The sequence below is a fragment of the Hordeum vulgare genome, chromosome 4H (assembly GCF_904849725.1).
Source record: "Hordeum vulgare subsp. vulgare chromosome 4H, MorexV3_pseudomolecules_assembly, whole genome shotgun sequence".
Lineage (NCBI taxonomy): Eukaryota > Viridiplantae > Streptophyta > Magnoliopsida > Poales > Poaceae > Hordeum > Hordeum vulgare.
In genome coordinates this window covers 133,035,427-133,323,784 of record NC_058521.1, presented here as the reverse complement: position 1 = coordinate 133,323,784, position 288,358 = coordinate 133,035,427, and positions in this window count along the sequence as shown.

The following is a 288,358-nucleotide window of genomic DNA, read 5'->3' as shown; positions in this document are numbered from 1 at the left end:
GAATGATTACTATTGTTCATCTTTCTTTGTTATGTGTGTGTCTATGTGGCATGCACCGTACGGTCACGCGACAGTTATTTTGATGCAACGATTTGTACATACATAAATACATTTGTTCTGTACAGAATAGCTTTTTCATGTAACTATTTTTATACATGGGAGATGTAGTTTTGTTATACAAGTGTAGTCCAGCAAAAACATGATGCTTGCATCTAATCACAAATGGCAACTAGAGTCACATAATACCTGACAACTACAGTTACCCATACCTGGCAACTGCAGTTGTCCATACATAACAACTGGAGTTATTCATACATGGAAATAGTAGTTGTCCATATATGGCAACTTCAGTTTGTTCATAAATGGAAACTGTAGTTCTCATACATGGAAACTGTTCACATGTGGTAGTGAACTTCATTACACAACTTGTTATTCATTAGTAACAAAATGCTCAAACAATTTTCAACATGATACATTTTCCCCCTGGTAAACCCAAAATGTGTTTCTACCCCATGGCAATTTTACCAGCAGCTACATTGCTAATTTTCTATTGCAAAATTCTATTCAAGATACATGGCAATTCTATGTAAGAAAACCCAAGTAGTTGTGACATCTTTCTAAACCATCAACATTTTTTGTGCTGCAAAATTTTATGTAACCGCAAGTCCAACCCCTGTACATCTCCCTACGGGTTGCCACCTCCTTTTCTTGGTTTTTTGTGCTTCGCTTGAATATTTGTGCCTCACTTGTATCTCACTTCTTTTGGACGCCCTTTTTTGATGGAGCGCGACGGGTTCCTCATCCGCGTCGGCGTGTTTGATGCTCCTGACCCTACATCTGAGTTTTGACAGGACGGACCCGTGGGTGAAGTTGCCTTTCAACTGTGCAGGAATATGTGTAAGGCCTCCTCAGCCTTCCTTTTCTTAAACTCCTCAAGGTCTCTATTGAAGGCCTTTCTGTCCTTGTGTGCAATTCTTGCCATCTCATCGCTCTTGCATGCATCATCTATTAGTTCAGAAAAATCCCTAGTAAGTACCATGTGCCTCACGGAGTCCATTGTTGCTTCCGGTCTATCCTCATGTATTGCCAATACTTCATTCGATGTTTGCGGCCCCAATGCCTCATTAGCGTCCAAAGTCCATCGGCGGCGTATGAAATGGCGGGGTCAATTATTCACGATGTGCTTTTGCATAACTTTGAGTATGTCACAACACACAATCCAATCCCATTCAAACTTGCAACATTCTCAGTAGTACTCACCTTCTGTTACGGTGGCCTTCACAAAGTAGTTCCTACCGTTGTCCAGATCTTGTGTTTTTGAATCGGACATGTCCCTCACACTACACACCTTGAATGTCCAATCGTCAATCTGAAAAGCTGTGTATGAGGTGGACCTCTATATTTCTTATTGGAACCTGCATGATTTGTGGTCATTAGTTCCTCACTCCCTTTTTTATCAATTTTTTATTGTTTCGTAGCAGGGCAGAAAATAGAAACCATACTAAATTTAGCATGGCAAAGGATACAACACACGATATATTTTCTATCGTTTCCACATGGCAATTGCATCACAAATTTAGACAAAACATATTGTCTTATGCATTTCCTGTCGTTCGTACACCATTTTGCATATGTGAATCTAGTAGGTGAATGAGCTATATCAAAGTTGTAGGAAATATGCCCTAGAGGCAATAATAAAGTGGTTATTATTATATTTCCCTGTTCATGATAATTGTCTATTATTCATGCTATAATTGTATTAACCGTAAATCGTAATACATGTGTGAATACATAGACCACAACATGTCCCTAGTGACCCTCTAGTTGGCTAGCTCGTTGATCAATAGATAGTCATGGTTTCCTGATCATGGATATTGGATGTCACTGGTAATGGGATCACATCATTAGGAGAATGAAGTGATGGACAAGACCCAATCCTAAGCATACCACAAGATCGTGTAGTTCGTCTGCTAGAGCTTTTATAATGTCGAGTATCATTTCCTTAGACCATGAGATTGTGCAACTCCCGGATACCGTAGGAGTGCTTTGGGTGTATCAAACGTCAGAACGTAACTCGATGATTATAAAGGTGCACTACAGGTATCTCCAAAAGTGTCTGTTGGGTTAGTACGAATCCAGACTGGGATTTGTCGCTCCATGTGACGGAGAGGTATCTCTGGGCCCACTCGGTAATGCATCATCATAATGAGCTCAATGTGACTAAGGAGTTAGCCACGGGATGATGTGTTACGGAACGAGTAAAGAGACTTGCCGGTAACGAGATTGAACAAGGTATAGGGATATTGACGATTGAATCTTGGGCAAGTATCATACCGGTGGACAAAGGGAATTTCATACGGGATTGAGTGAATCCTCGACATCGTGGTACATCCGATGAGATCATCGTGGAACATGTGGGAGCCAACATGGGTATCTAGATCTCGCTGTTGGTTATTGGCCGGAGAGATGTCTCGGTCATGTCTGCATGGTTCCCGAACCCGTAGGGTCTACAAACTTAAGGTTCGGTGACGCTAGAGTTGTTATGGGCATTGTATATGTGGTTACCGAAGGTTGCTCAGAGTCCCAGATGAGATCTCGGACGTCACGAGTAGTTCCGGAATGCTCCAGAGGTAAAGATTTATATATGGGAAGTCCAGTTTCGGTCGCTGGAAAAGTTTTGGGGGTTGATCGGTATTGTACCTGGACCACCGAAAGGGTACCGGGGGTCTACCAAGAAGGTCCACCTGTCCCGAAGGGCTACATGGGTTGAAAGGAGAAGGGAACCAGCCCCTGGTGGGCTGGTGCGAGCCAAGGGGAGGAGGCCCAAGGTGCAAGGATGCCAAACCCTAGGGTGTGGTGGCTGCCTTGGGTGGCAAGCCACCACCCGGGGCGCCGCCCCTCCTGCTCCTGGGCTGCCGCACCACCTAGGGTTTCCATAGTGGTGGACACACCCCCTCTCCCTCCCTCCTATAAATACCGGAGGTCTTGGGAGGGTTGCACACACACGTCTCTCTCACCCTCGGTGCAACCCTACCTCTCCACTTCTCCCCCTCCGTGGTGCTTGGCGAAGCCCTGCCGGAGAGCCACAAACTCCATTGCCACCATGCCGTCATGCTGCCAAAGTTCTCCCTCAACTTCTCCTCCCTCTTTGATGGATCAAGAAGGAGGAGACATCCTCGGGCTGTAGGTGTGTTGGACGCGGAGACACCAAACGTTCGGTGTTTGCATCGGATCGCCGCGAGTACGACTCCATCGACCGCGTTCATAGTAACGCTTCCGCTTTGCGATCTTCAACAGTATGAAGATGCTATTCCTCACTCGTTGTTGGTTTCTCCTAGATGATCTTTGTGTGACGTAGGATTTTCTTTGAATTATTACTACGTTCCCCAACAGTGGCATCCGAGCTAGGTCTATGCATAAATTCTATGCACGAGTAGAACACAAGTAGTTGTGGGCGATGATTTGATCAATTTTCTTACTGTTACTAGTCTTATCTTGATTTGGCGGCATCGTGGGAAGAAGCGGCCCGGACCGACTTTACACGTATTCTTACGTGAGACTGGTTCCACCGCCCAACATGCACTTGTTGCATAAGGTGGCTAGCGGGTGTCTGTCTCTCCCACTTTAGTCAAATCGGATTCGATGAAGAGGGTCCTTATGAAGGTTAAATAGAAATTGGCATATCACCTTTGTGGCTGTGACATAGGTAATAAACATTCTTGCGAGAAACCCATAGCAGCCACGTAAAACTTGCAACAACAATATGAGGACATCTAACTTGTTTTTGCAGGGTATGTTACGTGATGTGATATGGCCAAAAGGATGTGATGATATATATTGGATGTATGAGATTTATCATGTTCTTGTAATAGGATTCACGACTTGCATGTCGATGAGTATGACAACCGACAGGAGCCATAGGAGTTGTCTTAATTTATTGTATGATATGCAACGCCATGTGATTACTTTACTTTATTGCTAACCGTTAGCCATACTAGTAGAAGTAATAGTTAGCGAGACGACTTCATGAAGACACAATGATGGAGATCATGGTGTCATGCCGGTGACAATGATGATCATACCGTGCCCCGAAGATGGAGATCAAAGGAGCAAGATGATATTGGCCATATCATGTCACTATATGATTTTCATGTGATGTTTATCATGTTTCTATATCTTATTTGCTTAGAACGACGGTAGTAAATAAGATGATCCCTAAATAATTTTCAAGAAAAGTGTTCCCCCTGAGTGTGCACCGTTGCGAAGGATTGTTGTTTCGAAGCACCACATGATGATCGGGTGTGATAGATTCTAACATTCACATACAACGGGTGTAAGCCAGATTTCCACATGCAGAACACTTAGGTTGACTTGATGAGCCTAGCATGTACACACATGGCCTCAGAACACAAGAGACTGAAAGGTCGAACATGAGTCGTATGGAGATACGATCAACATGGAGATGTTCACCATTGATGACTAGTCCTTCTCACGTGATGATCGGACACGGCCTAGTCGATATGGATCATGTATCACTTGGATGACTAGGGGGATGTCTATCTGAGTGGGAGTTCATTAAATAATTTGATTAGATGAACTTAATTATTATGAACTTAGTCTAAAATTGTCTTTACAATCTATATTGTATATCCAATGGCCAACGCAAATGTCCCACTAAACTTCAACGTGTTCCTAAAGAAAACCAAGCTGAAAGACGATGGAAACAACTATGCACACTAGGTCTGTAACTTGAGGCTCATCCTCATAGCTTCCAAGAAAATGCATATCCTTGATGCACAACTAGGTGAAGCACCCATTTTCCCGGCGGCTCAAGACGTTGTGAACGCCTAGTAGTCGCGTTAGTGCGTCATGCTTTATAGTTTAGAACCGAGGCTTCAAAAGCATTTTTAGCAACATGGAGCATATGAGATGTTCCAAGAGCTGAAACTGGTTTTCCAAGCTCATGTCCGGGTCGAGAGATATGAAGTCTCTGAGAAGTTCTTCAGTTGTAAGATGGAGGAGAATGGGTCGTTCAGCGAGCACATACTCAGAATGTCTCGGTTGCACAACCGCTTGTCTCAACTAGGAGTTAACATTCCGGATGACGCGGTTATTGACAGAATCCTCTAGTCGCTTCCACCTAGGTACAAGAGCTTTGTGATGAAATACAACATGAAGGGATGGGGAAGACCATTCCTGAGTTGTATTCAATGCTGAAATCAGCGGAGGTGGAAATCAAGAAAGAACATCAGGTGTTGATGGTGAATAAGACCACCAGTTTCAAGAAAGGCAAGGGTAAAAAGAACTTCAAGAAGGACGACAAAGCAGTTGCCGCACCCGGTAAACCAGTTGCCGGGAAGAAGCCTAAGAATGGAGCCAAGCCTGAGACTGAGTGCTATTACTGCAAGGGAAACAGTCGCTGGAAGTAGAACTGCCCCAAGTACTTAGCGGATAAGAAGGCCGACAACGTCAAAGGTATATATGATATACATGTTATTGATGTGTACCTTACCAATGCTCATAGTAGCTCCTGGGTATTTGATACCAACGTAGTTTCTCACATTTGTAACTCAAAATAGGAGCTGCGGAAATAAGTGGAGGCTGGTGAAGGACGAGGTGATGATGCGCGTCGGGAATGGTTCCATGGTCGATGTGATTGCCGTTGGCACGCTGCCTCTACATGTACCTTTGGTATTAGTTTTAAACCTTAATAGTTGTTATTTAGTACCAGCTTTGAGCATGCACATTTTATCGAGATCTCGCTTGATGCGAGATGGCTACTCATTTAAATCTGAGAATAATGGTTGTTCTATTTATATGAGAGATATGATTTATGGTCATGCCCCGCTCGTCAATGATTTATTCTTAATGAATCTCGAACGTGATGTTACACATATTCATAGTGTGAGTACCAAAAGATGTAAGGTTGATAATGATAGTCCCACATACTTGTGGCACTGCAGCCTAGGTCATATCGGTGTCAAACACATGAAGAAACTCCATACAGATGGACTTTTCGAGTCTCTTGATTTTAAATCATTTGACACATGCGAACCGTGCCTCATGGGCAAGATGACCAAGACTCCATTCTCCGGAACAATGGAGCGAGCAACCAACTTGTTGGAAATAATAAATACTGATGTATGTAGTCCAATGAGCGTTGAGGCTCGCGATGGCTATCGTTATGTTCTCACCCTCACTGATGACTTAAGCAGATATGGATATGTCTACTTAATGAAAACAAGTTCGAAACCTTTGAAAGGTTCAAGGAATTTCAGAGTGAGGTGGATTATCAATGTGACAAGAAAAAAGGGTTCTTGCGATCTGACCGGGGAGGAGAATATTTGAGTCACGAGTTCGGCACACACCTAAGGAAATGTGGAATTGTTTCAGAACTCATGCCGCCTGGCGCACCTCAGCGTAACGGTGTGTCTAAACGTCGTAATCGCACTCTATTGGATATGCTGCGATCTATGATGTCTCTTACTGATCTACCGCTATCATTTTGGGGATATGCATTGGATACTGCCGCATTCACTTTAAATAGGGCACCATCTAAATCCATTGAGACGACACCGTATGAATTATGGTTTGGCAAGAAACCTAAGCTGTCATTTCTCAAAGTTTGGGGATGTGATGCTTATGTGAAGAAACTTCAACTTAAAAAGCTCGAACCCAAATCGGAGAAGTGCATCTTCATAGGATACCCTAAGAAAAATATTCGGTATACCTTCTATTTCATATCCGAAGGCAAAATCTTCGTTGCCAAGAATGGATCCTTTCTGGAGAAAGAGTTTATCTCGAAAGAAGTGAGTGGGAGGAAAGTAGAACTTGATGAGGTAATTGTATCTCCTCTCGAACCAGAGAGTAGCGCAACACATGAATATTTTCTGGAGTGCCTACAACGGCTAGGGAGGAACTTAATGATGATGATCATGAAACTTCGGATCAAGTTACTACTGAACTTCGTAGGTCCACCAGGACACGTTCCACACTAGAGTGGTACGACAACCCTGTCATGGAAATTATGTTGTTGGACAACAGTGAACCTTTGAACTATAAATAAGCAATGGCGCCCGGATTCTAACAAATGGCTTGAAGCCATGAAATCCAAGATAGGATCCATGTATGAGAACAAAGTATGGACTTTGATGGACTTGCCCGATGATCGGCGAGCCATAGAAAATAAATGGATCTTTAAGAAAAAGACTGATGCGGATGGTAATGTGACCATCTATAAGGTTCGGCTTGTCGCTATGGGTTATTGAAAAGTTCAAGGAATTGACTACGATGAGACTTTCTCACCCGTAGTGATGCTGCAGTCTGTCCGAATCATGTTAGCAGTTGCCGCATTTTATGATTATGAGATCTGGCAAATGGACGTCAAAACGACATTCCTGAACGGTTTTCTTAAGGAAGAATTGTATATGATACACCCGAACGTTTTGTCGATCCTAATAATGCTGACAAGGTATGCAAGCTCCAGCGCTCCATCTATGGGCTGGTGCAAGCATCTCGGAGTTGGAACATTCACTTTGATGAGGTGATCAAAGTGTTTTGATTTGTACAAAATTATGGAGAAGCTTGTACTTACAAGAAATTGAGTGGGAGCTCTGTAGCATTTCTCGTATTATGTGTGGATGACATATTGTTGATGGGAAATGATATACAACTTTTGGAAAGCATAAAGTCCTATTTGAATAAATGTTTTTCAATGAAGGACCTTGGAGAAGCTGCTTACATATTAGGCATCAAGATCTATAGAGATAGATCGAGATGCCTCATTGGTCTTTCACAAAGCACATACCTTGACAAGATATTGAAGAAGTTCAATATGGATAAGTCCAAGAAGGGGTTCTTGCCTGTATTGCAAGGTGTGAGGTTGAGCGCAGCTCAACGATCGACCACGACAGAAGATAGAGAAAAGATGAGTACCATCCCCTATGGTTTAGCCATAGGCTCTTTTATGTATGCCATGCCGTGTACCAGACCTAATGTGAACCTTGCCATAAGTTTGGTAGGGAGGTAACAAAGTGATCGAGGAGTGGATCACTACACAGTGGTCAAGAATATCCTTAAGTACCTGAAAAGGACTAAAGATATGTTTCTCGTTTATGGACGTGCCGAAGAGCTCATCGTAAAGGGTTACGTCGTTGCTAGCTTCGACACAGATCCGGATGACTCCAAGTCACAAACCGAATACGTGTATATTTTGAATGGTGACGCAGTCAACTGGTGCACTTGCAAGCAAAGCGTCGTGGCGGCATCTACATGTGAAGTGGAGTACATAGATGCTTCAGAAGCAGCATGACTCCGTATCAGCAGACCTTCCCTTGCAACGGCACCAGAAGAATGCTGCTAGCACTCTCCGGCAATCGAAACTAGAAGAATGTTGTTGACGGCCCACCAGCGCGTGGGATCGTAGCAGTTTTCAAGGGTAAAGTATTCGACCCAAATTTGTTGATCGCCAAACAGGAGGTGAGAGAATACTCTCAAGTATTAGCAGCTGAATATGTCAGATTCAACCACACCTGAAAGACTAGTATCTGCAAGCAAAGTATCAGTAGCAAAGTAGTATGATAACAATGGTGTCAGAAATGATCTGTTGACACGGCAGACTATTTCTAACGATTGTATCAATGGCGCCAAGTTGCCCGTTGACGGAAATTGTCTGTTCCCGTCAACGGCCAGCGATCAAGATTGTAGCATGTAGTAGCAGTGTAACGAGCAATAGCAGTGGCAAGGAACAGCAGTAGTGACAGCAGTAGCAAGTAGCAACAGAGCAAGCGACAGTAGTAGCAACAGTAGCATCAGAGCAAGATAAGTAACAGCAACACAGCAAGACAAGTAACAGTAACAATAGGACAAACTGGTAGGCAATGGATCGGTGATTTGTTTGGATGATATTCATCATGCAACGGTCATAACACGGAGAGATATGTGGCTAGCTCCCGTTCGTCAATGTGATGTAGGCATGCATTCCATGTGTCGTCATACGTGCTTAGGGAAAAGAACTTGCATGACATCTATTGTCCATCCCTCCCGTGGCAGCGGGGTCCAAAAGCAAACTATGGGATATTAAGGTTCTCCTTTTAATAAAGAACCGGACCAACGCATTAGCACTTGCTGAACACATGAACTCCTCAAACTATGGTCATCATCGGGAGTGGTTCCGGTTATTGTCACTCCGGGGTTGCCGGATCATAACACATAGTAGGTAACTACAACTTGCAAGATCGGATCTAAAACACACATATATTGGTGACAACATAATAATTTCAGATCTGAAATCATGGCACTCGGGCCCTAATGACAAGCATTAAGCATGGCAAAGTAGTAGCAACATCAATCTCAAAACATAGTGGATACTAGGGATCAATCCCCATCAAAACTAACTCGATTACATGATAGATCTCATCCTACTCATCACCGCCCAGCGAGCCTACGAATAGATTACTCACGAACGACGAAGAGCTTCATGGAATTGGATAGGGAAGAAGGTTGATGATGACGATGGCGACGATTTCCCCTCTCCGGAGCCCAAAACGGACTCTAGATCTGCCCTCCAAATGAAGAACAGGTTGTGGCGGCGCCTCCGCATCGCAAACGCGACGAAATCTTCTCTTTTTTATTTTTTCTGGGACGAAAGTGAACTTATAGAGCTGAGGTCGGGGGTAGTAGAGCCGTGTGGGCCCCACAAGCTTGCCCACCGCTACCAGGGGGTGGCGGAGGTAGGGCTTGTGGCCCACTGGCCCACCCCCTCAGGTGGATCTTGGCGCAGATATTTTTCATATTTTCCAAAAATGCTCCCCGTAAATTTTCAGGACGTTTGGAGAACTTTGATTTCTGCACAAAAATAACACCAAGGCAGTTCTGCTGAAAACAACGCCAGTCCAGGTTAGTTCCATTCAAATCATGCAAATTAGAGTCCAAAACAAGGGCAAAAGTGTTTGGAAAAGTAGATACGATGGAGACGTATCAACTCCCCAAGCTTAAAACCTTGCTTGTCCTCAAGCAACTCAGTTGACAAACTGAGAGAGAAAGAAAAACTTTGACAAAATCTGTTGTTGCAACTATGTCTAACTCATAACCAGAAAATCAGCAAGATCACAAGTTAACCACATAAGCAAATGACACAATGGTCCCACGGTAAACTAATATCAATGGCATAATCAGCTAACGAGCAAATAATAATGAGTTTCAAATACCAACACTTCAATCATAACAAGCATGAAGCAATACGAATAGGTGGTATCTCGCTAGCTATTTCTGAGACCGCAAAACATAAATGCAGAGCACTTTCAAAGATCAAGGGCTGACCAAACATTGTAATTCATAGCAACGAAGATCCAGTCATAGTCATACTCAATATCAATCAAAAGGAAAGCATAAAAATGACAGAGGTGCTCTCTAATTGGTGCTTATAGAAGAGGAGGATGACTCTGTCACATCCCTGAAATCTCTAGTAGAGCCTAGCAAGTTTGAGCTCATGTTTTCTTTCTTTGCATTCTAAGAAAATGATTTGAACTCAAGAAAGAAGTCAAATCAAAGCAAAACTCCAACAACTCTATAATCAAAAAACAATTCAAACTTGTGACAAATCAATGAACCCAAAATGGCCTTCATAAAAGTCCATCATTTTTGATAAATCTTGGAAAACACAATTCAGGGTTGGTTTTGTTTATAAAAATACTTTTGGCATTTTATTTTAAACTCAAAAGCCACTGAAATCAATTAAATAATTGATTTCAAATATTTCTTATTTTTATAAAATGTTGAAAACTATATATGGGATTAGAAATATTCCAAATATACCCACATTTATTATCAGGGTTTTATAAAATATCTAATTTTTTTATTTTAACCCTAAACTTAAATGTCAGAAAACGAACAAACTTAAATATCAGGGACCGTCCTTAAGAACTGAGTTCTGTGTATGTTATCCAAGACAACTACCATGCATTGGGCCCTGAAATATGACCCTGCTGGGCTTATTAATTGCCTAGATCCCTGTCCAGGAGTTGCAATTAGTTTCTGGTGTTTGTAGGAAAAGTGTTGGCGGCCGTGTTTAGCTTTGCCCGACGGGGTAGGCTTCTCTGCGGTAGATACACAGTGACACGGTGTACCGAGTGGCACCCGGATGGTGGGCTTGGGAACCCTGCACACATCGTTTGGGGCCGTAGAGGAAACCTCGACCGGACTTCCTTGCGGGTTGAGTCTCAAATAGGCGATAAACCTGGACTAGGGTCTTGTGTGGTTAACGGTCGTGGCCGACACCCGCGCCAGTGCTTCCGCTTGAAGGTTGCCGAGATGCATGACGTGCACATGGTGATAAGTGGTGGGAGCGTGTGTGAAGAAGTATACCCCTGTAGGGTGATTTAATCTGTTCGAATAGCCGCGTACTCGGATATGGACTACTTGGAAGCATTACGTGGTACGTAGACAACTTAAATGGATACTCTAAAACATGCAAGATAAGTGTGAGTTCTATGGAAGGCTTTCTCCTAGGGAGACGAGAGTGAATCCACAGTGGTGTATTGATTGGTGAATATGTGGACTCATGGGCGCTATCCCACCTCAAAGAAAGAACTTGTAGTCGTAGTACAGGTTAACCAAGAGTCAAAGCTGGCTTGCTGCAATATAACCACACAATCCTTACGTTGAAACATGATGCATATGTAGATAGTTCTGATGTAAGACTTGCTGAGTACCTTTGTACTCACGGTTGCTTTATTTATGTTTTTGCTTTATTTATGTTGTGATGCCATGTTGTATCTACACATATCGTGCATATTGTGTGTATGTTATGAAATGCATTATATGTGTGGGATTCGACACCTAGTTGTGTGCCTTTAGCAGTACTCTTTACAGGGAAATGCTTCTTTGTGCTTCTATCGAGCCTTGGTAGCTTGCTACTCCTCTAGACACATTGATTGACCGGCATGTGTCCTTCTTTGCTGCTGTGTCTGTCCCCTCGGGGAAATGTCACGCGGTGTAATGGAGTCCTTGTAGCTTGCTACGACTCGTCTACACACGCTGTTGATCGACACCTGCTTTGCTAGGTTATGTATGCCTGTCCCTGTACGGATGGAACGCTTGGGTTTATAACTAGTCATGTCGACCCGGGTTCTTTGTCGTTTGAACGCTACCAACATATTCATATACTTGAGCCAAAAGACGCAAACGGTCCCGGCCAAGGTAAGGTGGCAGCATGGAGTTTACCGTGCGTGAGGCCGCAAAGTGATGTGATGTGTTACATGCTAGGTTCTTATGACTCAGGATCGGGGTCCCGACAGACTCAACAGGAAAATAAATAGACAAGCCCTTCGCAGAGGGAAGCATTGATTTGCAGAGGTGCCAGAGCTCAAGCTTTGAAAACAGAGATAATAATTTTAGGTGGCATGCTTTCATTGTCAACACAATGACCAAGAGTTCTCAATATCTTCCATGCTACTCATGCTATAGGCGGTACCCAAACAGAAAAGTAAAGTTTTAACTCCCCCACCACCAATCAACCACACTCCACGGCTAGCCGAATCCTCGGGTACCGTCCATACTAACAACAATCCGGGGGAAGTCTTGTTTTACAGTTATGTTTTCGATTTAAGCGTGAAACTGGGCATTCCAATTACCGGCCCCTTTCTCGTGAATGACAGTGAATAAACACATGTCGAGGATAACACTCCTAGCATGGAAGATACCAATAGCCCCCTGTCACGACATGAGCGGTTCGGGCATGCAAAACATATTATTTCTTGAAGGTTTAGAGAGTGGCACATGCAAATTTACTTGGAACGGGAGGTAGATACCGCAAATAGGTAGGTATGGTGGACTCTCATGGAAAAACTTTTGGGTTTATGGAAGTGGACGCACAAGTAGTATTCCGCTTAGTACAAGTGAAGGCAAGCTAAAGACTGGGAAGCGACCAACTAGAGAGCGACAACAGTCATCAAGATGCAATGGGTTTGACTAACATTGAATGCAAGCGTGAACAGGATATAAATCACCATGAACACGAACATCATAGAGGCTATGTTGATTTTGTTTCAACTACATGCATGAACATGCGCCAAGTCAAGCCACTTGAAACATTCAAAGGAGAATACCATCCTATCATACTACATCATAGTCATTTCAAAATATATGTTGGCATTCAAGACAAACCATTATAAACTCTCAGCTAAATAAGCATGGCATCAGAAACTATGACCTCTAAGTTGTCATTGCAAACATGGTTCTCTCACAACAAAGCTAAATCTGGGTCGACAAGCTAGTCATATTTACAAAAACAAAATAGATAGAGTTCATACCAGCTTTTCAGTCTCAGTCACTTCATCATATATCATCATTATTGCCTTTCACTTGCATGATCGAACGATGTGAACAATAATAAGAGTGCTCGTGCATTGGACTAAGCTGAATCTGCAGGCAAACACAAAGGAGAAGACAAAGTAATATGGCTCTTTGAAAGCTAAATAGGTAAGAATGCAAGAGCCACTAAACATTGGAACCAATATCTTCTACCTTGACCCAAAGAAAAAGAAAACTATTTACACGGGAAAGCTCCCAACAAGCAAAAGAAGAAATAAAAATCTTTTTGGGTTTTCTCAAAAGGATACAAAACAAGAAAACAAGAAAACGTAAATAAACTAGCATGGATAATACAATGGCAAAGTGTAAACACCGGCTAACAAAGTGAAATCATAAGCATGAATGTAAAGTCGGTGAGAACACGCACTCCCCCAAGCTTAGGCTTTTGGCCTAGCTTGGTCTACTCCCATGGATGGTCCTCGCGAAATCCAAAATCATAATGTGTGTTATACGAGAGTGCTGCAGCCACTGCCTGAATAGCTGCCTCACGAATTCGAGCAGCCGTCGCCTCCCTCTCATACTCCTCTGCCTCTCCTATGGTTACGTAGTATCTTCATTTTACCTGAAAGTCAAAGAAAGCAGGAGCAGGAAGGGTAATATGGATAACACCCTGCCGGTTAAATATCAAGCGGTATAGGAGGGATCCATGATCTCTCTCAAGGAACTGGTAGCGTCTTAGAGCGACACGATCAAGGTAGGCTGTACGGAGAGGAGGGTCTTCTGGACGGATGGATACTCCAAGAAAATTTGCTAAGCGTGTAGCATAAACTCCACCAAAGAAATCCCCCTCACTGGCATTTTTATTCAGCCTCCTTGCTATTATAGCTCCCATATTGAAGCTCCTGTCACCTGTTACTGCGCTCTTAAGGATACTAAGGTCAGAAGTGCATAGGTGACAATGTGCACCCTTGCCGTTAATGCACCTACCTATGAAGAGGGCAAAGTAGTGCAAGGCAGGGAAATGGATGCTTCCTATGGTGGCTTGCGCGATATCTCTGGTTTCTCCAATAGTTATACTGCAGACAAAGTCTCTGACCGAAGACTTAGAAGGATCATTAATACTACCCCCATCGGGTATCTTGCAAATCCTATTTAAATCCTCCAAATCCACGGTATAGGATTTATCGTAAAGATCAAACAGTATGGATGAGTCACGACCAACTGAAAATTTAAATCTACGCATGAAAGAGGCAGTGAGCATAGCATACTGTTCACATTTATCTGAGAGGAACTCTTCTAACCCGACATTGCGGACAAGTGTATCAAACTCATCCTTGAAACCTGCTTCGACCATGAACTCATTGGAAGGCCATTCACATGGTTGTACCGGTGCGTCCCTTAGTTGAAAAGGTTCGGGCTCCCGAAAAGAAAGACGAGGACCCTTCTTACTTGAGGAACCACCATGAAACTTCCTCGTGAACATAATTTCCTTTTGCTGAAATTTTTAAAGTTCAAGAGAAAAGTGAATGAAGACCATCCATACCTTGTAGCAAATACTCCTACTAGTGCCTATAGACCATATCACGTGCTAAAACTACTTGGGACCAGCTAAAATCAACATTTCTAGCTCAAGAACAGGGTCACGAAGGTAGCAAGAATACGCGAAGGATAAAGCACTAGAGCAAAAACTAATTGGACCAATGGAGGAGTCACTTACCAAGGAGTAATTTCCCCAACACGGTTCGGAGAATGGTGCTTCGAGCAAGGAGATCGAAAATCATAGCCAAATGAGCAAGAACGCGGGTTTGAGCTGCGAATTTTTTTTTCTGGAGGTTGAAGAAGAGGCTGGGAGCTGGAATGAGTGGAGGGGGTCCCTGTGGGCCCCACAAGCTTGCCCTCCGCCACTAGGGGGGTAGTGGTGGCATGGCTTGTGGCCCACTAGTCTGGCCCCCAGGCCAGCTCTCAGGCCCAGTAATTTTCAAAAATTCCAGAAAAAATCATACTAAATTTTCAGGACCATCAGAGAACTTTTATTTTCGAGGTATTTTTCTGCGGGACGCTAAAACAGAAAACAGGAAAAACTAAACTAATTCTATCATTTTTCTTCTAAGAAACAGAAAATGAAAGGTCAAAACAGAGGTATGTGACTCTTTGATTCATCCATTTCATGGTCATCGAAAGAAATCCGTCAATGGGGTTGATCAAGTCCTCATGACAAAACCTTCTCGAATTGCAAGAGAGAACGGAGAATTTTCAAATAGCCACTAAGTCACCTCAATGGCGATATGTATCTCCCCAACAAGCAAATCATACTTCATCTTGACACGAGGAATAGGGCATTCAAAGCTCCCAATAAGAATCGGTGAAGTCTTTTCGATAGCATTGATGCAATGTACTTGATATTGTTTCTTCGGAAAGTGCACTGTGTGCTCATTACCGTTGACATGGAAAGTGACATTGCCTTTGTTGCAATCTATAACAGCCCCTGCAGTGTTTAAAAAGGGTCTTCCGAGGATGACAGCCATGGCATCGTTCTCTGGAATATCCAAGATAACAAAGTCTGTTAAGATAGTGGTATTAGCAACCACAACAGGCACATCCTCGCAAATGCCCATAGGGAAAGCAGTTGATTTATCGGCCATCTGCAGAGAAATTTTAGTGGGTGTCAACTTATCCAATTCAAGTCTATGATAAAGAGAGAGCGGCATAACACTAACACCGGCTCCAAGGTCACATAAGGCAGTTCTTACGTAGTTTCCTTTAATGGAGCAAGGTATACTGGGCACTCCGGGATAACCAAGTTTCTTAGGAGTTCCACCTTTAAAAGTGTAGTTGGCAAGCATGGTGGAGATCTCAAGATCTGGTATCTTCCGTTTATTAGTCACGATATCTTTAATGTACTTGGCATACGGAGACATCTTGAGCATATCAGTTAACCGCATCTGCAGAAAGATGGTTCTTATCATCTCAACAAAAAGCTCAAAATCCTCATCATCCTTTTTCTTGGATGGCTTAAGAGGAAAGGACATAGATCTCTGAACCCATGGCTCCCTTTCTTTACCATGCTTCCTAGCAGTAAAGTCATTCTTATCGTATCTCTTAGGTTGTGGGTTATCAGGATTAACCGTAGGTTCAATCTCCACATCCTCATCATTGCTAGGTTGAGCATTATTATGAACATCACTGTCCATATTGTCATCAGCTTCATGTTCATCACCCGATTGTGTTTCTGCATCACTGTCCATATCTTTAGGTTCTTCAGGTGTGACAGTATTTGGTGAACTAACATGCAGTCTTCTATCATCCTTCTTCTTCTCCTTATGATGGCTAGGTGTATCAGCATTGATTCCTTGAGAATCTTGATCAATTCTCTTAGGATGACCTTTAGGATACAAAGGTTCCTATGTCATTTTGCCTCCTCTAGTAATGACTCTGACAGAGTTGTCATTTAATTCGTTGAGCACGTCATTCTGAGCTTTAAGTACTTGTTCTACCTGAGTAGTAATAATAGAGGAATGTTTACTCAGAAGCTTCAGATCATTGACACTTCTGTCTACACAAGCACTTAAATGGCTAAGCATACGAGTACTTTATTCCAAATGTATGCTAACATAATCATTGAAACTCTGTTGTTTGGCAACAAAGTTGTCAAATTCATCAAAGCATAGGCTAGCAGGTTTATCAAAAGGAATACCACTCTCATCAAACCTACACAGAGAATTCACTTCTACTACTTGTATCGGGTTATCGAGACCATGGATCTCTTCGATATGTGGTAGATTTTTGACATCTTCAGATCTAATGCCTTTCTCTTGCATAGATTTATTGGCTTCTTGCATATCTTCGGGACTGAGGAATAGAATACCTATTTTCTTCGGAGTTGGCTTAGGAGATGGTTCGGGAATAGTCCAAGCATTATCGTTGATCAGGATGTTATTCAGTAGGGTCTCAGCTTGTTCTACAGTTCGTTCACTAAAAACACAACCGACACAACTATCTAGGTGGTCTCTAGAGGCATCGGTAAGTCCGTTATAGAGGATATCAAGTATCGCGTTCTTCTTAAGAGGGTGATCAGGCAAAGCATTTTGTAGCTGGATGAGCCTCCCCCAAGCTTGTGGGAGACTCTCTTCTTGGAGTTGAGAAAAGTTGTATATTTCCTGCAAGGCAGCTTGCTTCTTATGGGCAGGGAAATATTTCTCACAGAAGTAATAGACCATATCCTGGGGACTACTCACACATCCAGGAGCAAGAGAGGTGAACCAGGCTTTAGCGTCATCCTTAAGAGAGAAAGGAAACAACTTAAGGATATAGTAGTGGCGGATCTTCTCCTCATTAGTGAAAAGGGTGGCTATATCGTGTAGTTTGGCAAGATGGGCTACGACCGTATCAGACTCATAACTGTGGAAAGGATCAGATTCGACTAAAGAGATTATCTGAGGATCGAGAGAGAATTCATAATCCTTATCGGTGATAAAGATAGGTGAAGTGGCAAACTTTGGGTCGTATTTCATCCTAGCTTTCAAAGATTTTTTCCTTCCACTTGAGAAGTAATTTCTCGGCCTCATAGGCATCCTTACACGCAAGAAAATCCTCAGCTATCTCTCCCTCCATAACATAACCCTCAGGTATATCAGGCAATTCATATCTAGGAGAGCTAGATCTAACAGGAGCAAAAGCAGGTTCTATCTCAATAATATCGGCAGTTTAGGAAGCATCACGAGCATTGGCAGTAAGTCTAGCAATATGAGCATCAAGGAATACCCCTAGTGGAACATCAGGCAAAGTGGTATCTCTAGCAGTATCAAGCATAGCATCATCAGGCAAAATAGCATCTCGAGCATCATCAGGCAAAGCAGTATCAAGCATAGCATCTCTAGCAGTATCAAGCATAGTATTATCAGGCATAACATCTCTAGCAGTATCAGGCAAGGCAGTATCAGGCATAGTATCAAGCATAGCATCTCTAGCAGTAGCATCATAAGCATCATCAAGCACATGCGACATATCAAGATTTCTAGCAGGAGGTGATGTCGCAAACTTACTCATAACTGAAGGTGAATCAAGTGCAGAGCTAGATGGCAATTCCTTACCTCCCCTCGTAGTTGAGGGCAAGACTTTGGTTTTTGGATCCTTCAGATTCTTCATAGTGATCAGCAGATATAAATCCCAAGTAACTCAGAGAATATAGCAATACCTCCCCGGCAACGGTGCCAAAAAAATGCTGACTCCGTAACAACAGACCTTCCCTTGCAACGACACCAGAAGAATGCTCCTAGCACTCTCCGGAAATCGAAACTAGAAGAATGTTGTTGACGGCCCACCAGCGCGTGGGATCGTAGCAGTTTTCAAGGGTAGAGTATTCGACCCAAATTTGTTGATCACCAAACAGGAGGTGAGAGAATACTCTCAAGTATTAGCAGTTGAATATGTCAGATTCAACCACACCTGAAAGATTAGTATCTGCAAGCAAAGTATCAGTAGCAAAGTAGTATGATAAGAACGGTGTCAGAAACGATCTGTTGACACGGCAGACTATTTCTAATAGCAGTGGCTATTAGAAACGATCAGTAGCAAAGTAGTATGACTGTTCCCGTCAACGACCAGCGATCAAGATTGTAGCAGGTAGCAGAAGTGTAACGAGTAATAGCAGTGGCAAGGAACATCAGTAGTGACAGCAGTAGCAAGTAGCAACTGAGCAAGCGACAGTAGTAGCAATAGTAGCAGCAGAGCAAGACAAGTAACAGCAGCAGAGCAAGACAAGTAACAGCAGCAGAGCAAGACAAGTAACAGCAGCAGTAGGAGAAACTCATAGGCAATGGGTCGGTGATTTATTTGGATGATATTCATCATGCAACAGTCATAACACGAGAGATATGTGGCTAGCTCCCGTTCGTCAATGTGATGTAGGCATGCATTCCGTGTGTCGTCATACGTGCTTAGGGAAAAGAACTTGCATGACATCTTTGGCCATCCCTCCCGTGGCAGCGGGGTCCAAAAGGAAACTATGGGATATTAAGGTTCTCCTTTTAATAAAGAACCGGACCAACGCATTAGCACTTGGTGAACACATGAACTCCTCAAACTATGGTCATCATCGGGAGTGGTTCCGGTTATTGTTACTCCGGGGTTGCCGGATCATAACACATAGTAGGTAACTACAACTTGCAAGATCGGATCTAAAACACACATATATTGGTGACAACATAATAATTTCAGATCTGAAATCATGGCACTCGGGCCCTAGTGACAAGCATTAAGCATGGCAAAGTAGTAGCAACATCAATCTCAAAACATAGTGGATACTAGGGATCAATCCCCATCAAAACTAACTCGATTACATGATAGATCTCATCCTACTCATCACCGCCCAGCGAGCCTACGAATAGATTACTCATGAACGACGAAGAGCTTCATGGAATTGGAGAGGGAAGAAGGTTGATGATGACGATGGCGACAATTTCCCCTCTCCGGAGCCCAAAAGGACTCCAGATCTGCCCTCCAGATGAAGAACAGGTTGTGGCGGCGCCTCCTTATCGCAAACGCAACAAAATCTTCTCTTCTTTATTTTTTCTGGGACGAAAGTGAACTTATAGAGCTGAGGTTGGGGGCGGCAGAGTCGTGTGGGCCCCACAAGCTTGCCCACCGCCACCACGGGGGGTGGCGGAGGCAGGGCTTGTGGCCCACTGGCCCACCCCCTCAGATGGATCTTGGCGCAGATATTTTTCATATTTTCCAAAAATGCTCCCCATAAATTTTCAGGACGTTTGGAGAACTCTGCACAAAAATAATACCAAGGCAATTCTGCTGAAAACAGCGTCAGTCCAGGTTAGTTCCATTCAAATCATGCAAATTAGAGTCCAAAACAAGGGCAAAAGAGTTTGGAAAAGTAGATACGATGGAGATGTATCACAACACAGAAAGCAGTCTGGATGAAGGAGTTCATCACCGACCTAGGAGTGATTCCTAGTATGTCGGGCCCGATGACTCTCTTCTGTGACAACACTAGAGCTATTTGCATTGCCAAGGAGCCCAGGTATCACAAGAAGACCAAGCACATCAAGCGCCGCTTCAACTCCATTCGTGGATACATCCAGGACGGAGATATAAATATTTGTAAAGTACATATGGATCTGAATGTCGCAGATCCGTTGACTAGACCTCTTCTACGAGCAAAACATGATCAGCACGAGAACTCTATGGGTGTTCAATTCATCATGATGTAACTAGATTATTGACTCTAGTGCAAGTGCGAGACTGTTGGAAATATGCCCTAGAGGCAATAATAAAGTGGTTATTATTATATTTCCTTGTTCATGATACTTGTCTATTATTCATTCTATAATTGTATTAACCGGAAACGAGATTGAAATAGGTATAGGGATACCGACGATCAAATCTCGGGCAAGTAACATACTGAAGGACAAAGGGAATGATATACAGGATTATATGAATCCTTGGCACAGAGGTTCAACCAATAAGATCTTCGTAGAATATGTAGGATCCTATATGGGCATCCAGGTCCCGCTATGGAATATTGACCGAGAAGTGTCTCGGGTCATGTGTGCATAGTTCTCGAACCTGCAGGGTCTGCACACTTAAGGTTCGATGATGTTTTAGTATAGTTGAGTTACATGCGTTGGTGACCAAAGGTTGTTCGGAGTCTCGGATGAGATCACAGACATCACGAGGGTTTTCAGAATGGTCCAGAAACAAAGATTGATATATAGGAAGTTGGTGTTTGGATTCCGAAAAGTTTTCGGGCATTACCGGCAGTGTACCGGGAGCGACGAATGGGTTCCGGGGGCCCACTGGGTGGGCCCACCATGCCCCAAGGGGTCCACATGGGTTTGTTGGATGTACAATAAGGTATAATGGGCTGAAAAAGTCATCCAAGAAAATCCCATGAGGAAAAAGTGGAAAAACCAAATGAGGTGGGAAAATAAGGAAGGAGTCCTAATCCAAGTGGGATTGGAGAAGGACTCCTCCCTCCCACTTCGGCCGACCCAAGGATGGTTTCCTTGGTGCGCCAAGGCTGCCCAAGGCTGCCTCTCCCCTCTTCCTATATATACTAGAGGTTTAGGGCTTTTGAGACACAACTTTGCCACGTGCAACTCAAACCTACACCTCGTAGTTCATCCTCTAGATTAGATTTCTGCGGAGTTCGGGCGGAGCCCTACAGGAATAGATAATCACCAACACCGGCGCGCCGTCACGCTACTGAAGAACTCATCTACTTCTCCGTCTCTCTTGCTGGATCAAGAAGGCCGAGATCGTCATCGAGCTGTACGTGTGCTGAACGCGGAGGTGTCGTCCGTTCGGCACTAAATCGAAACGGATCGTGGGACGGATCGCGAGACGGTTCGGGGGACGGATCGTGGGACGGTTCGAGAGACGGATCATGAAGACGTACCACTACATCAACCGCGTTTATTAACACTTCCGCTTAGCGATCTACAAGGGTATGTGGATCCGATCTCCCTCTCGTAGATGAACATCACCATGATAGGTCTTCATGTGCGTAGGAATTTTTTTGTTTCCCATGCAACGTTCCCCTACAGGACAAGACCCAATCCGAAGCATAGCACAAGATCGTGTAGTTTGTCTGCTAGAGCTTTTATAATGTCAAGTATCATTTCCTTAGACCATGAGATAGTGCAACTCCCGGATACCGTAGGAGTGTTTTGGGTGTATCAAACGTCACAACGTAACTGGGTCATTATAAAGGTGCACTACAGGTATCTCCGAAAGTGTGTGTTGGGTTGGTACGAATCGAGACTGGGATTTGTCGCTTCGTGTGACGGAGGGGTATTTCTGGGCCCACTCAGTAATGCATCATCATAATGAGCTCAATGTGACTAAGGAGTTAGCCACTTGATGATGTGTTACGGAACGAGTAAAGAGACTTGCCGATAACGGGATTGAACAAGGTATAGGGATACCAACGTTCCCCTACAGTGGCATCATGAGAATAGGTTCATTCGTAGATGTTATCTCGAGTAGAACACAAAAGGTTTTGTGGGCGTTGATGTTCGATTTGCTGCCCTCCTTAGTCTTTTCTCGATTCAACGGTATTGTTGGATTGAAGCGGTCCGGACCGACATTACTCGTACGCTTACGAGAGTCTGGTTTCATTGACTAACATGCAACTCGTTGCATAAAGATGACTGGCGGGTGCCTGTTTCTTCAAGTTTAGTTGAATTGGTTTTGACTGAGGCGGTCCTTGGAGACAGGTTAAATAGCAATTTGCACATATCCGTTGTGTTTATTGCGTAAGTAAGATGCGATCATACTAGATACCCATAGCAGCCACGTAAAACTTGCAACAACAAATTGGAGGACGTCTAAGTTGTTTTTGGAGGGTATGCTTGTGATATGATATGGCCAATGACGTGATGTTATATATTGGATGTATGAGATGATCATGTTGTAATAGTTAATATCGAATTGCACGTCGATGCTACGGCAACCGGCACGAGCCATAGGGTTGTCTTTAAACTAACGTTTGTGTTTGCAGATGCGTTTACTATATTGCTAGGTCATAGCTTTAGTAGTAATATCATAGATAGCACGACAACCTCGATGGCGGCACGATGATGGAGATCATGGTGTGGCGCCGGTGACGATGAAGATCATGCCGGTGCTTTGGTGATGGAGATCAAGAAGCACAAGATCATGGCCATATCATATCACTTATGAATTGCATGTGATGTTAATTCTTTTATGCACCTTCTTTTGCTTAGAACGACGGTGGCATTATAAGATGATCTCTCACTAAAATTTCAAGAAGAAATTGTGTTCTCCCCGACTGTGCACCGTTGTGACAGTTCGTCGTTTCAAGACACCACGTGATGATCGGGTGTGATAGACTCAACGTTCACATACAACGGGTGCAAAACAGTTGCACGCACGGAACACTCGGGTTAAACTTGACGAGCCTAGCATGTGCAGACATGGCCTCGGAACACAAGAGACCGAAAGGTCGAGCATGAATCGCATAGTTGATATGATTAGCACAGAGAAGCTTACCAGTGAAGCTATACTGAACTCACGTGACGATCGGACTTGAGTTAGTGGATTTGGATCATGTACCACTCAAATGACTAGAGGGATGTACTTTTTGAGTTGGAGTTTATTAAGTAATTTTATTAATTAAACTCTAATTATCATGAACATAGTCAAAAAGCTTTGCGAATTATGATGTAGCTTGCACTATAGCTCTACTGTTTTTTATATGTTCCTAGAGAAAATTTAGTTGAAAGATGATAGTAGCAACTTTGCGGAGTGAGTCCGTAAAACCGAGGATTGTCCTCATTGCTGCGCAGAAGGCTTGTGCCCTTAATGCACCACTCGGTGTGCTGCACCTCGAGCGTCGTTTGTGGATGTTGTGAAAATCTGACATACAAGTTTTTGATGACTACGGCATAGTTCAGTGCATAATACTTAATGGCTGAGAAGCAAGGCGCCGAAGACGTTTTGAAACGTCAAGGAACATAAGAGATGTTCTAAGAGATGAAATTGAGATTTCATGCTCGTGCCCCTGTTGAGAGGTATGAGACCTCCGACAAGATTCTTTGTTTACAAAGTAAAGGAAAAAAGCTCAATCATTGAGCATGTTCTCAGATTGTCTGAGTACAACAATCGCTTGAATCAAGTGGGAGTTAATCTTCGAGATGAGATAGTGATGGTTCTCCAAAGTCACATTCACTAAAGCTACTAGAGCTTCGTGATGAACTATAACATATCAAGGATAGATATGATAATCCTTGAGCGATTCGCAATGTTTGACACTTCAAAAGTAGAAATCAAGAAGGAGCATCAATTGCTGATGGTTAGTAAAACCACTAGTTTCAAGAAGGGCAAGGGCTAGAAGGGATACTTCATGAAACGACAAACCAGTTGCTGCTCTAATGAAGAAACCCAAGACTGAACCCAAACTCGAGACTAAGTGCTTCTGTTATGAGGGGAACGGGCACCGAGGCGGAGATACCCTAGATACTTGGTAGATGAGAAGGCTGGCGAAGTCAACATCTATACTTCTATACTTATACTAATTAGAGACTCCCTAGAAATTACCACGTTAATTAGTAAATATGGACCGTTAATCTGGTGGGACCGAATTATAACGGTGTCGATTTATCCATGTAATCCTTGGCTAAAACGATTAGATCTTTTTTTTAACTTACAATTAGATCTTTGATTTTTACCTCATAGGAGTCCTTGCGATCTAGCCCACATGCATGATTCTTCTCCGTCGGCTGCCAAAAAAAACTGTTTTGCAGCCTCTTGAATCCCTAGCTCATCTACCGTATCATGCCAAACAAAGAAGAAAAACGCATCTTCTGCATTGGTGCAACATGAAGCGGCGTGCTTCATGTAGCATTCCATCTGGTGCTCCCAACCACGTAAGGTCTCACCCAAATGTCAAATCCCAATCCAATCTCTCTCCAATCCCTATTGTTCATGTTTGCCATGTGTTTTTTCATAGATTTGCTGTTGGTTTTTTATCATTAGAGCAAACCACCCAGAAGCTGATGTACGCACATGCACAACTTGCACGCACGCAAGCAGACATGCTGCTTGATTGGTGAGCAGTAGCACTGGCTCACATTAACGTGAGAAGCTAGCTTCAACGGAATAACTTGATTCGTTTCTCGACGGAATCGGAACGAATCCGCTGTCTCGACTGATTGATTTACTCCGGCGCTGTCACCAAAACTTATGTGCAATGTGCAAGTTGATGAGGGAAGAAACAGATCGGGAAAATTTTGGCGATGAAGCGGCATGCCAGCAACACGGCAGATTACACGCAAACCCTATTTAAGTTCATCTGTAAATCATGTGTCGCATGCACGTAACCTTGCATCATTAATTCTCTTCTCTATTATCAACGTTATCAACCCCTGATGAATTTATCCAAGGGCCCGCAAGAAATTTGATAGGCTCATGACGTCTCATCAAGAATTGTTATTTATTTATTTTGTAAATGTAGTGCAGAGGTTGTGACCAGATTATGCATTTCGGGGAGTGAAAGAGAAGGAGAACCGGCCAGATGGACCTGAATCACATTTGTTGCCAACCTGCCGCAAGCTAGGTAAGTAGCGTTCTCTACATCTAAAAATTGACCACTCTCAGTCATTTTATTTTTCATGTGGAAGTGATTTAAATATTTTTTTATTTTTTATTATTCTAATATGTGATAATTGAATCTCAGATTGTCTCCATGTTTAACAAATAATTTGTATGTCCAGCATTAAGAAAAAAGTATGATGCCTTGGCCTAACATATTTTCATGTATTTTTGACATTTAATATATTATGGCTTGCCGGGTTTCTCACAATTAATCATGTCTAACAGTCTATTATATATGTTTTGGTGGACTTGTGAGATTTTAGTACTATGGCATGTGCAGAAATTTAGATAGATGTATGGCATATCGAGTGATACATATCAGCGTTGTTCTCTCCTCTGGCTGATGATCCAGGGTAGGTATCCTATCAACAATTCAACATCCTCACTGCTGGCATCCGACACAGCAAAGAATATGTACGAATTAATTTGATTCCCTCCATTGGTTGAATATGTCCAATTTTGTGTAGCTTAGTCACGTGCCATTCATACATGATGCACTTTGTAACATCCCAAAATTAGAAATTTTGGAATGTTAATATAATTATTAGATTGATTGTTTGTTTGTTTGCTGAGTGATTGAAACTTGTGTGAAATTTGAAACTTTTCGAAACTGTTGAATGGGAGGGAATAAAATGACTTTCCCTTTCTCCAGTGAATTCAAATTCAAGCTTTTAAAAAAGCAAAGAGAGAAGATGACATGACTTCTTCAACTATAAAGAATTTGAACGGAGATATTTGCATTGAATTCTTTTGCATTTCCATTCGTTTTCTTCGTGCAAGAAATGCCGGGTAATACATTCTAAAGAGCGGAGGAACATGACCCTCAAATACCCGGGCATTTTGAATGTTATTTGCACCGTAAAACTTAGAGGGTCATTTGAAAATTATTTGCAAAAGAAAATAAACCTTTTAGGCAATTTTGTGAAAATAATTTTTCTGAAGTTTTTATTTTTGCCGTGGAAAAATGCCCATCATCTATATTTTATTTTTCTGATAATTTTAGTATATAGAAACTCCTTATTTCGAATTGATTTGATTTCCTTTTTAACGTTTTAGTTTCCTAGTTTTGAAAATAGGAAGGAGATCACTTTTAATAGGAAATACCCCCTGGACCATTAAACACTTTCCAAACTTGGCCCAACCAGATCATCTTCTACCTCTCTCTCCCTCACGTTACAGTAGCTTGCCATCCATGGAGAGGAGAATCCCCACCTCCGGGATTCGCGAAATCCTTTCCCTCCCAGCACTCCCGTCGCCTCTATAAGAAGCCCCTCGTCCTCCTCGTTCCATTCCCGTTGAAACCGCAGCCTCTCCTCGCCCCTAGCCCGTGCACCCCTCGCCGGAATCGTCACCGGAAAACTCACCAGAGAGCTGCCAGGAACTCCACCTCGCCACCCCTGCACCCCTCCACCCTTCGGCCACCTACCCCACCACTTCGGCCTCACCATTCCACCCCCTCCACCGCCCCCTACTGCCCCTTCTCCACCTCCCCATCGCCATTACCACGAGCAGCAAAACCAGCAGTTTTTCCACCTTCACCTCGCCCCCCTCCCCTACCAGGAGCACCCCCCACCTTCGCCCCCCCTTCCCCACTCCCGCCGGCCCCCCTCCACCACTCCTCTCGCCGGAGCACCTCCTTCCCACCACGGCCAGCAGCCAGGCACGGGAGCAGCTCCACCATGGTAAGGACTCTCTCCTCTCTGTTTGCTTCTTCTTTTTCTTTTGTAGCCGTTGGATCTAAGATGTGTAGTGTAGATTAGATCATAATATACCCCTTCTGTTTAGTTTAGAAAACCAGCGGTTTATTTTCACTTATACCTTTAGCCAGCAGTTTCTGGTTAGCCTCGGCCGTTTGCTCAAAACTTTCCAACAAACGTCCCCCGCAGCCTATAGCATCATGCCACGTGTACCCCCTATTTGTAGATAGTTAGCTTCAGTTTTTTCTGCCTGTTTGCAAAAAACAGAAAGTTTCAATTTTGTTTTAGCCACAACTTTTGATACCGAAGTCCAATGATAGTGATTCTTTTTCCAGTAGCTCACGAATTTCCTGTAGTTTGTAAAAACATATAATTTGTCTATGTTTGAATTTTGCAAATATAAGTTAGATCAGATTTAGTGTAAAGCTTGTTTTGCCTATTCCAGGAGTTTAAACATAGCTTTTAATTTGATTCCTTTTGGTACTGATCACTAGTGATATTATTTATCAGTGGTAAAACTTTCAGATTTGTTTGAGTATTTTAGCTCACTGTTTCTTGTGAAACAATTTCTGTTTCACCTCTTTTAGGATTTCGGCTAATTCCTTTTCTAGTTTTGTTTTAAATTATTTTCTTTATTATTTCAGAAACATTATTGTCTTGTTTATGTTAATTAACAGTAGTTTTGCAACAAGTTTTTATTTTAGTTTTATTAGTTTTCATGAAATCAATTCTAGTTCCTTAGTAACTTGCAATTGTTTTGACCTTTGTTTCAAATCCCGTTTGGGAATACTTTCAAATAGTTTTGTGAAAAATACTTTATTTTATCTTAGTTAAATTTTTATCTTAGTTCCTTGTTATTATTTTCTGTTAGACAAAAACTATTTAGTGTTTGACGTAGTAGAAGATTCTCTAGTCTTATTTGAAGTTTCCTTCGGATTCCTATTCGCTCTCTCTTTTATTTTGATTGCTAGAATGATTGCTAGTATGAGTGCTTATGTGAATGATGTGTTTGTTATATAGATTTCATCGGAGAGTGACGAGTAGTCTATCAAGTTATTTTCTCGAGAAATTCTTCTTCGTCAACATCGCCAGGCAAGTCACTTTGATCATACTATCACCTATGTTTTATGCATCGTAGTTCTACCATCCTATGCCCAATTGCATGCTGAGTAGGTACTTGGAAATATTAGTATAGATTGTAGTATCATGTGGTAGGCACACAACAACCCCGATACTTGGCCCCGGGACGACAACTTTCATATTGCTATGCTTGAGTAGACGTGATTTCGGTTGAGTGCATAACACGAGTGATGCGAGGTTGATTAAATAATCAAGACCGGTTAAGACAAGATTTTCAAGACCTCGGACGCAATGCAACACTGGGTGAAGGACGGTTGATCGGCTCCCTGGAAAACCCAGTGGATGCCCGGGATGCTGGGGACGACCATGACATCCTGCGGAAAGCTTCACCCAGGCTCAAAGAGACGGACGGATATTTTCAAGACCCAAGGCTTACCTGCACAGCCACAAGTCATTATGGGCTCTGGCTTGGTTGGACAACGCGGCGACTCTGGACAGGCGGTGCTAGCAGATGTAGACGAACGGTAGGAATGGATGGGCACCGACAGGGATTCAGAGGGACCCGTTGAAAGACCATGTTTTGATCATCCGGTCTTCAAACACCCTGAAGTGCGAGGACATACACGGAGGCGATCAAATCTTGTGGGGAACGTGTGCAAAACTCTGCAGAGTACTCAAACCTAATCGATTAGCCGTGTCCACGGTCATGGACAACTTGAGCCAAAGGAACTGAAGTTATCTGGATTTCTCGACACCATTATATATATATTTGATGAGGGTAATTATTGACAACTCGGGTACGAGAACTGGTTGGCGGAACCATCTCGTTAACAACCAACTTTTGTAGTAACATTTTCCTTTTAGCCCGCTCTTGATGTAGGAGAAAACTTGCTTTTCGCTAAAACTTATAGCCCCACCTGCCATATATGCATATAGTATAGATGATTACTTTTCACCCCTCTCTTATGTGACTTGCCGGCATATTCAATATGCTGACCTACATGGCTGCAACGTCTTATGTTGCAGATATTTTTCTTCGACGAGTAAGAGTACGATTCAGGGTTACGGTCTACACTCAACTTGCCGTTGGTGTTTATTGGGACTCCACTCCCTTGAACGCTTCCGCTGAGATATTTAAGGTATATATCAGTTTTACGCTATTTACATGTGATTGCACTTTGATATATACATTGATGTACTGTGTGTGCTAGCATACTGATCCAGGGATGGCACAGAAACACAGAGGCTTGACTCGTCTTGAGTCGGGTCGCTACACACTTGATCTTTAAGTAATCCATTTCTGCTTATAGTTTTTTGCACCTTTTTATTTTAGTTGAGTTCTTTAGTGAATGGAGTGCTCAGCTTTGAGTTCCAGCAGTTCATGTTTTCGGGCAACAGGAGCACCCATGTGTTATAAGCTATTATATGATTGGTTCCTTTTTTTAGGTACCTGATCATCGATTTATATTTAATTGACACCTATGCCACACTTTCGACAACAATCAAGGAAGTTTGATATATTAAGTATGGATATTAACCTTTGGGTTGTTGCAACTGCATCATCTTTTGTTTTAGGTATGTGATCATTAATTCATCATGATGAGTTCACATTTGTGACTAGGAAAATCCAATTTTTCCACAAGACCTAAGCAATTCAAATATTTTATATGGATTCTTAATGGTAATGAGACCCTAATCACGCAGTCTCTGTGTAGCAGTTTTGCCTTAAAAGTTCATTGTGTTAAGAACAACCCCTTTAGTTATACTTGACATTATTTGTAAATGTTTTATAGCATAATGTCTTACTACCTACATTTTCAAATTTTAAATGTAAAAAAAACAGTTTGTACATGCTTTTCAATACTAGCCCGTGTAGATGCACGGGTTGACGACTAGTAAGTATAATTGATATACATGATATTGATGTGTACTTTACTAGTACTCCTGGTAGCATGAGGGTATTAGATACTGGTTCGATTGCTAAGTGATTAGTAACTCGAAATAAAAGCTACGGAATAAACGGAGACTAGCTAAAGGCGAGGTGACGATAAGTGTTGGATGTCTTTCCAAGGTTGATGTGATAGAACATCGCACGCTCCCTCTACCATCGGGATTGGTGTTAAACCTAAATAATTGTTATTTTCTGTTTGTGTTGAGCATGAACATGATTGGATCGTGTTTATTGCAATATGATTATTCATTTAAAGAGAACAATGGTTATTCTAGTTGCTTGAATAATTACCTTCAATGGTTTATCGAATCTCGATCGTAGTGTTACACATGTTCATAATATTGGTGACAAAAGATACAAAGTAATAATGATAGTACCACTTACTTGTGGCACTGCCGCTTGAGTCATGTTGGTGTAGAGTGCATGAAGAAGCTCCATGATGACGGATCTTTGTACTCACTCATTTTTAAAACGTTTGAGACATGCAAACCATACCTGCTGGTATAAGCGTATGAAGAAACTCCATGCAGATGGATCATTTGGACTCACTTGATTTTGAATCACTTGAGACATGCAAAATCATACCACATGGAACAAGAAAGTAACTTGTTGGATGCAATACATTTTTGATGTGTGCAGTCCAATGAGTGCTGAGGCACACAGTGGATATCGTTATGTTCTTACTTCAGTGATGATTTGAGTAGATAGAGGAGTATTTACTTGATGAATCACAAGTTTGAAATATTGAAAAGTTCAACGTTATTTCAGAGTAAAGATCATCGTGACAAGAGGATAAACTGTCTACGATATGATCATTGGGATGAATATCTGAGTTGCAAGTTTTGGTACATAGTTAAGACAATGTGGAAATTGTTTCGCAATTCATGCCACCTAGAACACCATAGTGTGATGGTGTGTCCGAACGTCATAGCCGCGCCCTATTTGATATGGTGCATACTATGGTGTCTCTTATTGAATTACCACTATCATTATGGGTTATGCATTAGAGACAACTGCGTTTACTTTAAAATAGGGCACCGCGTATTTTCGTTGAGTTGACACAATATAGACTATGATTTGGAGAAACCTAAGCTGTCGTTTCTTAAAAGTTTGGGGTTGCGATGCTTATGTGAAAAAGTTTTAGTCTGATAAGCTCGAACCCAAAGCGGATAAATGCATCTTCATAGGATATCCAAAACAGTTGGGTACATCTCCTATCTCAGATCCGGAAGCGAAGTGTTTGTTTCTAGAAACGGGTCCTTTCTCGAGGAAAGGTTTCTCTCGAAAGAATTGAGTGGGAGGGTGGTGGAACTTGATGAGGTTAGTGAATCGTCACTTCAAACAGTGTGTAGCAGGGCGCGGGAAGTTGTTCCTGTGGCGCCTACACCAATTGAAGTGGAAGCTGACGATGGTGATCATTAGAGATTCGGATCAAGTTACTACAAACCTCGTAGGTCGACAAGGTCGCGTACTACTACAAAGTGGTACAGTAACCCTGTCTTGGAGGTCATGTTGTTGAACAACAATGAACCTACGAGCTATGGAGAAGCGATGGTGGGCCTGGATTCCGACAAATGGCTGGACGCCATGAAATCCGAGAGAGGATCCATGTATGAAAACAAAGTGTAGACTTTGGAAGAACTACTTGATGGTTGTAGGACTATTAAGTAAAGATGGATCTTTAAAGGGAAGACAGACAATGACGGTGACAAGTCACGATTAAGAAAAGCTCGACTTATCGCAAAGATGTTTCCGACAAGTTCAAAGAGTTGACTATGATGAGACTTCCTCACTCGTAGCGATGCTAAAAATCTGTTGGAATTATGTTAGCAATTGCTGCATTGTTTGTGAAATATTGCACATAGGATGTCAAAACATTGTTTTCTCGACGATTTCCTTGAGGAAAGGTTGTATGTGAAACAACCAAATGGTTTTGTCAATCCTAAGGATGCTAACAGGTATGCAAGCTCCAGCGATCCTTCTATGGACCGGTGCAACTATCTCGGAGTTGGAATATATGCTTTGATGAGATGATCAAAGCTTTTGGGTTTGTACAAGGTTTATGAGAAACTTGTATTTCCAAAGAAGTGAGTGGGAGCACTATAGAATTTCTGATAAGTATATGCGGTGGACATATTGTAGATCGGAAGTAATGTAGAATTTCTGTGAAGCATAATGGGTTATTTGAAAGGAGTTTTTCAAAGGAAAACCTGGATGGAGCTACTTGAACATTGAACATCAAGATCTATAGAGATAGATCAAAACTCTTAATAGAACTTTCAATGAAATGCATGCCTTGACAAATATTTGAAGGACTTCAAAATATATCAGCAAAGAAGGAGTTCTTGGCTGTGTTGTAAGGTGTGAATTTGAGTAAGACTCAAAGCCCGACCATGCCATAAGAAAGAGAAAGAATGAAGGTCGTCCCCTATGCCTTAGCCGTAGGCTCTAAAGTATGCCAAGCTGTGTACCGCACCTGATGTGTGCCTAGCCATGAGTCTGTCAAGGGGTACAAAAGGTGATCCAGGATTGAATCACTAAAACAGCGGTCAAAGTTATCCTTAGTAACTAAGTGGACTAAGGAATTTTTCTTGATTATGGAGGTGATTAAAGAGTTCGTCGTAAAGGGTTACGTCGATGCAAGCTTTGACACTAATCCGAATAACTCTGAGTAGTAAAACGGATTCGTATAGTAGAGTAGATATTTGGAGTATTTCCGAATAGCACGTAGTAGCAGCATCTATTAGATGACATAAAGATTTGTAAAGCACACACAGATCTGAAAGATCCAAAACCGTTGATTAAAACCTCTCTCACGAGCAAGACGTGATCAAAACCCAAAACTATATTGGTATTAGATTCGTTAAAATCACATGGTGATGTGAACTAGATTATTGACTCTAGTGCAAGTGGGAGACTGTTGGAAATATGCCCTAGAGGCAATAATAAATTAGTTATTATTATATTTCTTTGTTCATGATAATCGTTTATTATCCATGCTATAATTGTATTGATTGGAAACACAAATACATGTGTGGATACATAGACAAAACACTGTCCCTAGTAAGCCTCTAGTTGACTAGCTCGTTGATCAAAGATGGTCAAGGTTTCCTGGCCATAGACAAGTGTTGTCACTTGGTAACGGGATCACATCATTAGGAGAATCATGTGATGGACAAGACCCAAATTATAAACGTAGCACGTGATCGTGTTATTTTGTTGCTATTGTTTTCTGCGTGTCAAGTATTCATTCCTATGACCATGAGATCATGTAACTCACTGACATCGGAGGAATGCCTTGTGTGTATCAAACGTCACAACATTACTGGGTGACTATAAAGGTGCTCTACAGGTATCTCCGAAGGTGTCCGTTGAGTTACCGGTAACGAGACTGAAATAGCTATAGGGATACCGGTAACGAGTAAAGAGACTTACCGGTAACAAGATTGAAATAGCTATAGGGATACCGACGATCAAATCTCGGGCAAGTAACATACCGGAGGACAAAGGGAATGTTATACAGGATTATATGAATCCTTGGCACAGAGGTTCAACCAATAAGATCTTCGTAGAATATGTCAGATCCTATATGGGCATCCAGGTCCCGCTATTGAATATTGACCGAGACGTGTCTCGGGTCATGTGTGCATAGTTCTCGAACCCGCAGGGTCTGCACACTTAAGGTTCGATGATGTTTTAGTATAGTTGAGTTACATGTGTTGGTGACCAAAGGTTGTTCGGAGTCCCGGATGAGATCATGGACGTCACGAGGGTTTTCGGAATGGTCCGGAAATGAAGATTGATATATAGGAAGTTGGTGTTTGGATTCCGAAATTTTTTCGGGCATTACCGGCCGTGTACCGGGAGTGACGAATGGGTTCCAGGGGCCCACTGGGTGGGCCCACCACGCCCCAAGGGGTCCACGTGGGTTTGTTAGATGTACAATAAGGTATAATGGGCTGAAAAAGTCATCCAAGAAAATCCCATGAGGAAAAAGTGTAAAAACCATAAGAGGTGGGAAAATAAGGAAGGAGTCCTAATCCAAGTGGGATTGGAGAAGGACTCCTCCCTCCCACTTCGGCCGACCCAAGCAGGGTTTCCTTGATGCAGCAAGGCTTCCCAAGGCTGCCTCTCCCCTCTTCCTATATATACTAGAGGTTTAGGGCTTTTGATACACAACTTTGCCACGTGCAACTCAAACCTACACCTAGTAGTTCTTCCTCTAGATTAGATTTCTGCGGAGTTCGGGCAGAGCCCTGCAGGAATAGATCATCACCAACACTGGCGCGCCGTCATGCTGCCGGAGAACTCATCTACTTCTCCGTCTCTCTTGCTGGATCAAGAAGGCTGAGATCGTCATCGAGCTGTATGTGTGCTGGACGCGGAGGAGTCGTCCGTTCGGCACTAGATTGGAACGGATCATGGGACGGATCGCGAGACGGTTCGGGGGACGGATCGTGGGATGGTGAGAGGGACGGATCGTGAAGACGTACCACTACATCAACCGCGTTTATTAACACTTCCGCTTAGCGATCTACAAGGGTATGTGGATCTGATCTCAGCCTTCCCCTACAGGACAAGACCCAATCCTAAGCATAGCACAAGATTGTGTAGTTTGTCTGCTAGAGCTTTTATAATGTCAAGTATCATTTCCTTAGACCATGAGATAGTGCAACTCCCGGATACCGTAGGAGTGTTTTGGTGTATCAAACGTCACAACGTAACTGGGTGATTATAAAGGTGCACTATAGGTATCTCCGAAAGTGTGTGTTGGGTTGGTACGAATCGAGACTGGGATTTGTCGCTTCGTGTGACGGAGAGGTATTTCTGGGCCCACTCAGTAATGCATCATCCTAATGAGCTCAATGTGACTAAGGAGTTAGCCACTTGATGATGTGTTACGAAACGAGTAAAGAGACTTGCCGGTAACGAGATTGAACAAGGTATAGGCATACCAACGATCGAATCTCGGGCAAGTATCATACCGATAGACAAAGGGAATTGCATACGGGATTGAGTGAATCCTCGACATCATGGTCCATCCAATGAGATCATCGTGGAACATGTGGTTGCCAACATGGGTATCCAGATCCCGTTGTTTGTTATTGGCCGGAGAGATGTCTCGGTCATGTCTGCATGGTTCCCGAGCCCGTAGGGTCTACACACTTCAGGTTCGGTGACCCTAGAGTTGTTATGGGAATTGTATATGTGGTTACCAAAGGTTGTTCGGAGTCCCGGATGAGATCCCGGACGTCACGAGGAGTTCCGGAATGGTCCGGAGGTAAAGGTTTATATATGGGAAGTCCAGTTTCGGTCGCTAGAAAAGTTTCGAGGTTTATTGGTATTGTACCGGGACCGCCGAAAGGTACCAGGGGTCCAACAGGAAGGTCCACCTGTCCCGGAGGGCAACAAGGGCTGAAAGGAGAAGGGAACCAGCCCTTGGTGGGCTGGTGCGAGCCAAGGGGAGGAGGCCCAAAGCGCAAGGAGGCCAAACCCTAGGGCGTGGTGGCTGCCTTGGGTGGCGAGCCACCCCCTAGGGCACCGCCCCTGCTCCTTTTAGGGCTGCCGCACCACCTAGGGTTTCCCTAGGGGTGGCCGCACCCTCTCTCCCTCCCTCCCATAAATACCGGGGGTATTAGGAGGGCTGCACACACACGTCTCTCTCTCCCTCGGCGCAACCCTACCTGTCCACCTCTCCTCCTCCGCGGTGCTTTGCGAAGCCCTGCAGGAGAGCCACAAACTCCCTCGCCACCATGCCGTCGTGCTGCAGGAGTTCTCCCTCAACTTCTCCTCCCTCCTTGCGAGATCAAGAGGAGGAGACGTCCCCCAGATGTAGGTGTGTTGAACGTGGAGACACCGAAAGTTCGGTGTCTGGATCAGATGGCCACTAGTACGACTCCATCGACCGCGTTCATAGTAACGCTTCCGCTTTGCGATCTTCAACGGTATGAAGATGCTCTTCCTCACTCATAGCTGGTTTCTCCTAGATGATCTTAGTGTGACGTAAGAATTTTTTTGAATTATTACTACGTTCCCCAACAAAAGTAGGGTTAGCACTGGCAACTCTCTTGTGCATTTCTCATGGCAAACAGAGTGATGTGCATATGTCAACTATGGATGTTTTAACATGGCAACTGCAACAACTTTATCGCGTGGCAATCATTGTTGATGTCTTCACATGAAACACATTTTAATTCTAAATTATAAACTACATATATGCGCAAACCAGTTTACACATGGCAAGTACACTACAATCTAGATTGCACTCACACAACATCACACATGGAAACTATTATTCTTGTCTGCTATCTAGCCGCATTGCACTCCACTTTTTCATGCTGCCAATATCGTTCATTCTGGCATGGCATCTTTGTTCAATCATTCATGGTATTTCATTATGTTATTTAAACACTCTTTTTTGAAAAACCAAAATGCTTGTAGCATGTTTCTTTGATGTTTTGTTTCACATTTTAATTTTTTATTAATTATGGTTGTGATTGCATTCTTCCATTCTTTTTTCAACTAAGGATCGTGCGAGCAAAGTACTTACTTGAAAAAGATCTTGTTTGTGTATATTTTGCTCATTTGCCTCTCCATGGGCATGTATGTGAGAAATTTAGGCTGCTTAAAGGCTGTGCTTGCTTCTTGCTGCAGCTCCGATCCCAATATTTTTTGTTGCAAAGTTGAATACTGCTTCGCAAACTACAACAATGAGTTAACGCTTCAAAACAGCATGGAAACTCTCACTACACTGCGTAGTTTGTAGGAATGGGTAGAAGCACTGCATAAAGTAGGCTCGCAACGAGTACATCTGCTTCTCCCATAGGTACTTTAGTGTCTTGTTGTCCTGGACTTGGTACTTCTCAATCATACCTGTCCAGCTCCGTTCAAACTCTTCCATAGTCAAGCTCTAGTTGACACACAACTCTAAAGCCTTGTGCAATTCTGGACGTTTAGGAAAGAATGGTCCTAGTATCTCTTCTGCCCTCTTTATTATATGCCACCTGTAGTGCTTATGAACTACCGTGGGGAAGACGCCACTTATGCATGCACGCATGCTAAAGTCCCGGTGTGTTATTATGTTCATCGGAGCAAGTCCACGCATGCACTCCAAGAAAGTCTTGAACAACCAGGTGTAGCTGTCGATCTCTTCGTCCCACACAAGGCCGCAGACGAACTACAAAGACTGGTTGTGGTTATTTATTCCAATGAATGGAGCACATGGCATCTTGTACATATTTGTGAGATATGTCGCGTCGAACGAAATGCAATAATGGTAATTGTCGGCGTTCTGGGAATGGGGGTACCCAGACCTGCCTGCCTATGGCCCAGGGCTGGCCCACTTCATCAAGCAAGCACAATCGGGCACGGCACCACTGATGACCCACATGTGTAGGGGATCTATCGTAGCCTTTTCGATAAGTAAGAGTGTCGAACTCAACGAGGAGCAGAAGGTATTGACAAGTGATCTTGATCAAGGAATAATGGCAAGTACAGAAAGGTAGGTTTTTAGGGGTTTCTAGTATAAGCAACAAGGAAATAAATGCAAGGAAAGTATATAGTGCCGAGGTGCAGCAAGTGGCCCAATCCTTTTGAACATAAAGGATAATCTGAGGGACTGAACTTATAAAGACTAAGGCATTCCTCAGGACACATGGGAGAGATAATCAAGTGCTTTCGTCATATTTCGTCTAGTATTATGTTTTGTATTGATAAGTGTTATGTGGGTGGATCTTAACTAGTGTACCATCTAGGCTAAGACAAGTACACTCTTATGATTGATCTCTCTTGCAAGTATCCACAAATACAAGAGAGAAATTAAGGAAAAGCCTAACCATATCAATAAGCTTTAGGATCCAATACTCCCTCGTGCAAAAGTATGCAAACTGGGGGTTCAGGTTTCTGTCACTCCGCAAACCCACCATAAGCATTCTTTATACACGATGCATTCCCCTAGGTCCTTAAAAAGGCGAAGTGTTACATAATTGACATTCACATAAAACCACTAGAAGAATAACACCATAACTTAAATATCAATCAACACATATTACTTCAACATCATATGACTACTAGCATCTAGACTTTTCCCATGTCCTCAAGAACTAATGGAACTACTCACAAGACATAAAAGTGATCATGATCAGAGGTGATGAAAATATGATTAACAATATGGTCATAACAATAATCCTCCAAGAAAACTCAATAGCATTCACCAAAAAATAGTAATCAACACCGGTAGAGTAGAGGGGATGAATAGTGCAAGGTACTGCTGCCTCTTGAGCTTGCGTTGGTTTTTCCCTTGAAGAGGAAAGGGTGATGCACCAGAGGAGCAGTAAGTATTTCCCTCAGTTTGAGAACCAAGGTATCAATCCAGTAGGAGAATCACGTCAAGTCCAGAGTACCTGCGCAAACACAAACGAGCTTGCACCCAACGCAATAAAGGGGTTGTCAATCCCTTCAAGATTGATTGCAAAGTGAGATCTGAAGGCGGAAAGTGCAACGGAGTAAAAGTGTAAGGCTAGAAATATGGTGTGAAGTAGACCCGGGGGCCATAGTGTTCACTAGAGGATTCTCTCAAAATAGCAAATAATATGGTGGGTGAACAAATTACTGTCGAGCAATTGATAGAACCGCGCAAAGTCATGACGATATCTAAGGCAATGATCATACATATAGGCATCACGTCCGAGACAAGTAGACCGATACTTTCTGCATCTATGACTATTACTCCACACATCGACCGCTATCCAGCATACATCTAGTGTATTGAGTTCATGACAAACAGAGTAACGCCTTAAGCAAGATGACATGATGTAGAGGGATAAACTCAAACCAATGATGAAAACCCCATCTTTTTACCCTTGATGGCAACAACACGATGCGTGCCTCGCTGCCCCTTCTGTCACTGGGAGAGGTCACCGCATGGTATGAACCCAAAACCAAGCACTTCTCCCATTGCAAGAATCATAGATCAAGTTGGCCAAACAAAACCCACAACTCGAAGAGAATTACAAGGATATGAAATCATGCATATAAGAGATCAGCAGAAACTCAAATAAGATTAATAGATAATCTGATCATAAATCCACAATTCATCGGATCTCGACAAACACACCGCAAAAGAAGATTACATCGGATAGATCTCCATGAACATCATGGAGAACTTTGTATTGAAGATCCAAGAGAGAGAAGAAGCCATCTAGCTACTAGCTATGGACCCGAAGGTCTATGGTGAACTACTCACGCATCATCGGAGAGGTCATGGTGTTGATGAAGAAGCCATCCGTATCAGAATCCCCCCCTCCGGCAGGGCATCAGAACGTGCCCCAGATGGGATCTTGCGGAGACAGAAGCTTGCGGCAGCGGAAAAGTATTTTCGTGGATCTCTCTCGCAGTTTTGGAATTTTTCTGAATTTATAGGCGAAAGAGGTAGGGCAGACGAGCCACACGGGGCCCACAAGCCTGCTAGGCGCAGCCCCCCTGGCCGCGCCTAGGGGGCTTGTGGGGTCCCGTGGTGGCCCCTGCCTTGGTTCTCAAGTCCGTGCGTATCTTCTGTTCCGGAAAAATCTTTTCGGAAGTTCTATTCCATTTGGACACCGTTTAAAATCCTCCTCTGAAAAGGGTCAAAAACACGAAAAAAAACAGGAACTGGCACTTGGCACTGAGTTAATAAGTTAGTCCCAAAAAAGATATAAAAGGCATACACAACATCCGAAGTTTGACAATATAATATCATGGAACCATAAAAAATTATAGATACGTTGGAGATGTATCAAGCATCCCCAAGCTTAAGTCCTGCTCGTCCTCGAGTAGGGAAGTGATAAAGACTGAATTTTTGATGTGGAATGCTACCTAGCATAGTTGTCCTTTGTGACTTCTTTCATGTGACATGAATGTTCAGATCCGTAAGATTCAAAACAATAGTTTTCTATTGACATGAAAACAATAATACGTCAAGCAAACTAGCAAGATAATCATAAACTTTCGAAATAACAAGACCAAAGAAAGTTATCCCTACAAAATCATATAGTCTGGCTATGCTCCATCATCCCCACACAACTAATTTAAATCACGCACAACCCCGGTATTGGCCAAATCATTGATTTCGCACTCTTACTTTCTCAAACCTTTTTCAACTATCACGCAATACATGAGCGTGAGCCATGGGTATAGCACTGTAGGTGGAATAGAGTGTGGTGGTGGTTGTGAGGCAAAAAGTAGGAGATGGTCACATTGACTCGGCGTATCAAAGGGCTATGGAGATGCCCATTAATAGATATCAATGTGAATGAGTTGGGATTGCCATACAAAGGATGCACTAGAGCTATAAGTATGTGAAAGCTCAAAAGGAGAACTAGTGGGTGTGCATCCAACTTGCTAGCTCACGAAGACCTAGGGAAATTTGAGGAAGCCCATCATTGGAATATACAAGCCAAGTTATAAAACAAATATTCCCACTAGTATATGGTGGTGACAAAACAAGAGGCTCTCAATCATGAAGAACATGGTGCTATTATGAAGCACAAGTGTGGAAAAAGATAGTAGCATTGTCCCTTCTCTCTTTTTCTCTTTTTTTTATTTGGGCTCTTTGGCCTCTTTTTCTCTCTCTTTTTTATTGTGGGCAACTTTGGCCTCTCTTTTTTTTTATTTTTTTATTTCCTCACATGGGACAATGCTCTAATAATGACGATCATCACACTTTTATTTACTCACAGCTCAAAGCTCAAAACGATGATGACTCTATAGGAAATGCCTCCGGCAGTGTACCGGGATGTGCAACGATCTAGGTTGGCGTATGACGTTGAAACATCTCGCTAACTATCTTACGATCATGTAATGGAAATATGAGAGTGATGGCACAAGTCATGAGACGGAACGGTGGGTGTTGCATGGCAATATATCTCGGAATGGCTATGAAAATGCCATAGTAGGTAGCTATGATGGCTGTTTTGAGGAAGGCATATGGTGGGTTTGTGCACTGGCAAAAATTGCACGGTACTAGAGAGGCTAGCAATGGTGGAAGGTGAAAGTGCATCTATACCATGGACTCACATTAGTCATGAAGAATTCACATACTTGTTGCGAAAGTTTTTATTAGTAATCGAAACAAAGTGCTAAACGCATACTCCTAGGGGTAGGGTTGGTAGGTGTTAACCATCGCGAGATCCCGACCGCAACACAAAGGATGACAATCAATAGATCAATTATGCTCCGACTTCCTAACATAGCGGGTCACCATACGTGCATGGTACAGGAATCACTAACTTCAACACAAGTATTTCTAGATTCCCAACACCTTACTAAGAGCATCTCCACAAGCCGCGCTTCGCGCCGCGCCCAAAAAACATGTTTGGCGCGCGCCCATCGCCTAGTTTGGCGCGTCGCGCAGCGCTGGCTCCAGCAGCCGTGCTAAAATGCAGTGCGCACGCGCCGCTCCACCAGTGCGCAAATATATGGCATTTGGACACAAAATAAGTTTGAAACATTCATCAAAATGCAATGAACGTGTGAAATTTAACACAAACAAGTTGATGAATAAAAGTCATGCCCACAAGTTCATCCAACCAAGTTCAAAATGCAAACTAAGTTCAAAATACAAGTTCATCCAACAAAGTTCAAGACATAACACATTAATCATCTTCCTCGTCTTCTTCCTCTTCTTCCGAAGACGATTCTTCCGCCTTCGAAGATGAATCTTCCACCCTAACCTCATCACGCACCGCATCACGTGTAGCTCTGATGGTCTTGGCAAGATCTTCAACAGCATCTTCATGGGTATGTGTGTGAGGCACATCGAAATATATTCCACCCATGGCCGGAGGTGCACCCATGCCTCCCACGAGAGAAGCGAAACTCATGCCACCCATGCCTCCCATAGCGTTGGAGGGTGCTCCAAAGCCACCCATGCCTCCCATGGCGGCCGGAGGTGCACCCATGCCTCCCATGGCTCCGAAGCCACCCATGCCTCCCATGGCGCCGAGGCCCATGCCTCCCATGGCGCCGAGGCCACCGCCACCCATGCCGCCAAGGCCACCGCCACCCATGCCGCCAAGGCCACCGCCACCCATTGTGCGAATCATGGCTCTTTTTTGAATCAAGACTTCTCCACGGGCAAGGTTGACATATTCCTTTTGCGCATCATTGAACAAAGATGTGTCCAAGAAGAACAAGTGTTTTTCCCATTCCAACAACTTAGCTCGCTCCTCCATGCCCACCTTCCTCTCCTCCAATGCCACTTTCCTCTCCTCGGCGGCCACCCTCCTCTCCTCGGCCTCCAACCTCCTCTCCTCGGCCACGACATCTTCGTTCCTTGCCATTTTCCTCACCTCGTTGGCTTCTTTTCTTGCCTTCATAATAGCTTCCATAGCATTTGTGAGCTCATCATCTCCTTTCCTCTTCTTCTTTTCGGTTTTGTCCTTCTTGCACCCATTCGGTCGTTTTGGTTTCGAGTATGAAACCGAGTTGGGTGTGGGGCTTCTCTTGCCGTCATCACTTGATGCATCATCCTCCTCATCATCATCATTCAACTCAATTGTTCGCTTGCGTTTTTTCTCAAATGCAAATCATCCAAATCTTCATGCTTCTTCTATTTATCATCATCCTTCAACACTTCATAGCAATGAGGCAAGGTAAAGATCTTTCCTTTCTTGGTCTTCCCCTTCTTGGTTGTCCTCGTCTCTTCTTTGAACAAGTTTTGTGCAATGTTGTGCTACAAGAAAAACAAAACAAGTTAGCACTTCGGACACCAAAAACAAGTATGATGAACATGTATGAGATGCCACTTACTATATCATCCTCATTTGTGCCACTTGGGTTAAGCTTGTCAACTGCCTTTTGTGCGGCCGCCCACTTTTGACAATCCGAGTTGATTGTCGACCATCGGGACCGAAGTGATCTCTCGGAGCGGTCAATTCCACTCACGTTCTGAGCATCAAAGTGTTCGTTCATTCGCCCCCAACAAGCATCTCTACTTTGATCACCTCCACGGATGGATCCCTCGACACTTGCAACCAAGTATTGCATAGTAATTTGTCATCGTTGGTGGTGTAATTGCCCGCTCTTCCTTTCGGCGCCTCGACAATGCCCTCACCCTCCTCGTCCACCTCAAACTCATGGTCGTCCAAATGGATGTCATTGGTTTGAGACCAATGCAAATTGTTGGACCCAACACCCACAGTTGACATGTATGCATCATCGTTGAGACTACAAAGTTTTTTGAACAATGCAAATATAAGCTATCTATATGATGATGCATTGAAAAAATAACAAGAAAATAAAAGTTGGAATTTTTTCACCTTGGGGGAATTTCGTCGAACACGTGGTGCACGTCGGCCGACGGCTCAACGAGTGAGCTCGCTGGCGCTTCGGTAGACGCCGCACCCGTCCGCCGCCCTGCAATCTTCTTCTTCGCCTTCGAGCTGCCGGAGACGTCCGCCGCCTTCTTCTTCGCGGATGTTTTTCCTTTCTTCGACCCCGCCGCATTGGGGAGCTTCGACGGTGCGGCGGCGACACAGGATGGCGCCAGCGTGACGCCACCCGTCGGCGTGGTCATCCGCGGCGGCAAGAAGAGGTTGCGCGAGAGGCCGACGGTCGGCGGATATCCGGCGGTGGCGACGCCAACACTCGCCGCGCTAGGGTTTTCGGCGGCGGCGGCGGCGACGGGGTCGCGGCTGTACATCGGGGTGAGCGGGGTGCCGGTGTGCACGTCCATGGTGGCATGGGCGCTGGCGCCGACGCGCGCGGTGTGAAGGAGGAAGAAAGGAGAGAGTTCGCGCGCGGGCTCGAGTCTGCCGCGCGCGGAAGTGAGCGCCCCAAATAAACAGCGCGGGATAAGGCGATGGACAGCGCACCCAACTTGTTTTAGCGCGCGCGCGGTTTTTGCGCACCCGCTGGAGCATCCCGCCGCGTCGCGCGCGCTAAAGCGGCATATTTTTCGGTGCCACGCTTGTTTTGCGCTGCTGTTGGAGATGCTCTAACATAACTCTTAATATTACCAAATCCATGTCTCAAAAGTAATTGAGAGGAATCAAACTTTTCTTTCTACTCAATGCACATGAAGATGGAAGTTTTTTATCCTCTTTGGGTACCTATCACCTTTGGGACTATTTTCATAGCACAAACCAACTACCAAGTCACGCACCGCCGTGCTCTAAAAGATCTAAGTGAAGCACAAAGAGCAAAATGGTCTAGCTCAAAAGATATAAGTGAAGCACGATGAGCATTCTAGAAAATTCACAATGAGTGCATGTCTCTCTCAAAAGGTGTGCAGCAAGGATGATTGTGCACAACAAAAAGAAAAGACTCCTACGATACAAGACGCTCCAAGCAAAACACATATCATGTGGTGAATAAAAATATAGCTCCAAGTAATGTTACCGATGGATTGAAGACGAAAGAGGGGACGCCTTCCCGGGCCATACCCAAGCTTAGGCTTTTTGGTGTCCTTGAATTTGGCTTGGGATTCCTTGGGCATCCCCAATCTTGAGCTCTTTCCACTCTTTATCCATTTGTCCATGAGACCATCACCCAAAACTTGAAAACTTCACAACACACAACTTAAACAGAAACTCATGATATCATTAGCACAAGAAAACATACTACCACCTCTTTAGGTACTGTAGCAAACTTGATTTATATTTATATTGGTGTTAGATTACTGTATTATCACTTTTCCATGGCTAGTACCCCCCGATACTATACATAGTTTCATCAAAAAAACCAACCAACTCAACTAAAAGAGAATATGTCAAAAACAGACCAGTCTGTAGCAATCTGTATACTTCGTATACTTCGGGTACCTCAAAAATTCTAAAAAGTTGCAACTGCCTGGGAAAAAGGCATGTAAACCAGCAGCAAAAAGAATCAACTCAAAATATCTTTCTGAATAAAAACGAAAAATAATTTCGTGAGCGAAAGGTTTCTGTATTTTTCCAGCAGGATCAAACAACCATCACCAAAACTAGTCATAAAGGTTTTGCTTGGCTCAAACACAAAAAGAAACACAAAAAACACAATCATAACAGAATTGTGATGGTGTGTACGCAACAAAATAGAAAGAAAAAGATAAATTCATTGGGTTGCCTCCCAACAAGCGCTATTGTTTAACGCCCTTAGCTAGGCATAAGGATTTCAATGATGCTCACATAAAAGACAAGAATTGAAGCACAACGAGAGCATCTTAAAGCATGTGAAAATCAGATCTAAGTCTAACATACTTCCTATGCATAGGTATTTTATAGGATAACAAATTGGCAAGACAACCAATAGTTACCAAATGCAAGGAAGAATAAAGAGACAATAGCAATCTCAACATAACGAGAGGTAATTTGGTAACATGAAAGTTCCTAACACAATATTTTCCTCTCTCATAGAAATTTCATGTGGGATCATAATCAAATTCAACAATATAGCTATCACAAAAGATATTCTTTTCATGATCCACATGCATGCAAAGTTGACGCTCTTCAAAAATAGTGGGATTATCATCAACTAAAGTCATGACTTCTCCAAACCCACTTTCAATATTATTGCAAATATCAAAGTCATCATGAGGCTTAAAACAATTTCAAGATCATAAGAGAAATTATCACCCCAATCACGATCATTGCAACAAGTACTGGACATAGCAAAACTAGCATCCCCAAGCTTAGGGTTTTGCATATTTTTAGCATGTTTGTCATTAATAGAATTTATAATGAAATCATTGCAATCATGCTTTTCATTAAAGGAGCCCTCGTGAATCACTTCATAAATTTCTTCATCACGATTTTCAGATTCACGCATCTCAAGAAAAACTCCATAGAGAAAGTCAAGTGCACTCAACTCACTAGCAAATGGTTCACCATAATTGGATCTCTTAAAGAGATTAGCAAGTGGATGAGGGTCCATATCCATAGATTTTTCAGCAAGCGAAGATGCAAGCATATTGAAGGCACAAAGCACACAAGCAAAGGAAAGGCAAACGAGAAAGGCAAACATTTTTGTAAATTTTTGTTTTTCAGAAGTGGGGGAGAGGAAAACGAGAGGCAGAAAAGTAAATGCAAGAGATGAGTTTGCGACACTTACTTGGATGAGTTCTTGACTTGATACTCCCGACAACGGCGCCATAAATCCTTCTGCTGCCTCTTGAGCTTGCGTTGGTTTTTCCCTTAAAGAGGAAAGGGTGATGTAGCACAGGAGCAGTAAGTATTTCCCTCAGCTTGAGAACCAAGGTATCAATCCAGTAGGAGAATCGCGTCAAGTCCGGAGTACCTGCACAAACACAAACGAGCTTGCACCCAACGCTACAAAGGGGTTGTCAATCCCTTCAAGATTGATTGCAAAGTGAGATCTAAGGCGGAAAGTGCAACGAAGTAAAAGTGTAAGGCTGAAAATATGGTGTGAAGTAGACCCGGGGGCCATAGTATTCACTAGAGGCTTCTCTCTATATAGCAAATAATACGGTGGGTGAAAAAATTACCGTCAAGCAATTGATAGAACCGCGCAAAGTCATGACGATATCTAAGGCAATGATCATACATATAGGCATCACGTCCGAGACAAGTAGACCGATACTTTCTGCATTGACTACTATTACTCGACACATCGACCGCTATCCAGCATGCATCTAGTGTATTGAGTTCATGACGAATAGAGTAGCTCCTTAAGCAAGATGACATGATGTAAAGGGATAAACTCAAACCAATGATGAAAACCCCATCTTTTTACCCTTGATGGCAACAACACGATGCGTGCCTCGCTGCCCCTTCTGTCACTAGGAGAGGTCACCGCACGGTATGAACCCAAAACCAAGCACTTCACCCATTGCAAGAATCATAGATCAAGTTGGCCAAACAAAACCCACAACTCAAAGAGAATTACAAGGATATGAAATCATGCATATAAGAGATCAGAAGAAACTCAAATAAGATTCATAGATAATCTGATCATAAATCCACAATTCATCAGATCTCGACAAACACACCGCAAAAGAAGATTACATCGGATAGATCTCCATGAACATCATGGAGAACTTTGTATTGAAGATCCAAGAGAGAGAAGAAGCCATCTAGCTACTAGCTATGGACCCAAAGGTCTATGGTGAACTACTCACGCATCATCAGAAAGGTCATGGTGTTGATGAAGAAGCCCTCCGTATCCGAATTCCCCCCCCCTCCGGCAGGGCATCAAAACGTGCCCCAGATGGGATCTTGCGGAGACAGAAGCTTGCGGCGGCAGAAAAGTTTTCGTGGATCTCTCTCGTAGTTTTGGATTTTTTCTAAATTTATAGGCGAAAGAGGTAGGGCAGACGAGCCACAGGGTGCCCACAAGCTTGCTAGGCGCGGGCCCCCTGGCCCCGCCTAGGGGGCTTGTGGGGTCCCATGGTGGCCCCTACCTTGGTTCTCAAGTCTCGTGCGTATCTTCTGTTCTGGAAAAAATATTTTTGGAAGTTCTATTCCGTTTGGACACCGTTTAAAATCCTCCTCTGAAAAGGGTCAAAAACACGGAAAAAAACAGGAACTCGCACTTGGCACTGACTTAAAAAGTTAGTCCCAAAAAAGATATAAAAGGCATACAAAACATCCAAAGTGTGACAAGATAATAGCATGGAACCATCAAAAATTATAGATACATTGGAGACGTATCAGGTACAACTCCGATTGCAATGGTGAAGTAGATGGGATGAAGGTGGAGATGGTGCTGGTGTTGGTGATGATGGTGAAGATGATCTCGATGATGCCCGTGACGATGGTGATGACCATGAGGATGATCTCCCCTTCCGGGAAGAGTTCTCCCCGATGGAATCTGCCCGTCGGAAAGGTCTTTTCTTCTCTATAGGTTTCCGCCGTGGAGCGGGGGCGGAATCGCGAAAACTCTTCTGTCTCCGGAACTTTTAGGTCAAGAGGGACATATAGGCCAAAGGAGAGTGTCGGGGATGGGGCCCGTCACTCAGGAGGGCTCCTGGCGCGCCCTAGGGGGGCGCCAGCAGGTCGCCTGGGTGACCTGTGGCCCCCCTTCGGCACTCGTTCGGCCTGTCTTCGGGACCCATTTTGAAACTTCTTCCTTCAAAATTTTAGCTCAATTGGAGATGTTCTGATATTGCAACTCTTCATGCTATTTTCTTCGCTGAATCCTAAGTCTGCTGTTTCGGCACCAAAAAGTTGGAAACTATGTAAAATAAGCCAAAACACTATAAGTACATCATCATAAAGTGAAATATATCAATGAATAGAGATAAATTATGATACATAATAGTTATGCATTTTTTACGTATCAACTCCCCCAAGCTTAGACCTTGCTTGTCCCCAAGCAAATACTAAGCTCGGTGAACCTGTCGACAAGTTTAGAGAGTGAAGTGCCGATAAATAAGAATACAAACAAGAAGCATCATAATTTCTCTACTAAACTCAACCATCCTGAACAACAATCTCAACTCATAAGGCTCTTATGAAAGAGTAATATCAACTACAATCAAAAGTAGAGCTAAGAAAACTCATCAAACCATGGCCAACATGTCCTTGGTCAAAGAACAACTAATAACTTTTAACTTTTTCTCTTCCTCTTATATTTGGATGAGATCAATTGAAGATTTTTGAAAGAACATGTTATTAGTCAAGAAGTGAAAATGCTAACACAAAGGAAGATGTTTGCTATAGCTAAGGTTAACAAACAACTCACTTATCTTAACGATAATGTCAACAAAGGTGTGATATGGCAATTGTCAATGAAACAATATAAAAACATGCATCTTTGTCAACATAAAATGTCTGCCCTTTTTAGGATAGAAAGAAGTAGGTTTTACTGACTCAACATAAAAGTAAAATAGTGGCCCTTCGCAGAGGGAAGTAGGGAAAACTGATGTGCTAGATCTTTTAGGGATTTTGAAATCAACAAGATTGTAAAACAAGCTTTTGAGAGGTTCATAATTTGTCAACGAATGCTAGTAGATAGCCCAATACTTCTCATGATGGACAAGTTTTGAGGAACGGCTCCCAAAGTGGGGACGATCACATCCCCTTAGTCTCCTTTGTTTATCACAACCAAAGTTTTCTGATTTCTCATCAACAAAGCATGAAGGAGGTTTTGTTTGTTGTTATTATGTTTTACGAGCTGGGCGCGCTCATGCTAGTCCCTCCTCGTATTAGGGGTTCGCAGATTACATGCAAACCCAAGATAAAACTTGTCCAGTATGAGAAGATCATGAATTACCTACTACTTCCTCGTGAGCTAAAGAAGAGGCACAAAACATGGAGTAATATTTGAAGCTTTATAGATATAACATGAGTAATATACTTTATGATTGGTGGTGAAATACCACATACATGGAAGGTATGGTGGACTCTAAGGAAGGTTGAGGTTTCAGGGTATGGATGCACAATCATTATTCCCGCTTATTGCAAGGGTTGGCTAGCAAATACTTTTAAGAGCACACAAATAATGTTGACTTGAATGCAAAACAATATAAAGTTTAACATAAAGAATTGGCATAAAACATCAAGTTATCTTCCTTGTCAGCATAACACTTTAAGAATAAGAACATAAAGGTTTTTGGCTAAGTCGCTACTAGAAAAACTCATGATTGTTGTTATGACCAATGCTATGTTTGCCAAGATTAAATAAAGTTTTCAAAGCCATACCTAATATGTAGGATCAATACTCCCATAAAAATCAGCATATAAGATCGATTGTGTGAAGAGAATACCAAGTGCAGCAAAGAAACCAATAGACTTCTCATTTATATTCCATCATAGACACTGCACGCTGACGGATACAAACTCTCCACAAAGGAGTGATAGACCTCAATGCAAACACCTATTTCATAAGATAACTTCCCTAGACATGATATGACACTAAACTTGACCAAAAATAAGCAAAGGATAAAAATAAAGATACCGGGAACTCCCCCAAGCTTGGAACAAGCTAAGGGAATGCCATTACCCATGAACATTTTACTCTTCATCCTTGTTCTTGTTCCTCGGGTAATCCTTAGAGAAACGCTTCCATGGCAGTTGTCCTCCTTCCATACATGATTCTTTAGTCTCCAGGATCCTGCTTTCGGCAGCTAAGCCCAAGCACAAAAACTTAAGTTCATACTCAAAGTTCTGGTTTTGAAAGTAATAGATGTGCCCTTGAGGCTCGAACACTTTGGTTTCTAGTGCGGATATGCTTGATCACATTTCCGTCATCTCCTCCTCATGCCCCCTCTTCAGCTCAGCAATGATATCATAGTTGGCCTCAACACCACGCTCGATCATCAACTTGTACTTGAAGACTTCTTGATCCACCTCTTCCAGCATGGCCCTGGTGCTCCCCTCCATGACAGGTCCCTTCAAATCCTCTTTGTGGAGGACACCATCCTCCACCAAAAGGGTTTGAGGGTGTCTTTTTACCTCTCGAGATAAGGCTTGATGACGTTGACGAGGAACTTGTCCTTGGTAGACTCTGGGGAAGCCATGGCACCAAAGTTTGCTAAAAGTTCTCCTGGCACAAACCAATCAAAAAGGAAACGCACGAAATCACAAGATACAAAGTTGGGACGATCCGGGAAAATATAAAGGAAAAATTTCCGCACCCAAAGGAAGGTAACAAGACAAAGTGGAGTCGGAGACAAACTCCAGGTTGTCCAGGCGGCCTGCTGGCGCGACCAGGAGCTAGCCCGCGCCAGCAGGTCGCCTTGGTGACCTAGAGCTCCTCTCCGGCTCCGCTTCGGCTCGGAATTTTCCTAATTTTGCAAAAACGTATAAATGGAACTTTTATTGGTGTTCGTGAAGTTTCCTTACCGTATTTCATAACTTTTCTTATTCTGCCTCTGTCGGTGTCGGATACAGTGTTGCAATATGTTCTTCATGAGTGGCTACCTGTATCACATCCACCTCTACATTGATGGGGTCTACAGCCATGTAATGCTTGAGTCTTTGCCCATTCACAACATGTGGTTTTGTGTGTTCAAAATTATTAATCTTGATGGCACCAGAGCGGTAGTCTTCTTCGATATGGTACGGTCATTCCCACTTGGAAAGCAATTTACCTGGAGAAAACCTGAAACAAGATCTATACAACAAAACTTTGTCACCAACATTAAATTCACGTTCCAAAATTCTCTTATCATGCCACTTCTTTACCTTTTCTTTGAACATTTTTGCACTTTCATAAGCTTCACTTCTCCACTCATCTAGAGAAGTCAAGTTCATGAGACGCTTTTCACCAGCAAGCTTTGGATCAACATTAAGCTCTCTAATAGCCCAGAAAGCTTTGTGTTCTAACCCTAGAGGTAGATGGCATGCCTTTCCATAAACCATCTTATACGGAGACATCCCCATGGGATATTTGTAAGCAGTTCTATAAGCCAACAAGGCATCTCCTAGCTTATTGGACCAGTCCTTTCTAGAACTGTTCACTGTCTTTTGCAAGATCAACTTGATCTGTTTGTTTGTGAGCTCAACTTTCCCACTCGTTTGAGGATGGTAAGGTGAAGTAATTCTATGATTAACATCATATTTGGCTAGAGATTTTCTGAAAGCACCGTGTGTAAAATGTGTTCCTCCGTCGGTCATGAGGTACCTAGCCATACCAAACCTGGGGAAGATTACATCCTTGAGCATTTTCAAAGATGTCTTGTGATCGGCACTTTCAGTGGGGATCGCTTCAACCCACTTGGTCACATAATCTACAACTACTAAGATGTGAGTGTATTTGTGTGAAGGAGGGAAAGGACCCATAAAATCAAAACCCCAGCAATCAAAAGCCTCAATGACTAGCGAATAATTCATAGGCATCTCATTCCTCCTACTAATATTACCAACTCTCTTGCACTTATCATGGGATAAAACGTAATTTCTAGCATCTTTAAAGAGAGTGGGCCAATAAAAACCTGATTGGAGAACCTTGTGTGCGTTCCTCTCACCAGCATGATGTCCTCCATAAGGACTGCTATGACATTTTCTCAAGATATCCTTCTGCTCATGCTCCGGTATGCATCTCCTCAAAATTCCATCCGCACCTTCTCTAAAAAGTCGTGGAAGAACTTCTTCCGCTGCTGGAATGTTAAACCTGGAAGCAAAAACTTTGCAACAATAAAGTTAGCATAATCTCCATACAATGGATCTGAATTAGATTCACGTGTACAAAAGCTAACTGTTCGTCAGGAAAACTATCATTGACCGGGATAGGATCATGTCGTATGTCCTCCATCCTAGAAAGGTTGACTGCTACGGGGTTGTCTGCACCCTTCCTATCAACAATCTGCAAATCAAATTCTTGAAGAAGAAGGACCCATCTGATAAGCCTTGGTTTGGCATCCTTATTTTCCATAAGATACTTAATATCAGCATGATCAGTATGAATAATGACTTTAGAATCAACAATGTAAGGCCTAAACTTATCACAAGCAAACACTACCGCTAAAAATTCTTTCTCGGTAGTAGCATAATTCTTTTGAGCAGTGTAAAGGGTTTTGCTAGCATAATGAATAACATTAATTTTCTTATCAACCCTTTGTCCTAACATAGCTCCAACAACAAAATCACTAGCATAACACATGATTTCAAAAGGCAAATTCCAATCACGTGGTTGGACTATAGGGGCGGTTATCAAGGATTTCTTAAGAAGTTCGAAGGCTTCCTTACAATCTCCATCAAACAAAAAAGGAATATCCTTTTCGAGAAGATTAGTAAGGGGTTTCGAATTTTTAGAAAAGTCTTTAATAAATCTCCTATAGAAACCAGCATGAACGAGGAAACTACGAATACCTCTTATGTCTTTTGGATAAGGTATTCTCTCGGTTGCTTCAATCTTTGCCGTGTCCACCTCGATTCCTCTTTTAGCAATCTTGTGGCCAAGAACAATTCCTTCATTTACCATGAAGTGGCACTTCTCCCAGTTGAGTACCAAGTTCGTCTCCTCACATCTCTGCAAAAACATTATTAAGGTTGTGGAGATAATGGTCAAAAGAGGTTCCATAGACGGAGAAATCGTCCATGAAGACTTCCACAGTTTCCTCACAAAAACCATTAAAGATAGCGGACATACACCTTTGAAAAGTAGGAGGCACATTGCATAAACCAAAAGGCGTACATGTATAAGCATAAGTACCAAAGTGACAAGTAAAAGTGGTCTTCTCTTGATCGGGAGTGTTAACATGAATTTGAGAGAAACCAGAGTACCCATCAAGATAGCAAAAGTGAGTGTTTTTGGATAACCTTTCAAGCATTTTGTCGATGAACGGCAACGGGTAGTGGTCCTTCCTGGTTGCCTTGTTCAGCTTCCTATAATCAATACACATTCCGTTGGGGATATTATCTATTGATAACCCGCCCCAGTTGGGCCGGGTCACCAAAGCTGGCGACTCATCTAAAATGTAGTTTGGGCCTTGGTCTGGTAGAGCCGAGAGTAGTATGGCGGTTTATGACTTTCGGAAGGAGTCCGTAATAAAGAAGGTCTCTAAGCTTCGGAAGGAGGCGACTTTGAGATCGCAAGAGTCACGATTTGTGTAAAGGAAAGGATCCTTGTAAACCCTAAGGACTCGACCTGTATAAAAAGGCGAGTCCCAGGGGAGAAGAGGAAAGGTTAGAAATCATCGATTGCTAGGTCTGGCGAGTTACGCCCTCCTTGTAATCGAAACTCCATCAATACAACTCAAAGCAGGACATAGGCCTTTACCTCCTCACGAGGGGCCGAACCTGGGTAAATCGCCGTCTCTCTCCCGTTCAACCCCTTTGAGTCGCCACCAAAGTGCGATGGCTCCAGTACTAAGTCCTTTCACGAGGAAATCTGCCGTGACAAAACCACGACAGTTGGCGGCCACCGTGGGGCCTGCGCACGGTGGAGTTGAGTTCTCAAAGGGAGCCCTACCAGGGTTTGGGAGCTATGCGACGGGGCTCATGACCCGGAGCCGCCGTGGGAAGTTCTACATCAACAACCTGCAATGGGGGCCCGAGGCGGATTCGATCGAATCTTGTTACAGGGTCCCCTTCGGCAAGATCAACGTCTTCATCGGCATGATTGTATCATCCGTGCCTGAGCCGGACATCTCCACCGACATCGTCGAGCCGGCTAGGTACGTCCGCCCACTAACGACGTCAAATTTGACTCGCTCGATCTTTGTTGGATTCACGCAGGGATCTGAGGAGCCAGAACACTCAGCGACCCAGGAAACCACACCCGTCAACACTGATGGCGAATCATCCATGGGCGATTCAAATTCAATCCGGTCTCTACATGGGGATTGTCTCGGGGGCTTGTCGTTGGCCATGGACCCTGAATTCCATGACCGAACCTGCCGCCAGATCGCTATTTACATGGCTAGGGCGACTCAACCCTCGCGAAACCTGGCAGGCGGGGATGGGCCAGGCGAGACATCTAGAAGCCCGGCCACTGTCTTGGTGGAATTAGCAGCAAAAATTACAAGGCTTATGGCGAATCCCATCACACCGGAAAACCAGGAGGTAGTAAACATGGAATTGGCGAAGCTAAGAGAAGCAGTGGCAAAAGCTCATCGGGATGCCGAGGTGGAGTCTGCCAGAATCGAGACCCGGCAGGCTCAAATTACCGTCGAGAGAATTCGCTTAAATACTGACAACTGGCAGCTCGAAAGACACCAGCACGCACCTGACGACGTCCATCAGCGTAGGAACCAGGGTCGCCTACCCCTTGATCTCAACCCGACCCGCCTGTTCGATACTCCGTGAACCCCCGGGGCGGGAGCCGCCCTAGGGGGAGGACCGGGTCAACCACCTAACCCACCGGTTCAACCAATTGAGGATCGCGTTCCCCGATTCCGGACACCTCAAGGTCACTTTTCCAACCCAGTGGACAATGTCCTTGCTGCAACTCGCCACTTGGAATCTCTTCAGATTCATGGCAATACTCCTGCCGAGATAGAAGCAAGAAACGCCTTTGAGATGTTGAAGACGGCGGTGGTTCAAAACGCCCAGTTCTCACATAGCCTAGATAGGCTGCATTCCACTCCTCAGGCGAGTCACACCAGGAGTCGGCCAGAGGACCAGCCCGCTGTAAATAGCGGACGGCGACTCATCTCCCACGACAACCCGTCTGACCATCAAAACCCCCCGGGCCGGGATCTCCCTAACATCCAAGTCGCCCCAACCCCTCTCGTCGGGAGCGGTGGACGAGTGGGGGTGCCGTGCCTGGCCCCCGCCCTCCACGACGAACGAATTGCAAAGGATTTTAAAGGACCAAGAAAGGTGCCTAATTACACCCCGGACCTTGAGCCGGCATCGTGGGTCGAGAGTTATGAAATCGCCATGGACATGCTCGACGTAAACGAAGCAGTTTGCGCCAAATACTTCATGATGATGCTCGAAGGGTCAGCACGTACTTGGTTAAAAAACTAACCCCCCAACTCCATCCAGACCTGGGCTGAATTGAAAGAGCGCTTCATCAAAAACTTCCGAGGAACCTGCAAATGTCCAATGACGATTGTCGATCTGCAGCACTGCGTTCAGCGCCCCGATGAGTCGGCCCACCATTGGTCACGGCGGGTCGCGGAAATTATCCATTCATCAGACGGTATTACCGCGGCTCAGGCTGTGTTGATCCTCGATCAGAATTGCCACTACGAACCCCTGGTGCAGAAGTTGGGGCGACTCAAGCAAAAGGTCCAAGACATGGGGGAGCTAATGGATACTCTCACTAGATATGCTGAAGCGGACGACACCAAAGATCCCGGTGAGGACGGTAAAGCTAACTCGCCAAAGAAGGGCGAGTCATCCAAAAATCATACCCGGTGCCAGGGACGTAACCGCCACAATCAGGGAGCCAATGGCAAGAGAAGGCAGCAAGAGGAATCTTCAGATTTAGTCGCCAATACCAACACCAACAATGGCAACCAACGCCAGAAGAAAAACAGGGGTTACGGTGGTAAGAAGCCGCGTAACTATGAAGAGTTAATCAAGGGCCCTTTCCCGCACCATGCCATGGCAGACGGACCGGCGAATCATTCGTGGGAGAACTGTTTCGTGATGCGGGAGTTTCGGGCGGAGGCGATCAAGAAAAGTCAAAATGGTGACCCGGACCAACAGCAGGAGCAGTTTGTTGCACCCAACCAACGTCAGAACCCCTTTGGCGGTTTTCCCGAGCCGGGGGCTCAGGGGGGCCCGCAGCCAAGCAGCGGCCAGTACCCAGTACATCACCAGCGGCGGTATAACCCACCCGGAGCTTTTCAGCAATGACCCCCACAGGGAGCTTCGCAGGGTCAGGATCACAACGGCGGTTTCGCAACAACCCCAAACAATTAAGCAGTGGGCAGTACCACGTTTTCACCACCAATGCTTGCAGGCATGATAGGAAGGTGAGTCACCGGGCGTACAGTGTGTCTGAGCCGGCACTTCCCAGGTACCTCCACTGGTCCGAGCAGACCATATCATGGAGTAGGGAGGATCACCCGCCAAGAATTGACAATCCTGGTGACTTAGCGTTGGTCGTAGCTCTCCAAGTTGGGGGGTACACCCTGTCGAAGGTACTAATGGACGGTGGCAGCAGCATTAATATCTTATATTTTGACACTTTCCAAAGGATGAATCTATTGGAGAAGGATTTGATGCCTTCAACCACGGTATTCCACGGAAATGTCCCGGGCAAGTCAGCGTACCCCATAGGCCGAGTCAGGCTCACAGTCGCATTTGGAACAGCATATAACTACAGGAGTGAATTGCTGATGTTTGAGGTGGTCAAATTGAAAAGCCCCTACCATGCGCTATTTGGGCGGCCGGCTTACGGCCGGTTCATGGCTCGCCCATGCTATGTTTACTTAAACTCAAGATGCCTGGTCCTAAGGGACCCATCACGGTGGACGGTGATAGAAGAATTGCAAAGGAGTGTGAAGAGGGGGACGCGGCTTATGCAGAAGTCGCCTGCGCTGCAGAAGAGGTCAAGTATCATCGGGCTAATGTTGATCCTTCTAACATGTCACCCTTAAAGAAACCAATGACAGATGCTGAGCCGCCCCTCAAGTTCAAACCAACGGATGACTCTAAAATGGTTGATTTCGTTCCTGGCGATTCATCCAAGCAGTTCACCATTGGGACGGGTCTGGATCCCAAATAGGAAAGCGCGCTCATCGAATTCATCTGTGAGAATCGGGACATCTTCGCATGGAAACCTTCTGACATGCCTGGTGTGCCGAGAGAATCCACTGAGCACCATCTTAATGCTGACCAAAAAACAAAACCTATCCAGCAGTATCTTCGCAGGTTTAACGAGGAACGACGCAAGGCAATCGGGGAAGAGGTTGCCCGTCTCTTAGCCGCCGGATTCATCGTGGAAGTTTTCCACCCCAAGTGGTTGGCTAACCCGGTCTTGGTACTAAAAAAGAATGGTACTTTCCGTATGTGCGCTGATTACACGGACCTTCACAGAGCTTGTCCCAAAGATCCTTCCGCTCTTCCCCGCATCGACCAGATTATTGACTCGGTGGTGGGATGCGAACGTTTGTGCTTTTTGGACGCCTACTCTGGATATCACCAAATCAAGATGGTCATAGAGGATCAAGAGAAAACAACTTTTATAACCCCCTTTGGGGCTTTTTGCTATGTATCCATGCCGTTTGGGCTCAAGAGTGCAGGGGCAACCTATCAACGCTGCATCCAGAATTGCCTCCGTAGCCAAATCGGACGCAACGTCCACGCCTATGTCGATGACATTGTGATTAAGACCCGCCAGGGGGGACGCTACTAGAGGATCTCGAGGAAACTTTCGATAATCTGCGGGTGTATCAGATGAAGCTAAATCCCACCAAGTGTCTTTTTGGTGTTCCTGCAGGGAAATTGTTGGGCTTCCTGGTGTCTGAGTGTGGCATTGAAGCTAACCCGGACAGAATTGAAGCAGTCACGTCCCTTGGGAGACCGGCAAATGTTAACCAAGTCCAACGGATGGCGGGTCGCATCGCGGCTTTAAGTCGCTTCGTAAGCCGCCTAGGAGAAAAGGCGATTCCCCTTTATCAATTACTAAAGAAATCTGACCATTTTGTTTGGACACATGAGGCTTTCGAGGCCTTAAAACGGCAACTGGTCAACCCGCCGGTCTTGGCCGCCCCGACTGAGAAAGAACCCATGGTTTTGTATATTGCGGCAAACTCTAAAGCAGTAAGTGTGGCGGTGGTCGTTGAAAGGAAGGAGGAAGGGAAGGAATACCCGGTGCAGCGCCCGGTGTATTTTGTCAGCGAAGTGCTAACTCTTTCCAAGCAACGGTACCCACATTGGCAGAAGTTAGTGTATGGGGTGTTTATGGCGAGTCGGAAGCTTAGGCATTATTTTCAAGAGCACCCCATCACGGTGGTTAGTTCCGCCCCCCTTGGGGACATCATCCAGAATCGGGAAGCGACAGGGTGGATTGCCAAGTGGGCGATTGAACTTGGGCCCCATCACGTGCAATATACCCCTCGCACAGCCATTAAATCTCAAGCTTTAGTTGATTTCGTCAATGATTGGACGGAGTTGCAGGCCCCGGAAGACAGGCCCGATCTTACATACTGGACTATTTATTTTGATGGATCCAGACAGCTGGAAGGCTTGGGGCTGGTGTGGTACTGGTGTCCCCTCAAGGAGATAAATTCTATTATGTCCTCCGACTCATGTTTCCATGCACTAACAATGCTGCGGAATACGAAGCTTTACTTCACGGCTTGCGACTCGCCAAGGAGATGAACCTTACGCGGGTTAGATGTTTTGGCGATTCTGATCTGGTGGCGCAACAAGTTTCAGGGACTTGGGATTCTAGAGACCCCGTGATGGCGGCTTACAGAAAAGCTGTGTCCAATGTGGCGGGTCATTTCCATGGCTATCAGGTTGATCACATTGACCGGTGCCTTAATGAGGCAGCTGACGCCCTTTCACGTCTTGGTTCCGAGCGAAAGCCGATTCCCCCCAACGTCTTTCTGGATATTTTGCATAATCCCTCCGTTAGTGTGCCGTCAGAGGAGGAGTTGGCGATACCAGATCTTGAGTCTCAGTTCGTGGCGGCTCTCCATGTTACGCCGGATTGGGTTCTTCCTTATCTGGCCTATCTCGCCCGGGGCGAGTTACCAACAGACGAAGTTTTGGCCCGCCAAATTGTTCGGCAAAGCAAATCCATGGTGATCATCAATGGCGAATTATATTAGCGGAGTGCCTCTGGGGTTTTTCAATGATGTGTTTCCTCCGAAGAAGGATGCATAATCCTAAATAACATTCATTCCGGTGATTGTGGGAATCACGCCGGGTCACGCTCTTTGGTCTCAAAGGCATTCCGTCATGGTTTCTTTTGGTTGACGGCTCATGCAGATGCAAAGGAGATAGTTCGTCGATGCGAGGGATGCCAGCGTTATGGACGACAGGCTCATGTGCCGGCTCAAGAACTATGAATGATTCCCATCACTTGGCCTTTCACGGTCTGGGGGTTAGACATGGTTGGCCCCTTTAAAATGTCATCTAACAAGAAAACCCATTTGCTGGCGGCGGTTGATAAGTTCACCAAGTGGGTCGAGGCAGAGCCTGTTGGAGCTTGCGATGCGGAGACGGCGGTCAAATTCTTGAAAAAACTGATATTCCGGTTCGGATGTCCACGCAGTATCATTACTGATAATGGCACTAATTTGTCTCAAGGGGCGATGCAGGAGTTTTGCCGTCGAGAGCATATCCGGCTTGACGTGTCTGCGGTTGCTCACCCGCAGTCTAATGGGCAGGCGGAACGGGCGAATCAGGATGTTTTACGGGGAATCAAGCCCCGGCTCATGGTTCCTTTGCAAAAAAACCCGGGATGTTGGGTTGAGGAGTTGCCTTCAGTGTTATGGAGCATCCGGACTACCCCAAACCGGTCCACGGGTTTTACCCCTTTCTTTCTGGTCTATGGAGCAGAAGCTATTCTTCCCACTGACATGAGGCATGACTTGCCCAGAATCGCCGCTTACGTGGAAGAGGACAACGAACTGGCACGTCAAGACTCTTTGGACGCCTTAGAGGAGGCGCGTGACTTGGCTGCGACCCGATCGGCCATTTATCAGTAGGATTTACGGTGTTATCACAACCGCCGGGTCAAAAGCTGAACCTTTCAGGAAGGCGACTTGTGCTTCGGCTGATACATGATCGTGCTGGCATGCATAAGTTATCACCACCATGGGAAGGATCGTTCGTCGTCAGCAAAAATCTTCACAACGGCTCTTACTATCTAGTGGATCTCCGGCCTGACCGGCCAACCACGGAGGCTGAGTCGACTCGCCCCTGGAATATTGCCCACTTGCGGCCTTACTACACTTGAGCTTTTAAGCTCTGCATTTTGTAAGTTTTTTAGTCCTTATTATAAAGCAATAAAATTAAAACGCCTCCCGACTTGGGGGCTTCCTCTTATTGAGATCAGCTTTATTACCATTTTGGTCTATGAAATTATTATCTTGGGTGGCGCTTGAGCTTTCTGACTCGCCATATCCTGTCGCGACCTTATGAGACGACGAAATCATTATCTTGGGTGGCGCTTGAGCTTTCTGACTCGCTCTATCCTGTCGCGACCTTATGAGCCGACGAAATCATTATCTTGGGCGGCGCTTGAGCTTTCTGACTCGCCCTATCCTGTCGCGACCTTATGAGCCAACGAAATCATTATCTTGGGCGGCGCTTGAGCTTTCTGACTCGCCCGATCCTGTCGCGACCTTATGAGCCGACGAAAGCATTATCTTGGGCGGCGCTTGAGCTTTCTGACTCGCCTGATCCTGTCGCGACCTTATGAGCCGACGAAATCATTATCTTGGGTGGTGCTTGAGCTTTCTGACTCGCCCTATCCCGTCGCGACCTTATGAGCCGACGAAATCATTATCTTGGGTGGTGCTTGAGCTTTCTGACTCGCCCTATCCTGTCGCGACCTTATGAGCCGACGAAACTGCTATCTTGGGGGGTGCTTGAGCTTTCTGACTCGCCCTATCCTGTCGCGACCTTATGAGCCGACGAAACTGCTACCTTGGGTGGCGCTTGAGTTTTTTGACTCGCCCTATCCTGTGGCGACCTTATGAGCTGACGAAAGTACTATTTTTTACCTTCCTGGCACTGCCACAAGGTTTTTCAGACTTTTTTTCTGATTCGCCTCAAAATATTTTGGGGCGACTGCTATTTGTTATTACTTATTATTCAGTGAGATGGTTTCACATATGTTTTTCAAAGCTTAGAACAGGTTGATGATCGAGATCACTCTATTCATGGCGGATTAAGCATCATAAAAAAGCCTCAAAACGGCGGATCAAGTATTTCAAATCGCCTTAAGGGCGACATAAGGATTTCTTAAAGGTATCACAAAGGCAGTATCGATTTCTAAAGGAGACCTATTACATGGCTCTCATGGCCAATTCAATGAAAATTTATTCTGCTGACGCCCTTGGATCAGACTGTTGCGAGCTTTGGCCAACCTCAATCTGCAAGTCGCCCAGTACCTAGTTACACTTGGACAGAGGGGCAAATTCATCTTCACCGGTCAGGATTGATGAAATATCCGCGTCCAAGTCAAAAGGATTCTTGGGTCGCCACGGAGTTAAGCTGGTCTTCACAAAGGTTGGCGGGTTGACCTTCTTGTTCTTGCTATCATAGGCGGCCTGGTACTTTGATAAGTCCAGGCTTGCAGCAAGCTGAGTCGCCGCCAGACGGGAGTCCTTGACAACATGCTGGTAGTCCTCTTCGGTGAATTCTGACCCATCATCCTTGAGTTGAGGAAAGCCCGCCGCTACTTCTTCTGGGTTGATCTCTGGAGCATATGCTAAGTAGCGACTCAGTGTAGTCAGCACTCCCTTCCGGGCGGCTGACCGAGTTAACTCGCCAATCTGGGGAGAAAGCATGGATAGGCAGCCAAGCATCTTCTGTATGGAGGTTATAGGCTCCTTGGCGCCCATCACTGCTTTCACACTCAGTACACTGCCGGTATATAGCTGCTCTGTCAGCGTGTAAATCGCCTTCAGCGTCAGAATGCAATCATCCTGAAGGTTGGCGGCTCTCGGACCTGTACAAGAGGTAATGATAATCAGCGACTCAGATAAGAGTTATTTGTTTAAAAACGTCAAGAGTTAGTATTTTACCAAAGACGGCTTGCGCCATGTTTGAGATATGACGTTTTAAACCGGACAGCTCTTGTTGCACAGTAACCAGCTTGGCTTCAGCCTTCTCTGCTCGCTTTGTTGAAGCATCTTGGTCAGCTTGAGCCCTTTTTAAATTGGCTTTTAGTTTTTCCATCTCAGCTAAGACCAGTTGATACTTCTCCTCTGATTTGGCCCGAGCATCCTGTTGATCAGATAAGCTTTTCTTCAAGTCGCCAAGTGCTGATTCAGTCCGGATAGCAGATTCTTGTTGAAGCATATGATTAAGGGGCAAGTCTCAGAACTATTGCAAGCAATATCCCTGACACTTGGGGGCTAATGTATAATTTTCAGACAAAATTATACAACATCAAGACCCGGCTCATCTTTTTACCGATGACCCGGCCCTTGGGGGTTACTGGTCAAAAGTTTTCAAATCATCAAGACCCGGCTCATCTTTTTATTGATGACCCGACCCTTGGGGGTTTCTGGTCGAAAGTTTTCAAATCATCAAGACCCGGCTCATCTTTTTATTGATGACCCGGCCCTTGGGGGTTACTGGTCGAAAGTTTTCAATTCATCAAGACCCGGCTCATCTTTTTACTGATGACCCGGCCCTTGGGGGTTACTGGTCGAAAGTTTTTAAGTCTTCAAGACCCGGCTCATCTTTTTACTGATGACCCGGCCCTTGGGGGTTAATGGGGATAATATAGTATACAACAAAATTTACCTCATGTTTGTTTTTCAGCATCCGGAGCAGGCTTTTCTCCATCTCATAACTCGCCTCCAGGCGACTTGCAAAACCAGAGCAAAGCACTTTGAACTCCAAATGTTCATATTGAGAGAGCTTGGCCTTGGAGAGTTCATACTCGGGAACAGTTTGAGATGAGGATGACACATGCTTCGATAGAACCGATGTGGCCGGTTCAGAGAAGCTGGTACCAGTGATAATTACAGCATCCGGGTCTTCTGCTGTTGTCAATGGACTTGGCGGCTTGGGGGCATCCATTGTTTCCTTGGGAGAGCTAGGGAGATCCACTTGATCCTCAGGTTTGTCTTGATCCGGGTTATCTTGGATCGGCGCCGGCTCTTTGATAGGCTCTGAGATTATGATGGGAGTTGACCCGCCAGTTTTCCTTTTCTTCGCATGTGCCCTGAAAGAGGAAAGAGGTGCGTTTAAGGACTGAGAATTTATCACCATCAGATTCAAAGTAAAAATTATCAAAAGACTTACCCAGGGACACAGATCATTGGCGGAAGTGCTGACATTACTGAGTCGCCAGATGCAGGAGGTTAATTCTGCAAGAGTTGTACATCGAAGATATAAGCGGGTTACAAATGTGATCCAAAGAGACATGAAGAAGTGTTGTTAAAGGATACCTGATTTGGCCTTTTCTTGCTCCCTGTTGGTAAACCAGACACCAGATCACCGGAATGACTTCGGGTCTTCCAATTTGAACTGTATTGTGCTTTCTTCAGAAGAAAATTTGGGTCCAAACAAGCATTTGGATGTGAGAAGGGAACTTTCCCACAAATTCGCCTCGCCGGCTTAGGTGGAGAAGGAGATGAATCGGAGGAAACAGAAATTACCTCTACAGAATCCTCCTGGCCTTCGTTGTCTTCATTCTATTTCAGAGATGCAGAGGTATAAATACAAAGTTAACAGTAATGGATGGCGAGTTAAGAGAAGATAGGTTTTTACCTCCGAAGGTGCATCTCCGACTTGGGATTCATCGGCCTCGGATGGTTCAGTCACAACAGCTTTGCCCATGCCCTTGGTTTTCTTCTTTGGAGGCGGCCTAGCTTGCTTCATGGCTGGCTTTTTGGGCTTCTTGGACCAAAATTTATCACCTTTCTGAAATGGCATATGTTATAAGAGGCCATAATTCAAATGAGACATAAGAAGTAAAAGACAAAAGGTGGGTTAAAATTGCTTACCTTGGTGCCGGATTAATCTTGCAGAAGGGTTTGAGAACTATTTGGCTGCATTTTCCCACAGGCTCGCCGGCCAGCTTCTTGATGATGGTGACAATATCACTTTCCGTTAGAGCCGTGCGGAAGTAACATTGAGGATGGTCTAGAGTGCCGTCAAATTCACACATTAACCCGTCCCGGCAACTTAGAGGGAGAATGCGCCATTCGACCCAGCAGCGGATCAAGTCAACCCCAGTAAGGCCGTTATTTGTCAAAGATCTTAACTCGGACAATACTGGGATAAAATATGATTCTTCTTCTTCGGTGAGCTTTTCTGGGAGCTTGAAATTCGTTGGGAGGCGATCTTCCCTATAACCCAGAAGCTTGTTTTCACCTACAGGCGTGGTCTCTTGACAATAGAACCAAGACTCGCCCCAGCCTTTGGGGTGGCTTGGCACGGCGAGTGACGGAAATGGGCTATCCCTGCGTCGCAGAACATTTACACCGCCGAGCTCCAGGCTGGGACCATTGTGAAATTCTGTTTGGCGATTTAAGTGGAAGAAATACCAGAATAAGGGAACTGAGGGTTCCATCCGCAGGTAAGCCTCACAAAACACCTGGAACTGGCATAGGTTGCTCATTGAATTGGGCCCTAGGTCTTGGAGGCGGACATTCATAAAAGTCATGGCGTCTCTAAGGAACTTCGATCCAGGCGGCTTAAAACCCCGCTCAAGGTGTTCAACGAAAACAACTATTTCCCCTTCTTTGGGATTGGGGATTTCTTCTCCGAACCCGGTGCGCCCACCGATAACATCCTGAGGGTCCAAATTCCCCGTTTTCACATAATCCTCTAGTATGGCATCATTAACCTTGGTAGGGAGCCAGTCACTTTTGAAGACGGCGCCCATGCTACAAAGGGATAAAGTATGGGTGAATTGACATGCCAAAATAGCTATTGTAAAAAGGAAAGCAATTTCATTTGACTCGCCAAGAAATTTGTCCACTGGTTGAGGAAATTCTTTGATCCGCCAATGAAAGCCCGGGTCAGGTTGCTATGGTGACTTACGAAGCTCTGACTACTTAAAAGAATGGTGTTACAAGGCGCTAGAGGCATTTATCCAAAGTTGGCGAAGTATGAAGACTACAAACAACTTTCACATAACGAGCAGTGGATTATGGATCTACTGGACAGCTGAAAATAAATGCGGAAAATAACCGGATGCGGCAACCTACGACCAAGATGGGATAATGTTGTTGATTTGGTGAAATACTACTCTAAGCGTGCAAATCAAGAGTGGACAAATAAGGGTATTAGAGACATTGGTTTTCTCGTCGACATCGATAGCAACTAAATCAGGAGCAAGTAACAACTATTCGGGAAAGCGCCAAGAACGTGGTAGTGATGAACTTTGAAAGAGAATGGGGATCTGCTCTTGAATGAACGGAAATCTAACCTGGTGGATTCGGCTGGAGATGGTCGACGGCGATGAAGGCTTCCGGATGGGCACAAAAACCTCGGGCGGCAGCGAAGTATTCGGCGACGACAAGGTGTACGGCGGCGACGAGGTGCTCGACGGCGGCGAGGCGTTCGACAGCGGCGAAAACTGCTTGGCCCCGACGGGGTGTTCGGCGGCGACGAAGCCTTCGGGCAGCACCAAAGCTTTCGGGAGGCGACGAGGACTTCGGACGGCGGCGGAGCTCTTGGGTGGCAATGAGATTTTCGCTACGGTAATGGGGAGAAAGGGCGACAAGACTGGTGGGTGGAATGCGCCCAGTCTTGTCCCCCCACCTATTTAATAGGGCAGACGCTGGAATCGAGGCGCCGTGAGCGGGAACCGCCAAACGGAAAAGATTCGCTGTAATGGCGCCCTGAAATTTTCGGGATAATGATGTCGAAGGATCCGTTGAGAGATTACGTCATTATCCTTTCCGGGATTCGAGGAAGGAGCTAATAAGAAGCGGTTTGGCGACTCAGGTTTTTCCGCAACAGTTGGCGGTTCGAGTGCATGGTGCATAAGAAGAGTGAAGATGAATCGCCTTTAAGTGGAGCAAAGATATTGGCGTGAAGGAAATTCAAGTCAATCTGGGCCTAATGTTGGGGATATTATCTATTGATAACCCGCCCCAGTTGGGTCGGGTCACCAAAGCTGGCGACTCATCTAAAATGTAGTTTGGGCCTTGGTCTGGTAGAGCCGAGAGTAGTATGGCGGTTTATGCCTTTCAGAAGGAGTCCGTAATAAAGAAGGTCTCCAAGCTTCGGAAGGAGGCGACTTAGAGATCGCAAGAGTCACGATTTGTGTAAAGGAAAGGATCCTTGTAAACCCTAAGGACTCGACCTGTATATAAAGGCGAGTCCCAGGGGAGAAGAGGACAGGTTAGAAATCATCGATTGCTAGGTCTGGCGAGTTACGCCCTCCTTGTAATCGAAACTCCATCAATACAACTCAATCCAGGACGTAGGCCTTTACCTCCTCACGAGGGGCCGAACCTGGGTAAATCACCGTCTATCTCTCGTTCAACCCCTTTGAGTCGCCTCCAAAGTGCGATGGCTCCAGTACTAAGTCCTTTCACGAGGACATCTGCCGTGACAAAACCATGACACATTCTATATCCAATAATAATTCTATGAGGTATTAGTTCATTCTTATCATTAGGAACCACAGTCGTACCTCCTTTCTTGGGTACACAATGTACTGGACTTACCCACTGACTATCAGGTATAGGGTAGATAATACCTGCGGCTAGAAGTTTGAGTATTTCGGTCCTCACAACATCTTTCATCTTCGGGTTTAACTATCATTGATGATCAACAACTGATTTAGCATCAGGCTCCAGATTGATAGTATGCTGACAAATAGATGGACTAATCCCCTTAAGATCATCAAGGGTATAACCAATAGCGCCTCTGTGTTTACGAAGGACTTCCAATAACCGCTCTTCTTCATATCCTGAAAGGTTAGAATTGATAATAACAAGATATATTTTATTTTCATCTAAACAAGCATACTTAAGCGTACTAGGTAGAGGTTTAAGATCGAACACCGGGTCTTCTTTTGGTTTCAATAAAACTCCCAAAGGTTCAACCGGAAGGTTGTGCTTAAGGATAGAAGGTTGTCTCAGGAATATGTCATCTATCTCATTCCTTTCCTGCATATGCATATCATTCTCGTGGTTTTCGATAAATTGCCGCAAAGGTTCGTTAGGAGGAATAGCAATAGAAGCAATATCTTCAATAATTTTATCATTACTAGGTAGATCAATACCATGAGTTTGCTTCGAGAATTTAGAAAAGTTAAATTCATATGGCTCACCATTAAATTCAACTGATATTTTTTCCTTTCCTGCAATCTATAATAGCTCCACAAGTTTTGAGAAAAGGCCTAGCAAAGATAATAGGACAAAAACTATCTTGTACTGAACCAAGTACTAGAAAGTCAGTAGGATATTTTACCTTTCCACATAGAACTTCAACATCTCGCACAATTCCAATTGGAGATATAGTTTCTTTATTTGCAATATGAATCGTAATATCAACTTCTTCAATTTCACATGGTAGAATCTCATTCATGATCTCTTGATAAAGTGAAAAAGGAATAACACTAGCACTGTATCCCAAATCACATAGACCATAATAATTATGATCTCGTATTTTAATAGATACAACTGGAGTACAAGGTTAGTGGAAACATCACAAAAATTTATATTGGAATCCTCAATATTACTAGTAACAAGATCCTTAACTAATGCAATTTAAGGATTGACTTTAATAAGGTCCTCATGCTCATCAGTCGTTCTTTCACTTTTATTCAGGATGCGTGTGATAAAAGAATGCCCCCCCATCCTTGCGGGAAAAGGGAGCTTTTCATATTCAACTGCACGCAAGATAGGGTCAACAACATTAATATTAATAGGTAAATCCTTAAAAGGTTTATGATGTTGATCCTTCTTCTTCTCAGAAGAGTCAACATGAGAGGCAAAGTCTTTGCAAAAATTAATTAGAAGCTGGGAATCAAGACCAATCTTAGCGCAAAAGGTATCAAATTAATTAGTTTTCACATAGCTCTCAGTGTAATCACATTCGTAATTTATAACGGGTTCAATACCTTTATCAATATCGGACTCTTCAGTGTTCTTCTAGATCCTTTCAATAAGATCCCATTTAGCTTCAGTGCTTTTGTTGGAGAATGCCCCACTAGAGGATGCATCAAGCATCTCTTTATCTTGACGAGAAAGCCTTGCATAAAAATTTGTTAGAATAATTTATTTGGAGAGCTCATGATTGGTACATTTGAGCATTAAGGATTTCAATCTCCCCCAATCTTGAGCGATGCTTTCTCCATCACTAGACCAAAAGTTATAAATATAATTCCTGTCTCGATGTATTTCATTAAGAGGATAAAACTTTGCATAAAAGAGAGGCATAAGATCTTGCCAATTTAGTAAATGAGAGTCATCAAGAAGCCTATACCAATCCAAAGACTTATATTTAAATGATATAGAAAATAACTTTCTCATAACAATCTCCATCGATATACCTGCGAGCTTAAATAAGGAGCATAGTTGTGAAAGATATAGCAAGTGTTCACCTGGATGTCTATCTCCTCCATATCGATTAGCCAAAACACAATCAATAATACCAGTTGGTATTTTAAAAGGCGCAATTTCAGTATGTGGGGGAGGCCTGTCCTCCACAATAGCGTTGGGGCGGTTCCCCACAAGCAACAAACCAAGAGCAGAGTTGTCCATAGGGACAAAAATTCGAAACAGTAAAACAAAAACAGCACGTACGACGTAAAGGTTTCCTTACCAATTTCACTTACCAATAGCGCTACACTTCCCGACAATGCTGCCAGATAATGATCTTGATGGACCACAAGTGTAGGGGACATATCCTACCCTTTTCGATAAGTAAGAGTGTCGAACCCAACGAGGAGCAGAAGGTATTGACAAGTGATCTTGAGCAAGGAATAACTGCAACTACTCAAAGGTAGCTTTTTATGGGTTTTCTACTATAAGAAACACGGAAATAAATGCAAGGAAAGTAAATAGTGCCGAGGTGCAGAAAGTGCCCCAATCCTTTTGAAGACAAAGGATAAGTAGAGGGACAGAACTTATAAAGACTAAGACGTTCCTGAGGAAGCACGGGAGAGATAGTCAAGTGCTTTCGTCATATTCCATCTAGTACTAAGTTTTGTATTGATAAGTGTTATGTGGGTGGATCTTAACAAGTGTACCGTCTAGGCTAAGGAAAGTACACCCTTATGATTAATCCCTCTTGCAAGCATCCGCAAATACAAGAGAGAAATTAAGGCAAAGCCCAACCATAACAATAAGCTTTAGGATCCAATACTCCCTCGTGCAAAAGTATGCAAACTGGGGTTCAGGTTTCTGTCACTCCGGCAACCCACCATAAGCATTATTTATACACGATGCATTCCACTAGGTCCTTAAAAAGGCGAAGTGTTATGTAGTCGACGTTCACATAACACCACTACAAGAATAACACCATAACTTAAATATCAATCAACACATATTACTTCAACATCATATGACTACTAGCATCTAGACTTTTCCCATGTCCTCAAGAACTAATGGAACTACTCACAAGACATAAAAGAGATCATGATCCAAGGTGATGAAAATATGATTAACAATCTGGTCATAACAATAATCCTCCAACAACATTCAATAGCATTCACCACAAAAGAGTAATCAACACCGGTAAAGTAGAATAGTGCAAGGTACAACTTCGATTGCAATGGTGAATTAGATGGGATGAAGGTGGAGATGGTGCTGGTGTTGGTGGTGATGGTGATGATGATCTCGATGATGCTCGTGATGATGGTGATGACGATGAGGACGATCTCCCCTTCCGGGAGGAGTTATCCACGGTGGAATCTGCCTGCCGGAAAGGTCTTTTCTTCTCTGTAAGTTTCCGCCACGGAGCAGCGTCGGCATCGCGAAAACTCTTTTGTCTCCGGAATTTTTAGGTCAAGAGGGACATATAAACCAAAGGAGAGTGTCAGGGGTGGGCCCCGTCACTCAGGCGGCCTTTTGGTGCGGCCTAGGGGGGCGCCAACAGGTCGCCTGGGTGACCTGTGTCCCCCCCTCTGGCCCTCCTTTGGCATGTCTTCGGGGCCCGTTCGAAAACTTCTTCCCTCAAAATTTCAGCTCAATTGGAGATGTTGTGATATTGCAACTCCTCGTGCTATTTTCTTCGCCGAATCCTGCGTCTGGTGTTTCGGCACCGGAAAGTTGGAAACTATGTAAAATAAGCCAAAAACACTATAAGTACATCATCATAAAGTAAAATATATCAATGAATAGAGATAAATTATGATAAAAAATAGTGATGCATTTTGTACGTATCAACCACTCAAGGCAAGGTCCTCGCGAGGAGGAACGACATCAAGACCCGCAGGGGGCTCCTCAGGACCCCTCCGGAGCGGCGGATATTCTGAGGCAAGACTCATCCTCAGGAGTCAAGGATGACGCGGAGGAAGGACATGCGAGCAACAGACAACAGGATGGAGCAGTTTCCCCTTTAGTGCAAAGGGGGCAAGGACGTACCGGGGTTCCCAAGGCATTCCTTTCTGGTGCAACAAGGCCATCGCCGCTCGCCAGTAGGACAAACGTCATCCCTAACCTATCCCTGTAGTGCTGACAGCCACTTTGCCCGCGAAGACCACCTTTGGGCAGGGGAGCATGTTCCCCTGTTCCCCTTCAAAATTGGCCGTTGTGGGATCCATTCCCGCCAAAACAATAAGGGAAAAGGACCAGGGCCGCCACTATATATAGAGAGTAGGTTACTTCGTAGAAGGGAGGAGATTCATTAATTCGCCCCACCTGCAGCACACAAAGGCCACCCAGCCTCAGGAGGCCCTCAAACACTATACTAGTTCATCCACCAACCTTCACAAGAGGCAATCCACCAAAGCAGGAGTACGGTATTACGCTTCTCAGTGGCCCGAACCTGGGTAAACTACCGTGTTTTGTGTCTTCCTCACTATCGAGTGAGTTCTCTGCCATTCCGAGCGAGTAGCGAGTTAGGTGAGGCGAGCCCGCGAGAGATCTTTGTACACGCCCTGAGTTCAAATCTTTAGGGTTTTGCGGAGCCCGAAATCCAACATTTGGCACGCCAGGTAGGTGGCGTGTCAAGGTTTCCTCCAAGCTCCGCCTTCACCAAGCTTCACCGCTCCGATGGTTGATGCTCGCTGGGCTCGCTTCGAGCGTAGCGCCAGCCGCGTTGCTCAGACGGTGCCCACGGGCCCCGTCGGTGCACACCGGTCATCATCGCTCGTCGTGAACGCCACCACGGGCCCCGATGCTCAAGAACAATAAGGTTTGCCCCAGCCGGCTACCAAGCAGCCCGACGGCCGCACCACCACTCCGTCGTTCGTCCGGGCTTCCGGGTGAGCCACGCGCGCCCGACCGGAGATGCTGCATGGCCGGTGCGCGCTTGCCATGGCCGCCGAGTTGCTCCGCTACCGGCCCGCCCCTGACCGCCACAACGACTGGCTCCAGCGCATCGAGGGGCTCGTCGCCTTTGTCGGTGAGCCCGCGGTGCTCTCCCACTCGTTTTGACCCCAACCGTCTCTGGCGAATGACGAGGAGAGGGACGCGCCACCCCCCATCACCGCGGCGTGGTGCGCACCCCGAGCCTAGGCATGAAGTGCGTCCTCGCGACCGGACTCGCGAACCCAGGGCGAGGCCAGGAGATGAAGCAAGCTGTCAGGTGGTTCCTCGGGCATGCGCTGATGCGCGCGCGCTCCCGGCGCTGCAAATCCCGCACCACGAGCGTGCCCTAGTCGAAACAGACCCATTGGAGCAATAGGACCAAGTCGCCCCCGCGCGCGTTGCACCTGTCGAGCTGGTAGGGTGCCTCACCATCGCCCGTGATCTCTACCCAACAGCGTGGCCCTGCAAGTTCAAACCCGACCTACCCCCATGCTACGACAGCAACCTAGACCCGACCGAGTTCCTGCAACTCTACACGCTGAGTATCAGGGCGGCAGGAGGGGCGACAAGGTCATGGCGTGCTAGTTCCCCATGGCGCTCTAGGGGGGCGCTCTCTCTTGGCTCCTCAACCTTCCAAGGGCGTCCATCACCTACTACGATGATCTACGCCAACGCTTCCTCGCCAACTTCGAGGGCACCCGCGACCGTGCTCCCACCATGTACGACCTGCGGCGCATTAGGCAGCAGCAGGGGGAGACCCTACACAAGTTCATACAGCGCTTCACGCCCATGTGCCTCAAGATCCCCAAGGCGTTGGACGAGACCGTCATCTCGGCCTTCTCCGACAGAGTCACCAACCTCAAGATGAAGGAGGAGCTCGCCATGAGGGATGAAATGAGCACTGCACTGGAGATGTTCAACCTGCCAAACAAGTGCACCAGGGCTGAAGAACGTCGCCTGTCAGTCCTCGGGCCTCAGGCGGCGGAACCAGAAGCGAAGAAGACCAAGGACAAGGAGACGAAGCGCAAGGCTCTTGCGGTGCTCGCAGCCGAGCCTGAGGTGAAGTACGGCCGAGGGGAGAGCGTCTATCAAGAGAGGGGCCAACGTGCATATTCCATGGCACCAACGGACATGATACCTCCGAGTGCCAAGAGCTCCGACTGGTCTATGCTGAGCACTTCAGCACGCACCCTGGACGGGGAGGCAGAGGCCCCGCGCGCAACGGTGGTCGAAGTGTAGGCCGCTGGGATGACAGGGAGCCGCGTCCTGGGTGGCATGAACAACCTCATGAAGACCATTGGCATGGCCAGCCTCAGGAGGACTGCTGGCATGACCAAGCTCGGGACAACCGATGGCGTGACGACCTTCAGGCTCGCCCACGTGAGGCTGGGCTGCCCCCACTACCTCTGCCACCCAGAAAGAGGGATGAAGACAGACAGCATGATGGGGCTGGGGGCTTCCAGGAGGTCTGGGCGTTGGCCTCCATCCTGGGCGGTGGCCAGACCCCGGCCTCGAACCGCGCCTTCAAGCAGTTTTCCCTGGCAGGTGAATGTCGCTCTCCCGAATCCTGAAGGGATGCGCCCCCTCAACTAGTCCCAGACCATCATCATCTTCGACACAAGCGATAAACTCACGTGCTCGTTCATGGCCAGCAAGCTCCCCATGATGTGCACCCCGACCATCAGCAACATCCTCGTCACCAAGACCCTCATCGACAGTGGAGCAGGGCTCAACGTCCTCCCGGTTGAGACCTTCGAGACACTCCAGCTGCCGTACGAACATCTCATGCCGACCAAGCCCTTCTCAGGAGTCACGGAGGGGTCCACCGTGCCCATCTGGCAGGTGCGTCTGCCAGTCACCTTCAGTGAGTGCAAGAACTACCACACTGAGATCATCGTCTTTGACGTCGCGCACATCCACCTGCCGTACAACGCGATCCTTGGGTGCCCGACAGTCGCCAAATTCATGGCAGTGACTCACCATGGCTACAACATTCTCAAGATGCCAGGGAGCGGAAGCGTCATCACCATCGCTTGCAACGAGAAGGATGTCGTCTGTACACTCGGACGACGAAGAGTATGAACCACCTCGCAAGGATCCATGCAAGAAGAAGAAGCAGCTCATCCCCATGGAGCGCCCTGGGACTTCGGGCTTAGTGTCGGGGACGGGGCCATGCCTCCCATCGCATAGGAAGGCGCGCTCGGCTCCCCCCTTGGGTCAGGCCTGGGGGCTCCTACCGGGGAGGTTCCCTGCCTGACCAGTGAGGTGAGGGTGGCGCTCGAGAACAACCCGAGGGCGCACTCCCGCGCGCGTCCGCCCAGCTCGAGTGTGTCCGTCATCAGAGAAATCCAAGAACTTCGAGAGGACTAGGCCTTGCAAGGCGGGGACTGCCCTGCATCACCAATCGCAGTCGCCGTTGTCGACATGGCCGATCGGCCCCGCATCTCCATCAACGCACTCGCAATCGAAAGAGCCTTGGCTCAAGGCCCCTTCTGGCCCGCGTGAACTGACCATCGGTGGGTGTGCCCGGGCGCTCGCACCCTCATACCCTTCGAGCTGGGGAACACGGCCGCCACCTACCGGCGGCTCTAGCGGGCCATGCTCATGCCTTGCCTGTCGGGGCATGCTGAGGAAGAGGAGGAGATGCTCGGGACAAGCCAAGGTCCCAAGCCTTAGGAGATGGCGGACCTGTGAGGGTCGCGATCATGGAAGCAGGAGATCGGGCGACGACGACGCCCTCGGCACTACAGCGGCATGGCCGCCAGGTGAGTTTTTGTTGGCTGCTACCAGATAACCTTTTGGCTCACTCTGTTCGAGGGCGCCCACAGGGCCATGTGTCCTTGATACGTCCATTTTGCATCATGCTTTCATGTTGATATTCATCGCTCTTTGGGCTCTTATTTCACTTCATGGTACAATACTTATGCCTTTTCTCTCTTATTTTGCAAGGTTTACATGAAGAGGGAGAATGCCGCCAGCTAGAATTCTGGCCTGAAAATGGAACAAGTTTGAGATACCTATTCTGCGCAACTCCAAACGCCATGAAAATCAACGTGGATTGTTTTCGGGATTTATAAAAAATACTAGGCCGAAGAAGTGCCACAGGGGTGCCAACAGGTTGCCACAAGCCTGTTAGGCGCGGCCACCCCCTAATCGCGCCTAGGGGGCTTGTGGGCACCCAGCTGGCCCTCTGGCTCCCCCCTTTTGCTACCAGAAGGGTTTCGTCCGGAAAAAAATAAGAAGGAGGCAGTTCGTAGGATTCACCGCCGCCACGAGGCGAAACTTGAGCAGAACCAATCTAGAACTCCGGCAGGACGATCCTGCTGGGGAAACTTCCCTCCCGGAGGGGGAAATAGTCACCATTGTCATCACCAACACTCCTCTCATCGGAGGGGACTCATCATCATCAACATCTTCATCAGCACCATCTCATCTCCAAACCCTAGTTCATCACTTGTAACTAATCTTCGTCTCGCGACTCTAGTAGGTACTTGTAAGGTTCCTAGTAGTGTTAATTACTCTTTGTAGTTGATGCTAGTTGGATTACTTGGTGGAAGAATTTATGTTCAGATCCTTGATGCTACTCATTACCTCTATGGTCATGAATATGATTATGCTTTGTGAGTAGTTACTTTTGTTTCTGAGGACATGGGATAAGTCATGCTAATAATAGTCATGTGAATTTGGTATTCGTTCGATATTTTGATGTGTTGTATGTTGTTTTTCCTCTAGTGGTGTTATGTGAACGTCGACTACATAACACTTCGCCATTATTTGGGCCTATAGGAAGCCATTGGGAAGTAGTAAGTAGAGGATGCGTTGCTAGAGTGACAGAAGCTTAAACCCTAGTTTATGTGTTGCTTCATAAGGGGTTGATTTGGATCCACTAGTTTAATGCTATGGTTAGACTTTGTCTTAATTCTTCTTTTGTAGTTGCGGATGCTTGCGAGAGGGGCTAATCATAAGTGGGATGCTTGTCCAAGTAAGGGCACTACCCAAGCGTCGGTCCACCCACATATCAAACTATCAAAGTAACGAACGCAAATCATATGAACATGATGAAAACTAGCATGATAGAAATTCCCGTGTGTCCTTGGGAGCGTTTTTCCTCCTATAAAACTTTGTCCAGGCTTGTTCCTTGCTACAAAAGGGATTGGGCCATTTTTCTGCGCTGTTGTTACTTTTGTTGCTTGCTACTTGCTACGAAACATCTCACCACACAACTACTTGTTACCGATAATTTCAGTGCTTGCAGATATTACCTTGCTGAAAACCACTTGTCAGATCCTTCTGCTCCTCGTTGGGTTTGACACTCTTACTTATCGAAAGGACTACGATAGATCCCCTATACTTGTGGGTCATCAAGACTCTTCTCTGGCGCCGTTGCCAGGGAGTGAAGCGCCTTTGGTAAGTGGAACTTGGTAAGGAAACATTCATATAGTTTGCTGAAATTTATTGTCACTTGTCACTATGGAAAGTAAATCTTTGAGGGGCTTGTTTGGGGTATCTTCACCTCGAACGGAAGCACAAAGAGTTGCTCCTCAACTTGCTGCACCTACTGAAAATATTTTCTTTGAATTTCCTTCGGGTATGCTTAAGAAACTGCTGGCTAATCCTTCTACAGGAGATGGAACATCACATCCAGACTTGCATCTAATCTATGTAGATGAAGTTTGTGGTTTATTTAAGCTTGCAGGTTTGCCCGAGGATGAGGTCAAGAGGAAGGTCTTTCTCTTATCTTTGAGGGATGAGGCATTGACATGGTATAGGCTATGTGATGATACTGGATCATGGGACTACAATCAGTTGAAATTGGAATTTCATCAAAAGTTTTATCCTATGCATTTAGTACATCGTGATCGGAATTATATTTATAATTTTTGGCCTCGTGACAGAGTAAGCATCGCTCAAGCTTGGGGGAGGCTTAAATCAATGTTATATTCATGCCCCAACCATGAGCTCTTAAGGGAAATTATCATTCAGAACTTCTATGCTCGGCTTTCTCATGATGATCGCACCATGCTTGACACTTCTTGTACCAGTTCTTTTATGAAGAGAGATATTGACTTCAAATGGAATTTATTGGAGAGAATTAAACGCAACTCTGAAGATTGGGAGCTTGAATAAGGTAAGGAGTCAGGTATGAATTTCAAGTTTGATTGCGTTAAATCCTTTGTTGAAACAAATACTTTTTGTGACTTTAGCGCTAAGTATGGACTTGACTCTGAGATAGTAGCTTCATTGTGTGAATCATTTGCTGCTCATATTGATCTCCCCAAAGAGAAGTGGTTTAAATATCATCCTCCCTTAGAAGTCAATGTAGTTAAACCCAATCCAGTTGAAGAGAGAGTCATTGCCTATAATGATCCTGTTGTTCCCAGTGCTTACATTGAGAAACTACCTTTCCCTGTTAGGATAAAGGATCATTCTAAAGCTTCAACTATGATACCTAGAGGCTACATTACAACACCTACACCCCCTGGGCAAATTATAGTTGAACCTAGCATTGCTATTATCAAAGATCTTATGTCCGACGATGTTGAGGGACATAATATTCACTTCTGTGAAGATGCTGTTAGAATTGCTAAACCTCACGCTAGAGACAAACATAGGCCTGTTGTTGGCACGCCTGTTGTTTCTATTAAGATAGGAGATCATTGTTATCATGGTTTATGTGATGTGGGTGCTAGTGTTCGTGCAATACCTCAATACTTATATGATGAAATCAAAGCCGAGATTGTACCCATTGAGATAGAGCCTATTGATGTCACTACTCAGCTTGCCAATAGAGATACTATCTGCCCTGTGTGAATTGTTAGGGATGTTGAAGTCTTGTGTGGTAAAACGAAGTATCCTACTTATTTCCTCGTTCTTGCGACCGCACAAGATAGATTTTGTCCCATCATATTTGGCAGACCCTTCCTGAATACCGTCAATGCTCATATTGACTGTGAGAAGCAAACTGTCACTTTTGGCTTTGAAGGTGTGTCACATGAGTTCAATTTATCCAAGTTTGGTAGACAACCTCATGAAAAGGAGTTTCCTAGTAAGGATCAAACTATAGCCTTAGCTTCTATTGTCGTGCCTCCTACTGATCCCTTAGAGTAATACTTGCTTGAGCATGAAAATGATATGCATATGGATGAAAGGGATGAGATAGATAGAGTTGTCTTAGAACAATATCCTATCCTTAAGAATAACTTGCCTGTTGAACTGCTTGGGGATCCACCCCCACCAAAGGGTGATCCTATGTTCGAGCTTAAACAGTTGCCACATACTCTTAAGTATGCTTATCTTGATGAAAAAGAGATATATCATGTCATAATTAGTGCTAGCCTCTCACAGCATGAATAAAAGAAGTTACGAAAAACTCTGAGGAAGCATCGTGCTACTATTGGATATACTCTTGATGATCTTAAGGGCATTAGTCCCACTCTATGCCAACACAAGATTAAAACTGATCCTGATTCCAAGCCAGTTGCTGATGATCAAAGGAGATTAAATCCTAAGATGAAAGAGGTAGTAAGAAAAGAAATACTAAAGCTCCTGGAAGCAGGTATTATCTATCATGTTGCTCATAGTGATTGGGTGAGTCCGGTGCATTGTGTCCCTAAGAAGGGAGGTATTACCGTTGTCCCTAATGATAAGGATGAATTGATCCCACACAGGATTATTACTGGCTATAGGATGGTGATCGATTTTAGGAAATTGAATAAAGCCACTAGGAAAGATCATTACCCTTTTCCTTTTATCGATCAAATGCTAGAAAGAATGTCTAAACACACACACTTCTGCTTTCTAGACGGCTATTCCGGTTTCTCCCAAATACCAGTTGCACAATCTGATCAGGAGAAAACCACTTTCACCTTCCCTTTCAGTACCTTTGCTTATAGAAGTATGCCTTTTGGCTTATGTAATGCACCTGCCACCTTTCAAAGATGTATGATGGCTATATTCTCTGACTTTTGTGAAAAGATTGTTGAGGTTTTCATGGATGACTTCTCCGTTTACATGTCTTCTTTTGATGATTGCCTCAGCAACCTTGATCGAGTCTTGCAGAGATGTAAAGACACCAATATTGTCTTGAATTGGGAGATGTGCCACTTTATGGTTAATGAAGGCATCGTCTTAGGACATAAAATCTCTAAAAGAGGTATTGAAGTCGATAAGGCTAAGGTTGATGCAATCGAGAAAATGCCATACCCCACAGATATAAAAGGTATAAGAAGTTTCCTTGGTCATGCTAGTTTCTATAGAAGGTTCATTAAAGACGTCTCTAAGATTTCTAGGCCTCTTACCAATTTCTTGCAAAAGGATATTCCTTTTGTTTTTGACGATGATTGTGAGGAAGCCTTAGAAATACTTAAGAAGGCTTTGGTAACTGCACCTATTGTTCAACCACCTGATTGGAACTTACCTTTTGAAATCATGTGTGATGCTAGTGATTATGTTGTTGGTGCTGTCCTAGGGCAAAGAGTTGATAAGAAGTTGAATGTTATTCACTATGCTAGTAAAACTCTAGACAGTGCCCAAAGAAACTATGCTACTACGGAAAAGGAATTTTTAACAGTCGTGTTTGCATGTGAAAAGTTCAGGTCTTACATAATTGATTCCAAAGTCACTATTCACACTGATCATGCTGCTATTAAGTACCTCATGGAGAAGAAATATGCTAAACCTAGACTTATAAGATGGGTTCTCTTGGTACAAGAATTTGATTTGCACGTTGTCGACAAGAAGGGTGCTGATAACCCAATAGCAGATAACTTGTCTAGGTTGGAGAACGTTTTGATGACCCACAACCTATTGATGATAGCTTTCTCGATGAGCAACTGAATGTCATCAATGCTTCACGTAGTGCACCATGGTATGCTGATTATGCAAACTATATTGTTGCCAAATACATACCACCAAGTTTCACATACCAGCAAAAGAAGAAATTCTTGTTTGACTTGAGACATTACTTTTGGGATGATCCTCACCTTTATAAGGAAGGAGTAGATGGTGTTATTAGACGTTGTGTACCTGAACATGAACAGGGACAGATCCTACAGAAGTGTCACTCCGAGGCTTACGGAGGACACCATGCGGGAGATAGAACTTCACACAAGGTATTGCAATCAGGTTTCTATTGGCCCACTCTCTTCAAGGATGCACGTAAGTTTGTCTTGTCCTGTGACGAATGTCAAAGAATAGGTAACATTAGCAAACATCAGGAAATGCCTATGAACTATTCACTTGTCACTGAACCATTTGATGTCTGGTGCTTTGATTATATGGGACCTTTTCCAAAATCCAGTGGGTATACTCATATCCTAGTGGTTGTTGATTACGTCACTAAGTGGGTAGAAGCTATCCCCACTAGTAGTGCTGATCACAACACCTCTATCAGGATGCTTAAAGAAGTTATTTGCCCTAGATTTGGAGTCCCTAGATATCTAGTGACCGACGGTGGTTCACATTTCATTCATGGTGCTTTCCGTAAAACGCTTGCTAAGTACGATGTCAACCATAAAATTGTGTCTCCCTATCACCCTCAGTCCAATGGTCAAGTAGAGCTAAGCAATAGAGAGATTAAACTAATTCTGCAAAAGACTGTCAACATGTCTAGAAAGAATTGGTCTAAGAAGCTCGATGATGCACTGTGGGCTTATAGAACTGCATATAAGAATCCCATGGGCATGTCTCCGTACAAAATGGTGTACGGTAAAGCATGTCATTTACCTCTTGAGCTAGAGCATAAAGCTTATTGGGCAATCAAAGAGCTCAACTTTGATTTCAAACGTGCTGGTGAGAAGAGGTTATTTGACATTAGCTCGCTTGATGAATGGAGAACTGAGGCACATGAGAATGACAAGTTGTTCAAAGAAAAGGTTAAGAGGTGGCACGATAAAAGGATACAAAAGCGTGAGTTCAATGTAGGTGATTATGTCTTGCTATATAATTCTCGTTTAAGATTCTTTGCACGCAAGCTTCTCTCTAAATGGGAAGGTCCCTATATTGTTGAGGAAGTATATCGTTCCGTTGCTATCAAGATCAACAACACAGAAGGTATTTGTCCGAGAGTGGTTAATGGGCAGAGGATCAAGCATTATATCTTAGGCACTCCCATAAATGTTGAGAGAAATATTATCAATACCATAACTCCGGAAGAATACCTAAGGGATATTTATCAGCCTGTTTCAGACTCCGAAAATGAAGAGGTATGTGATTCGGTAAGAAAACAGACTCCAAAACTTTTCGAGTAGGAATTTTTCTCCGTTTTGGAATATTTGAAAAAAATACAAAAATTGGAAGTAGTCCGGAAAGCGCGTGAGGAGGTGACAAGCCTGCCAGGTGCGGGCCCACCCCCTGGCCGCGCCTGGGGGCTTGTGGCCACCTCGTGTGCCTCCTGGACTCCGTTTTCATGCGGAGTACTCCTGCTGGTCTGGAAAAAATCATTATATATTCTCCCGTAGGGTCGGATCCTCGTATCACGCAGATTTCCTCTGTTTTCGTTTCGAGCCTGTTTCTGTTGCCGATCTAGATCGCTATGACGTCCCGAAAAGCTGTGAAGCACAAGATCTTTGAGAAGGTCATCAATCCCTAACCCACGGGAGTGCTGCAACACCCTCAATCTATCGAGATGCGTGAGGGGATGTTGCACATCTATGATGTTGAGGGGCCTAAGAAGACAGGAAGCATGGAGGCAAGGCTCGAAGCAATGGAGCAACAAGTCTTCAAGTGCCAAGGGATGGTGGAGCGTGGACTCAACGTCAACCACATGATGATCACGGAGTTCACCAGCAAGCACAGGATCGATGCCAATGGCATTGAGAAGCACCTCTCCATGCTCTATGACACGATTGATCACCTCCAAGCCTAGGTCTATGACCTGTAGAACCAAAACTGTGAGTATGAGTATAGATTTAAATCAATACGGTTGGCTGCAGATTTGAGGATTCCGGAGACTCGTTAATCTTTCCATGATGGAGCACCTATGCCTTGGAAGACAGAGGATCAAACCCATGTTGCAACAACTCCACCACCATCACCTCCGAAGGAAGACAACTAAGCATGGGTATGGGCAATCCCCTTGGCTTGTGCCAAGCTTGGGGGAGTTTCCCCGGTATCGTATCACGATCACATCTTTTGCCTTTACCTTTGTTTTAGTTTGTTCCTTTTCAGTTTTCTCTTTCTCTAGTAGAATAAAGGTCTTAGTGTTTTATTCTTGAGTTTTGCTTTGTGTCACCCCCGATGTATTCGAGCTCGTGAGCCATATAATAAAGAGTGTCTTAGTTGAAGGGCTTTGCCTCTTGCCATGATCAAAAAGATTGAGAAAAGAACAAAAGCATGAAAGATCATGTAATGATCTTATGGGAAGTGATGGTTTCACATATAAAAAGAATGATGATTGAAACTTGTTGAGGGTAGACAAACATAGACCTTGGTCATTGTTGCAATTAATAGGAAGTGATAAAGAAGGGGAGGTTCACATATAAATATATCGACTTTGACACCATCTATGATTGTGAACACTCACTAAACTATTGCAAGCTTAGAAGTAGATGTTGGACAAGGAAGACAGCATAATGAATTGTGTCTTCTTGGTTCCGAACAATGTTATATGATTAGAGATCCCTTATCATGTGATGATTGCTTCCACCTCATATTAGCCAAAACACCCGCACCAAGTAGAGATACTACTTGTGCATCCATAAACCTTCAACCCAGTTTTGCCATGAGAGTCCACCATACCTACCTATGAATTGAATAAGATCCCTCAAGTAAGTTGTCATCGGTGCAAGCAATAAAAATTGCTCTCTAATATGTATGATCTATCTGGAAAATAAGCTTTGTATGAACCTGTGATGAGGAAGACATAAAAGCGACAAACTACATAATAAAGTTCTTTATCACAGGAGGCAATATAAAGTGACGTTCATCCACACTAAGAGGACATGCATCCGAACCTCAAAAGCGCATGACAACCTCTCCTTCCCTCTGCGAAGGGCCTATCTTGTACCTTTACATTTTTCCCTTGAAAGAGTTATGGTGATCTTCACCAATTTCTTGTTTCGCCTTTATCTTGGCTAACGTCATATGCTACGGAAAGATCTATATTCATATGTCAACTTGGAAGTAAGTATTCATGAATTATTATTGTTGACATTACCCTTGAGGTAAGCAGATGGGAGGCAAAACTATAAGCCCCTATCTTTCTCTGTGTCCGACTAAAACTTTGATCTCATGAGTACCACGTGAGTTGTGGCAATTGTAGAGAACGAAAGGATGATTGAGTATGTGGATCTTCTTTACAAGCTCTTATTTGACTCTTTCTGATGTTGTGATAAATGGCAATTGCTTCAATGACTACAGGCTGTCGGTTGTTAATTCTCGGTATAGTTCTTGATCCTTGCTTTACTTTGTGAAGGAATTATCACTTTAGCATGAGAGATGATATGATGGTATTGCTGTTGTGATCATGATCATGATGCCTGCATGTTCATATCTTGTTTTGTCGACACCTCTCTCCCTAAACGTGTGGACATATTTATTGAGCTAGGCTTTCGCTTGAGGACAAGCAAGGTCTAAGCTTGGGGGAGTTGATACGTCCATTTTGCGTCATGCTTTCATGTTGATATTTATCGCTCTTTGGGCTGTTATTTCACTTCACGGTACAATACTTATGCCTTTTCTCTCTTATTTTGCAAGGTTTACATGAAGAGGGAGAATGCTGGCAGCTGGAATTCTGGCTTGAAAATGGAGCAAGTTTGAGATACCTATTCCGCGCAACTCCAAACGCCGTGAAAATCAACGTGGACTTTTTTTCAGGATTTATAAAAAATACTTGGCTGAAGAAGTGCCAGAGGGGCGCCAGCAGGTGGCCACAAGCCTCCTAGGCGCGGCCACCCCCCTGGCCGCTCCTAGGGGGCTTGTGGGCACCAAGCTGGCCCTCTGGCTCCCCCCTTTTGCTACAAGAAGGGTTTCGTCCGGAAAAAAATCAGAAGGAGGCTTTTCGGAGGATTCCCAACCGCCACAAGGTGGAACTTGAGCAGAACCAATCTAGAGCTCCGGCAGGACGATCCTGCCGGGGAAACTTCCCTCCCGGAGGGGGAAATCATCGCTATCGTCATCACCAGCACTCCTCTCATCGGAGGGGACTCATCACCATTAACATCTTCATCAGCACCATCTCATCTCCAAACCCTAGTTCATCACTTGTAACCAATCTTCGTCTCGCCACTCCGATTGGTACTTGTAAGGTTGCTAGTAGTGTTAATTACTCTTTGTAGTTGATGCTACTTGGATTACTTGGTGGAAGAGTTTATGTTCAGATCCTTGATGCTACTCATTACCTCTCTGGTCATGAATATGATTATGCTTTGTGAGTAGTTACTTTTGTTCCCGAGGACATGGGATAAGTCATGCTAATAATAGTCATGTGAATTTGGTATTCGTTCAATATTTTGATGTGTGGTATGTTGTTTTTCCTCTAGTGGTGTTATGTGAATGTCGACTACATAACACTTCACCATTATTCGGGCCTAGAGAAAGTCATTGGGAAGTAATAAGTAGATGATGGGTTGCTAGAGTGACAGAAGCTTAAACCCTAGTTTATGCGTTGCTTCGTAAGGGGCTGATTTGGATCCACTAGTTTAATGCTATGGTTAGACTTTGTCTTAATTCTTCTTTAGTAGTTGCGGATGCTTGCGAGAGGGGTTAATCATAAGTGGGATGCTTGTCCAAGTAAAGGCATTACCCAAGCGCCGGTCCACCCACATATCAAACTATCAAAGTAACGAACGCAAATCATATGAACATGATGAAAACTAGCATGACAGAAATTCCCGTGTGTCCTCGGGAGCGTTTTTCCTCCTATAAGACTTTGTCCGGGCTTGTCCCTTGCTACAAAAGGGATTGGGCCACTTTGCTGCACCGTTGTTACTTTTGTTGCTTGCTACTTGCTACGAATCATCTCACCACACAACTACTTGTTACCGATAATTTCAGTGCTTGCAGATATTACCTTGCTGAAAACCACTTGTCAGATCCTTCTGCTCCTCGTTGGGTTTGGCACTCTTACTTATCGAAAGGACTACGATAGATCCCCTATACTTGTGGGTCATCAGTCCTCAAGGAGTTCAGGGCACTCCCCAGTCGCCACTTTCATGTAAGCATCCTTCAGTTTCTTCTGTCGCACCCACTTCGAACCCTAACATTCTACCTTGCTTGCATCTTTGGGCGGTTGACCCCTACTTGGGGGCTCCGGCCGAAGCTTATCCTTGTAGGCCTCTCGAGGCAGCAGACACCCTGCCTCACTCCCGAAGAAGAAGAAGTCAGCAGGGTTTACCAATGACCCAAAAGGAATCATGCGCCTATGCGTCGGGGGTAGGGACACTCGCGAGGCCAAAGCATCCTCGCGACCTCCTAGATACACCCCCACTCTGACACTCTCACGTAATAACGAGTTCCGGTTGTATACGCCCGGGGACCCCAAGACGCGGAGGGGTCCCTCGCATGCCGAGTGGATGACCTATGCTCCACGATGGGTGAAGACTCAAAAGGAATCAGGCGCCTATGCCTCGGGGGTAGGGACACTCGTGAGGCCAAAGCATCCTCGCGACCTCCTAGGTACACCGCCACCGTGACACTCTCACGTAATAACGAGCTGCGGCTGTATATGCCCTCCCCCCCCCCCCCGAGAACGCAGAGGGCTCCCTCCCACGCCTAGTGGCAGCCCTACGCTCCATGCTGGGGAGAAGACAAAGGCAATCAACACAGTCAACCAATGACTATGCCCGCAGCTGGCAAGGAAATCAACACAGTCCACCAATGACTATGCCCACAGCTGGCAAGAAAATCAACACAGTCCACCAATGACTATGCCCACAGCCGGCCAGAAAGTCAACCCAGTTCACCTGCGACAACGCCCACGCCCAGTGCTGGGGACAAACAACCGGAGGTACGGAGCCTCTCGTACGTCAAGGGGACCCCTAAGCATCACGACTCAGGGGCCTAACTGCGCCCGTAGCCCCTTCCCTCTTGGGCCATCCTGGAATCCGGACGGTTCAATAACGATGGAGGTACGAGCAGGGCGGGCCCTGCCGACATAGAGCCCAGTGCTCTCAACAAGTCACTAGAAATCTCTTAGACAGAACACTGCAGCCGCTCGTTTATCAAGGGGGATTCCTTAGCATTGCGACTCAGGAGCCTGAACTGCGCCCGTAGCCCCTTCCCTCTTGGGTCGCCCAGGCGGTCCAACGGCGGCAGAGGTACGCGCGGGGCGGGCTCTTGTGATGCAGAGTGTCTAAGGAGTTCGGGATTCTCAAATCGTCAACTTCTTGGGAGGGACATTGGAGTCCCTCGTACGTCAAGGGGGACCCCTGAGCATCGCGACTCAGGGGCATAACTGTGCTCGTAGCCCCTTCCCCCTTTCGTCCGTCGTTGTATCCGGCCGGTCCAATCGCGGCGAAGGTACGCGCAGGACAGGCCCTGCCGACGCAGAGTGCTGAAAGTGTTCTAAAGTTTCAAAATCCTTCCTGTGTTCCCCTAATGAGGGTTGCTCGCACGTCAAGGGGGACTCCTGAGCATCGCGACTCAGGAGCCTAACTGGACCCGTAGGCTCTCACCTCTTGGGCCGTCCTGGAATCCGATCAGTTCAATAGCGGCCGAGGTATGCATGGGCCGGGCCCTGTCGACGCAGAATATCACAACAAACATGAAAGAAACAAGGCGAAGAAAACATTCAAGCAGTCAGCCAGTTATTACAAGCCTTATCAAGTTCAACGTAAATGAGTTTGATGCCTCCACGAGGCACGGTGGGCATTGCAGGGAAAAACAAGGGGAAGGAATCAGGAGGAACCGCCGCCGCCGGTCGCTCCATCTTCAAGGGGCTTGACGTCAATGTCAGTGGCGTCATCTTCCCCGTCGTTGGCTTCAGCGGCATCCGGAGATGGGGGAACAGCGATGCGGGCGAACCTCTTCACCAACGCCTCCACGGGGCCCTTCACCGCCTCCGCATCGCTTTCGCGGGCCTCAGTAGCGACTGGCAGGATCACGGAGTTGAAGTCAAACCCCAACTCATGAACATGAAGGTGACTGAAGATGTGTGTCGCAGCCTCAAAAAGAGGTCGCGGCACTCACTGTCCAAGATCTTGTCCACCTGGATGACAGCATCCTCCAACGCCACGGCGAGCTCCACCGCGAGCAAGGCAAAGCCGCCCTCTGGGGTGGCCAGAGGCTCACCGAACTCGTCCCGTCAGAGGGCATGGAGCGCCGTGCAAACCCTGAGCTCAATGTCAGGGAAGCCGACCAACTCCACGCCCTTCTTCTTCTCGGCCGCGGCTAGGGCTTCCCCCTTGGCATCGAGAAGGGTCTTCTTCGAGGCGATCTTGTTCTCCTTCTCGTCCAAGCGCGCCTGCTTTGCGCCCAGGCGAGTTTCCTCCCTGGGACATCTCTTCTTCTTGGGCGGCGAGCTTGGTCTTGCGAGCATCGAGTTCTTCCCCCCGCAGGCGAACCTGCTCGGCTAGCTTGGCTTGTTCTCCTTGGAAGACCTTCAGGCGAGCCTCCACTTCTTCACAACGTTTGGTAGCCGCCGCGGCTCCTTCCATTGCCTCCTCACCTACGGCGCGAGCGAATTCGGCTTCCTTCATCGCCTCCTCTCGCGCGGCGCAAGCGGACATGAACTCCTTCTCACCCTTCGCCATCACGACCGTGACCTTGCCCAGGGTAGCGAAGGCCTCATTCAGGACGCACTGGACGTATACCAGAGTCCTCTGGATCTCCCCCGAGGAGCCTCTAGTGCTGTCGCGGGCAGTGTCATCAGGGGGGCAGCGTCACGACGGACAGGGGGCTCCGGAGGTTGCTCGGAGATTGCGAGCATTGCCGCATCAGTGGACTGAGGTCCCTCAAGAGCCTGCCCCTCACGCAACGGTGCCACCACGACCGCCTTAGGACGCTTCGGGGGCTTGGGGGGATCGGCGACCAAGGCCTGAGAGGTCGCCATGCGAGGCTCCCCTTCTTCATCAGGAGGCGACGACGCGCTGGGGAGGGCCGGCGATGCGTCAGGAGTCACCTTCGGCTTGACACCCGCCTTCTTCTTCTTCGCCCCCAACAAGGCAACGCCCCTGGACATCAGGCAAAAAGGGAATCAGCCATGCATGGACGATGGACGCGGCAAGCGTGCCAAGACGAGTCACTTAGGGTGTGTTTGGTTCTCTAGCTAAACATGCCCAGCCAGGTAATAGGATTCTAGCTCATCCGAGGCATAGCTCATATGAGCAAGGCTACTTGTTTGGTTTATTTGCCTCGCCTTCACTAAACCACGATCACAACGGCAGTTACTTGCTTAATAGACTTGTTCAATTCTTGTCGATGGAGGCGAGCCAAATCGGCTCTATTCTTGCCGATGGAGGCGAGCCAAATTGGCTCTCCTGTCCGGGCGTGGACTTTCTAGCCCATGCAGGCTAGTTTGCTAGGCAAAGCTAGTTTTTTTCTACTCCACCAAACAGAAATCCTGATTGGGCAAGGCTAGAATTAGTTTTTCTTGAGATCCAAATGCACCATTACTCTTCGACGTCGACCCATCTCCTCTTCCTCTTCGCCCCGACAACGGCATGGGAGACAAGGCCCCCCATGGAGGGGGGCGAGCCCGTCGCCTCGGGCTTCCCGCTGGCAGAGGCAGGATGAGCCAAGGACGACTCAGACCCGTGCTCCAGAGGGACGAGCACGCATGCGCACCACGCGGTGCCGACGCGGGTCACCTGGAGGTCCTGGCCAGGCGCGAGGAGATCACCGCGGGGACTTCGCCGGTGACATCATCATCTTCAAGCTCGCGTAGAAGGGTGGCCTGTGACGGGAATGGCGCGCTCGTCGGGCGGTCGTCGACGGTCTTCTCCGAGTACCCCCCCCCCCCCACTAGAGGTGTCGTCTGATGACACCTCTATTGGACCAGATCCCTCGGTCGGGAGGAGCCCCCGGTCATCAGAGACAGGCAGCACGGCGATTTGGTCGCCCCGGTCGTCGAGACGGTACAGTGGTCCTAGAGCCTCGAGCAAGTCACCAGGGTTACCGCCCAGCAGGATCGCCACGACCTTGTTTAGCTCCTCAGTAGGAAGGTCCTGGGACAAGAGCCTGAGCTCGCCGTCACCGAGCTGGTAGGCCCACAGGGGCGTGGAATGGGCCTAAAGGGGCTCCAGGTGCTGCGCCAAGAATTACTTCACTATCATCCCACCGTTCAGTCTCTTGGCGCTGATGTCACGGGAGAAGTGCTCCAGAATGGGCACGACCCAAGGGTCGGAGAGCTTCACTGAGCTCCACGTAGAAGTCTTCTTCGGCAGCCCCTTCGGCTCCTCCAGCCGAGGGTTGGTGTCCGTGAGGCTCATGAGAACCCAATGGTGCTTGAAGTTTTCCACCTTCTTCTCGGCCTTCACGAGCAAATTGCCACCCTGGGTCGCTACGAAGGAGACGCATGTCGATAAATGGGCACCATCATGCAGGCGCAAGCTGAGGAAATGGCGAAAGAGGGCTACTGAAGGTCGCACGCCTACGAAGGCTTCGTAGTAGAAAGCAAAGACGAACAGGAGCAAGATGGAGTTGGGCTGGAGGCGGAGGGCCTGGATCCCATAGTGGTTCAGGATGGCGATGAAGAACGAGGAGAAGGGCGGCATCAGCTCGGCAAAGACGCTATGGAGGAAGAAGGGGTATACCACCTTCGACGCTGGCCGCTTTGCTGTGGCGCCAGGCCAGATCAGGGTCCGCCCGTGCTCGTTGGACTCGGCCGCAGTCCATGGGAGCACGAGGGTAAGATCCGCTTCCCTGGAGAGGGCGCACTCCAGGAGCGGAGGAGCCGGGGCAGGACCTTGCGTCATGGGATTTTGCTTGCCGGCAGGCGCCATTGCTGAGCCGACTAGGGGACGGCGCAGTCCTGGATCTGGGGGACGCTGGTTGTAGTTGGAGACCAAGGAGGAAGAGCAGATGCGGGAGAAGGGAAAATAATAACGAACCAATGCAACGAGTCAGATTCCTGATAACTCAGGTGAAGACAGAAGGCAAGGGAGACCTGACATCAGCCGCTTGACGTGCCGGCCTGGCCCACAGGCATTTAGGGCCTGCGGCGCTTCAGGACGCCCCCCAAGGGTTCCCCTAGAAGCCAGCCCAAGCACGCCTTGGGTTCGGGGGCTACTGTCAGCGTTCTGGGAATGGGGGTGTCGTGGGTATAAGCCTGACAGTAGATGTGTAGGGTACGAAAGGATGGGCAGAGCCTTAGCTACGGCGAGGTTGTATGAGTTCAGGCCCCTCTGTGGTGGAAGTAGTAGCCCTACGTCTCAGTGCTCAGGGAGCTTGTTGTCGAGTGTAATATAGAATACCGTGAATTGCTAACCCCTGCACCAGTGGGGGAGGGTGGCTTATATAGAGTGCGCTGCCCTCCACAACGGTTCGGTGCACAGGGGTGGAGTAGTGGTGATTAAATGCCTACGTTACAGGTAACGTACATCTTAAATGCTAATAAAGGCACATGGAAACGTATGACCGTTTCCCTACAGGGGGTTATGATGCACAGAGTGGAATCCAGTCGGTTAGTTTGATAAACTCCGAATGCTAATCTCCGACTGGATGGTCGAGGATCTGTTACCGACTGGATGAAGGGAACTCCTTAGTTCAGTCGGAACTGACTAAGGGTCTTGTCCCTTATAAGGGGTAGTCCTTGGGCTAGACCTTCAGGGCAGGCCTATGACCCTACCCTAGGACTATAACCCCATCATTAGTCCCCGAATGGATTGGGGTTGGAACGACGAAGCGATGCTTGAAGTTTGGTTCCGACTGGAACGAATGTGACTTTGGCGTTTCTTGCCTCGATCCATTTTATCTTTTCTGACCAACAATCCGAGTGGAAGTATTGGTGGAACAAACTGTCGGAAACCGAGTGCTTCCAGGGTATCTCCTGACGTGACCATTCAACTGACAGCGGCGGATTTTCCGGGATCCTCAAATTTCGGTTATCGCATGCTCAGCGGGGATGACGCCATCGCGCTCGAGTAGCGCCTGACGCCTCGATTCTCACGCCTTCATCTTCTCCACTGATATCGCCGCGGTCGGTCGGTGGATAAGATTTCGGGGCCACTTGCTAGTGACCCAGTCGGAACCTTACTTAAATCCCAGCAGTGAGGGTTTTTGGTCATGCTCGCCAGACATCTCGCCTTTGCTCCGCCTCCTTCGCCGTCCTCTGTGCACCCCAAGCTTCTTCCTTCTCCTTCTCCCTCGCGCATCCGCAGCTTCCGCCATGACCAAGGGGTAGACTAGCAAGCTGGAGGCGAAGAAGAAGAAGGGGAAGGCGGCGGCTCCTGCTCAGCGGCGACAGCGAGCGTTACCGGCGGGGTGGATCCAGGGGGACTTCCTCCCCTCCACGGTGACAGAGGAGAGCTTGCTGGAGCTGGTGGAGCATGGGATGATCATGCACAAGTCATGGAGGTTGCCGGAGGAGGGTGAGACCGAGCCGGCGCCCCGGGAGGGGGAGCGTGTCCTGCTGCTCAGCCACGTGCATCGAGGTTTCTCCGTGCCCCCGCACCCTTTCTTCAAAGGCATAATGAACCACTTTGGGGCACACCTCCACCACTTTCCCCCGAATGCCATCGCCCATCTCTCTGCTTTCGTAGTCTTGTGCGAGTGCTTCATCAGTTGTCCTCCCCATTGGGGGATTTTCAAACATATCTTCTCTGCTAGGTCTCAAACCATCAAACGACTTAATCAGTCGGATGATAAGACTCACCTTCTTCAGCTCTGTGGGGGTTTGGGCTTCCAAAAGAAGAGCAAAAGTAATTATCCCGCTCTTCAGCTGAGTGAAACGGTTAGGAACTGGCAGTCGACATGGTTCTACTGCGAGGACGTCGCTTGCCCTTTTAGCTTAGATCGACCAGCTCCGCCTAAGCAGCTCGCGCTCACAAAGGCGGAGAAGATCCGTATCCAGCCCCTGGTCGACGCACTCATAGATGTCGTCAGAAAGGGAGTCACCGGCATAGATTTGCTGGAGGTTTTCCTCGGCCGGCGCATCCAACCACCGCAGGCCCGAGACCACGCCATGTGGCATTACACGGGACCTGAAGAATCCACTCGGACCAACCCCGGGTGCGTGACTGGGGAGATGGTGGCGTCGTGGGTGCTCCAGATCACAGGCGCCTGCGAGAACCCCAGAGAGTCCCGGCGAGTGAAGGCTTTCCGCGCGGACAACCCTCCTCCGAACGAGGTGAGTACAACTTGCCGAGTGCACATAACTGTCTTAGATTTATCGCTGTCTTGAATCACCGTCTGACGTCTGATGTCACCGACTGTACTTTATGCAGAAGTGGACCAACTGGTTCTCCCCTGTCTCGAATGGGAACCCGGCCGAGGAGGAGGAAGAGGGCAGCCAGGAGGGCAGCGTGGAGAGCGTCGAGTACGTCTCCGATAGTGGGGAGACGGAGGAGGAGTCTGGTGAAGAAGAGGAGGAAGACGAAGAGCAGGACTCGCCACCCCCGCCACCAGAGCACCGAACCAAGCGCCGACATGAACCTGCCGCTCCGTCGGCCCTTCCAGCATCCTCGAGTGCTCTGCCAACTGCTCCCGTGGTCCCGAGTGCTCGGAGCGCCAAGAGGACCAGAGACGTTGCTGCCGAACCTGTGGGTCAGCCTTCCAAGGTGGCCAAACCGAGCGGATCTAAACCTCGGAAGGCTTTGCCACGAATGAGGGTCATCGTTCCCGTCACCTCAACGTAAGTGCATTGTTCTTCTAACTTCTTCTGATATTCGATTAAACTCCTGTTTGATGGTCGAATGAATTTCACTCGACAGGGTTGCCACCCCTGCCACCTCTCCAGCGCGCCAGGGGGATGATCCCATGGACATGGACAATGTTGTCTCGTCCCAGCCAGGTGCGTCATAGCGATTCCGAGAGTTTACATTATTGCCTCGCGAATTCTGTCTTCGGTCTTGCCCTTTTTCTGTGAATCATGCCGTTTGGTCGGGTTTCTCTCAGGGGCGATTTATGTGGATGAGGGTGACCAGGGAAGGTCTGAGCAAGCTGCGGTGCCTGTCCTTGAGGCTGCTCCGCCAGTTACTGCTCTCGCCGCGGATGTGCCGCCGACTGAGGCGATGCCGTCGACTGAAACGGCGCTGGTTGCTGCTGAATCGACTGGAGCGGGCCTTGGGATGCCGAAGGAGCCTTCAACGATGCCAGGCCCGTCGAACGTCGAGTACAACGTGTAGCACCTCTCGGAAGACCAGGTGGGAGCAGCCAAGGGGGCCATGGTGCAGGCGGAGCTAATGGCGGGAGAAGCCAAGAAGGTGTACGACTCCATCGCATCCCTGTACGAGCGAAGCTTGGAACTGCGGGACGATATCCGAGTAAGTGGGCTAGTAAGTATTTACTTTTCTCTTGTAACCCACTGGGTGTGTTCGACTGTCGTGTGATTTTTGCAATGGGTTCACTCTTAGTGAACCCAGTGGGTGTAGTCCCCGAGACTTCTGTCGAGTGCTTGCACCGGCAGTTGTCTTTATACACATTGTCTTTGACTTGATCAGATCCATAATTAATCTGGTCGATTGCTAACAGTTGGTGCACTCGGAGAGCACCTACTATAAGAGCCCCCGAGAGTAATTTTACTCAGGTCGGGTAATATTAGCCTCGTAGGCGTAGGTGGTGTCATGTAGCTCAATAGGGCGGACCTGTTTGAGTTTCAAGCCAGTGGGGTCACTCCCAGTGAACCCACTGGGTGTAGTCCCCGAGACCGCTGTCGACTGCTTGCGTCGGCAGGGGTCTGAAGAACTTAGACTTTTTATTGTTGGATTTGTCTGATCGTCTCTTGGCGCTGGCTGGCAGAAAACTTGCGAGATGGGGACATCGCTTATGGCTGAAAAGGTTCAGTTTGCTGGTGAGCTGGATGCGGCACTGGTTGCTATGGCTGGCATGAAGGATGTTCTGGTGGAACGAGAGAAGTCGTTGGAGCAGGCCCGTGAAGCGAACAAGGCACTGACTGCTATAGTTGAGAAGATGAAGGCGCAAAGGTCTGGTATGATGGGGCAAATGAATGTGCTGAACAAGCGGTGCATAGCGCAGGAAAAATACGTCAGTGACTGGGCCCGGCAGATGATAACGCGTCTGGGTGGTAAGTCCTGTTTTTCCGAGTGATTGTGGTATGTGCGTTACACTCGACGCTTATTGTTTGCTTGTCCTGTGTTTGCAGATCTTTGCATGGACGCGGAGGCTGAAGCAGCTGACATGGAGCGGTCGATTCGCGAGAACATTCCACTCGGCGAGGACGCCAATCGAGATCTGCTCCGAGCGCACATTTGCCTGGGCAAAGTTGGGCCTTTCATCGGTCGACTGAGAGAAGTCGTTGGTCGGATCGGCACGGAGCTTTGGCCTGAAGACGAGTCTCGGCATGAGATGGAAGGCTTGATGACTCGGCTGGAGGAGGTCCCAAACCGAGTGCAGTCATGGAAGAAGTCTGCGGCTCGTTGTGGTGCACACGTTGCGCTGTCCCTTGTCCGAGTGCATTGCAAGGAGGTGCGCGAAGAGAAGCTGAAAGCGTTGAAGGTCACCAACACGAAGAAACTTCGATTCGAAGACTTCATGGAAACCTTCCTTGAGAGTGCCACCCGCATCGCCGATGGGATCGACCTGGACATATTCGTGGAGCCCTCCAGTCCTGGCGCCAATCCGGACGACGCTTAAGAAAACTTTTACCTCGGTATGCCGAGTGTTGGTTGTAAGAAACCTTGGCCACTTTTGTTGGCCGTCACATTCTTGGTTCGGTGCGGGTAAGCTTGATCCGCACCGAGTCAACTATCCTTAGGTGAACTTCGAATTTAAATCAAATCTTTTGCTCTTCTGTTGCCAAAGAGTTGTTGACGCCATTTTTTCTCGAGTTTTTGTTTGGCTTTTCTTGTTGAAGCCAATGACAAACATGCGGAGCATGCAATTGTCAGTTTCCTTAACATCTGTGTGAGCCTCTCTGAGGGTCTGCCAAGTCACCGAGTGGATCTGTAGGATACACTCGAGGGTAATAGAGTACTTAGGCGATTCATGATCGCGGCTAAGTCTTCGAGTGTGACGGATATGCCGCACTCGGAGCGAGTTGTTACTCATGTAATTGTCAGTAGTCTTGACATCCACATGAGCCTCAATGAGGGTCTGCTACTCATGTAATTGTCAGTTGTTTTGACATCCACATGAGCCTCAATGAGGTTCTGTTGAGTCCCCGAGTGGATCTGTAGGATACACTCGAAGGTAATAGAGTACTTAGGCGATTCATGATCGCGGCTAAGTCTTCGAGTGCGACGGACATGCTGCACTCGGGGCGAGTTGTTACTCATGTAATTGTCAGTTGTCTTGACATCCACATGAGCCTCAATGAGGGTCTGCTACTCATGTAATTGTCAGTTGTTTTGACATCCACATGAGCCTCAATGAGGTTCTGTTGAGTCCCCGAGTGGATCTGTAGGATACAGTCGCGGGAAGCTTTCCTATTTCAGCGATTCTTGATCGCAGTTGAGTCTTCGAGTGTGACGAGTAGTGCACGCTCGGAGAAAGTTATTAATTAGGCGTTTCTTGATCGCAGCTAAGTCCCCGAGTGCGACGTTCAGTGCACGCTCGGAGAAAAGTTATTACTTAGGCGATTGTTGATCGCCGCTAAGTCCCCGAGTGCGACGTTCAGTGCACACTCGCAGAAAGTTAGTACTTAGGCGATTCTTGATCGCAGCTAAGTACCCGAGTGCGACGTTTAGTGCACACTCGGAGAAAGGAGTACTTAGGCGATTCTTGATCGCAGCTAAGTTTTTTATTTTGAGACCGGAGTCTGCGACCGCGAAAGAATTTTGGATCTGCAAAAGCTCAATCTGCTTTATATTATTTCGCCAATACTTGTTCTTTACATTGCTTCAGTCGACGGTCACGTGTAGAAGCGCTTCAGGAGATCTCCGTTCCATGCTCGCGGCTCGTCTGTCTCCCTGTCAATCTTGTAGAGTCTGTATGCTCCGTTGTTCAGCACCTTGGAGATGATGAAGGGTCCTTCTCAGGCAGGAGCCAACTTGTGAGGTCTTTGCTGATCCACTCGGAGCACCAGGTTGCCTGCTTGGAACGTGCGACTCCTGACGTGTCGTGCGTGAAAACGCCGTAGATCTTGTTGATAAATGGTTGAGCGAGTTAGTGCCATCTCGCGCTCCTCCTCTAGAAGGTCCACTCCGTCTTGCCTTGCTTGTTCTGCTTCAGCTTCGGAGAAGAGTTCGACTCATGGAGCATTGTGAAGCAAGTCACTCGGAAGGACTGCTTTTTCTCCGTAAACGAGGAAGAACGGTGAACGCCCTGTAGATCTGTTCGGGGTTGTGCGAAGACCCCAAAGCACTGAAGGTAGCTCGATGACCCATGCGCGAGCGGCATGTCCCACCTCTCGCAGGAGTCGGGGCTTCAAACCTTGCAGAATAAGTCCATTCGCCCGCTCTGCTTGTCCATTGTATTGAGGATGCGCCACGGATGCAAAATCCACTCGGATTCCTTGGCTTTCACAGAAACCTTTGAACCTGTCCGAGTCAAAGTTTGTCCCGTTGTCCGTGATTATGCTGTGAGGTACACCGAATCTGGAGATGATGTCCTGACAAACTCGATGGCTGTTAGGGCATCGAGCTTCTTAATGGGCTTGGCTCCAATCCATTTTGTGAACTTGTCGACTGCCACCAACAAATGTGTGTATCCTCCTTGACCTGTCCTGAATGGACCGACTGTATCTAATCCCCATACTGCAAACGACCACACAAGAGGGATTGTCTTCAACGCATATGTTGGCTTGTGGGACTTGTTGGAGTAGAACTGACAGCCTTCACATCGGTCGACAATATCTTTAGCCATTTCGTTTGCCTGCAACCAAAAGAAACCAGCTCTGAATGCTTTGGCGACGATCGCTCTCGAAGAGGCGCGATGACCACAGATTCTCGAGTGAATATCTTCCAGGATTAACTGTCCCTCCTCTCGGGAGATGCATCATTGAAGAACGCCTGAAACACTTTCCTTGTACAACTGGCCATCAATGACAGTGAACGACTTCGACCTGCGTACTATCTGCCTGGCCTGGACTTCGTCTTCTGGTAATTCTTGCCTCAGGATATATGCAATGATCGGCACAGTCCAATGAGGGATGACAGCAAGAATCTCCATGATCAAATCAACCACAGTAGGTACATCGACTTCATTCGGATCTGTCGAACTCTTTGGTTGTACTGGTTCCTCTGTGAAAGGATCTTCTTTGACTGAGGGAAGGTGGAGGTGCTCGAGGCAGACGTCACTCGGGACTGGTTTCCGAGTGGATCCGAGTTTTGCCAACTCATCAGCTGCTTGGTTCTTTAGTCACGGAACATGGTGGAGTTCTAGACCTTCAACCTTCTTCTCGAGCTTCCTCACTGCATTGCAGTACGTGGTCATTGTGGGGTTCCTGACGTCCCACTCTTTCATCACTTGATTAACCACCAAATCCGAATCGCCATAGACCATCAGGCGACGGACACCGAGTGCGATGGCCATACGCAGTCCGTAAAGGAGAGCTTCATACTCTGCCTCATTGTTGGAGGAATCAAAGTGTATCTGCAGCACATATTTGAGTTTATCGCCCTTTGGCGATACGATCACAACGCCAGCGCCGGTGCCATTCAACATCTTGGACCCATCGAAGAACATTGTCCAATGAGCCGATTAGATGTGGGTCGGTTGCAGCTGTTCTACCCATTCTGCTATGAAGTCAGCCAGGGCTTGAGACTTTATAGCTTTCTTGGCCTCGAACTTGATATCGCAGTACAACATCTCCGTTGCCCACTTCGCCACTCGGCCTGATGCATCCCGATTGTGGAGGATTTCCGCCAACGGAGCATCAGAAACGACAGACACCGAGTGGTCTTGGAAATAATGGGCTACCTTCTTCGCAATCGTGTAAATCCCGTAGATAAGTTTTTGATAGTGGGGATACCTCTGCTTGGAAGGAGTCAGGACTTCGGAGACGTAATACACTGGTCGTTGAACTTTGTATGCTTTGCCTTCTTCTTCTCATTCGACTGTAAGAACAGTGTTGACGACTTGATTTGTAGCCGCGATATACAGCAGAAGGGGCTCTTTACCGAACGGAGCAGTAAGAACCGGCTGGGTGGAAAGTAGGACTTTGAGGTCGTCAAATGCAACTTGGGCTTCGCCTGTCCACTCGAAAGTATCTGATTTCTTCATGAGTCGGTACAGTGGAAGTGCTTTCTCGCCGAGTCGACTGATGAACCTGCTCAAAGCCGCTAGGCAACCTGTGACCCGTTGAACATCGTGTATTCTGACCAGCCTCTCCATTCGGACGATGGTCCCGATCTTTTCGGGGTTGACATCGATCCCTCGTTCGGAAACAAAGAAACCGAGTAACTTTCCCCAGGGAACGCCGAATGAACATTTGGCGGGGTTGAGCTTGATATCATACCTACGAAGGTTGGCGAATGTTTCTGCCAAGTCAGTCAGCAGGTCGGAACCTTTGCGTGACTTGACTACGATATCATCCATATACGCCTCTACATTCCGACCGATCTGGTCGAGGAGGCATTTTTGGATCATGCGCATAAAGGTAGCTCCTGCATTCTTCAAACCGAATGGCTTAGTGATGTAGCAGAAGCACCCGAATGGGGTGATGAAGGTTGTTTTTAATTCATCGGGGCCATACAGACGGATCTGATGATAGGCCGGGTAGGCATCAAGAAATGACAAACGCTCGCAACCCGCAGTCGAATCGACGATTTGATCGATGCGGGCGAGCGGAAAATAGTCTTTCGGGCAGACCTTATTGAGGTGCTTGAAGTCGATGCACATTTGGAGCGACTTGTCCTTCTTGGGCACCATGACAACATTGGCGAGCCACTCGGAGTGGTGAACCTCGCGAATGAAGTTGGCTGCCAATAGCTTGGCCACCTCTTCTCCGATTGCCTTCCTCTTATGTGTGGCGGACCGACGCAGGCGTTCTCGGACAGGCCGAGCGGTGGGATCCACGTGCAGTCGGTGCTCCGCCAACTCCCTGGGTACACCTGGCATGTCAGAGGGTTTCCATGCGAAGATGTCCCAGTTCTCATGGAGGAATTGGGTGAGCTCGGCTTCCTATTTAGGATCGAGGGTGGTGGAGATGTTCATCGGGGCAGCAGTGGCGTCCGTCGGGTGGATACTGACCTTCTTCGTCTCTCCCGCCGACTGGAATGCAGACTCCGAAGCTGGCTTCTTCGAACGCATCAAGTCAGCGGGGTCGACTGTTTTCTTGTACTCGTCAAGCTCGAGGACGGCAATCTGCTGGTCGGCGATTCTTGATCCCTGCTGTAGACACTCTTCGGCCCGCTGTCGATTGCCCGTGATGGTGATCACACCTTTCGGGCCTGGCATCTTCAGCTTCAGGTATACGTAACACGGACGGGCCATGAAACGCGCATACGCTGGGCGACCCAGAATTGCGTGGTAAGCGCTCTGGAAGTCCACCACTTCGAACGTCAGCTTTTCCTTGCGGAAGTTCTTGTCGGAGCCAAAAACGACGTCCAACACGATCTGGCCGAGTGACTTGGCCTTTCGTCTAGGGACGACTACATGGAACTGCATGCTGCTCTCGCTGAGTTTGGACATCGGAATGCCCATCCCCTTGAGAGTGTCGGCGTACATGCTGTTCATGTTGGAATTATGCCCTAGAGGCAATAATAAATATTGTTATTATTATAATTCCTGTATCAAGATAATCGTTTATTATCCATGCTATAATTCTATTGAATGAAGACTCATTTACATGTGTGGATACATAGACAAAACACTGTCCCTAGCAAGCCTCTAGTTGGCTAGCCAGTTGATCAAAGATAGTCAGTGTCTTCTGATTATGAACAAGGTGTTGTTGCTTGATAACTGGATCACGTCATTAGGAGAATCACGTGATGGACTAGGCCCAAACTAATAGACGTAGCATGTTGATCGTGTCATTTTGTTGCTACTGTTTTCTGCGCGTCAAGTATTTGTTCCTATGACCATGAGATCATATAACTCACTAACACCGGAGGAATACTTTGTGTGTATCAAACGTTGCAACGTAACTGGGTGACTATAAAGATGCTCTACAGGTATCTCCGAAGGTGTTCGTTGAGTTAGTATGGATCAAGACTGGGATTTGTCACTCCGTGTGACGGAGAGGTATCTCGGGGCCCACTCGGTAATACAACATCACACACAAGCCTTGCAAGCAATGTGACTTAGTGTAAGTTGCGGGATCCTGTATTACGGAACGAGTAAAGAGACTTGCCGGTAAACGAGATTGAAATAGGTATGCGGATACTGACGATCGAATCTCGGGCAAGTAACATACCGAAGGACAAAGGGAATGACATACGGGATTATATGAATCCTTGGCACTGAGGTTCAAACGATAAGATCTTCGTAGAATATGTAGGATCCAATATGGGCATCCACGTCCTGCTATTGGATATTGACCGAGGAGTCTCTCGGGTCATGTCTACATAGTTCTCGAACCCGCAGGGTCTGCACACTTAAGGTTCGACGTTGTTTTATGCGTATTTGAGTTATATGGTTGGTTACCGAATGTTGTTCGGAGTCCCGGATGAGATCACGGACGTCACAAGGGTTTCCGGAATGGTCCGGAAACGAAGATTGCTATATAGGATGACCTCATTTGATTACCGGAAGGTTTTCGGAGTTACCGGGAATATACCGGGAATGACGAATGGGTTCCGGAAGTTCACCGGGGGGGGCAACCCACCCCGGGGAAGCCCATAGGCATTGAGGGTGGCGCACCAGCCCTTAGTGGGCTGGTGGGACAGCCCAAAAGAGCCCTATGCGCATAGGAAGAAAAATCAAAGAGAAAAGAAAAAAAGGAGGAGGTGGGAAAGGAAAGAAGGATTCCACCCACCAAACCAAGTAGGACTCGGTTTGGGGGGGAGACCTTCCCCCCTTGGCTCGGCCGACCCCCTTGGGGCTCCTTGAGCCCCAAGGCAAGCCCCCCCTCTCCCACCTATATATACGGAGGTTTTAGGGCTGATTTGAGACGACTTTTCCATGGCAGCCCGACCACATACCTCCACGGTTTTTCCTCTAGATCGCGTTTCTGCGGAGCTCGGGCGGAGCCCTGCTGAGATTAGATCACCACCAACCTCCGGAGCGTCGTCACGTTGCCGGAGAACTCATCTACCTCTTCGTCTCTCTTGCTAGATCAAGAAGGCCGAGATCATCGTCGAGCTGTACGTGTGCTGAACGCGGAGGTGCCGTCCGTTCGGCACTAGATCGGAGCGGATCGTGGGACGGATCGCGGGATGGTTCGTGGGACGGTTCGCGGGGCGGATCGAGGGACGTGAGGACGTTCCACTACATCAACCGCATTCACTAACGCTTCTGCTGTATGGTCTACAAGGGTACGTAGATCACACATCCCCTCTCGTAGATGGACATCACCATGATAGGTCTTCGTGCGCGTAGGAAAAGTTTTGTTTCCCATGCGGCGTTCCCCAACAGTGGCATCATGAGCTAGGTTCATGCGTAGATGTCTTCTCGAGTAGAACACAAAAGTTTTTGTGGGCGGTGATGTGTGTTTTGCTGCCCTCCTTAGTCTTTTCTTGATTCCGCGGTATTGTTGGATTGAAGCGGCTTGGACCGACATTACTCGTACGCTTACGAGAGACTGGTTTCATCGCTACGAGTAACCACGTTGCTCAAAGATGACTGGCAAGTGTCAGTTTCTCCAACTTTAGTTGAATCGGATTTGACCGAGGAGGTCCTTGGATGAGGTTAAATAGAAACTCATATATCTCCGTTGTGGTGTTTGCGTAAGTAAGATGCGATCCTACTAGATACCCATGGTCACCACGTAAAACATGCAACAACAAAATTAGAGGACGTCTAACTTGTTTTTGCAGGGTATGCTTGTGATGTGATATGACCAACGATGTGATGTGATATATTGGATGTATGAGATGATCATGTTGTAATAGATAATATCGACTTGCACGTCGATGGTACGGCAACCGGTAGGAGCCATAGGGTTGTCTTTATACTAACGTTTGTCCTTGCAGATGCGTTTACTATTTTGCTAGGATGTAGCTTTAGTAGTAATAGCATGAGTAGCACGACAACCCCGATGGTGACACGTTGATGGAGATCATGGTGTGGCGCCGGTGACAAGAAGATCGTGCCGGTGCTTTGATGATGGAGATCAAGGAGCACGTGATGATGGCCATATCATGTCACTTATGAATTGCATGTGATGTTAATCCTTTTATGCACCTTATTTTGCTTAGAACGACGGTAGCATTATGAGGTGATCTCTCACTAAAATTTCAAGACGAAATTGTGTTCTCCCCGACTGTGCACCGTTGCTACAGTTCGTCGTTTCGAGACACCACGTGATGATCGGGTGTGATAGACTCAACGTTCACATACAACGGGTGCAAAACAGTTGCGCACGCGGAACACTCGGGTTAAGCTTGACGAGCCTAGCATGTGCAGACATGGCCTCGGAACACATGAGACCGAAAGTCGAGCATGAATCATATAGATGATATGATTAGCATAGGGATGCTTACCACTGAAACTATACTCAACTCACGTGATGATCGGACTTGAGCTAGTGTAAGTGGACCATGAACCACTCAAATGACTAGAGAGATGTACTTTTTGAGTGGGAGTTTAGCGATTAATTTGATTAAGTTAAACTCTAATTATCAGTCCACTTTGAATATATTTGTGTTGTAGATCATGGCTCACGCGACAGTCACCCTGAATTTTAATACGTTCCTAGAGAAAGCTAAGTTGAAAGATGATGGAAGCAACTTTGTAGACTGGGCTCGTAATCTTAAGCTAATCTTACAAGCTGGGAAGATGGATTATGTCCTTAACGCTGCGCTAGGAGATGAACCACCCACTACGGCTGATCAGGATGTAAAGAACGCTTGGTTAGCACGTAAGGAGGACTACTCAGTAGTTCAATGTGCAGTGTTGTATGGCTTAGAACCGGGACTTCAACGTCGCTTTGAGCATCATGGAGCATTTGAGATGTTCTAGGAGTTGAAGTTTATCTTTCAGAAGAACGCCCGGATCGAGAGGTATGAGACCTCCGATAAATTCTATGCTTGCAAGATGGAGGAGAACTCGTCTGTCAGTGAACATGTGCTCAAAATGTCTGGGTACTCAAACCGTCTAGCTGAGCTGGGGATTGAACTCCAGCAAGAGGCTATCACTAATAGAATCCATCAATCACTGCCGCCAAGCTATAAAGGCTTTGTGTTGAACTACAACATGCAAGGGATGAACAAGTCACCCGGCGAGTTGTTTGTGATGCAGAAAGTCGCAGAGTCTGAACTCCGTAAAGAGCATCAAGTGTTGATGGTGAATAAGACCACTAGTTTCAAGAGAAACGACAAAGGCAAGAAGGTAAATTCAAAGAAGAGCGGCAAGCCTGTTGCCAATCCGACGAAGAAACCCAAAGCTGGACCTAAGCCTGAAACAGAGTGTTACTATTGCAAGGGTTTGGGTCACTGGAAGTGCAATTGCCCCAAGTATCTGGCAGATAAGAAGGCGGCCAAAGAAAAATCAGGTATATTTGATATACATGTTATTGATGTGTACTTAACCGGCTCTCGTAGTAGTGCCTGGGTATTCGATACCGGTTCTGTTGCTCATATTTGCAACTCGAAACAGGAACTGCGGAATAGACGAAGGCTGGCGAAAGATGAAGTGACGATGCACGTAGGAAATGGTTCCAAGGTTGATGCAATCACCGTCAGCACAGTTTCACTTCAGTTACCATCAGGATTAGTTATGAACTTGAATCATTGTTATTTAGTGCCTGCGTTGAGCATGAACATTATATCTGGATCTTGTTTATTGCGAGACGGTTACTCTTTTAAGTCAGAGAATAATGGTTGCTCTATTTCTATGAGTAACATCTTTTATGGTCATGCACCCAATGTGAGAGGATTGTTCATATTGAATCTTGATAGTGATACACACATACATAACATTGAGACCAAAAGAGTTAGAGTTAACAATGATAGCGCCATATTTTTGTGGCATTGCCGCTTAGGTCATATTGGTGTAAAGCGCATGAAGAAACTCCATGCCGATGGACTTTTGGAGTCACTTGACTTTGATTCACTTGACACGTGCGAACCATGCCTCATGGGCAAGATGACTAAAACTCCGTTCTCCGGAACAATGGAGCGTGCAAGTGACTTGTTGGAAATCATACATACCGATGTGTGTGGTCCGATGAGCATAGAGGCACGCGGCGGATATCGTTATTTTCTCACCTTCACTGACGATTTGAGTAGATATGATTATGTCTACTTAATGAAACACAAGTCTGAAACATTTGAAAAGTTCAAGCAATTTCAGGGTGAAGTTGAAAATCATCGTAACAAAAGATCAAGTTCCTACGTATGATCGTGGGGGTGAATATCTGACTTTCGAGTTTGGTGCTCACTTAAGACAATGTGGAATTGTTTCACAGTTGACACCGCCTGGAACACCACAGCGTAATGGTGTGTCCGAACGTCATAATCGTACTTTATTAGAGATGGTGCGATCTATGATGTCTCTTACTGATTTGCCGTTATCGTTTTGGGGTTATGCATTAGAAACAGCTGCATTCACTTTAAATAGGGCACCATCGAAATCCGTTGAGACGACACCATACGAACTGTGGTATGGCAAAAGGCCAAAGTTGTCGTTTCTTAAAGTTTGGGGATGTGATGCTTATGTCAGAAAGCTTCAGCCTGAAAAGCTGGAACCCAAAGCGGAAAAGTGCATCTTCATAGGTTACCCAAAAGAGACAGTTGGGTACACCTTCTATCATGTTGTTGGACAACAATGAACCTGCAAATTATGAAGAAGCAATGGTGGGCCCAGATTCCAACAAATGGCTAGAAGCCATGAGGTCCGAGATAGGATCCATGTATGAGAACAAAGTGTGGACTTTGGGAGTACTGCCTGAGGGCTGCAAGGCTATTCAGAACAAATGGATCTTTAAGAGGAAGACGGACGCTGACGGCAATGTGACTGTTTATAAAGCTCGACTTGTGGCAAAGGGTTTTTCACAAGTTCAAGGAGTTGACTACGATGAGACATTCTCACCCGTAGCGATGCTTAAGTCCGTCAGAATCATGTTAGCAATAGCTGCATTTTTCGATTATGAAATCTGGCAGATGGATGTCAAAACGGCGTTCCTTAACGGTTTCCTTAAGGAAGAATTGTATATGATGCAAACCGAAGGTTTTGTCGATCCTAAGAATGCTAACAAGGTGTGCAAGCTCCAGCGATCCATTTATGGACTGGTGCAAGCATCTCGGAGTTGGAACAAACGCTTCGATGAGGTGATCAAAGCATTTGGGTTTATACAAGTAGTTGGAGAATCTTGTATTTACAAGAAAGTGAGTGGGAGCTCTGTGGCGTTTCTAATATTATATGTGGATGACATATTGCTGATTGGAAACAACGTAGAGTTTTTGGAGAGCATAAAGGATTACTTGAATAAAAGTTTCTCTATGAAGGACCTAGGAGAAGCTGCTTACATTCTAGGCATTAAGATCTATAGGGATAGATCAAAACGCCTGATAGGACTTTCACAAAGCACATACCTTGATAATGTTTTGAAGAGGTTCAAAAGGCAACAGTCCAAGAAGGGGTTCTTGCCAGTTTTACAAGGTACGAGATCGAGTAAGACTCAGTGCCCAGCAACTGATGAGGATAAAGAGCATATGCACTTCGTCCCCTATGCTTCAGCCATAGGTTCTATCATGTATGCAATGTTGTGCACTAGACCGGACGTTAGCCTGGCCATAAGTATGGCAGGTAGGTTCCAGAGTAATCCAGGAGTGGATCACTGGACAGCGGTCAAGAATATCCTGAAGTACCTGAAAAGGACTAAGGAGATGTTTCTCTTGTATGGAGGTGACAAAGAGCTCGCCGTAAAAGGTTACGTCGATGCAAGCTTTGACACAGATCCGGACGACTCTAAGTCGCAAACCGGATACGTATTTATTCTTAATGGGGGTGCGGTAAGCTGGTGCAGTTCCAAGAAAAGCGTCGTAGCAGATTCTACATGTGAAGCGGAGTATATGGCTGCCTCGGAGGCGGCTAAGGAGGGTGTCTGGATGAAGCAGTTCATGACGGATCTTGGAGTGGTGCCAAGCGCACTGAATCCAATAACCTTATTCTGTGATAACACGGGTGCCATTGCCTTAGCAAAGGAACCACGGTTTCACAAGAAGTCCAGACACATCAAACGACGCTTCAACCTCATCCGCGACTACGTCGAAGGAGAGGACGTAAATATATGCAAAGTGCACACGAATCTGAATGTAGCAGACCCGCTGACTAAACCTCTTCCACGGCCAAAGCATGATCAACACCAGAACTGTATGGGTGTTAGATTTATTACAATGTAATTCGCATGATGATGTGAGGGCTAGATTATTGACTCTAGTGCAAGTGGGAGACTGTTGGAATTATGCCCTACACGCAATAATAAATATTGTTATTATTATAATTCATGTATCAAGATAATCGTGTATTATCCATGCTATAATTGTATTGAATGAAGACTCATTTAGATGTGTGGATACATAGACAAAACACTGTCCCTAGCAAGCCTCTAGTTGGCTAGCCAGTTGATCAAAGATAGTCAGTGTCTTCTGATTATGAACAAGGTGTTGTTGCTTGATAACTGGATCACGTCATTAGGAGAATCACGTGATGGACTAGACCCAAACTAATAGACGTAGCATGTTGATCGTGTCATTTTGTTGCTACTGTTTTCTGCGTGTCAAGTATTTGTTCCTATGACCATGAGATCATATAACTCACTAACACCGGAGGAATACTTTGTGTGTATCAAACGTTGCAACGTAACTCGGTGACTATAAAGATGCTCTACAGGTATCTCGGAAGGTGTTCGTTGAGTTAGTATGGATCAAGACTGGGATTTGTCACTCCGTGTGACGGAGAGGTATCTCGGGGCCCACTCGGTAATACAACATCACACACAAGCCTTGCAAGCAATGTGACTTAGTGTAAGTTGCGGGATCTTGTATTACGGAACGAGTAAAGAGACTTGCCGATAAACGAGATTGAAATAGGTATGCGGATACTGACTATCGAATCTCGGGCAAGTAACATACCGAAGGACAAAGGAATGACATACGAGATTATATGAATCCTTGGCACTGAGGTTCAAACGATAAGATCTTCGTAGAATATGTAGGATCCAATATGGGCATCCACGTCCTGCTATTGGATATTGACCGAGGAGTCTCTCGGGTCATGTCTACATAGTTCTCGAATCCGCAGGGTCTGCACACTTAAGGTTCGACGTTGTTTTATGCGTATTGGAGTTATATGGTTGGTTACCGAATGTTGTTCGGAGTCCCGGATGAGATCACGGACATCACAAGGGTTTCCGGAATGGTCCGGAAACGAAGATTGCTATATAGGATGACCTCATTTGATTACCGAAAGGTTTTCGGAGTTACCGGGAATGTACCAGGAATGACGAATGGGTTCCGGAAGTTCACCGGGGGGGAAACCCACCCCGGGGAAGCCCATAGGCATTGAGGGTGGCGCACCAGCCCTTAGTGGGCTGGTGGGACAGCCCAAAAGAGCCCTATGCGCATAGGAAGAAAAATCAAAGAGAAAAGAAAAAAAAAGGAAGAGGTGGGAAAGGAAAGAAGGATTCCACCCACCAAACCAAGTAGGACTCGGTTTGGGGGGGAGACCTTCCCCCCTTGGCTCGGTCGACCCCCTTGGGGCTCCTTGAGCCCCAAGGCAAGCCCCCCCCCCTCTCCCACCTATATATACGGAGGTTTTAGGGCTGATTTGAGACGACTTTTCCATGGCAGCCCGACCACATACCTCCACGGTTTTTCCTCTAGATCGCGTTTCTGCGGAGCTCGGGCGGAGCCCTGCTGAGACAAGATCATCACCAACCTCCGGAGCGCCGTCACACTGCCGGATGACTCTTCTACCTCGCCGTCTCTCTTGCTGGATCAAGAAGGCCGAGATCATCGTCGAGCTGTACGTGTGCTGAACGCGGAGGTGCCGTCCGTTCGGCACTAGATCGTGGGACTGATCGAGGGACGGTTCGCGGGGCGGATCGAGGGACGTGAGGACGTTCCACTACATCAACCGCGTTCACTAACGCTTCTGCTGTACGGTCTACAAGGGTACGTAGATCACACATCCCCTCTCGTAGATGGACATCACCATGATAGGTCTTCGTGCGCGTAGGAAAAATTTTGTTTCCCATGCGGCGTTCCCCAACAGTTCAAGCCACTGCCGCCGTCCATGAGGACTTTGTGCAGTCGGACTCCCTCCACCACCGGGTCGACGACCAGAGCCTGTCTCCCTAGGGTGGGTACGTGTGCTGGATGATCCGACTGGTCAAAGGTGATCGCAGTCTGAGACCATTTGAGGAACTTGGGGTTGGTAGGGGTGGCCATGTTCACCTCCCTGTTCACCAGCTTTAGTCGACTCTTGCTCTCAACGTCAGCAAAAATCATCAGTGTTGCATGGACTTGGGGGAACGGATCCTCCTTCTCCTCCTCATCCTGTTCATTGTCCTTTTCACTCGGTTGCCCTTCGCTGAACCCCTGGATCAGGAGGCGACACTGTCGAGTGGTATGCTTTGCATATATGGGGTTGCCCTCTTCATCCATCTTCGTATGAACCGGACATGACTGGTCCAAGATGGGGTTATTGAACTGCTTCTTCTTGGGGGTGAACTGAGCCTTCCCTTTGCCCTTGAACTTGGCATTAGTTACGGCTGCAGCTTCTGCCTGCGGAGTGGACGGAGCTTTTTTGCTTCTGCTTCCGAGTGTTACTCCCATCTCCATGGGCGATTGTTTTGTGCTTGCCGCTACGGATGCGGTCTTCTTCTTCGCCATTTGCATAGCGTGTTGCTATCTCCATCATCTTTCTCATGGAGTTGTTGCCTGTTCGGCCGAACTTCAGGTACAGATCCCTGTACCGCACGCCTGCCTTGAAGGCTCAGACTGCTTGATGCTCTGTGAAGACCGTGTGGTAGAGAGTTGTCCAACGCTGAATGAAATCACGTAGGGGCTCATTCTGCTTCTGGACGCAGTGCTGGAGCTCCACGAGGCCAGCAGGGCGCTTGCACGTCCCTTCGAAGGTCCTAATGAACACTCGAGCCAGATCTGCCCAGCTGTAGATGCTTGAGGGGGCCAACTGGTTCAGCCACGCTCGCGCTAAGCCGTCGAGCATCAGAGGGAGGTGCTTCATGGCGACATGGTCGTCTCCTCCTCCGATCTGGACTGCCACACGGAAATCATCCAGCCACGTTTCTGGCTTGGACTCTCCTGTAAACTTGTTAATTCCCGTCGCCAATCGGAAGTTGGGAGGGATGTCAGCCGAACGGATGGCTCGACTGAAACACTCGGGACCAGAAACGATGGTCCTGCTTCCACTCGGACGGTCAATATCGTAACCATCACGGTGGGCTCGGCCCCTGTCGACCCTCCGCTGGGCGATATGCCCTCTCGCGTCGGGCCTTGGGTGGTAAGTGCCACCGACCGAACGCCGATCATGATGATGTCGGGGCCCGTTGGGCCCACCCCGCGGAGGGGTGCGTGAACGGCGACGATCTTGGGGATTTATGGAACGACTGCCTCCTCTATATCGCTGATGAGAACCAGGGCTATGAACTGACCGATGCGTATTCGCATGAACAGAACTATTGTAGATCCTGTTGTGCGACTGGGAGATCGCCGAATTTTGCTGGTGCGCCGTGTGCAACAGGGCGCGGATTTGCTCGATCCCCCTGCCAGCCTCTGAATCAGTCGGCTGAAGGGAATCGGCTATCTTGGCAGCCGCAGCCAAGTTGAGGAGGGGTGTGCGGAACAGCTCCACGTTGCTCCGCCGAGTGTGCCGACTGGCAGAACGGCGAGGCGGACAACGCGCGCCGGACGTTTCGCCAATCTCGTGCTTGTTCCGGCCAGCTTGACGGGGATCTTCGTGGGAGTTGGCCATGTGTAGTTCTGCTGCAGGCCCGCGACCCGCGTACTCGGAAGGAAACTCGGCCGGAACCGAGTCCGAGCGCTGGGACGGCGGGACAACCACAACTGACTCTAGAACCGCCACTAGTGAAGACACGTTCTGGCGCGCCTGGGCGTGTTGCACCCAACGCTGGAGCCGCGGACGGCGGGACCGCTTATGGCGGCGCATGACGGCGGTGTAGGTCGACACCAAAGCCGACTGCTGGAGAAGAAGAATGCCACGGGCGCTGGCACGGAAGTGCGTAGCCCCGCGGCGGGGAAGCGCCTCAACGTCGAGAGGGGCGTCCCGAAGCCATGCCGAATCGTCGACGATGAAGGAGAGAGCACCGAAGAAGATCTCGTGACCCATGCTCGAATCCCCACCGGACGACATGACGAAATGATGTAGTCGCAAACTCGCCGGAAGTCGCTTAGACGCCTGCCCCACGGTGGGCGCCAACTGTCGTGGGTATAAGCCTGATAGTAGATGTGTAGGGTACGAAAGGATGGGCAGAGCCTTAGCTACGGCGAGGTTGTATGAGTTCAGGCCCCTCTACGGTGGAGGTAATAGCCCTACATCTCAGTGCTCAGGGATCTTGTTGTCGAGTGTAATATAGAATACCGTGAATTGCTAACCCCTACACCAGTCGGGGAGGGTGGCTTATATAGAGTGCGCTGCCCTCCACAACGGTTCGGTGCACAGGGGTGGAGTAGTGGCGATTAAATGCCTACATTATAGGTAACGTACGTCTTAAATGCTAATAAAGGCACATGGAAACGTATGACCGTTTCCCTATAGGGGGGTTACGATGCACAGAGTGGAATCCAGTCAGTTAGTTTGATAAACTCCGAATGCTAATCTCCGATTGGACGGTCGAGGATCTGTTACCGACTTGATGAAGGGAACTCCTTAGTTCAGTCGGAACTGACTAAGGGTCTTGTCCCTTATGAGGGGTAGTCCTTGGGCTAGACCTTCAGGGCAGGCCTATGACCCTACCCTAGGACTATAACCCCATCAGGGGGTACCCAGACCTGCCTGTCTGTGGCCTAGGGCTAGCCCACTTCATCAAGCAAGCACAATCGGGCACGACACCACTCAAGGAAAGTTCCTCGCGAGGGTCTAGGCCTCGCGAGGAGGAACAACATTAAGACCTGCAGGGGGTCTCCTCAGGACCCCTCCGGAGTGGCGGGTATTCCGAGGCTAGACGGAGCCTCAAGAGTCAAGAATGACGCGGAGGAAGGACAGGCGAGCAGCAGACAGCAAGATAGGGCAGTTTCCCCTTATTGCAAAGGGGGCAAGGACGTACAGAGGTTCCCAAGGAATCTTCCAAAGGTTTCCTTTCTGGTGCAATAAGGCCATCACCACCCGCGAGCAGGATAGACGTCATCCCTAGACCCGTCCCTGCAGCGCTGGCAGCCACTTTGCAGGCGAAGACCACATTTGGGCAGGGGAGCATGTTCCCCTGTCCCCCTTCAAAATTGGTCGTTGTGGGATTCCTTCCCGCCAAAACAAAAAGGGAAGAGGACCAGGGCCGCCACTATATATAGAGAGTAGGTTACTTTGTAGAGGGGAGGAGATTCATTCATTCGCCCACCTGCACCAGACAAAGGTCACCCAGCCTCAGGAGGCCCTCAAACACTATACTAGTTCATCCACCAACCTCCACGAGAGGCAATCCACCAAAGCATGAGTAGGGTATTACGCTTCTGAGCGGCCCGAACCTGGATAAACTATTGTGTTATGTGTCTTCCTCACCATTGAGTGAGTTCTCTGCCATTACGAGTGAGTAGCGAGTTAGGTGAGGAGAGCACGCGAGAGATCTTCGTACACGCCCCTGAGTTCGAATCTTTAGGGTTTTGTGGAGCCCGAGATCTGACAGTAATGCTTATATGCTCTCCTTGCTGCATCGTTGACCTAGTACCTGTTCCTCACACGGTTCTTGTCATAGAGTCTTATTCTAAAGAATAAATCAGGATCTTCTTGTGCTTTCTCTTCAAAGTATGCCATGTTTTCTTCTATTTTAGCCAACTTGCTTTCTCTGTGGTACTTTGCCTTTAGGTCTGTGATGTCTGCTGGGAGGTAGGGCATGCTTCTCAGTTTCCCATCTTTGTTGTGTATCACGGGCAGTATCTGGACCATTCTTGAAGTGCTTACGTTATAGTTGTGCATCAGTTTTATGAAGTCCTTCTCTTGGAAGTTGAATCCTCGATGGGCACTTAGAAATTTTACGATGTCAAACTTCTTTATCCTATCGTGGTTGTGTTTGACGACAAACTCGGTGACCACCCACCAGGCTCCATCTATGTTTAGCTTCAATCTGGCACGTTGATAACCCACAAGTATAAGGGATCACAACAGTTTTCGAGAGTAGAGTATTCAACCCAAATTTGTTGATTCGACACAAGGGGAAGCCAAAGAATATTCTCGAGTATTAGCAGTTGAGTTGTCAATTCAACCACACCTAAAAGACTTAGTATCTGTAGCAAAGTTTTAGTAGCAAAGTAGTGTGATACCAACAGTAGCAATGGTAACAGTAGCAATAGTGATAGCAGTAGCAGCAGCAGTAGCAGCAGTGACAGAAGTAGTGGCAATGTAACTTAGCAAGGGCCACTAGGAAAAGACTCGTAGGCATTGGATCGGTGATGGATAATTATGCCAGATGACATTCATCATGCAACAGTTATAACATGGGGAAATATGTAACTAGCTCCAGTTCGTCAATGTCATGTAGGCATGCATTCCGTATATAGTCATACGTGCTTAAGGAAAAGAACTTGCATGACATCTATTGTCCATCCCTCCCGTGGCAGCAGGGTCCTAATGGAAACTACATGATATAAAGGTTCTCCTTTTAATAGAGAACCGGAACAAAGCATTAGCACTTAGTGAATACATGAACTCCTCATACTATGGTCATCTCCGGGAGTGGTTCCGGCTATTGTCACTCCGGGGTTGCCGGGTCATAACACATAGTAGGTGACTACAACTTGCAAGATAGGATCAAGAACACACATATATTGATTAAAATATAGTAGGTTCTGATCTGAAATCATGGCACTCAGGCCCTAGTGACAAGCATTACGCATGGCAAAGTAGTAGCAACATCAATGTGAGAACATAGTGGATACTAGGGATCAATCCCCATCAAAACTAACTCGATTACATGATAGATCTCATCCAACCCATCACTGTCCAACAAGCCTACGATGATATTACTCATGAATGGTGATGAGCATCATGGAATTGGCGATGAAGGAAGGTTGGTGATGACGCCGGTGATGATCTCCCCTCTCCGGAGCCCAGAACGGACTCCAGATCTGCCCTCCAGAGGAAGAACAGGTGGTGGCGGCGCCTCCGTATCGTAAAACATGATGAACTCTTCTCCTTCATTTTTTTTCTAGGTGAAAGGGACGAAATAGAGTTGGAGTTGGAGGCGGCGGAGCCCTGAGGGCCCCACAAGCCTGCCAGGCGCGGCGAGGGGGGCCCGCGCCTCCTGGGCTTGTGGGCTCCTCGCTCCACGTCTCCGGTTGATTCTTGCACAATTATTTTTTATATTTTCCACAAAAAATCCTCGTAAATTTCCAGGTCATTCCGAGAACTTTTATTTCTGCGCAAAAACAGCACCGTGGCAATTCTGCTGAAAACAGCGTTAGTCCGAGTTAGTTCCATTCAAATCATGCAAATTAGATACGATGGATACGTGTCAACTCCCTCAAGCTTAAAGCCTTGCTTGTCCTCAAGCAATTCAGTTGACAAACCGAAAGAGACAAAAGAAAACTTTTACGAACTCCGTTTGATCTTGCTGTTGTAATTATGTCTAACTCATATTCAGATTTTCAGCAAGATCATAAGCTAACCACATAAGCAATGACATTTAGGTCTCAAGATGTACTCATATCAATGGCATAATCAACTAGCGAGCAATAATAATAAGTTTCAAATTTCAACACTTCTATCAAAACAATCATGAAGCAATATGAACAGATGGTATCTTGCTAGCCCTTTATGAGACCGCAAAACATAAATGCAGAGCACCTTCAAAGACCAAGGGCTGACTGAACATTGTAATTCATGGCAAAGAAGATCCAGTCATAGTCATACTCAATATCAATTAAAAGCAAAGCATAAGAATGACGGAGGTGCTCTCTAATTAGTGCTTTTTGAAAGAAGAGGATGACTCAACAGAAACATAAATAGATAGGCCCTTCGCAGAGGGAAGCATTGATTTGCAGAGGTGCCAGAGCTCAAGCTTTAAAACAGAGATAAATAGTTTTGGGTGGCATGCTTTCATTGTCAACGTGATGACCAAGAGTTTTCACCATCTTCCATGCTACACATGCTATAGGCGGTTCCCAAATAGAAAAGTGAAGTTTTGATTCCCCCACCACCGATCAATCACATGCCACGACTAGCCGAATACTCGGGTGCCGTCCATACAAACAACAATCCAAGGGGTGTTTTGTTTGCAATTATCTTTTTGATTTGAGCATGGAACTGGGCATTCCAATTACCGGCCCCTTTCTCGTGAATGATAGTGAATAAACACGTATCGGGGATAATACGCCTAGCATGGAAGATACCAATCGCCCCTTGTCACCACATGAGCGATTTGGGCATGCAAAACAGATTATAACTTGAAGGTTTAGAGAGTGGCACATGCAAATTTACTCGGAACGGCAGCTAGATACCGCATATAGGTAGGTATGGTGGACTCATATGGAACAACTTTGGGTTTATGGAAGTGGATGCACAAGCTGTATTCCCGCTTAGTACAAGTGAAGGCTAGCAAAAGACTGGGAAGCGACCAACTAGGGAGCGATATGCATTGAAATTAACCAACATTGAGTGCAAGCATGAGTAGGACATAAATCACCATAAACATGAATATCACAGAGGCTATGTTGATTTTGTTTCAACTACATGCGTAAACATGCGCCAAGTCAAGCCACTTGAATCATTCAAAGGAGGATACCATCCTATCATACTACATCATAATCATCTTGAAATTCATGTTGGCATCCAAGACAAACCATTATAAGCTCCTAGTTAATTAAGCATGGAATCAGAAACTATGATCTCTAAGTTGTCATTGCAAACATGTTTCTCTCATAACAAAGCTGAATTAGGAACGATGAGCTAGTCATATTTACAAAAACAAAATATATCGAGTACATACCAGCTTTTCCAGGCTCAGTCACTTCATGATATATCGTCATTATTGCCTTTCACTTCCACGACCGAATGATGTGAATCATAATGAGAGTGTTCGTGCATTAGTCTAAGCTGGAATCTACAAGAAAACACAAAGGAGAAGTCATAGTAATATGGCTCTTCAACAGATAAACAGATATGCATACGAGAGACACTAAACATTGTAACCATGGTCTTCTACCTTGACCCAAAGAAAAAGAAAACTATTTACATGGGAAAGCTCCCAACAAGCAAAAGAAGAACGGGAAATATTTTTGGGTTTTCTCAATCAAAACAAACACACGAGAAGAAAGCGAGAAAAAGAAATAAACTAGCATGGATGATACAGTGGCAAGGTGTGAACACCTACTATCAAAGTGAAAGCGTGAGCAACAATATAAAGTCGGTGAGAAACACGTACTCCCCCAAGCTTAGGCTTTTGGCCTAAGTTGGTCTACTCCCATGGTTGGTCCGGGCGATATCCAAAATCATAATGGGGGTTGTACGGGAGCGCGGCAACTACTGCTTGAATAGCTGCCTCACGGAGGCGAGCAGCCTTTGCCTCCCTCTCATACTCCTCTGCCTCTCCTACAGCAATAGTGTCAATGAAAGCCTCCAAGTCCCGTGGACGAGGTTCATGAATATCCCCAACATAAGGTAATTTGCAAACATTGCAAAAATCCTGAAGTGACATGCGCTGGGGGATATCGGATAACTTGAACTCAACCATAGGAGGGCTCTTCCTTGGATAGAAATTAAAGCTTTGCATGAAAAAATTAGTGAGGAGGAGGTATTGTGGGCACTTATCTTCAGCGAAAGCGGTAAGTCCTGTGTTCTCCACCAAGTAATAAAAATCCTCATAAAGACCGGCGGCACGTAAGAACACATCGCTTGGCCACTCGCACGCTCGAACTTCTGCAACTCAGGGGACCGGATACTTGGGTTTCTTCTTCTCATTTTCATCATCCTTGGGGTCACGGCTTGAAGAGACTCTTAGGAACCTCCTCATCTTTTCCTTTTTCTTTCTCTGAAAATTTCTGAATTTTTTAGTGACTCAAAGGAAAAGTGAACAAGGCTCAACGAAACTCATAGCAACTACTCCTACAGGTGCCTAGAGGCCAAATCATGCATCAAAACTACTTGGGACCAACTAAAATTAACATCCAAAGCTCAAGAATAGGGTCACCAAGCTAGCAACAATACGCAACGAATAAGGCACTAGAGAAAAAACTAATTGGACCAATGGAAGAGTCACATACCAAGGAACAATTCCCCCAAAACAGTTTGGTGAATGGGGCTTTGCACAAGGAGATCGAAGATCGCAGCAAGAAGAGCAAGAACACGGGTTTGAGCTGTGGAATGATTTTTTCTGGAGGTAGGAGAAGGAGATGGGAGCTGGAATAAGTGGAGGGGGCCCACGTGGGGCCCACAAGCCTGGTAGGCGCGGCCAGGGGGTGCCCGTTCCTCCTGGGCTTGTGGACCACTGGTGCATCCCCCTGACTAGCTCTTTGTCTCGAAAATTTTCAAAAATTCCAGAAAAAATCATACTTGATTTTCAGGGCATTTGAAGAACTTTTATTTTCGGGACACTTTTCTGCGGGACGCAAGAAGCAGAAAACAGGAAAAACTAAAGCTAAATTTATAATTTTTCTTCTAAGCAACCGAAGGTAAAAGTTCAGAACAGAGGGTTGTGACTCCTAGATTCATCCATCTCATGGTCATCAAAAGCAATCTGTCAATGAGGTTGATCAAGTCTCCTTGCCAAACTTTTTTCGAATCGCACAAAACTGGAGAATTTTCGAATAGCCACTAGGTTACCTCAATGGGGATGTGCATATCCCCAACAAGCAAATCATACTTCATCTCAACAGTACGTATAGGGCATTCAAAGCTCCCAATAAGAATCGATGAAGTTTTTTCAATAGCATTGATGCAATGTACTCGATATTGTTTCTTCGGAAAGTGCATTGTATGCTCATTACCATTGACATGGAAAGTGACATTACCTTTGTTGCAATCAATAACAGCTCCTGCAGTGTTTACAAAGGGTCTTCCAAGGATGACCGCCATGGCATCATCCTCGGGAATATCCAGAATAACAAAGTTTGTTAAGATAGTAACGTTAGCAACCACAACAGGCACATCCTCGCAAATGCCGATAGGGAAAGTAGTTGATTTGTCAGTGTGGGGACCCCGACTAGCAAGTCGAGTTCGCCGTGCCCAGTGACCCCTAGGATCAATGTTCACTGAACACACATACTGAATGATAGAGTCTTACATCCAAGTACCAAATTATTACATGAAATGACCAGAAGGTCGGGTTCAAGAGTAAGGCCTAAAGCCAAATAAAGGGATACATCGAGTAGCGGAAACTCGTAAGGGCTAAGCGGTGCCCATGCCATCAAGCCTACACCGACAGGCATTCTGACTCGGAAGCGTCCTAGATCGCAGGTCCGTCTCCGACGGCGTACTCATCGCCAAACTCCGGTCCTTCCATGTCTGGTCAATAACATAACCAGTGGCAAGCCAATGAGTACTTTGAATGTACTCGCAAACAGCCCATGACATAAATGGTAATGAATGGCAGTAACATGCATCTTTAGTGGAATGCGATGAGGTGGTATGATCATGTATATGCATCAGGTTAAAGAATTACTTTTGAAGAACAGGTTACAGATAGCATCATCTCTGCTAAGGATTGAACACACCGGGTTCACCCTATATGCCAAGTCATCGGACTTGTCATAATCTCAAGGTATTAATGAGGGCTAAACCATCCGGGTTTACCCTATATGTCAAGTCACCGAACTTGATCATATTATTGTGATTATCATGATTATAACGACACCTTTTTAACACCACACACACACACTTGGTTTATGCGGAAACTCAGGACGTAGTTTAAGCAGCACCACCCAACTGTCCTTGACCGTGGACACGGCTATTCGAATAGTTTACACTCTGCAGATGTAGTACGCCAGACCCACGAAAAACGGAATACTTCCGTGTCATCCACGACTCGCGGTATATCACATATACCCGAGGTAAGTATCCGATCATGATCTTTCCCCTGACGATACTAGACAAAGAGATCCACTCGATTGGTACCCAGCCCACATGTTGTACATCTTACGAGCACCGACTCTGGACTGTAACAACCATGCAGGGACCAACCTTGTGCCTGGAACTCATAATAATGGCATAGTCGTTCTACCTGGCACGACCCCATCACGAGAGTGACACCGATCACTCCCGCCACTAGTAATGTGGCTCTTTGCTTGCACCGACCAGAGTAATCAACAAAGCCCCGTCCCATAAAGGGGTATCGTGGTCGTACTGGATAAGGTTGGGACGGTCGACACATCATAAATCTAATCCATTTCCGAAACCATACTCACACCAAAATGACCGGTGCATCACTTCACCAAAAGTGATCACCAACTCATCATCACCTTCGCGCATTAGTGGCACCCGACGGGGTTTTCATAAACTCTTTATTTAACTCCACATCATGCTCTTGATAGAATGCTCTATTATTACTTGTCAACATGATAGTATCATAACCCTCACGGGGTCAAGATCAATGCAGTGATTATACTCTACTAGCCAACATGACAGTAGCATGATCCTCGTAGATGGTAGGATCAAGCTCATCATGTTTGTGCTCCGAGGAGCCATGTGAAATCACTACTATAATGCAAGAGCTTCGAAGAAGCCTTCGGTACCATCACATCAATGATGAACCGACATCGTGATTACATGCAACGGAAAATACTTGCTATTCTAGCATGCATCATTTTATTTACTTAAGTCATGGAAAAAGGGCATGCTTGCCTTGGTCAGCTAGGTATCCGGGGTCTTCGAGGTCTTCCGCTCCGGATCCTCCGTCACTCGGTAATTCTACCGTCGAGAAAGGAATAAATAAATACTAGCTTTTACTAAAACAGTTCACAAAGTGCTTTTAAAAATGTTGCAAGGCTTGAATAAATCCAGGTTATTATTTTGAAAAATGTTCCCTACTGTTTTTTTAGCTAAGCATATTTATTTAAAAGCAAACAGAAGCAAACAAGTGCTTTTTAATATCATTTTATGATACCAAAATAGTTTTTGTTATTGATAAATGTCAATTATTACATAATCAAATACTACTCATTTTTAGAAAAAAACTGGTGGAAGAATTATATTTTTCTACTGGCTAAATATTTTTATAAAAATCATTTAGTTTGCTGGATTAAAACAAAAGAAAAGGCCAGGGAAACAGATCCAGCTGGCCCAGCCAGTAGGCCTGGCCACCAGGTGCGCGCGGGCCAGGTTCAAACCTGACCTGCGGGCCCCTGGGGTCAGCGTCAGCGGCTGCGTGCGCTGGCTGCCCCAGGACACCGACAGGTCGGCTCCACCTGTCGGGTCCTTCTCCTACCTCTGGCCAAAGAGGTGGAGATGGACGCCGGCGAGGCTGCCGTTGTCCTCAGGCCTAGCTAGGAACGGGAACGGGTTCCTCGTGCCTCCGCCTACCTGCTCGTGGTCGGGACGTCACCGGAGGTGGTCTGGGTCGCCGGCGACGAGGTGCTCGCGGCGGAAGGGTTTCGGGTTCGAGTTGAACTAGGGGCTAGAGGTATGGATTTGCTCGGGAGAGTTAGGGGAAATGTTCCTGGTGTCGAGGGGAGTGTAATGAGAGGTCGGGCAGCGCAGGAGCCGACGTGTAGCCGGAGATCGACCGGAGCTCCGAGGCGGAGGGGCCTCGGTCGATCTCGAGCACCGGGGCTCTGCGAGCTCGATTGGGCGGCTAGGGAGTGTCTACTGGTTGTGCTGAAGCTGCTTGGAGGGTGCTGGAGTGCCGGGGGGGTCTATTTATAGGCCAACGACGGTGACCCGACTCGGGCATGCCGGTGACTAACCGTGGCACGCGTGCAAGCAAAGTGAGGTGCTGGCCGCGAAACCACGGGTTCAGGACGTGGTTTAGGGTCTCCTGATGTAACGGCCGCAGAGGGAAAGTGAGTGGGGACGAGCTGGAGTGACCGTGCATGCTCGGCCGCGTCGGGCGCGCAAGGGCACGCATCGCCTGAGCTCTTGCGCGAGGGGGAGAGGGTCCCTAGGGTAGCTTTGCACTGAGGGGTTGTCGGGGGAGTGCTTGGACACTACTGGGGAGGCTGGGACCGGCCGGAGCGTCGGCCCCTTGCGGGTAGCTCTCTGCAGCGCGCCCAGAGCGCAGTTTTGGCATGCCACGGCATGCTGGCTCGCTCTAGGGCACTTGGGACGTGTCCTCCATGTCCTGAGTGTTGTTGGGAGTGTGCCTAGCCGTTGTGGTTTAGTGGGAGCTCGAGCTGGTCAAGGGAGCAAGGAACACCAGTGTTGCCAGTACTTTCCTGCAGCTCAAATTGGAGTTCTTATCACTTGTGGTTGGAATTGGGGAGGGGCTGGTTGACTGGGTGCTCAGGGTGTTCTGGTGCTCTAACCCACCAAGTTTGGGGCCTTGACATTGGGTAAAACAGTGGCTAGGAAGGTTTTTACCTTCCTGTCAGTAGGTGTTCGACAGTGACTTGGGGTGCTTCCACTCCACCACTGTAAATGAAACTTAACAGGTTTGGTCTTGGGGTAAAAACATGGGGTTCCACCAAATATGAGCTCCATTGAACAAGTTTGGCTTTGCAAACTTGAAAATGTCTCAAAGTGACCAGTATTGTCCCTTACAAAGGAATTGTGGTCAAACAGAGTCTCACAAATCCCATTTTTGGTGTGAAGTCCTCATTTGGGGTGTTAAACACCTCTGCAAAGTTTCAGCTCTATTGGAGAAACTTTGCAATGTAGAGTTGTTCCAACTCTACTCTGGACAGAGAGGGTTTTGGGCTCTCTAAGTGCACTTACCCACCTTGGATCAAGGTGAGATTTTAGGTGAGCACCTAATATGGTTTGGGAGGGCTCCTGTAATTTTATGGGAATTTACTAAGATACTTTCCTTTGGAAACATCTCAAAAAGCTAAAACAGACAGAAATGGTTTTCAGGGTTTTACTCAAATAATATTAATATAAAATAGGGTTGAAAATCTTATGTATGGAAAATATATGTCCTTCTGAGCTTCCATGAATTTACTCCGAATTTCCTAAGGCGGGAAAGTAATTTTCCTTGTGGAAATATCATTACTGGCCTTAGAAATAGACATAGATATAAAATAGAAAAATAATATTTTAAATCACTAAATAGTGTTTTTAATGAATGAAAATAATATTAGGATCAGATCACCAACTTTAGTTGAGAGTGCCACTAGGCTTCATGAGCTAGTAGTGTATCCCAACATGATGAAGGTGATCTTGATGTAAAGGAAAAAGGGTTTTTGATGACAGCAAAATCATAAGTTTTTCATGGGTTGAGTCATCAAACAAGCAAGCATACACTCAAACAAGGGTTGACATTGCACTCACAACATTATTTGGAAAAGTTTTAACAAGCTCTGATTTTTGCAATACAGAAAACTTGGGGTGGAAAACAGGGTGTGACAGACCTATCCCCCTTACAAGAATCTCGTCCCCGAGATTCCTAAGCTAAGCGTTAAATAGCTCGGGAAATTCTGATCGGAGATAGTCTTCACGCTCCCACGTGGCTTCTGCTTCGGTATGGTTTCTCCACTGAACCTTGAAAAACTTGATGGTGCGGCTTCTGGTGCAACGCTCTGCTTCGTCCAAAATGCGGATCTGTCTCTCGCGGTAGGTAAGATCTGGTTGAAGGTCAATAGCTTGATGATCAATGTCCTTGTAAAGATCGGGACGGTTCGGCACTTGCAAACACTTCCTGAGCTGTGACACGTGAAACACGTTGTGCACACCCGAAAGTTCAGGAGGTAGCTCCAACTGATAAGCTACTTCCCCGCGCCTTGCCGTGATCTTGAAGGGTCCAATGAACCTTGGAGCTAGCTTCCCCTTCACATGGAAACGCTTGGTCCCCTTGAGAGGCGTGACTCGCAAGTACACCTGGTCTCTGGGAACAAACTCCACGTTTCTGCGGCGAGGGCCCGCATAGCTCTTCTTCCTTGACTTAGCTGCCTCCAAGTTCTCTCGGACAAGCTGAACCTTGTCCCCTGCTTCCTGCAGTGCTTCTGGCCCGAAAACTAGCCCTTCACCGGTATCAAACCAATTGAGCGGGGTGCGGCATTTCCGCCCATATAATGCTTTGAATGGGGCCATTTGAAGACTGGACTGGTAGCTGTTGTTGTAAGAGAACTCGGCAAATGGTAGGCAGTCTTCCCACTTGGCACCGTGGGCCAAAACACAAGCGCGGAGCATGTCCTCAAGTATCTGATTTGCCCTCTCGGTCTGTCCGCCCGTCTGCGGGTGGAAAGCCGTACTGAAGGAGAGTTTGGTTCTGAGAGCTTCTTGAAACTTCTTCCAGAATCTTGAGGTGAACTACATGTCGCGGTCGGACACAATCTCTTTGGGGACTCCATGGAGACTCACCACTCGATGAATGTACAGACTGGCCAGCTGGCTGCCGTCGTAAGTGGTGTTAACGGGGATGAAATGGGCCACCTTGGTCAAATGATCAACTATGACCCAAATGGAGTTATGACCCTTATTCGACAGGGGCAACCCGGTGATGAAGTCCATGCCGACTATATCCCACTTCCATTCTGGCACTTGAAGAGGTTGTAGCAATCCAGCGGGTCGTTGGTGTTCATCCTTGACTCGCTGACATACATCGCATTTAGCGACATAGGAGCCAATTTCCCTCTTCATGCCACGCCACGAGAATCGTTCTCGGATGTCTTGGTACATCTTGGTACCACCTGGATGGATAGAGTACAGTGTGTCATGTGCCTCTTGCAGGATCCAGTCCTTAAGTTCGGCCTTGTTGGGTACGCATAAGCGCTTCCCGTACCACAATACTCCTTGCTCATCAATCGAGAATCTTGGGGCTTTGCCTTCTCGCACCTTCCTCTTGAGGCCTTCGATACTCTTGTGCCCCTTCTGGGCTTCCTTGATGTCCTCTGCCAGAGTAGGCTTGACTTCGAGGTTGGCCAGGTACCCTGGTTCGACTATCTCAAGTCCTGAGCCCTCCATCTCTTCATACAAGGCAGGTAACCTTTCCTTGAGCGCGATGTTCAAGGAGCCTGCCTTCCGGCTCAGGGCATTGGCTACCACGTTCGCCTTGCCGGGATGGTACTGAATGCTGAGGTCGTAATCCTTGATTAACTCAAGCCATCTCCGCTGTCTCATGTTCAGCTCTCTTTGGGTGAAGATATACTTCAGAATTTTGTGGTCTGTATATATCTCGCATCGCTTTCCCAGAAGGTAATGTCGCCACGTCTTCAGAGCATGCACTACCGCTGCTAGCTCGAGATCATGGGTGGCGTAGTTCTCCTCATGTGGTTGCAGTTGCCGTAACAAGTACGCCACGACCCTGCCATCTTGCATCAGGACTCCACCGAGCCCGGTTCCCGAGGCATCACAATATATCACGAATTCCTTGTTGATGTCTGGGGTAGCCAATACGGGAGAGGTAGTTAGCCTCTTCTTCAACTCCTGGAAGCTTGCTTCACACGCCGGTGTCCACTCGAACTTCCGGCCTTTCTTCAAGAGCTGAGTCATAGGTCGAGCGATGCTGGAGAATCCCTCGACAAACTTGCGGTAGTGTCCCGCGAGCCCGAGGAAACTCCTGACATCCTTCACGTCCTTGGGTGATTCCCAGTTGGTCACTGTAGAAATCTTGGACTGATCCACGGCTAAACCGCGTGCCGTCAGGGTATGACCCAGAAATCGAACTTCGTTCAGCCAGAACTGACACTTGCTGAATTTGGCGTAAAGTTGGTGCTCTCGAAGCTTTCCCGGAACTAGCCTCAGGTGCTGCTCATGCTCTTCTTCGGACTTGGAGAAGATTAGTATGTCATCGATGAACACGACGACAAACTTGTCCAAATATTCCATGAAGACCTTGTTCATGAGGTACATGAAGTAGGCTGGGGCATTTTTCAAACCGAAGGGCATGACCGTGCATTCATACAGACCGTACCGGGTCACGAATGTAGTCTTGGGTATATCTTCTGGTCGGATCTTCAACTGGTAGTATCCTGATCGGAGATCGATCTTGGAAAATACCCTGGCCCCGTTTAACTGGTCAAACAGGTCTTCGATCTTGGGGAGCGGGTACTTGTTCTTAATTGTTACTTCATTAAGGGAACGGTAGTCGACGCAGAGTCGAATGGTACCATCCTTCTTTGAAACAAACAGAACAGGTGATCCCCAAGGTGACGCACTCGGACGAATGAACCCTTTCCTGAGTTGCTCATCCAGCTATTTCTTCAGCTCTGCCAACTCCTCGGAACCCATCCTGTAAGGCTTTTTATAAATAGGCCTCGATCCGGGCATAAGCTCAATGACGAACTCAATGTCTCGGTCAGGAGGCATTCCGGGTAGCTCGTCAGACATAAATCCCAAGTGACTCAGAGAATAGAGCTATGCCTCCCCAGCAACGGCGCTAGAAAATAGTCTTGATAACCCACAAGTATAGGGGATCGCAACAGTTTTCGAGGGTAGAGTATTCAACCCAAATTTGTTGATTCGATACAAGGGGAAGCCAAAGAATATTCTCGAGTATTAGTAGTTGAGTTGTCAATTCAACCACACCTGAAAGACTTAGTAGCTGCAGCAAAGTTTCAGTAGCAAAGTAGTGTGATAGCAACAGTAGCAATGGTAACAGTAGCAATAGTGACAGCAGTAGCGGCAGCAGTAGCAGCAGTGACACCAGTAGTGGCAAAGTAACTTAGCAAGGACCAGTAGGAAAAGGCTCATAGGCATTGGATCGATGATGGATAATTATGCCGGATGACATTCATCATGCAACAGTTATAACATGGGGAGATATGTAACTAGTTCCAGTTCGTCAATGTAATTTAGGCATGCATTCCGTATATAGTCATACATGCTTCAGGAAAAGAACTTGCATGACATCTATTGTGCATCCCTCCTGTGGCAGCGGGGTCCTAATGGAAACTACATGATATAAAGGTTCTCCTTTTAAAAGAGAACCGGAACTAAGCATTAGCACTTAGTGAATACATGAACTCCTCATACTATGGTCATCTCCGGGAGTGGTTCCGGCTATTGTCACTCCGGGGTTGCCGGGTCATAACACATAGTAGGTGACTACAACTTGCAAGATAGGATCAAGAACACACATATATTGATGAAAATATAATAGGTTCAGATCTGAAATCATGGCACTCGGGCCCTAGTGACAAGCATTAAGCATGGCAAAGTAGTAGCAACATCAATCTCAGAACATAGTGGATACTAGGGATCAATCCCCATCAAAACTAACTCGATTACATGATAGATCTCATCCAACCCATCACCATCCAGCAAGCCTACAATGAGATTACTCACGAACGGTGAAGAGCATCATGGAATTGGCGATGAAGGAAGGTTGGTGATGACGACGGTTACGATCTCCCCTCTCTGGAGCCCAGAACGGACTCCATATATGCCCTCCAAAGGAAGAACAGGTGGTGGCGGTGCTTCCGTATAGTAAAACGCGATGAACTCTTCTCCTTGATTTTTTCCTCGGCGAAAGGGACTAAATAGAGCTGGAGTTGGAGGCGGCGGAGCCCCGAGGGCCCCACAAGCCTGCCAGCCCTGGCCGCGCCTCCTTGGCTTGTGGGCTCCTTGCTCCATGTCTTCGGATGATTATTGCGCCAGTATTTTTTATATACTCCACAAAAAGTCCTCGTAAATTTACAGGTCATTCCGAGAACTTATATTTCTGCGCAATGGCAATTCTGCTGAAAACTTATATTTCCAGGTCATTCCGAGAACTTATATTTCTGCACAAAAATAACACCATGGAAATTCTGCTGAAAACAGCGTTAGTCCGGGTTAGTTCCATTCAAATCATGCAAATTAGAATCCAAAACAAGGGCAAAAGAGTTTGGAAAAGTAGATACGATGGAGACGTATCACACGTCATTTCGTCTTTACAGTGATGCCTCTTAAACGCTCTGGCACGATTGGCACGACACTTTAAGCTTTCTTCTTTTCTCGTGCCTTGTAGCACCTAAACTTGCCTCTGTTGTACTGCCCAGTGATACGTCTCCGTCGGATCTACTTTTCAGAACTCTTTTGCCCTTGTTTTGGACTCTAATTTGCATGATTTGAATGGAACTAACCCGGTCTGACGCTGTTTTCAGCAGAATTGCCATGGTGTTGTTTTTGTGCAGAAATAAAAGTTCTCGGAATGTCTTGAAAATTTACGGAGAATTTTTCTAGAATAAAAGAAAAATACCTACGCAAAGATCCACCGGAGGAGGTGGACCAGTGGGCCACAAGCCCACAGGCCGCGGCCACCCCCTGGCCGCGCCGTGAGGGCTTGTGGGGCCCATGTGGCTCCACCGCCCCAAACTCAGCTCTATATCTTCAGTCTCGCCCGGAGGTTTCATCGCGTTTTATGATACGGAGGCGCCGCCACCTCCTGTTCTTCATCTGGAGAGCAGATCTGGAGTTTGTTTTGGGCTCCGGAGAGGGGAAATCGTCGCCATCATCGTCATCAACCTTCCTCCATCGACAATTCCATGATGCTTTTCACCGTTCATGAGTAATCTCATCGTAGGCTTGCTGGACGGTGATGAGTCGGATGAGATCTATCATGTAATCGGGTTAGTTTTTGACGGGGATTGATCCCTAGTATCCACTATGTTCTAGATTGATGTTGCTACTACTTGGCTATGCTTAATGCTTGTCACTAGGGCCGAGTGCCATGATATCAGATCTGAACCTATTATGTTTTCGCCAATATATGTGTGTTTTAGATCCTATCTTGCAAGTTGTAGTCACCTACTATGTGTTATGACCCGGCAACCCCAGAGTTACAATAGCCGGAACCACTCCCGGAGATGACCATAGTATGAGGAGTTCATGTATTCACCAAGTGTTAATGTGTTGGTTCGGTTCTTTATTAAAAGGAGAACCTTAATATCCCGTAGTTTCCATTAGGACCCCGCTGCCACGGGAGGGATGGACAATAGATGTGATGCAAGTTCTTTTCCCTAAGCACGTATGACTACATACAGAATACATGCCTACATTAGATTGACGAACGGGATCTAGTTACATATCTCTCCATGTTATAGTTGTTACATGATGAATCACATCCGTCACACTCATCCATCACCGATCCACTGCCTACGAGTCTTTTTCTACTGTTGCTACTGCTGTCACTTTGCTACTACTGTTGCTACTGCTGTTACTCTCCTCATGCTGCTACTGATGTTCCTTGCTACTTCGTTGTTACTTATCGCAAGATCCTTTTTCTTCACCGTTGGCGGGGAAGAATAGTTCCCCATCCACGTGCAACTTACTGGCGCCATTGATACAACAGTTAGGAATAGTCTGCCGTCAACAAATCTGTTTCTGGCACCGTTGCTATCATACTACTTAGCTACTGATACTTTGCTTGTAGACACTAATATTTCAGGTGTGGTTGAATCTGATAAACTCAGTTGCAAATACTTGAGAATATTCTTTAGCTTCCCCTTATGAGCGAATCAACAAATTTGGGTCGAATATCTACCCTCGAAAGCTGTTGCGATCCCCTACACTTGTGGGTTATCAAGACCTTTTTCTGGCGTTGTTGCCAGGGAAGCACAACTATATTCTCTGAGTCACTTGGGATTGACGTCTGCTGATCACTATGAGGAATCCGAAAGATCCAAGAACTGAAATCTTTCCTTCCAATACGAGGAGAGTTAAGGAACAGCCATCTAGCTCTGCACTTGATTCACCTTCGGTTATGAGTAAGTTTGCGACATCGCCTCCTGCTAGAAATTTTGATATGTCGCATGTGCTTGATGATGCTACTTCTGCTGCCCATGATGCTTATGATGATGCTATCCTTGATACTATGCCTGATGATGCTATGCTTGATACTATGCCTAATGATGCTATGCTTGATACTATGCTTGATGATGCTATGCTTGATACTATGCCTGATGATGCTATGTCTGATACTGCTTTGCCACTTGGTGCCCTTGATGCACATATTGCTAGAGTTGCTGCTAGACATGATGATACTTCTGAAACTGCTAATACTATTGAAGTAGAACCTGCTACTATGCCTGAATTGCCTGTTATGCCTGATACGCGCTATGTTATGGAGGGAGAGTGTCATAGCCCTAGATTATAGCTTGTAGTTAGTTGGATCAGTGAGCATTCATGCATGCATTCAAATCAACTTAATACAATGGGGATGATCTATAATTGGGAAGTGATCAAAACCCCAATGATTTGATAAATTGACAACAAGGCAATAAAAATTAATACCTTAAAAGGGACTAAGAAAATGTTCCAAATACTTCACAAAATAGTGAGAGGGAATAAATTTGTCAAACCAAATTTCTAACTCACAGGATCATTTTGAAAAGGATTTTGATTTCATTAAATAACTGTTTGGAATGGAGTTATTTTGTTTTCTTTTAAATTAAAAGTTTCAAAAATGTTGAAACTATTTTGTGGCATTGATTATTTTTATTACTCTCACATAATACTATTTTAGGGTTTTATAAAATGATTAAATGTTTTATTAAAATCCTAATTCTAAATGCGAGAAAGAAAATAAAACAAAAATAGAAAAAAAGGAGAGAGAGAACTAACCTGTGCTACCTGGTCCAACCCAGCCCACCAGGGGCACGGCTGTCTTCTTCCTCCTGCGAGGAGGAGAAGCAGCTACGTGCCGACGCGCCAGCGAGCGCGGCCACGTCCCCTGGCCACCTCCTGCTTGCCCGAGCCACGCAGACGGCGGGGATGACTACCCCGTGCACGCCTCTCCCTTCTCCACCCCTCTCTGGCTTCCGTCCATCTCTCTCTCGCCCTCTCCCACCATGGCCGAGCCTGCTTGTCGCCGTCGATCATCGTAGCCGTGGCCACGAGCCCCCTCTAGCCCAGCTGCTGTGCCCCAAAGCCCTGCCGTGCTCCTCCTCGTCCCCTAGAAGAAGGAATCAAGCCCGGAGGCCCCCTTTCATCGCCACGCCGCCATCTTCTCCACCTCCGGCTGCCGGACCTTCCTCGTCGATTCGCGCCGACCAAAGTGTCCCCGAGCTCGCCGTCTGCTCCAATCAAATCCCTGTGAGCCACCAGCCTCGTTCCCCCTCTCCTTATCGAGCTCCCCTTCCTCTAACCTTGCTTGCCGTCGGAGCCGAAGCTCCTGCCGCCGGCCATGGCGTCGTCGTGGCCAGTGCCACCTAGGGCCGCTACCGAGCACCTTGCTTTGCTCTCCGCGCTCGCAGGAAGCTGTAGCTGGCCTCAGATGCTTTCCCCCACGTTCCCTAGCCTCAATTCTGACTAAGTAGAGCTCCAGCCGCCGCGCACGCTCGTCGCCGGCACTCTCTCTGGCGACCCTAGCTCCTTCTGATGGCCCTGGTCGATCAGGCGCTTTGCCAGCAACCTATAGGAGCAAACCCCGCTCGATTTGGTGCTCTGTAGCGCGTTTTAGCGCAACTCCGGCGAGCCCTCCGCCGTGGGCTTGTTCGTCGACGACCACCCTCTGGTGGGGGCCGACGTGGCCAGCTATTAGCCACTAAGCCCCCCCTCCTCAGAGACGCTGACATAGGGCCCCACGGGTGAGTCAAACCACCATTAGGGTGGGTCAACGCGGGATTAAGCCCTAGGTCACTGACCAGTGGACCCCACTGGTCAGGTTTGACCTCGGACGGCTGCTGTTGACTGATGACGCCAGTCTGACGTCGCAGTGACGCAATAAAGCTTTTCTGATTTTAATCAATTCCAGAAAATGCCTAAAACTTGTAAAAATCATAGAAATTAAAATATAACTCGGATGAAAATAATGTATATATGATAAAGTATCAGAAAAAATCCAAGGAATCTGATTACGGCATTTTCATGCATGTTTGAAAAAGTTAACAACATCAAATAGGCAAAATGATGAATAGGGTAAATTTAATAAATAGTTTGGAGTTGGAAATTGATACTTATTTGATTTCCACTTCAATGGTTATGACCAAACAATTGTCAATGCAAATCAGTACCTCAAAATACTAACTCCATACATGTTGAAATAATTTGTTACGAGCATCAGGTCGAATCAATTATAAGGGTACTTGGAAAGATACCCGACTTGAAGTGATGTTTGAATCCTAATTCAAACCAACTTCAACATAAGAAATGATAGCCACATTAGCCCTGCCACTTTTCATTTCATGTCTTAAGCATGCATCATAGTGTTGCATTTCCGTGAAGTAATTGTTGTTCTTTCTTCTTTGCCGGTGTTGTTCCCTCTCGGTAAATGATGTTTCCGACGATGTCATCGTTGACATTGATGAAGACTCATTGCTATTTTCAGACGTGTCAGGCAAGGAAACCCCCCTTGAGCATATTGATATAAACCCACTCTCTCGCTCCTGCTCTCTTTTACTGCATCAGGACAAACACGATTCAACTGTACATGTTATCGGTAGTTGAACCCATTCCTCTGCATGACCTGATTTTGTCACAGTAAATAGTTGAAACCACTTAGCATGAGTAGCAACTGCTTGAGCCTTGTTGTGCTTACTCATCCATGCTTGTTACAATGCTTACTATGCTTAGAGTCGTGTCGGGTCTAATCCATCTGAATGATGTATCGGAATGGTTGAGTTCATGTCCTACAGTGTGAGAGTAAAAGTGTGAATCTGATTTGGTAAAGGTAGCGATGAGAGGCCATGTAGGAGTACATGGCGGGTTGTCTCATTGGGACCGTCCTTAAGAACTGAGTTCTGTGTATGTTATCCAAGACAAGATACTACCAGGCATTGGGCCCTGAAATATGACCCCGCTCGGCTTATTAATTGCCTAGATCTCTGTCCAGGAGTTGCAATTAGTTTCTGGTGTTTGTAGGAAAAGTGTTGGCGGCCGTGTTTAGCTCTGCCCGACGGGGTAGGCTTCACTACGGTAGATACAAAGTGGCACGGTGTACCAAGTGGCACCCGGATGGTGGGCTTGGGAACCCTGCGTGCATCGTTTGGGGCCGTAGAGGAAACCTTAGCCGGACTTCCTTGCGGGTTCAGTCTCAAATAGGCGATAAACCTGGACTAGGGTCTTGTGTGGTTAACGGTCGTGGCGGACACCCACGCCAGTGCTTCCGCTTGAAGGTTGCCGAGATGCATGACGTGCATATGGTGCTAAGTGGTGGGAGCATGTGTGAAGAAGTATACCCCTACAGGGTGAATCAATCTGTTCGAATAGCCGCGTCCTCGGTTATGGACTACTTGGAAACATTACGTGGTACATAGACAATGTAAATGGATACTCTAAAACATGCAAGATAAGTGTGAGTGCTATGGAAGGCCTTCTCGTAGGGAGACGACAGTGGATCCATAGTGGTGTATTGCATTGGTGAATATGTGGACTCGTGTGAGTTATCCCACCTCAAAGAAAGAACTTGTAGTCATAGTACAGGTTAGCCAAGGCTCAAAGCTGGCTTGCTGCAATCAAACCCCACAATCCTTTCATTGAAACATGACGCATATGTAGATAGTTCTGATGTAAGACTTGCTGAGTACCTTTGTACTCATGGTTGCTTTATTTGTGTTTGTGCAGAGAAGACTTAGACTCATTAAAAGGTTCTACGCGATGTGTTCGATGTTGACCGGAATAGCTTGGGAATCCCAGACAGAGGTGCGGCTCCTTTGGTAGGGTCGTAGTAGCTTTTCAGGCTCTTCCAACCACTTTTAGTAGATGTCTGTACCCAGACATGATTTGCTTCCGCTTGTTGTTTGTATGACTTGAGTGTTGGGTCACGAGACCCCTGTTTGTAATATCATACTATGTTGACTCTTATGAGTCTTTAATAAATGCTTGAGTCATAGAGTTATGTTGTGATGCCATGTTGTATATACACATATCGTGCATAATGTGTGTATGTTTGACATGCATTATATGTGTGGGATTCGACACCTAGTTGTGTGCCTTTAGTAGTACTCTTTACAGGGAAATGCCTCTTTGTGCTTCTATCGAGCCCTGGTAGCTTGCTACTGCTCTAGACACATTGATTGACCGACGGGTATCCTTCTTTGCTGTTGTGTCTGTCCCCTCGGGGAAATGTCACGCGGTGTAATGGAGTCCTTGTAGCTTGCTACGACTCGTCTACACACGCTGATGACCGACACCTACTTTGCTGGGTTATGTATGCCTGTCCTTGTACGGATGTACCGCTTGGGTTTATAACTAGTCATGTCGACCCGGGTTCTTTGTCGTTTGAACGCTAGCAACATATTCATATACATGAGCCAAAAGACGCAAACGGTCCCGGCCAAGGTAAGGTGGCAGCCGTGGAGTTTACCGTGCGTGAGGCCGCAAAGTGATGTGATGTGTTACAGGCTGGGTTCTTATGACTCAGGATCGGGGTCCCGACAGAGAGATAGCTGAGGACTTTCTTGCATGTAAGGATAGCTATGATGTTGAGAAACTACTCCGCAAGTGGAAAGAAAAATCTCTGAACGCTAGGATGAAATACGACCCGACGTTTGCTACTTTGCTTATCTTTGTGACTGATAAGGATTATGAATTCTCTGTCGACCCTGAGTTAATCACTCTGGTCGAATCTGATCCTTTTCACGGTTATGAGTCTGAAACGGTTGTAGCCTATCTTACCAAACTGCATGATATAGCCACCCTATTCACTAGTGAGGAAAAGATCCGCCACTACTATATGCTCAAGCTATTTCCTTTCTCGCTAAAGGATGATGCTAAGACCTGGTTCACTTCTCTTGCTCCTGGTTGTGTGCGTAGCCCCGAGGATAAGGTCTACTACTTCTCTGAAAAATATTTACCTACCCATAAGAAGAAAGTTGCCTTGCAGGAAATATACAACTTTGCTCAAGCTGAAGAAGAGAGTCTCCCACAAGCTTGGGGGAGGCTCCTCCAGCTACTGAATGCTTTACCTGATCACCCTCTTGAAAAGAATGAAATACTTGATATCTTCTATAATGGACTTACCGATGCTTCCAAAGACCACCTAGATAGTTGTGCCGGTAGTGTTTTTACGGAACGAACCATAGAACAAGCTGAGATTCTGTTGAATAACATCTTGTGCAATGAGAATGCTTGGACTATTCCCGAACCACCTCCTAAGCCAACTCCGAAGAAAAGAAGTATTCTATTCCTCAGTCCTGAAGATATGCAAGAAGCTAAGAAATCTATGCGAGAGAAAGGCATTAAATCTGAAGATGTCAAAAATCTACCACCTATCGAAGAGATTCATGGTCTCGATAACCCGATACAGGTAGTAGAAGTAAATTCTCTGCGTAGGTTTGATGAGAGTGATATTCCTTTTGATAAACCTGCTATATTATGCCTGGATGAATTTGATAACTTTGTTGCCAAACAACAGAGTTTCAATGATTATGTTAGCAGACAACTGGAACAGAATGCTCGTATGCTTAGTCATTTAAGTGCTTGTGTGGACAGAAACGTCAATGATCTTAAGCTTCTGAGTAAACATGCCTCTATGGTTACTACTCAGGTAGAACAAGTACTTAAAGCTCAAAATGACTTGCTCGATGAGTTGAATGACAATTCCGCCAAAGTCGTCACTAGAGGCGGCAGAATGACCCAGGAACCTCTGTATCTTGAGGGTCATCCGAAGAGAATTGAACAAGATTCTCAAGGAGTTAGCACTGATGCATTTAGTCATCCTAGAAAGAAGAAAAAAGATGATAGGAACCTGCACGCTAGCAACCCTATTGCTAATACACCTGAGAGTCCAAACGATGCCTCTTTTTCTGATGCTGATACACAATATGGTGATGAACATGAGCCTAATGATAATATCAATAGTGATGTTCATGTTGATGCTGAACCTAGCAATGAAAAGGATGTGGAGATTGTACCTAGTGTTGATCTTGATAACCCACAGCCTAAGACTAAGAGATGCGATAAGAATGACTTTGCTGCTAGGGAGCACAGTAAAGAAATGGAACCATGGGTTCAGAAACCTATGTCCTTTCCTTCCAAACCATCCAAGAAAAAGGATGATGAGGATTTTGAGCGATTCGTTGAAATGATCATACATGTCTTTCTGCAGATACGTTTGACGGATATGCTCAAAATGTCTCTGTATGCTAAGTAAATGAAAGATACTGTGACTAATAAGAGGAGGATACCTGAGGTTGAGATTTCCATCATGCTTGCTAATTATACCTTCAAGGGTGGAACTCCTAAGAAACTAGGTGATCCCGGTGTGCCCACTATACCTTGCTCCATTAAAGGCAACTACGTTAGAACTGTGGTATGCGACCTTGGAGTCAGCGTTAGTGTTATGCCTCTCTCTCTTTATCGTAGACTTGAACTGGATAAGTTGACACCCACTAAAATCTCTCTGCAAATGGCTGACAAATCAACTGCTTTCCCAATCGACATTTGCGAGGATGTGCCCATTGTGGTTGCTAATGTCACTATCTTAACAGACTTTGTTATCTTGGATATTCCCGAGGACGATGCCATGGTTGTCATCCTCGAAAGGCCCTTTTTAAACACTGCACGGGCTGTTATAGATTGCAACAAAGGCAACGTCACTTTCCATGTCAACGGTAATGAGCATACGGTGCACTTTCGGAAGAAACAATATCGAGTACTTTGCATCAATGCTATCGGAAAAACATCATCGATTCTTATTGGGAGCTTTGAATGCCCTATTCCTCGTGTCAAGACGAAGTATGATTTGCTTGTTGGGGAGATTCACATCCCCATTGAGGTGACCTGGTGACTATTCGAAAATTCTCCGGCTTCTTTTGCGATTCGAAAAGGTTTGTCGAGGAGACTTGATCAACCTCATTGACGGATTTTCTTTCGATGACCATGAGATGGATGAATCGAGGAGTCACAAACCTCTGTTCCAAGCTTTCACTTCAGGTTGCTTAGACGAAAAATGATAGATTTAGTTTAGTTTTCCCTGTTTTCTGTTTTAGCGTCCCGTGGAAAAGTACGACGAAAATTAAAGTTCTCTGAACGCCGTGAAAATCAAGTATGATTTTTTCTGTATTTTTTGAAAAATTCTGAGACGAAGAGTTTCTGGGGGCCACACCAGTGGGCCACAAGCCCTAGGGGCGAGGGCACCCCCCCGGGGCCGCACCACCCAGGCTTGTGGGGCCCACAGGTACCCCCTCCACTCATTCTTTCTGTCATCCGGTTCTCCTACCTCGAGAAAAAATCGTTTCGCAGCTCAAACCCGTGTTCTTGCTCCTCTTGCTGGGATTTTTCATGTCTTTGCTCAAATCACCGTTCCCCGAACTGTTTTGGGGAAATTACTCCTTGGTAAGTGACTCCTCCATTGGTCCAATTAGTTTTTGCTCTAGTGCCTTATACTCCGCGTATTTTTTCTCCCTTGGTGACCATGTTCTTGAGCTTTGCATGCTAATTTTAGTTGGTCCCAAGTAGTTTTGATGCGTATTATGGCCTCTAGGCACTTGTGGGAGTAATTGCTACGAGTTTAGTTGAACCTTGTTCACCTTTCCTTAGAGTCAATAAAAATTTCAGAGATAGAAAAAGGAAAACATGAGGAGGTTCTTAAGAGGCTCGTCAGGCCGTGACCCCAAGGATGATGGGAGTGAGAAGAAGCCCAAGTATCTGGTCCCTCGAGTCGCAGAAGTTCGAGCGTGCGAGTGGCCAAGCGACGTGTTCTTACGCGCCGCTGGAATTTATGAGGACTTTTATCACTTGGTGGAGAACGCAGGCCTTACCGCCTTCGTCGAAGATAAGTTTCCACAATACCTCCTCCTAACTAATATCTTCATACAAAGCTTTAACTTCTATCCGAGGAAGAATCCTCCTATGGTTGAGTTTAAACTTTATGATGTCCCCCAGCGCATGACACTCCAGGATTTTTGCAATGTTTGCAAATTACCTTACGTTGGGGATATTCATGAACCTCGCCCACGGGACTTGGAAGCTTTCATCGGTACAATTGTTGTAGGAGAGGAGAGAGGAGTGTCTTGCGCTAGAGCTGCTAGCATTCATTTTCCCGTGCTTCGGTACTTCTCACTATTTGTGGGAAAATGTTTGATTGGTCGTGGGAAAGCTGGGTCACTTAGTTCCTCAGATCTTGCGGTCTTGCGCGAAGCCCTTTATAACGATAAAATTTATAGCTTGGGCGCTATAGTAGCTCAACGGTTGAACCTGAACCGTTCTAAAGGTGTTGTCTATGGAGGTATATATGCTACCCATCTTGCCAGACACTTTGAGATACCCATTAGACTGGAGGAGGAAGAAGAGGTTCTTCTTCCCGAGAGATACCTAGATTACGATAGCATGGTTCGCCATGACTTTCTTGATAGAGATATAAATATAAGGATGATTTATAACCTGGTATTTAGTCAGGGTACTCGTGAGACTATTACTTTGCCTGCTCCTTCTTTATTCAATCTTCATGCAAGCAGGTACATTATTATGCCCTCGGACATCTACGCATATTGGGGCCTACCCAACCACAGGTGCCCGTGCCCGAGCCACCAGTCGAGTACCAGACGCCAATTTATCAGTGGGAGCCGGAGGAGCTCACACAACACTGGCTTCCTCAGTCCACTCCGGAGTACCCCAGAGTTGGTTATTTCCCTCCTTGGGAGTAGACCAACTTAGGCCAAAAGCCTAAGCTTGGGGGAGTACGTGTTCTCACCGACTTTACATTCTTGCTTATGCTTTCACTTTGTTAGCCGGTGTTCACACTTTGCCACTGTATCAGCCATGCTAGTTTATTTTCTTTTTCTCGTTTTCTTTTCGTGTGTCCGTCTAGTTTGAAAAAAACCAAAAATATTTTCTTTCCCTTCTTTTTCTTGTTGGGAGCTTTCCCGTGTAGATAGTTTTATTTTTCTTTGGGTCAAGGTAGAAGATATTGGTTACAATGTTTAGTGGCTCTTGCATGCGTACATGTTTAGCTTTCAAAGAGTCATATTATTGTGTCTTCTCCTTTGTGTTTTCCTGCAGATTCCAGCTTTAGTCCAATGCACGAGCACGCTTATTATTGTTCACATCATTCGGTCGTGCAAGTGAAAGGCAATAATGACGATATATGATGAAGTGACTGAGCCTGGAACAGCTGGTATGAACTCGATCTATTTTGTTTTTGTAAATATGACTAGCTCATCGTGCCTGATTTAGCTTTGTTGTGAGGGAAACATGTTTGCAATGACAACTTAGGGATCATAGTTGCTTATGCCATGCTTACTTAGCTAGGAGCTTATAATGGTTTGCCTTGGTTGCCAACATGAATGTTGAGATGACTGTGTTGTAGTATGATAGGATGGTATCCTCCTTTGAATGATTCAAGTGGCTTGACTTGGCGCATGTTCACGCATGTAGTTGAAACAAAATCAACATAGCCTCTATGTTGTTCATGTTCATGGTGATTTATGTCCTACTCATGCTTGCGCTCAATGTTAGTTAATCTCAATGAATTTTTATGACTGTTGTCGCTCTCTAGTTGGTCGCTACCCAGTCTTTTGCTAGCCTTCACTTGTACTAAGCGGGAATACTGCTTGTGCATCCACCTCCATAAAACCAAAGTTGTGACATATGAGTCCACCATACCTACCTATGTGCGGTATCTACCTGCCGTTCCAAGTAAATTTGCATGTGCCACTCTCTAAATCTTCAACAAATAATCTGTTTTGCATGCCCGAACCGCTCATGTGGTGACAGGGGGCTATTGGTATCTTCCATGCTAGGCGTGTTATCCTCGATATGTGCTTATTCACTGTCATTCACGAGAAAGGGGTCGAAAATTGGAATTCCCAGTTCCATGCTCAAATCGAAAAGATAATTGCAAACAAAACTCCCCCAGGATTGATGTTGGTATGGACGGTACCCGAGGATTCGGCTAGCCGTGGAGTGTGATTGATTGGTGGTGGGGGAGTCAAAACTTTACTTTTCTTTTTGGGAACCACCTATATCATGTGTAGCGTGGAAGATGTTGAGAACTCTTAGTCATTGCGTTGACAATGATAGCATGCCACCCAAAATTATTATCTCTGTTTTCCAAGCTTGAGCTCTGGCACCTCTGCAAATCAATGCTTCCCTCTGCGAAGGGCCTGTCTATTTATGTTCCTGGTGAGTCATCCTCCTCTTACAAAAGCACCAATTAGAGAGCACCTCTGTCATTTTTATGCTTTGCTTTTAACTGTGTTGAGTGTGACTGTGACTGGATTTTCATTGCCATGAGTTACAATGTTTAGTCAACCCTTGGTCTTTGAAGGTGCTCTGCATTTATGTTTTGCGGTCTCAGAAAGAGCTAGCGAGATACCATCCGTTCGCACTGCTTCATGTTGTTTTGATTGAAGTGTTGACGTTTGAAGCTTATTATTATTTGCTCGCTAGTTGATTATGCCATTGATATGAGTTTACCGTGAGACCTAGATGTCATTTGCCTATGTGGTTTGCTTGTGATCTTGCTGAAATTCTGGTTATGAGTTAGACATAGTTCCAACAACAAGATCAAACAGAGTTCGTCAAAGTTTTTCTTTTGTCTCTTTCGGTTTGTCAACTGCATTGCTTGAGGACAAGCAAGGCTTTAAGCTTGGGGGAGTTGATACATCTCCGTCGTATCTACTTTTCCGAACTCTTTTGCCCTTGTTTTGGACTCTAATTTGCATGATTTGAATGGAACTAACCCGGACTGACGTTGTTTTCAGTAAAATTGCCATGGTGTTGTTTTTGTACAGAAATAAAAGTTCTCGGAATGTCCTGAAAATTTATGGAGAATTTTTCAGGAATAAAAGAAAAATACATGCGCAAAGATCCACCGGAGGAGGTGGACCTGTGGGCCACAAGCCCACAGGCCGCGCCACCCCCTGGCCGCGCCGTGAGGGCTTGTGGGGCCCACGTGGCTCCACCGCCCCCAAACTCAGCTCTATATCTTCCGTCTCGCCCGAAAAAAAATTAGTGAGAAGGTTTCATCGCGTTCTACGATACGGAGGCGCCGCCACCTGTTGTTCTTCATATAGAGGGCAGATCTGGAGTCCGTTTTGGGCTCCGGAGAGGGGAAATCGTCGCCGTCGTCATCATCAACCTTCCGCCATCGACAATTCCATGATGCTCTTCACCGTTCGTGAGTAATCTCATCGTAGACTTGCTGGACGGCGATGAGTTGGATGAGATCTATCATGTAATCGAGTTAGTTTTTGACGGGGATTGATCCCTAGTATCCATTATGTTCTAGATTTATGTTGCTACTACTTGGCTATGCTTAATGCTTGTCAGTAGGTCCCGAGTGCCATGATTTCAGATCTGAACCTATTATGTTGTCGCCAATATATGTGTGTTTTAGATCCTATCTTGCCAGTTGTAGTCACCTACTATGTGTTATGACCCGGCAACCCCGGAGTGACAATAGTCTAAACCACTCCCGGAGATGACCATAGTATGAGGAGTTCATGTATTCACCAAGTGTTAATCCGTTGGTCCGGTTCTTTATTAAAAGGAGAACCTTAATATCCCGTAGTTTCCATTAGGACCCCGCTGCCACAGGAGGGATGGACAATAGATGTCATGCAAGCTCTTTTCCCTAAGCACGTATGACTACATACGGAATACATGCCTACATTAGATTGACGAACGGGAGCTAGTTACATATCTCTCCGTGTTATAGCTGTTACATGATGAATCACATCCGTCACACTTATCCATCACCGATCCACTGCCTACGAGTCTTTTACTACTGTTGCTACTGCTGTCACTTTGCTACTACTGTTGCTACTGTTGTTACTCTACTGCTGTTGCTACTATTGTTCCTTGCTACTTCGCTGTTACTTGTCGCAAGATCCTTTTTCATCACCGTTGGCGGGGAAGAATAGTTCCCCGTCCACGTGCAACTTACTAGCGCCATTGATACAACAGTTAGGATTAGTCTGCCATCAACAGATCTGTTTCTGGCATCGTTGCTATCATACTACTTTGCTACTGATACTTTTCTTGCAGACACTAATCTTTCAGGTGTGGTTGAATCTGATAAACTTAGCTGCTAATACTTGAGAATATTCTTTAGCTTCCCCTTGTGAGAAAATCAACAAATTTGGGTCAAATACTCTACCCTCGAAAACTGTTGCGATCCCCTACACTTGTGGGTTATCACCTAGTTTCTTTTATCTTCGTATGGTATTTTGTGTTTATGGAAAATACATTTAACAAGGCATAGCTTTGCTAGTATTTCTTGGCATCTTTAAATGAACTAGATCACTGTCCAACATAAGGTGGCTGCGTTATTATGAATTCAGGAAGTTTTTCTTCTTCTCACATTCGCATTTCGTCATTAGTTTCATCACTCAGAATTTCAGTATTTGTGGTTGACCCATCTGTTTGGACGTTGCTCGTGCTGGTGTGCCCTGGTGTGCTTGTTGTCATTTCCGTAACGATGGCAAGTTCTCACACTATCACTGCATTGTTCGTGAGAGGCTCGTTGACCAGCTCGTGGAACGTCTCTTCTGTGTGTTCGGAGTTGCCTTCAGCGGCCGTGCATGGGATGACGTTGAACGTTGTTATAGATCCTGCAATTTTTTTTATCAAGTAAGTTCCAAATTAGTATTCTTAAATGGCTAATTATTTAAGATCACCTATGTCAACTACATTGTTTAATAATCCACAATAACTACATTTGATGCCATTAGTCAAAATGCAGGTGCCCATATGTTTTGCTGCTATATTGAATTACATATGACAACTTTAGTTGTTTTCATGTGGCAAAACTAGATAACCATAAGTGTATTCAACTGAAAGTGGATTCTTCAAAACATGGCAACTTTTAGCCTATTTTGCATGCTACTATGTCTTTTGATATGTTATGCCATATGCAGTTGGACAACCATGGCAAGTGCAGCTAACATGCATTGGCAACATCAATTGGCATGGCTTGGCAATTGCAGTTGCCCAAGGATGGCAAATATGAGTTGAGCATCCTTGTAAAGTCCAATTTTAGCGTCCATGGCCACGTGTAGTCTAGCAAAAACATGATATTTGCAGTTACACACAAATGACAACTACAGTCACACAATACTTGGAAATCGTAGTTGCCCATGCATGGCAACTGCAGTTGTTCATACATGGCGACAGTAGTTGTCCACACATGGCGATTGTAGTTGTCTACACATGGTAACTGCAGCTGTTCATACATGGCAACTATATGTGTTCATACATGGCAACTGTTTACAAGTGGTAGTGAATTTCACTACACAACTTGTCATTCATTAGTGGCAGAATATTACAATTGCCATTCGTTACTTTCATTTTGTTGTAACACCCGTTATAGTTGCCATGCTCAAACAGCTTTCCACATGATACATTATGTGCCAACAGTTTTCTTTTGTTTACTGACCTACGATAGACGTTGATGGCCGGTCTATAGATGTCAGATGTTGCCACGCGTTGCTCGATGCTCCTGCGTATTGAAAATTTGTAAGTTTGTCAGTTCATGACTCCATATTTTTTTGTTTGTTGCCACATCAATTTGTTTGAATGTTTATTCTTTTTGTGTCATGATACCTTGATTTGCATCATGCACTTCTTCGAATTGGTGTCCTCTATCCGCATTACTAATAGCTTCAAGTGGCGCAACTTGCCATGGGATACCTATGTTCGTACCAACGTAAAATGTTTAGTTGGCTGCCATTTTTAAGTCTACACAATCATTTTTCAAATCTAACTTTTTCTTTCATGGATCCTACACATATATGTGAAATCTGGCAGTAGCGGTAGTAAAACCATGTAATAAAATATGTTATTTTACAAATGCGAACACATGTAGTTGCCACTTTTAAAACATGGCAAAAATAGCCGAGAATGTATGGCATATCCAGTACACCCTGTATGACATGTGTAGTTTCATATGTCTTGGAAACTGCACCTGCCCAGTATGCCAAACTATGGTTGGCCAGTCATCAGAGTTGCAGTTGACTTAAGATGGCTAGTACAGCTGAACATACAATGGCAAGTATAGTTGAGCAGACATGGCAAATGCATAACAACCTCAATGGAAACGTACAAACGCTTAAATGGTAACTGTGTCGGACAGTACCATGGGTTCTCTAACACCTTGGTTCGCAATTTGTGTCAATTGAAATTGCGTCGATGTATCTGCAATGCAGATAGTTCTGTGTAGTGTAGTTTTCCAGGGCTCTCCTGGTGGTCCGGACGTACTGTCATAACCTGCAAACATGTCAATGAAAAATGTAAGACGGATTGTCATTCTTCCATTCGAACAAATAATCCAAATAGAATTTGTTTTATTTTTCACACATCCCTACCTATGCTTGCGTATTGTTGCAGTAGTGGTAGCAACGTACCTGATGAAATTAGTTTGTTGTACTCTAGTGCATCTCAAGGGCGCACTTGTGGCTTCCTTAAAAAACAAGTATTAGTCCCGTCTCCAGGATACATTTTGGTCCCCTCCTCATTTTTCAATACCTGCACAATGATCAATCACGACATAAATGAGTGTGCATTAGCCTAATCTATGAGAAAAATGGCAAGCTTATTGCATCATTAGCATAGACCCCAAGCATGGCAGGGCAAGTACAACATTTGTAGTCGCTCATCTATTTTTCTGTCAATGCATGCATCTGCATAGTTCTTGGTCAATTTGCATGGCAACTACCATGGATTTGGCGACATCTAACTCTATAGCTAGGCGGCAACTACCAACAAAGTTGGATGGAAACTATTTTTCCTTCCATCTCCTTCGAGGAGTTACTTTGCTATGCACTGCTCCTCCCATACGCAACTATGGCAACTAACTCTATTGCAAGGCAGCAACTACCAACAAAGTTGGATGGCAACTATTTTTCCTTCCGTCTCCTCTGAAGAGTTACTCTGCTATGCCCTGCTCATCCTGTACCCACATATGACAGCTAACTCTATAGCAGGGCGACAACTACCACCAAAGTTGGATGGAAACTATTTTTCCTTCCATCTCCTCTCAGGAGTTACTCTGCTATGCCATGTTCATCCCATACCCATATATGTCTTCTCACTCAACATATGATCCTTGGTGTATTTGGTCCAACTTGCTAGAACTTCACTCTGATTATAAGCTCAAAAATTCCAACTCCATATACCAATCTATGGCACATGATGGAGAACTATTTTGTTGTGTATATATTTACTGAACAACTGTCCATTTCTGCTCTAGGGTTCCAATACAGTGGTTGCCATGGCCAATTCGGACGTGTGATGGTCGTTTACAAGGTCAATTTCATGGGGAGGAGAGAGTAGATTGACCAGATCCTACACGGGTTGCATACCTTTTGTGGATCCTTTTGTCGTGTTCTTGGTCTAGCAATCACTAAATCTATTCTAGCATCGTTGCCATGGCAACCAAGATGCAGGAGGCAAGGAGATTTTAGATCGGGAGGTGGGAGACGACCAGCTGGATCGGGAGGTGGGAGATGGTGGGGGAGTAGGACGAGTGTGGGGGATTTCTCGCCTATGGGCTGGTGGGTGGGAAGCCTGGACATGGTGGCAGCATAGTGGCAAACCAGGTCGTGTGGGCAATCGTCCCAGCCACCGGACGTGCGGGCTATGATTTGAGATGCTCGGATGTGCGCGTGCGGGCGGACCTGGGTCGATGCCACACAGGGCGTGCGGCAGGTACCTCCCACCTGCCACACATGCGGCAAATATCGTGACCCTAAACTTTAACCTATAATTTTAATTGATTAAACATAATTTATATGTCATCAAAAAATCATCAAAACGTGCATCCAATGGTATACATCTTTATTACTAGATAGGGGGCGCCGCTTGCCACGCGCTGCCCTTTGAATAGCGGGCCAAAAAAGGGACATTGAGATGATGTTAATGGATATGATGTCAGCATCTTGTAAACATATATCATAATGATGGATGCTTAGAGGATAATGAAGTTTGGGTGTAAAATGTATCTAGTTAAATAAATAATTGGTTTATCGGACATACATAACGAGGATGACATGATCAGAAGATATACAAGGGGCCAACAATAAGCGTCTCTTCTAAGAACAACATATCATACTCATTGAGGTAGAAAGCACACACCATATAATTTAAGCTTGCGAGGACAAGGGATTCCATAGCATATCATTAGTACACACCATATAACTTATACAGTATAGTTTGGTATGAGTGAGAGACTGCAGAGTAAAACATCACTACACGTCATACAAATTACATAAATAAGTTTAGTAGGCTGGGGTGGCACGTTGGAGAGCATCGACGACAAACTGGAAGTACCTAACGATCATTTGGATAACCATGCTGAATGCTAATAAAATTTAAGCAGTATGCACAGGTAAGTAATTATGCAAAACTATATACATATATAAGTAATTATGCAAAACTATATGCATATATAAGTAATTATGAAAACTATATACAATAAATCATATGTCAGCATACCTGAATGAAGAGACCCACGGAGCAGCGACCACACCAACATCAGCGCTGTCCCTCGTACCACCAGGCCATGGCGGCCCAACCCATATCTCTACGGTTTGTACTGGGCCCAGTGAAGACCCACCGCAATGCCTACATCTACAGCAACGTGCGATGAGGGAGGCATCTATTGGATCTGGCAGCCAACGGCTTGGCTTTCCCCTTTCTTTTTCCCGCGGGAACCCTATCTAGATTCCGCCCTCGTGTATCCATGCCTTGTAAAGGTCGTATGCATCCATAGTTTGTGCAGAGGCCGGGGAAGTGAAATTATCCCCCAAATTTTAGGCATAGTCCCCCTCCCCTCGCGTCGTTCCTCGCGAGCGACTAGAGGGCAACTAGGTTCTCCGTTGTGCCGCCACTCCCCATCCACTTCCCCTCTCACTGTCGTTGGAGGCACCGTCGGGCCAACCCATGCGGATGTCGAGGCTGGAGGAGGTGGGGTCTTGGAAGCTTCGTCACTTGGGCGGAGGGCCTTGGGTGTGCCGGGGCAGCGGTCTCGGGTGGTGAAGCAATGACGCCAGAGGGGGTAGCCGTGGATGCGGGCCGTCGTCCTCGATCGTGTGGGTGGCAAGATGACGACAGAAGAGGTCGCCCTCCGCATCAAATCTCAAGCTGGGATTCACCCACCTCCTTGGCGCGCTCCCTTGCCTGATCCAGGCGTCGAGGACCTCCTGGTCGTCGGATCTGCTGTCGGCCGGGTCTGGTGGTGCGAGCACGATCGGGAGAAATCCCTAGGTAGACCATGTCGACCTAGCCGATGGCGTCGCGTGCGAGCGTCGTGCCCCTCCCTAGAGGCACCGTCATGGTTTGTGTCTCCCCACCACTATCTCTTACCTCCAGGGAAAACCCTAGATCAGTAGATCGGATGATGGCGGTTGTCCGATGTCGTTTCCCCCTTCGGGGCGTCAATTTTGGAGGTACCCATGGGCTCGAGCGACCGGAGGACAACTTCTTTGGTGGAGCGATGCTTCATCTTACACATTCATGGTCACGGATCTCGACATCGTGGCGTTGTGGAGACTTGGCGTCCGATGAGCAAAGATGGACTCGCGCAGGAGGAGGATGTGTGGCGTCATGGTGGCGTTGATGGCAGAGAAGCCTGTCAAGGTCAGTGCATTAGTTTAGTCTGAATATGGATTGCTAGAAGATGGCAGAGATGACACATGAGAGTGTGTCGGACCAGTTTGTGTCCCAAAGCTAGTATGTGGCTTGGTTGCAGCCTCTATCTTTAGATGTTAGGCTTTTGTGTGATGTGTGTTTGGTATTAGGCTCGGACTATCAGCACTCCTTCATCATGTGGTTAGGAATATACTATTGAAATCAGGGAATTTGCCATCATTCAGTTCTTTGTCGTCAGCTGGATGATGGCAAAGAGCCTCTTTGTTGTCAGCTTCCATAAAAGAAACGACAAACATAGGGTTGATGGCAAAGGGCCTTTTTGCCATCAGCCAAATCTTTGTCGTCTGCCAGCAGACGACACAAAAGGTGCTGGAGGACGGCAAAGTGTTGGGGAACGTCGCATGGGAAACAAAAATTTTCCTACGCGCACGAAGACCTATCATGGTGATGTCCATCTACGAGAGGGGATTTCCGATCTATGTACCCTTGTACATCCCACAACAGAAGCGTTAAGAAACGCGGTTGATGTAGTGGAACATCCTCACGTCCCTCGATCCGCCCCGCGAACCGTCCCACGAACCGTCCCGCGATCCGTCCCACGATCTGCTCCGATCTAGTGCCGAACGGACGGCACCTCCGCGTTCAGCACACGTACAGCTCGTCGATGATCTCGGCCTTCTTGATCCAGCAAGAGAGACGGAGAGGTAGATGAGTTCTCCGGCAACGTGACGACGCTCCGGAGGTTGGTGATGATCTAATCTCAGCAGGGCTCCGCCCGAGCTCCGCAGAAACGCGATCTAGAGGTAAAACCGTGGAGGTATGTGGTCGGGCTGCCGTGGCAAAAGTTGTCTCAAATCAGCCCTAAAACCCCACTATATATAGGAGGGAGGGAGGGAGGGGAGGAGGCAGCCTCAAAACCTAAAGGTTTGACCGAAATTGGAGGTGGAGGAGTCCTACTCCAATCCTACTTGGAGTAGGATTCCACCTTCCCACTTGGAAACTCTTTCCACCTTGTGTTTTTTCCTTCTCAAACCTTATGGGCCTTAGTGGGAACTTATTCCAGCCCACTAGCGGCTGGTTTATCTCTTCTCATAGCCCATGAGACCCCTTGGGGCGTGACACCCCTCCTGATTGTCCCCGGCACCCCTCCCGGCACTCCCAGTACACTACCGATGAGCCCGAAACTTTTCCGGTAATGCACGAAAACCTTCCGGTAACCAAATGAGGTCATCCTATATATCAATCTTCGTTTCCGGACCATTCCGGAAACACTCGTGACATCCGTGATCTCATGCGGGACTCCGAACAACATTCGGTAACCAACCATATAACTCAAATACGCGTAAAACAACGTCGAACCTTAAGTGTGCAGACCCTGCGGGCTCGAGAACTATGTAGACATGACCCGAGTGACTCCTCAGTCAATATCCAATAGCGGGACCTGGATGTCCATATTGGATGCTACATATTCTACGAAGATCTTATCATTTGAACCTTAGTGCCAAGGATTCATATAATCCCGTATGTCATTTCCTTTGTCCTTCGGTATGTTACTTGCCCGAGATTCGATCGTCAGTATCTGCATACCTATTTCAATCTCGTTTACCGGCAAGTCTCTTTACTCGTTCTGTAATACAAGATCCCGCAACTTACACTAAGTCACATTGCTTGCAAGGCTTGTGTGTGATGTTGTATTACCGAGTGGGCCCCGAGATACCTCTCCGTCATATGGAGTGACAAATCCCAGTCTCGATCCATACTAACTCAACGAACACCTTCGGAGATACCTCTATGGCATCTTTATAGTCACCCAGTTACGTTATGACGTTTGATACACACAAAGCATTCCTCCGGTGTCAGTGAGTTATATGATCTCATGGTCATAGGAACAAATACTTGACACACAGAAAACAGTAGCAACAAAATGACACGATCAATATGCTACGTCTATTAGTTTGGGTCTAGTCCATCACATGATTCTCCTAATGATGTGATCCCGTTATCAAGTAACAACACTTGTCTATGGCCAGGAAACCTTGACCATCTTTGATCAACGAGCTAGTCAACTAGAGGCTTACTAGGGACAGTGTTTTGTCTATGTATCCACACAAGTATTGTGTTTCCAGTCAATACAATTATAGCATGGATAATAAACGATTATCATGAACAAAGAAATATAATAATAACTAATTATTATTGCCTCTAGGGCATATTTCCAACAGTCTCCCACTTGCACTAGAGTCAATAATCTAGTTCACATCACCATGTGATTTCAACGAATCCAACACCCATATAGTTCTGGGGTCTGATCACGTCTTGCTCGTGAGAGAGGTTTTAGTCAACGGTTCTGAAACTTTCAGATCCGTGTGTTCTTTACAAATCTCTATGTCATCTTATAGATGCTGCTACTACGTGCTATTCGGAAATGCTCCAAATATCTACTCTACTATACGAATCCGTTTCACTACTCATAGTTATCCGAATTAGTGTCAAAACTTGCATCGACGTAACCCTTTACGACGAACTCTTTAACCACCTCCATAATCGAGAAAAATTCCTTAGTCTATTTAGTTAATAAGGATAACTTTGACCGCTGATCAGTGATTCAATCCTGGGTCACTCTGTGCACCTCTTAACAGACTTGCTGCAAGGCACACATCAGGTGCGGTACTCAGCATGGCATACTTTAGAGTCTACGGCTAAGGCATAGAAGACGACCTTCGTCTATTCTCTTTATTCTGTTGTGGTCGGGTTTTGAATCTTACTCAAATTCACACCTCACAACGCAACCAAGAACTCCTTCTTTGCTGATCTATTTTGAACTCCTTCAAAAACTTGTCAAGGCATGCATCTTGTTGAAACTTCTATTAAGCGCTTTCGATCTATCTCCATAGATCGTTGATGCTCAATGTTCAAGTAGCGCAATCCAGGTATTCCTTTGAAAACTCCTTTCAAACAACCTTGTATGCTTTACATAAATTCTACATTACTTCGGATCCACAATATGTCAACCACATATACTTATCAGAAATTCTATAGTGCTCCCACTCACTTCTTTGGAAATACAAGTTTCTCATAAACCTTGTACAAACCCAAAATCTTTGATCATCTCATCAAAGTGCATATTCCAACTCTGAGATGCTTGCACCAGTCCATTGAAAGATCGCTGGAGCTTGCATACTTGTTAGTATCTTTAGGATCGACAAAACCTTCTGGTTGTATCACATACAATGTTTCCTCAAGGAAACCGTCGAGGAAACAATGTTTTGACATCCTATGTGCAGTATTTCAAAAATAATGCAACAACTACTAACATAATTCTAATAGACTTTTAGCATCGCTACGAGTGAGAAAGTCTCACCATAGTCAACTGTTTGATCATGTCGGAAACATCTTTGCGACAAGTCGAGCTTTTCTTAATAGTGACTTATCACCATCGTTGTCTGTCTTCCTTTTAAAGATCCATGTTTACTCAATAGTCCTACGACCATCAAGTAGTTCTTCCAAAGTCTACACTTTGTTTTCATACATGGATCTTCTCTCGGATTTCATGGCCTCCCGCCATTTGTCGGAATCCAGGCCCACCATCGCTTCTCCACAGCTCGTAGGTTCATTATTGTTCAACAACATGACCTCCAAGACAGGGTTACCATACCACTCTGTAGTAGTACGCGACCTTGTCGACCTACGAGGTTTGTAGTAACTTGATCCGAAGCTCAATGATCACCATCATCAGCTTCCACTTCAATTGGTGTAGGCGCCATAGGAACAACCTCCTGTGCCCTGCTACACACTAGTCGAAGTGATGGTTCAATAACCTCATCAAGTTATATCACCCTCCCACTCAATTCTTTCGAGAGAAACCTTTCCCCAAGAAAGAACCCGTTTCTAGAAACAAACACTTTGCTTCCGGATCTGAGATAGCAGATGTATCCAACTGTTTTGGATATCTTATGAAAATGCATTTATCCGCTTTGGGTTCGAGCTTATCAGACTAAAACTTTTTCACATAAGCATCGCAGCTCCAAACTTTCAAGAAACGACAGCTTAGATTTCTCTAAACCTTAGTCTATACTGTGTCATCTCAACGGAAATATGCGGTGCCCTATTTAAAGTGAATGCGGTTGTCTCTAATGCATAACCCATAAACGATAGTGGTAACTCGATAAGAGACATCATAGTATGCACCATATCAAATAGGGCGTGGCTAAGACGTTCAGACACATCATCACACTATGGTGTTCCAGGTGGCATGAACTGCGAAACAATTTCCACATTGTCTTAACTGCGTACCAAAACTCGTAACTCAGATATTCATCTCTATGATCATATCGTAGACTGTTTATCCTCTTGTCACGACGATCTTCACTCTAAAATAGCTTTGAACTTTTCAACACTTCAGACTTGTGATTCATCAAGTAAATACTCCTGTATATACTCAAATCATTAGTGAAGTAAGAACATAATGATATCCACTGCGTGCCTTAGCACTTATTGGACTAGACACATCAAAAATGCATTACTCCCAACAAGTTACTCTACTTGTTTCATGTGGCATGTTTTGCATGTCTCAAGTGATTCAAAATCAAGTGAGTCCAAACGATCCATCATCATGGAGCTTCTTCATGCATTTTACACCAACATGACTCAAGTGGCAGTGCCACAACTAAGTGGTACTATCATTGTTACTTTTTATCTTTTGGCACTAATATTATGAACATGTGTAACACTACGATCGAGATTCAATAAACCATTGAGGGTAATTATTCAAGCAAATAGAATAACTATTATTCTTTTAAATGAATAATCGTATTGCAACAAACACGATCCAATCATGTTCATGCTCAACGCAAACACCAAATAACAATTATTTTGGTTTCACCACCAATCCTGATGATAGAGGGAGCGTACGACGTTTGATCATATCAACCTTGGAAACACTTCCAACACGTATCGTCACCTCGCCTTTAGCTAGTCTCCGTTTATTCCGTAGCTTTCATTTCATGTTACCAATCACTTAGCAACTGAACCGGTATCCAATACCCTCGAGCTACTAGGAGTACTAGTAAATCACACATCAACATCATCTATATCAAATATACTACTTTCGACTTTGCCAGCCTACTTATCTACCAAGCAACTAGGGTAGCTCCGCCTCAGTGACCGTTCCCCTCATAACAGAAGCACTTAGTCTCAGGTTTGGGTTTAGACTTGGGTCTCTTCATTAGTGCAACAACTGTTTTGCTGTTTCACGAAGTATCCCTTCTAGCCCTTGCCTTTCATGAAACTTAGTGGTTTTACTAACCATCAATCATTGATGCTCCTTCTTGATTTCTACTTTCACAGTGTCATACATCACGAATCTCTCAGGGATCATTGTATCTATCCTTGATATGTTATAGTTCATCACAAAGCTCTCACAGCTTGGTGGCAGTGACTTTGGAGAACCATCACTATCTCATCTGGAAGATTAACTCCCACTTGATTCAAGTGATTGTCGTACTCAAACAATCTGAGCACACGCTCAACGATTGAGTTTTTCTCCTTTATTTCATGGACAAAGAATCTTGTCGGAGGTCTCATACCTCTTAACAAGGGCACAAGCATGAAATCACAATTTCATCTCTTTAGAACATCACTCATGTACCGTGACATTTCAAAACGTCTTTGGCGCCACGCTTCTAAGTCATTAAGTATTTTGCACCGAACTATCGCGTAGTCATCAGAAACGTGTATGTCGGATGTTCACAACATCCACAGACGACGCTCGAGGTGCAGCACACTGAGTGGTGCATTAAGGACATAAGCCTTCTGCACAGCAACGAGGACAATCCTTAGTTTTACAGACTCAGTCCGCAAAGTTTGCTACTATCAACTTTCAACTAAATTTTCTCTAGGAACATATTAAAAACAGTAGAGCTATAGCGCAAGCTACATCGTAATTCGCAAAGACCATTAGACTATGTTCATGACAATTAGTTCAATTAATCATATTACTTAAGAACTCCCACTCAAAAAAGTACATCTCTCTAGTCATTTGAGTGGTACATGATCCAAATCCACTATCTCAAGTCTGATCATCACGTGAGTCGAGAATAGTTTTAGTGGTAAGCATCTCTATGCTAATCATATCAACTATACGAGTCATGCTCGACCTTTCGGTCTCATGTGTTCCGAGGCCATGTATGCACATGCTAGGCTCGTCAAGCTTAACCCGAGTGTTCCGCGTGTGCAACTGTTTTGCACCCGTTGTATGTGAACGTTGAGTCTATCACACCCGATCATCACGTGGTGTCTCGAAACGAAGAACTGTCGCAACGGTGCACAGTCGGGGAGAACACAATTTCGTCTTGAAATTTTAGTGAGAGATCACCTCATAATGCTACCGTCGTTCTAAGCAAGATAAGGTGCATAAAGGATTAACATCACATGAAATTCATAAGTGACATGATATGGCCATCATCATGTGCTTGTTGATCTCCATCACCAAAGCACCGGCACGATCTTCTTGTCACCGGCGTCACACCATGATCTCCATCAATATGTCGCCATCGGGGTTGTCATGCTACTCATGCTATTACTACTAAAGCTACGTCCTAGCAATATAGTAAACACATCTGCATGCACAAACGTTAGTTTAAAGACAACCCTATGGCTCCTGCCGGTTGCCGTACCATCGACATACAAGTCGATATTAACTATTACAACATGATCATCTCATACATCCAATATATCACATCACATCGTTGGCCATATCACATCACAAGCATACCCTGCAAAAACAAGTTAGACGTCCTCTAATTGTTGTTGCATGTTTTACGTGGTGACCATGGGTATCTAGTAGGATCGCATCTTACTTACGCAAACACCACGGCGGAGATATATGAATTGCTATTTAACCTCATCCAAGGACCTCCTCGGTCAAATCCGATTCAACTAAAGTTGGAGAAACCGACACTCGCCGGTCATCTTTGAGCAACGGAGTTACTCGTAGCGATGAAACCAGTCTCTCGTAAGCGTACGAGTAATGTCGGTCCGAGCCGCTTCGATCCAACAATACCGCGGAATCAAGAAAAGACTAAGGAGGGCAGCAAAACGCACATCATCGCACACAAAAACTTTTGTGTTCTACTCGAGATTACATCTACGCATAAACCTAGCTCATGATGCCACTGTTGGGGAACATCGCATGGGAAACAAAAAATTTACTACGCGCACAAAGACCTATCATGGTGATGTCCATCTACGAGAGGGGATTTCCGATCTACGTACCCTTGCAGATCGCACAGCATAAGCGTTAAGAAACGCGGTTGATGTAGTGGAACGTCCTCACGTCCCTCGATCCGCCCCGCGAACCGTCCCACGAACCATCCCGCGATCCGTCCCACGATCCGCTCCGATCTAGTGCCGAACGGACGGCACCTCCGCGTTCAGCACACGTACAGCTCGACGATGATCTCGGCCTTCTTGATCTAGCAAGAGAGACGAAGAGGTAGATGAGTTCTCCGGCAACGTGACGACGCTCCGGAGGTTGGTGGTGATCTAATCTCAGCAGGGCTCCGCCCGAGCTCCGCAGAAACGCGATCTAGAGGTAAAACCGTGGAGGTATGTGGTCGGGCTGCCGTGGCAAAAGTTGTCTCAAATCAGCCCTAAAACCCCACTATATATAGGAGGGAGGGAGGGAGGGGAGGAGGCAGCCTCAAAACCTAAAGGTTTGGCCGAAATTGGAGGTGGAGGAGTCCTACTCCAATCCTACTTGGAGTAGGATTCCACCTTCCCACTTGGAAACAATTTCCACCTTGTGTTTTTTCCTTCTCAAACCTTATGGGCCTTAGTGGGAACTTATTCCAGCCCACTTGGGGCTGGTTTATCTCTTCTCATAGCCCATGAGACCCCTTGGGGCGTGACACCCCTCCTGATGGTCCCCGGCACCCCTCCCGGCACTCACAGTACACTACCGATGAGCCCGAAACTTTTCCGGTAATGCACGAAAACCTTCCGGTAACCAAATGAGGTCATCCTATATATCAATCTTCGTTTCCGGACCATTCCGGAAACACTCTTGATGTCCGTGATCTCATCCGGGACTCCGAACAACATTCGGTAACCAACCATATAACTCAAATACGCATAAAACAACGTCGAACCTTAAGTGTGCAGACCCTGCGGGCTCGAGAACTATGTAGACATGACCCGAGTGACTCCTCGGTCAATATCCAATAGCGGGACCTGGATGTCCATATTGGATCCTACATATTCTACGAAGATCTTATCGTTTGAACCTCAGTGCCAAGGATTCATATAATCTCGTATGTCATTCCCTTTGTCCTTCGGTATGTTACTTGCCCGAGATTCGATCGTCAGTATCCGCATACCTATTTCAATCTCGTTTACCGGCAAGTCTCTTTACTCGTTCCGTAATACAAGATCCCGCAACTTACACTAAGTCACATTGCTTGCAAGGCTTGTGTGTGATGTTGTATTACCGAGTGGGCCCCGAGATACCTCTCCGTCATACGGAGTGACAAATCCCAGTCTCGATCCATACTAACTCAACGAACACCTTCGGAGATACCTGTAGAGCATCTTTATAGTCACGCAATTACGTTACGACGTTTGATACACACAAAGCATTCCTCCGGTGTCAGTGAGTTATATGATCTCATGGTCGTAGGAACAAATACTTGACACACAGAAAACAGTAGCAACAAAATGACACGATCAATATGCTACGTCTATTAGTTTGGGTCTAGTCCATCACATGATTCTCCTAATGATGTGATCCCGTTATCAAGTAACAACACTTGCCTATGGCCAGGAAACCTTGACCATCTTTGATCAACGAGCTAGTCAACTAGAGGCTTACTAGGGACAGTGTTTTGTCTATGTATCCACACAAGTATTGTGTTCCCAGTCAATACAATTATAGCATGGATAATAAACGATTATCATGAACAAATAAATATAATAATTACTAATTATTATTGCCTCTAGGGCATATTTCCAACACAAAGGGCCCAGGCCCCACCCCCCACTTTGTCGTGTGTTAGCAGACGACATAGAAGGGGCAGGTAGACGACAAAGAAGGTACAGGCAGATAGCAAAAGCGATGCCCTAACGAACGATGCCACCCCATCCCTCACCTCCCTCTTTGCAATCCGCCACAAACGGCAAAGACTCTACTACTCCAACGGCGTCACACTACCTGATATACTACCTTGTAAGGTCTTTGTGAATAATCAATAAAATGGCTGCATGAATCGCCCAGATGCACAGGCCGGAGGTAATCCTGCTTGTCAAAAAAGCTCCACACATTGCTACACAATATATCATTTATACCAGTCGCTCCTAACACCTGGTATCACAGACCACACATCCACCACCTGTTGTTCAACTTGGATCGCCTCGTCGAGACACGATAGGTGTGTGTTACCTCTTGAGCTTGCGTTGGTTTTTCCCTTGAAGAGGAAAGGGCGATGCAGCACAGTAGCAGTAAGTATTGCCCTCAGTTTGAGAACCAAGGTATCAATCCAGTAGGAGTATCAAGCCAAGTTTCCAAAGTACCTGCGCAAAAACAGCAAACTTGCACCCAACGCTACAAAGGGGTTGTCAATCCATTCACGATTGATTGCAAGGTGAGATGTGAAGGCGGAAAGTGCAACAAAGTAAAAGTGTAGAGCTAAAACTATGATATGAAGTAGACCCGGGGGCCATAGTATTCACTAGAGGCTTCTCCCATGACAGCAAATATTACGGTGGGTGAACGAATTGCTGTCGAGCAATTGATAGAACCGCGCAAAGTCATGACGAAGGCAATGATCATACATATAGGCATCACGTCCGAGACAAGTAGACCGATACTTTCTGCATCTACTACTATTACTCCACACATCGACCGCTATCCAGCATGCATCTAGTGTATTGAGTTCATGACAAACAGAGTAACGCCTTAAGCAAGATGACATGTTGTAGAGGGGTAAATTCATGCAATAGATATAAACCCCATCTTTTTACCCTTGATGGCAACAACATGATGCGTGCCTCGCTACCCCTTCTGTCACTGGGTGAGGTCACCGCACGGTATCAACCCAAAACCAAGCACTTCTCCCATTGCAAGAATCATAGATCAAGTTGGCCAAACAAAACCCACAACTCGAAGAGAATTACAAGGATATGAAATCATGCATATAAGAGATCAGAAGGAACTTAAATAAGATTCATAGATAATCTGATCATAAATCCACAATTCATCGGATCTCGACAAACACACCGCAAAAGAAGATTTCATCGAATAGTTCTCCATGAAGATCATGGAGAACTTTGTATTGAAGATCCAAGAGAGAGAAGAAGTCATCTAGCTACTAGCTATGGATCCGAAGGTCTATGGTGAACTACTCACGCATCATTGGGGAGGCAATGGTGTTGATGGAGAAGCCCTCCGTGTCCGAATCCCCCTCCGGCAGGGCACCAGAACGTGCCCCACATGGGATCTTGCGGAGACAGAAGCTTGCGGTGGCGGAAAAGTATTTTCGTGGCTCTCTCCCATGGTTTTGGATTTTCCGGGGATTTATAGGCGGAAGAAGTAGGGCAGAGGAGCCATAGGGGGGCCCACAAGCCTGCTAGGCGCGCCGCCCAGGCCGCGGCTAGGGGGCTTGTGGCCTCCCCTGGTGCCCTCAGCCTTGGTTCCCAAGCTCCCTCCGTATCTTCTGCTCCGGAAAAAATCTTTTCAGAGATTTTATTCCGTTTGGACTACGTTTAATATTCTCCTCTAAAAAAGGTCAAAAACACGGAAAAAACAGGAACTGGCACTTGGCACTGAGTTAATAAGTTAGTCCCAAAAAAGATATAAAAGGCATACAACACATCCAAAGTTTGACAAGATAATAGCATGGAACCATCAAAAATTGTAGATACGTTGGAGATGTATCAGTGCGTTAGGCGAGATCACAACTCGCTGCCATGGATACATCAATCAAAGTGTTCCTGGAGAGACTGGATACCACGCTCAAGGCCCAATCCAAGACCTACGCCGAAATCCAAGCTTCGACGATGAAAATCGACGACCTCGTCAATTGGCGCCCCAATCTGAAAAGGTGCATCGCCGATCTAAGCGACACAGTGGCGCCGCTCCAAGTAGTGTAGCCGCCACTTCACAAGGTGGGTGAGGAGAATCGGGCATCTACTTCGAGCTATGCCCCATCAGCGACGATTGGCACCCACATCGGGTCCGGATCCAGCGCGGTCGACACTCCTCCCAGGCCATAGGGCCACACTGTTGGCAAGTCCCCACGGGGACATGTGGCGGTGTCGTTTCAGGCACCGCCACCGTCCCCGCCATGAGTGAATACACCTCTCTCATCACAAGTGTCTCGAGTTTGTCTTCGTTTGCCCATGCGAGTCAGCACCTGTCTCGACTAGGTCAATCTCACCCATCCATCACATTCCCATAGTTCACGGGCGACAACTCGAACCTGTGGAAGACTTTGTGTGAACAATATTTCTAGATGTTTGGCGTTGCTCCATCCTTTTGGGTCCCTGTGGGCGCTCTGAATTTTGCAGGCTCGGCCTCGGTGTGGTTGCAATCGATTGAGAAACTTCTGGCTGATTCTAATTGGGACTCTTTCACTTCACTTCTGTGCACTCGCTTTTGGTGAGATCGACACCAAACGATGATTAGACAGTTCTACACTGTCAAACAACCACAGTACTAATTATATTGAGCAATTTGAATTGATTATCAATCAATTGACATCATATTCATACTCTATTCACCCATTCTATTTTTTGACCTATTTTGTTGAGGGACTCCGGAAGGACTTCCGCGTAGTGGTGCTCGTCCATAGACCTCCTGATTTGGATACGACATGTGCTTTGGCTTTGCTCCAAGAAGAAGTGGCGGAGGGCGCGTTCGACACTTTACTACGACCACCGGAGACAGCACCGCGCCAAGTCATGCCTCTACCAGTGCCACCACCGCCAATACGGCCGGTGCCATCTGCAGCGGCAAGGATCGACGGGGCACCAATGCAGCTCGAGCGGACACATCCAAGCTCAAGACAGTGCGCGACTAAAGAAGAGCCAGAGGGCTCTGTTTCAAGTGTGGAGAGAGGTGACGGCATGATCATGTGTGTCCCACTTTGGTGCAACTCCAAGTCGTTGAAGAGCTCTTGAACATGTTCGACCTCGACAACTTCATCGACACGCAAGTTCCGGCAGGCGAAGAATGGAACGACACGGTCATGGTGATATCACTCTCCGCTCTCACACGCGGTGTGTCGGCCAGGGTATTCCAACTTCGTGCATGGATTCAGGTGCGGGAAGTGTTCTGCTTATCGACTCCGGCACGACCAACTCATTCATCAACGAGGAGTTGGCCAGTTCAATCACATGTGTTCAATCCTTGCCCAAGCCCAACGGAGTCAGGGTCGCAGACGGGGTGAGCTGTTCTGCTCCTTGTTCGTTCCAAGTTGTGTCTGGTACTCACAAGGACACGAATTCTACAGGGACCTGAAAGTGCTGGACCTGTGTACCTATGATGTCACACTAGGCATGGACTGGCTCGAGGAACACAGTTCTATGACAGTCGATTGGCGCGAGAAGTTCAGAGAAATCCAGACGCGAGCAGGTCCACTTAGGCTCCTTGGACAGGAAGCATCCACAACCGATTGCCAAGCAATGAACAACATACTGCTTCAAGGGATTTGCAACCAATGGGCAATTACTCATATCATAAACCTCTACATGATCGTACCTGAGACAGAAGCAACAGAAGGGATTGCACCAAACATTCAATCAATACTTGATAAATTCCCAGATGTGTTTGAAGAACCAAAAGGGCTGCCACCAAGACGCGTCTCTGACTACTGCATTCTGCTCATTCCGGGAGCATAACCAGTAAATATCAGACCATATCGTCACAAACCGGGCCACAAGGCAGAAATTGAAGCTCACGTGGAAGCATTGCTCCGATCAAGTGTTATCCAACGTAGCACTAGTCTGTTTTCATCACCGGTTATTCTGGCCAAGAAAAACGCTGACACATGGCGTCTTTGTATAGACTACTGCTAGCTCAATGCTATCACAGTCGTCAACAAATACCCAATTTGAGTTATAGAGGAGCTGTTGGATGAGTTGTATGGAGCAACCTCGTTCTCTAAACTGGATCTTAGAGCAGGGTACCATCAGATTCACCTGGCCCCAGGAGAGGAGTACAAGACATCCTTTCAAACTCACAAGGGACATTTTGAATTCAAAGTGGTCTTGTTTCAGTTGGCAGGAGCACGGCCAACCTTTTTGGGCGCCATGAACACAGCTCCGAAGCCACTTCCGTGCGTCTGCATTATGTGCTTCTTTAATGACATCGTCATCTTTAGTGCTACTCTAGAAGATCATCCTCGGCACATTCAGCAGGTACTGGAGTTACTTCGCAGGGACAACTGGAAGGTCAATCTAAGTAAGTGTGCGGTCGTTCAACAACAAATAGCTTACCTGGGATATGTCATCAGTGCACAAGGGGTGGCAACAGATCCAGCCAAGATAGCAGTTGTAGTGCAATGGTCCATGCCAACGGACATCAAGGGAGTCCGCAGCTTCTTGGGCTTACCTAGGTACTACCGCTGCTTTGTACGCAACTTTGGGGTGATCGCAAGGCCACAGTTCAACCTTCTTAAGAAAGGGGTACCGCTCCTTTAGACATCCACAACACAAACTGCATTCCATGTTTTGAAACAGGATCTGACATCAGCACCAGTCCCGCCCTTCCCGTATTTGACCAGCCATTCACGGTGGAAACAGATGCCAGCGAGCGGAGCATCGGGGCGATTCTCCAACAAAAAGGCCACCAAATCGCATTCATGAGCAAAGCTCTCAGCCCAAGATATCATGATCTATCAACATATGAAAAGGAGTACCTCCCATCATTGTTGCGGTCGATCAGTGGTGTCCATTTTTACAACATGCTGAGTTTGATATCTGGACTGACCAAAAGATTTTGACACACTTGGAAGAGCAACGCTTAACCACACCATGGCAGCAGAAAGCCTTTACAAAACTGCTTGGGTTTACATACCTTATCACATATAAGAGAGGCACGAATAACACAAGTGGGGTGCTTTATCTAGAGCCCAGCCAATGGACCGGTTCACATCCATCACTTCATGTTAGCCTGTTGGTTGGAAGACGTAGTGGCCAGTTACAACAACAACCCCCAAGCACACAAATTTTTGGAGCAGCTGGCAGTGAGAGAAGATCCCAAGGGTAGAATCCAACTACAACAAGGGATTCTCACATTCAGAGGTGGGATTTGCCTAGGAGGAGGAACTCAAATTCAGCAAAGGGTTATCCAAGCATTCCATGACAGTCCTATTGGGGGTCACTTAGGTTTCCCAGTCACTTATAGACGCATACGTCACCTATTTGCCTGGCCAAAAATGAAGACCCACATCCTACAATATGTGCGCACTTGTCTAATCTATCAACAAGCTAAACCGGATCACACAACTTCCCCGGGATTACTCCAACCTCCGCCAACTCCCACTCAGCCGAGATGATCTCCATGGACTTCATGGATAACCTACCTCTGTCCAGCAAATTCAATTGTCTCTTGGTCACTGTGGACAAGCGCACCAAATTCAGCTACTATATGTCGTTGGCCCATCCCTACACAACAGCAATGGTGGATCACCCGTATTTGCAACAGATCTACAAGATTCATGGTCTCCCTATGGCTATCATTTCCGACACAGATCCGGAGTTCACAAGTCACTTTTGGCAGGAACTTTTCAAAGCTTCAGGCACTGAACTGAGACTCAACATAGCCAATCACCCACAAATAGACGGTTAAATCAAGCGGATCAACCAATGTGTGGAAACATTTCTCCGCTGTTTTACACAAGCTTGTCCTTGACGCTGGAGTTTCTGGATAGCTTTTCGCAGTTCTGGTAGAACAACGCACACCATTCAGCCATAGGGATTACTCCATTCAAGGCTATATTTGGGTACGAACCAAGAGATTGGGGAATTTCAGCAAAAACTTCTTGCTTTGTACCAGCTCTCAAGTCATGGATCGAAGAACGAGAGACAGTTCAACAACTGCTCCAACAACACCTCAACAGAGTGAAGCAGGTGATGAAGCACCAAGCAGACAAGAAGCGCTCTTTCAGAACTTTTGAAGTGGGTGATCAGGTTTACCTCAAACTCCAACCCTATATCCAAACTTCAGTGGCACCCACGGCAAACCACAAGCTAGCGTACCAATACTATGGAACTTTTCCGGTCATCGCCAAGATCAACGATGTGGCATACAAACTGCAGCTACCTCCTCACGCAATAGTGCATCCCAGTTTTTCATGTGTCGCTGGTGCGGCATGCACTCACTCCTACTTTGATGGTTGAAACTCATCTACCACATTGTACTGACGATCTCGATATTCCAGTAGCAGTTCTGCAAACTCGCTAGTGCAAGAAGAACGGGAGTGTCCGTGAATAGGTGAAGGTTAAATGGTCCAATTCCGATGCACTGGGCACTACCTGGGAGGACAAGGCCAGCCCTCGTCGCCTGGTTCCCAAATGCTGAGGCTTGGGGGTCAAGCCCCAACTCAAGAAGAGGGGGATGTTAGCATACGTGAAGGGAGAGACCCAGAGGTAGCAACCATAACAACAGCAGCGTTGCCCCTCGTACCATCAGGCCTCGGTGGCCCAACCCATATGTCTACGGTCTGGACTGGGCCTAGTGAAGACCCACTGCAACGCCTACATCAACACCCACGCACGAGAAGGGAGGCATCCACTAGATCAGGTGGCCGTCGGCTTGGCTTTTCCCCTTTCTTCTTCCTGTAGTAACCTTAGCTAGTTTCTGCCCTCGTGTATCCATGCCTTGTAATAGTTAGCTCCAAACATTGGTACACAATATATCATCTATACTAGTCGCTCCTAACATAATAGGTGACTAGGCTGACGCAAATACTAACTAATAAGGAGCGAAAAAGTGCGTGAGATTGCATATATATAGGTTCAGAGTAAGATTGATCACAAATCTAAACAACATAGTAGGGCAAATGTTGAGTTCAAACTATTGGAAAAAACTAGTCTTGTGGTACTATAATGAGGTGATCCTGCATTTTTCCTATTTCTTTAGCTGGAACATGATTCTGAGTTGTTTATATTTCTTGGCCTCCATTAGTAGAGATTCTACCAACTAAACCTGATCGAGTGAAATTAACAGTAACCTGCAGTTGTAGGTGAGATAAAATGTTATGGATACAATAGATATCCCTACAAGTGTAGAACAAATAGATATAACTGAACCCTGACTAACATATTATAGGTAATGAGATAGGTAGTAAACAAAATAGGTGAAGCATCCAAATGGTCTTGGTCATTAGCAACGGCAGATGTAACCAATGTATGGAAAGAGCTTGAGTTGGGAATTTTATCGGGAGGAGTTTATCCTAGTGAGATCAAATAAAAAATGAGTAAATGAAATTCAGTGTAAGAAGTAACTATAAAGGCAATCTTTGAAGTTAAAATGTGTCCCTAGATACAAGGGTAAATTCATTCTATATACAAAAAACAGGCACAAAGTTGTGCATTTAGAAAAAAAAAGTGTCTTTCTTTATGGTTTCCTTCCAAGCCTTGTGAGTTTTCCATGGATAGTAACATAACAAACAAATATTTGGGACCCCCTCCTTGTTTTATCGCTTATCTTGTGTATTCCATCTTGAGAAAAGGTACCATGTGTTAGAAACTTGGCAGAAGCATGGATGCTAACTAGAATAGTAGCATTTGACCTATCCAAAAAATTCAAATGAAAAGAACAACGTGAAGTAGATATAGAAACCACAAGCTTTCTTCACATCTTTAATAACAGAAGAGAACATTAGTGATCATGACCTTGCTTTCATAATGGAAAATATCTTGAAGGAGACAAGGAGGGCCATTGTGCAAAGAAGATTGTCATCATTGTTGGACTTGCACATCTCCTAGTACGACATTGCTCAAGCGCGCACCATCACCATCGCCTAAACCAACAGGGATAAAATTTGAACTCCCACAGCATGTCAAGTTATCAATGGTGGATGGAATCAAGAGCCAAGTGATGAAAAGGGGAAATTTAAAAATCATATCAGATTCTATGCATACAATCGAAGCCACGCAAATGCCAGTGCTATTCCTCATCCTGCAACACTACTTTAATTTGTCGTGCAAAAATAGCAAGATCTCCCATCTCTTGTGTAACAGCCCGAAACCGACGCTTCACAATATTTTCTTTTTATTTTGTTACAACGGTGTGATTTATTTGGTTGTCACATAATCGCATCATGAGCATTGCATCGGCAATCTGCTGTCAACATAGTTTTTAAAACTTACATCCGTACACAACCCCCTAACCCGTCCTACACCACCCCCGTGTCCGGAGCTGTCCGATCGCGATCGAACGGTCTGAAAACGGGCTAAGTCAGCCAAACCTAGTCCCCTACCTATGAATAGCCATGCCTCCCTACCTAATTTGCACCTTGACCCTCCCTGCATCGAAACCCAACCGCCACCTCCCTCCCCAGCTCCCCTGTTTCCCACTCCACCGGGCCCGCCAGACCCAGATCCGGCCCACCCCAGACCCGATCTGGGCGGAGCCGCCGCCGCCGTACACCGCGTGCAGCTGCAGCCGCGGTGCTCCTCCCGCAGCGCCTTACCCCACTGCCTCACGGCCCACGCCGGCCGACGAGCCAGAAAGTGGAGCTCCGGTGAGCCCCGACACAAGTGATCCTAGGCCGACGTCGCCGCCCCTTCCTTGTTTTGTCCTGCATCCATCTCTCTCTCTCAAACGTGCTCTCTATCTCTCCCGGTGCACGTACCCGCCATGGCGTCGCCAGGAGCTGCTGCATGCCCGTCGTCGCACTATAGGTCAAGCAGGCGACCGGATCTCCCTGCGTCGGCCCCGACTCTCTCCTTCCCCTTCGATGGACTGTTCTCGATCTCGAGCCGCCTTCCCGTGCCCCAAATCAAGAGGAGGAGCGCCCGATCTCGTGCGTGTGCGTTGAGCGAATGTCAACACCGTGGGCCGTGCCCATCCCCCTAGCCGGCCCATCCGGTAGACCCATTGACCGCGCCAGGCCACCAGGCGCACGCCTGCCTCGTGGGCTGCAGTCGCTCTTGGCCCAGCTTCGCCCCGTAGACGGCCCAAGCTTCGCACCGCCGGCCAACCTCAGCCCTTCCACCAAGAATGCTACATGTACGTACAGAGCCTACGGGTTGTTGCGTATTGTTTTTTAACTAATTTTTTCTGTCCCTGATTTCAATCGGGTGGGGCCCAACCATTAATCTTTATATAATTACTTACCTCCACATCACTGTTTATGTAAAACCCTCACGTAATTTTACGTAGGTCTAGCATTGCTCGCCATTCCACCGACTGGCCAAAGCCGACTAGGTGAGCCTCGGCCCGACCCCCCCTATATGATGCTCTGAGCCTAGCATAGTCATGTTGCGCAACAGTTTTAGCCATTTAGTTTTTTCTTCTGTCGTGCGATTTGTCTAATATTAAGAGAGTTGCATAATTACAGATTTTTCCATCATTTTAATATGCGAATAATTAATTAACCGTGCATCTCATGTAAAAACTTTATACATGAAAATTGCTTAGGATTTTGTATAGATTCACAATATCCATCTTTCATCCATGTTAAAAATGTTTAACTTGATGTTTTCATTTAATTTGCATAAATTTCATATTAAAATGATTTATTTCATAACTAATTAACCGTAGATCCTATTAAAATGATCCACATATGTAACTTGACTAAACAAATGTGTAGAACAACATGGTGACATTTCTTTTGCTGTTTGATAAACATAAAATCATGTTATAGGAAGAACAGTAACAAAATCTTAATTTGCATACGGAGAATTTTCGGAATAGTTATTCATTTTTCTAGCCTCATTTAAACTTTTCTAAAATTTCATGTAGTTTTAGAATATCTTGTTGCATCCATGATTAACGTGCTTGTGGTTGTCATTTGCCTATATTTTTCATTCATATCATATCATCTTGTGTTGCTCATATCTTTTAGACCATAACTCCGTTTTAGATGATCCATATATGTAAATCGACTAAAATGACGTCTATATTCATTTGTACCAGTTTATTTTGCTGTTTATCAAATATAAAATATGTTTAATTCAGATCTGGACCAATTCCGAAATTGACATATGGGGTCATTTCGGAAATGTTATATGTTGTTCCCGACCTCATTTAAAATGTCTAGATAGTGTAGCTTATTTATGTTTCACCTCTTGCCATGTTTAACAACATTAAAAATTTCGTGTACTTAAACGGGAGTGAATTAAGTATTCAAATGTGGAATTTCATTAATATGCAACTCGTTGCATATTGAGCTTCACTTAATGTGTAGAAGTGGATTATTGTGCTTTGTCGTGTCTTGTATGATTAAATGGACATGCATCATATTTAATTGTGCATCATATCATGCATATGTTGTGGTGTTCATTGTGTGTTGAATGTTATTTATAGATTGTTTCTTATTGATAGAATTCCGAACAACTCCGGAGTGTGAGGATTCGTTCAACTATGTTGATTAGTCTACTTCACGGTTCTCTTCTTCTTCCAAGCGGGATATGAACAAGATGATCATTTTCCTAGATACCATTACTATCATTTCTATGCTAGTTGTCTCATTTCTATAGCTATATCTTGCTGCCTACCACTTATAATGTCAAGCCTCCCAACATTGCCATGAAAAGCCCCTAACGCCCTTGACATCCCAGCAAACCTTTATTTGGCTATGTTACCGCTTGCTCAGCCTTTTTATAGCGTTGCTAGTTGCAGGTGATGATGCTTCCATGTGACAACATGGATATCCTGTTGAATATCGTCATATTATTGCTATTTAATTTAGTGCACCTATATACTTGGTAGAAGGTGGAAGGCTTGGCCTTCTAGCTCGGTGTTTTGTTCCATCTTTGCTGCCCTAGTGACTTGTGTACCGGTGTTATGTTCCATATTGAGCGCTTCTAACATGTTTGGGGTTGTTATGGGGACCCCCTTGATTTTTTTGCTTTGGGATAAAACTCTTCTGGCAAGGCCCAACATTGGTACTACATTTTTCAAATAACTCATAAAATTGCATAGGGAGTTTCCGGACCCCGTGGATAATTAATCAACCTCCGGGCCATGCTCCTCATGAGTGTTGGTCCAAACTAGAGTCGTGTACGGGGCCAACCTGGGTCAACTCGGGAGAATTCTATCAGGCCACTGTACGCTGTGCTCATCCGATTGTCCCTTGAGAACGAGATACACCGCTCCTATCGGGTTAGTCGGCACGTCAGGTAGCCCTGCTAGATTTGTTTTACCTTTCTCGAACGTCTTGTGTGCGGGATTACAAGGATACTTTGGGCTATCTCGAGGTTGACGTTTTCCATCAGAATTTTCGTGGAGGCTACGAGTTTTCCGTGTTTGAGTTTATTCCACGCAACTTGTGGTAGTTTGTGATGGACTAGTTGGAGAACCCTTGCAGGGTTAAATCTTTTTGAGAGCCATGCCCACGGTTATGTGGGAACTTGGAAACTTTGTTTAACACCCAGTGATAGCAAACTTGAAGTAAACTTAACTAAAATATGCCAACAGTGTGTGTAACCATGACTGTCTCTTCTCGTGAGTTCTGAGCCCGAGAGAGGACACAACGGGGTTATGTTTGACTCATAAGTAGGTGTTCAAGATCATTTCTGCTCATTATTACTTCACGTTCATTTACGCATAGACCACCCCCTCTTAATCTTGTACTCGTAAGTTAGCCACTCAAATAAATGATTAGTGCTTGCTGCAGCCTCACCACTTAACCATACCTCACCCATTAAGATTTTCTAGTCTTGATACCTCTGCAAATGAGATTCCCGAGTCCCTCCAGTTCATAGTTTACTATAACAACAGCTGCAGATACAGCTAAAACTATACCTTGATGTTAGCGCGATGATTGTTCCATTTGGAATTTCTTCTTCTTCTTCTTCTTCGATCTAGGATGGTTCCAGACCAACAACCTTGGACAACAAGAATGCACGTTGTTTTATTTGGTTGATTTCATCCTTAGTCGGATTCTGCACTTCTGGCTGGTGACTGAATGTATGTTTGTATTGAGATGATCATGATTAGCTTGTGGTGAGTGTAAGCCAATTCCATATGCTTATCTCTTCTTTACATGTACTTGTAACATTATCCATTCTTGTTGTCGTGGTAACGATTCCAACAATAGAAAGGGGGTAGGATAATAGAGCATGATCTATCAAGATGCACATGGGTGACACGGTGGTTTTAGCGAGTTCAGGCCTCACACAGTGGAGATAACAACCCTACGTCTCATGCTCCGAAGAGGCTTTGTTTTATCTGTCATGGACATGAGTTACATGGTATAGAGAGAGCCAGAGCTCCAGGGAAGGAATGAGCCCGCAGGGGGAGAAGAAGAAGAAGATGTCCCTAGCTATGTGGAGGGGGTGCCTTATATAGAGTGCGCCACCTCCTCACCTCTTACGTTACAAGATGGGGCATTGATGCCATAATGTCAGCCCACTACAGATGTCTTGCCGACTGTTGGTATTTGCATGACCGAGTGAGTCATACGGCCGAGTGGTTGACTGTCATCCGAGTGGATGGAATGTACTTGTCTGAGTGGATCCGTACCGAGTGGATTAGATGTTGTCACGATCCAGTAGGAATTTCCCTTGTAGTCCTTAAACTAATAGTGAGGTGCCATTGGGTAGGACGTATTGGTCACACCTATGACCCTACCCTAGGGCTATATCCCCGTCATTAGCCCCCGACTGGATCAGGGTCCGAGTGGTGAAGGTGTCGATGTAAATCTTGTAGCAACAGACCGAACTTGAACGTGCTTCAGGGCCTTGCAAAATTATGCGTTGATTGAAGTCTTCATCATTCGCCCTGATCGATTCCGCTGAGTAGTACGTCCGAGTGAACTTAAGAATTGAAGTAGATCCGAGTGACCAACAGGATCTTGAGACTCTGACTTACTGCTGGTAGTCAGTTGAAATCTGTTGAATCTGTTGAACTTGGATGTTGTTGGTGGACCTGACCAAGCAGAATGTTTCTATTTTGTATTTCTCTTCCTGTGGGGGCACGCTCAGTGCACCCACTGGGTGTAGTCCCCGAGCCTCTGTCGGACTAGATGAGTCTGGTAGAGGGTTTAAGACTTCTAGTGCTAGTCATGTTGAATGTTTGTAGAATCTGCATTATATGGTTTCTGGATCAAAGTCAAGTCTCCGAGTGTATTTTTTAACTTAGGCGATACGGGGTCGCAGCTAAGTTCCCGAGTGTGCAGCGTGTCTGTACTCGGAGTAGTTTTAACTTAGGCGATACAGAGTCGCAGCTAAGTCCCCGAGTGTGGAGCATGTCCGCACTCAGAGTTGTTTTTAACTTAGGCGATACGGAGTCGCAGCTAAGTCCCCAAGTGTGGAGCATGTCCGCACTCGGAGTTGTTTTGAACTTAGGCGATACGGAGTCGCAGCTAAGTCCCCAGGTGTGGAACATGTTCGCACTCGGAGTTGTTTTTAACTTAGGCGATACGGAGTCACAGCTAAGCCCCCGAGCGTGGAGCATGTCCGCACTCGGAGTTGTTTTCAACTTAGGCGATACGGAGCCGCAACTAAGTCCCCGAGTGTGGAACATGTCCGCACTCGGAGTTGTTTTTAACTTAGGTGATACGGAGTCGCAGCTAAGCCCCCGAGCGTGGAGCATGTCCGCACTCGTAGTTGTTTTTAACCTAGGCGATACATTGTCGCATCTAAGTCCCCGAGTGTGGAACATGTCTGCACTCGGAGTTGTTTTTAACTTAGGCGATACGGAGTCGGAGCTAAGCCCCCGAGCGTGGAGCATGTCCTCACTCGGAGTTGTTTTTAACTTAGGCGATACGGAGTCGCAGCTAAGTCCCCAAGTGTGGAGCATGTCCGCACTCGGAGTTATTTTTAACTTAGGCGATACGGAGTCGCAGCGAAGCCCCCGAGCGTGGAGCATGTCCGCACTCGGAGTTGTTTTTAACTTAGGCGATACGGAGTCGCAGCTAAGTCCCCGAGTGTGGAACATGTCTGCACTCGGAGTTGTTTTTAACTTAGGCGATACGGAGTCGCAGCTAAGCCCCCAAGCGTGGAGCATGTCCACACTCGGAGTTGTTTTTAACTTAGGCGATACGGAGTCGCAGCTAGGTCCCCAAGTGTGGAGCATGTCCACACTCAGAGTTGTTTTTAACTTAGGCGATACGGAGTTGCAGCTAAGTCCCCGAGTGTGGAACATGTCCGCACTCGGAGTAGTTTTAACTTAGGCGATACTGAATCGCAGCTAAGCCGATCAGTGGCACGCGGGGCGTCCGAGTGATGAAGACGTGCCACACGGAGTGGTGATGCGCATGGCATCCGAGTGAGGTAGACGATTCTGGCTGAGTGGCAACGCGCGGGGCGGCCAAGTGATGTATGTCGAGGAGGCGTCCGACCCACCGACGGCACGCGGGGCGGCCGTGTCCACTACGTCATTGAAAGGGCTTCCGAACACGCGAAAATGCATGAATGATCGTTGCGGCGACTGAGCCTGAGCAGCGACGAGATGGCGCACGGATGCGTCGAGTAACCTGTGTATGAAAAATAGCACAAGCCAGCATAAAAATTATCAAAGTAATATGATCTTTGCTGAAATAGTTTGTGTAAATTGCACCCATAGGCACCCGCTGGATGTGCCACGTGATTGCTGGTTCGAAACCAGCAAGAGTCTAAAAGAGTGAAGGATCCGGCTGAACTCGTTTGAGTACTGGACCCAAACAAAGCGGAAGTGAAGTGTTCCCACATAAAAATAAACAACCGAGTGCAGAGGTACACTCAGTGGCGTGGCCTCCGAGTGAACGTCATGTGCGACTTCCTCGACACTCGGTAAAGTAGAAACAGTTATTTAGTAGAATGCAGTCTGTGAAAAAATGACTTAGCTGCCTGACGACGCGCGGGGCGGTCGAGAAAAGTAGACACGTCCGGCTGAGTAGCGACGTGTTGGGCGGTCAAGCGATGAAGACGCGTCTAGCTGAGTGGCGACACGCGGGGCGGCCGAGTGACGACGCGCATAGCAACCAGGCGACGAAGGAGCCTCCAGCCGAGTGACGCCACACGAAGCTGCCGAGTGACGAAGGATCTCCAGCCGAGTGAGGATGGCTTGTCTTGCTGACTGGCGATGCGCGAAGCTACCGAGTGCTGACGACGGATCCGAGCAAGGGACGGCACGCAGGGCGGCCGAGTGCTGACGACGCGTCCGACTGAGTGACAACATGCAGGGCGGCCGAGTGATGATGACGCTGAAAAGACCTCGGTGACGCCTAGAGGGGGGTGAATAGGATATTTAAAAACTTCTTCGAATTTGGCTTGAAACTAATGCGGAAGTAAACTAAGAGGGTACTTGTCAAGCACACTTCCGGACTTATGGTTCGATGAATGGCAAGAAAAGCCTCACAATCAAGATACGTCTCATTAGTAGATGAAGATGCATCATCCTTTTTGTCGGCAATCCCTACAAGAACAACTCGTAAAGTATTTGGGCCCATGGCCCGAAAGTGATGAAGCATACGAATTTTCCATAGGGTATAATTTGTGCCATCAAAGTTAAAGATGCCATTGTGCACTAATCCAATAGTCGACATCGATACTCTCTAGGTCGTGAAACCTAATTAAAGAGAGACCTAGCTCTGATACCAATTGAAAAGCCCTCGATGACGCCTAGAGGGGGGGGGGGTGAATAGGCTGTTTAAAAACTTCTTCGGATTTGGCTTGAAACTAATGCGGAAATAAACTAAGAGGGTACTTGTCAAGCACAAATCCTAAATGCACTAGGCACTACAGCGTGTATCAACAACACGATCTACCAAGATGGACACAATACAGTTACTAACAAGCACAAGTAAGTTACACAAACTTACTTGAGCTATATCACACGACAAGTAGGTGAACAACACAAGATACTAGATCACACTATATCACACGATATATCAAATGCTGCAAGTATGAACGTGTGGATATAGAAGGTATGCTTGAATGATTAATCTTGTACAAGAAATAGCCAACACAATATAATGAGCACAAACAATATGCAATGTATGTATGCTCAAGTAACACAAGTAAACCACAAGTAAGGAGTTAGGGTTAAGGATAACCAAGGTCACTGAGACGAAGATGTATCCCGATGTTCACTTCCTTGGAGGGAAGCTAGTCACCGTTAGAGAGGTGGGTGTTACCACGAAGGCACACCAACGCCACGAAGGCTCACCCTATTCTCCCTTTGAGATAACACCACGAAGGCGTTTCTCAACCACTAGTGGTAAGCCTTTGAGGTGGCTTCCAAACCCTCACAAACTTTTCCGGGGGAAATCACACGGATTGATTCCTCTCCGAAGAACTCCGACCGCCTAGGAGTCTCCAACCTCCAAGAGTAACAAGATCACGGGGAATGCTCAAAACTTGCTCAAATCTCAAATAGCTTTGGTTGAGATGAGGAGAGGGAGACGATCTATCTTTTGATTGGAACAACTCTCAAAGGGGCTCACAGATGCTCTTGGGATCTAAGATTTGGTGTGAGCAAATGTGTGTGAGGTAGAAATGTGTTCTTATGAGGATAAGGCTGTGTTGGACTACCCTCTCACGAAGTGGGAGGGGGTATTTATAGTGGGGAGAGAAAAACAGCCGTTGGGGACACTTTAAGTCACACAGGGTCCGAACGTCCGACAGTTTCCGGAAGTCCGGGCGTCCACGAGGGGTCAGACGTCCGACAGGGGTCGGTCGTCCGAGGCTTGTAGATATCACTGAAAATACTGTGAATTGAACAGCGACCCGACGTCCGGAGAGGACCGGGAATCCTAGTTATTCGACTCAACTTCTTCTGGTGGGAGGTTTCGGATTTCCGCAAGGGGACGGACGTCCGGAGGGAGCCGGAAATCCGAGTTATAGAGCTCACATACTTTTGGTGCACGGCTCCGGATTTCCGAAGCTGGTCGGTCGTCCGGCCCTCGGATGTCCGGAGTGAGCCGGAAATCCGAGTTATAGAGCTCAATTTCTTCTGGTGCAGAGCACCGGATTTCCATAGCATGTCGGTCGGCCGACCCTTGACCGGTCCTCAGACGTCCGGAGGGAGCCGGAAGTCCGAGGCAGTAGACCTGTTTTGAGATAGGAGCAAGGTAGAGAATATGTGGTATTGAGCAGAACAGTGGAGATGTAGTTTGAGCAAGTTCATCGCAAAACCTGTGATCCCCTCTTAATAGTGCGGGATCCCTAAGGACTCAAGAATCATAAAAGGGTACTGATGATCCATACTTGAGTGTATACTTTTATTCGCTGATATTCACTTCGCACAACTAACGTCAAAGGAACTGATACCTTTGAGTTAGCCCTTTCACTTGAGCTTGATGTTGTTGTTTCTTCTTCGCTCAAGTTGAAAGCAAGACATGATGAAGTCTTCAAGTAGCTCTCCCATACACAATGTGGAAAGCCTAGCTTATGTATTCATCTTCATTTGTCCACCATGTGAACATCCACAAGAATCAAGCATGTAGTGCTCAGGAATGCTTATCTTGATCTTGTCCTTGTTAGCACATGAGCTTGTCCTTATCAACACATGATCATTAACAATAGTTTCAATGATATATTCGTGCTGATCCACTTGAACTTGCACACCACAATATTGATGACGACCGCCACTTGACGTCATCCTTCATGGATTGTATGAGATCTTCCTTTTGACGCAAGCCCATGGAAGCACACCTAACCCCCACATAGGACTCTCACAAAGACCATGGGTTAGTACACAAACACGTAATGGACAATGCTTACCATACCATGGGATCACTTGATCCCTCTCGGTACATCTTATACGCTTTGTGTGTTGATCATCTTGATTTACTCTTTGTCTGAGATCTTGATCAACCTAGTGTCTCTATGACCATTCTTTGGATAATACCTTGAATACCATCTTGGTCACCATATAAACTCCTTGAACCCAACAAATGGACTTCAAGAAGTGCCTATGGACAAATCCTATAAATATAACTTAAGGCAACCATTAGTCCATAGGAATTGTCATCAATTACCAAAACCACATATGGAGATATATGCTCTAACAATCTCCCCCATTTTGGTAATTGAAGACAACCACTTCAAGAGAGTTTATATAAGGAAATAAGCATAACCAAGCGCACACATACAAGGTAATAATGCATGTGTGCAAGATGTAAATGCTTACGCAATAAAGCAAAAGCCTCTAAACATATCCAAAGTAAACTCTCTAAACTTCTCCCCCATTGGCATCGATTGCCAAAATGGACGAAAAGTTTAGAAAGCCAATATAGTAGGTGGTCCTCCAAAAAGTGTGTACTTCTCAGCAAATGAGTGCAGAAAAATACACAAATACAATGATAAGTAGTTGGAGGAAAACAAACTATATTGAGGACCCAAATATTGCAAATAAAAGGATCGTATGCCACAAAGACATACAAAGATAGAGGCAATCAATCAAAAGATTCCAGATGGAACGAACAATCATATGGTCCTTCGAACCACATGAATAGAAGATATTATGATAAAGGCAATAGAGTGTTTTATCAAAAACTAGAGAAGCTCCCCATGATTTGTGCACTAATACGAGATTTTTGTATTTGATACAGGTGCACAAAATAGGATCGTTGCTCCCCCAAAATTAATAAAAACACACAACGAGTGCAAGAAGATAGATCAGACAATAAGCATATCAATTACACAAAACAAATGGTTGAGCAACATGTAAAGGAAGCAACTTAAGAATAAGCTCAACCAAAGTAATGTGTCTGAGTCATGGCAAAGCACTTGAGAAGACTAAGATAAGGATGAGCATTACTCATCACATAGTCTTGATGAAATGAGATACAAAGTGCAAGACATATCATTCCCACACACACATACTAGAAAATGGGTTCACAAGCTTACTAATAAACAAAATAAGAACCAACGCTTGTGACAACCCATTGTGAAGATAGGAAGTAAGAACCTTATCAAGAGGAGAGATACTAATTGAAATGGCAAAACCCTCATCAAGACAAGCATGAGGAAAAATAATCTTCACGGCCAAAGAGTGCATCAAGATGTAGGAAAATACGATACGCACTCAAAACAAATCCTTTCACGAAGCCACCAAAAACTGAAAAAGGAAATGTAACGATGGACGTGAAAGAAAAGAGGATATCAATTAGAGATGTAACTTCTCTCATGTGTAAAAGATTCTAAGTAGAAGACAATCATGATGATATATATCCACAAAGAAGGATATACACACGAAATGGTTACAAGAAGGAACAAACTAGATATGCAAAAGGAAGTCATAAATATATCAATGAGATCTTTTGCTTGGAAGCATAGCACATGGCCTAATATTTTCTTATTGTACAATATGAACTTCCAACATACGAACATCAAAGACATCCCAACTAGAAGTAAGAAATCATCGTTCGGATGCTTTGAGAAAGCAAACAAGTACTACAAGAACAAATCAAGAGATTCATGCCATGATGCAACCTGGAAAAAAAAGACAGGTTGGGGCATTTGCAAGAAAAGAATGCCTGAAGTGGATACTTGTTACCGAGACAACATTGGATTGATGTAGTAGATAGTTGTTCTTTGATCATCCTAACTTGGCTCCAATAATCACATGGTCTCAACACCTTCCTTATAGGTAGCCGAGCATCCAATGCATCTCCAGTTGTTCCTGGAACAGCAAAACAAACAAAATGGTGCCCAAACTCATTGGGACCAAAGAGTTAGAAAACCAGCAATACATTGGACAAACTCCACATACATATGTGCATATAGATATGAATTTGAATTTCATGCACACTTTAGCCAATTTATGACAAGGTGGAGTTTCCCCTATATATTGGGTCAAAGAAGGAAAGCAAGCAAAAGAAGTTGTATATAGTAGCTAGATACGCATGCTCAAGACTCTCAAGAATCAACTCAACACAAAGTTGATAAGTCACCAAAAGACAAGGTATCAAGTGATAATAAGATCCTAAAACAAAAAGAACTATCACTTGAAGGATATCAATTAAAAGATACCTCAAGGAATGAGATATCCATTGACACATGCCAAATAGAAGGCAACAAGAAACCAATTGAAGGAAAACAAACACGAGGTATCTAGTTTCCAAAAGAGAGCTAGGTTCCAACAAACCAAGCCCTCGACAAATTTTCATGATGGCACAAAGCATCATAAAGAGCAAGACTTGCCTCCCATCAACACACACTTGATGGGGATCAAAAGATTTTATGATGGGTGAATAAAGAGAGTGTTCTAAAGAAAATAGGATAGCTCTCCCAAGGGACGTGCATTATATAGAATTTGCATTTAAATACAAAACGCACACGATGGGATCATCACTTTCTATATATCTATAAAAACACTAGACATGTTAAAATAGATTCATAAGAGGCAAGGAAGACAAACGAAACACAAAATCCAATGTAAAGATGATTAGCAATTCCTATCACATGATGGGAATACCAATTGTCAAGGACAAGAAGTATTTTTGAAGTAATACTCATTGGTAGATAACAAATATATCCAAGATCATCTTTACCCATAAAACGCAAGCAAATGACACTTGTAGAGCTAACATGCCACCTAGGAACAAGATAATTTACAATATCAACACTAAGTGGCAACACGTCAAATGTACACATTTTCTAGGTTTGTAATATGCACATAGCATATTACTCCCCCATAATGTTATAAACCAACAACATTAACAAGTGGCAAATTAAAACCAACAAGAGATACTTAATGGACCATATAGAATTTGAATTTCTCATGAGTAAGACATACCACATAGAAACTAGATAATCTTGAAGTATCAAAACTAAGTGGTATTCCCCATGTATACACATTTATAGGATTGTGAGGTGTGCAAAGCACATCACTCCCCCACAATGGGATAATCCATTAATCTCTCACAAGAGCCAACAAAAAAAATATAAACAAGATGCAAAAAGGCTCAATACAAGACTCACATGTACATGATATGCAAACCAACATACCCATACTCGATTACTCAAGATAAGCAAGTTGGAAGCACAAAATATACAAATGCATGCAAGGTACAAAACCACAAAATGCAAAGGGGCAAGCACGTAACAATGTAAACAGTTTAAGTATAAGTTACCGTAAGGAGGCACATTGGATATAAGATAGAAACTCGATAATCCAAATGACTTGGCTTGAGATAATATGAATGACGAAGACCCCTTAATTCTTCATTATGTATCCAAGTCTCTAATGTCCTCCATAGTCACCTATTGATCAAGTTTGAGCTTGTTGGTCCCCAACTACGTTGGGTCCTAAGAGGTTAATCACAATAGGCTTGGCAACCCAAATGGTTCTTTTCTTGACACCATTTTGAGTACCAACAAACTTGGCAAACACATTGCCAACCTTATCCTTCCCAAGGGAATAGATATCATCAATAGTGATTGGGTTGGATAAGTTACCTCTTGTGCAAGACGAAGCGACGTGACCCTTCTCACGACATAAGTAGCAACATCTACCCTTTGCTTTCTTCCCAGTTGAGTTCTCACCTCGGGGAGTGTTGTCTTGGGTCTTATTGGGAAGAGGCTTTCCTTCAACTTGTAGCTGAATATGTGATTGAGTTTGTGGCCGCTTCCCTTGTTGCTTGTGACTTTGAGACTTCGTCTTCAAAGGGCAAGATCTAACATGGTGACCTTTAACTTTGCACTTGAAGCAAATGATTTTGGCCGAATTCTTAACTCGTTCTAGGCCACTCTTGTTCTTGTTTGAGTTTACTCCAACATCATTTTTGTCATTCGGAGATGTTTGCTCACACAGGACGTTGTTGAGTGTGGACATCCCTTCATGACACTGTTCCAAGTCTTTCTTCAAAGAAGTTACTTGGGCCTTGAGCTCTTCGATTTCCTCTGCATGGTTAGTTTTAATGCAGATACTAGAGGAAGTGTAAGTTTCATTGTTAGAGCAACAAGGCAAGGAAAGTAATTCATCACACGAGGTAGCAACATTATGAGTAGACGAATTACGAGGAGTAACACATGGAAATATAGTACTTTGACTAGAAGTAGTGCCATTGTCCACATGAGGCTTATTTGATGTTACCTTGGTGATGATAGCCTCATGAGCTAACTTTTGCACATTATAGGATGTTAGAAGATCGGCATGAGAGCTTGTGAGCATTACATGGTTTTCTTCCAACTTCCCATAATTGCTAGTTAGTAAATCAAGTTGAGCACGTAGCTCAATATTCTCCTTCAATGTTGATACTTCAAATGAGGTAGAGTTAGATGTACAAGTATCATCAACAATATGACAGGAGTAAGTAGCAAATAGAGACTTCTCATGAGTAGATTGAAGCTCCTCATAGATCTTAGAGGTTTTGATGAGCTCTCCCTTGACATTATTGCATTCAAGGAGAAGAACCTCAAAATCCTTTTTAAGTTTATCATGAGCAACTTCAATCTCTCCTTTTGAAGATCTTAAGTCTCTACATGCTTGATGACTCTTCTCAAGTTCATGTTCAAGTTGTTCACTTTTAGCTTGTTCATGATTAAGTGAATCATTACAATTTTCAAAGTAAGCAAGAACATCTTGGAATCTTTGAAGAGCGTTATTTTTAGCTTTATGAAGAAATTTACTGATCACATAGATATTTTCGGTCAAATCATCATCATCATCCTCATCGCAAATATCATCGTTATTGCACAGGGAAGATGATACCTCATTATTACCTCTTGCCATGAGGCACATGTGAACTGGAGGAGTTGATGATGATTCTTTTGGTGAATCAGATTCTTCATTAGTCAAAAGTACTTCATATTTCTTGATTTCCCCTAAATGATTAGTCATAGAGCAACTAGGGAGAAACAAGATATTTTGATCAAGAGGACACGAGGAAGCAGGCATATCACCACAGACATTTGTCGAGGGATCTTTAGGTGAAATGCATGACCTATCAGCATAATAATTTCCACTATGTGTGGTGCTAGATATGCTCGTGTCCATAGAGGCTATGACATTTTCATCAACATATGTTTCTTCACTCACCATGTCATTACCTTGTGAGATTGAAGATGCTGAGGTGTGCAAGCAATCGGATATGGAAGTAGTGGTGGACTCTTTAAGATCGAAAAGAGTGAAGAGCTCATGCACCAACTCCTTCATCATAATACCGTCTTCATCAAGATTGGACCCACCATATATATCTTCAAGTTTAGTCCAAACTTCATGAGCTGACTTGCAAGTCGAGATAGACTTAAACACTTCAGGACTTATGGTTCGATGAATGGCAAGAGAAGCCTCACAATCAAGATACATCTCATTAGTAGATGAAGATGCATCATCCTTTTTGTCGGCAATCCCTACAAGAACAATTCGTAAAGTATTTGGGCCCATGGCCCGAAAGTGATGAAGCATACGAATTTTCCATAGGGTATAATTTGTGCCATGAAAGTTAAAGATGCCATTGTACACTAATCCAATAGTCGACATCGATACTCTCTAGGTCGTGAAACCTAATTAAAGAGAGACCTAGCTCTGATACCAATTGAAAAGACCTTGATGACGCCTAGAGGGGGGGTGAATAGGCTATTTAAAAACTTCTTTGGATTTGGCTTGAAACTAATGCGGAAATAAACTAAGAGGGTACTTGTCAAACACAAATCCTAAATGCACTAGGCACTGCAGCATGTATCAACAACACGATCTACCAAGATGGACACAATACAGTTACTAACAAGCACAAGTAAGTTACACAAACTTACTTGAGCTATATCACACGACAAGTAGGTGAGCAACACAAGATACTAGATCACACTATATCACACGATATATCAAATGCTGCAAGTATGAACGTGTGGATATAGAAGGTATGCTTGATTGATTAATCTTGTACAAGAAATAGCCAACACAATATAATGAGCACAAACAATATGCAATGTATGTATGCTCAAGTAACACATGTAAACCACAAGTAAGGAGTTAGGGTTAAGGATAACAAAGGTGACTGAGACGAAGATGTATCCCGATGTTCACTTCCTTGGAGGGAAGCTAGTCACCGTTAGAGAGGTGGGTGTTACCACGAAGGCACACCAACGCCACGAAGGCTCACCCTATTCTCCCTTTGAGATTACACCACGAAGGCGTTTCTCAACCACTAGTGGTAAGCCTTTGAGGTGGCTTCCAAACCGTCACAAACTTTTCCGGGGGAAATCACACGGATTGATTCCTCTCCGAAGAAATCCTACCGCCTAGGAGTCTCCAACCTCCAAGAGTAACAAGATCACGGGGAATGCTCAAAACTTGCTCAAATCTCAAATAGCTTTGGTTGAGAGGAGGAGAGGGAGACGATCTATCTTTTGATTGGAACAACTCTCAACGGGGCTCACAGATGCTCTTGGGATCTAAGATTTGGTGTGAGCAAATGTGTGTGAGGTAGAAATGTGTTCTTATGAGGATAAAGCTGTGTTGGACCACCCTCTCACGAGGTGGGAGGGGGTATTTATAGTGGGGATAGAAAAACAGCCGTTGGGGACACTTTAAGTCACACAGGGTCCGGACGTCCGACAGTTTCCGGAAGTCCGGGCGTCCGCGAGGGGTCAGACGTCCGACAGGGGTCGGTCGTCCGAGGCCTGTAGATATCACTGAAAATACTGTGAATTGAACAGCGACCGGACGTCCGGAGAGGACCGGAAATCCGAGTTATTCGACTCAACTTCTTCTGGTGGGAGGTTTCGGATTTCCGCAAGGGGAGGGATGTCCGGCCCTCGGACGTCCGGAGGGAGCCGGAAATCCGAGTTATAGAGCTCACGTACTTTTGGTGCAGGGCTCCGGATTTCCGAAGCTGGTCGGTCGTCCGGCCCTTGGATGTCCGGAGTGAGCCGGAAATCCGAATTATAAAGCTCAATTTCTTCTGGTGCAGAGCACCGGATTTCCGTAGCATGTCGGTTGGCCGACCCTTGACCGGTCCTCGGACGTCCGGAGGGAGCCGGAAGTCCGAGGCAGTAGACCTGTTTTGAGATAGGAGCAAAGTAGAGAATATGTGGTATTGAGCAGAACAGTGGAGATGTAGTTTGAGCAAGTTCATCGCAAAACCTGTGATCCCCTCTTAATAGTGCGGGATCCCTAAGGACTCAAGAATCGTAAAAGGGTACTGATGATCCATACTTGAGTGTATACTTTTATTCGCTGATCATCACTCCGCACAACTAACGTCAAAGGAACTGATACCTTTGAGTTAGCCCTTTCACTTGAGCTTGATGTTGTTGTTCCTTCTTGGCTCAAGTTGAAAGCAAGACATGATGAAGTCTTCAAGTAGCTCTCCCATACACAATGTGGAAAGCCTAGCTCATGTATTCATCTTAATTTGTCCACCATTTGAGCATCCACAAGAATCAAGCATGTAGTGCTCAGGAATGCTTATCTTGATCTTGTCCTTGTTAGCACATGAGCTTGTCCTTATCAACACACGATCATTAACAATAGTTTCAATGATATATTCGTGCTGATCCACTTGAACTTGCACACCACAATCTTGATGACGATCGCCACTTGACGTCATCCTTCATGGGTTGTATGAGATCTTCCTTTTGATGCAAGCCCATGGAAGCACACCTAACCCCCACATAGGACTCTCACAAAGACCATGGGTTAGTACACAAACACGTAATGGACAATGCTTACCATACCATGGGTTCCCTTGATCCCTCTCGGTACATCTTATACGCTTTGTTTGTTCATCATTTTGATTTACTCTTTGTCTGAGATCTTGATCAACCTAGTGTCTCTATGACCATTATTTGGATAATACCTTGAATGCCATCTTGGTCATCATATAAACTCCTTGAACCCAATAGATGGACTTCAAGAAGTGCCTATGGACAAATCCTATAAATATAACTTAAGGCAACCATTAGTCCATAGGAATTGTCATCAATTACCAAAACCACATATGGAGATATATGCTCTAACAGACGCGTGTTCAACCATGCGCCGATGCGCAGAGCGGTCGAGTGATGACGGCGCGTCGAGTAGAGTGACGGTGTGCGGAGCGGCCAAGTGAGGATGGAGCGTCCGACCGAGTGGCGATGCGCGGAGCTGCCGAGTGATGACGACGCGTCCAGTAGAGTGATAGCGCACGGAGTGGCCGAGTGACGATGGAGCGTCTGGCCGAGAGGCGATGCGCGGAGCTGCCGAGTGATGACGACGTGTCCAGTAGAGTGACGGCGCACGGAGCGGCCGAGTGAGGATGGAGCGTCCGCCTGAGTGACGGCGCGCGGAGCGATCGAGTGACGAAGAAGCATCCGGTCGAGTGACGGTGCCCGGAGCGACCGAGTGACGAAGGACTTCTAGTCGAGTGGTGATGCGTGGAGCTGTCGAGTGATGACGATGCGTCCAGTAGAGCGACGGCGTGTGGGGCAGCCGAGTGACGATGGAGTGTCTGGCTGAGTGACGTCGCGCGGAGCGGTCGAGTGAAGAAGGCGCGCCTCACCGAGTGGCGATGTGCGGGGACGGCCGAGTGATGATGACGCGTACAGTAGAACGACGACGCGCGGGGTTGCCGAGTGATGAAGTCACGTCCGGTTGAGCGATGATGCACGGGGTGATCGAGTGATGAAGTCGCACCCCGTTGTGTAGCGACGCGCGGTGCTGCAGAGTGCCTGCACATTAGTCATCTGGATGGAAATACCACCAAACTAAACCTGAACATTTTACTTGTCATGTGGACGTTTCGTTGTCCGAGTGACGAGTCTCTTAGTTATAGGGATAATCTGGTTTCTGGCTAGCCGAGTGACCCTACAAGTTAGCAAGTATAGCCACTATTCTTTGTGCCGGACAAAAACGACCGTGTATTGATGCTAATTAGCCGGATTAAACGTTGGGTGGTAATATATGCATGCATGTACAAATTAATTGGCGCGAAAGGAGCATGCTTGTTATCGCTACAATAAATAGGTAATTGACGTTGGGAATACTCACCAATTAGCCACATAATGAGGCGATTATACCTTAATGAAACGGTCCACCCATGCTTCAAGGAATTGGGAGACCCACGTTAGGCATGCAATTAATGATTGCTGGTGGAGTTGCGTACGGGTGTGCATGGTAGCTCTCCTTCCGTTCCTTTTTTTCTGCATGCAGTCAATTAATCAAGGAAGATGCCAAAGTAATAGCATTGAACGGTCATCGGTTGCAGCTTGCAAGCCGAGGCTGATTCCTAAGGCGTCGTTGCTGCGTGCCTCGGCCAGGAGGCCTCGCCGGCAACCAGCGCCGGAGGAAGTAGCACTACGCGCCCGCGTCGGGCGGTGTCGGCGCTTCCACCGCGGAGGTCGCCCCCGAGTGGCCGAGAACACGAGGCTAGAGTTGACGACGAGGCGAACGGTGTCGGAAGTCGTGCACGCGGGCTCAACGACCTGGTTGAAGACGATGCCCATGCGGGCGTCGGTGGCGGCCGCGCATCACGATGATGAGATGGGCGGTGCCTATAGTCGTGCGTGGATGCTTAATGACGACGCCGCACACGATGTGCAGTCGGTTGTTCGTCGATGGCCGTTGTGCCCATGTCGATGATGATGACAATGAGACGGACGATGCCGGCAGCCACACGTAACGACGACGGGACGCCAGTGGCTGCCCGTGACGACGATGAGGCGAAGGACGCTGGTGGCCGCGCATGACGACGACGAGCCAGACGATGCCAGCGGCCACGCATGACGACCATGAGGCTCACGACGATGAAAAATAACCATATGCATCATGGCTTGATAGACGCCATGCCCCACGGTGGGCGCCAACTGTCGTGGTAACGATTCCGACAATAGAAAGGGGGTAGGATAACGGAGCATGATCTATCAAGATGCACATGGGTGACACGGTGGTTTTAGCGAGTTCAGGCCTCTCACAGTGGAGATAACAACCCTACGTCTCGTGCTCCGGAGAGGCTTTGTTTTATCTGTCATGGACATGAGTTACATGGTATAGAGAGAGCCAGAGCTCCAGGGAAGGAATGAGCGCGCAGGGGGAGAAGAAGAAGAATATGTCCCTAGCTATGTGGAGGGGGGTGGCTTATATAGAGTGCGCCACCTCCTCACCTCTTATGTTACAATATGGGGCACTGATGCCATAATGTCAGCCCACTACAAATGTCTTGCCGACTGTTGGTATTTGCATGACCGAGTGAGTCATACGGCCGAGTGGTTGACTGTCATCCGAGTGGATGGAATGTACTTGTCTGAGTGGATCCGTACCGAGTGGATTAGATGTTGTCACGATCCAGTAGGAATTTCCCTTGTAGTCCTTAAACTAATAATGAGGTGCCCTTGGGTAGGACGTATTGGTAAGACCTATGAACCTACCCTAGGGCTATATCCCCGTCATTAGCCCCCGAATGGATCAGGGTCCGAGTGGTGAAGGTGTCGATGTAAATCTTGTAGTAGCAGACCGAACTTGAACGTGCTTCAGGGCCTTGCAAAATTATGACAGCCCGATGCCGACGCCCTAGAAGATTCCCATTTATTTCTGTTTCCGTCGTGTGATTATTTTTTTTATTTGTTGCATCATCATTTAGTTTGCATCATGGCATCATGCATGGCATCATGTCAGCTGTGTTACTTGTCTGTGTTGCTTGTTGCTCCTTGTTGTTGGGTGTTAGTGCTTTGTGAGTCTGGCGTTGTTTTGTTGGTGTGATGAGAGTGGGTGCAACCGAGCCACTTCAAAACACTGTTGCACCGAGGACGTAAAACCCTTCTCTCCTCTCTTATTCTTTTTGTGGCTGCGTTAAAGTTTTAGTTTTAAGCCCTATTAAAATGTTCGTCTTCTTTTAAAATTACTTTTATTAAATGTGGAGGCAATCCCTTGGGTTTTCCTTTATTTCTCCCTTTGTTTTATTTCAAAAATAGAGTATCATTTTATTTATGAAAGGGGTTTTATTTTATTCTTCAAAAAAGGGTTTCATTTTTATTCTTAAAAAAATGCCCAATCTATTTCTTATAGTTGGGGTATGTTTTTAAGGAGCCAAAAAGTATTTTATTTATTTTGTTTAATTCTTTTCTTTTTGTTTGGTTTTCTTTTTTTAAATTTGAAAATTTGAGGAAAAGGGGAGAGAGAAAGAGTTGCCCAGCCTATGGCCGAGTTGGGCCAAGGCCTAGTCGGCCCACCCGACCTCCAACCCTAGCGAGCCAGGGACCCGATCACATCTCCCTCTGTTCCCCCCCGCGCCGTCGTCCTGCCCTCGTTCCTCCCTCTCGTCCCGTGCCACCCCCTCTCCTCCTGATCCCTCCTCCATCTCCTTCCCCGGTCGCCGCCTCCAGTTCCCTTCCTCCCCCCGCGCCCGCCTGCAACGTCTCTCGTGCGCCCGCCTGCAGCGCTGCGCCCGTGCTCACCACACCCCTCCCCACGTCGCCCTAGCCTCCCGTGCACGCCCCGCTCGCCTGCTGCAAGAGCCGACCGCCGTTCCTCACGCCGCCCGCCGAGCTGCTCTCCCCGCACGCCAGCCTCCTGCCGTTTTGCCGCCGCCGCCGATCCCTTGTCGAGCCGTGCTCGCCTCCTGCCAGAGCTATGTGCCGCGGCCTCCCCTCATCCGTGCGATCTCCGCCATGGCCGCCAAGCCCCGCCGGCCGTTCTCCTCAATCTCCCGCGCCAGGGGCCCTCGTCCCTCGCGAGCGCGCCGGCCTAGCCCCTCGCCGGCCCATGCTGAGCTCGCCGTCGCCTCTGCTTGCTAGCCGCTTGTGTTGCCGTTGTTGCCGATGCGTTGCTTGCTGCTGCTGTGCCATCGCTGTTGCTGTGCTTGCTGCTGCTGGCCGTAGCAGCCTTGCTGTTAGCTACTAGCGATGCCTTGTTTTTGCCGTTGTTAGTTGCTTAGCTGCCGCTGCTGAAGTGGCTACCGTGGGTGCATTCTATTAGGTGCTAGCTGTTGCTGCTGTTGCTTGCGTGCCTGTCGCGCCTGCTTGCTGTTACTTGTGCTTCCGCTTGCCGTCGCCGCTTGATGTCGCCTTGCCCGGCTGCCTGTTGGAACGTCGCCTAAGATCGCGTGCACCATCCCCGCCACCGTGGATCCGACAAGTTCGCCTACTCCCACAACGTCCTCGATGACCCTCGGACATCTACGGAACCGTGTTCGACTACCGATGCCAAGAGTACGACTATCGTCGACGAGACCCGAGTACCACGACTTCTACGACGACCTATGTTTTCACCGCAACGAACTGAACCGGGTCGATATGCATGCTTCGAAGGTATACCGATGGGACGTGTCGTGTACCGAATGCATATGATGTATGAGATGTACCAGTATGTTTGCGCCTATATATGTTGCCCGTTGCACGTGTTCCTCTTTTGTTGTGGCCCCGACACATGGGAACACGGTAACCGGGATCACCCCATCATTATTTGGTTTGACACGCACGCGCTTCCAATTTGTTGGCACCGATATCTCGTTAAGTTATCGGATAGGAACGTTGCCATGGCATCGTTTCCGTATTGCCGCCATGGTTCCCTTTCGCTCACCGTGGCGACACATGCTTCTTTCTCTTCTTGCCCATGTTGTTATGAACTTGCATGCATGACGCATTCATGGCATGATATCTTGTGGTGCATGTTTCTTGTAACGTAGCTCTGTTCTAAGTCCCGCATGATAACCGACTAGGATGACTTGTAGAATCACCCGCTTCACCCCTTGCCATGTTAACAACATTTAATATTGCCGTGTAAATGAACGGGAGTGAACTAAATAATTAAACGAGGAGTTTCGTCGATATGCAACTCGTTGCATATCGAGCTTTACTTAATGTGTAGTGTTTGCGTGAGGTGAATTGCCATGCCATCCCTTGCATTATTGATCTGATCATGCATCATAGTAGGTTGTGCATCATGTTGTGAATCGTGTGGTGAATATCTGTGTTGATGTTTGTTTCCGGTTTGCTCCATCTCGATAGAGTTCCGCAAGCGTGTCGGAATGCGAGGACCAGTTCGACAACGTGGGTTCGCCGACTTCACGGAGTTGTTCTTCTTCCAAGCGGGATCTCAGGCAAGATGACCATTTCCCTAGATATCATTACTATCATTGCCATGCTAGTTATACCGTTTCTACCGCTTACGTCTCGTTGCCTACCACATGTTATATATGACCCTCTCAACAATGCCATGAAACCTTCAACCAGTTCGACCTAGCAAACCACTAACTGGCTATGTTACCGCTTGCTTAACCATGTTGTTAGCATTGCTAGTTGCAGGTGTAGTTGCTTCCATGTGATAACATGAGTTCCTCGTTATATCACCCTATTAAAAGCTATTTAATTTAACGCACCTATATACTTGGTAAAAGGTGGAAGGCTTGGCCTTTCTAGCTTGGTGTTTTGTTCCACATTTGCCCCCTTAGTTTCAGCTACCGGTGTTATGTTCCATATTGAGCGCTCCTAACACGATCGAGGTTGTTATGGGGACTCCCTTGATAATTCGTTTTAGATTAAAGATGGTCTGGCAAGGCCCAACATTGGTACTACATTTGCCCAACATAATAATTTTGTTAATTCTGAAAGCATAGGGCGTCATGAACCCGAGGAGTAATTTTACATAATAGATGGGGGCCAGTGCTGGTCCAACACTAGAGCCGTTTGTGGGGCCAACCCGGGGCAACTCGGGAGATTTCTATCAGGCCACCGTACGCTGTGCTTATCCATCGTGTCCGGAGAACGAGATACGCGACTCCTCGTCGACACGTCGGGTGGCCTTGCTGGATTAGTTTTACCTTTGACGAGATATCTTGTGCATCGGGATTCCGGTGATACTTTGGGTAACCTCAGAGTTGAGGTTTTCCACTAAGGAATCCGACGAGATCACGAGTGTCGTGATCGAGGATTTCTATGCGGCTTGTGGTAATTTGTGATGGACTAGTTGGAGCACCCCTGCAGGGTTAAATCTTTTCAGAAAGCCGTGCCCGTGGTTATGTGGCAACGTGGAAACTTTGTTTAACACTAGTTCTAGATAACTTGAAGTTAACTTAATAAAAACATGCCAACTGTGTGCGTAACCGTGACTGTCTCTTTCGTGAGTTCGTTCTCCGATTGAGGACACGGTGGGGTTATGTCTAACGTAGGTAGGTGTTCAGGATCATTCATTTGATTATGAGTAGTTCACGTCCGTTATCCGTAGATCATCCCCCTCTTTATTCTTGTACTCATAAGTTTAGCCACCATATATATGCTTAGCCCCTGCTGCAACCTCACCACTTAGCCTTACCTCACCCATTAAGTTTGCTAGCCTTGATACCTTTGGAAATGAGATTGCTGAGTCCTCTGTGGCTCACAGATTACTACAACACCAGTTGTAGGTACATGTAAAGGTTATTTGACGCGAGCGCGTTGATTGTTCATTTGGAGTTGCTTCTTCTTCTTCTTCTTCTTCATCGATCTAGGATGGGTTCCAGGCTGGCAGCCTGGGATAGCAAGGATGGACATCGTTCTTCTTTTCTCGTTTGTTTTCGTCCGTAGTCGGACCCTGCTCTTATTCATGATATTGATGTATTGTACTGATGTGACTCTGATGTAGCTTGTGGTGAGTGTAAGCCAATTCTATATATATATATATATCTTCTTTTTAGTACATGTACTTGTAATGATATCCATTCTTGCGACACGACGAGATGCGCTTCTATCCCTGACAAGGCCCTCGTGCCAAATTGAGGATAGGGTCGCATCTTGGGCGTGACATTTTTTGTGTTGGAAATTCCTATCCAAGCCTCTCTTGTTTATTCTCTCTCCATTCTATCCGGAGTGCTAAAGAAGTCTCTGAAGATTCATGTTTTCATTTAAATCCTTCCATATCTTTTCGAGGTTCTCACCTCATCAACTTTTTCATTTATACCGGTACAATCTCTCTCTTCCTAAGCAATCATTTCAAAAGTGTTTTCCTATTAGTGGGCCCATAACCCACAGGATTTTCTGAGAATCTTACCTAGCTCTTCTAATCTTTTCTCGAGATCTCTAATTGTTTTCAAGCGTGACGTAAGTATGGGTTCCATCAGTCATATTCCTTCTCTAGATCATTTTCAAATTATTTTCATCATTGTCTCAACCTTTTCTTATTTATAGTTTGAGAGTGTCTAAATAATTCTTGGTGGTGCTTATTTCCATCATTCCGTGGATTGAAGATCGAAGGAGAGTTTCTCTTATATATTGGTCCATTTTGTTGAAGATTCATGTTTCATCTTTTTTCTATCATTTCAAATTGTTTTCGATCATGAGTAATTCCTTTCTTGTCTACCCGAAGAATTTCACCATTGTATGTTGGAAATATGCCCTAGAGGCAATAATAAAGTGGTTATTATTATATTTCTATGTTCATGATAATTGTCTATTGTTCATGCTATAATTGTATTAACCGGAAACTGTAATACATGTGTGAATACATAGACCACAACATTTCCCTAGTGAGCCTCTAGTTGACTAGTTCGTTGATCAATAGATGGTCATGGTTTCATGATCATGGACATTGTAAGTCATTGATAACGTGATCAAATCATTAGGAGAATGATGTGATGGAGAAGACCCAATCCTAAGCATAGCACAAGATCGTATAGTTCGTCTGCTAGAGCTTTTACAATGTCAAGTATCAATTCCTTAGACCATGAGATTGTGCAACTCCCGGATACCATAGGAGTGCTTTGGGTGTATCAAACGTCACAACGTAACTCGGTGATTATAAAGGTGCACCACATGTATCTCCGAAAGTGTCTGTTGGGTTGGTACGAATCGAGACTCGGATTTGTCGCTCGTGTGACAGAGAGGTATCTTTGGGCCCACTCGGTAATGCATCATCATAATGAGCTCAATGTGAATAAGGAGTTAGCCACGGGATGAGGAGTTGCAGAACGAGTAAAGAGACTTGCCGGTAACGAGATTGAACAAGGTATAGGGATACCGACGATCGAATCCGTGGCAATTATTATACCGGTAGACAAAGGGAATTGCAAATAGGAATGAGTGAATCCTCTACATCATGGTTCATCCGATGAGATGATGGTGGAACATGTGGGAGTCAACATGGGTATCCAGACCCCGTTGTTGGTTATTGGCCAGAGAGATGTCTCGATTATGTATGCATGGTTCCCGAACCCGTAGGGTCTACACACTTAAGGTTTGGTGACGCTAGAGTTGTTATGGGAATTTTATATGTGGTTACCGAAGGTTGTTCGGAGTCCCGAATGATATCTCGAACGTCATGAGGAGTCCCGGAATGGTTTGGAGGTAAAGATTTATATATGGGAAGTCCAGTTTCGGTCACCAAAAAAGTTTCGGGGTTTATCGGTATTGTACTAGGACCACCGAAAGGGTACCGAGGGTCCACCGAGAGGGTCCACTTGTCCTGGAGGGCTACGTGGGCTGAAATGGGAAGGGAACCAGCCCCTGGTGGGCTGGTGCAAGCAAGGGAGGAGGCTCAAGGCGCATAGGGGCCAATCCCTTGGGCGTGGGGGCTGCCTTGGGTGGCAAGCCACCCCTAGGGAGCCGCCACCTCCTCCTCCAAGGGCTGCCGCACCACCTAGGGTTTCCCTAGGGGTGGACACACCCCTCTCCCTCCCTCCTATAAATAGTGGAGGTATTGGGAGGGCCGCACACACCCGTCTCTGTCTCCCTCGGCGCAGCCCTACCTCTCCACCTCCACGGTGCTTGGCGAAGCCCTGCCGGAGAGCCATAAACTCCATCACCACCACACCGTTGTGCTGCCGGAGTTCTCCCTCAACTTATCCTCCCTCCTTGCTGGTTCAAGAAGAAGGACACGTCCCTGGGCTGTAGGTGTGTTGAACGGGGAGACACCGAACGTTCGGTGTTTGGATCGGATCGCTGCGAGTACGACTTCATCAACCGTGTTCATAGTAATGCTTCAGCTTTTTGATCTTCAACGGTATGAATATGCTCTAGCTCTCTCATTGCTGGTTTCTCCTAGTTTGATCTTGGTGTGACGTTGGAATTTTTTTGAATTATTACTACGATTCCCAATAGTGGCATCCGAGCTAGGTCTATGCGTAGATTCCATGCACGAGTAGAACACAAGTAGTTGTGGGTGATGATTTGGTCAATTTTCTTACCGTTACTAGTATTATCTTGATTTGGCGGCATCATGGGATGAAGCAGCCCGGACCGACTTTACATGTACTCTTACGTGAGACTGGTTCCAACGCCCGACATGCACTTGTTGCGTAAGGATGCTAGCAGGTGTCTGTCTCTCCCACTTTAGTCAGATCGGATTCGATGAAGAGGGTCCTTATGAAGGATAAATAGCTATTGGCATATCACCGTTGTGGCTGTGATGTAGGTAAGAATCGTTCTTGCAGGAAACCTATAGCAGCCACGTAAAACTTGCAACAACAATTAGAGGACGCCTAACTTTTTTTTGTAGGGTATGCTATGTGATGTGATATGGCCAAAAGGATGTGATGATATATATGTGATGTATGAGATTCATCATGTTCTTGTAATAGGATTCATGACTTGCATGTCGATGAGTACGACAACCGGTAGGAGCTATAGGAGTTGTTTTAATTTATTGTATGACATGCAATGCCATGTGATTACTTTACTTTATTGCTAACCGTTAGCCATAGTAGTAGAATTAATAGTTGGCGAGACAACTTCGTGAAAACACAATGATGGAGATCATGATGATGGAGATCATGGTGTCATGCCGGTGACAATGATGATCAGGCCGCGCCCTGAAGATGGAGATCAAAGGCACAAGATGATAATGGACATATCATGTCACTATATGATTTGCATGTGATGTTTATCAGGTTGCTATATCTTATTTTCTTAGAACGACGATGGTAAATAAGATGATTCCTCACTAAAATTTCAAGAAATTTCTCCCCCCTTAGTGTGCACCGTTGCGAAGGATTGTTGTTTTGAAGCACCACCTGATGATCGGGTGTGATAGATTCTAGCGTTCGCATACAATGGGTGTAAGCCAGATTTACACACGCGAAACAGTTAGGTTGACTTGACGAGCCTAGCATGTACATACATGGCCTCGGAACACGAGAGATCAAAATGTCGAACATGAGTCATATGGAGATACGATCAACATGCAGATGTTCACCATTGATGACTAGTCCGTATCACGTGATGATCGGACACGGCCTGGATCATGTATCATTTCGATGACTAGAGGGATGTCTATCTCAGTGGGAGTTCATTAAATAATTTGATTAGATGAACTTAATTATCATGAACTTAGTCTAAAATTTTCTTTATAATATATATTGTAGATCCAATGGCCAACGCACATGTCCCACTGAACTTCCACGCGTTCCTAGAGTAAACCAAGATGAAAGACGATGGAAGCACCTATGCGGACTCGGTCTGTAACATCAGACTCATCCTCATAGCTTCCAAGAAAATGTATGTCCTTGATGCACCGCTAGGTGGAGCACCCGTTTTCCCGGAGGCTCAAGACGTTATGAACGCCTGCGTAGTGATGATTACTCCCCGGTTCAGTGCGGCATGATTTACAGTTTAAAAACGGGGCTTCAAAAGCATTTTGAGCAACATGGAACATACGATATGTTCCAAGAGCTGAAACTGGTTTTCCAAGCTCATGCCCGGGTTGAGAGATATGAAGTCTCCGACAAGTTCTTCAGTTGTAAGATGGAGGAGAATGGGTGTGTCAGCGAGCACATACTCAGAATATCTAGGTTGCACAACCGCTTGTCTCGGCTGGGAGTTAACCTTCCGGATGACTCGGTTATTGACAAAATCCTCCAGTCGCTTCCACCTAACTATAATAGCTTTGTAATGAACTACAACATGCAAGGGATGGATAAGACCATTCCCAAGTTGTATTCAATGCTGAAATGAGCGGAGGTGGAAATCAAGAAAGAACATCAAGTGTTGATGGTGAATAAGTCCACCAGTTTCAAGAAAGGCAAAGCAGTTGTCGCGCCCGGTAAACCAGCTGCCGGGAAGAAGCCAAAGAATGGACCCAAGCCTGAGTCTGAGTGCTATTATTGCAAGGGAAACGACCACTCGAAGCGGAACTGCCCCAAGTACTTAGCGGATAAGAAGGCCGGCAACGTCAAAGGTATATATGATATACATGTTATTGATGTGTACCTTACCAACGCCCGTAGAAACTCCTGGGTATTTGATACCGACACAGTTGCTCACATTTGTAACTCAAAACAGGAGCTGCCGAATAAGCGGAGGTTGGCGAAGGACGAGGTGACGATGCGCGTCGGCAATGGTTCCAAGGTCGATGTGATCGTCGTCGACACGCTGCCTCTACATCTACCTTCATGGTTAGTTTTAAACCTTAATAATTGTTAATTAGTACCAGCTTTGAGCATGAACATTGTATAGGTATCTCGCTTGATGCGAGATGGCTACTCATTTAAATCTAAGAATAATGGTTGTTCTATTTATATCAGAGATATGTTTTTTGGTCATGCCCCGCTGGTCAATGGTTTATTCTTAATGAATCTCGAACGTGATGTTACACATATTCATAATGTGAGTACCAAAAGATGTAAGGTTTATAATGATAGTCCCACATAGTTGTGGCACTGCCGCCTTGGTCATATCGGTGTCAAACGTATGAAGAAACTCCATACAAATGGTCTTTTGGAGTCTCTTGATTTTGAATCATTCGACACATGCGAACCATGCCTCATGGGCAAGATGACCAAGACTCCGTTCTCTGGAACAATGGAGCGAGCAACCAACTTGTTGGAAATAATACATACTAATGTATGCGGTCCAATGAGCGTTGAAGCTCGTGATGGCTATCGTTATGTTCTCACCCACACTGATGACTTAAGCAGATATGGGTATGTCTACTTAATGAAACTCAAGTCTGAAACCTTTGAAAGGTTCAAGGAATTTCAGAGTGAGGTAGAGAATCAGCGTGACAAGAAAATAAAGTTCCTGCAATCTGATCGTGGAGGAGAATATTTGAGTCACGAGTTTGGCACGCACTTAAGAAAATGTGGAATTGTTTCACAACTCATGCTGCCTGGCACACCTGAGGTAACGGTGTGTATGAACGTCGTAAGTGCACTCTATTTGATATGGTGCGATCTATGATGTCTCTTACTGATCTACTGCTACTGCGACAACAGACCTTCCTTGACAACGGCGCCAGGAATCCTGCTGCTACGGGCTATGCCTTTAGGGACTTCCTTGGCAAATATGCAAAGGATTTCCCCGCGGCCTTGGAGCCTTGCGTTGGTGTTCCCTTGAAGAGGAAAGGGTGATGTAGCACAGCGGCGGTAAGTATTTCCCTCAGTTTGAGAACCAAGGTATCGATCCAGTGGGAGGATCACGTCGAGTCACAAGTACCTGCACAAACACAAAGAGCTTGCACCCAACGCTATGAAGGGGTTGTCAATCCCTTATAGATTTTTTGCAAAGTGAGAACTGAAAGAAAAAACTAAAAAAAGCAAAGTAAAAGTGAAAGTGGAGACGATAGTTGTGAATAGACCCGGGGGCCGTAGTGTTCACTAGTGGCTTCTCTCATGAAAGCAAGTAGACGGTGGGTGAACGAATTACTGTCGAGCAATTGATAGAACCGCGCAAAGTCGTGACGTTATCTATGACAATGATTATATCTATAGGCATCACGTCCAAAACAAGTAGACCGATACTTTCTGCATCTACTACTATTACTCCACACGTCGACTGCTATCCAACATGCATCTAGTGTATTAAGTTCATAAGAACAGAGTAACGCCTTAAGCAAGATGACATGATGTAGATGGACAATCTCAAATCTATGATAAAAGCCCATCTTGTTACCCTTGATGGCAACAACACGATGCGTGCCTTGGTGTCCCTTCTGTCACTGGGAAAGGTCACCAGATGGTATGAACCCAAAACCAAGCACTTCTCCCATTGCAAGATTCATAGATCTAGTTGGCCAAAGAAAACCCAAGACTCGGAGAGACTTACAAGGATATCAAATCATGCATATAAGAAATCAGAAAAGACTCAAATATAATTCATAGATAATCTGATCACAAATCTACAATTCATCGGATCTCGACAAACACACCGCCAAAGAGGATTACATCGAATAGGTCTCCATGAAGATCATGGAGAACTTTGTATTGAAGATCCAAGAGAGAGAAGAAACCATCTAGCTACTAACTACGGACCTGTAGGTCTGAAGTGGACTACTCACGAGTCATTGGAGAGGCGATGATGTTGATGTAGAAGCCCTCCAACTCCAAAGTCCCCTTCGGCAGAGAACCGGGAAGGGTCTCCAGGTGAGATCTAGCAGAAACAGAAGCTTGCGGCGGCGGAAAAGTGTTTTCGTGGATGCCCTGATTTTTTCTGGGATTTTAGGGAATTTATAGGCGAAAGAGCTAGGGCAGGGGAGCGCGAGGGAGGCCACAAGCCTGGTAGCCGCCGGCCCCCCTGGTGGTGGCTACATGGCTTGTGCCCCCATGTGGCTCTCCTGCCTTGGCCCTTAAGTCCCCCGATCTTCTTTTGTTCTGGAAAAATTTATTTTGGGGATTTTATTCCGTTTGGACTCCGTTCCAAAATCAGATCTAAAAAGAGTCAAAAACACAGAAAAAACAGGAACTGGCACTTGGCACTGAATTAATAAGTTAGTCTCAAAAAAGATATAAAAGGTACATAAAACATCCAAAGTTGACAAGATAACATCATGAAACTGTCAAAAATTATAGATACGTGTGAGACGTATCTAGCATCCCCAAGCTTAACTCAAGCTCGTCCTCGAGTAGGGAAGTGATAAAGAATGAGTTTTTGATGCTTTCATGCTACCTAGCATGGATGTCCTTCGTAACTCCTCTTATGTGACGTGAATGTTCAGATCCATTAGATTCAAAACAATAGTTTGCTATTGATGTGGAGACAATAATACTTCAAGCAAACTACCAAGGTAATCATGAACTTTCAAAATAACGAGGCCAAAAGAAAGTTATCCCTACAAAATCATATAGTGTGCCTATGCTCTATCATCCTTGCACAACGAATTTAAATCATGCACAACCCCGATATTCGCCAAGTAATTGTTTTCACACCTTTACTTTCTCAAACTTTTTCAACTCTCACGTAATACATGAGCGTGAGCCATGGTTTTAGCACCATAACTGGAATGGAGTGTGGTGGAGGTTGCAAGACAAACAAGGAGAAGATGGTCACATGAACTAGGCATATCAATGAGCTATGGAGATGCTCATCAATAGATATCAATGTGAATGAGTAGGGATTGCCATACAAATGATGCACTAGAGCTAAGAGTATGTGAAAGCTTTTAAAGAAAACTAGTGGGTGTGCATCCACTTTGCTTGGTCACGAAGACCTAAGGCGAATTTGAGGAAGCCTATAATTGGAATATACAAGCCAAGTTATATAATGAAAACTTCCCACTAGCTATATGGTGGTGACAAAACGAGAGACTCTCAATCATGAAGATCATGGTGCTTAATAAGCACAAGTGTGGAAGGATAGTAGCATTGTCCCTTCTCTGTTTTTCTCTCATTTTTTTGGTGGTCTCTTCGGCCTCTTATATATATATATATATATATATATATATATATATATTTTGGTGGGCATCTTTGGCCTCATTTATTTCCTCACATGGGACAATGCTCCATCAATGATGATCATCACACTTACAACTCAAAACTTAGAGCAATGATGACTCTATATGGAATGCCTTCGGTAGTGTACCGTGACAATGATCTAGCATGGCATAGACATTAACGGAAACATCATGCTAGCTATCTTATGATCATGCAATGGCAATGTAGAAGCTGTGGCACATGTCATGGTGGTAGTTGTATGGCAATATATCTCGGAATGGCTTTGAAAAAGCCATAGTAGGTACGCATGGTGGCTGTTTTGAGGGAGGCTATATGGTGGGTTTTGTGCACCGGCGAAAGTTGCACGACACTAAAGAAGATAGTGATGGTGGAAGGTGAAAGTGCATCTAAACCATGGAAACATTAGTCATGAAGAACTCATATACTTGTTGCAAAAGTTTTAGTAGTAATCGAAACAAAGCATTCAACGCATACTCCTAGGGGAAGGGTTGGTAGGTATAAACCATCGCGCGATCCCGACCGCCACACAAAGGATGAAAATCGATAGACTAATCATGCTCAGACTTCATCACATAGCGCTTCACCATACGTGCATGCTACGGGGATCTCTAACTTCAACACAAGTATTTCTAGATCCGCAACACCATACTAACATGACTTAAATATTACCACAACCACAACTCAAAACTAATTGAGAGGAATCAAACTTCTCTAACTGTTCAATGCACATGAAGGTGGAAGTTTTCATATCCCTTTGGATAACTACCCCTTTTGAGACTACTATCATAGCATAGATCAACTACCAAGCCACGCGCTTACGTGCTCTAAAAGATATAAGTGAAGCACATAGAGCAAAATGAACTAGCTCAAAAGATATAAGTGAAGCACATGCGAGCTGAATTGTCTAACCAAAGGATATAAGTGAAGCTCGAGAAAATCATGGTGAGTGCATGTCTATCTCTCTAGGTGTGCAGCAAGGAAGATTGTGACACGACAAAAATAAAAGACTCCTACGATACAAGATGCTCCAAGAAAAACACATAACATGTGGTGAATAAAAATATAGCCCCAAGTAATGTTACCGATGGATTGAAGACGAAAGAGGGGATGCCTTCCCGGGGCATCCCCAAGCTTAGGCTTTTAAGGCATCCTTGAATGAACTTGGGGTGCCTTGGGCATCCCCAAGCTTGAGCTGTTGCCGCTCTTTATCTCTTTGTCCATAAGAACTTCACCCAAAACTTGAAAACTTCACAACATGAAACTTAAACAGAAACTCGTGATATCATTAGTATAAGAAAGCAAACCACCACTTTCTTAGGTACTGTAGCAAACTTAAATTCTACTTATGTTGATGTTGGGTTACTGTATTTTCAATCTTCCATGGCTAATACCCCCCGATACTACCCATAGTTTCATCAAAATAAGAAACCAACTCAACAAAAACAGAATCCGTTAATAGCACACCAGTCTATAGCAATCTGTATACTTCGTATACTTATGGTACTTCAAAAATTCTGAACAATTACGAGAGTCTGAAGAATTTGCGTAGAAATGAGCAGCAAAAAGAATCAACTCAAAAGCTCTTACAGAAAAAAATGAAAATTCTTTTCCTGAGCAGAAAGTTTCTGTCTTTTCCAGCATGACCAAACGATCATCCCCAAGACTAATCATAACGGTTTCACTTGGCACAAACGCAAAAAGAAACACAAAAACCACAATCATAACAGAATTATGGAAGTGTGGAAAACACAAAACAAAAATAACAAGGATAGATTCGTTGGGTTGCCTCCCAACAAGCGCTATTGTTTAACGCCCTTAGCTAGGCAAAAGGTGATGGAATCACGTATAGTCATCCTTGGTGCTCAAACCATAAGTAGCCCTAATCATAGATTCCTAAGGCAATCTTATTTTCTTTCCAGGAAAATGCGCCATGCCCTTCTTTAGAGGAAATTGAAATCTAATATTCCCTTCCTTCATATCGATGATAGCACCAATAGTCCTTAGGAAAGGTCTACCAAGAATAATGGGACATGAAGGATTGCAATCTATGTCAAGTACATGAAATCCACAGGTACATAGTTCTTATTTGCAATAATAAGAACATCATCGATCCTTCCCATGGGTTTCTTGACAGTAGAGTCCGCAAGATGCAAATTAAGAGAACACTCTTCAATCTCATGAAAACCAAGAATATCACATAAAGACTTTGGAATCGCGGAAACACTAGCACCCAAATCACACAAAGCTTTGCATTCATAGTTTTTGATTTTGATTTTGATAGTAAGTTCCCACTCATCATGAAGTTTTCTAGGTATAGAGACTTCAAATTCGAGCTTCTCTTCAAGAGATTTCATCATAGCATCTACAATATTAGCGGTAAAGGCTTTGCTTTGGCTATAAGCATGTGGAGAGTTTGTAATGGATTGCATCAAAGAAATGCATTCAAACAAGGAGCAACTATCATAATTGAATTCCTTGAAATCCAAAGTGGGAGTTTCATTACTACCCAATATTTCAATTTCTTCTACTCCACTCTCCACACCTTTATCCTCAAGATAGGTGGACTCCGAATCATGGGGCGTTTTTCAACCAAAGTGGATTCATATCCAGCCCCTTCATCAATAGGTTTGACACGTGAAAACAATGACTCAAGAGGATTCACACCAAGCACTTTAAGATCTTCGTGATTTGCATCACTAGAACGCACCCTTTTAAACCATTCATGCCTAGCGTGAATTTGGGCTGTTCTTTCTTTGCTCTCATTCATGGAGACACGCATAGCTTTTAAAGTTTCATCCAAGTTGACCTTGGGAGGACCACATCTAACTTTCAAAGCATCAATATCACAAGACATCCTATCAACGCTCTTAGTCAAATCGTCTATTTTGAGTAGTTTTTCCTCTATGGTCGCATTGAAAATCTTTTGAGAGTTGATGAACTCTTTGATATTACTCTCTAAATCAGAGGGTAATTTGTTGTGATTTCCATAAGTGTTGTTGTAGGAATTTCCATAATTGTTAGAGGAGTTACTAGGAAAAGGCCTAAGAACATAGTTTCCTCTAAAAGCATTGTTGTTGCCAAAATTGTTCCTACCAACAAAATTAACGTCCAAACTAGCGTTGCTACTCTCAATCAGGGAAGATAGTGGCATGTCATTAGGATCTAAAGGAGCATTTCTACTAGCAACCAAATTCTTCAACTCGTTCATCTTAGCACTAAGCGAGTTAATTTGTTCTATAGCGTGTACCTTTTTGCTAGCAGGTGACCTTTCAGTGTGCCACTGAGAGTAGTTGGTCATGATATTGTCTAGGAGTTTTGTAGTGTCTCCTAACGTGATTTCCATGAACGTTCCACCTGAGGCGGAGTTCAAGATATTGCGAGAAGCAAAATTCAAACCATCGTAAAAGATTTGTATAATCATCCACAAACTCAAGCCATGAGCGGGACAATTTCTAATCATTAACTTCATCCTCTCCCAAGATTGTGCAACGTGTTCATGATCAAGTTGCTTGAAATTCATGATATCGTTACGCAGAGAGATAATCTTAGCCGGCGGAAAATACTTGGATATGTAAGAATCTTTGCACTTATCCCAAGAATCGATACTATTCTTAGGCAAAGAAGAAAACCACTTTTTTCGCGATCTCGCGACGAGAAAGGGAAAATCTTCAACTTAATCACGTCATTATCCACATCTCTTTTATTTTGCATATCGCAAAGTTCAATGAAGGTATTGAGATGGGATGCGAAATCTTCACTAGGAAGGCCAGAGAATTGCTCTTTCATAACAAGATTCAGCAAGGCAACGTTGATTTCATACGATTCCGCACTAGTGGTGGGAGAAATTGGAGTACTAATAAAATCATTATTATTGGTACTCGAGAAGTCGCAAAGTTTGGTGTTTTCAGCCATGATGACTTCAACAAACCAACAAGAGCACAAGCAAGCAAGAAAACTGGCAAAGGAAAACGGCAAAAGGCAAAAGAAAACGGCAAAGGAAAAAAGGCAAATGAAAACGGAAAAGGAGAAAGGCAAATGAAAACGGCAAATGTGAAGTGTTGGAGAATGAGTAGAGAGACTTGCCGGTAACGAGATTGAAGAAGGTATAGGGATACCGACGATGGAATCTCGGGCAAGTATCATACCGGTAGCCAAAGGGAATTGCATACGGGATTGAGTGAATCCTCAACATCATGGTTCATCCGATGATATCATCGTGGAACATGTGGGAGCCAACATGGGTATCCATATACCGCTGTTGGTTATTGGCCGGAGAGATGTCTCGGTCATGTCTGCATGGTTCCCGAACCCGTAGGGTCTACACACTTAAGGTTCGGTGACGCTAGAGTGGTTATTGGAATTGTATATGTGGGTATTGAAGGTTGTTCAGAGTCCCGGATGATATCCCGGACATCATGAGGAGTTCCGGAATGGTCCGGAGGAAAAGATTTATATATGGGAAGTTCAGTTTTGGTCGCCGGAAAAGTTTCGGGGTTCATCGGTATTTTACCGGGACCACCGAAAGGGTACCGAGAGTCCACCGGGAGGGTCCACTTGTCCCGGAGGGCTACATGGGATGAAAGGGGAAGGGAAACAGCCCTTGGTGGGCTGGTGCAAGCAAGGGAGAAGGCCCAAGGCGCATAGGGGCCAAACCCTATGGCGTGGGGGCTGCATTGGATGGCAAGCCACCCCCTAGGGCGCCGGCCCTCCTCCTCCTAGGGCTGCCGCACCACCTAGGGTTTCCCTAGGGGTGGCCGCACCCCGTCTCCCTCCCTCCTATAGATAGTGGAGGTATTGGGAGGGCTGCACACACCCGTCTCTCTCTCCCTCGGCTTAGCCCTACCTCTCCACCTCGCCTCCTCCGTGGTGCTTGGCGAAGCCCTACCGGAGAGCCGCAAACTCCATCGCCACCACACCGCCATGCTGCCGGAGTTCTCCCTCAACTTCTCCTCCCTCCTTGCTGGATCAAGAAGAAGGAGACGTCCCCGGGCTGTAGGTGTGTTGAACGCAGAGACACCGAACGTTCGATGTTTGGATCGGATCGCCGCGAGTACGACTCCATCAATCGCGTTCATAGTAACGCTTCCGCTTTGCGATCTTCAACGGTATGAATATGCTCTACCTCTCTTGTTTCTGGTTTCTCCTAGTTTGATCTTGGTGTGACGTAGGATTTTTTTGAATTATTACTACGATCCCCAACATTGTGTTCATTTCTCGATCCTCCGATGGCCCTCATTTCAGAAAATTTCTTCGTTCTCAGCTTTTACCTTTTGTACTCAAATTCTTCTCAGTTGTTGTCTCTTCATTCATATCTCAATTGTTCCGGTGCATTGTTAAATTTTTCTGCTAGGTGGATCTTGATCTCTTCCTTCTCATGCATCTCCATTCATTCAAAGTATTCTCATTCGTACTAGTTCCTACGGGTGTTTCGTTGTAGACCTTTTCAACTTTGTGCTCTCTCTCTCCAATCTTTTCAAGAAGGATACATGGTATGCTAATGTTGGGGAACGTTGCGTGGGAAACAAAAAATTTCCTACGCACATGAACACCTATCATGGTGATGATCATCTACGAGAGGGAGATCGGATCCACATACCCTTGTAGATCGCTAAGTGGGAAGCGTTAATAAACGCGGTTGATGTAGTGGAACATCTTCGCGATGTAAATCGCCGCCGTCCCATGATCCGTCCTGATCAAGTACCGAATGGACGGCACCTCCGCGTTCAGCACACGTACAATTCGATGACGATCTCCGCCTTCTTGATCCGGCAAGAGAGACGAGGAAGTAGATGAGTTCTCCGGCAGCGTGACAGCGCGCCGGTGATGGTGGTGATCTATTCCTGCAGGGCTTTGCCTAAGAACCGCAGAAATCCGATCTAGAGAAAGAACTACAAACTAGAGGAGAGGGTAGCACGTGGCTGAATATTGTATCTCAAAACCAATCAAACCTCTAGTATCTATAGGAGGAAGGAGGGGGTAGGCTTGCGCACCAAGGGAGCCTCCCTTGGGCTCGGCTGAACTAGGAGGGGAGGAGTCCTCCTCCAATCCTACTTGGATTAGGACTCCTCTCCAAGTTGTCCACCTCTTTTTGATTTTCCACCTTTTTGTGGGGGAACGTTGCATGAGAAACAAAAATTTTCCTACGCGCACGAAGACCTATCATGGCGATGCCCATCTACGAGTAGAGATTTGGATCTACGTACCCTTGTAGATCGCATAGAAGGAAGCGTTAAGAAACGCGGTTGATGTAGTGGAATGTCTTCACGTCCCTCGAACCGTCCCACGAACCATCCCGCGATCTGTCCCACGATCCATTCCGATCTAGCGCCGAACGGAGGACACCTCCGCGTTCAGCACACGTACAGCTCGACAATGATCTCAGACTTGTTGATCCAGCAAGAAATACGGAGAAGTAGATGAGTTCTCCGGTAGCGTGACGGTGCTCCGGTGGTGGTGATGATCTACTCCCGCAGGGCTTCGCCCGAGCTCCGCAGAAATCCGATCTAGAGGTGAAACTGTGTAGTTTAGGCTAGAGTTGTACGTGGCAAAGTTGTGTCTCAAAAAACCCTAAACCACCACTATATATAGGAGGGAGGGGGAGGGGCTAGCCTTGAGGCACAAGGCCTCAAGGGTGCGCCGGCTGCCAGGGAGGAGGAGGACTCCTCCTCCAATTTGATTTGGGAAGGAGGAGTCCTCCTCTTCCTTCCCACCTCCCTCTTTCCTTTTGCTTTTTCTTTTCTTTTGGTATTTTCTTTATGTGGTGCCATGGGCTCCTTGGGATGACTCCACCAGCCTACTAAGGACTTGTGGCGCCACCCTAGGACCTTGGGCTCACTCCCGCATGGGTGGGCCCCTCCCGGTGAACTCCCGGAACCCGTCACTCCCGGTACACTGCCGGAATTGCCCGAAACTTTCTGGTAACCAAATGAAACCATCCTATATATCAATCTTTGTTTCCGGACCATTCCGGAAACCCTCGTGACGTTCGTGATCTCATCCGGGACTCCGAACAACATTCGGTAACCACACATATAACTCAACTATACTAAAACATCGCCGAACCTTAAGTGTGCAGACCCTGCGGGTTCGATAACTATGCTGACAGGACCCGAGGCACTCCTCGGTCAATATCCAATAGCGGGACCTGGATGCCCATATTGGATCCTACATATTCTCCGAAGATATTATCGGTTGAACCACAGTGTCAAGGATTCATGTAATCTCGTATGTTATTCCCTTTGTCCTTCGGTATGTTACTTGCCCGAGATTCGATCGTTGGTATCCGCATACCTATTTCAATCTCGTTACCGGTAAGTCTGTTTACTCGTTCAGTAATACAAGATCCCGTGACTTACACTTAGTCACATTGCTTGCAAGGCTTGTGTGTGATGTTGTATTACCGAGTGGCCCTGAGATACCTCTCCGTCACACGGAGTGACAAATCCCAGTCTTGATCCATACTAACTCAACGGACACCTTCGGAGATACGTGTAGAACACCTTTATAGTCACCCAGTTACGTTGTGACGTTTGATGCACACAAGGTACTCCTTCGGTGCCAGTGATTTATATGATCTCATGGTCATAGGAATAAATACTTGACACTCAGAAAAAAATAGCAATAAAATGACGTGATCAGTATGCTACGTTCATAGTTTGGGTCTAGTCCATCACATGATTCTCCTAATGATCTGATCCAGTTATCAAGCAATAACACTTGCACATAGTCATAAAACCTTGACTATCCTTGATCAACTGGCTAGCCAACTAGAGGTTGGCTAGGGATATTGTTTTGTCTATGTATCCACACATGTATCAATGTTTAAATTCAATACAATTATAGCATGGATAATAAACGATTATCTTTAAGTAGTAAATATAATAATAACTATTTATCATTGCCTCTAGGGCGTATTTCCAATAGTCTCCCACTTACACTAGAGTCAATAATCTAGTCCTCACATTGCCATGCGATTTACATTGTAATAAATCTAACACCCATGCAGTTATGGTGTTGATCATGTTTTGCCCGTGGAAGAGGTTTAGTCGGCGGGTCTGCTACATTCAGATCCATGTGCACTTTGCAAATATTCACGTCCTCTCCTTCGACGTAGTCGCTGATGAGGTTGAAGTGTCGTTTGATGTGTATAGTGTTCTTGTGAAACCTTGGTTCCTTTGCTAGAGCAATGGCACCAGTGTTGTCAGAGAACATAGTTATTGGATTTAGTGCGCTCGGCACAACTCCAAGATCCGTCATGAACTGCTTCATCCAGACACCCTCCTTTGTTGCCTCTGAGGTAGCCATGTACTCCGCTTCACATGTAGAATCTTCTACGACGCTTTGCTTGAAACTGCACCAGCTTACCGCACCCCCATTAAGAAGAAATACATATCCGGTTTGCGACTTAGAGTCATCCGGATCGGTGTCAAAGCTTGCGTCGACGTAACCCTTTACGACGAGCTCTTCGTCACCTCCATAAACGAAAAGCATTTCCTTAGTCCTTGTCAGGTACTTCAGAATATACTTGACCGCCGTCCAGTGATCCACTCCTGGATTACTCTGAAACCTTCCTTCTATACTTATGGCCAAGCAAACGTCTCGTATAGTGCACAACATTGCATACATGATAGATCCTATGGCTGAAGCATAGGGGACGGAACTCATCTGTTCTCTATCTTCCGCAGTTGCTGGGCACTGAGTCTTACTCAATTTTATACCTTGTAACACTGGCAAGAACCCTTTGTTGGACTGATCCATTTTGAAGTTCTTCAAAACTTTATCAAGGTATGTGCTTTGTGAAAGTCCTGTCACGTGTATGGATCTATCCCTATAGATCTTAAGGCCTAGAATGTAAGCAACTTCTCCTAGGTCCTTCACAGAGAAACTTTTATTCAAGTAATCCTTTATGCTCTCCAAAAACTCCACGTTTTTTCCAATCAGCAATATGTCATCCACATATAATATTAGAAATGCCACAGAGCTCCCACTCACTATCTTGTAAATACAAGATTCTCCAACCACTTGTATAAACCCAAATGCTTTGATCACCTCATCAAAGCGTTTATTGCAACTCCGAGATGCTTGCACCAATCCATAAATGGATCGCTGGAGCTTGCACACTTTGTTAGCATTCTTTGGATCGACAAAACCTTCGGGTTGCATCATATACAACTCTTACTTAATAAAACCGTTAAGGAACGCCGTTTTGACATCCATCTGCAAGATTTCATAATGGAAAAATGCAGCTATTGCTAACATGATTCGAACGGGCTTAAGCATCGCTATCGGTGAGAACGTCTCATCATAGTCAACTCCTTGAACTTCTCAAACATTTCACACTTGTGCTTCATCAAGTAGACATAACCATATCTACTCAAATCGGCAGTGAAGGTGAGAAAATAACGATATCCGCCGCACGCCTCCAAACTCATCGGACCGCACACATCGGTATGTATGATTTCCAACAAGTCATTTGCACGCTCCATTGTTCCGAAGAACGGAGTCTTACTCATCTTACCCATGAGGCATGGTTCGCACGTGTCAAGTAAATCAAAGTCAAGTGACTCCAAAAGTCCATCGGAATGGAGTTTCTTCATGCGCTTTACACCAATATGACCTAAGCAGCAGTGCCACAAAAACATGACGCCATCATTGTTAACTCTAACTCTTTTGGTCTCTATGTTATGTATATGTGTATCATCACTATGAAGATTCAATATGAACAATCCTATCACATTGGGTGCATGACCATAAAAGATATTACTCATAGAAATAGAACAACCATTATTCTCTGACTTAAAGGAGTAACCATCTTGCAATAAACAAGATCCAGATATAATGTTCATGCTTAAAGCAGACACTAAATAACAATTATTTAAGTTCATAACTAATCCTGATGGTAACTGAAGTGAAACTGTGCCGACGGTGATTGCATTAACCTTGGAACCATTTCCCACGCGCATCGTCACTTCATCCTTTGCCAGCCTTCACTTATTCTGCAGTTCCTGTTTCGAGTTGCAAATAGGAGCAACAGAACCGATATCGAATACCCAGGCACTACTACGAGAGCTAGTTAAGTACACATCAATAACATGTATATCGAATATACCTGATTTTTCCTTGGCCGCCTTCTTATCAGCCAAATACTTGGGGCAGTTGCGCTTCCACTGACCTAGTCCCTTGCAATAGTAATACTCTGTTTCAGGATTAGGCCCAGCCTTGGGTTTCTTCCTCGCATTGGCAACAGGCTTGCCGCTCTTCTTGGAGTTACCCTTCTTGCCTTTGCCGTTTCTCTTGAAACCAGTGGTCTTATTGACCATCAACACTTCATGCTCTTTCCGGAGTTCTGACTCTGCGACTTTCAGCATCGCGAATAACTCGCCGGGTGACTTGTTCATCCCTTGCATGTTATAGTTCAACACAAAGCTCTTGTATCTTGGTGGCAGTGATTGAAGAATTTTGTGAGTGATATCCTCTTGTGGGAGTTCAATCCCCAGCTCAGCTAGATGGTTTGAGTACCCAGACATTTTGAGTACATGTTCATTGACAGACTAACTCTCCTCCATCTTGCAAGCATAGAATTTATCGGAGGTCTCATAACTCTCGATCCGAGCGTTCTTCTGAAAGATAAACTTCAACTCCTGGAACATCTCATATGCTCCATGACTCTCAAAGATACGTTGAAGTCCCGGCTCTAAGCCATACAAGACTGCACATTGAATTACTGAGTAGTCCTCCTTACGTGTTAACCAAGCGTTCTTAACATCTTGGTCAGCCATAGCGGATGGTTCATCTCCTAGCGCAGCATTAAGGACATAATCCTTCTTCCCAGCTTGCAAGAGCAACTTAAGATTACGAGCCCAGTCCACAAAGTTGCTTCCATCATCTTTCAACTTAGCTTTCTCTAGGAACGTATTAAAATTCAGGGTGACTGTCGCGTGAGCCATTGATCTACAACATAAATATTTCAAAGTTGAGTTAGACTATGTTCAAGATAATTAGAGTTCAACTAATCAAATTACTTGCTAAACTCCCACTCAAAAAATACATCTCTCTAGTCATTTGAGTGGTACATGATCCAAATTCACTAACTCAAGTCCGATCGTCACGTGAGTTGAGAATAGTTTCAGTGGTAAGCATCTCTATGCTAATCATATCAACTATACGATTCATGCTCGACCTTTCGGTCTCATGTGTTCCGAGGCCATGTCTGCACATGCTAGGCTCGTCAAGCTTAACCTGAGTGTTCCGCGTGTGCAACTGTTTTGCACCCGTTGTATGTGAACGTTGAGTCTATCACACCCGATCATCACGTGGTGTCTCGAAACGACGAACTGTCGCAACGGTGCACAGTATGGGAGAACACAATTTCGTCTTGAAATTTTAGCGAGAGATCACCTTATAATGCTACCCTCGTTCTAAGCAAAATTAGGTGCACAAAAGGATTAACATCACATGCAATTCGTAAGTGACATGATATGGCCATCATCTTGTGCTTCTTGATCTCCATCACCAAAGCACCGACATGATCTTCTTGTCACCGGTGCCACACCATGATCTCCATCAATGTGTCGCCATCGAGGTTGTCGTGCTATCTATGCTATTACTACTAAAGCTACGACCACGCAATATAGTAAACACATGTGCAAACACAAATGTTAGTTTAAAGACAATCCTATGGCTCCAGCCGGTTGCCGTAGCATCGACGTGCAAATCAATATTAACTATTACAACATGATCATCTCATACATCCAATATATCACATCACGTCATTGGCCATATCATATCACAAGCATACCCTGCAAAAACAAGTTAGACGTCCTCTAATTTGTTGTTGCATGTTTTACATGGCTTCTATGGGTATCTAGTATGATCGCATATTACTTACGCAAAAACCACAACGGAGATGTGCAAATTTCTATTTAACCTCTCCAAGGACCGCTTTGGTCAAAACCAATTCAACTAAAGTTGAAGAAACAGACACCCGCCAGTCATATTTATGCAACGAGGTTGCATGTCAACCGATGAAACCAGTCTCTCGTAAGTGTATGAGTTATGTCGGTCCGGGCCGCTTCAATCCAACAATACCGCTGAATCGAGAAAAGACTAAGGAGAGCAGCAAATCGAACATCACCGTCCAAAAAACCTTTTGTGTTCTACTCGAGATAACATCTACGCATGAACCTAGCTCATGATGCCACTGTTGGGGAACGTTGCATGGGAAACAAAAAATTTCCTACGTGCTCGAAGACCTATCATGGTGATGCCCATCTACGAGTAGAGATTTGGATATACGTACCCTTGTAGATCGCACAACATGAAGCATCAAGAAACGCGGTTGATGTAGTGGAATGTCTTCACGTCCCTCGAACCGTCCCACGAACCGTCTCGCGATCCGTCTCACGATCCATTACGATCTGGCGCCAAACGGACGGCACCTCCGCGTTCAACACACGTACAGCTCGACGATGATCTCGGCCTTCTTGATCCAGCAAGCAAGATGGAGAAGTAGATGAGTTCTTCGGCAGCATGACGGCGCTCCGGTGGTGGTGATGATCTACTCCTGCAGGGCTCCGCCCGAGCTCCACAGAAATCCGATCTAGATGTGAAACTGTGTGGTTTAGGCTAGAGTTGCACGTGGCAAAGTTGTGTCTCAAAAAACCCTAAACAACCACTATATATTGGAGGGAGGGGTAGGGGATAGCCTTGAGGCACAAGGCCTCAAGGGTGCGCCGGCTGCTAGGGAGGAGGACTCCTCCTCCTCCAATTCGGTTTGGGAAGGAGGAGTCCTCCTCTTCCTTCCCACCTCCCTCTTTCCTTTTTCTTTTTCTTTGCTTTTGGTATTTTCTTTATGTGGTGCCATGGGCTCCTTGGGCTCACTTCACCAGCCCACTAAGGACTTGTGGCGCCACCCTAGGACCTTGGGCTCACTCCCAGGTGGGTGGGCCCCTCCCGGTGAACTCCCGGAACCCATTCGTCACTCCCAGTACACTACCGGAATTGCCTGAAACTTTCCTGTAACCAAATGAAACCATCCTATATATCAATCTTCGTTTCCGGACCATTTCGGCAACCCTCGTGACGTCCGTGATATCATCCGGGACTTCGAACAACATTCAATAACCACACATATAACTCCGAACAACTATACTAAAACATCGCTGAACCTTAAGTGTGCAGACCCTGCGGGTTCGAGAACTATGAAGACATGACCCGAGGCACTCCTCGGTCAATATCCAATAGCGGGATCTGGATGCCCATATTAGATCCTACATATTATATGAAGATATTATCGGTTGAACCTCAGTGCCAAGGATTCATATAATCCCGTATGTCATTCGCTTTGTCCTTCAGTATGTTACTTGCCCGAGATTCGATCGTTGGTATCCGCATACCTATTTCAATCTCGTTACCGGTAAGTCTCTTTACTCATTCTGTAATACAAGATCCCGTGACTTACACTTAGTCACATTGCTTACAAGGCTTGTGTGTGATGTTGTATTACCGAGTGGGCCCCGAGAAACCTCTCCGTCACACGGAGTGACAAATCCCAGTCTTGATCCATACTAACTCAATGGACACCTTCGGAGATTCCTGTAGAACACCTTTATAGTCACCCAGTTACGTTGTGAAGTTTGATGCATACAAAGTACTCCTCCGGTGCCAGTGAGTTATATGATCTCATGGTCAAAGGAATAAATACTTGACACGCAGAAAACAATAGCAATAAAATGACACGATCAATATGTTACGTTCATAGTTTGGGTTTAGTCCATCACATGATTCTCGTAATGATGTGATCCAGTTATCAAGCAACAACACTTGCACATAGTCAGTAAACCTTGACTATCCTTGATCAACTGGCTAGCCAACTAGAGGCTTGCTAAGGACATTGTTTTTTCTATGTATCACACATGTATCTATGTTTTCATTCAATACAATTATAGCATGGATAATAAACGATTATCTTTAAACAAGAAATATAATAATAACTATTTATCATTGCCTCTAGGGCATATTTCGAACACTTTTTCCTCATGGGCCTTCTTTGTTTGACTAGTTAGCCCATCAAGGGTCGTTGCGCCTCCATAAAGTCCATGTGGCCACCTTGGACCATGGTGGGCCCACTTGGTGGACCCCCGGAATTCATTAATCACTCCCGGTACATTACGGGTAATGCTCGAAATCCTTTCGGAATCCAAACACCAACTTCCTATATATCCATCTTCGTTTCCGGACCATTCTGTAACACCTCGTGACGTCTGGGATCTCATCCGGGACTCCACACAAAACTTCGGTGACCAACACCTACAACTCAACTATACCAAAACGTCACCGAACCTTAAGTGTGCAGACCCTGTGGGTTCAAGAACTATGTAGACATGACCTGAGACACTCTCCGGTCAATAACCAATAGAGGGACCTGGACGCCCATATTGTATCCTACATATTCTATGAAGATCTTATAAGTTGAACCTCTATGTTAAGGATTCATATAATCCCGTATACTATTCCCTTTGTCCTTCGGTATATTACTTGCCCGAAATTCGATCGTCGGTATCCCAATACCTATTTCAATCTCATTACCAACAAGTCTCTTTACTTGTTCTGTAATACAAGATCCCGTGGCTAACTCTTTAGTCAAATTGTTTGCAAGGCGTGTTTTTGATGTTTGTATTACCGAGTGGGCCCCGAGATACCTCTCCGTCATACGGAGTGACAAATCCCAGTCTCGATCCATGATAACTCAACGTACACCTACGGAGATACCTGTATAGCACCTTTATAGTCACCGAGTTACGTTGCGATGTTTGATACACACAAAGTATTCCTCTGGTGTCAGTGAGTAACATGATCTCATGGTCATAGGAATGTACACTTGACATGCTGAAAACAATAACAACAAAATTACACGATCATATGCTACGTTCATAGTTTGGGTCTTGTCCTTCACATCATTCTCCTAATGATGTGATCCTGTCATCAAGTGACAACACTTGTCTATGGCCAGGAAACCTTAACCATCCTTGATCAACAAGCTAGTCAAGTAGAGACTTACTAGGGACATTGTTTTGTCTATATATCCACACATGCATTTATGTTTCCATTCAATACATTTATAGCCTGGATAATAAATGATTATCTTGAAATAGGAAATATAATAATAACTATTCTATTATTGCCTCTAGGGCATATTTCCAATAGCTAAATCCGTTGCTTGTCATCAATTTAACTTGATGAAGGATAAGAATAACATACTTCTTATTCTTGTTTCCTTGAGGTGATTTCAATCCTTCTTCCGGAGGTTAATTATAATATCAATTCTTGATTTCAGTTGTCCTCATCTTTTATTTTCTAGAGTTCCAAGTCTTCTAAAGTATCTCTTCGCGAAGTTCCAACTAAATCATGCAAGGTCATAATCTTATTATTTTCAACCTTCATTTCCTTTGATCATTCTTCTGTATACAGAGGTTTTACATGGTGGTTCTTCAAGGATTTAATTCATTCTCGAAGTATTCTTCAAGATTTTGTTAGAGTGGCTCATGTATCAATCATCTTGCATTTCGAAGTGCAATTGTTCCTCCTTTTCCCTTTCAGGTGGTGTTATAGCATTCTTGTTTCATGAAGAGTCTCGAATAGAATTTAGTTCTAGGATGAGATATTTAAACCCACCAATTTCTTCGATCATGAGATATTTTCAACCCATGTTTTCTTCATTGCAGCTATCTTGGATTGGATTTCACCAAAAGCTTTTCCTACGGATTGTTGCTATTATGGGTTCATCATGATGCAAGTTCTCTATAGATCCTCTTGGTGTAAGAAATTTGGCCTATCTTGTGCTTCCAAGCAATCAACTATTTCCGTTAGTGGCTGGTTATCAGCTCATAATTTTGAGATGGTTTCCATAAGCCCACATAAATCTAGTTCTTTCGTTTTTTGTCTTACAAAAGCTGTTGTCAATCCTTCCTTGTAAGATGCTTTCCAAATCTAATGGTGGTAGAAATTGTCATTTTTTCTCCGTTATTTTCTCCCCAAGGATCTAGCTTCTATTCTCTTGTTCGAGAGTTGTTTTGGTGTTGTACTCTTCGACCCTTTATCTCGGTTTTTCAATATCATGTTCTTTCCTAGCTTGTCCATTTAATTGAAGATTATCTTCTATTTTCAAGATCTTCAATCTTATCAATTTTTCCTCTACTTCCGACCAAAGTGTTGACCAAATTTCTTTTGAATTCTTGCTTGTTCCTCATGTCATTCTTCATCTCGTTGCAACCTCTAAGTTTTGTTGGTTTCACTCGTTTGTCAAAGAAGCAACTAAGTTTTACTTCTTCTACTCTCTTCCTCTTCCCCTTTTCATTCTTAGATCTCGGGTCAAGATCTTTTTTAGTGAAGGACAGTTGTAACAGCCCAAAACTGATGCTCCAGAAGATTCCCTTTTTATTTTGTTATAGTCGTGTGATTTGTTTGGTTGTCTCATTCATCATCGCATGATGAGTATCATCTTCATTGCATCGACACTCCACCGCAATCATTTTTCAAAACTTGCGTTGTTAGTTGCCGGTTCTATCCTTTTTGTCGTCGACCGTTTCGAGACCAACCGCACACGCACACGCCGCGACATTGATAAAATATTGTTGAAAAGTGTGTATAAAACTTTCTTGGATTGGGTTGAAAGTTGGCGTACGGTCTTAATATAGTGTAGATAGGTCGCCTACCAAATTTCATCGGAATCCGAATCCGTTTGATACCCGAACCGTCACATGTATAGCGACAGTATAGCGAGTCAAACATCGGATAATTGTGGTGTTTTAAAACCTGTCACGGGCTGCCAAATCTCCCTTTCATCTCAGATCAAAACACCCCTACATAGACCAATAACCCATCCTACACCACCCCCACGTTCAGAGCCATTCAATTACAACTGGAGGGTTCGAAAACGGGTTAAGTCAGCTAACCCTAGTCCCCTACCGATAAATAGCCATGCCTCCCTGCCTAATTTGCACATTGCCCCTCCCTACATAAAAACCCACACGAGATCAGCATCCAACCACCACCTCCCTTGTCTCCCACCACATCGGGCCCGCTATACCCAAATGCGGCATACCCCGGGCCCGATCTGGGCCGAGCCGCCGCCGCCGTGCAACGCCTGTAGCTAAAGCTGCGCCGCTCCTCTCACAGCGCCGCACCCCGCTACCCCGCGCCCCATGCCGGCCGGCGAGCCCCGCCACCGGCGAGCCTAGGTCGACCTCGCTGCCCCTTCCTTGTCCTCTCCTGCATCCATCTCTCTCTCTGAAACATGCTCTCTCTCTCTCGCTGCATGTACCCGCCATGGAGTCGCCAGGAGCTGTTGCATGCCCGTCATCGCACTCTTGGTCAACCCTGCGACCCCATCAATGCTGCTCTTGATCTCCAGCAGCCTTCTCGTGCCCCCGATCTAGAGGAGGAGCGCTCAATCTCGTGCGTGTGCGTTGACCGAGCGTCACACCATGGGCTACGCCCAGCCTCCTAGCCGGCCCATTCATGTCACATCCCTAACCCTTAAGCAAGATAGCATTGTGCTCATGTCTTCTTAGCATTTGCATCTAAGAAGTTTCAACAAAAACAACAAAGTGGCAAAGGAAAAACTCAAAACCCTAGCCACCATTTCAATTAAAGGAAATCTCAAACTAGTTCAAAATCAATGAACCCAAAATGGCCTCAAGAAATGTTCAAACTTTCTGATAAATCATGAAAGTAAATGAGCATTGGAGAAAACTATTTTCTTGACACTTTAAGCTTTTTGAATAAATGAAAAAGGCTACTGGTTTCAAGTTTTAAATTTGAAATCAGAAACTATAAATTTCCAAAAAATGTTGAAAACCTTGGAAATGGTTGGGGATATTATAACAAATATTTCAGGAGGTCTAAAATAGTTTTTACTTATTGTTTTGGAGCTGAATTAATTAGCAAAACACAAAAACAAAAACAGAAAAAAAATGGAAAAACCTTACCTGTCGCCTAAGCCTGGCGCGGCCCATCCCTGGCTCGTCCCCTCCCTCGCGCCAGTAGGCAGCACGAGGTGGCCGCCGCCCCCTCCGGCGCGGCCACGCACCTGCGTGCCTGCGTGGACGCCGCCTCGCGCTGGCGACGACGGGGATAAGCTCCCCAGGGCCTCCCCTATCCATTCCCCGCCTCGGTTCTCTTCCTCCTCCCGGATCTCCTCCTCCTCCTTGCTGCCGCCATTAGAGCCGAGCTCGAGCTCGAGCTGCTCGTGCCCGTGGCCATAGGATTCCCTCCTAGAGCACGCCATTAGCTCCGCCTCGTCGCCCTGGTCATCTCTGCAGAAGCCGAAGCTTCCCCGAGCCCTGCAACGCCTGCAACACCGTCGTCTTCCACCTCCGGCCGCCGGACCTCTCCCGTCGATTCATCACCCCCAGGCCTTCCCTGAGCCGTCTAAGCTCTGCTCTGCACTCCCCGTGAGCATGCGGTCATTTCCCCTAAGTTTTCCCCGTCGATCCCCTCATCTAGCTCTAGTTTCACCGGAGCCCGACGAGGACCGCCGCTGTCGCTCGTCGCCGGTAGCCCTCCGGTGATCAGCTCGTCCTTCCGAGGGCACCAGCAGCTCCAGGTCGACGCGTAGATGCTGTACAGCTAAGAACCGAGCGTAGATCCCTCTGATTCAAAGACCCCGATGACGCCCGAGCCTTGGCCGCCGCCAAGCTCGTCGCCGGCATCATCTCCGGCCGGATCAGCCCCGGCTAAGTGCAGAAATGAAGCTGCGGGAGACGTGTCGTTCCTCTGGTGCTCTCCGCGCAGCATTTGGCCCCCTGTGCGCCGTTTCCGAGCCCCTCCGCCGTGCTTGTGGTCGCCGGAGGCTCCCCGCCGGCGAGGACGACCTCACCGCCGGTGAATGTCGACGTGGCAAAGCTAACCCAGCAGCTCAGCACCTAATCACTCGCTGACAAGTGGGCCCAAAGCCAAGTCAAACCTCAGTTAGGGCTGGTCAGCGCGGGATTAGTCCCAGAGAGGCTGACCAGTGGGGCCCCCCTGTCAGGTTTGACCTGAACAGGTCGGCTGACCTGCTGACGTCAATCTGATGCAATAAATAGAATTTCCAGTATAAAACTAATTCAGGAGATTGCTAAAAATTGTAAAAATCATAGAAAATTAATCTGTACCTCCAATGAAAATAATTTATATATGAATAAGTATCAGAAAAATTCAAGGATTCTGATTATGCTATTTTCACCCATGTTTAAAAAAGTTACAAAACCCTAAATTGTGGAATAAGGAATAATTCAATTCTTATAATCACCTTTTAACTGGAATTTGCAAAAATATTCAAATTTCATTATATATACAATGTTCACCACTGTCCTAATTACAATTCAGTTCCATAACATGACATTTCATGCATGTTAACATCAAGTTGATCTGAGCATCAGGTCGAATCAATTAAACCGGTATCCGAGAATACCCTGTTTGAATTGCTATTCGAATGTGATTCAAATCAACTCTAAACCTAATACATGTTGAAAATAATAACTTATCACCTTGCATTCTCATGCCATGCTCATGCATCATTTTGAGTGCATATGATTGTTATTGAATGTTGCCATTCATTTCGGTAGGCTCCGCACCCCCGGATTCCACCGAATATCCGTCTGACGGATATCGTTCCTCCTCTGAGCAACAAGGCAAGCAACCCCTTTGATCATTCCGATAACTCCCATGTTCTTGATCCTCCACCTAATTATTGCATTTAAGATCAAATGCTTCAACTGCTTTTGCCACGATAGTTGAACCCACTGCCTTTGCATGACTTAACCTTGTCACAGTAAATAGCCAAACCTTGCAACCTAGCATACCTGGTAGTTCCTTGAGCTATGATGTGCCTTATCCTGCTATGCATGCTATGCTTAGAGTTGTGTATGGTCTGTCATCTGGGAGATGAACAGAAATGTGGAATGTGTTCGGTAGGCAAAGGTTGTGTGTTGAACTTGATTTGGTAAAGGTACCGGTGAAAGGCTGTGTAGGAGTACATGGCGGGTAGTTTCATTGGAACCGTCCTTAGGAACTGAGTTCCGTGTATGTAATCCAAGAGTAGATACTACCACATGCTGGGCCCTGAAATATGACCCCGCTCGGCCTATTAATCGCTTAGTACTCGGTCCAGGAGTTGCAAGTAGTTTCTGGTGTTTATAGTAATGATGGAGGCCGTGCATGGTGCTGACCTGAGAGGTGGACCGTAATGCGGTAGGCAGTGGCACGGTGTACCAAGTGGCACCCGGATGGTGGGCTTGGGAACCCTGCGCACATCGTTTGAGGCCGTGGCGAAAACCTCGGCCGGACTTCCGTACGGGTTACTCTCAGATAGGCGATAAACCTGGACTAGGTACTAGTGTCGTTAACGGTCGTGGCCGACTCCCTCGCTGGGCTTCCGCTTGAAGGTTGCTGAGGTGCATGACGTGCACATAGCGATAAGTGGCGAGAGCGTGTGTGACGAAGTACACCCCTGCAGGGTTATGATCTATTCGAATAGCCGCGTCCGCGGATATGGACTACTTGGAGACATATGTTGTTCATAGATAACTTTAATGGCTACTCATAAAATTGTCAAGATAAGCGTGAGTGTCGTGGACGGCATTTCCGTATGGAGACGGAATGATTCCACGATAGTGTATTGTTGTGGTGTTAGTGGACTCGTGTGCGAGAAATCAAGTTGTCAAAACTAATTTCAAAATGCAAGTTGTCTAGCCACGAGTCAAATGCTGGCTTCCCGCATGAAACCCCACAATACCTTTTGATACCTTGCATGAGTAGTTAGTTCTCCTAAAGTCTTGCTGAGTACCTTCGTACTCATGTTTGCTTAATAAATGTTGCAGAGGTTGCTAATGACCCTAATGGAGGGTTCTTCGTAGACATCGACAACGACGAGTAGCTGGTGTCCGAGCTACGATCTGGCCCTACGTCGTCTCTGTAGTATAGTCAGGCCATGTGCCTTCTAGTTGCCCTGTCTGTACTCAGACAGTTTAAACTCTTCCGCTGGCTTGTATTTGTATAACTGTTATTATGGGTCGTGAGACCCTTAATGTGTAATATTAGGTGTGTGGCTCTTCCGAGCCTCTTAAATAAAGGTTGTATGTTTATGGTTATGCTGTGATGCCATCGATGTATCTATACATATCGGTATGTCATGCGTACGTGTGTCGTACTTGATATGTATGGGGTTCGAATACCTAGTCGTGAACTTTAGTAGCACTCCTTACAAGGAAATGCCCCTTTGTGATCCAACGAGCCTTGGTAGTTCGCTACTACTTCGGACACATTGGTTGACCGGCATGTGTCCTTCTTAGCTGATGTGTCTGTCCCCTTTGGGGAAATGTCATGCGATGTAATGGAGTCCTTGTAGCTTGCTACGACTCGTCTACATTCGTTGATGACCGACACCTGCTTTGTTGGGTCATGTATGCCTGTCCTTGTGCGGTACTGCCACTTTGGTTTATGACTAGACATGTCGATCCGGGTTCTTTGACATTGGATTGCTAGCGACATTATCACATACGTGAGTCAAAAGACGCAAACGGTCCCGGCTAAGGTAAGGCTACAGCCGTGGAGTTAACCGTGCGTGAGACCACAAAGGGATGCGATGTGTTACAGGCTAGATTCCTATGGCTTAGGATCGGGGTCCCGACAGCGTTGGTATCAGAGCCTGACTGACTATAGGATTACTAAGCCAAAACTGGTCGAAGTTGAGTCTAGAATTTCTTAGTTATATATAAGGGAATTGTTTGTGGAAGGGAACGTAACACTCTTGTTCTCTTCTCAAGATATTCTATTCTGGTCATCCTCGTCTTTTCTGCGGGAATTAAGGACTAGGTTACTCATCTTCTCCTAGGCTCGTGTTTCTGATCGGTAGATTATAGGACTACGGGTCGAGAGATATTGGGTTTCTTTTATTCCCCTAGGAAGCAGGAAGTAAGTTTGATGATCAGAAAGTTGAACTTGATAGTTGAGTGGTTACGCTATTCCATTTTTGGGTTGTCTCAAAATTTGTTTTGAGCAATTACAGCCGTTATGCTGCCCAATTTTGCATTCAGAGCTCTAATGCTTTTGCATTACTCTCTATTTACAGATGCCTGGCCGTCCTTCTCGTCAGGTGGTACGTCTGACCAGGTGCATTGATGTACCGGGTCATACGGCCATGCTGGTCAGGGTGATGTCGGTGTGCGGTTACCGCTGGTACCGCGAGTACACAGTGGAGGAACAGTACCGGGACTTCAACCAGAGCCAGTACATCTGCACTGTTAGGGTATTTCCAGACTACCCTGGAGCTGAGAAGCCAATCCATTGGTCCTATGGGTTGGGGGTCACCGTTGACATGGCAGTACAGGATGCTGCCTATTCAATGCTGACTATTATGAGAGCGAGACATGCACTGCTGCAGAATTCAGAGTTCTGCTATGTTCCGGCCTCTCAGTCTGGTGAAGAGGGATACCTCAGTGGAGTCTATTTGATTCTTCTATGGAGGATCCACTTCTGCAGTCCACTGTTGAGATGCTAGAGAATAGAGACAGGGATGCTCGTGCTCTCCGCATGGAGCTTTATGCTACCCGTGCCTGTCTGTGGACAGCTTTGACGCAGCTGGCACCGGTAGTGCAGACAGGGTATGGAGAGATGGAGATGCTGAACCCTGTTAGAACCCATCTTCCGGCCCACGTTGAGTGGCCAGCTATAGGAGGAGTCACACCTCTTCGGGGACCCCTCTTACCACCAGTTAGGGGACCAAGGCCACATCCGTGTCCTTATGGATCCCAGGGATCTCAGTCTAGAGTGTTTCATGATCCGCAGGTTGAGCTTCCAGGTCATGGACGTAATCTCTATGAGATGTTCTATGCGGATGCCTGAGCTGTGAGCGGAAGGATAGTATGGTAGTAGCCGTACGTTCACAGTCCTGCATGACTTGTGAAGTATGCACGTAATGTGAAATGAATTCCGGAGGCCTAGATAAATAATGTATAGGAAGCTTGTAAGCCTCTGATGAGTAGTTTCATAATGCCAGTAGTTTGCTCTTCGGTTAAGTTTGTACTGAACTATGTAAGGGTGTGTATGAACCATGGTGTATATATAGCAGTTGCTTGTTACCATGTTGTTCGGATATTCATTTCCGCATTCCGTGTGTTCAGTACATTCTTAATCCATAGTTAGTATTGATATGATATTGGTCTAAGCTATGAGTTTGTTTGTCAGGATGGTGTTCACCAGGTTGAACCGTGCCCCTGCTCATGAGCAAGGTGAGGGTAGTCAAGTGTCGCAGGAAGACCTGCCTCACCCACCTTCTCTGGTAGAAGTGATGCTTGAGGCAGAAAGAAACAAAAGGGAGACCAACCGACTGCTAGAGCGTATTGAGCTGAATACAGCTCGACAGCATAGGAATGCTGCAGTGTCCCTCAATGACTTTGTGAAGCTGAATCGTCCAAAGTATCATCATTCCGTCGATCCCCTCGACGCTGATGACTGGCTGTGCAGCATCTCACGCAAGATTCGCTCGGCGAATGTGTCTGAGGCCGACAAGGTGACCTTTGCGGCGTATTTCCTGGAGGGACCCGCCAATCTGTGGTGGGAGAATTTTGAAGCTATGCGTCCCGCTGAACCAGTGGCCACGTGGGCAGATTTCAGTGCAACTTTTCGTCTGCACCATATTCCAGAGGGCGTGATGGACAGAAAGAGAGAGGAGTTATGTGCCTTCACTTAGGGCAAGTTGTCTGTGGATGCCTATAGCCGCGAGTTCGGTAACCTCGCCCGCTATGCAACAGAGGAGGTGTCTACTGACGCCAGGAAGCAAGCAAGATTCCGTAAGGGTGTAAGCCCTGAGCTCCGTCGAGACCCGCGCCTCCATGAGTGTGCAAGTTTTCAAGCCTTGGTCAACAAAGCGATCAGTGCGGAGACTGGTCATACTGACTTCGAAGCCACAAGGAAGCACTCCCGTGACTTTGGCTCATCTTCTGGTTCCGCGTTTCCAAAACGCAGGCTGTGGGTTCCAAACAGTTCTCTGCCGCCAAGATACACTCCGAGGCCATCCTACGTGGCGCCTCAGACGAATCAGGCCAACCCTCCAGCAAAAGCTTATGGTGGTCCAGCTAGCAATGCTGCACCACGTGCCAACCAGGTGATATGCTACAAGTGTGGATAACCAGGGCATTATTCCCGTGAGTGTCCTTAGAATGTGGGTGCCAAGCAACCCAGAAAGTCCGTCGGGCAGGCCAAGTCGGGCAAAGCTTATTATGTGAAGCCAACTCCTGCACGTGGCCGTGTGAACTATGTGTCAGCAAAAGAAGCTGCAGAGGATCCCGGCGTCATGCTGGGTACGCTTCTTGTTAATCATCACCCAGCGTCCGTTCTCTTTGACACTGGGTCTTCTCATTCCTTCATTTCGGAAAGTTATGCACAGTTGCATAACATGTCATTTTGTGATATGCCAATCCCATTGGTTGTCCAAACCCCTGGTAGTAAATGGCAAACCTCTAGGATAACCTATGACAATGAAATTCTAGTAGACAGGCTAGTTTTTCTAGCCTCATTGATAGCATTGAAATCTTCGGATATTAATATCATCTTGGGCATGGACTGGATGTCAGCTCACTATGCCAAGATTGATACTCTTTCTAGAAATGTCCAACTTACCCATCCCTCGGGTGAGATAGTAAATATCTCCACTCGAGTTGCCAAATGCCAGCTCTATTCCCTAAATGCCAACCCTCTTCCGGAACTTGAAGACATTCCGGTAGTCCGTGACTTCCCGGATGTTTTCCAGAGGAACTGCCAGGAATTCCACCTGACAGAGATGTAGAGTTTGTGATAGATCTTGTTCCGGGAACTGTCCCAATAGCCAGAAGACCTTATAAGATGGCACCCCTAGAGCTAGCCGAACTTAAGAAGCAATTAGATGAGGCCTTGAACAAAGGTTTCATTCGTCCTAGCTCTTCTCCTTGGTCTTGTCCCGTCCTCTTCGTCAAGAAGAAAGACGGAACGGATCGGATGGTTGTAGATTACCGACCAGTTAACCTGGTCACTATAAAGAACAAGTATCCGCTCCCCAGGATCAACGATCTGTACGATCAGCTCGCTGGATGCTCAGTCTTCTCTAAAATGGATTTGAGGTTGGGATACCATCAAATCAAGATTAAGAACGGGGACATTCCAAAAACGGCCTTTGTTACTCGTTATGGCCAATATGAGTACACCGCTATGTCTTTCGGTTTAACCAATGCCCCAGCCACCTTCTCTCGACTGATGAATTCAATATTTATGGAGTAGTTGGATAAATTCGTCGTAGTATACCTCGATGATATTCTCATCTACTCAAATAATGAACAAGAACATGTCGAGCATCTAAGGCTGGTATTGATGAAACTTCGAGAGCATCGCCTTTATGCCAAATTTTCAAAATTTGAATTCTGGTTACCAGAAGTGACCTATCTAGGCCACGTAATCTCTGGTAAGGGTATTGCTGTCAATCCTGAGAGAGTTCAAGCTGTCCTTGATTGGACTCAACCTGAATCGGTTAAGCAAGTTAGGAGTTTTCTTGGTCTAGCGAGCTATTGTCGCCGCTTCGTCGAGAATTTCTCCAAGGTTTCAAAGCCTCTAACTGAACTCCTCAAGAAGGACAAAAAGTTCGAGTGGACACCACCATGTGAGCATAGTTTTTAGGAACTGAAAAGACGCCTGACTTCCGCACCTGTGTTGCTACCACCAGATTTTTCTAAGGACTTTGTTATCTATTGCGACGCCTCGCGACAAGGATTAGGTTGCATTCTCATGCAAGATCGTCATGTGATCGCATACGCATCTCGACAGTTGCGTCCACATGAGGATAATTATCCCACACATGACCTTGAGCTTGCAGCTGTGGTCCATGCACTAAAAACCTGGCGACATTACCTTTTGGGTAATCATTGCGAAATATTTACTGATCACCAAAGTCTGAAATATATCTTCACCCAGCCGGATTTGAATCTCACGCAAAGACGGTGGGTTGAGTTGATCTCGGATTACGACTTAGGGATAACTTACACCCCGGGGAAGGCCAATGTTATGGCCGATGCACTAAGTCGTAAATCTTATTGTAACAATTTGATGCTACAACAAGGTCAACCACATCTCCATGAGGACTTTCAGAAGTTGAATCTTCATATTGTTCCTCAAGGATTCCTTTCTACCCTGGTGGCGAAGCCTACTCTTAAGGATCAAATTATAGCTGGCCAAAAGCGTGACAAGGGTATATCACGGATCAAGGAGAATATTTTTAGCGGAAACGCTAAAGAATTTTCCATGAATGATCAAGGTTTTGTGTTCTTCCAGAATCGTTTAGTGGTTCCTAAGAACCCACATCTAAGGCAGTTAATCCTTAAGGAGGCTCATGATTCTCCTCTCACCATTCATCCCGGTAGTACTAAGATGTATCAGGACCTACGCCAGAGGTTCTGGTGGACTAGGATGAAGAGAGAAATTGCTGAGTTCGTTGCTAACTGCGACGTTTGTCGTCGAGTTAAGACAGAACATCAAAGGCCTGCTGGCACCCTTCAGCCTCTAGCTATTCCTGAATGGAAATGGGATAAAGTTAGCATGGATTTCATTACCGGATTTCCCAAGACCAAGAAAGGAAATAATGCTATCTTTGTGGTCATTGACCGTCTTTCCAAAGTGGCCCATTTTCTTCCTGTTCGTGAGAGTATAACAGCTAGCCAGCTAGCAGAGTTATATACCTCTCGAATAGTGTCTCTTCATGGTGTTCCCCTGGAAATTAACTCGGACCGTGGAAGTATCTTTACTTCTCGCTTCTGGGAAAGTTTTCAGAATGCCATGGGGACTCACTTGTCTTTTAGCACTGCTTTCCATCCTCAATCTAGTGGTCAAGTAGAAAGAGTGAATCAAATCCTAGAAGATATGCTCCGCGCTTGCGTTATTTCGTTCGGTATGAATTGGGAGAAGTGCCTTCCATTCGCCGAATTCACTTATAACAATAGTTATCAATCAAGCTTGGGCAAAGCCCCTTTTGAAGTTCTCTATGGACGAAGATGTCGAACCCCTCTTAATTGGTCAGAAACCGGAGAGAGGCAACTCTTTGGCCCGGACATGATCCAGGATGCAGAAGAGCAGGTTCGCATTATTCGTGAAAAGTTGAAAACAGCCCAGTCTCGTCAAAAGAGCCAATATGATCGTCATCATAAGGCTGTGACCTTTGAAGTTGACGAGAAGGCTTAACTTCGGGTTACACCTTTGAAGGGTACCCATCGATTCGGTATCAAGGGCAAATTGGCTCCTCGTTACATTGGTCCTTTTCGCATTCTTGCCAAACGAGGAGAAGTTGCCTACCAGTTGGAACTTCCTCCGCATCTTTCCAAGGTTCATGATGTTTTCCACGTCTCGCAACTCAGGCGTTGCTTCTCGGATCCTATCCGTGAAGTGGACCACGAAACGCTTGATCTCCAAGATAACCTTTCATACCGAGAATACCCCGTGCGTATTCTTGATCAAGCTGAGCGTACCACTCGACGTCGAAACCTCAAGTTTCTTAAAGTTCAATGGTCAGATCATTCTGAAAAGGAGGCAACTTGGGAAAGAGAGGATAGTCTCCGACTTGAGTATCCTGCGTTATTCCCGACGACTTCTAAATCTCGGGACGAGATTCTTTTGAGTGGGGGTGAGTTGTCACATCCCTAACCCTGTAGCTAAAGCTGCGCCGCTCCTCTCACAACGCTGCACCCTGCTACCCCGCGCCCCATGCCAGCCGGCGAGCCCCGCCACCGGCGAGCCTAGGTCGACCTCGCTGCCCCTTCCTTGTCCTCTCCTACATCCATCTCTCTCTCTGAAACGTGCTCTCTCTCTCCCGCTGCATGTACCCGCCATGGAGTCGCCAGGAGCTGTTGCATGCCCGTCATCGCACTCTTGGTCAACCCTGCGACCCCATCTTCCCGCATTGGCCCTGGGCATGTCCTTCCCCATCAATGCTGCTCTTGATCTCCAGCAGCCTTCTCGTGCCCCCGATCTAGAGGAGGAGCGCTCAATCTCGTGCGTGTGCGTTGACCGAGCGTCACACCATGGGTTACGCCCAGCCTGCTAGCCGGCCCATTCATGTCACATCCCTAACCCTTAAGCAAGATAGCATTGTGCTCATGTCTTCTTAGCATTTGCATCTAAGAAGTTTCAACAAAAACAACAAAGTGGCAAAGGAAAAACTCAAAACCCTAGCCACCATTTCAATTAAAGGAAATCTCAAACTAGTTCAAAATCAATGAACCCAAAATGGCCTCAAGAAATGTTCAAACTTTCTGATAAATCATGAAAGTAAATGAGCATTGGAGAAAACTATTTTCTTGACACTTTAAGCTTTTTGAATAAATGAAAAAGGCTACTGGTTTCAAGTTTTAAATTTGAAATCAGAAACTATAAATTTCCAAAAATGTTGAAAACCTTGGAAATGGTTGGGGATATTATAACAAATATTTCAGGAGGTCTAAAATAGTTTTTACTTATTGTTTTGGAGCTGAATTAATTAGCAAAACAATAATTAGCAAAACAGAAAAACCAAAAACAGAAAAAAAATGGAAAAACCTTACCTGTCGCCTAAGCCTGGCCCGGCCCATCCCTGGCTCGTCCCCTCCCTCGCGCCAGTAGGCAGCAGGAGGTGGCCGCCGCCCCCTCTGGCGCGACCACGCACCTGCGTGCCTGCCTGGACGCCGCCTCGCGCTGGCGACGACGGGGATAAGCTCCCCAGGGCCTCCCCTATCCATTCCCCGCCTCGGTTCTCTTCCTCCTCCCGGATCTCCTCCTCCTCCTTGCTGCCACCATTAGAGCCGAGCTCGAGCTCGAGCTGCCCGTGCCCGTGGCCATAGGATTCCCTCCTAGAGCACGCCATTAGCTCCGCCTCGTCGCCCTGGTCATCTCTGCAGAAGCCGAAGCTTCCTCGAGCCCTGCAACGCCCGCAACGCCGTCGTCTTCCACCTCCGGCCGCCGGACCTCTCCCGTCGATTCGTCACCCCCAGGCCTTCCCCGAGCCGTCTAAGCTCTGCTCTGCACTCCCCGTGAGCATGCGGTTGTTTCCCCTAAGTTTTCCCCGTCGATCCCCTCCTCTAGCTCTAGTTTCACCGGAGCCCGACGAGGACCGCCGCTGCCGCTCGTCGCCGGTAGCCCTTCGATGATCAGCTCGTCCTTCCGAGGGCACCAGCAGCTCCAGGTCGACGCGTAGATGCTGTAGCAGCTAAGAACCGAGCATAGATCCCTCTGATTCAAAGACCCCGATGACGCCCGAGCCTTGGCCGCCGCCAAGCTCGTCGCCGGCGTCATCTCCGGCTAGATCAGCCCCGGCTAAGTGCAGAAATGAAGTTGCGGGAGACGTGTCGTTCCTCTGGTGCTCTCCGCGCAGCATTTGGCCCCCTGTGCGCCGTTTCCGAGCCCCTCCGCCGTGCTTGTGGTTGCCGGAGGCTCCCCGCCGGCGAGGACGACCTCACCGCCGGTGGATGTCGACGTGGCAAAGCTAACCCAGCAGCTCAGCACCTAATCACTCGCTGACAAGTGGGCCCAAAGCCAAGTCAAACCTCAGTTAGGGCTGGTCAGCGCGGGATTAGTCCCAGAGAGGCTGACGAGTGGGGCCCCCCTGTCAGGTTTGACCTGAACAGGTCGGCTGACCTGCTGACGTCAATCTGATGCAATAAATAGAATTTCCAGTATAAAACTAATTCAGGAGATTGCTAAAAATTGTAAAAATCATAGAAAATTAATCTGTACCTCCAATGAAAATAATTTATATATGAATAAGTATCAGAAAAATTCAAGGATTCTGATTATGCTATTTTCACCCATGTTTAAAAAAGTTACAAAACCCTAAATTGTGGAATAAGGAATAATTCAATTCTTATAATCACCTTTTAACTGGAATTTGCAAAAATATTCAAATTTCATTATATATACAATGTTCACCACTGTCCTAATTACAATTCAGTTCCATAACATGACATTTCATGCATGTTAACATCAAGTTGATCTGAGCATCAGGTCGAATCAATTAAACCGGTATCCGAGAATACCCTGTTTGAATTGCTATTCGAATGTGATTCAAATCAACTCTAAACCTAGTACATGTTGAAATAATAACTTATCACCTTGCATTCTCATGCCATGCTCATGCATCATTTTGAGTGCATATGATTGTTATTGAATGTTGTCATTCATTTCGGTAGGCTCCGCACCCCCGGATTCCACCGAATATCCGTCTGACGGATATCGTTCCTCCTCTGAGCAACAAGGCAAGCAACCCCTTTGATCATTCCGATAACTCCCATGTTGTTGCTCCTGCACCTAATTATTGCTTTTAAGATCAAATGCTTCAACTGCTTTTGCCACGATAGTTGAACCCACTTCCTTTGCATGACTTAACCTTGTCACAGTAAATAGCCAAACCTTGCAACCTAGCATACCTGGTAGTTGCTTGAGCTATGATGTGCCTTATCCTGCTATGCATGCTATGCTTAGAGTTGTGTATGGTCTGTCATCTGGGAGATGAACAGAAATGTGGAATGTGTTCGGTAGGCAAAGGTGGTGTGTTGAACTTGATTTGGTAAAGGTACCGGTGAAAGGCTGTGTAGGAGTACATGGCGGGTTTTTTCATTGGAACCGTCCTTAGGAACTGAGTTCCGTGTATGTAATCCAAGACTAGATACTACCACATGCCGGGCCCTGAAATATGACCCCGCTCGGCCTATTAATCGCTTAGTACTCGGTCCAGGAGTTGCAAGTAGTTTTTGGTGTTTATAGTAATGCTGGAGGCCGTGCATGGTGCTGACTTGAGAGGTGGACCGTGATGCGGTAGGCAGTGGCACGGTGTACCAAGTGGCACCCGGATGGTGGGCTTGGGAACCCTGCGCACATCGTTTGAGGCCGTGGCGGAAACCTCAGACGGACTTCCGTACGGGTTACTCTCAGATAGGCGATAAACCTGGACTAGGTACTTGTGTGGTTAACGGTCGTGGCCGACTCCCTCGCTGGGCTTCCGCTTGAAGGTTGCCGAGGTGCATGACGTGCACATAGCGATATGTGGCGAGAGCGTGTGTGACGAAGTACACCCCTGCAGGGTTATGATCTATTCGAATAGCCGCGTCCGCGGATATGGACTACTTGGAGACATATATTGTTCATAGATAACTTTAATGGCTACTCATAAAATTGTCAAGATAAGCGTGAGTGTCGTGGACGGCATTTCCGTATGGAGACGGAATGATTCCACGATAGTGTATTGTTGTGGTGTTAGTGGACTCGTGTGCGAGAAATCAAGTTGTCAAAACTAATTTCAAAATGCAAGTTGTCTAGCCACGAGTCAAATGCTGGCTTCCCGCATGAAACCCCACAATACCTTTTGATACGTTGCATGAGTAGTTAGTTCTCCTAAAGTCTTGCTGAGTACCTCCGTACTCATGTTTGCTTAATAAATGTTGCAGAGATTGCTAATGACCCTAATGGATGGTTCTTCGTAGACATCGACGACGACGAGTAGCTGGTGTCCCAGCTACGATCTGGCCCTACGTCGGCTCTGTAGTATAGTCAGGCCATGTGCCTTCTAGTTGCCCTGTCTGTACTCAGACAGTTTAAACTCTTCCGCTGGCTTGTATTTGTATGACTGTTATTATGGGTCGTGAGACCCTTAATGTGTAATATTATGTGTGTGGCTCTTTCGAGCCTCTTAAATAAAGGTTGTATGTTTATGGTTATGTTGTGATGCCATCGATGTATCTATACATATCGATATGTCATGCGTACGTGTGTCGTACTTGATATGTATGGGGTTCGAATACCTAGTCGTGAACTTTAGTAGCACTCCTTACAAGGAAATGCCCCTTTGTGATCCAACGAGCCTTGGTAGTTCGCTACTGCTTCGGACACATTGGTTGACCGGCATGTGTCCTTCTTAGCTGCTGTGTCTGTCCCCTTTGGGGAAATGTCACGCGATGTAATGGAGTCCTTGTAGCTTGCTACGACTCGTCTACATTCGCTGATGACCGACACCTGCTTTGTTGGGTCATGTATGCCTGTCCTTGTGCGGTGCTGCCACTTTGGTTTGTGACTAGACATGTCGATCCGGGTTCTTTGACATTGGATTGCTAGCGACACTATCACATACGTGAGTCAAAAGACGCAAACGGTCCCGGCTAAGGTAAGGCTGCAGCCGTGGAGTTAACCGTGCGTGAGACCACAAAGGGATGCGATGTGTTACAGGCTAGATTCCTATGGCTTAGGATCGGGGTCCCGACAATTCAACAGCCCCGTCGCCCGTGCTGGGCCAACAGGCGTGCCCTGTGTCCTGGGCCATAGTCACTCCAAGCCCAACTTCACCTCGCAGCCGGCCCAAGCTCCGCACTGCGCCGACCTGCCTGAGCCCTTCCACCGACTTGGGCCAAAGCCCACTAGGTGAGCCTCGGCCCGACCTCCGCTATATGACGCTCTAAGAATAACACAATGATGTTGCGCAACAGTTTCAACCCTTTAGTTTTTTTTGTCTTGCGATGTCTAATATTCAGATAATTGCATAATTACATATTTTGACATCATTTTAATATGCTAATAATTAATTAACCATCCATCCCATGTAAAAAACTTTATACATGAAAATTGCTTAGGATTTTGTGTAGATTCACAATATATAACTTTCAGCCATGTTAAAAATGTTTAACTTGTTGTTTTCATTTAGTTTGCAAAAATGCCATGTTAGTACAATTTATTTCATAACTAATTAACCATAGCTCCGATTAAAATGATCTACATATGGAACTTGACTAGAAAAATGTGTAGAACAACATGGTTGCATTTATTTTACTGTTTTAACAAACTTAAAATTGTGTTATAGGCATAACAGTTCCCAAATCTTAATTTGCATACGAAGACTTCCCGGAATTGTTATTCATTGTTCCCGCCTCAATTAAACTTGCCTAGAATTTGATGTAGTTTCATAATATCTTGTTGTATCCATGATTAACATGCTTGTGGTTGTCATTTGCATACATTTTGCATCATACCGTATCATCTTGTGTTACTCATATCTTTTAGACCGTAACTCTGTTTTAGATGATCTATATATGTAAATCGACTAGAATAACGTGTAGATTCAGATGGTCCATTTTATTTTTCTGTTTAAAAAATATGAAATATGTTTAGTTCATATCTATATAAATTTCGAAATTAAAATATGGGGTCATTTCGAAAATGTTATATGTTGTTCCCGATCTCACTTAAAATGCCTAGATAGTGTAGTTTATTTATGCTTCACGTCTTGCCATGTTTAAAAACATTTAACATTGTCGTGTATCTAAACATGAGTGAACTAAGTATTCAAATGTAGAGTTTGGTCAATATGAAACTCGTTGCATATTGAGCTTCACTTAATGTGTAGAAGTGGATTGTTGTGCTTTGACGTGTCTTGCATAATTAAATGGACATGCACCATATTTGATTATGCATCATGTCATGCATATGTTGTGGTGTTTATTGTGAGTTGATTTTTATTTCCGGGTTGTTTCTTCTCGATAGAGTTTCGAATCTCTTCAGAGTGTGAGGATTTGTTCGGCTTACTTCATGGATTTGTTCTTCTTCCAAGCGGGATCTCAGGCAAGATGATAATTTCCCAAGATACCACTACTATCATTGTTATGCTAGTTGTCTCATTTCTATTGATATGTCTCACTGCCTACCACCTGTTACGTCAAGCCTCCCAACATTGCCATGAAAAGCCTCTAACCCTCTCCACATCCTAGCCAACCTTTGTTTGGCTGTGTTACCGCTTGCTCAACCTTCTTGTAGTGTTGCTAGTTGCAGGTGTAGATGCTTCCATGTGACAACATGGATATCCTTTGAATATCACCATATTATTGCTATTTAATTTAATTCACCTATATACTTGGCAAAAGGTCGAAGGCTTGGCCTTCTAGCTTGGTGTTTTGTTCCATCTTTGTCATCCTAGTTACTTGTGTACCGATGTTATCTTCCATACTGACCACTCCTGACATGTTTGGGGTTTTTATAGGGACCCCCTTAATTTTCATTTTAGGATAAAACTCTTCTAGCAAGGCCCAACATTGGTACTACATTTGTCTAATAACTAATAAAATTACTTATGGAGTTTCTCGACCCCATGGATAATTAATCAACCCCTGAGATAGTGCTCCTCATGAGTGTTGGTCCAAACTAGAGTCGTGTGCGGGGCCCACCCGGGGCAACTCGGGAGATTTCTATCAGGCTAATGTATGATGTGCTCATCCGATTGTGCCCTGAGAACAAGATACACGGCTCCTATCGGGTTCGTTCGCACGTTGGGCGACCTTTGTGGATTTGTTTTACCTTTCTCGGACGTCTTGTGCACAGGATTCCATCAGAATTTTCAAGGAGACTACATGTTTTCCATGGTTGAGTTTATTCCATGCACCCTGTGGTAGTTTGTGATGGACTAGTTGGAGCACCCATGTAGGGTTAAATCTTTTTGAGAGCCCTGTCTGCGGTTATGTGGCAACTTGGAAACTTTGTTTAACAACCGGTCATAGCAAACTTGAAGTAAACTTAATTCAAATATGCCAACTATGCGTGTAACCGTGACTGTCTCTTCTCGTCAGTTCTGAATCTCAGAGAGGACACCGTGGAGATATGTTTGACTCGTAAGTAGGTGTTCAAGATCATTTCTTATCATTTATGCGTAGACCACCCCCTCTTAATCTTGTTCTCATAAGTAGCCACTCAAATAAATGTTTAGTGCTTGTTGCAGCCTCACCACTTAACCATGCCTCACCTATTATGCTTTGCTAGTCTTGATACTTTTGGAAATGAGATTGCTGAGTCCATGTGGATCATAGATTACTACAACAACAGTTGCAGGTACAGGTAAAGAGATACCTTGATGTGATTGCGATGATTGTTCTATTTGGACTTTCTTATTCTTATTCTTCATCAATCTAGGACGGGTCCAGGTCGGCAACTTGGGATAATAAGGATGGACATCATTTTATTCGTTTGATTTCGTCCGTAGTTGGGCCCTGCTTTTCTGACTCATGACTAAATGTATGTTTGTATTGAGATGATCATGATTAGCTTGTGGCGAGTGAAAGACAATTCCACATAGTCATCTCTTCTTTATCTGTACTTGTAACGATATCCATTCTTGCGAAACAACAAGATGCGCTTCTATTTCGGTCGAGGCCGTCGTGCCAAAATAAGGATAGGATCGCATTTTGGGCGTTACCTGTTGTATCCATCCTAACACATTCTAGTATTATCATCATAAGCCATATAAATGAATACTACATCATGCTTGGTGGTGTCAACTTTGAATTTTGTTTTTCCAACCAACCAATTGGTACCCTCACCGCCAAACATTCAATTTCTAGATCTTAGGTTGTTGTATGAAACTAAATAATGGAAATAAAATAGAAGATATAGATTGATACCAAGTAACACATAAAAGGTCTAGTTTTGATATAGTATTATCATCATAAGCCATATAAAAGAATACTAAATCATGCTTTCTGGTCTCGACATTGGATTTTGTTTCTCCAACTGACGAGTTGGTACCTTCATTGCCATATATTCAATTTCTATGGCATATGTTGTTATATGAAGCCAATAATGGAAATAAAATGGTAGATAGAGATTAATACCAAGTAACAATTAAAATCTTCAGTTTTGATCTAGTACTACCATCATAATCCATATAAAGGAATACGACATCATGCTTGCTGGTCTAAACTTCGAATTTGTTTCTCTAACGGACCAGTTGGTACACTTATCACTAGTTATTCAATTTCTAGATCATATGTTGTTGTATGAAGCCAATAGTGGAAATAAAATGGAAGCTAGAGATCGGTACCAACCAACAAAGAAAAGTTTCTGTTTAGATTGTTGAATAGGAAAAATTGGCATATATAAGAGATCACTATGTTATTACTATATATTGACATATCCACCAAATTGCATTTTAAAATATTTTGAAACAAAGGGGTATTGACAATGTAGCAATCAGTACCCCATCATCATTGTATGGAAAATGCAGCGTGAAAACTCTATGAAACGGCCTACAAATTATGTATGCCACAAAAAAGGAAAAAACTCAAAGAGGATATTATGATAGATATCATTCCCATGTTGAGCTAAAGCAACACGGTCGATTCTTAAGATTTTACCCCAAAAAATACCAATTCAAATAACAAAACTAGTACTATATAGCAAAGCAAAATATAACCTAGATAAACAATTGAGAATAGCGCCATGAAAAATATTCATGATCACTCGTTCCCTAAGTACAGATCATATCATACCTCATCTTATCAGCAATTGCAAAGATACCATGTATTCTAATAGAAGAGTGATGTATGCTTTCATCTGCTTGAACATATTAGATGCGACACTGAAGGCTTATTTTGTGATTTTTTGAAGTAAAGAAGCACCATGACAAAAATAGTGAAAACCCAGAAGCAAGTGAAAAGGTATGAAACAAAATAATACAACAATAAACACTGTTAATGGAGAAGATATTAGTTATTAAACTGAAAAAAATTAGAGGGAACTAAGTAAGTAACCAAATAAAGATAACCAACCAACAAGTAGAGTAGTAGATGTTAGGAGGCATTGAAACATGGGATCCTATTATGCCCTATATACTTCTTTAAACTAAAACTGTAGCAAGAGATCAGCATATGCTTGGGATAACCGGACAGGAAAAGTACAAGAATGCATAATGAACTAACTGTCACAATAAGTATGACCATGTAAGGTATCACATTATCTTTGGAAAATTAATTACAGTGTTTCTTCCGCCCAACCACAACAGAAACAAATCCACAAGCCTTCCTATTTCTTCTGCCTCATAGGACCCAATAAAACGACTAAAAATGGTAGTATGATTCCACTAATCCACAATCATGATACATATGGTTAACCAACCATGCAATTTATTTAATCCCGACGCTAAACACATACCGTCTCACTCAGATTTAACCGAAGGAACCGTGGAACAAATAATTGTTTAAGTAGTCAACGGAATAATGTGCTATAGATGACCCACAAGTATAGGCGATCAATCGTTGTCCTTTCCATAAGTAATAGTGTCGAACCCAAAAAGGGGTAGAAGGAAATGACAACCGGTTTTCAGGTAGGTATTTTCTGCACGCACTGAAATTATCGCTAACAAATAGTTTCATAGTAAGATAATTTGTAACGAGCAAGTAATAATAATGGTAACAAAAGTGCAGCAAGGTAGCCCAATCCTTTTTATAGCAAAGTACAGGCCGAAACGGTCTCTATTAATAAGTAAAACGTTCTCAAGGACATATGGGAATTTCATCTAGTCACTTTCATCATGTTTATTTGATTCACGTTTGCAGTTTTGATAAATTGACATGTGGGTGTACTCGTGCTTGGGTGCTATTCTTACTTGAAGAAGACTCCCACTTGTGATTAACCCCTCTCGCAAGCATTCACAACTACAAAAGAATAATTAGGACAACATCTAACCATAGCATTAAGCATATGGATCCAAATGAGGCCCTTAAGGAATAGCGCATAAACTAGTGTTTAAGATTCTACCACTCTAGCAACCCATCATCTAATAATTACTCCACAATGCATTCCCTTAGGCCCAAAGATGGTGAAGTGTCATGTAGTCGACGTTCACATAACACCACTAAGGGAATCACAACATACATATCATCAAAATATCGAACGAATATCAAATTCACATGATTACTTACGAAAAGACTTCCCCCATGTCCTCAGGAACAAAAGCTACTACTCAAAAATCATGTTCATGCTCAAGATCAGAGGTATAATAAATAGCATAATGGAACTAAACTTTTAATCTACCACCAAATAAACCAACTAGCATCAACTACGATATGTAATCAACAATACAAGTCACCCACACGTACCAATCTGAGGTTTTGATACAAATATTGAACAAAAGAGATGAACTAGGGTTTCGAGATGAGATTCTTATGGTAAAGATGTTGATGAAGATTGATCCTCCCAAGGTGAGAGGGTTGTTGGTGGTGACAATGTCTTTAATTTCCCCCTCTCGGAGGGAAGTATCCTAGCGAAATTGCTCTGCGAGAGAGCAAAAGTGCTCCTGCCCAAGTTCGACCTCGGTAAGGTGGCGCTCTGACCTGAGAGTCCTCTCTTCATTTTTCCTAGGGTAAATGGGCTTACGTACGAGAAGATGGGCATAGGAGGTTGGCCAGGGGCCTCACTACCCACCAGGGCACGTCTGGGGGGGGGGGGGTAAGCATGCCCTGGTGCCTAGTGGACACCTGGGTGGTCCCCTATGGTATTTCTTTTCTCCAATAATTCTTATATATTCCAAAACAAATCTCCATAAAATTTCATCTTATCTGGAGATGTGAAGAATAGGTATCTCTGACATTATTTTTTCAAGTCCAAAATTCCAGCTGCCGGCAATCTCCCTCTTTGTGTAAACCTTGCATATTATGAGAGAAGAGGCATTAGAATTACTCCACAACAAGTTATATTGAATGAAAAAACTATAAATAACACTAGGAAAACATGATACAAAATGGACGTATCAACTCCCACAAGCTTAGACCTTGCTTGCCCTCAAGCGGAAGCCGATATCGATAATCATGTCCACATGTTTGGAGAGAGAGGTGCCAATAAAAAAACAGACATTGTAGCATCATGATTATTATTATAACAACAATAAACTCTATCCTAAAACTTCTCATGAGAAAGTAACAATTCATCACAACATCAAAGTATAAGGAATAAACTTTCTTGAAAACTAACAAACTATATTCTTAGTCAGCAATGCAATTACAATTCATCATATTTTCAGGAAGGGTCTCGTGTCGGAGCATTTTTGGAAAGTCCACAGTAACAACCTCGAACTGATGCTCCAGAAGATTCCCATTTTATTTCGTTATCGCTCTGTGATTCATTTATTTGTCATGGTATCATCATGCGCATTATCCACAAGCATCGACACTCTGTTGTCATCAATTTTGAAAATTTGCATTCATTACTAGTTGGCGGTTCTCTCCGTTTTCGTCGCTGACCATTTCAGGACCAACCACACGCGCACGCGTGCAACATCATTAATATTGTTTTCAAAAGTGTGTATAAAAAATTCATGGATTGGGTTGAAAGTTGGTGTGCGGTCTTATTTTAGTGCAGGTAGATCGCCTACCCAATTTCGTCGCATTCGGGGTCATTTTATACCCGAACTGTTAAATATATAGCGACACTATAGCTTGTCAATCGTGGGACATTTTCTGTGTTTAAAAACCTTGTCACGGGCCACAACCTTCCCTCTCATCCCCACCTAGCCCATCTACACAACCCACTATACCCACCTAGCCCCTCCATCTGTTCATGTCCATCGTATCAGACGGACGTTATCCAACCCACAATAGACCATTCCCTATATAAAGACCACTCACGGAGAGACCCCTCTCACTCCACTAGGGTTTCCAATTTGCAAAATTGCAGCCACTCCCTCAAAAACCCCACCTGCTAGCCCCAAAACCGCGAGATCCCGCAGCCCTAGCCATCTACTCAGTTCTGGCCTTTAGATTTTGACCTAAGGGTCCAAAATCGTCCAAAAACCCTCAGCCAGACATTCCTGCCGCCACCCAGACAATGTCTGCCCTGCCACACGAGCTCAAGCCCCTACCCGTGCCCAAGAGAGAGTGCCTACCTGGAGCCCCGTCGGTGTCGCCGCCTTAGTCCTCCCGCCGTGCCCTCTAACGAGCCCTCGCCATGAGGAAGCTCCATGGCCCGCTCCTCCCTGCGTCATGCTTCCTCCCTGTCATTAGACCAACCCCGCCTACCAGCTGCTGCAAGCTCCACTGCTTGCCTCCGCTGCCGCAAGCGAGCCCCTCGCCAGAGCCTCGCATGCCGTTGTCGCTCGACCCTCAACGCCGCCACGCACAGCTACCGTCCGCCGCCAGATCTCCAAGCCCGCACGACCGCAAACTGCGCCACATCCGAAAACGGATGGATCAGGTCGATTCCGTCCGGATCCATGGCGTCCGTCGTGCCCTCGCCGCATCGCTTGGTGGAGCCAGCGTTGTCCCCAGCCAACACCTCCAGCCGCCCCGCTAGCCGAGCCATAGCCAAGGCCCGCATCTCCAATGCTCCGGCCCAGCTGCTCACCTCTCCATCGAGCTGGACCGCAGGCCAATGGTGAGCGCGCCCCATTTCCCTATCCCTCGCGTGTGTGCACTGTTACTATCCAGCACCCGCAGATTTGGCCCATACATATTTTTCTAGTTCTGCGATTATATCCATTTAACCAGTGCCTTTAATAATTACACAAAATTGCATGATTTTAAAATGCTAACTACTATTTAACCGTGCATCACATGTAAAAAACTTTAGATATGTAACATGTCCAGAATTTTGTGTAGATTAATAATATCCAACTTTCAACCGTGTCAAAAGTATTTAACTTGTTGTGTTCATGTAATTTGCATTAGTGCCATATTAAAACAGTTTAATTCATAGATATTAAACCATAACTCTGGTTAAAATGTTTTATGTATTTAACTTGACAAGACAAATGTGTAGAATAAATTGCTGGCATTTATTTTACTGTTTAACAACTCTAAAATTGTCTTATAGGCAGTACAATACCAAAATCTTAATTTGCATATGGGGACTTTCCGGAATTATTATTCGTTTTTCTGACCTTATTTAAACTTGCCTAGAATGGCATGTAGTTTCATAATATCTTGTTGCATCCATGTTAAATATGCTTGTGGCTATCATTTGCATACATTTTGTATTCAAGGCATATCATCTTGTGTTCTTCATATCATTTAGATAATCTATATATGTAAATCGACTAGAATGACATGTAGAATCACATGGTCCACTTTATTTTGTTGTTTAATAAATGTAAAGTGTGTTTAGTTCGGAAATGCTATATGTTGTTTCCTACCTCATTTAAAATGCATAGGTAATGTAGTTTATTTATCCTTCGCCTCTTGCTATGTTTAAAAATATTTAACATGGTCCTGTACCTAAACGGGAGTTAACTAAATAATTAAAAAAATGGAGTTTCATCAATATGCTACGAGGCTTCATTTAATGTGTAGAAGTTGTTCTTGTGCTTTACTGTGTCTCGCATAATTAAATGGACATGCATCATATGTGTTCGTGCATCATGTCATCCATATGTTGTGCTGTTTATTGTGTGTTGACTTTGGTTTCTGAATTGTTTCTTCTCGATGGAGTTCCGCAAGCGTGTCGGAATGTGAGGATTCGTTTGACCACGTGGGCTCGTCTACTTCATGGATTCGTTATATTCCCAATGGGTTCTCAAGCAAGATGATCATTTCCCTAGATACCACTACTATCAGTGATGTGCCAGTTGTCTTGTTTCTATCATTATGTCTTGCTGCCTACCACCTGTTATGTCAAGCCTCCCAACATTGCCATGAAAAGCCTCTAACCCCCACCACAACCCAACAAACCTTTGTTTGGCTATGTTACCGCTTGGTTAGCCTTCTCATACTGTTGCTAGTTGCAGGTGCAGATGATTCCATGTGACATCATGGATATTCATTTGAATACCAACATACAATTGCTATTTAATTTAATGCACCTATATACTTGGTGAAGGGTGGAAGGCTTGGCCTTCTAGATCGGTGTTTTCTTAAACTTATGTCGCCCTAGTTACTTGTGTGCCGGTGTTATGCTCCATAATTGAGCACTCATAACATGTTTGGGATGTTATGGGGACCGCCTTGATTTTTGTTTTGGGATAAAACTCTTCTAGCAAGGCCCAACATTGGTACAACATTATCCTAATAACTAATGAACTACATAGGGAGTAATTAACCCGTGGATAATTATTCTACCCCCGGGCTAGTGCTCCTCATGATTGTTGGTCTAATCTAGAGCACTCTGCGGGGCCAACCCAGGGATACTTGGGTGATTTCTATCAAGCCACCATACACTAGCTTAACTATCCGATGTGTCCTCAGAACGAGATACGCGACTCTTATCAGGGTTGTCGCCATGTCAGGCGGTCTTGTTGGATTTATTTTACCCTTCTCGAACGTCTTGTGCGAGGGATTCTCATGATACTTTGGGCTATACTGACGTTGAAGTTTTCCATTAGGAATCCTAGGAGATCACGAGTTTTCCATGGTCAAGGTTTCCCACGTAGCTTGTGGTAGTTTGTGATGGACTAGTTGGAGCACCCATGCAGTGTTAAATCTTTTAGAAAACCATGCCCGTAGTTATGTGGCAACTTAAAAAATTTGTTTAACACCCGGTCAGAGCAAACTTGAAGTTAACTTAATTACAATATGCCAACTGTGTGTGTAACCGTGACTGTCTCTTCTCATGAGCTCTGTATCCGAGAGAGGACACAGTGGGGTTATCTTTGACTCGTAATTAGGTGTTCATGATTATTTCTTGATCATTATCATTTCTCGTACTCTATGCGTAGATCACCCCCTCTTATACTTGTACTCGTAAGTTAGCCACTCAATAAAATTCTTAGTGGTTGTTGCAACCTCACCACTTAACCATACCTCACCCATTAAGCTTTGCTAGTCTTGGTACCTTTGGAAATGAGATTGCTGAATCCCTATGGCTCACAGATTGCTGCAACAACGGGTGCATGTATATGTAAAGCGATACTTTGATGTGAGCACGATGATTGTTCTATTTGGAGTTTTCTTCTTCTTATTCATCATCTATCTATGATGCGTTGCAGGCCGGTTGCCTGGTTTATCAAGGATGGACATTGTTCTTTTATCACTTGATTACATCCGTAGTAAGACCGTGCTCTTCTACATGATGATTGAATGTATTGTTGTATTAAGATGCTCATGTTGTAGCTTGTGGGGAGTGTAAGCCAATTCCATATACTCATCTCTTCTGTACATTTACTTGTAACGATACCCATTCTTGAGAAATGACGAGATGCGCTTCTATCCTTGTCGAGGATCTCGTGCCAAAATAAGGATATGATTTCATCTTGGGCGTTACAAGTTGGTATCAGATGAGTACTGCTCTAGGAGCCCCCTTGATTGATTGAACTTGTCCGAGTTGAGTCTAGTGAGAACCTACTCTGAGTCTATTTATATATCGAAGACTAGGATTATTTTTATTCATGTTCTATGTTGTGGTGAGGAATATTGACGTGGGAATTTTAATTCTACCCTCTTCTCACTCAATTTTTTAGGATATCGCGGGTATTTTGGAGCCTCTATGATGTCAACATGACAGAATTCTGACTTGGTGCCTCCTGTTATCGACGAGTAGAGCTCCAAGGAGTCCTAGACACATCTTTATCATTCATCTTCCTTAGTATCTCAATACTTTGCCTGGTGTAAAATAGTGTCGTGACTTTTCCCCAGTACGGGTGGAGATAGCTCGGATGATCTACCAGGTGTGGTATCGTTTTTTTCGAAGCTCTGAGGTAGATGAATTCGCAGAACTTCTTGGATATGTGTTGATAGTTGCAGGAAAGATTTGTAGCTGATTACATTGAGTAGGTTCCCGGACCCGCAACATGATAGCATAACCAAGAAAGATTTCGGAAGTTCTAATGTGGAAATTCAAGTAGTTACCCCAAATCATAACCAATAAAGATTTCGGAAGTTCTCACGTGGGAATTCAAGTAGTTACCCGCAACGTGATAGCATAACCATGAGGTTGGGGTTTTACATCTAGTGGATTTGTTTGTTCACGGTCTTTCTTAAAGTGGTTCTCGTTGTGTCTTAAAGAGTCCTTGTTGCTTGATATGACTCGAGGTCTCTTTGTATGTCGTGTGCACTTCCTTGTACATGATGGCTACTGTAATATAGAGCTCGTGCGAACCTTACCATGAAAATATCGAGCGAAATATCTATCATGAATTTGTTTCCGGTTGTGTTGTAAGCCTCATCATTTGTTTTCTTGGAGTATGGTAATTCGAGTTGCTTTGATGTCAAGTGGTGATCTCATATATTTCTCAAGCGGTGTTCTCATATTTCTATGGGAGTTCTAATTAATTCTTTTCCTCAGTCAAATTGTCTTATCAATTCTTTTCAAACCGGAGTCATCATGTCAATTCTTTTCCAACTCGAGTGCTTCTCTTATAGATAATTCTATCCTATCCAATATTTTCAGAATCAATCCTCATATTCTTTCTGAAGTTTGTCTCATCTATCCCAAGTTGTCTTTGTTTTTCCCCATCCTCCTGCCATTTTCTTAATGATTCAATTATCATCCAAGTGCCTGTGACATCCTCAGCTTTTGCTACAGTAATGTATGTAATTAAGCTACAGTGATCCCACGCTAATGATGCCACATCACTGTGATTTCTATCGTTGATCTCGTGTTAGTCGGAACCGAGTCAAATTCAAAGTTTAAAAATAAGTCGAGCGAAAAAATAATCACATCTTAAAATAAAAATGTCGATGAGTTACAAATATTCCTTAATTATTTATAGAATTGAATCGGGCATTTTCAAATCAATTAAAATCCCTATATATTTAAAACAGAAATTATATAAAAACTAAAAAAAAGTCCTAGCCCAACTGGGCCAAAGTGGTCCAGCCGGCCACACCCCCAACAACACATCCGCCTCGGGGTATAAGACCCCCCCGGGAACCCTAGCGCTCCCACTCCTCCATCTCCCCACCGCCAGAAACGAGGGAACTGAGCCCCTCGTCAGCCACCCCCCTCGTCACCCCCCTGACGCTCGAGCGCCACCCCGCACCAACCCCCGTTGCCGCACCCCACTGCCCTAGATCCCGTCTCTTGCCTCCTCTCCCATTGCTCGGGCTCCCTCCCCAGATCGCGCCAGCCACCCCCTCCCTCTCATCAGCGTCCCCCACGCCCCAGTGCCTCACGCGCCGCCCGTTTGCTGGATCCCCGTCGCCCCGCTTCCTCCCCACCGTCTCTCCTCCCGTCGCTGCCGCCCTGCTCTCCCCTCGCATGCCAGCTCGCCTCATCGCCGGCCGCCGCTGCGCCCCGCCACCTCAGCGCTGGCCCTCGTCCCGCCGCCGGCCACCTCGCACTCAGACTGTCGCGCCGTCACCCTTCTCCAGCACCGGCCGCTACTTGGGCTCCTCCACCATGCCGAATACGCCCCGCCCCAGGGCACCTCGACCCCGACACCGGCCCACATCACCGGAACCACCCCGTCGACCTCACCGGCCTCCTCACCTCTTCCTCACCGGCTCCATCGAGCCTGGCCGCCCCGATACCTGATACCTCTCCAACGTATCTATAATTTTTGATGGTTTTGTCGTGGGTATAAGTCTGACATTAGATGTGTAGGGTACGAAAGGATGGGCAGAGCCTTAGCTACGGCGAGGATGTATGAGTTCAGGCCCCTCTACGGTGGAGGTAAAAGCCCTACGTCTCAGTGCTCTTGGGAGCTTTAGTGTCGAGTGGAATATAGGATTACAGTAAATGCCAACCCCTGCACCAATGGGGAAAGGCGGCTTATATAGAGTGCACTGCCCTTCATAATGGCCCGGTGGACAGGGGTGGAATAGTGGCGAGTAAATGCCTACGTTACAGGTAACGTATGCCTTAAATGTTAATAATGGTGTATGAAAACGTAAAGGCAGTCGCCGATGGAGATGGAAACAGCAATCGGAAGCAGAAGCAGAAAGCTCCATCCACTCCGCAAGCAGAGACAGCAGCCGTTACAAATGCCAAGTTCAAGGGCAAGGGGAAAGCTCAATACATCCCCAAGAAGAAACAGTTCGGGAATTCCATCCTAGATCAGCCATGTCTAATCCACATGAAGATGGATGAAGAAGGCAACGCCATATTCCCGAAGCACACCACTCGGCAATGTCGCCTCCTGATCCAAGGGTTTGGCGAAGGGCAGCCGAGTGAAAAGGACAACGAGCAGGATGATGAGGACAAGGAGGATCCGTTCCCCCAAGTCCATGCAACATTGATGATTTTTGCTGACGTGGAAAGCAAGAGCCGACTGAAGCTGGTGAACAGGGAGGTGAACATGGCAACCCCAACCAACCCCACGTTCCTCAAATGGTCTCAGACTGCGATCACCTTTAATCAGTCGGACCATCCAGCACACGTGCCCACCCTAGGGAGGCAAGCTTTGGTCGTCGACCCGGTGGTGGAAGGAGTCCAACTGCACAAAGTCCTCATGGACGGCGGCAGCGGCTTGAACATCATGTACACCGACACTCTCAAGGGGATGGGCATTCCCATGTCCAAACTTAGCGAGAGCAGCATGCAGTTCCACGGAGTCGTCCCAGGACGAAAGGCCAAGTCACTCGGCCAGATCGCGTTGGACGTCATTTTCGGCTAAGACAAGAACTTCCGCAAGGAAAGGCTGACATTCGAGGTGGTGGACTTCCAAAGTGCATACCATGCGATTCTGGGTCGTCCAGCGTATGCGCGTTTCATGGCCCGTCCATGTTACGTGTATTTGAAGCTGAAGATGTCGGGTCCTAAAGGTGTGATCACGGTCACAGGCAATCGGCAGCGAGCCGAGGAGTGTTTGTAGCAGGGGTCGAGGATTGCCGATCAGCAGATGGCTATTATCGAGCTGGATGAGTACAAGAAGACCGCCGACCCCGCTGACGTGATGCGCTCAAAGAAGCCTGGTTACGAGTCCGCGTTTCAGTCGGCGGGCGACATGAAGAAAGTCAGCATCCACCCGACAGACGACACCGCCGCCCCGACAAACATCTCCACCACCCTTGATCCAAAATAGGAAGCCGAGCTCATGCAATTCCTCCATGAGAACTGGGACATTTTCGCATGGAAGCCCGCTGACATGCCAGGTGTACCCAGGGAGTTGGCTGAGCACCGACATCATGTGGATCCTGCTGCTCGGCCCGTCCGAAAACGCTTGCGTTGGTCCGCCGCGCACAAGAGGAAGGCAATCGGAGAGGAGGTGGCTAAACTTTTGGCAGCCAACTTCATTTGCGAGGTACACCACTCCGAGTGGCTCGCCAATGTTGGCATGGTGCCCAAGAAGGACAAGTCTCTCCGTATGTGCATCGATTTCAAGCATCTCAATAAGGTCTGCCCGAAAGATCATTTCCCGCTCCCCCGCATTGATCAAATTGTTGATTCGACTGCGGGCTGCGAGCGTTTATCATTCCTTGATGCCTATTCGGGCTATCATCAGATCCGTCTGTATGGTCCGGATGAATTAAAAACAGCCTTCATCACCCCATTCGGGTGTTTCTGCTACATCACTATGCCATTCGGTTTGAAGAATGCAGGAGCAACTTTTATGCGCATGATCCAAAAATGCCTCCTTGACCAGATCGGTCGAATTGTGGAGGCATATATGGACGATATCGTAGTCAAGTGACGCAAAGGTTCCAACCTGCTGACTGACTTGGCAGAAACATTTGCCAACCTACGTAGGTACGATATCAAGCTCAATCCAGCCAAGTGTTCATTCGGCGTTCCCAGCGGGAAGTTACTCGGTTTCTTCGTTTCCGAACGAGGGATCGATGTCAACCCCGAAAAGATCAGGACCGTCATCCGAATGGAATGGCCGGTCAGAATACATGATGTTTAAAGGCTCGTAGGTTGCCTAGCGGCTTTGAGCTGGTTTATCGCTCGACTCGGCGAGAAGGCGTTACCTCTGTACCGACTCATGAAGAAATAAGATACCTTCGAGTGGACAGACGAAGCCCAAATTGCATTCGACGACCTCAAAGCCGTGCTTTCCACCCAGACGGTTCTTACGGCCCCGCTCAGTAAAGAACCCCTTCTTCGGTACACCGCGGCTACAAATCAAGTCGTCAACACCGTCCTGATAGTCGAACGCGAAGAAGAAGGCAAAGCGTACAAGTTTCAGCGGCCAGTATATTATGTCTCCGAAGTCCTGCCTCCTTCCAAGCACAGGTATCCCCATTATCAAAAGCTTATTTATGGGATCTACATGACTGCAAAGAAGGTGGCTCATTATTTCCATGACCACTCGGTGTATGTCATTTCTGATGCTCCGTTGTCAGAAATCCTCCACAATCGGGACGCATCAGGCCGAGTTGCGAAGTGGGCAATGGAGACATTATACTGCGACATCAAGTTCAAAGCCAAGAAGGCTATAAAGTCTCAAGCTCTGGCTGACTTCATAGCAGAATGGGTAGAACAACAGCAACCGACTCACATCTACTCGGCTTATTGGACCATGTTCTTCGATGGGTCCAAGATGTTGAATGGCTCCGGCGCTGGCGTAGTGATCATATTACCAAAAGGTGATAAGCTCAAGTATGTGTTGCAGATACATTTTGATTCTTCCAACAATGAGGCAGAGTACGAAGCTCTCCTTTATGGATTGCGCATGGCCATCACACTCGGCGTCCGTCGCCTGATGGTCTATGGCGATTCAGATCTGGTGGTTAATCAAGTGATGAAGGAATGGGACGTAAGGAACCCCACCATGACCGCATACTGCAACGTAGTAAGGAAGCTCGAGAAGAAGTTTGAAGGTCTGGAACTTCACCATGTTCCCCAACTGAAAAACCAAGTAGCTGATGAGTTGGCAAAACTCGGATCCACTCGGAGACCAGTCCCGAGTGATGTCTGCCTCGAGCACCTACATCTCCCTTCGGTGAAAGAAGATCCTTTTACAGAGGAACCGGTACAACCAAAGAGTTAAACAGATCCGACTGAAGTTGAGGTCCCTGCTATGGTTGATTTGATTATGGAATTCTTGCCATTGTCCCCGAATGGACTGTGTCGTTCATTGCGTACATCCTGAGGCAAGAGTTACCAGAAGACGAAGCCAAGCTAGGCAGATCGTCCGCAGGTCGAAGTCCTTCACCGTCATCGATGGCCAGTTGTACAAAGAAAGTGTTTCAGGCGTCCTTCAGCAGTGCATCTCCCCTGAGGAGGGACAGTTGATCTTGGAGGAAATTCACTCGGGAACCTGCGGCCATCATGCCTCCTCAAGAGCAATCATCACCAAAGCATTCACAGCTGGTTTTTTCTGGTTGCAGGCGAATGAAATGGCAAAATATATGGTCGACCGATGCGTAGGCTGTCAGTTCTATTCGAACAAGTCCCACAAGCCAACATCTGCGCTGAAGACAATCCCTCTTGTATGGCCGTTCGCCGTGTGGGGATTAGATATAGTCGGTCCATTCAGAACAGGTCAAGGGGGATTCACTCATCTGTTGGTAGCAGTCGACAAGTTTACCAAGTGGATTGAAGCCAAGCCCATCAAGAAGCGCGACGCCCTTACGGCCATCAAATTTTTCACAGACATCGTCGCTAGATTTGGGGTTCCGTACACCATAATCACCGACAATGGCACAAACTTTGACTCAGACAGATTCAAAGGTTTTTGCACAGGCCAAGGAATCCGAGTGGATTTTGCATCTGTGGCGCACCCCCAAACAAACGGGCAAGCAGAGCGGGCGAATGGACTTATTCTTCAAGGGTTGATGCCTCGACTCCTGCGAGAAGTTGGACATGCCGCCGGCGCATGGGTCACCGAGCTGCCTACGGTGTTGTGGGGCCTCCGCACAACTCCGAATAGATATACAGGGGGATCCCCGTTCTTCCTCGTTTATGAAGCCGAGGCAGTCCTTCCGAGTGACTTGCTTCACAACTCTCCACGAGTCAATCTCTGCTCTGAAGCCGAAGCAAAGCAAGCCAGGCAAGACGGAGTAGATCTTCTAGAAGAAGAGCGCGAGATGGCACTGACTCGCTCAACAATTTATCAACAAGATCTGCGGCGATTTCACGCGCGACACGTCACGAGTCGCACATTCCAAGCAGGCGACCTGGTGCTCCGAGTGGATGAGCAGAGACCTCACAAGTTGGCTCCCGCCTGGGAAGGACCCTTCATCATCTCTAAGGTGCTGAACAACGGAGCGTATCGACTCTACAACCTTGACAGGGAAACGGACGAGCCGCGAGCATGGAATGGAGATCTCCTGAAGCGCTTCTACACGTGGCCACTAACGGAGACAATGTAAAGAACAATGGTCATTGAAGTAATACAAAGCAGATTGATTTCTTGAAGGTTCAAAATTTTTCCACGTTTGCAGACTCCGGTCAAAAAACTCGCTCCGAGTGCGCACCAAAAGCCGCACTCGGGGACTTAGCTGCGAGCCAGAATCGCCTAAGTAAAAACTCGCTCCGAGTGCGCATCAAAAGCCGCACTCGGGGACTTAGCTGCGACCCAGAATCGCCTAAGTAAAAACTCGCTCCGAGTGCGCACCAAAAGCCGCACTCGAGGACTTAGATGCGACCTAGAATCGCCTAAGTAGAAACTCGCTCCGAGTGCGCACCAAAAGCCGCACTCGGGGACTTAGCTGCGACCCAGAATCGCCTAAGTAAAAACTAGCTCCGAGTGCGCACCAAAAGTCGCACTCGGAGACTTAGCTACGACCCAGAATCTCCTAAGTACAAACTCGCTCCGAGTGCGCACCAAAAGCCGCACTCCGGGACTTAGCTGCGACCCAGAATCGCCTAAGTAAAAACTCGCTCTGAGTGCGCACCAAAAGCCGCACTCGGGGACTTAGTTGCGACCCAAAATCGCCTAAGTAAAAACTCGCTCCGAGTGCGCACCAAAAGCCGCACTCGGGGACTTAGCTGTGACCCAGAATCGCCTAAGTACAAACTCGCTCCGAGTCCACACTAAAAGCCGCACTCGGAGACTTAGCTGCGATCCAGAATCGCCTAAGTAAAAAGCTTCCTTCGAGTGTATCCTCGAGATCCACTCGGAGGCTTAGCAGACCCTCATTCAGGGTCATGTGGATGTGAAGACAACTGACAACTACATGAGTAACAACTCGCTCGGAGTGCGAGCTTACAGCCGCACTCGGGGACTTAGCTGCGACCCAGAATCGCCTAAGTACAAACTCGCTCCGAGTGCGCACTAAAAGCCGCACTCGGAGACTTAGCTGCGATCCATAATAGCCTAAGTAAAAAACTTCCTTCGAGTGTATCCTCGAGATCCACTCGGAGGCTTAGCACACCCTCATTGATGCTCATGTGGATGTGAAGACAACAGACAACTACATGAGTATCAACACACTCCGAGTGCGCACTAAAAGTCACACTCAGGGACTTAGCTGCGACTCAGAGTCACCTAAGTAAAAAAGCTTCCTCATGTTTTCCATTGGCTTCACCAAGACACGCCAAACAAAAACCACGAGCCAAAGTCGTGTAAATTTTTTTTTGGCGAAAGAAGAGAAAAATATTTGATTCGAATTCAAAGCTGGATCTACGATCAGTCGGCTTGGTGTGGATCAAGCTTATCCACACCGAACCACGAATGTGACGGCCAGCAGCAGTGGCCAAAGTTTGATACAGATACCACTCGGCATACCGAGGTAAAGTTTTTTAAGCGTCACTGGGACTGGCAGGCTCCACAAAGGTGTCAAGGTCGATCCCGTCTGCGATGCGAGTGGCTGTGTCGAGGAAGGTCTCCATGAAATCTTCGAATCGAAGATTCGTGGTGTTGGCGGCCTACAACGTCTTCAGCTTTTCTTTGCGAGCTTCCTTGCAATGCACTCGGACCAGCGATAGCGCCACGTCCGCACCACAACGAGCGGCAGACTTCTTCCATGCCTGCACTCTGTTCGGGACGTCCTCCAGCCGAGTCATCAACCCTTCTATTTCTTGCCGGGACTCGTCTTCGGGCCACAGCTCCATGTCGATCCGGCCGATGACTTCTCTCAGGCGGCCAATGAAAGGTCCCACTCTGCCAGGGCAAATATGCGCTCGCAGCAAGTCCCGGTTGGCTTCGTTGCCGAGTGGAACGTTCGGAACAACCGACCGTTCAATGTCGGCTGCTTCAGCCTCAGCGTCCAGACAAAAATCTGCAATGAAAAGACAAACATAAAGTAAGCGCAAAATGCACTCCAAAGTCAAGAAGCACTCGGCAAAAAGCTTACCACCAAGCAGTGCAATCATCTTCCTTGCCCAGTCGCTGACGTACTTCTTCTGCGCCATGCACCGATTGTTCATCAACTTCAGCTAACCCATCCGTTCGGTTCTTTGACTCTTCAATTTCTCAATTTCGGCTACCAGTGCCTTGTTGGTCTCCCGGGACTCCTCCAAAGACTTCTCTCGGTCAGTAAGAGCCCTCTTCACACCAGCCAGGTCATTCACAGCCGCCTCCAAGTCCGTAGCAAGCTGAATCTTTTCAGCCTTCAGAGCATTGTACGCGGATCCCATTTCGCAAGTCTTCTGCCAAATAAGCGCAAAGGGAAGATAAGACACATTCAACAAGGAAAACAATCAAAGCTCAAAGTTCTTCAGACCCCTGCCGATGCAAGCAATCGACAGCGGTCTCGGGGACTACACCCAGTGGGTTCACTAAGAGTGACCCCACTGGCGTGAAGCTCGAACAGGCCGGCCCTATGGAGCTACATGACAAACAGACAAATCTATGAGACTACTATTACCCGACCTGAGTAACACTACTCTCGGGGACTACACCCAGTGGGTGCACTCGGAGTGCACCCACTGGTACCATTCGGGCAGATCAGCTCTGATCTGTTTAGGTCACGGAAAATGCATCTAAAAGACAACTGCCGGTGCAAGCACTCGACAGAAGTCTCGGGGACTACACCCACTGGGTTCACTCGGAGTGAACCCACTGCAAAATCATCCTATCATATCCGAGTCTATCACTGAAACCCCCAGTGGGTGACAAGAGGAAAGTAAACACTTACGAGCGCACTTACTCGGATATCGTCCCGGAACTCCAAGCTTTTCTTGTACAAAGACGCGATGGAGTCGTACGTTCCCTTGGCATCACCCACCATCAACTCCACCTGCACCATGGCGTCCTTAGCGGCCCCCACCTGGTCTTCCGGTAGATGTCGGGCATCATACTGGACGGTTGACGGACCCGGCATGGAAGAAGACTCCCTGGGCATCCCGAGCTCCGCTCCAATCGGTTCCGCCGTGAGGGGCACCGTCTCAGTCGGCGGCACCGTCTCGGTCGGCAGCATATTCATGGTGGGAGAAGCAGCAGATGGGACAACCTCAAGGACAGGCGCCAAAGCTGGCCCTGACCCCCTTTGGTCGTCGTCCTCCAGACGAATCACCTCCGAAGGAACCCCGACTGAATAACATGAAATTACAAAAAAAGGGCAAGATTAAAGGCACCACGCACGAAACAACAATACAAACTCTCAGAGTCGTGACAACGTACCTTGCTGGGATGTGGCAGCATTATCCATGTCCATGGGATCATCGTCCTGGTGCGGCACAGAGGCGGCGGAGGTAGCAGCTCTTTTGATTGAAATCCACTCGACACATAAGCATGAGTTCAATCAGATACTGAAGGAAGATGGGAGAACAAGACACTTACGCTGAGGCGATTGGAACAACGATCCTCATCCGAGGCAAAGCTTTCCGAGGTTTGGGCCCGCTAGGTTTGGTCACCTTGGACGGCTGGTCCGTGGGCTACCCCTGCTCAGCAGCGACAGCGGGCACTGCCGGCGGGTTGGATCCTGGGGGATTTCCTCCCCTCCACGGTGACGCAGGACGACTTGCTGGAGCTGGTGGAGCACGGCATGATCGCCAACAAGTCGTGGAGGCTGCCGGAGGGCGAGACGGAGCCGGCGCCGAAGGAGGGGGAGCGCGTGCTGCTGCTTAGCCATGTGTTCAGGGGCTTCTCCTTGCCTCTCCACCCCTTCTTCCGAGGTATTATGAATCACTTCGGGGCGGAGCTCCATCATTTTCCTCCGAACGCGATATCCCACCTTGCAGCATTCGTCACCCTTTGCGAGTGCTTTATTGGATGTCCCCCCCACTGGGGGCTCTTCAAGTACGTCTTCTCCGCTAGGTACCAATTCGTCAAAAAACTTAGCCAGTCAGACGATAAGACCCATCTCCTCCAGCTCTGCGGGGGCTTAGGCTTCCAGAAGAAAACAAAGAGTAGCTACCCCCCTCTCCAGTTGTCCGAGTCACTTAGGAACTGGCAGGGAGTCACCGGATCCAGCATCTGGTCGACGCGCCGATAGCCCTCGTCCGCAAGGGAGTCACCGGCACGGACTTGCTGGAGACTTTTCTGGGTCGGCGCATCCAGCCGCTGCAATCCCGACACCACGCCATGTGGCACTACGTGGGGCCTGAGGATTCCACTCAGACTCATCCAGAGTGCGTGACCGGGGAGACTGTGACAGCGTGGGTCCGCGGCATCACAGGCGCATGCGACAACCCCCAAGGAGCCGGGCGAGTGAAGCCCTTCCGCGCCGACAATCCTCCTCCGAATGAGGTGAGCGCATCTTGTCGAGTGCTTTCAATCTTCTTAGATTTATCGCTTTTCTTGTACCGCCGCCTGACGTCTGACGTTGCCGACTGTGTTTTGTGCAGGAGTGGACTAACTGGCATTCTGCCGTCTCGAACGGGAATCCAGCTGAGGAAGAGGAGGGCAGCCAGGAGGGCTGCATGGACAGCGCCGAGTACGTCTCCGACAGTGGGGAGACGGAGGAGGAGACCGAAGAGGAGGAGGAGGAGGTTGGGGAGCAGAGCTCGCCGCATCCACCATCAGAACATTGAACTAAGCCCCGTCACGATCTCGCGACTCCGCCGGCTCCTCCAGCGGCCCCGAGTGCTCTGTCAGCCCCTCCAATAGCTCGGAGAGGTCGGAGTGTGAAGAGGACTAGGGACGCTGCTGCCGAGCCCACGGACCAGCCGTCCAAGATGGCCAAACCTAGCGGGCCCAAGCCTCGGAAAGCTTTGCCTCGGATGAGGATCGCTGTTCCAGTCGCCTCAACGTAAGTGTCTTGTTCTCCCATCTTCCTTCAGTATCTGATTGAACTCATGCTTATTTGTCGAGTGGATTTCACTCAACAGAGCTGCTACCTCCGCCGCCTCTGTGCCGCACCAGGACGATGATCCCATGGACATGGATAACGCTGCCACATCCTAGCAAGGTACGTTGTCACGACTTTGAGAGTTTGTATTGTTTTTTCGCGAGTGCTGCCTTTAATCTTGCCCTTTTTTTTGTAATTTCATGTTATTCAGTCGGGGTTCCTTCGGAGGTGATTCATCTGGAGGACGACGACCAAAGGGGGTCAGGGCCAGCTTTGGCGCCTGTCCTTGAGGTTGTCCCATCTGCTGCTGCTCCCACCATGAACATGCTGCCGACCGAGACGGTGCCACAGACTGAGACGATGCCCCTCACGGCGGAACCAATTGGAGCGGAGCTCGGGATGCCCAGGGAGTCTTCTGCCGCGCCGGGTTCGTCAACCGTCCAGTATGACGCCCGACATCTCCCGGAAGACCAGGTGGGGGCCGCCAAGGACGCCATGGTGCAGGTGGAGTTGATGGTGGGTGATGCCAAGGGAGCGTACGACTCCATCGCGTCTTTGTACAAGAAAAGCTTGGAGCTCCGGGACGATATCCGAGTAAGTGCGCTAGTAAGTTTTTACTTTCCTCTTGTCACCCACTGGGGGTTTCAGTTATAGACTCGGATACAGTAGGATGATTTTGAAGTGGGTTCACTCTGAGTGAACCCAGTGGGTGTAGTCCCCGAGACTTCTGTCTAGTGCTTGCACCGGAAGTTGTCTTTTAGATGCATTTTCCGTGACCTGAACAGATCAGAGTTGATCTGCCCGAATAGTACCAGTGGGGGCACTCAGAGTGCACCCACTGGTTGTAGTCCCCGAGAGTAGTGTTACTCAGGTCGGGTAATAGTAGTCTCATAGATTTGTCTGTTTGTCATGTAGCTCAATAGGGCCGGCCTGTTCGAGCTTCATGCCAGTGGGGTCACTCTTAGTGAACCCACTGGGTGTAGTCCCCGAGACCGCTGTTGATTGCTTGCATCGGCAGGGGTCTGAAGAACTTTGAGCTTTGATTGTTTCCTTGTTGAATGTGTCTGATCTTCCCTTTGCGCTTATTTGGCAGAAGACTTGCAAAATGGGATCCGCATACAATGCTGTGAAGGCTGAAAACATTCAGCTTGTTGTGGACTTGGAGGCGGCTGTGAATGACCTGGCTGGTGTGAAGGGGGCTCTTGCTGACCGAGAGAAGTCTTTAGAGGAGTCCCGGGATACCAACAAGGCATTGGTAGTCGAAATTGAGAAATTGAAGAGTCAAAGAACCGAACGGATGGGTCAGCTGAAGTTTATGAACAATCGGTGCATGGCGCAGGAGAAGTACGTCAGCGACTGGGCAAGGAAGATGATTGCACTGCTTGGTGGTAAGCTTTTTGCCGAGTGCTTCTTGACTTTGGAGTGCATTCTACGCTTACTTTCTGTTTGTCTTTTCCTTGCAGATTTTTGTCTGGACTCTGAGGCTGAAGCAACCGCCATTGAACGGTCGGTTGTTTCGAACGTTCCACTCGGCGATGAAGCCAACCGGGACTTGCTCCGCGCGCATATTCGCCTTGGAAGAGTGGGACCTTTCATTGGCCGCATGAGAGAAGTCATTGGCCGGATCGACAAGCAGCTGTCGCTCGAAGACGAGTCCCGGCAAGAAATAGAAGGGTTGATGACTCGGCTGGAGGACGTCCCGAACAGAGTGCAGGCAAGGAAGCTCGTGAAGAAAAGCTGAAGCCGTTGCAGGTCGCCAACACCAAGAAGCTTCGATTCGAAGATTTCACGGAGACCTTCCTCGACACAGCCACTCGCATCACAGACGGGATCGACCTTGACAACTTTGTGGAGCCTGCCAGTCCCGGTGACGCTTGAAAAACTTTACCTCGGTATGCCGAGTGGTATCTGTATCAAACTTTGGCCACTGTTGTTGACCGTCTCACGCGTGGTTCGGTGTGGATAAGCTTGATCCACACCGAGCCGACTGATCGTAGATCCAACTTTGAATTCGAATCGAATATTTTGCTCTTCTTTTGCCAATTTTTTTTGACACGATTTTGGCTCGTGGTTTTTGTTTGGCGTTTCTTGGTGAAGCCAATGGCAAACATGAGGAAGCTTTTTTACTTAGGCGACTCTGAGTCGTAGCTAAGTCCCCGAGTGTGACTTTTCGTGCGCACTCGGAGTGAGTTGATACTCATGTAGTTGTCCGAGTGGGGACGGGCCGAGCAGCAGGATCCACATGCAGTAGGTGCTCAGCCAACTCCCTGGGTACACCTAGCATGTCAGCGGGCTTCCATGCGAAAATGTGCCAGTTCTCACGGAGGAATTAGATGAGCTCGGCTTCCTATTTTGGATCAAGGGTGGTGGAGATGTTTGTCGGGGCGGCGGTGTCGTCTGTCGGGTGGATGCTGACTTTCTTTGTGTCGCCCGCCGATTGAAACGCGGACTCGGAAGCTGGCTTCTTTGAGTGCATCAGGTCAGCGGGGTCGGCGGTCTTCTTGTACCCATCCAGCTCGAGAATAGCCATCTGCTGATCGGCAATCCTCGACCCCTGCTGCAGACACTCCTCGGCTCGCTGCCGATTGCCTGTGACCGTGATCACACCTTTAGGACCCGGCATCTTCAGCTTCAAATACACGTAATATGGACGGGCCATGAAACGCGCATACGCCGGACGGCCCAGAATCGCATGGTATGCACTTGGAAGTCCACCACCTCGAATGTCAGCCTTTCCTTGCGGAAGTTCTTGTCGGAGCCGAAAACGACGTCCAACGCGATCTGGCCGAGTGACTTGGCCTTTCGTCCTGGGACGACTCCGTGGAACTACATGCTGCTCTCACTAAGTTTGGACATCGGAATGCCCATCCCCTTGAGAGTGTCGGCGTACATGATGTTCAAGCCGCTGCCGCCGTCCATGAGGACTTTGCGCAGTCGGACTCCTTCCACCACCGGGTCGACGACCAGAGCTTGCCTCCCTGGGGTGGGCACGTGTGCTGGATGGTCCGACTGATCAAAGGTGATCGCAGTCTGAGACCATTTGAGGAACGTGGGGTTGGTTGGGGTTGCCATGTTCACCTCCCTGTTCACCAGCTTCAGTCGACTCTTGCTTTCCACGTCAGCAAAAATCATCAATGTTGCATGGACTTGGGGGAACGGATCCTCCTTGTCCTCATCATCCTGCTCGTTCTCCTTTTCACTCGGTTGCCCTTCGCCGAACCCTTGGATCAGGAGGCAACATTGCCGAGTGGTGTGCTTCGAGAATATGGCGTTGCCTTCTTCATCCATCTTCGTGTGGATTGGACATGGCTGATCTAGGATGGAATTCCCGAACTGTTTCTTCTTGGGGGTGTACTGAGCTTTCCCCTTGCCCTTGAACTTGGCATTTGTAACGGTTGCTGCCTCTGCCTGCAGAGTGGATGGAGCTTTCTGCTTCTGCTTCTGATTGTTGTTTCCATCTCCATCATTGACTGCCTTATGCTTGCCTCGAGTATGCGGTCCTCCTCTTTGCCATTTGCGTAGCGGGCGGCTATCTCCATCATCTTGCTCATGGAGATGTCGCCTGTCCGACCGAATTTCAGGTACAAGTCCCTGTACCGCACGCCTGCCTTGAAGGCGCAGACTGCTTGATGCTCTGTGACGTTCTCCACCGTGTGGTAGAGGGTCGTCCAACGTTGGATGAAATCGCGCAGGGGCTCATTCTGCTTCTGGACACAGTGCTGGAGCTCCACGAGACCAGCAGGGCGTTTGCACGTGCCCTCGAAGGTCCTGATGAACACTCGGGACAGATCTTCCCAGCTGTAGATGCTTGACGGAGCCAACTGGTTCAGCCACACCCGCGCCGAGCCATCGAGCATTAGGGGGAGATGCTTCATGGCGACCTGGTCATCTCCGCTACAGATCTGGACCGCCACTCTGTAGTCGTCCAGCCATGTTTCTGGCTTGGATTCTCCTATGAATTTGCTGATTCACGTCGCCAATCAGAAGTTGGGAGGGATGTCAGCTGAACGGATGGCCCGACTGAAGCACTCGGGACCAGAGACGATGGTCCTGCTTCCACTCGGACGGTCTCTATCGTGACCATCACGGTGGGCTCTACTCCTGTCGACCTTCCTCTGGGCGATGTAACCTCTCGCGTCGGGCCTTGGATCATAAGCGTCACCGACTGAACGCCGATCATCGTGATACCGGGGCCCGTAAGGCCGACCCTGAAGAGGGGTGCGTGAACGGCGATGATCTTCGGGATTCCTGGAATGGCTGCCTCCTCCGCGACGCTGATGAGAGTCGGGGCTGAAAACCGATCGATGCGTGTTCGCGTGAAGAGAACTGTTGTGGATCCTGTTGTGCGACTGGGAGACCGCCGAATTCTGCTGCTGCACTGTATGCAACAGGGCACGGATCTGCTCGATCCCTCTACCAGCCTCTGAATCAGTCGGTTGGAGGGAATCGACTATCTTGGCAGCGGTAGCCAGGTTGAGGACGGGCGTGCGGAACACCTCGACGTTGCTCTGGCGCATGCGTCGACTGGCCGAACGGCGGTGTTGACGACGAGCGCCGGATGATTCGCCGACCTCATGCTCGTTCCGACCAGTTCGGAGGGGACTTTCATGGGAATCGCCCATGAGAACTTCGGCTGCAGGCCCGCGACCCAAGTACTCGGAAGGTAACTCAGTCAGAACTGAGTCCAAGCACTGGGACGGCGGCGCGACCACAACCGACTCGAGGACCGCCACTTGAGAGGACGCATTCTGTCGCGCCTGGGCGTGTCGCACCCAACATTGGACCGCGGACGGCGGGACCGCTTGTTGCGGCGCGTGACGGGGGCGAAGATCGACACCGGGGCCTATTGTGGGAGAAGAAGGATGCCGCGGGAACCGGCACAGAAGTGCGTAGCCCCGCGACTGGGGAGCACCTCGACATCGAGGGGCGCATTCCAAAGCCATGCCGAATCATCGACGATGAAGGAGAGTGCGCCGAAGAGGATCTCATGACCCATGCACAAATCACCGTCGGTCGACATGATGAAAAGATGAAGTCGCAAACTCGCCGGAAGTCGCTTAGACGCTTGCCCGATGGTGGGCGCCAACTGTCCTGGGTGTAAGTCTGACAGTAGATGTGTACGGTACGAAATGATGGGCAGAGCCTTAGCTACGGCGAGGATGTATGATTTCAGGCCTCTCTACGGTGGAGGTAAAAGCCCTACGTCTCAGTGCTCTTGGGAGCTTTAATGTCGAGTGGAATATAGGATTACAGTAAATGCCAACCCCTGCACCAGTGGGGAAAGGCGGCTTATATAGAGTGCGCTGCCCTTCATAATGGCCCGGTGGACACGGGTGGAATAGTGGCGAGTAAATACCTATGTTACAGGTAACGTATGCCTTAAATGTTAATAATGGTGTATGAAAACATATGACCGTTGCCCTCCTGGGAGGTTACGATGTATAGAGTGGAATTCAGTCGGTACGTCAAATATGCTCTGAGTGCTCGTCACCGACTGGATGATGGGGGAGTCCTTAGTTCAGTCAGAACTATCTAAGGGCCTTGTCCTCTATGATGGGTAGTCCATGGGTAGGACCTAGAGGGCAGGCCTATGACCCTACCCTGGGACTACAACCCCATCAGGTTTCATGCTATTATCTTGTCAGACTTTGGATGTTTTGCATGCCTTTTATATATTTTTTGGGAATAACTTATTAACTCAGTGCCAAGTGCCAGTTCCTGTTTTTTCCATGTTTTTGACCCCTTTCAGAGGAGATTTTGAAACGGAGTCCAAACGGAATAACATCGCCGAAAAGTATTTTTCCGTAATGGAAGAAGATCAGGAGACTTGAGAGCCAAGGCAGGGGGGCCCCACGGCCCCACAAGCCCTCACCCCGCGGCGAGGGGGGAGGCTGCGGCCCAAAGGCTTGTGGGGCCCCTGGACGCCCTCTGCCTGAGGGGTTGCGCCAATATATACCCTAAAACCCCCAAAAAATCAGGAGATCATCGAAAGTACTTTTCCGCCGCCGCAAGCTTCTGTCTCCGCAAGATCCCATCCGGGGCACGTTCTGGTGCCTTGCCGGAGGGGGGATTCGGATACAGAGGGCTTCTTCATCAACACCACGACCTCTCCGATGATGCATGAGTAGTTCACCATAGACCTACGGGTCCATAGCTAGTAACTAGATGGCTTCTTCTCTCTCTTGGATCTTCAATACAAAGTTCTCCATGATCTTCATGGAGATCTATCGGATGTAATCTTCTTTTGCGGTGTGTTTGTCGAGATCCGATGAATTGTGGATTTATGATCAGATTATCTATGAATCTTATTTGAGTTTCTTCTGATCTCTCTTATGCATGATTTCATATCCATGTAATTATGTTCGAGTTGTGGGTTTTGTCTGGCCAACTAGATCTATGATTCTTGCAATGGGAGAAGTGCTTGGTTTTGGGTTCATACCGTGCGGTGACCTCACCCAGTGACCGAAGGGGTAGTGAGGCACGCATCATGTTGTTGCCATCAAGGGTAAAAAGATGGGGTTTTCATCATCGGTTTGAGATTGTCCCTGTATATCATGTCATCTTGCTTAAGGCGTTACTCTGTTCGTCATGAACTCAGTACACTAGATGCATGCTGGATAGCGGTCGATGTGTGGAGTAATAGTAGTAGATGTAGAAAGTATCGGTCTACTTGTCTCGGACGTGATGCCTATATGTATGATCATTGCCTTAGATATCGTCATGACTTTGCGCGGTTCTATCAATTGCTCGACAGTAATTTGTTCACCCACCATGATATTTGCTATTTTGAGAGAAGCCTCTAGTGAACACTATGGCCCCCGGGTCTACTCCACACCATATTGTCAGCCTTACACTTTTTACTTTGTTGCACTTTCCGCCTTCAGATCTCACTTTGCAAACAATCTTGAAGGGATTGACAACCCCTTTGAAGCATTGGGTGCAAGCTTGTTTGTGTTTGCGCAGGTACTCTGGACTTGACGAGACCCTCCTTCTGGATCGATACCTTGGTTCTCAAACTGAGGGAAATACTTACTGCTCCTGTACTGCATCACCCTTTCCTCTTCAAGGGAAAACCAACACAAGCCCAGTCTCCGTCAACGTGTCAATTTCTGGCGCCGTTGTCTGTTGCCGTAGCAATCCCCGACAACGCCGGTGAGCTCCGGGCCCCGGCCACCCTCTCCTCCTTTCCCCCGTTCCGGTTTTGTTCCGGCGTTCATCGCCTCGTTCCGGCGCCATTGAGCTCCTGTATTCGGAGGTGGAGGTTGCCTCCTCTCTCTCTCTGTTGAGAGAGATGTGTAGTGTTGTGTGTGAGAGAGAGGTGCACAGAGAAATAGAAGAAAAGAGATGTTAGATAGAAAGAGAAAATAAAAATAAAAGAAATGCATGTATGTATGTATGTGTTATGTATGTATGAATGTATGTAGAAAAGAAAAATTAAAGTATATATGGAGAATGTATATGTATGTGTTGGCTCGCTGTCCCAATGACAGTAGGGCCCCCCACTCCCACCAAATGACAGGTGGGGTCCCCCCTAAAAACATAAAAATAAAAAAATAAATCTAAAAATATATATGTTTTTATGAATAATATAAATAAATAAATAATTAGATATATTACTTTATTAATTATTTAATTAGTTAAATAGATAAATTAGTAATTTGTTAATATAGATAAGTAATTATCCTATTAGAATATGACACGTGGGTCCCCCAATAAATTGTGTCAATGACATGTAGGACCCACTCGTCAGTCAACTGCTGATGTCAGCATGACATCATGCTGATGTCATAATAGCATTTAATAATGAATTAAATCGGTTTTCAGTTCCTAAATATTAATAAAACTTTAAAAATTAATATAAAATAAACATAAGTCAGATCAAGTATTTTCAACATGAAAGTTGATCAGCAGAACGAGACGAACCAGGATACACGGTCCATTCGTCTTTCAGGCGTCCCTAGCATAGCAAACATGAAACTTTTCCATCGTTTTCAGTCTGACCGGTAGTAGCCAGAGATCCAGGAAATATCATCAGATATTTTCCCGACCCGTCTATGACGGATGTTGCTGCGTTAGCTCATGCCTAGCGTGCATATTGCCATGCCATGCTTAGTGTTGCACCTGTTGCTGTTATTTGTTGTTTCTCCCCCCTCTTCTTACCAGTAGACCCCAAGACTGACGCTGCTGCCGGGTACTTCTACCCTCCCGACGACCAGCGTTTTCCCGCACAGCAACAAGGCAAGCTAACCCCCTTGATCATTCCTAGATCGCCTATTCTTTCTTCCTCATGCATGCATTAGTTTTTTGCTACAGTTGTAGTTAGCTCCTATATCTGATGCATAGCGTAATTTTTGATGAACTGCTACTTTCTGTACTGCACCTTTAAACTATTTAGTATAGGTGGAGCAGTCATCCCCTCTGACCCTGTAGTCGAGTTGCCCCGCTTTGTTTTCAAGTCTCGATCCCTGATCGAGGAGCCAGACCCGGCACAACACTTGCACCCACCTTAGTTGAACGATGCTACAGAGATACTATCGGGTACCGAGGGTGACACCTCGCGAAGTACTCGTGATGATATCTCTGTAGCACTGCTAGTCGGTTGTGGTTATCGAGGGTGATTCGTATTTCAATATTCCTGACGATGCCTGTGTCGTGCAACCCCTCAAGTGTGGGACCCTCGAGGGTGATTCCTCTAGGTCCACCTTGAAGGATACATCGCTCGGAATCCAACAAGGGTGATACCTCGGATTCCCCATGATGTTTCTACCACATAGTTACTTGACCATGTTACTGGGATCTTTGATGAATAGATGTTAGGCGGGTGGATTCCCGCGTGTTTGAGTCGATGACATAATTAAAATGATAATGGATTTGGGTATTTGATCTGGGTTGGTCGGAGACCTTTTCGCACTAACCGGCTACGCGGGAAGAATTATGGGTACTCGATGTCGCGGTATCAGCCGAAGCTCTTCAGACGTCGGCGATGGAGCGGTGCGCGCCCGAGTGGTCCCGAGATGCACCGGTCTTGTATTAAGGGGTGCTAGGACAGACATCGGCCTCCCACCCATCATGCTGGAGCGCGGAGGGAAAGTGGGCCCACGAACCCTTTGTGCTTAGGAGTTAGACCGGCGGGCTGGCCTCTCTGCTGAGATTAGGTGGGGCTACGATGTGTCGACATTCCGAGGCCGGGCATGACCCAGAAAAGTGTGTCCGTCTAGAGTGTTATCGAGCGTGACGGGTGATAACCCACAAGTATAGGGGATCGCAACAGTTTTCGAAGGTAGAGTATTCAACCCAAATTTATTGCTTCGAGGCAAGGGGAAGCCAAAGAATATTCTCAAGTATTAGGAGTTGAGTTGTCAATTCAACCACACCTGAAGGATTTAGTATCTGCACCTAAGTATCAGTAGCAAAGTATTATGATAGCAGCAATAGCAATAGTAACCAGTAGCAGCAAAGTAACAACAGTAGCAACAGAGTAACAACAGTAGCAACACAGTAACCGCAGCAGCAGTGACAACAGTAGCGCAAAGTAACGTAGCAAGGACCAGTAGGAAAAGACTCGTAGGCATTGGATCGGTGATGGATGATTATGCCGGATGCTATTCATCATGCAACAATTATAACACAGAGAGATATGTAACTAGCTCCAGTTCATCAATCTAATGTAGGCATGTATTCCGTATGTAGTCATACGTGCTTAGGGAAAAGAACTTGCATGCCATCTATTGTCCATCCCTCCCGTGGCAACGGGGTCCTAATGGAAACTACGGGATATTAAGGTTCTCCTTTTAATAAAGAACCGGACCAACGCATGAACACTTAGTGAATGCATGAACTCCTCATACTATGGTCATCTCCGGGAGTGGTTCCGGCTATTGTCACTCCGGGGTTGCCGAGTCATAACACATAGTAGGTGAATACAACTTGCAAGATAGGATCAAGAACACACATATATTGGCGACAACATAATAGGTTCAGATATGAAATCATGGCACTCAGGCCCTAGTGACAAGCATTAAGCATGGCAAAGTAGTAGCAACATCAATCTCAGAACATAGTGGATACTAGGGGTCAATCCCCGTCAAAATTAACTCGATTACATGATAGATCTCATCCAACCCATCACCATCCAGCAAGCCTACAATGATATTACTCACGAACGGTGAAGAGCATCATGGAATTGGCGATGAAGGAAGGTTGGTGATGACGATGGCGACGATCTCCCCTCTCCGGAGCCCAGAACGGACTGCAGATGTGCCCTCCTGAGGAAGAACAGGAGGTGGCGGTGCCTCCGTATCATAAAACGCGATGAACTCTTCTCCTTTATTTTTTCCAGACGAAAGGGACTAAATAGACCTGAGATTGGAGGCGGTGCAGTTTTGTGGGCCCCACAAGCCAGCCAGGCGCGGCCAGGGGCGGGGGGGGGGGGGGGGGGCGCCTGGTAGGCTTGTGGGCTCCATGCTCCACTTCCTCCGCTGATTCTTGCGCCAGTATTTTTTATATATTCCACAAAAATTCTCCGTAAATTTTCAGGTCATTTCGAGAACTTTTATTTCTGCGCAAAAACAACACCATAGGAATTGTGCTGAAAACAGCGTTAGTCCGGGTTAGTTCCATTCAAATCATGCAAATTAGAGTCAAAAACAAGGGCAAACGAGTTCGGAAAAGTAGATACGATGGAGACGTATCAACTCCCTCAAGCTCAAAGCCTTTCTTGTCCACAAGCAATTCAATTGACAAACTGAAAGAGACAAAAGAAAAACTTTTACGAACTCTGTTTGATCTTGTTGTTGCAACTATGTCTAACTCATATCCAGAATTTTAGCAAGATCACAAGCAAACCACATAAGCAAATGACATCTAGGTCTCATGGTAAACTCATATCAATGACATAATCAACTAGCGAGCAAATAATAATAAGTCTCAAACGTCAACACTTCAATCAAAACAATCATGAAGCAGTACGAACAGATGGTATCTCGCTAGCTCTTTCTGAGACCGCAAAACATAAATGCAGAGCACCTTCAAAGACCAAGGGCTGACTAAACATTGTAATTCATGGCAAAGAAGATCCAGTCACAGTCATACTCAACACAGTTAAAAGCAAATTATAAAAATGACAGAGGTGCTCTCTAATTGGTGCTTTTATAAGAGGAGGATGACTCAACAGGAACATAAATAGACAGGCCCTTCGCAGAGGGAAGCATTGATTTGCAGAGGTGCCAAAGCTCAAGCTTTGAAACAGAGATAATATATTTGGGTGGCATGCTTTCATTGTCAATGCAATGACTAAGAGTTCTCACCATCTTCCACGCTACACATGCTATAGGAGGTTCCCAAACAGAAAAGTAAAGTTTTGACTCCCCCACCACCAATCAATCACACTCCACGACTAGCTGAATACTCGGGTGCCGTCCATACCAACATCAATCCAGGGGGAGTTTTATTTGCAATTATCTTTTCGATTTGAGCATGGAACTGGCCATTCCAATTACCGTCCCCTTTCTCGTGAATGATAGTGAATAAACACATATCGAGGATAACACGCCTAGCATGGAAGATACTGATAGCCCCTTGTTACCACATGAGCGGTTCGGGCATGCAAAACAGATTATTCCTTGAAGGTTTAGAGAGTGGCCCATGCAAATTTACTTGGAACGGTAGGTAGATACCGCATATAGGTAGGTATGGTGGACTCATATGGAACAACTTTGGGTGTATGGAAGTGGATGCACAAGCAGTATTGCCGCTTAGTACAAGTGAAGGCTAGCAAAAGACTGGGAAGAGACCAACTAGAGAGCGACAACAGTCATCAAAATGCATTGAGATTAACTAAGATTGACTGCAAGCATGAGTAGGACATAAATCACCATGAACATGAATATCATGGAGGCTATGTTGATTTTGTTTCAACTACATGCATAAACATGCGCCAAGTCAAGCCACTTGAATCATTCAAAGGAGGATACCATCTTATCATACTACATCATAGTCATCTCAAAATTCATGTTGGCATCCAAGACAAACCATTATAAGCTCCTAGCTAATTAAGCATGGCATCAAATCCTATGATCTCTAAGTTGTCATTGCATACATGTTTCTCTCACAACAAAGCTGAATCAGGAATGATGAGCTAGTCATATTTACAAAAACAAAATAGATCGAGTTCATACCAGCTTTTCCAGGCTCAGTCACTTCATCATATATCGTCATTATTGCCTTTCACTTGCACGACCGAATGATGTGAACAATAATAAGAGTGCTCATGCATTGGACTAAGCTAGAATCTGCAAGCAAACACAAAGGAGAAGACAACGTAATATGGCTCCTTAACAGATAAACAGATATGCATGCGAGAGCCACTAAACATTGTAACCAGGGTCTTCTACGTTGACCCAAAGAAAAAGAAAACTATTTACACGGGAAAGCTCCCAACTAGCAAAAGAAAAACAAGAAAATCTTTTTGGGTTTTCTCAAACTAGACAGACACATGAAAAGAAAACAAGAAAAAGAAATAAACTAGCATCGATGATACAGTGGCAAAATGTGAACACCGACTAACAAAGTGAAAGCATAAGCAAGAATGTAAAGTCGGTGAGAAACACGTACTCCTCCAAGCTTAGGCTTTTGGCCTAAGTTGGTCTACTCCCAAGGAGGGAAATAACCAGCTCTGGGGTACTCCGGAGTGGACTAAGGATGCCACTGCTGTGTGATCTCCTCTGGCTCCCACTGATAAACTGGCGTCTCGTACTCGACTGGTGGCTCGGGCACGGGCACCCGTGGTTGGGCTATGCCCCAATATGCATAGATGTCCGAGGGCATAATAATGTACCTGCCTGCATGAAGATTGAACAAAGAAGGAGTATGCAAAGTAATAGTCTCACGAGTACCCTGACTAAATACCAGGTTATAAATCATCCTTCTATTTATATCTCTATCAAGAAAGTCATGGCGAACCATGCTATCATAATCTAGATATTTCTCGGGAAGAAGAATCTCTTCTTCCTCGTCTAGTCTAATAGGTATCTCAAAATGTCTAGCAAGACGAGTAGCATAGATACCTCCATAGACAACGCCTTTAGAATGGTTTGTGTTCAACCGTTGAGCTACTATAGCGCCCAAGCTATAAGTTTTATCATTATAAAGGGCTTCGCACAATACCGCAAGATCTGGCAAGCTAAGGGACCCAGCTTTCCCACGGCCAATCAAACATTTTCCCGCGAATAATGAGAAGTACCGAAGCATGGGAAAATGTATGCTAGGAGCTCTAGTGCAAGACACTCCTCTCTCCTCTCCTACAACAATAGTATCTATGAAAGCCTCCAAGTCCAGAGTTGACGGAGACTTGCTTGCGTTGCTTTTTCCCTTGAAGAGGAAAGGGTGATGCAGCACAGGAGCAGTAAGTATTTCCCTCAGTTTGAGAACCAAGGTATCAATCCAGTAGGAGAATCTCGTCAAGTCCAGAGTACCTGCGTAAACACAAAAGAGCTTGCACCCAACGCTTTAAAGGGGTTGTCAATCCCTTCAAGATTGATTGCAACGTGAGATTTGAAGGCGGAAAGTGCAATGAAGTAAAAGTGTGAGGCTGAAAATATGGTGTGGAGCAGACCCGGGAGCCATAGTGTTCACTAGAGGCTTCTCTCAAAATAGCAAATATCACGGTGGGTGAACAAATTACTGTCGAGCAATTGATAGAACCGCGCAAAGTCATGACGATATCTAAGGCAATGATCATACATATAGGCATCACGTCCGAGACAAGTAGATCGATACTTTCTCCATCTACTACTATTACTCCACACATCGACCGCTATCCACCATGCATCTAGTGTATTGAGTTCATGACGAAAAGAGTAACGCCTTAAGCAAGATGACAGGATGTAGAGGGATAAACTCACACAATGACGAAAACCCCATCTTTTTACCCTTGATGGCAACAACACGATGCGTGCCTCGCTATCCCTTCTTTCACTGGGTGAGGTCACCGCACGGTATGAAATCATGCATATAAGAATCATAGATCAAGTTGGCCAAACAAAACCCACAACTCGAAGAGAATTACAAGGATATGAAATCATGCATATGAGAGATCAGAAGAAACTCAAATAAGATTCATAAATAACTTGATCATAAATCCACAATTCATCGGATCTCGACAAACACACCGCAAAAGAAGATTACATCGGATAGATCTCCATGAAGATCATGGAGAGCTTTGTATTGAAGCTCCAAGAGCGAGAAGAAGCCATCTAGCTACTAGCTATGGACCCGTAGGTCTATGGTGAACTACTCATGCATCATCGGAGAGGTCATGGTGTTGATGAAGAAGCCCTCCGTATCCGAATCCCCCTCCTGCAGGGCACCAGAACATGCCCGAGATGGGATCTTCCGGAGACAGAAGCTTGCGGCAGCGGAAAAGTACTTTTGATGATGTCCTGATTTTTTCTGGGATTTTTGGGAATATATAGGCGCAAAACCTAGGGCAGAGGTGGCCCAGGGAGCCCACTAGCGAGGGAGGCGCATGCCCCCTGGCCGCGCCATGAGGGCTTGTGGGGTCCTTGCAAGCCCCCTGCCCTAATTCTCCGGCTTCCCGATCTTTTTCTGTTTCGGAAAAAATCTTTTTGGCAGTTTCATTCCGTTTGGACTCCGTTCAAAATCCTCCTATGAAGGGGGTCATAACATGGAAAAAACAGGAACTGGCACTTGGCACTGAGTTAATAAGTTAGTCCCAAAAAATATATAAAAGGCATACAAAACATCCAAAGTTTGACAAGATAATAGCATGAAACCATCAAAATTATAGATACGTTGGAGACATATCAAGCATCCCCAAGCTTAACTCCTGCTCGTCCTTGAGTAGGGAAGTGATAAAGACTGAATTTTTGATGTGGAATGCTACCTAGCATAGTTGTCCTTTGCAACTTGTTTCGTGTGACATGAATGTTCAGATCCGTAAGATTCAAAACAATAGTTTCCTATTGACATGAAAACAGTAATACTTCAAGCAAACTAGCAAGGTAATCATGAACTTCCAAAATAACAAGGCCAAGGAAAGTTATCCCTACAAAATCATATAGTCTAGCTATGCTCCATCATCCTCAGACAACTAATGTAAATCATGCACAAGCCCGGTATTGGCCAAGTAATTATTTTTGCACTCTTACTTTCTCAAACATTTTATAACTATCACGCAATACATGAGCGTGAGCCATGGATATAGCACTATAGGTGGAATAGAGTGTGGTGGTGGTTGTGAGACAAAAAAGGAAGAGATGGTCACATTGACTCGGTGTATCAAAGGGCTATGGAGATGCCCATTAATAGATATCAATGTGAATGAGTAGGGATTGCCATACAAGGGATGCACTAGAGGTATAAGTATGTGAACGCTCAAAAGGAGAACTAGTGGGTGTGCATCCAACTTGCTTGCTCATGAAGACCTAGGGCAATTTGAGGAAGCCCATCATTGGAATATACAAGCCAAGTTATATAATGAAGATTCCCACTAGCATAAGATGGTGACAAAGCAAGAAGTTCTCAATCATGAAGAACATGGTGCTATTATGAAGCACAAGTGTGGAAAAAGATAGTAGCATTGTCCCTTCTCTCTTTTTCTCTCAATTTTAATTTGGGCTCTTGGGACTCTTTTTTTTCTCTTTTTTTTATGGGCTCTTTGGCCTCTTTTTTTTATTTCCTGACATGGGCCAACGCTCTAATAATGATGATCATCACATTTTTATTTACTCACAGCTCAAAGCTCGAAATGATGATGACTCTATAGGAAATGCCTCCGGCAGTGTACCGGGATGTGCAATGATCTAGCATGACGTATGATGTTGAAACATCTTGCTAGCTATCTTACAATCATGCAATGGCAATATGAGAGTTACAGCACAATCATGAGACGGAACGGTGGGAGTTGCATGGCAATATATCTCGGAATGGCTATGAAAATGCCATAGTAGGTAGTTATGGTGGCTGTTTTGAGGAAGGCTTATGATGGGTTTGTGTACCGGAGAAAGTTGCACGGCACTAGAGAGGCTAGCAATGGTGGAAGGTGAAAGTGCATCTATACCATGGACTCACATTAGTCATGAAGAACTCACATACTTGTTGCAAAAGTTTTTGTTAGTAATCGAAACAAAGTGCTAAGCGCATACTCCTAGGGGAAGGGTTGGTAGGTGTTAACCATCGCGCGATCCCGACCTCAACAAAAAGGATGACAATCAATAGATCAATTATGCTTTGACTTCCTAACATAGCGGTTCACCATACGTGCATGCTATGGGAATCACTAAGTTCAACACAAGTATTTCTAGATTCACAACACCCTACTAACATAACTCTTAATATTACCAAATCCACGTCTCAAAACTAATTGAGAGGAATCAAGACTTCTCTTTCTACTCAATGCACATGAAGATGGAGGTTTTTGTATCCTCTTTGGGTACCTATCACATTTGGGACTACTTTCATAGCATAAGCCAACTACCAAGTCACGCACCGCCGTGCTCTAAAAGATATAAGTGAAGCACATAGAGCAAAATTATCTAGCTCAAAAGATATAAGTGAAGCACTATGAGCATTCTAGCAAAATCACGATGAGTGCATGTCTGTCTTTCTCAAAAAGGTGTGCAGCAAGGATTATTTTGACACAACAAAAAGAAAAGACTCCTATGATACAAGACGCTCCAAGCAAAACACATATCATGTGGTGAATAAAAATATAGCTCCAAGTAATGTTACCGATGAATTGAAGATGAAAGAGGGGATGCCTTCCCGGGGCATCCCCAGGCTTAGGATTTTTGGTGTCCTTGAATTTGGCTTGGGATGCCTTGGGAATCCCCAAGCTTGAGCTCTTTCCACTCCTTATATTTTTTTCCATGAGAACATCACCCAAAACATGAAAACTTCACAACACAAAACTTAACCAGAAACTCGTTATATCATTAGCACAAGAAAACAAACTACCACCTCTTTTGGTACTGTAGCAAATTTGAATTCTATCTATATTGGTGTTGGGATACTGTATTCTCACTTTTCCATGGCTAGTACCCCCCGATACTAACCATAGTTTCATCAAAACAACCAACCAACTCAACAAAAACAGAATCTGTCAAAAACGGACCAGTCTGTAGCAATCTGTATACTTCGTATACTCCTGGTACCTCAAAAATTCTGAAAACTTACGACTGCCTCGGACAAAGGCATATCAACCAGCAGCAAAAAGAATCAACTCAAAATCTCTTTCTGAATAAAAATGAAAAATCATCACGTGAGTGACAAGTTTCTGTCTTTTTCCAGCAGGATCAAACAACCATTTCCAAGGCTAGTTATAAAGGTTTTGCTTGGCTCAAACACAAAAAACACAATCACAACAGAATTATGATGGTGTGGACGCAACAAAACAGAAAGAAAAAAGATAAATTCATTGGGTTGCCTCCCAACAAGCGCTATTGTTTAACGCCCTTAGTTAGGCATAAAAGCGATAGAATAACGTATCGTCGTCTTTGTTGCTCAAACCAAATGTGGCCCTGATCATGGATTCATAAGGCAATCTTATTTTATTTCTAGGAAAGTGTCCATGCCTCTCTTTAAAGGAAATTGAAATCTAATATTCTGTTCCTTCATATCGATGATAGCACCGATAGTCCTTAGGAAAGGTCTACCAAGAATAATAGGGCATGTAGGATTGCAATCAATGTCAAGCACAATGAAATCCATGGGTAGATAGTTCCTATTTGCAATAATAAGAACATCATTGATCCTTCCCATGGGTTTCTTGACAGTAGAATCCGCAAGATGCAAATTAAGAGAACACTCTTCAATCTCATTAAAACCCAGAAAATCACACAAAGCATTGCATTCACAGTTTATGACTTTGATTTTGATAGTAGGTTCCCACTCATCATGAAGCTTTCTAGGGATAGATACTTCCAATTCAAGTTTCTCTTCAAGAGATTTTGTCATAGCTTCGACGATATGATCGGTAAAGGCCTTGTTTTGGCTATAAGCGCGTGGAGAGTTTAACATGGATTGCATCAAGGAAATGCATTCAATCAAGGAGCAACTATCATAATTGAATTCCTTGAAATCCATAGTAGTAATTTCATTACTACTCAAAGCTTTAATATCTTCTACTCCACTTTCAATGCTTTTAGCATCAAGATAGATGGACTCCGAATCATTGGGGCACTTTTCAACCAAAGTGGATTCATATCCAGCCCCGTCATCATTAGGTTTGACACAAGAAAACAAAGATTCAATGGGATTCACACCAAGCACTTTAAGATCTTCGTGATTCTTATCACGAGAACACGCCTTTTTAAGCCATTCATGTCTAGCACGAATTTGGGCGGTTCTTTCTTTGCTCTCAATCATGGAAACATGCATAGCCTTCAAAGTTTCATCCATATTGATCTTTGGAGGAGCATATCTAACTTTCAAAGCATCAATATCATTAGACATTCTATCAACGCTCCTAGCCAAATCATCAATTTTGAGTAGTTTTTCCTCTATGGACGCATTGAAAATCTTTTGTGAGTTGATAAACTATTTTATATTACTCTCTAGATCAGAGGGTAATCTATTGTAATTTCCATGAGTATTGTTGTAGGAGTTGCCAACGTTATTAGAGGAGTTACTAGGAAAAGGCCTAGGAACATAGTTTCCTCTAAAAGCATTGTTGTTGCCAAAGTTATTCCTACCAACAAAATTTGTGCCCAAGCTAGCATTGCTACTCTCAATCAAAGACGACAAGGGCATATCATTAGGATCTAAAGGAGCACTTATACTAGCAACCAAATTCATTAACTCATCCATCTTAGCACTCACCGAGTGAATTTCTTCTATAGCGTGTACCTTCTTACTAGTAGGTGACCTTTCAGTGTGCCACTCAGAGTAGTTCGTCACGATATTGTCTAGGAGTTTTGTGGCTTCCCCTAACGTGATTTCCATGAACATTCCACCTGAGGCAGAGTCCAAGATATTTCTAGAAGCGAAATTTAAGCCAAGGTAGAAGATTTGAATAATCATCCAAAGACTCAAGCCATGAGCGAGACAATTTCTAATCATCCATTTTATTCTCTCCCAAGATTGTGCAACATGTTCATGATCAAGTTGCTTGAAATTCATGATATCATTACGGAGATATGTAATCTTAGCGGCTGGAAAATACTTGGATATATAAGCATCTTTGCACTTATCCCAAGAATCGATACTATTTTTGGGAAAAGACGAAAACCAAGTTTTTGCGCGATCTCGCAACGAGAAAGGGGAAAAGCTTCAATTTAATCACATCATTATCAACATATTTCTTCTTTTGCATATCGCAAAGCTCAATGAAGGTATTAAGATGGGATGCGACATCTTCACTAGGAAGGCCAGAGAATTGCTCTTTCATAACAAGATTCAGCAAAGCGGCATTGATTTCGTATGACTCCGCACTAGTGGCGGGAGCAATCGGAGTACTAATAAAATCATTATATTATTATTCGAGAAGTCACAATGTTTGGTGTTTTAATTCATGGTGACTTTAGCAAGAAAGGAAGCACACAAGCAAACGCAAACGAAAAAGGCAAATTGTGAAGTGGGGGAGAGGAAAACGAGAGGCAACTGACAAACAAAGTAAATGCAAGAGATGAGTTTGTGACACCTACTTGGATGAGTTCTTCACTTGATCCTCCCCGGCAACGGCACCATAAATCCTTCTGCTACTTCTGAAACACCAATACCAGAAATTGACACGTTGACGGAGACTTGCTTGCGTTGCTTTTTCCCTTGAAGAGGAAAGGGTGATGCAGCACAGGAGCAGTAAGTATTTCCCTCAGTTTGAGAACCAAGGTATCAATCCAGTTGGAAAATCTCGTCAAGTCCAGGGTACCTGCGCAAACACAAAAGAGCTTGCACCCAATGCTTTAAAGGGGTTGTCAATCCCTTCAAGATTGATTGCAAAGTGAGATCTGAAGGCGGAAAGTGCAACGAAGTAAAAGTGTAAGGCTTAAAATATGGTGTGGAGTAGACCCGGGGGCCATAGTGTTCACTAGAGGCTTCTCTCAGAATAGCAAATATCACGGTGGGTGAACAAATTACTGTCGAGCAATTGATAGAACCGCGCAAAGTCATAACGATATCTAAGGCAATGATCATACATATAGGCATCACGTCCGAGATAAGTAGATCGATACTTTATGCATCTACTACTATTACTCCACACATCAACCGCTATCCAGCATGCATCTAGTGTATTGAGTTCATGACGAACAGAGTAACGCCTTAAGCTAGATGACATGATGTCGAGGGATAAACTCAAACCAATGATGAAAACCCCATAATTTTTACCCTTGATGGCAACAACACGATGCGTGCCTCGCTACCCCTTCTGTCATTGGGTGAGGTCACCGCACGGTATGAACCCAAAACCGAGCACTTCTCCCATTGCAAGAATCATAGATCAAGTTGGCCAAACAAAACCCACAACTCGAAGAGAATTACAAGGATATGAAATCATGCATATAAGAGATCAGAAGAAACTCAAATAAGATTCATAGATAATCTGATCATAAATCCACAATTCATCGGATCTCGACAAACACACCACAAAAGAAGATTACATCGGATAGATCTCCATGAAGATCATGGAGAACTTTGTATTAAAGATCCAAGAGAGAGAAGAAGCCATCTAGCTACTAGCTATGGACCCGTAGGTCTATGGTGAACTACTCACACATCATCGGAGAGGTCATGGTGTTGATGAAGAAGCCCTCCGTATCCGAATGCCCCCTCCGGCAGGGCACCAGAACGTGCCCCAGATGGGATCTTGCGGAGACAGAAGCTTGCGGCGGCGGAAAAGTACTTTCGATGATCTCCTGGTTTTTTCTGGGATTTTAGGGAATATATATGCGCAAAACCTAGGGCAGAGGTGGCCCAGGGAGCCCACAAGCCAGGGAGGCGCGGCCCCCCCTGCCCGCACCATGAGGGCTAGTGGGGTCCCTGCAGGCCCCCTGCCCTGATTCTCCGGCTTCCCGATCTTTTTCTGTTTCGGAAAAAATCTTTTTGGCAGTTTCATTGCGTTTGGACTCCGTTGAAAATCCTCCTCTGAAAGGGGTCAAAAACATAGAAAAAACAGGAACTGACACTTGGCACTGAGTTAATAAGTTAGTCCCAAAAAATATATAAAATACATATACAAAACATCCAAAGTTTGAGAAGATAATAGCATGAAACCATCAAAAATTATAAATGCGTTGGAGACGTATCATGGGGTTACACGTGGGCCCCACAAGCCTGGTATGCACAGCCAGGAGGGGGTGCTCGCGCCTCCAGGGCTTGTGGCCCACTAGTGCAGCGCCCTGACTAGCTCTCCGTCTCAGCATTTTTCAAAAAATCCAGAAAAAATCATACTTGATTTTCAGGATGTTCGGAGAACTTTTATTTTCGGGGTACTTTTCTACGGGATGCTAAAACAGAAAACAGGGAAAACTAAACTAAACCTATCATTTTTCTTCTAAGCAACCGAAGGTGAAAGCTTGGAACAGAGGTTAGTGACTCCTTGATTCATCCATCTCATGGTCATCGAAAGAAATCCGTCAATGAGGTTGATCAAGTCTCCTTGACAAACTTTTTCGAATCGCAAAAGAGAACGGAGAATTTTCGAATAGTCACTAGGTCACCTCAATGGGGATGTGTATCTCCCCAACAAGAAAATCATACTTCATCTTAACAAGAGGTATAGGGCATTCAAAGCTCCCAATAAGAATCGATGAAGTCTTTTCGATAGTATTGATGCAATGTACTTGATATTGTTTCTTCGGAAATTACACCATATGCTCATTACCGTTGACATGGAAAGTGACATTGCCTTAGTTGCAATCTATAACAGCCCCTGTAGTGTTTAAAAAGGGTCTTCCAAGGATGACCGCCGTAGCATCATCCTCGGGAATACCCAAGATAACAAAGTCTGTTAAGATAGTGACGTTAGCAAACACAACAGGCACATCCTCGCAAATGCCGATAGAGAAAGCAGTTGATTTGTTGACCATTTGCAGAGAGATTTCAGTGGGTGTGAGCTTATCTAGTTCAAGTCTACGATAAAGAGAGAGAGGCATAACACTAACACCGGCTCCAAGGTCGCATAAAGCAGTTCTAACGTAGTTACCTTTAATGGAGCAAGGTATAGTGGGCACTCCGGGATCACCTAGTTTCTTGGGAGTTCACCCTTGAAGGTATAATTAGCAAGCATGGTGGAAATCTCAACCTCAGGTATCCTCCTCTTATTAGTCACAATATCTTTCATGTACTTAGCATACAGAGACATTTTGAGCATATCTGTCAAACGCATTTGCAGAAAGACAGGTCTAATCATTTCAACAAATCGCTCAAAATCCTCATCATCCTTTTTCTTGGATGGTTTGGGAGGAAAGGGCATGGGTTTCTGATCCCATGGTTCCCTTTCTTTACCATGCTTCCTAGCAGCGAAGTCATTCTTATCGTATCTCTTATTCTTAGGCTATGGGTTATCAAGATCAACAGGTTAAATCTCCGCATCCTTATCATTGCTAGGTTGAGCATCAACATGAACACCACTATCGATATTATCATTGGGCTCATGTTCATCACCAGATTGTGTTTCAGCATCAGTGACAGAGACATCGTCTGGACTCTCAGGTGTAACAACAACTGGGTTGCTGGCGTGCAAGTTCCTATCATCTTTCTTCTTCTTCCTAGGATGACTAGGTGCATCAGTGCTAACTCCTTGAGAATCTTGTTCAATTCTCTTAGGATGACCCTCAGGATACAAAGGTTCCTGGGTCATTCTACCGCCTCTAGTGACGACTCTGACAGAATTGTCATTCAACTCATTGAGCAAGTCATTCTGAGCCTTAAGTATTTGTTCTACCTGAGTAGTAACCATAGAGGCATGTTTACTCAAGAGCTTAAGATCATTGACATTTCTATCCACACAAGCACTTAAATGACTAAGCATACGAGCATTCTGTTCCAATTGTCTGCTAACACAATCATTGAAACTCTGTTGTTTGTCAACAAAGTTATCAAATTCATCTAAGCATAAGCTAGCAGGTTTATCAAAAGGAATATCACTCTCATCAAGCCTACGTAGAGAATTTACTTCTACTACCTGTATCGGGTTATCAAGACCATGGATCTGTTCGATAGGTTGTAGATTTTTGACATCTTCAGATTTAATGCTTTTCTCTTTTATAGATTTCTTAGCTTCTTGCATATCTTTAGGACTGAGGAATAGAATACCTCTTTACATAGGAGTTGGCTTAGGAGGTGGTTCGGGAATAGTCCAAGCATTCTCATTGCACAATATGTTATTCAAAAGGATCTGAGCTTGTTCTACGGTTCGTTCCCTAAAAACACAACCAGCACAACTATCTAGGTGGTCTCTAGTAGCATCAGTAAGTCCACTATAGAAGATATCAAGTATTTCATTCTTCTTAAGAGGGTGATCAAGCAAAGCATTCAGTAGCTGGACAAGCCTCCCCCAAGTTTGTGGGACACTTTCTTCTCCAGCTTGAGCAAAGTTGTATATTTCCTGCAAGGCAGCTTGCTTCTTATGGGCAGGGAAATATTTTTCAGAGAAGTAGTAGACCATATCCTGGGGGCTACGCACACATCCAGGAGCAAGAGAAGTGAACCAAGTCTCAGCATCATCCTTTAGCGAGAAAGGAAACAGCTTGAGGATATAGTAGTGGCGGATCTTTTCTTCACTCGTGAATAGGGTGGCTATATCATGCAGTTTGGTAAGATGGGCTACAACCATTTCAGACTCATACCGTGAAAAGGATCAGATTCGACCAGAGTGATTAACTCAGGGTTGATAGAGAATTCATAATCCTTATCGGTCACAAAGATAGGCAAAGTAGCAAAGTTCGGGTCGTATTTCATCCTAGCGTTCAGAGATTTTTCTTTCCACTTGAGCAGTAATTTCTCAACATCATAGCTATCCTTACAAGCAAGAAAGTCTTCAGCTATCTCTCCCTCCATAACATAACACTCACGCATATCAGGCAATTCATGTCTAGGAGAGCTAGTTCTAGCAGAGAAAATAGCAGGTTGTACTTGAATAGTGTCTGTAGTTTCAGAAGTATCATCACATCTAGCAGCAACTCTAGCAATTTGTGCATCAAGGAATGCACCTAGTCGCAAAGCAGTATCAAGCATAGCATCATGATAAGCATCATGGGCAGCAGAAGTAGCATCATCAAGCACAAGCGACATATCAAGATTTATAGCAGGAGGTGGTGTCGCAAACTTACTCATAACTGACGGTGAATCAAGTACAGAGCTAGATCGCAGTTCCTTACCTGTCCTCGTAGTTCAGGGCAAGACTTTAGTTTTTAGATCTATCGGATTCCTCATAGTGACCAGCAGACGTAAATCCCAAGTGACTCAGAGAATATAGCTGTGCTTCCCCGGCAACGGCGCCAGAAAAAGGTCTTGATAACCCACATATATAGGGATCGCAACAGTTTTCGAGGGTAGAGTATTCAACCCAAATTTATTGATTCGACTCAAGGGGAAGCCAAAGAATATTCTCAAGTATTAGCAGTTGAGTTGTCCATTCAACCACACCTGAAAGATTTAGTATCTGCAGCAAAGTATCAGTAGCAAAGTAGTATGATAGCAGCAGTAGCAACAGTAACCAGTAGCAGCAAAGTAACAATTGTAGAAACAGAGTAATAGCAGCAGTAGAGACAGCCGTAGCGGAAAAGTAACGTAGCAAGGACCAGTAGGAAAAGACTCATAGGCATTGGATCGGTGATGGTTGATTATGCCGAATGCTATTCATCATGCAACCGTTATAACACGGAGAGATATGTAACTAGCTCTAGTTCGTCAATCTAATGTAGGCATGTATTCTGTATGTAGTCATACATGCTTAGGGAAAAGAACTTGCATGACATATATTGTCCATCCCTCCCGTGGCAGCGGGGTCCTAATGGAAACTACGGGATATTAAGGTTCTCCTTTTAATAAAGAACCGAACCAACGCATTAACACTTAGTGAATACATGAACTCCTCATACTATGGTCATCTCCGGGACTCGTTCCGGCTATTGTAACTCCGGGGTTGCCGGGTCATAACACATAGTAGGTGACTACAACTTGCAAGATAGGATCAAGAACACACATATATTGGCAACAGCATAATAGGTTCAGATCTGAAATCATGGCACTCGGGCCCTAGTGACAAGCATTAAGCATGGCAAAGTAGTAGCAACATCAATCTCAGAACATAGTGGATACTAGGGATCAATCCCAGTCAAAACTAACTCGATTACATGATAGATCTCATCCAACCCATCACCGTCCAGCAAGCCTACGATGAGATTACTCATGAACGGTGAAGAGCATCGTGGAATTGGCGATGAAGGAAGGTTGGTGATGACTATGGCGACGATCTCCCCTCTCCGGAGCCCAGAACGGACTCCAGATGTGCCCTCCAGAGGAAGAAGAGGAGGTGGCGGCGCCTCCGTATCGTAAAACGCGATGAACTCTTCTCCTTTATTTTTTCCAGACGAAAGGGAATAAATAGACAAGATTGGAGGCAGTGGAGTTTTGTGGGCCCCACAAGCCTGCCAGGTGCGGCCAGGGGAGGCGCCTGGTGGGCTTGTGGGCTCCATGCTCCACTTCTTCTGCTGATTCTTGTGCCAGTATTTTTTATATATTCCACAAAAATTCTCCCTAAATTTTCAGGTCATTCCGAGAACTTTCATTTCTGCGCAAAAAAAACACCATGGCAATTCTGCTGAAAACAGCGTTAGTCCAGGTTAGTTCCATTCAAATCATGCAAATTAGAGTCCAAAACAAGGGCAAAAGAGTTCAGAAAAGTAGATACGACGGAGACGTATCAACGGGAAACTTGGTGCACCCCTGCAGGGATGAAAATTAACAATTCGGATAGCCGTGTCCATAGTTACAGGACGACTTGGAGTTGTGCCCTGATCTTATAGAACTACAACTGTTACTTAACTGGAATTAGTTGCCCCGAGATTGGTTCCTCGCTCGGAGTCGAGGGAGGATCTCTGGACGTGACCTCATATTAATATTGCTGCAACAATATGACTATTAATAATTGTGTTACCCCTGTTCTACTCTCGTCTATTGATGCAAGACCCCGAAGATGCTAGTCTTTGATATGACTAGGCCTTCTCTCTCTATTCTTGCATTGCTGCAGTCAGTCCACATATAAAACCGTTCTTTGATACTAATGGATACTTAGCATAGTTCTGATGTAAGTCTCGTGAGTACTTTGGATGAGTACTCACCGTTGCGTTGCTTCCCCTTTGCCCCTTGATCCGTTGTTGCGACCAGATGATGGAGGCCAGGAGTTGGAGTATTCCGCCGACGACGACTGCTTCCCCGACGGTGTCTACTACTACGTGGAGGCCGCTGAAGACCAGGAGTAGTTAGGAGGTTCCCAGGCAGGAGGCCTCGCCTTGTTCGATTGTTGTATCTTTTGTGCTAGCCTTCCCTAAAGCACCCCATTTTTTATGTCTCTACTCAGATATTGTTGCTTCCGCTGACTCGTGTGTTTATCGAGCTTCCGTATTCTAGCCTTCGAGGCCCTTGGCATGTAATATGAAGCTTGCATTGTTTTATTTGTGTCTAGAGTTGTGTTGTGATATCTTCGTGTGAGTCCTTGAGTTTGATCGTACGCATTTGCATGTATGATTAGCATACGATTAAATCGAGGACATCATAGTGCATTTCTTTTCATTGTTGCTTCCGCTATCTTCTCTTCCGGTGAGTCATTGTGAAGATGCTCAAGTGCTAAGTTCATCATTATTCATTCTTGGTTTCCTCTACGGTTGGTTCAATTCAAGCTTTCGGGTTTCATCATATCGTTTTCATTTGTTCAATGATTTCCTATGCTGGAAATTCTTGTCCAAGCTTCTCTTGTTTATTCATACATCTCTATTATGTCCGGTGTGATGAAGATGTCTCATAAGATTCGTGTTTTCATTCAATCCTTTCAAATTTATTTCGAGGTTCTCACCTCATCAAGTTTTCATTTGCACGGGTGCAATCTCTCTTTCTAAGCAATCAATTCAACGGTGTTTTCTTTGAGTGGCCCCATACCCCACATGTTTTCCTAGGATCTTACCTAGATTTGCTAATATTTCTAGAGATCTCAAATCCTTTTCAAATCTGATGTAAGTATGAATTCTATCAGTCATATTCCTGTTCCAAGATCATTTTCCAATTTATTTCCATCGTTATCTCGACCTTTCCTTATTCATTTTTCCGGAGTATCTCGGTAATTCATGGTGTTGCTTCTCGTCATCATTCTCAACTTGGAAGATTGAAAAAGAGTTTCCATTAAATCTTTCTCCATTCTTTTGAACATCATTATCTTGGCTTCATGCTACTCTCTTAAATTGTTTCCAATCATGAGTAATTCCTTTCATATCTATCCAGTGCATTTCAGAGTTGTTTTTGTTTCTATATCCTCTCGAAGACCATCATCTTAGAAGATTTATTCCTTCTCAGATTTTAGCTTTTGTTCTCAAATTCTTCTCAACATATCTCTTCGTTCATTCGAGGTGTTCTTCGTTCGTCTCTATATTCTGACCCGTGGATCATGATCCCGTAATTCTCGTGTATTGGATTCTTTCGTTCTAATTCTTACAGATGGTTCGCTCAAGAGTTCTTGAAGTTGTGATATCTCTCTTTAATCATTCTCAATAAGAATAAGTACTATGCCAAATCCGTCACTTGTCATCAATTTAACTTGATGAAATATAAGAAAAACATAATTCTTGTTCTTCTTTCTATGAAGTGTTTTCAATTCTTCTTTCGGAGTGGCTCATGATATCAATTCTCGATTCTAAGTTGTTCATCTTCTGTTTTCTGGAGTTCCAAGTTTTCTCAAATACCTGTTCATGAAGCTTCATCTAAATGTTGGCAAGGTTAATCTTGTTCTTTTCAACCTTCATTTCTTTTGATCATTATTGTGTATATGGAGGTTCTTCATGGTGGTTCTTCATGGATTTAATTCATTATCTAAGGGTTCTTCAAGTTTCTTGTTGGAGGACCTCAAATATTCCATGTCTTGCATTCTGAAGTGCAATTCTTAGTCCATTGTCCTTGAAGATGGTGTTATAGCATTTTGATTCATGAGGTGTCTAGAAGAGAATTTGTTTCCAGAATGAGATAATTAAACCCACCAATTCCTTCAATCATGAGATATTTTAAACTCATGATTTCTTCATTGAAACTATCTTGGATTGGATTTCACCTAAAGTTTTTCCTGAGGATTGTTTCTTTTATGGTGTTTATCATTGATCCAAGTTCTCAATGTATACTCTTGGTGAAAGAAGTTTTGCATATCTTGTTACTCCCAAACAATCCTTGTTTCTATTAGTGGCGGATTGTCACCTCATAATTTTGAGATGTTCTCCATAATCCTACAACAAGCTTGTTCTTTTGTTGTTGGTTTTCCAACAACTCTGTTCAATTCATCTTCGTGAGGATGCTGTTAAATTTAATTCTAGGAGAAGTTGTCATTTTCTTCTCCGTCAAATGATATAGTTATATTCTTTTGTTTCGGAGGTATTGTGATGTTTCTCTCATTGAATCAATCATCTCGTTTTATCAAGATTATATTCTTCCCTTCCTTGTCCATTTAACCAGAGTGTGGTGTCCTCTTTTCAAGTTGTTTCCATCTTATCAAGTTTTGCCTCTCTTTTCTACCGAAGTGTTGCCCAAATTTCTTTTGATCTCTTGCTTGTGCCTCGTGTCATTCTTCATCTCTTTGCAACCTTCAAGGATCGTTGGTTTCACTCGTTTGTCAAACAACCAACTAAGTTTTACCTCCTCCTCTTTCTACTTCCTCTTCCCCCTTTCATTCTTAGATGTCGGCTCGAGATCTCTTATTAGTGGAGGAGAGTTGTAAGAGCCCGGAACCGATGCTCCGAAATACTCCCCTTTTATTTCGTTGTTGTTGTGTGATTCGTTTATTTGTCGCATTCATCATCACATCATGCACATCATCCGCATTGCATCAACACCCTGTTGTCGTCAATTTCAAAACTTGCATTTGTTATTAGTTGCGAGTTCTCTTTGTTTATGTCGTTGAACATTTTGGGACAAACCACACACGCACGCGCAAGCGACATTGTCAAAATATTGTTTTGAGAAGTGTGTATAAAACTTCCTCAGATTGGGTTGAAAGTTGGTGTGCGGTCTTATTTAATGCAATTAGACCACCTGCCAAATTTTGTAGCATTCGGAGTCAGTTTATACCCGAACCATTAAATATATAGCGGTACTATAGCCGGTCAAATGAGGGACATTTTTGGTTTTTAAAAACCTTGTCACGGGACACAACCTTCCCTGTCATCCCCACGTAGCTCATTTACACATCCCACTATACCCACCTAGCATCTCCCTCCATTCATGGCCATCAGATCGGACGGACGTCATCTAACCTACCGTAGACCATCCCCTATATAAAGACCACCCATGGAGAAACCCCTCTCACTCCACTAGGGTTTCCGCCTTGCCAAAATTGCAGCCACCCCCTCAAAAACCCCACCTGCTATCCCCAAACCCTTTAGATCCCATAGCCCTACCCATCTGCGCAATTATGGCCTTTAGATCTTGAGCCAAAATCGCCCAAAAACCCTCAGGCACACATTGTCGGCTGCCACCCGGACAATGTCTGCCCTGGCACACAAGCCCGAGCTCATGTCCGCACATGAAAGAGAGTGCCTCGCCGGAGCCCCTTAGGTGCCACCGTCTTAGCCCTATCGTCATGCCCGCCGGTGAGCCGCCGCCACCAGGAAGCTTCGCAACCCTCTCCTGCCTGCGTTGTGCTATCGCCCTGACACCGAACCTGCCGAGCCAGCTAGACGCCACAAGCTCCACCGCTTGCCTCCACCGCTGCATGCGCTCCCCCACCGGTGCCCCGCATGCCACTGCCACTCAACACCGAGCGCAACCCCGCATGGCCTCTCACCGCCGCCCGATCTCCAAGGCCGCACCGCCGCGAGCTACGTGATACGTCTCCAACGCATCTATAATTTTTGATGGTTTCATGCTATTACCTTGTCAAATTTTGGATGGTATGCATGCCTTTTATATATTTTTGGGACTAACTTATTAACTCAATGCGAAGTGCTAGTTCCTGTTTTTTCCATGTTTTTGACCTCTTTCAGAGGAGATTTTGAAACGGAGTCCAAACGGAAGAAAATCCCCGAAAAGATTTTTCTGGAACGGAAGAAGATCGAGAAGCTTGGGAGCCAAGGCAGGGGAGCCCTAGGGCCCCCCACAAGCCCCCACCCCGCGACAGGGGGGAGGCCGCGCCATCTAGGCTTGTGGGCCCCCTGGACGCCCTTTGACCTAGGTCTTTCGCCTATATATTCCCATAAATTCCAGAAAAAATCAGGAGATCATCGAAAGTACTTTTCCGCCACCGCAAGCTTCTTTCTCCGCAAGATCCCATCTGGGGCACGTTCTGGTGCCCTTCTGGAGGGGGGATTCAGACACGAAGGGCTTCTTCATCAACACCATGACCTCTCCGATGATGCGTGAGTAGTTCACCATAGACCTACGCGTACATAGCTAGTAACTAGATGGCTTCTTCTCTCTCTTGGATCTTCAATACAAAGTTCTCCATGATCTTCATGAAGATCTATCCGATGTAATCTTCTTTTGCGGTGTGTTTATCGAGATCCGATGAATTGTGGATTTATGATCAGATTATCTATGAATCTTATTTGAGTTTCTTCTGATCTCTTTTATGCATGATTTCATATCCTTGTAATTCTCTTCGAGTTGTGTGTTTTGTCTGGCCAACTAGATCTATGATTCTTGCAATGGAAGAAGTGCTTGGTTTTGGGTTCATACCATGCGGTGACCTCACCCAGTGATAGAAGGGGTAGCGAGGCACGCATCGTGTTCTTGCCATCAAGGGTAAAAATATGGGGTTTTCATCATTGGTTTGAGACTATCCCTCTACATCATGTCATCTTACTTAAAGCGTTACACTGTTCGTCATGAAATCAATACACCAGATGCATGCTGGATAGTGGTCGATGTGTGGAGTAATAGTAGTAGATGCAGAAAGTATCGGTCTACTTGTCTCGGACGTGATGCCTATATGTATGATCATTGCCTTAGATATCGTCATGACTTTGCGCGGTTCTATCAATTGCTCGGCAGTAATTTGTTCACCCACCGTAATACTTGCTATTTTGAGAGAAGCCTCTAGTGAACACTATGGCCCCCAGGGTCTACTCCACACCATATTTTCAGCCTTACACTTTTTACTTCGTTGCACTTTCCGCCTTCAGATCTCACTTTGCAAACAATCTTGAAGGGATTGACAACCCCTTTGAAGCGTTGGGTCTTGTTTGTGTTTGCGCAGGTACTCTGGACTTGACGAGACCCTCCTTCTGGATCGATACCTTGGTTCTCAAACTGAGGGAAATACTTACTATTCTTGTGCTGCATCACCCTTTCCTCTTCAAGGGAAAAACCAACGCATGCCCAGCCTCTGACAACGTGTCAATTTCAGGCGCTATTGTCTGTGGGATAGCAGAAGAATTTCTGGCGCCGTTGCCGGGGAGGAAGATCAAGTCAAGAACTCATCCAAGTAGGTGTCGCAAACTCATCTCTTGCACGTACTTTGTTTGCCAGTTGCCTCTCGTTTTTCTCGCCCGCTCTTTGTTTGCTTGTGTGCTTGCTTGCTTGCTGAAGTCACCATGAACGAAAACACCAAACTTTGTGACTTCTCGAATACTAATAATAATGATTTTATTAGTACTCCGATTTCTCCCGCCACTAGTGTGGAGTCATACGAAACCAATGCCGCTTTGCTGAATCTTGTTATGAAAGAGCAATTCTCTGGCCTTCCTAGTGAAGATGCCACATCCCATCTCAATACCTTCATTGAGCTTTGTGATATGCAAAATAAAAATATGTGGATAATGACGTGATTAAATTGAAGCTTTTTCCTTTCTCGTTGCGAGATCGCGCAAAAACTTGGTTTTCTTCTTTGCCCAAAAATAGTATCGATTCTTGGGATAAGTGCAAAGATGCTTATATATCCAAGTATTTTCCGCCAGCTAAGATCATCTCTCTCCGTAACGATATCATGAATTTCAAGCAACTTGATCATTAACATGTTTCACAAGCTTGGGAGAGAATGAAATTAATGATTAGAAATTGTCCCGCTCATGGCTTGAGCCTTTGGATGTTTATTCAAATCTTTATGTTGGCTTGAATTTTGCTTCTAGAAATATGTTGGACTCCGCCTCAGGTAGAACGTTCATGGAAATCACGTTAGGGGAAGCCACAAATCTCTTAGACAACATCATGACAAACTACTCTCAATGGCACACTGAAAGGTCACCTACTAGTAAGAAGGTACATGCTATAGAAGAAATTAACTCGTTGAGTGCTAAGATGGATGAGTTAATGAATTTGGTTGCTAGTAGAAGTTCTCCTTTGGATCCTAATGATATGTCTTTGTCTTCTTTGATTAAGGGTAGCAACGCTAGCTTGGACGTTAATTTTGTTGGTAGGAATAACTTTGGCAACAACAATGCCTTTAGAGGAAACTATGTTCCTAGGCCTTTTCCTAGTAACTCCTCTAATAACTTTGGCAACTCCTACAACAATACTCATGGAAATTACAATAGATTACCCTCTAATCTAGAGAGTAATATCAAAGAGTTCATCAACTCAAAAAAGATTTTCAATGCGTCCATAGAGGAAAAACTACTCAAAATTGACGATTTTGCTAAGAGCGTGGATAGAATTTCTTGTGATTTTGATGCTTTGAAAGTTAGATGTGCTCCTCCCAAAATCAACATGGATGAAACTTTGAAATCTATGCGTGTTTCCATGATTGAGAGCCAAGAAAGAACCCCCCAAATTCGTGCTAGACATGAATGGCTTAAAAAGGCGTGTTCTCGTGATGAGAATCACGAAGATCTTAAAGTGCTTGGTGTGACTCCCATTGAATCTTTGTTTTCTTGTGTCAAACCTAAGGATTATGGGGCTGGATATGAATCCACTTTGGTTGAAAAGTGCCCCAATGATTCAGAGTCCATCTATATTGATGCTAAAAGCATTAAAAGTGGAGTAGAAGATATTAAAACTTTGAGTAGTAGTGAAATTACTACCGTGGATTTCAAGGAATTCAATTATGACAGTTGCTCCTTGGTTGCATGCATTTATTTTATGCAATTCATGTTGAACTCTCCACACACTTATAGCCAAAACAAAGCCTTTACCGATCATATCGCCGAAGCTATGATAAAATATCTTGAAGAGAAACTTGAATTGGAATTCTCTATCCCTAGAAAGCTTCAGGATGAGTGGGAACCTACCATCAAAATCAAAATCACAAACTATGAGTGCAATGCTTTGTGTGATTTGGCTGCTAGTGTTTCTGCGATTCCAAAGTCTTTATGTGATGTTCTGGGTTTTAATGAGATTGAAGAGTGTTCTATTAATTTAAATCTTGCTGATTCTACTGTCAAGAAACCCATGGGAAGGATCAATGCTTTTCTTATTATTGCAAATAGGAACTATGTACCCGTGGATTTCATTGTGCTGGACATTGATTGCAATCCTACTTGCCCTATCATTCTTGGTAGACCTTTCCTAAGGACTATCGGTGCTATCAGCAATATGAAGGAAGGGAATATTAGATTTCAATTTCCTTTAAGAAAGGACATGGAATACTTTCCTAGAAAGAAAATAAGATTGCCTTATGAATCCATGATGAGGGACACTTATGGTTTGAGCACCAAAGACGACGATACGTGATTCTATCGCTCCTATGCCTAGCTAAGGGCGTTAAACAATAGCGCTTGTTGGGAGGCATCCCAATACATTTATCTATTTCTTTATATTTTGTTACGTCCACACTTTCGTAATTCTGTTGTGATTGTGTTTTTTGTGTCTTTTTTTTGTTTGAGCCAAGCAAAGCCTTTATGACTAGTCTTGGTAATGGTTGTTTGATCGTGCTGGAAAAAGACAGAAACTTTTTGCTCACGAGATGATTTTTAGTTTTTATTCCGAAAGAGATTTTGAGTTGATTCTTTTTGCTGCTGATTGATATGCTTTTTTCCCAGGCCGTCGTAATTGTTCAGACTTTTTGAGGTAACATAAGTATACGAAGTATACAGATTGCTACAGACTGTTCTTTTGATAGATTCTGTTTTTGTTGAGTTGGTTGCTTGTTTTGATGAAACTATGGTTAGTATCGGGGGGTACTAGCCATGGAAAAGTGAGAATACAGTATCCCATCATCAATATAGATAGAATTCAATTTTTCTACAATACCAAAAGAAGTGGTAGTTTGTTTTCTTGTACTAATGTTATCACAAGTTTCTGTTTAAGTTTTGTGTTGTGAAGTTTTGAAGTTTTGCGTGATGTTCTCATGGACAAAGAGATAAGGAGTGCAAAGAGCTCAAGCTTGGGGATTCTCAAGGCATCCCAAGCCAAATTCAAGGACACCAAAAAGCCTAAACTTGGGGATGCCCCGGGAAGGCATCCCCTCTTTCGTCTTCAATCCATCGGTAACATTACTTGGAGCTATATTTTTATTCACCACATCATATGTGTTTTGCTTGGAGCGTCTTGTATCTTAGGAGTCTTTTCTTTTTGTTGTGCCACAATCATCCTTGCTGCACACCTTTTTGAGAGAGAGAGACATGCAGTCATCGTGATTTTGCTAGAATGCTCATAGTGCATCACTTATATCTTTTGAGCTAGATACTTTTGACCTTGTGCTTCACTTATATCTTTAGAGCAAGGCGGTGCGTGATTTGGTAGTTGGCTTATGCTATGAGAGTAGTCCCAAATGTGCTAGGTACCCAAAGACGATGCAAAGACCTCCATCTTCATGTGCAGTTTCGATTCCTCTCAATTAGTTTTGAGACGTGGATTCGGTAATATTGAGAATTATGTTAGTAGGGTGTTGTGAATCTAGAGATACTTGTGTTGGAGTTAGTGATTCCTGTAGCATGCACGTATGGTGAACCGCTATGTTAGGAAGTCAGAGCATAATTGATCTATTGATTGTCCTCCTTTGTGTTGAGGTCGGGATCGCGCGATGGTTTACACCTACCAACCCTTCCCCTCGGAGTATGCGTTTAGCACTTTGTTTCAATTACTAATAAAAACTTTCGCAATAAGTATGTGAGTTATTCATGACTAATGTGAGCCCATGGTATAGATGCACTTTCACCTTCCACCATTGCTAGCCTCTCTAGTGCCGCGCAATTCTCGCCGTTGCACAAACCCACCAGATTCCTTCCTCAAAACAGCCACCATATCTACCTACTATGGCATTTTCATAGCCATTCCGAGATATATTGCGATGCAACTCCCACCGTTCCGTCTCATGACTTGTGCCGTCACTCTCATATTGCCATTGCATGATCGTAAGATAGCTAGCGAGATGTTTCAACGCCATACGCCATGCTAGATCGTTGCACATCCCGGTACACTGCCGGAGGCATTTCCTATGCAGTCATCATCATTGTGATCTTTGAGCTGTGAGTAAATAAAAGTGTGATGATAATCATTATTAGAGCATTGTCCCATGTGAGGAAATAAAAAAAAAGAGGCCAAAGAGCCGAAAAACAAAAAAAGGAGAGAAAAAAAGAGAGGCCTAAGAGCCCAAATGAAAAAAAAGAAAAGAGAGAAAAAGAGAGAAGGGACAATGCTACTATCTTTTTCCACACTTGTGCTTCATGTTAGCACGATGTTCTTCATGATTGACAGCTTCTTGCTTTGTCACTACCATATGCTAGTGGGAATCTTCATTTTATAACCTGGCTTGTATATTCCAATGATGGGTTTCCTCAAAATTGCCATAGGTCTTCGTGAGCAACCAAGTTGGATGCACACCCACTAGTTTTCCTTTTGAGCTTTCACATACTTATAGCTCTAGTGCATCCTTTGTATGGCAATACCTAGTCATTCACATTGGTATCTATTAATGGGCATCTCCATAGCCTATTGATACGCCGAGTTAGTGTGACCATCTCCTCCTTTTTGTCTCACAACCACCACCACACTCTATTCCACCTATACTGCTATATCCATGGCTCGCGCTCATGTATTGCGTGATAGTTATAAAAAGTTTGAGAAAGTAAGAGTGGGAAAACAATTGCTTGGCCAATTCTGGGGTTGTGCATGATTTTCATTAGTTTTGTGAGGATGATGGAGCATAGCCAGACTATATGATTTTGTAGGGATAACTTTCTTTGGCCTTGTTATTTTGAAAGTTCATGATTACTTTGCTAGTTTGCTTGTAGTATTACTGTTTTCATGTAAATAGCAAACTATTGTTTTGAATCTTACGGATCTGAACACTCATGTCACGTGAAATAAGTTGCAAAGGACAACTATGCTAGGTAGCATTCCACATCAAAAATTCATTCATTATCACTTCCCTACTCGAGGATGAGCAAGAGTTAAGCTTGGGGATGCTTGATACGTCTCCAATGTATCTATAATTTATGATGCTTTCATGCTATTATCTTGTCAAACTTTGGATGTTATGCATGCCTTTTATATATTTTTTGGGACTAACTTATTAACTCAGTGCCAATTGCCAGTTCCTGTTTTTCCATGTTTTTGACCCCTTTCAGAGGAGATTTTGAAACGGAGTCCAAACGGAAGAAAATCCCCGAAAAGATTTTTTCTGGAAATGAAGAAGATCGGGAAGCTTGAGAGCCAACGCAGGGGAGCCCCAGGGGCACCACAAACCCCCACCCCGCGGCCAGGGGGGAGGCCGCTCCATCCACGCTTGTGGGCCCCCTGGACGCCCTTTTCCCTAGGTCTTTCACCTATATATTCCCATAAATTTCAGAAAAAAATCAGGAGATCATCGAAAGTACTTTTCCGCCGCCGCAAGCTTCTTTCTCTGCAAGATCCCATCTAGGGCACGTTCTGGTGCCCTGTCGGAGGGGGGATTCAGACACGGAGGGCTTCTTCATCAACACCATGACCTCTCCGATGATGCGTGAGTAGTTCACCATAGACCTACGGGTCCATAGCTAGTAACTAGATGTCTTCTTCTCTCTCTTGGATCTTCAATACAAAGTTCTCCATGATCTTCATGGAGATCTATCCGATGTAATCTTATTTTGCGGTGTGTTTGTCGAGATCCGATGAATTGTGGATTTATGATCAGATTATCTATGAATCTTATTTGAGTTTCTTCTGATCTCTCTTATGCATGATTTCATATCCTTGTAATTCTCTTTGAGTTGTGGGCTTTGTCTGGCCAACTAGATCTATGATTCTTGCAATGGGCAAAGTGCTTGGTTTTGGGTTCATACCGTGCGGTGACCTCACCCAGTGATAGAAGGGGTAGTGAGGAACGCATCGTGTTGTTGCCATCAAGGGTAAAAAGATGGGGTTTTCATCATTGGTTTGAGATTATCCCTCTACATCATGTCATCTTGGTTAAAGCATTACTCTGTTCGTCATGAACTCAATACACCAGATGCATGCTGGATAGCGGTCGATGTGTGAGTAATAGTAGTAGATGCAGAAAGTATCGGTCTACTTGTCTCGGACGTGATGCCTATATGTATGATCATTGCCTTAGATATCGTCATGACTTTGTGCGGTTCTATCAATTGCTCAGCAGTAATTTGTTCACCCACCGTAATACTTGCTATTTTGAGAGAAGTCTGTAGTGAACACTATGGCCCCCAGGGTCTACTCCACACCATATTTCCAGCCTTACACTTTTTACTTCGTTGCACTTTCCACCTTCAGATCTCACTTTGCAAACAATCTTGAAGGGATTGACAACCCCTTTGAAGCGTTGGGTGGAAGCTTGTTTGTGTTTGCGCAGGTACTCTGGACTTGACGAGACCCTCCTTCTGGATCGATACCTTGGTTCTCAAACTGAGGGAAATACTTACTGCTCTATCACCCTTTCCTCTTCAAGGGAAAAACCAACGCAAGCCCAGCCTCTGTCAACGTGTCAATTTCTGGCGCTGTTGTCTGTGGGATAGCACTGCGCTGCCGCCTCGAACGAACGGGTCAGTTCAATCCCGTCCGGAAATGCATTGTGCGCTCTGACCTCGCTGTGCCGCTCGCTGAAGTCGGCGTCGTCCCGAGCCACCCTGCCAGCCCAGCCGCTCCCCTCTCCACCAAGCCGGCCCGCAGGACAATGGTGAGCGTGCCCCATTTCCCTATCCCTCGCCCGTGTGCACTATTGCTATCCAACGCCCGCAGATTTGGCCCATACATATTTTTCCAGTTCTGCAATTCTGTCAACTTAACTAGTGTTTTTAATAATTACAGAAAATTGTGTGATTTTAAAATGCTATCAACTAATTAACCATGCATCGCATGTAAAAACTTTACACATGCCAAGTGTCCAGAATTTCGTGTAGAAAATAATTAATAATATCCACTTTCAACCGTGTAAAAAATATTTAACTTGTTGTTTTCATGTAATTTGCATTAATGCCATATTAAAATAGCTTAATTCATAGATATTAAACCATAACTACGGTTAAAATGTTATATATATCTGGAACTTGACTAGAAAAATGTGTAGAATAACATGGTGGCATTTATTTTGCTAGTTAACAACTCCAAAATTGTGC